General features: G+C 45.6%; 3 protein-coding genes across 4 annotated transcripts; 2 read left to right on the top strand and 1 right to left on the bottom strand.

The window, feature by feature from the left end:
* Positions 1-96,407: 96,407 nt before the first annotated feature.
* NCKAP1L (NCK associated protein 1 like) lies at positions 96,408-186,020 on the bottom strand. The gene is made up of 31 exons (XM_055003976.1): positions 185,791-186,020; positions 182,436-182,546; positions 175,330-175,422; positions 171,501-171,557; positions 169,838-169,980; positions 167,328-167,418; positions 164,592-164,729; positions 163,259-163,307; positions 161,866-162,022; positions 159,446-159,502; positions 158,379-158,475; positions 155,542-155,651; positions 152,845-152,977; positions 149,209-149,290; positions 148,582-148,640; positions 146,743-146,888; positions 145,184-145,316; positions 141,999-142,118; positions 141,477-141,616; positions 141,166-141,297; positions 136,066-136,284; positions 135,048-135,178; positions 133,975-134,072; positions 132,514-132,607; positions 131,974-132,056; positions 130,960-131,040; positions 117,037-117,130; positions 113,549-113,665; positions 109,467-109,576; positions 105,340-105,429; positions 96,408-98,355 (listed from the first exon to the last, which is right to left on the bottom strand). Exons 1-31 carry the CDS (start codon positions 185,890-185,892, stop codon positions 98,230-98,232), a joined length of 3,393 nt encoding a protein of 1,130 aa, XP_054859951.1. The 5' UTR covers positions 185,893-186,020; the 3' UTR covers positions 96,408-98,229.
* Positions 186,021-193,756: 7,736 nt separating this feature from the next.
* On the top strand, positions 193,757-203,375 carry LOC129346435 (gametocyte-specific factor 1-like). Its single transcript, XM_055003785.1, has 6 exons — positions 193,757-193,849; positions 195,130-195,256; positions 195,717-195,726; positions 196,468-196,535; positions 198,518-198,560; positions 203,345-203,375. Exons 1-6 carry the CDS (start codon positions 193,757-193,759, stop codon positions 203,373-203,375), a joined length of 372 nt encoding a protein of 123 aa, XP_054859760.1.
* Positions 203,376-211,525: 8,150 nt separating this feature from the next.
* Positions 211,526-235,176, top strand: LOC129346361 (gametocyte-specific factor 1-like). Of its 2 annotated transcripts, none has more exons than XM_055003708.1 (8): positions 211,526-211,586; positions 214,189-214,271; positions 216,374-216,474; positions 218,335-218,461; positions 221,090-221,170; positions 221,498-221,552; positions 223,735-223,823; positions 234,741-235,176. In XM_055003708.1, exons 2-8 carry the CDS (start codon positions 214,256-214,258, stop codon positions 234,752-234,754), a joined length of 483 nt encoding a protein of 160 aa, XP_054859683.1. In that variant the 5' UTR covers positions 211,526-211,586; positions 214,189-214,255; the 3' UTR covers positions 234,755-235,176. The 2 variants fall into 2 exon arrangements, with proteins under 2 accessions (XP_054859683.1, XP_054859684.1); XM_055003709.1 differs by lacking the exon at positions 211,526-211,586 and adding an exon at positions 212,377-212,458.
* Positions 235,177-288,358: the final 53,182 nt, after the last annotated feature.

The raw sequence follows: 288,358 nt of genomic DNA, 5'->3' as shown, positions 1-288,358 counted from the left end.
AGTTTGAGCATGTTAGGGCTTGAGCAGGTAATCTAAACCTGTTTTCCGTGAACATCGGAAGCTGTTTTATATCAGCTCAATCTGTTGGTCAATCAAGCTTAGAAATGCCCTCTCTGGCAGGCAGGTACTCTCTAACCAGAGGGCTTCTACGCTCCGTTACGCAAGAGCCTTTTATCTAGAGACGCCACTGATGGAATTTGGGACTTCAAGCATGGTAAACTTTTCCATATTCTGTGTATGCATGACTTGTTGATTCGGTACAATTTCATCCTACCGTTCCTCCGAGCAGCTCTCAGTGATGGGCAGTATTCTCCCCTCCTTCCTTTATCCTCAGAACAAGCCTGCATGATAGACGAAGGGGCATGAGAGCACAACTGGCACGAAGTCACCCAGAAAGTTTCAAAGTCGAATGGGGATTCGAACCTGCGTTTCCTGGATCCTAGTTTGGCACTCTAACCACTACACCACTAACCACTACACTACACCGGCACAGTATTTTTTTACTTCAGTGCGAGAAAAAACCATTGAGAAAACCCGAACATCTAGGGCTCATAATGCAATCCAAGTTATAAATGTGAGAGCCAGTTTGGTGTGGCGGTTAAGAGCGCGGGACTCTAATCTGGAGAACCGGGTTTGATTCCTCACTCCTCCACTTGAAGCCAGCTGGGTGACCGTGGGACAGTCACAGCTCTCTCAGAGTTCTCTCAGCCCCACCCACCTCACAGGGAGTTTTGTTGTGGGGATAATAACGGCATACTTGGTAAACCGCTCTGAGTGGGTGTTAAGTCATCCTGAAGGGCGGTATATAAATCGAATGTTATTATTATGTTATTATTATTATAAATGGTTAGGACTAGAGGCAGGCACAAACTGGAAGTATGGTGGATCGTTGCGGTTTGTGGTTTGTCGTGCTTCACGAACCACAAACTGGCATGAAATTGCCAAGTTTGTGAATCAATTTGTTTGGTTCGTGAAAACGTCACTTCCGGGGCAGCAGAAGATCTGCTGAAATACCAAATACTTTGGTATTTTCCATAAAGGGGAAAGGCTTGTGTGGATTCCCACTTGCAGCTGCCAATACAGCGCAACAGTAATGTGGCATACACATGGCTGGTGTCCCCACCCCAGGCCCTAAGCAGTGGTCAACCCCCCCCCCCCCAAGCCCAGGCCACCAGAGCTTTTGCAATTTTTTGTTTTAATTGGCACCAGAATATCATTATAGCAACATCACATTATATCTATACTGGATTACAGAGTAAAGCGCAGTGGAGTTTTCAACCAGCTAGATGACTCGGGGTTTGAATTTTTGCAAGCCATCTTGATCAAGAAACCATGGACACTACTTTACACACGGCTCTGTGGATGGATTACTTGGAAACCACAAAAGTGGAGAACAGGATTCTTTGCCCCTTTTGTTCTATTTCTTATCCTACGAGTCCCATAATTCTCACCGCAGTTCTTCAGTTGCCATAGTAACAGGGACCTGAAAACAACTTCTTCCACTGATGCCAGTAGGTTATGTATCTTGATCGCTACGTTCTCCAACAAAGGAATAATGGCTTCAGCCGACTGTTTCCTCTGTTTTATAGTCCAAGATGATGAATGTGAATAATATACAGGGAAGGAAAGCCTGAGTGGATTCTCCTAGTAGAATCTCAAAGGGAACCCAAAGCAACAGTAGTCGTAAAGTTAATTGTAGTAAAAGTATCAGTCAGTGAGGAAGTGGATTTTTTTTTTATGTTATGGGCTGATTCCGCACACGTAGGATAATGCACTTTCAATGCACTTTATCAATCGTTTGAGGTGGATTTTTTGTTCCGCACAGGAAAAAATCTGTTCCAAATGATCTATAAAGAGGATTCGAAGTGCATTATCCAACGTGTGCGGAATCACTACTAATGACTTTCATGCCAATGCTTCAAGAACAGATAGCAGCTGCAGCAGAAGATGTTCAGATCAAAACAACTGTGGAAGTTCTCACACGCTTCCGAAAGTGTTAGTAGCATCACCAGCAGCAGCAGCAATTTAGACAACTAGAAACCAAGAAGAAGGAATCATCAAAGGAGAAAAAGGAAAATGGTCACCAAGCAAAAGGAGGAAAGAAGCTACTTAACAAGAAACAACCACAGAAGATTTCTTTTGCTTGTGACATTGGCCAGGCAAACGCAGAGACGTTTGCCAGGTGAAGCCTGGCCCAAGCCAGTATTTGGGGTGGGGTCCTGTTAAGACTTCCAGAGCTGTGTGATCAAGTCCAACTTTGAGGCGGAGCTGTAATTAAAATCTGGATTGGAGCTGTTCCAGGTTGCATCTGCATGGAAGTTTCCCAGAATATGGCTCACCATATATCGTCAGCCAGACTTCACGAAGTTAAGGAGTTGAAAAAGGAAATGTGTGTTTTTAAGAAAAAATTAGAATAATCCAGCATGGGAAATCAGCTTTTAAAGCATTTCCAGTATTATCGAAGGCTTTCACGGCCGGAGAACGATGGCTGTTGTGGGTTTTCCGGGCTGTATTGCCGTGGTCTTGGCATTGTAGTTCCTGACGTTTCGCCAGCAGCTGTGGCTGGCATCTTCAGAGGTGTAGCACCAAAAGACAGAGATCTCTCAGTGTCACAGTGTGGAAAAGGATGACTCAGCCCAACCCCACCTTCCTGAGTAGATATAAATTACCTGCCAACATCTTTTCCACACTGTGACACTGAGAGATCTCTGTCTTTTAGTGCTACACCTCTGAAGATGCCAGCCACAGCTTCTGGCAAAACGTCAGGAACTACAATGCCAAGACCACGGCAGTACAGCCCAGAAAACCCACAACAGCCATTTCCAGTATTGATACCTAAAAGCAATAGCTGGGGAGGCGCACAGGGAGCTTCCCATCCCTCCCGGTCAGCTGCCCACATGCTGCCGCCACCAGTTCTGCAGCACGCCCCCCCCGCCCCCGCCCCCGCCCCCTCCGGCACCTCAGCGCTGAAAGGCGATCACCAAGCTTGCCTCAATGAAGGCACCAGCCCTGTTTATGTACTGGAAGGAGGGCATTTCCACACACGTTGAATAATGCACTTTCAATGCACTTTAGCAATCCTTTGGAAGTGGATTTTTTGTTCCACACGTGGAAAAGCAGTTCTAAATGTTCACTAAAGAGTATTGAAAGTGGATTATCCAACATGTGTGGAAGCAGCCGGAGACAATAAAAAGAAAAATAGCAAAGAGTCCAGTAGCACCTTTAAGACTAACCAACTTTACTGTAGCATAAGCTTTCAAGAACCACAGCTCTCTTCATCAGATGCAGAACTGTGGTTCTCGAAAGCTTATGCTACAGTTAAGTTGGTTAGTCTTAAAGGTGCTACTGGACTCTTTACTATTTTGCTACTACAGCCTAACACGGCTAACTCCTCTGAATAAAAAGAAAGCTCTTAAAATACATTGCTTAAAACAGACAACACTAAACTTGGTTTCGACACTCCGGCATCCTAATGTGAAGTGACAAGAGATGGAAAGACTAATGGATCCAAAGTAGATTTATTGACAATCACATGTCCAAATTTCCTGATGGATCTTCAGAGCAGCAGCTCTTCCTCGAGGGAAGACTTCACGTTAAATTATTAAACTAATATCCCGATCCATCAGTCTTCTGCTGCTTACACCAACGTGACAAACTTGTTCACCAATTAGACAGCTGTAGGGTAGTGAGGAGGGGGGAGAACCTAACTTTCTACCCAAGTTTTTTTTTTTTAATGCTAAAGAGACTGTTCTTCTCACCAAGCTAGGCAAAGAGGCTGCATTAGCTCCACAGATTGTTCTCACAATTTAATTGCCAAGCTGTTTTCCCTCAAGGAAGAACTTCTATGTTCAAAATGCGCTGGGAAATTTTGAAAATAATGCTGCTATAAATCTTCGTTGCGCCCGCGGTTTGTGTGCGGGCGCGTGTGTTTTTAAACCACCCTTTTGCCTTATGTTGCCGTCGTCCGTCTGGTTGCAACGCTATACTAATAAACATAAACCATGGAGATCTTTTTCAAGATTTACACTGAACAGTTTTGCCACCTAAGAAATAGTTAAGATGTGTTTTAAAAGGAAGTACAGAAAACTGAAACACACATTGTGGTGAGTCAATGGCCAGTGTGGTGTGGTGTTGTACTGGTTATAGTGTTGGACTACGATCTGGGAAACTCAGATTCAAATCTCGCATCTGACATGGAAGTTACCTGGGTGATTTCAGGCCAGCCACACACTCTCAGCCTAACCTACCTCACAGGGTTGTTGTAAGGATAAAATGGCAGAGAGGAGGACCATATAAGCTAAGTTGGGTCCCCATCAGAGAGAAAGGTGGGGTATAAATTTGTATTTTTATTTATTTATTCAATTTTTATATCGCTTCTCTTCAATTAAGATCTCAAAATGAAGCAAATAAATAAGAGAAGATTTATGCCCAGGGCCTCCAACCTTTTCATTAATGCAGTCACCAAAACATAATTGGGGCTATATTGGACTTGTACCCTGACCTGGATAGCCCAGGTGAGCCTGATCTTGTCAGATCTCAGAAGCTAAGCAGGGTCGGCCTTGGTTAGTAATTGGATGGGAGACCTCCAATGAAGACCAGGGTTGCAGAGGCAGGCAATGGCAAACGACCTCTGTTAGTCTCTTGCCATGAAAACCCCACCAGGGGTCGCCATAAGTCAGCTATGACTTGAGGGCACTCTCCACCACCACCACATTGGACCATATTGTATAACAATTCTCTAGTATACACCTTTAGAAACAAAATTATTTAATAAACATGATATATCAATAAAGGCTGACCAGTCAGTCATATTTTACGGAACTGCCTTTTTAAATTATTGTAGTATGGTGTATGTATTATTCACGTACATGTTTTACTTTGCCCTTCCTCTATGGAACTCAGAATGGATTACGTGGTGGTCTTTGCCTCCATTCCACCCTCCCAACAACCCAGTAAGGTAGGGCAGGATGAAAAAGTACGATTGGGCCAAGATGAGTCTCACGGTAGAGGAGGGTATTCGGATGCAGCTCTCCAAAGGCCTAGTCCAACATTCTACCACAGTGACTTTCCAAAGGTTCATCAAAGGTTTCCACGGCAGAGTGAAGATTCAAAAACTGGGTCTCTCAGATCCAAGTTAACCACATTGCTTTTTTATCATTTGGCCTAGCATCCAAGATCAGGGGTTGGTCAGGATTACTGAAACTTCACCCCCAAGCATTGCTCTCATTTCTGGAATTTCCACGGCAATGCCCCTCATCCCCATATTTCTCTCTGCTCCCATCGGCACTAAAAATGTGCTCTTTTGTTTTTTAAAACTGCATGGGGAAACTGTCGAGCAGGCGAATTTCTCATCCAGGCCCACCCACCCAGTTTTCTGCCCTCCTGCATAATCCAAGCAGACGCACAACGGATCAGATCAAACTAAAATATTAATCAATATTTTCTGCCACCAGGAAATGGGTGCGGGCGCGCACAGCTGCAAACAATTAAAATTGTGTTTCGACTCCACAAGGGAAGAGCGGGGAAAGAACGGGATGCATAAGGGAACACATTCATTCGTTATTTCTGCCCCAGTGTTTTAAGCACAGGTGCTCTCATCTAGGCCATCTCTCGTTCCCGGCACACGCCTTGCTCATTGGGGGATGTCGGTTTGGCCCCATCACCATCAGCAAGCGTGCTTCATCAGGTCCTTATCTCCTGCCTCAGCCAGACTGACAGCAAACCCGGTAGGGAGGAGCAGCTGCCGGGATACAAGCCAGGCAGGGAAGCGTGCAGAGCTGACAGCATTCCGGCACCCACGGGAGCCCTTCCACTGGGCCCGTTCCCTTTTAATTACTTGGCCGAAGCCTAGCAATTCGAGCACTGTTCCACTACGGCTGGAGCAGCCGGGGGCTGCCTGTTCACTTAACTAGAGATAAGCCGCTCTGCTGAGCAATCCCACCTCCCTCTTGTGGCTCCTGAAAGCATTCAGAGGAGCCAGCCGCAGTGCAGTTCCACACAGAGGAAAGCGAAGAGAAGCTTCTCTATAGGCTGGCAGGCAGCAGAGGTGGAATTCCTCTTTACAATATAACCACAAAGGGGGGGGGCGGGTTCTAGCTCTCTGCTGCCTTGCCGCATTTTGCACCTGTATACCTTTTCGACATGATTATTTTTAACAGGAACGCAGAGCTCAATATTTGCTGTCTCCTGGAAGCAAACGGTTTGCAGACGGCCCGTTCTGCACTCCTGTTTTTCTACACATGATTTATGGATTTGACATTTAACCTGCGAGATTTTACCTGTCCTAAACAGCTTTCACAAGTTTTAGACCTTCAGCATGCCTAGATGGAAAGTATCCTAGAATTCCAGGTCAATGGCGTGTTGGGAAGGATTTTCACACACACACCTCACAACGCACACCCCACAGTCTTGTGACTCACCCCTCAGGTTGTTTCTGCATTGTTCCCAGTTTCCCAGGAACATTTGGGGGGGGGCGTATTTGGGCTGCAGCAGGAGGGGGAGGGGAAGAACTCCTGTTCCTCTGAGGAAAAAATGAAATCCGGCCCTCAAGTTGGGTTGCCAGCCCCCAGGTAGTGGCTGGAGATCTCCCAGAATTGCAACTGGTCTCCAGGCCACAGAGATCAGTTCACCTGGAGAAAATGGCTGCTTTGGGGGGGGGGGTGGACTGTATGGAATTATGCCATGCCGAGGTCCTTCCCCTCCCCAAACCCCACTTTCTCCAGGTTTCTCCAGGTTTCACCCCCCCCCCCAAGATCTCCAGGAATTTCCCAACTTGGAGCTGGCTGAGGACCCCTGGTGGGGTTTTCATGGCAAGAGACTAACAGAGGTGGCTTGCCGTTGCCTGCCTCTGCAACCCTGGTCTTCCTTGGAGGTCTCCCATCCAATTACTAACCGAGGCCGACCCTGCTTAGCTTCTGAGAGCTGATGAGATCAGGCTCTCATGGCCTATCCAGGTCAGGGCTGTTTGTCAGCACAGACTGAGGGCCAAGCTACACATGACGAATGACACTTGAACAGCAAGTGTATTTCTCCCTGTTCACTTGCCCTCCACTAAATCCACTTGCCGTTCAAGTGTCATTCGTCATGTGTAGCTTGGCCCTGAGAGTCAAACTAAGAGAGATGTCTGCACTAAGTCTGACTCACAGATAGACCTGAACCCCAACCTGACTCTCAGACAGACACGGCGTCATGGAACTAACATTCCCAAGAACGTTGGAGCCTAATTTGGCTCAGTGGTGCAGCAGGAGGAGGCGTTTCAGCTTCTCCCCGCCCCCCATTTTCCCACGCTGGATGGCTGTGGGGCTATTTGTCTTGTTGGGGGGCTGGGGGGCTGTGTGTCTCACTGGGAGGTTCCAGTGCTGCAGTCAGTGCACATGGAAGGGAAAGAGGGACCCCCCTCCTGCAGCCATTTTGGGGCAAGAAAACTGTGCTGGGGGAAGGTTTCAACCTTCCCCCCGCCCCATGCCTCCAAGCCAAACTGGGCCCCAAGTGCTTGGGTAGCCCCTGACTCGGGCAGACATCACCATCTAACCTGGCCTTTACCGTAGGTGAGTCTGAATATTTAGAGACACGAGTTGCCCTTTCAGCCAGATAACTAGGTATGATTATGGGGAAAGTTGTACAGCCATATTGGTCCGTGCAAACTACAAAAGCAAGAACCAAAAAGAAAATTCCATGCCGTACCTTTTATTACGAGCAACCAAAGTGAACGATGGAAAGCAGTTTGCAATTAAAGAATCTCCCAGTCTTACGGATGGAGGCGAGACTGCATCTGGGTCTCGAGCATTCAGACTCAAGACACCATCTGTTAGCTTAATTAGTTCTCGCCACTACCGCGATGAACCAAGTTACAAAGTTGCATCTACAACTTTTTGCGCCCACATGTCTGAAAAGAGGGGGAGGAGGCTGTTGGTACAGACTGTACCTCTTCGATCCAGAATGGCGTCGCACAGGAAACCTCACACACACCATGACTCCTATCAGAACAGAGGCTGTGATGACACGGGTGATACAACTACAATGGTGCGAGTTTGCAAATTGCAATGGTCAAGTACGCAATAGCACACATGCCATTGTGTGAGCAACCCCGAGTTCTGCACTAGGGCAGACAGAATTCAGGCTGGCACTACACAACAGAGTTGCCCAAAGCAATAACATCAAGTCATCTGCTCCCGCAGTCTCCCCACAATCAAAATGTCACCGGGATGTCATCATCACATTCATGAATGTCCCCCTACCTCTGCTCCACCGGTGGCCACTTACAGGAGTGTAGAAATGTGCAGCGAAATGACCTCATGTCTTTATTAGAGATACGAACCAAAATTCATGACAAACCAGGCCGGTTTGTGGTTCGCCAGATCCCATTTCTGATGAAGCACCACGAATTTTAGGCTGGTTCGTTCAGTTCATTTTTTGGTTCGTCACTGCAGACAGCCTGGTGCTGATCAATCAGTTACCTAGGCAACAGGGGATGGACTTCCTGTAGACCTTCTGCTGACCTAGAAGTGACCTGCTGCTGACCCAGAAGAGAGAAATTTCTGACCTGGATGTGACGTTTTCACGAACCAAACAAACCGGTTCGCGAACTGGGGGCAGGTTCATGGTTCGTAACATTTGACGAACCACATGGTTTGGTTTTTTACCAGTTTGTGCCCATCTCTAGTCTTTACTAAGCATTGATGATGGAGCGGAGGATGATGCATAGAGCTAATGGTTTTATCACTAGCTGCAGATCAGACAAAAACCATCCAGTTCAGAGATAGGCAAGTCCCAAAGCATGGTGCACCAGCCCATTTTGCTAAACACACAGGGGGAAGTTCTCCCCCTAAACAACTGAGGCAAGCCCCAGAAGGGCTGGGACAGCATGGGAGAAGGCAACGGGCATGGCCATCGCCACAACCTCCACAGCCCTTTGCATCACAAGTCAAGAGGAATCCCAGAGATAAGCAAGAACTGCTGGAGCTCCAGCTGCCCACAAAGTGTCTGGCCAAGTACATCCCTCATGTTTCTCACCCCACACTTTTGTTTAACAGCACAGCAACATCTTCACAGACAGATGTTGCATAGGGGGGGTTGGTGCTCAGGCCAAAAAGTTTGCCTATCTCTAATGTAGTTTCCACCTTGATGCCATGGCTGAGCTCTCCAGGGGAAAGTATTGCCCGCAGTAGAGCAATATTGTCAATAAATGTCACAGATAATGACTCAAAAGCACAAGGGTTAACCAGAAGAATGCTGAGAGAAAGAGGAGTCATTCATTCGGCTCCTCTCATCTCTATGAATTAACAGAAGGCTTGAGATGGGATGGACTGCAACTGAATGATGGGGCTAAGGTAAAGGTAAAGGTAGTCCCCTGTGCAAGCACCGAGTCATTACTGACCCATGGAGGGACGTCGCATCATGACGTTTTCTTGGCAGACTTTTTATGGGGTGGTTTGTTATTGCCTTCCCACGTCATCTACGCTTTACCCCCAGGAAACTGGGTACTCATTTTACTGACCTTGGAAGGATAGAAGGCTGAGTCAACCTTGAGCCGGCTATCTGAACCTGGCTTCCACCAGGATCGAACTCAAGTGAGCAGAGCTTGGGCTGCAGTACTGCAGCTTACCACTCTGCACTACAGGGCTGGTGATGGGGCTAAAAGCCAACAGAAACGTAACATCACAGTGATTTATTCAATACTTCCTTCTCCCCTTTTCTATTTTACCTTCACAACAGCCCTGTGAGGTAGGTTAGCTTGAGTATGGGTCCCAAGCAAGCTTTATGGCAGAATGGGGATTAGAACAGGGGTCTCTGAGATCCTAGTCTGATACTTGAACTGCTACACTACTCTCTTGGAGACCCATTTAAGTGCATACTGGATCTCTGTGGGCTATGCACTGACCCTACATATCATCCTTTGGAAGTGAAGAAGAGACACTCATCTTCCCCCAAGCACTGCTCCCATGACGCTCACAGCATTCATCCCTTCGGCCGCCTTCAGTCACCACCACCGCCATTCTCCCGGCATCTTGGGCAGCAGTTTGGCTAGTCTGAGCACAGAACAAATGCCTCTATTAGACTCCAGCTTATTTCCTCTGCACTCTTCTCAGGCACTCCGCGGGGGCCTGCTCAGCATGTATTAAATTAGAGCCAAGAAGAGCTGCTTTCATGGGAGGAAATTAGGCTTGAAAGAGAGAGAAGCTCAGCAGCGCTGCCCTCAAAAATACAGGTGCCTGGGGGAGGGGGAGAGAAGAACGCCAAGAGCCCATGGGAGTGCTGTGGAATCAGAACGGGCAACAAGTGAACAGACCACGTTTTTCAGGGGGACAAAGAGATACAGTTCAGTCTGCCAGTCCTATCACCCCAAATATCTAATAGACATAAGTCAACCAAGAATGATAAACCGTACAAGCTTTCTTTTCAAAGAGCTACAGAAGAACGGGGGAGAACAGTTTAACCTGACTAGGATAGTCTGGCTTCCTAGAAATGAGCTGGTTAGGTTTCCTAGTCAGTTTCCAGGGGTAAAGGGTTAAAGAATCTAGACTGAATGGGGGCATCTAAAGCCATAGTAAATCAGGGCTTTTTTTCAGCAGGAACGCGGTGAAACGGAGTTCCGGAACCTCTTGAAAATGGTCACATGGCTTGTGGCCCCGCCCCCTGATCTCCAGACAGAGGGGAGTTTAGATTGCCCTCCATGCCGCTGGAGGGCTGGAGCAGCGCAGAGGGCAATCTAAACTCCCCTCTGTCTGGAGATCAGGGGGCGGGGCCACCAGCCATGTGACCATTTTCGCCAAGGACGATTTAAACTTTTAAAAACTCTCCCCTTGTTCCAGCTGACCCAAAGTGATGTCATTGGCTCTTTGTGCGCACACATGTGGTACCAGGGGCACCACCTCCCGCCAAGAGTTGCCCCTTGTGCTGGCAACCCACTGAGTTCCACCACCTCTTTTCCCAGAAAAAAGCCCTGCAAAGAACCCTAATATTCTTCTAATGCATCTATTGGACTCCATATAGCATTCTTTGGGTTGAATCTAGTCAGTTTTTCTGCTGGTGAAACAAGAAAGACGACTTGGAACAAGCTATGCCGGAGAACATGAGAGAAAACGTTAATCTCAAGATTAGCAATCGAGGCAGCAAAACATTCAACTTCATATCAGAGGTGCTAACAAGGAATGTAGTGATTTACCCCCTTGGTTCTCATATGGTTACACCCAGGGCTTTTTTTCTGGGAAAAGACGTGGTGGAACTCAGTGGTGGAACTCAGGACCGCACAATGACATCACTTTGAGTCAGCTGGAACAAGGAGGGAGTTTTTTAAAGTTTGAATCGCCCTCGGTGAAAATGGTCACATGGCTGGTGCCCCCACCCCCTGACTCCAGACAGAGGGGAGTCTAGATTGCCCTCCGTGCCGCACAGCACGGAGGGCAATCTAAACTCCCCTCTGTCTGGAGATCAGGGGGTGGGGGCACCAGCCATGTGACCCTTCCTTTTCAAGAGGTGCCAGAACTCCGTTCCACCACGTTCCGGCTGAAAAAAAGCCCTGGTTACACCCAAGATGGCAGTTTTTCAGACAACCTGCTGCTGAGGATTTTGTGCAGAGATGGCCTGGTGTTAAATACAGGCAGAACCCGATCCTAGGGCTTTTTTAAAAATATATTTTTTAATATTTCATGTAGATCACCAAAAAGTCTCATGGCTGCCCCCTAGAGCTCAGAACAAGATCTGCAGAGTCCCGTACAAAGGCACCTATAGACCCGGCTGGATCCAAACCAGAATCTCCAATTTACTCAGAGCTGTAACTCATCATGACGGATTGCTTCTAATGGCCACTCCATGCATTTAACCCCCTGGCCCCAATTACCAACCCCCCCAGCAGCTGTGACCTTTTACTGTAAAACCGTGCTCAACGCAGCCTGAAACTCCTTCTTGCTCACTGGCAAGCCGGGGTCATTTATCTTTGCATTTTTAAAAAAATGTCTGCACCGTCTTTATTGAGCCAAACATTTCTTTCCAGGCTCTAATGTGTTCGGTAAAAATTAGCCCTTTTAAAAAGATTTATTAGACAATTAGCAAGCTTGGAGAGAGAATCATTTAACGTCAAAAGCAAGACTGACTTCCTCTTTTGAAAAAAGGGAATCTTGGGTCAGCGACGCTAAAGCTGAAAAGCTCTCCATTTTTGTCTCCGGGCAAATTACACAGGCTTTGCAAGCTGTGAGTTGCGTTGTTGTTGGGTTTTTTTTAAAAAAATGAAACATAGTAATTATCTCTGGGACTCTTCCCACGTTATTTTTTCTCCCTGCACATATTAACGCTAGCTTACTCCTACATTAGAAATTAATACTCATGGCTCCCAGTGGCTGCCTCTTCCGGCCCTTCTGATTACTAAACCCCGTGGAACCCAGCAGAAGAGAAGCCTGGAGTCCGGGGCTTGCTCAGCTCCCCCTTCCCAGCTGGGCTCCATCCTTGAGCAGCAGGAGCAACGCTTCGACTCACAAAGACCCCAGAAGAAACAAATTTCCACATCCAGCCTCCCCCAGGCTTTGCCTTCTCTTCAGCAACACTGGGTGAGTTTAGGTCGTGTGGGTGGTGCATGATAAATGTCTGCTGGCCCTGAGGTGGGAAAGAAAGAGAGGGATAGTGGAAGCATGCAGATAGAGGTGGACTTGCTCCATTTGCATGTGCAAGCCTATGCCAGCCTATGTTGCTGTTTGAATCTGGATATAAGCTGCTGTGCAGCCAGAGGGAAGGAGGCGGATATTGTGTAAGAGGGCCTTTAGGTATGACCTTAGGGGCCAGAGTTGGGATGGAGAGCTACCTGACATCAAGCTCTCCTCTCTCGGCTTGGGGTCCATTCTGTGTTCGTTCATGGCTGATTCCGCACACGTTGGATAATGCACTTTATCCATCGTTTGCAGTGGATTTTTTGTTCCACACATGAAAAAATCCGTTCCAAATGATCTATAAAGAGGATTGGAAATGCATTATCCAACGTATGCGGAATCACTCCATGAGTTCCAAGGCTGAGTTTAGGTACTGGGAACTCTTCAAGGGCTGACAGGCAAATTCCACCCTGCCTCAATGCTCTCACCTAGAAAGTCTTTATCTAGAATCCCAGCTACAAGAGAATCAATTCAACATAATTGAATAATAATAATAAATAATAATATTTGATTTATATAACGCCCTTCAGGACAACTTAATGCCCACTCAGAGTGGTTTACGAAGTATGTCATTATTATCCCAACAACAGTAATCACCCTGTGAGGTGGGTGGGGCTGAGAGAGCTCCGAGAAGCTGTGACTGACCCAAAGTCACCCAGCTGGAGAAGTGGGGAATCAAACCCGGTTCTCCAGATTAGAGTCCTGCCGCTCTTATCCACTAAACCAAACTGGCTTTCAGGCTACCTCAGATTCTTTAGGAGGAATTAATTAAAGAGAATTAAGGTTTCCTTATGATACTGACTGGCTGCAGGTTCAGCGTTACCATGGCCAAGAGGAATTAATTCACACAATATTTAATGCCTTTGTGGTTAAGAATTTTGTGAGCGTCTTTGGCAAATCTCTTAGCGCAGAACCTCAGTGTTCACCATCTGAGCAATGGGGCAAATACATTCATGTACCATGCATGTCACTCACACATGAACAAAGCACCTTCTGGAATGGATTCCAGAGTTGTCTCAGGCTAGTCATTTACTGTTATGATTTAATGTTCCTCAGCTATAAAATGCGAGGGACAAATGTCCTCAAAAACCCACCTACTGCATTTGTCAATCTCTCCTTTCCTCTAAGAGCTCAGAGAGCTTAGCATAGTTTTATCCTCACAAGGACTTGAAATTAGGCACCCCAGATCTTAGTCTCACATTTTAACTACAGCTATATTTTGGCTCTCCAAAGGGGGAAAGGATGTTTAAGGGCATGAGGGAAAGTCTGCGGAAAGATGAGAGTTCAAGAGTGCTGCAGGCTTAATAAAGATAGATGGTGCTGGGCACAGAAAAGATCTAAAGAAACAACAAACGCTATTGGGAGGGCTATTCACCTGAACATAGCGACATACTCAAATGTCATTCAAGGCAGCTTTTAAAAGACATTGTTCACACAGTATATGTCATCCTGCACTTCTGAAATTAACTCTAATTTAAAAAGAAGAAAAACACCACTGTAACAATCTAACTGCTTGCACTCTATACTCTCAGATCTACTTTTTAAACAAACCAATAGAATTATATAGCCGCTTGTCAATGCTTGCAAGTCAGGTAACAATACTCTTCCAGACACACATTCATAAAATGATCACCCGTATTAGAATCCTTATGCACATACAATTCTATTAATCAGCCCAGTAAATAGATTTTTTTTATATAGGAGAAATTCATCATCCCAGACACCATCCGATGAGCGGCCTGGCTAGTTGTTGCCTCGTTTCCCTGCTGCTTTTTGAAGAATGTGTCAGCAACACCTTTCATATGAATACAGGTGTCATGTCCACTAGTTATATCATCCAAAGGCTTTTCTCAAATGCATTTGCCCCTCGTCGGACGGTGTCTGGAATGATGAATTTCTCCTATATAAAAAAAATCAATTACTGGATTGATTAATAGTCCAGTTTGTTTAAAAAGCAGATCTGAGAGTAAAGAGTGCATGCAGTTAGATTGTTACGGTGTTGTTTTTCTTTTTTTCATTAATGTTTGGCTGTAACTCTCCCTCTTTGTTGTGTACTTCTGAAATTAACAGCAAGTCATGTGACTTGCAACCCTTTCAGAGGGTTAGGATGATGTGAAGGCGAAGCCTAAGTAAATCTGTGCCAGGGAGCTCAGGGTGGCTCTCAGCGGCCCTATTAGCTACCCCTTGAGGAAGAGTTCTCTCCCAAGAGCTGCATAACTGAAATCATTCAGTAAAATCCTTATAGCCCACCTTTCGTGCCATTAGCAGCAGCTCACACCTGCCCCGACCCCCGTATACACCAGAACTATCTCAATTTAAACTAGAGATGGGTACAAACTGGGAAAAAACTCCAAACCATGCTGTTCGTGGTTTCATGAACCACGAACTTTCACGAACCTGCTCTGGTTCGCAAACTGGTTCATTTGGTTTATGAAAACGTCACATCCAGGTCAGCAGAAGGCCACTTCCGGGTCAGCAGAAGGTCTGCAGGAAGTCCATCCCCTGTTGCCTAGGAAACTGATTGATCAGTGCCAGGCTGTCTGCAGTGACAAACCAAAAAATGAACCAAACAAACCAGCCTAAAGTTCTTGGTGTTTCATCAGAAATGGGCTCTGGCGAACTGCTGGTTCATGAACCATGAATCAGCCTGGTTCGTCACAAACTTTGGTTAGTATTTCAGTTCGTGCCCATCTCTAATTTAAACACACAACTACTACCAAATAAGCAGCCACTTACCACTCCTGGTTCAGATTACAACAGCAGCATCAGCTGCTCTCAGAGGTCTTTTGAAATAGAGCCTTGAGTGGCACGGTGATTCTGGGAGACCCAGGTTCAAATCCCCACTCCTTTGCCAGGTGAACTTGAACCAGTCGGTCACACACACTCAGTCTCATATCACAGGGTTGTTGTGAGGATAAAATGTAGGAGAGGAGAATGACATAAGTTGTTTTAAGCCCCATTGGGGAGCTATGAATGAGGTGAAATGAAAACCTGACAATAACATTCTAGACATGAAAGGTTTAATGGTGTGAATTTTCTTTAACACAATGAAGGCCAGAAGATTCATAGGGAAAGTTGTTGCTATAGACTTGGAGAGAGAGCTCTCCAAGGTACAGAGAATGGGTGGCAAGGAGAAGTCATATCCCTTAAGAAATGGTACAGGAGTAGGATGGAAGGTTGGCTAAAGAGGGAGAGAGGACTCCACCTGTGAAGACAGACAAAGGTGGACTATTATAAGAAAGAGGGAGGTGAGGCACTGGGGAAAGTCTGTGTTGGTGTCAGTAAAGGTGAGATGGAGAAGATGCCCTTGATGGAAAGACAAGGGCCGATTCCAGACGACTAACCGGAAGGCGCTTCATGCCGCCATGTTCTGGATCGCGATGGGGAAAACGCGAAATATCACGTTTTCTCACGCGAGTTCAGCGCGACGTCGCGCCAAACTCGCGCGAGAAAACGCGATATTCGCATTTTCCCCGTCGTGATCCAGAACATGGTGGCATGAAGCGCCTTCAGGTTAGTCGTCTGGAATCGGCCAAGGTCATAGGAGGGAAAGTTAATACTGGATGATTTCTGTAAAGAAGTCGTATCTTGTTTATTCTTTCTAATAATGTAACACATTATAAGTAATTGATTCTTTTTTCCTCTTGAGATTTTCAGTATTAAACTGCCCTGAGGCTGGGATGCATACCTAAATACATTAGCAAAATAAAATTCGTGGGCAAAGAAATAGTTTCCAGTTTCCCTGTTTCAATTCACTTGGAGAAAGCAGGAGGGGAAATGTACTTCATTGGTCAAAAGCGGAGAAGCAGCCAGCCAGTCTGCGGTCACCATTCCATCTACAAAATTTACCATGAGCCACTGATGATTCTCTCCCATGAGAAAAGCAGGCTGGGAATGGACCAAGCCCCTCTTCAGTACCTAGGACAGCTCCCAAATTCTTTGCTACGTGGAGCTTGGACTTCCCTAGAAATCGAGTTTGATAGGCATTCTGCCAAACACTTTGGACATCCAATGAAACTGATGTTAAAGAAGACTCATGATCTCAGCCGTAGGATGTAGAAATTAAAAGTCACTCACTGGAAGGAATAGAGGCAAAGCAGAACTGGGATACCAGAAGTCTGATGAACTGGGGTACACGCTTTCCCAAAAGGTCCAGATTGTGCACCAAGCCAACGTCTGACCCTTGTAAATAGCACTTTGCTAAGCCAACTTTAGTGTCAAACAAGATAGTTTTGTGTAGATTCTCTGATCATGGTCGAGATCCCAGGCTTATTGACTTCCTTTATACTTCACTTTTCTCTCCAACGGAGAAGAACCTTCTGACATAGGTTAGGCTGATTGGGTGAGACATGCTTAAAGTTACCCAGCAAGCTTCCATGGTAGAGTGGGGAGTCAAACTTGTACCTCCCAGACTGTAGTCCGACCGACACCCTAACCACTACACCATGCTGTCTCTCCTCTCCACTCAACCAGGAAGTTTACTTGATTGAGGGCCAGTTTATCCTTCTCTCTTACCTAGTTTACCTCATAGAGGTTGAGGTTAAAATAGAGGAGGAGAGCACTATGTATGCCACCCTGAGCTCTGTGGTGGAAGAGTCGGATAAAAGTAGAATAGGTTTGATAGACAGAAACCCTAGTTAAGGCATCACTTTTAAAAAACCCTCCAATTTAATGTTAAAAACTGTGAATGTATTATTTTTAGAAGGGTATATGCAACTATATAAGGATTGTCTCTGGGGTCTACAATGACCCCCGGAGTTCATTCCTACAGAGTGTCACAATCTTACTCAAGCATTGTTTCCTTCCTCGAAACCTCCTGGAGGTATAAACACAAAGATCAAAACAATACCACAATGTAACTGTGGTATCAACATAAAATACCCGCTGTGTTGTTAAATACAAGTTTTCACCACATCAGAGTCATCTAGATGCCCAATAATATGGAGATGCAGTAATTAGCTTTTCCGCATTTGCAGACTGCAGTGTGCTTTTACTAAAATCTGCAAAATTAAAAACACAATGGGAAATGGCTGAAATGCGAACACCCTCCCCCCACCCCCATCAGCTCCATAGAAGACATGGAGGACAGAGTAGGGGAAATGTTTTTACACATTTTAACGCCACTTAACTCAGTTACGGTCCCATGTGCATTCAAAGGTGTTTTTTAAAACTCCCAGTAATCCCTTTGTTGGATAACCTGAGTCAATGGACATTTACAACTGCTGAGCGGCTAAACCAAGCTAAATCCAGCTCACAAGCTAAATCTCAGAGCCAAGTTACAAGAGACGAATTACACAAGGGCATGCTCATGAAGGGAGTCACAATGTTAGCCAAGAAGCTGAGTTTTAAAAGAGATTGGAAGGCTTTGTCAATTTCCCCTCTCTACAGAACCAGGGGAGATACTCCTTAGATGGTTTATTTCCTCTTTGCCTCCTAGAAGGGGAGGTGAAACTGACAGAGCCTTCAGGAGGCAAGGAATGACTGGTAGGGAAGGCTTTATTCAAGACCAGGCAACCAGTCCATGGAGCACCAGATTCGTTATGGAAACAAGGTTCAAAACCAACTGGCAATATTTTTTTTCCCCCATTTTTATGCCACCCTTATCCAAAGAGCTCAGGAAGGCATATCCAGTACTCTCTTACAACATCACATCCTCACAACAGTCCAGCGAGGGAGATCATTGACACATTGATTATTAATAATCCATGAAGTTTCTGCCGTCCGAACACTGATCGCTGCCAGTCCTTTATTAGGAAGTGACACACACAAGATGTCGCAAAAAGTGATAAATATATGCAGGAGCACCCCGCACAATTGTTGTAGTGTATTGGCATAAACCTGTGCATGGTTCGCACTTGACAACTGTTCACTCTGTCATTTCTCTTCCTGCTTTATTAGCTCCATAAAAACCTTTGCCTGTCATTCTCGTCACATAGTGGCTAGTCCAGCATCCCACCCACCCTTGACTTTAACTAATGAATTTCATTTTTTTTAAAAGCCACATTTGGTTCTGTACTGAGCCACATCTGACTCAGGAGCCTGACGCCGAGGTTCCCTGCCGTAGTGGCTTTGAGTTAAGGCACATTGCTCCATCAAGATCAACACGGTCTACTCAAACTGGCAGCGGTTCTCCAGGGTCTCCCGTGAAGGTCTTTCACATCACCTCCCTCCTGAACCTTTTTAACTGGAGACGCCGGGGACTGAACTCGGGACCTTCCGCATGCCAAGCAGATGTTCTACTGGTGAGCCACGGCCCCTCCCGCGGCTTTTTTGCAGCTCAAGCAGAAAGATCAAATCAGTAGTTCTTCTGGGGCAGGATGAAGGATTCCCATTTCGTTACTCTGCTGCAACCTGCACCTTACCCCACCTCTTTGCAGCTGCTCAGCAACAAAGTGGGCCATTCATCTAGTTCAGACTTCCATCTACAGGGATGTGCCCGTCTCCCGCAAGGATGGATCTGCTCCTTCAGAAACTGGCAGCCAGCCCAGGTCCTGCCAAGGACCATCAATGTCACAGTCATCTGTTGGCAAAGGACAGTAGCTCCCAGAAACGGGGGTGACTCATTAAAAAAAAAGGGAAGATACCTAAGCATCTGCACTCAGCTTCTCTCACAGAGCTTCTGGGTTGCTCCCAAAGCAAGAGGCTTTTCGTTTTCCATAAACCAGCTGGCATCAATTCCCTTCAGGTCATGCTGCAATGACTTCTATTGCACTGCAGTGGTGGCAAAGAGTGCAGAACCCCCATTAAAACGGCAGCACTGGCATGCGTGAGTCCCGCAATGCAGTTCCAGCACAGGTCAGCGTGCCCATATTGAGATCTCATGGAAGGGTCCTCCTTATTTCCCAAAGCACAGCTTTCCTACACATCAAAATCTTAAATTCCACTACAGGGAAAGCTAAGCTGTTTGCGTTCATTGCAAGCACGTTAAAATTATGCACAGGGATATGGCGCTTCTGGCTCCGGATGCTCTCCAACAGTGCTCGCTGGTGGGGGGAAATGAGTTCTCTGTTGTTCTGATGATGGTCTTATGAAAGAAAGATCATATTAACTGGGACTGGGCAGTAAAACCTGGCCAATACAAACAATAATCTGGACAAAATGGGAGGGGACTTGTTCAGGTAATACGGAACACATGTGCCGTAATAGTCTTGCATTTTTTCCTGTTCTATCGATCTCTCAGGGAGACATTTCTGCCATCATTTCTTCGCAGGGCAAAGGTATTTATTGGATATGTGCAAATGTATCACAAACAAAGTTGTCTAGTATGTTGCTATGGGTTCGTTCTCTCTTTATGCACAATGAGATGCTCAATTGCCAAGGTGACCATGAGTTATTAGAGGTTTTTTTAAAATTTAATTTATACCCCCTTTCCCCACAATTTGGGCCCCAAGTGTTTTAACAACATTCTCCCTTTCTCCATTTTAGCCTCTCAGTAACCCTGTGAGGTAGGCCAGGTTAGAAGCGTGTGCCATGGAAGCTTGCTGGGTGATCTTGGACCAGCCGGAGTGGGGATTTGAACTCGCATCATATAGATCCTAGTACAACACTGATCAATACATCACACTGGCTCTCGACCAGAACAATGTACTGTTTTATTTATTTAAAATGATTTATATTATTATTCAAAATAATAGCAACAACAGTGCTTATATACCACTCTTCTAGACAGATTAGCATCCCAGTCAGAGTGGTGAACAAAGTCAGTATATTATCAGACAATGCGAGAAATCAAATACGATGATCACATCAATCAACAGCATGACTGTAGCATTAGAGATGTCTACAACCCATGTCTGCATTAAGTGTAGTGGGAGGCCTATGCAGCAGTTAATTTCAGCCTGGAAAGAGTCATTTGCCTACTCACCTACGGCGAGCAACAATTGCCTCCAGGTGATCACAAAAAGAAGCTTTTGTAAAGGGTTTTTTTTCCTCAGGCTTGTTAAGTGTTTCAAAGATGACTTAACACGGACGCATGTGTGCAGGCAGATAACTGGGATGAGGAAGGTGAGGTTCTATGCTTTTCTGAGGACTTATTTGCAAGAATGAATATACTCTGATTCCAATTGGTACCACAGACCCAAATTAATAACAGGTTTTTAAGCCATTCAAAATAACGCCAATCCAAAGCAATGCACAACATAAACCAATTTGTAAGAGCTACAGTATTCACATGCCTCCAAAGAGTGACTTGAGTGTCACCATCAAAAAAGCCCTGTAACTTGTACTTGCCAAGCTAACTGCAGGAGATGCACACATATCCCATAATAGCAGAGTCCAGCAGCGCCTTTAAGACTAACCAACTTTATTGTAGCATAAGCTTCCAAGAACCACAGCTCTCTTCATCGGATGCAACTGACAATAAGTGCTACAATAAAGCCAGTTAGTTTTAAAGGTGCTACTGGACTCTTTACTATTTTGCAACTACAGACTAACATGGCTAACTCCTCTGGAACTACATCTCCCTTAATGACTCAAGCCTGCTTCTAAGTAAACAGAGGCCAAGCTATCTAAGGCTTTCAATGGCAAAACCAGCTCCTTGAGTTGGGCTGGAAATAAAACAGCAACTGGCAAAGGATAAAGGGTGACAATCTCCTTGCAGCTAATCCCAGATAATGTATATTCATAATATTAAGACTATATTTAAAGTGCTGGATTCTATAGGACCATGTGCACATACAAAATGTTTTTTTCCCCTTATCATTGAGGAATCATAGCCTACCAACATCTGGGATTGGTAGGAGGACCCAATGGCTTTGAGAATACTTGAGTATTCCTTCCATCTTCCTTATTAGAAACTAACCATGTTGCCTTCCCGCAAAAAGAGAATCCTAGAGAATGTCTCTCGGCATTGTGAAAACAGGTCACTGACTGCAAGAACACAGACAAACTCAGCAATACATATCAGGAAGAAGCAGATTTTTAAAAGAATACATACGGGGAATAAATAAAGATATTCCACAAGAAATGGCATCGAGATGAAGAGGGAAAATCACGTGCTAGTTTATAATGGCTTCGCAGCTTTAAGAATGCTATCAAATGAACTCCTGCCCTCCACATACGGACAATTTAAATAATAAGCCCTGTTGAGATAAAGATGCCTCTTTCCCTTGCCCTTTTTAAACTGCAAAGTTGCAAAAATATCTGTATAGCCTGCTTTCACCCCTGGGGAAGTCTGCAACTGAACTCTAAATACATTTGATTATCCACCTCCATCCTGGTTCTATTCTTTGTTACTCGCTTTGAACCTTACGGAAGGGCAGATAAAAGATAAGGAGATGAATTAAATATTGCCTAAAATTATCAGCATCGACATTTTAAAATACTAGAGTTCCACTATTAAAAGTGTGCTGCAATTACTTCCCACTCTCCCCCCACCCCAAGCACTTCTTCTCTGAAAAGACAGCAAGGGGAACAGGATTCTTCCCCCCCTCCTCCCAAAATGAGCTGCAGTTTAATTGAGTTTAGAAGCATCGTTGATAATATTCTTTCTGTCTCCCCCAGAATATCCTCCGTTGGCAGGTATGTGGGAGGCAACACACTCGTTCCCCAAGTCCCATTAGACAAAGAGTTCTTTTTTTTTTAATCAAGCAGATACAATTAGCTTAATAGCGGGCTGGGATGCAGCAGAAGAGAGAAAGTGGAGAGTAAGAACAGAGACAGGCTAGGAACACTGGAAGCTCACAGAGACCTTCCACAATGGAAGAAAAGGCCCCATTAGCGGTTCTCAAGACAGGCAAGAGTCATCAACTAGGATTCTTGGGTGGGCATTTGTTGTGTGGTGGGGAAAGCAACTGAGGGTCCTGCACGGAAATTCCTTTACCCAATACTCCCCCCACAACACCCCCCCCACATTGCTACATCCAGAGTTCCCACACCTGTGTTTGCCAATAAACGTAAAGGTTGGCTTCTAGGATACACCAGATATGGCATAGGAACATCTACACTTTTATCTACAGGTCTATTTACATACAAAGAAGGGGATGGAACCTATTAAACATCAAATGGAGCACCTGGGTAAGGTGGTCAGTTGGAATGCTGTCCAAGGTGCTGAAGAGCTCAGGTTCTCAGAACCCTGCCCACTCTCCCTTCCTTATCTTATGGTACTCTGTTTGAAGCATTTATCTTCCAGTTCACATCTGGTAATGGCTGTGAAAAAACCATGTTGTTAAGAGGGTTGCTCCTCTCTCTTTCATGTTTCATTTTCTGTACAAAAAGCCCCACCACTCACCACCACTTCCCATGTGAATGGGAGGGGGACAATAAACACATATGGGATATTCCCATCAAGTTAGCATTGTTAAGAGAAATTCTCTTAATTCTTCTCTACCCAATTTCTCTCTGGAATCCAAGAATTAATTTCCCTCTTTTTCAGGCATTTGAAGCCAGTTTCTTACCAATTCCATTTTGATCCAACAGAAATTCAGAAGGGCAGGGAGGGACATTAATCAAAGTTCAGAACGTCACTCTGCAGATGTTCAGAGGAAGGAAATGTTTTCCCAAACCTCCCTATCCTCGGGCTAGAGCACCACCCCTGTGGTGTGTAACATAAAACTGCAAGAGCTGAAGTTACAAAAGGGAACACTGACCTCTCTTCAAAAAGAAATCTCTCTTCTAAAAGAGGAGGGAAGACAATTAAAAAGAATCAATGGCTACATAAACAAGTAAATTTCAGGAAAAGACATTCTAAGTTGGAGTGCTGTCCGAGGTGCTGAAGAGCTCAGGTTCTCAAAACTAGACCCAGGCGATTCGTTAGAGAATGCAAAATTCCCCTCTGCTCCAGCAGGAAGGGGGAAATGAAATCAACTGGAAGTTCCCTGCTTCCATCCATTCATTGATTTCTCCAGTGAAACAATCATCATTATAATGAAGCAAGGAAATATATGTAAACAGCTGGAAACCCCTGGAAAGGTCGTCATGCAAAGAAGCAAAGTCCCGCTCTCGGTAAGTCAATCTCGGCTACTTTGAAGGGGGAGTCGCTCGAAGAGTTAGTGCGCAGGGCGGTGGTGGAAGCCATAAAACCCTTTGTTGACAAGCTGAACGAAACTGATCAAAGGGTGGGCTTAATTGAAAGCGAGGTGAAAACCATTAAGGCAGCAGCGGGGGGGGCAGAAAAGTCTGCTCTGGAAAGTGCGTCACTTGTGAAGGCTACAAAAAAGGAGCTGAAGTTGGTGGAGAACCAGCTGATCGGGCTACAGGTGGAACGAACGCAGACAATTTTGCGTCTCCAAAACGTGAAAGAGGAGGAAAATGAGGATCTGTGGGATTTGGTCTCGGAACTACTGGCGACACCCGCGAGGACGACTAAAGAAGAGGTTAAAAGCACCATTTTGGAGGTCCATCGGGCTTCTTCAAAATATGCAACAAAGCGACAGTTGCCTCGTGAGATCATTATTGACTTTTCATCTAAAAAGATTCGGGACACCATCCTATATAACTCATACAATGCGGATTTGGACTTTATGGGTTTGAAAGTCAAGATTTTGAAGGACGTTCCATTTCTAGTCCGGAAACGGCGTTTTAAATATAAAAAGTTTGCAGCTCTTCTGAGGGACCATGGAATAAAGTACAAATGGTTATTCCCGGAAGGAATATGGTTCAGATATAAAGATCAGGCCTATAAGATATTATCAGAAGATCAACTAAAGGATTTTGAGAATAAAAACCCAGAACTCTGCTGCACCAAGAACGAAGAAAAGGAGGAGCCGGAGGGGGGGGAGGAGGAGGAGAGCATCGCAACAGCAGTTGCACAGAGAGAATTGCGTCCGGGACCTAGAAGGGGGAGGAAAGTTTAATCAGAATTTGAAATGTTTATTCTCTGTATGATTAACCACTCCATCATTATTCTATGGAGCTATTTTTGTATTATGACAGTATGAAGGGAAACATTGAAGTGTAGTGTTTAGTGTTTGTAGTTCATTCCCCCCCCCTTTTCTTTTTCCACCCCCCTTTGTCCCTTCCCTCTCCCCTTTCCTTGTGATAGTCTGGTGTAGTGTTTTGTAGTTATGAAAATAAAAAAAAATTATAAAAAAAAAGGAAAGGTCGTCATCTCTGTGGAGTCTACAGACTGACAAAAACAGCACTACCGCCTCTGCCACCCCTCTCAAAACATAGCCAATTTTCTACTCAAGCCCCACATTATGAATCGAGCCAGTCCCTATCAACATACACCAGGCCTGAGCATGCCGGAATGTCACCAAATAAGAGACAACCCCCCCCCCCAAAAAGGCTTTTAAAAAACTGCTACACAAAACTTAATTTGGCGTCTTGTGCTCCGTGCAGATTTCCAGCTTCCCATAGTTCGGACGGATGGAGGGGCTTAACTCCTTAGAAAATTAACTGAACTTTACTGATGGGGATAAGAAGCACCTTCGTTGTCTGCTTCGTTGTCTGCTGTCACTAGCAACCTCTGACAACAGCCACAGAGCGCAACCATCTGACAGCTCTGAAGTCCACGTTGGGCAGAGATTTGTTATAGCCTTAGGTCTCCCACTTGCTCGGTGACTCAGCTTGTCAGTCATGCAAGACCTTGGCTTACCACGCACATATGGGATGGACTCTAGGCAAGAGGTGATGCAAAATCCTTTAAAGTCATTGAATTAAATGCATAGTTGGGCCAGTGTGATGAAAAGTGAACAGAGATGCCATATGGAGAAGGCATTCAGAACAGTGAAGACTTATCCCCCCAATTCTCACCTCTACACTTGTCTCTGCCCCAGCAGAGTTTAGAGTATGAACGACCAACTGGCAGTTCCTAAACCACGAGCCACCCCACACAAATTTATCCCAATGGTTCTGCCAGGTATTAATAAAAGTGTTGTGACCTATTGGCTTGCAATGCGACCCTTAAGGAAACAAAGGAAGGGAACTTCGAGGATGTTGCTAAGACCTGCACAGCATTTCTGTCTCATGAATGTTCGGGAAAGGCAAAAGACTGCTGCCAACCTGTCTACAGGAGAATCTTTCAGGAAGTATATTCTATCCTCCAAGCTCAGCTCTGACAAGCTGAATGAACAACATGCTCTTTTCCCATCAAACTTTTACATCTAGGAGATGCCAACTTTATTACAGGGAAGTTGGAGAATTCTAGACCAGAGAGTAGACTCAACCCCCAATAATATGGAAACTGGTTCAGAGAAGAGATGCAACTGACTGTGTGCATGCCCACACCCACAGTTTAGCATTGGCATGACTGCTTGGCTCATCCCTACTAGAGGAGTTTGCAATTGTTTGGCAACTTCCCTGGAGGACCTGCCCAGAGACTGGATGAGATTGTTCAGAGAGCTCAAATCTCTCCAAGCCACATATTCAGCCCCCACTTATGTTTATGAATGGTGCATGAACAGATGGCAGGAAGAGAGGTGCCAGGGCAGATCATGCGCCCTTAAAAGCCACCCTGCAACTGTAACAAATACTGGATAGAGCTACAAACTGCTGCATCCCTTAGCACTGGGGTACTCACAGAGAGCTACATTCACATTTACCATCAACTCAAAGAGCCACATCACCACTGTACGTCACGTGCACCATCTCAAACACATGCTGCAATAATATAAGTTAGAAGTACCAACAATTAAATATATATAACCTGCTAAATTACCAGAATACCTCTGAGCATGTAAGGCTGCCTTTCTTTACCGATGCTGAGCCTTCCTTAGCCAGCCCTCGTGTATCTGGGCAGAGGGGAAGCGCTTCCACTTCTATCAGCATGAGGCAGGCAAAGAAGTTCAGGTGACAGGAAGAGATTGTTGAAAGTGCCTAAAGGAGAGCAAGTGGCCGCAGAGAAAGAGGAACAAAACTACCACCACTCCGCTGTGTCCAGCCTGCTCTTTCCTGGGGGGCTACCATGGTGGTGGCGGTTTTAGTCCCTTCTCTGCAGCCAGCTTGCTCTCCTTCCAAGAGTTGTCTAGGTACAAGGATGAAAGGACAGAGACTGTGGAGAAGGAGGCAGGGGGTTGGAGAGAGTGGGGCCTTCATTTCCATCCCTGGCCCATAGTTCAGGGAAACATGCAAGCTTACCTGTCCTCTAGTCCCTGAAAGCTTACCTGTCCTCTAGTCCCTGCAATCTTATCTGTCCCTCTAATCCCTGCAAGCTTACCTGTCCTTTGGTCCCTGCAAGCTTACCTGTCCCTCTAGTCCCTGTAAGCTTACCTGTCCCTCTAGTCCCTGCAGTATCTCAAAGTGGCAACCACAAATCCCACTGGGCAAGAGTGAACTAAGTTATAAATTAAATTATAAATGAGATTCAGTGTCGAGTAGTGGTTAGAATGTCTGACTAGGATGTGGGAGACCCAGGTTGGAATCCCAGCTCCACCACGGAAACTTGGCGGATGATCTTCGGCCAATCACACACATTCACCTTAACCTCCCTGACAGGGTGGTTGTGAAGATAAAATGGAGGAGAGGAGAATGATGTAAATTGCAGTAAAGTTTAGCTTTGACAAGAAACTACAGCACTTGAGTCTCGGCGAGAAAGGTGGACTATAAATGACATACATACATACATGCATGCATGCATGCATGCATACATGCATGCATGCATGCATGCATGCATACATGCAATATTTAAATCCCCCCCCCAAAATTGTTATTTTCTAACAAAAATAGGAATACAATTTCCCCTGTAGCTTCACAATGTCCAGAAATTTCACATCTCTTAGAATGTCCTTTCTCCCCATCAGTAACATGCTACAAAAAGAGAATAGGAAGTTAGGAACCGGACAGCTTCCGTGGCATTTCTTAGGCCCACACACTATCCTCTTCATTAAACAGCTGCTCGCTGTTCCAATATACTGGGATGTTTAGCTGTGCTGGTTAATAAAACAGATTCATCATTTATAAGCGAGACGGTTAATCGGCTTAATTAAAAAGAAAACTCCTAACGGGTGCACTGAAAGCTCCATTCTTCAGCCAAAAAGAACACTGTCCCTTTGAGAATCGCTTTGACGGCCTTTAATGGAGAACAGGGTGTATGCACGGAAGGGGAAATCTATGCTTTATCTCGAGTAGTATTTCCAGCTGCCAACTGTAATGTCTCCTGTCTGTTATCTCTCCTCTGCACACCGTGGCGCGATGCGCCTTTGTGATGCATGGTGGTTCTTTAGCATTGGATTTCTGCAGCCTAACACACTCCGAAGGATAACTTCCTCCCTCATCTCGAAGAACCCTGTTTCTCCTTCTTTCTCTCACCTACCATTCATTCCTGCTATCGAGCCAGGGAAAATGCTCTGAAGGAGCCGGAGAGTGGGTGCATGGGGAGGTAAATGGGGACTCTCCACACCTTCTGGCCAAGGACTGAACATAAATATTGATCAAGGGATTGGTGGGGGAGGCGGAATTCCAACGGCATGAAGGATCACCTGCAGAGTCACTGAAAAGGATCTATTTATTGTACGTCTTTTCCCCAATCAGAGAAATGGCAAGAGCTTTTGGAACAAATCCAGATGTAACTGAACAGATAATTTCAATTTCTCTTCTCATTGGCCCAACGCTTCGGTGGAACCCTTTTGCAAATCACAGCCAAACCAACTATTCCAGATCTACCTTCTTTTGTTCCCTGGTTCCAATGAAGCTGTGCTAGAATCACAAGAAGCCCCAGGCTACCAAAGTCAATCTCCCATGAAAGATTTGTCAAGACCGAGCATGTTCAAGGTGCTGATTTCAATTTATGAAGCCCTAAAAAGAGCAGCAGGTATCCACCAATAGGAACTCCTGCCCCAGTAATGCATCTGACGAAGAGAGCTGTGGTTCTCGAAAGCTTATGCGACAGTAAAGTTGGTTAGTCTTAAAGGTGTAACTGGTCTCTTTCCTATTTTGCAACTACAGACTAACACGGCTAACTCCTCTGGATCTATGTCCCAATAATGACTCACTAAAACATGAGCTTTTGTATGCTCTGGAAGCTCTCCCTTCCCATTTCAGCTGGCTTTTTATCAGGCACAGAGTGAATTTAATTCAGTCCCGTAGCCTGCATTTCAACAGGCATTTTAGCTCCTGGTTACCTAGGTTGTGGTGAGCGACTCTGAGCCACTGAAACAGCACAGGTGAGAAATTTCTTGAAAATTAAAGGTGAATTACGGCTGGCTGGGCAGTGATTGCTCTGTTGTGTAGCCAAATCAATTGCTCACACACCAGCGAGGAGGGAGATGGAAATTGCTATCCTCCTCATGTGCCAATCAACTTGAAGGAAGAGCCACAGCTGGACTGCCCAAAACACCACAAATCCTATGTAGCAAAGGTTGCATTTTTGTACCTTGAACAAAGAATACAGAATATGTCCCCAAATGCTGGGAGGGCTGATGGATCTTCTCCAAGGGGATTTTACTTCAAGACTGTCCTTCCATTCTACTGCAACAGGGTCAAACTCTGTAATCCTCATGCGCAACTGATTGTTCTAGCTCAAGGAATGAGCGCAACCATCACTTGGCACAGTGTGGCTGGTTGCATTATGATTCAAAGGATAAAAAGAAGGAGAGGAGAAAAATGTCCTAAGCCAGTTTGGGATCCTGGTGGAGAGAAAAGAAGAATACAAATATCGAATAATAAATCTCGATGAATTCTCATTGCAATTCCACCTCGCTACTACACGCTGAGATGAATGCTTCCTAGAATGCTCCCCCCCTTTCTTGCCTGTTGCTACAACCAAGGCCTCAAGGCAGCAATGGAAGGGGAAGCATCCTATAGTTGCCAGGGAGCCAATTCACATTTCTTCTTTCATTCAGTCTTTACCCCAGCCTTCATTTGAGGATCTTGGATTGGTAGACAACTTCATATTTTATCTTCACAACAACACTACAAGGTAGGTTACCCCAAGAGAGTTTAGCAGAGAGCAAGCTTATTGAACCCATCTTTCCAAAGGCCTAGTCTGAGAACCAGTCACTTACCACACTGGCCCTCCAAACAACAAGCTCCCCACCCCCACCCCGCCACATCAATGCACAGTAGGGTTGCCAGCTCCAAGTTGGGAAATTCTTGGAGATCTAGGGGGTGAAAGCTGGAGAAACCTGGAGAAAGTGGGGTTTGGGGAGGGAAAGGACCTTGGCATGGCACAATTCCATAGAGTCCACCCCCAAAGAAGCCATTTTCTCCAGGTGAACTGATCTCTGTGGCCTGGAGACCAGTTGTAATTCCAGGAGATCTCCAGCCACAACCTGGAGGCTAACCGAAGAAGAGCTACCCCGGGGCACAAGTCAAGTAACAGAAGGCAAAAAGCCCCCCTGAAGTATACAGTCAACAGAAATGAACGAAATTAACAAAGTAATCAAAACTAATTTATATAAAGTGCCATATATAAAGAGGCACTTTTGGCACTTTATATAAATTAGTTTTGATTACTTTGTTAATTTCGTTCATTTCTGTTGACTGTATACTTCAGGGGGGCTTTTTGCCTTCTGTTACTTGACTACCTGGAGGCTGGCAACCCTAATGCACAGGGTGAGGTTTCAGGAAGCAGGTGAAACTGGCATCCCAGAAGACTCTTTGAGAGAACCAACTAGTCTCATGTCTCTCATTTCAAGTCTTCCCTGAACCATCAGTTAGTGACACGATAAGTGTGGCCCCGTACTAGAGAGCCCTCAGCCACCACGTTTCGTCTGGCCTCAGGTCTTGCAAGCTGGAGTCTACAGGCCTCTTGCTCACACCTGTCTGCTGAGCTTGCCAGCCTCCTGTCTTCAACCCCAAGCCTCAGTTTTGGAAATAGGGCCAAGGCGTAGCTGAGCTGGCCCTCAGCCATTTCGAGCATCTCGGCTAGCACAACATTTAGCCCCTGAGTTTAGCCAGGCACGGTGTAGACGGCCTTGGCCAGCTGGACCTATTCCAGCTGCATGCATTTTTGAAGTGGCAACTTTAGGGCAGCTCTCGAGGAACACAAGAGAGCAGCCTGGGAAGCCGGAGCCAGGAGCGTGCTGCTGACCCTGAGCTCTTTGATGTGCCGCTAGAGCTGCAAGCATCAAACTCACAGCCTTTTAGTGAGCCCAGCGGTTTTCAGACCCTGTTCAAGGAACCCTGGGGTTCCTCAGAAGCTCATAAGGGGATTTCTTAATGAGGAGTCCAGGAGGATCACGCTTCCCTGAAAGGCAAGCGTCCCCCATCCCACCATTCAGTGCACAGCCACAAACGAAGAATGCACCCATCCAAAATGCACACATTCTCTGCTCGTGCAGAGCAACCACTGAGACAGCAAAAAGACTAGAGAGTCACTTCTCATTACTAAAATGAAAGGTGCCATCAACAGATGCACTCTATGATCACCCACAGGAACTGGTCTATCCCCACGCTTCTCTATGGTAAAAGTAGACGCCTTGAAGCCTTAAAGGGAAGTAGCTTGCCCAAGGCCCGCCCAGTCAATTCCCAGCCAAGGGCAGAATTGAAAGAAAGAATCCTCACCTCTTGCTCTTCACTGTGACACCCCACCAGCTAGGACCGTATTTGTATTACGTAACATCAAGCACTGTTGGTTTATTTACTTCATTGATAACCCGCCTTTTCCCCCAAAGTGGCTTACATCATTCTCTGCCATTTTATCCTCACAACAACCCCACGAGGTAGGAAGATGAGGCTGTGAGTGGGTGATTGGCCAGAGGTTATCCATCAAGCTTCCACACCCGTGTAGGGATTTGAAACCGGGTCGCCCAGATCCCAGTCTGGCACTCTAACCACCACACCGGCGCTCAAGATGCCTCTCATTAAACATCTTTTGTGGATCAAGAATCCAGACTGACTCGGTTCACGTTGCTGTTGAGCACATGGCAAAGCTGTCAGACTGGCTCTAGCGACACACCCCAGCCAGCAGTAGGGTTGCCAGCCTCCAGGTAGTGGCTGGAGATCTCCCAGAATTATAACTGGTCTCCAGGCCACAGAGATCAGTTCACCTGGAGAAAATGGCTACTTTGGGGGGCTGGACTCTATGGAATTATGCCATGCCAAGGACCTTTTCCTCCACAAACCCCTCTTTCTCCAGGTTTCTCCAGCTTTCACCCCCCCAGATCTCCAGGAATTTCCCAACATGGAGCTGGCAACTCTAGCCAGCAGCCAAGTCAATATCCCTCTCTAAAGCTTGTGGTGTTGCACCATTTGTACAGCAGCAGCTGGACTTCTACTTCTCTGAGCTCTGGCTGCCCATCTCTGGAGCATTATGGGATAGCTGATCCTCTGTCCATTTAAATGCACCAAACATTCTCATGGCTCTGACAGGCTCTCTCGATTTAAAGGAGCTTTTGCTCTCAGGAGGCAAAGAGAACAGAGGGGGAGTTTGAAGGAGCTGCCACGCTTTTAAGCTCCCTTCAGCTCTGCCTCTGAGGTGGCAGGAATGACCTTGCTCTCCCCTCCCTCCCTCTCTCCCCCTTTCCGTTTCCCTGCATCTCTATTAAAAGCTAATTCACTCACAAGAAAAAGAACAGCTTTGCATTCTGGAAGGGGCACACACCAAGGCCCCAGAGAAACCCTGGAAGCTGGCAGAGGGCACGGTCTTAACGTTGACTGGCAGCCTAAAAACTACATCATGATCTGTAGGAGCACGCATATACACAGAGGGTTTTTAAAAGATAAAATTGGAATTGGAAAGATGTGGGTTTCCGTTGAGATAGCCAAACTTACAGTTGCAAAGAGAGATAAAAGTATTGTTTATATACATGACAAATTGGAACCCCTTGATTACTCTCTGTGAATGGAGAAGAAAAATGAATTAATGATTGGTGTAAGTAAGAATAAGGAGCTGGGATGTCACGTCTCCGTATATCCATGCCATGTTTGTTTGTTTGTTCTGTCACTGATGCCACAGTACGTTGAATGTCTAATGTTTAACCTGCTGTATTCGCTCAGTAGCCATATTCTTTTCATATTATAACTGTTATTCCTCCAGCCAGGATGGGCTTCATGTTATCTTACAGTACTATGCATCTCCGAGCTAGAAACAACCTTGGAGATTCCAGACGCTTGCCTTTGCTACTTTGCCCAGATGCTGGGAATTCATTATTGTGTACCCTCTCTTTAGCCATAACTATAATGGGTTCTCACAGAACCAGTGTAACCCTGCGCGCCAAAACGTAACCGTTACAGGAACGTGGGAAAACTCAAGTGGAATATTGACGTGTTGTTTTGAATTGCCACTTCTACCAAGCTCTGCGATGGAGTTCAGACCTGAACTGTAAAATCCTGAATAAAGCCTTTTCTATTGGAACTACTGTGTGTTCACTGGAGAGGGACAGAGGGATCTACCTGCCAGGAACTGACATGGGATGTTAAAGAGACAAGATGATAGACAGATTAGATAAGATAGATGAGAGAGAGACAGAGAGAGAGAGAGAGAGAAAGACAGAGAGAGAGACAGAGAGAGACAGAGAGAGAGATTTTAAAAAGGAAATTAGACCACAAGCTGATTGTTGTGAAAAGGATGAAGTGTCATAGGGGTAAAACTGCAATGATTAATAATATGAGCTAGTTTTCTTTTTAGGCCCGTTCGTTTGTGTAGGCCACTGTTGGCTTTTCTTAGTTAAATGTGTTTCTTTTCCCTTTCTGTTTTTTTTTAAAAAAATTTCCACAATAAAATAAAAATTGCAACTGAAAAAAAAACCCAAGACTGTGGTTTGATAAGGAAAGAAAATTATGTATTCTGAAGGAATCTTATACGCACAGGAAGTATTCGAACGAGAAAGCTTGACTAGAAAAAACATACATGGCACGGACAGCTCCTCGCTGTAGCTCAGCCAATAACAAAATGGGTCATCTAAACAGTAACAATAACTTATTGTTACCAAGCTATAAGATGCCATCAGGGCTACAGCATAATCTTGGTGGTGGCAGAAAGTGCCATCAAGTCATAGCTGACTTATGGCAACCCCTGCTGGGGTTTTCATGGCAAGAGACTAACAGAGGTGGTTTGCCATGGCCTGCCTCTGCATAGTGACTCTGTAGTAAAGAGTCCAGTAGCACCTTTTAGACTAACCGACTTTATTGTAGCATAAGCTTTCGGGAACCACAGTTCTCTTTATCAGATGCATGGAAGGTGAGAAGAAACTCCAGAGTTATATAGGTGGGGAGGGGAGGGGGGAGAGGGTGCAGGGAGTGAGGGCCATGTAAATGCAAATCAGCTGCAAAAGTCATGAGAGAGGTGGCGTGCACAATCCAGGCTGGGTGTGACCCCTCCCCTCAATTGCTGCATTTGAATGGAATGCCTGAAAGGCAGTTACTTCTGGTAACGAGATAACCATCCAGAGTCTCGAGTCTCGTTTCTTCAAACCCTCCGGGCATCCGACAAAGAGAGCTGGGGTTCTCAAAAGCTTCTGCTACAATAAAGTTGGTTAGTCTTAAAGGTGTTACTGGACTCTTTACTATTTTGCAACTACAGACTAACATGGCTAACTCCTCTGGAGAGTGGCTCTGGTCTTCCTTGGAGGTATCCCACCTAATTACCGATTGAGGCTGACCCTGCTTAGCTTCTGAGATCTGACAGGATTCCCTGGGCTATCCAGGTCAGGGTAGAGCATAATCTTAGGGGTCCGAATCCAGACCGAGCGACTCCTGGAACCAGCAGGTAGAGCTGAGGGCTGGATCACAGGTAAGGGACAAAGTGTGAAGTGCAGGAAGGGTAAAGGATCCCTCTATTGATGGAGCAAGGGCAAAAAGGCCAAACGCCCATGAGTTATTGCAGCCTGCATGGATGTTACGCCCCTCCTTGCAGCATGAGGAAGACAATTTCATTCATTTGCCTAAGCATGCCTAAGCATTGCGGAGAAAGGAAGGGACACTCCGTATGGCTGTCGACAGCAGGAAGTGATACTACGTGTGGCAGGACCTTGTGAAGATATGGAACTGAGCTGGCTCTGCAGTTTTCAAACACTTCCTCAATCTATCTCTACCTAAAGTATCCATTGTGACTATCAAGGCCGGTCTCTCACTCTCCTCCCTCCCAGCTGAAACAAACTCTGCAGACAACAGTGCCATGACTACCCACAGGTGATGAGCGGTGATGTACGATCAAGACTGCAAAGAGAAATTCTGTACTGACGGCAGACCTACCACCCTTCCTCCACGGCATTCAGAGTGGTGCACAGGGCTCTCTCTCCTCCCCAATTTATCCACACAACAACCCTGTGAGGCGGGTGAGGCTCACAGAGAAAGTGACCGGCCCAAGATCACGCAGCAAGCTTCACGGCACTGTAGCGATCGGAACCCAAGCCATCCACATCCTAGTCCAGTGCTGTAAACACTAGAGATGGGCACGAACTGGGGGAAAAACCGAACCATGTGGTTCATGATTCATGAAATTTGACGAACCACAAACCTTCACGAACCTGCCCCTGATTCGCGAATCAGTTCGTTTGGTTTGTGAAAACGTCACATCCAGGTCAGAAAATCATCACTTCTGGGTCAGTAGAAGGTCACTTCTACTGTCTTATCTATTATGTTTCCAAATTTTGAGCATAGTCACCCACAAAACCTTTGAATGATCTGCACGGAAGAACAGACAGGTAGCAACCCTGATGAGAAAGACATCACGTTAGTCCCATCAGCATCCTTGCAAATGTATGTGGATGGGTAGGGAACCAGCAGCCTGGGTACACATGGATGGCAGAGCACCAGCCCATTCAAACATCCTGTTTTCTTAACAGAAGCTACGCAGAGCAGCAACAACACGACACAGTATCTGAGGCTGTGAACATTCTACAATTCCAGGAATAAGATTAGATGGAGAAGGAAATGTTTTGAATGACTGGCCATTTTTTATTGTAAAATGAACAAGTTTCTAGTCCCCAAGGCTGTGGCAGCGCAGTAGAAGGTACGTAGCCAATAAAGGATAAAATCACAAGAGGCTAGGGTGGGTACTGAACCCAGCATCAGGCTTCATTGCTCTGCAGAGCTCATGGCTAGCTTGGGTTGCCACCTCTGGGTTGGGAAATACCTGGAGATTTGGGGGTGGAGCCTGGAGAGGGCGGGGTTTGGAGAGCAGCTGCAGCTCAGCAGGTTATAAGGTCCTAGGAGCCACCCTCCAAAGCAGCCATTTTCTCCAGGGGAACTGATCTCTGTTGTCTGGAGATCAGTTATAATCCTTGGAGATGTCATGTATGCCAGCTTACCTGCCATGATTGGATTCTGCATTTTGTACTGGTCAATGCTGTTTGCCAGAGTTATATGCTGTATTCTGTGTAGGTCGTCTGGAAGTGTTTTAACTGCTACTATTAACTGTAGGAGAGCCAGTGGGGCCTCTCCATTATCCATTGAAAATATGTACTTTCACTTCTTCCAGCGAGTGTCCTTGAAGGCGAGCTGCTAGCAGTGCACATTGTATCTTTTCCCAGAGACTGGGATATTTTGCTTTGTACTTCATGTAGTCTAAACTAATCTGTTCCCACGTAACTTCTTTGGGGTTTCGCGCCAGAATGTCAACGGGCCCCAAAGGGCGGGAAGTTTCCCTATAATTAGCAATGCCTTTGTTTGAATTGTCACTTCTGCCAATTGCCACCTTTGGGCAAACACCTGTACTGTATGGATCTCAATAAAGCTACTTCAACTGGAACACCTGCGTGTTAACTGTGGAGGGCTTGAGGGACCTCACTGCCAGGGACTGACAGGAGATTTCCAGACTCCACCTGGAGGTTGACAGAATAAATTATGCTAAGCAATTATGCAAATCTGCATAGTTCACACAAGGTGCCAAAATCAAAATTTTCTTGCAACAAAAAAGCAGGTTTGGGGGGTCAGTCACACACTTGGAGCCCGATAATATGCCAGAGGAAGGAGGGCTGTGCCAAATTTCCTTCCACTTCAATGTTCAGAGAAAATAAAAAGATTGCCAGGGACAGAATATTTCATACCAAAATATTGTGCTGGTGCGAATATTCACCTTTGCTTCACCCCAGCTGTTGCTTCGTCACTGCCACTTGCCACTGGAGCAGCCCTCCTCTCCCCTTTCTGTCACATGGCTGAGCCCAGCAGACTGAGGATCACATAGCAAGCATAGTGATGTCATTTTCTACACAGCCAATCAAATTTTGGCACATGATGACATCACTAATGGCAAATGATACCAACTGAGAGCAAGCAAGGGTACTTTAGACTGGTGCAAGAGCTGGGAGATAGAGAAGTCCTGGACCTTCTCTATGGATGGAAATCCCTTCCGTCCATGGAACTCTCCAAAATATTCAGCTCAAAGGCACAAGACGTCCACCTTAAAAATACATCCAGAAAAATTAGTCTTGACTCACAGCTGTGGGTGCCCATTGTCCCAGGAAACAGGGCTGCAAGAAATTCCATTTCTTGGCCATTAAAGCAGGAATAAAAAAAACTGTTTGGGGGCTTCTCAAGCTGAAACGGGATTTTTTAAACAGCAAAACAGAAAAAAAGGTATCAAGGACCTGTCAAGATTAGCAGTCAGGAAGCAGTGGGAACATCAGAGAATGACAGCGAGGAAGTCAGAGGCTTTAGGGAATGGAGGCAGGAGGATGCAGCTGCCGAGGAGTACCAAGGAACACCAAGGCCCTGCATGGCTACAGCGCCGAGTTCCCCCAGCCAGCTTGATTTATGGAAATTGGCTGGGAGGGAGAAGAACAGAAGACAAACACCACACCACACTGCAGACAAACGTGCTTTCGACGTGGCTTCTCCTCGATGTGGGCAGCTCGGAACTGATCAGCCCGCACGGCTTGTCTCTGGTTCAGACCCTCTGCCAGATGGTGGGGAGGCAAGGAGGAGCAGCTCGCCCGCTCCAGAGCATGAGAAGGAGGTGTCTTAAGAAAGAAGGAAGGGCCAAACAGCCCACCACAATAGCCACCTGTCTTCAACTCCGTCGGTACAATTTCATTGTGGAGCTGGCAAACACAATGTGGGTGCCAGAAAAAGAATCCGTCAGACCCATTTCTCCACCCACCCAGAAACCACTTCTTTGGCGGCTGAATCAAGCTAGATCCCTGTCGCACAGAACGAGAAGTCCGAACAGAGTGCTTTCAGGCACGTGCAAAGTGCATTTCTCTCCTCGTTGCTCTTGCACATTTTTATATGTTTTTTTAATTAAAGCCCAGTCTAAGGACCATTTTTTTAAAGAACCCCATGGTTTGTACTTTAAACGTTACCGTGCCTGTGCAGAATGCATTTCCATCACTGAGTAACCAATAGTCAGTCCAAACACCTTTGGAGATTAGGATAGGTTTCCAAGAAGACGGGTGTGCCCTCTAATAAAGATTCAACCCCTGCCTGTCTCTTGCTTTAAACCCAACATCAGTTTTTTGTCTCCTCTGAAAATCAGCAGAGTATTCAATACGGTATAATTGCCTCTCTCCGTTTTTAAAAATATACCTTCCTGCCACCAGGAGTACAATTGGAAGGTGGGCTGACTCCAACATCACCCGCCCTTACTTTGTACTTGGTGGAGAATTAGTAGGCAGAAGGTGCCGAAGCGCAATCAGGAATTCTCCTCTCGTTTCAAAGACAACAGCACATCTCGGGTGCACATCGCAAGCGCATGCATCCAGGCACAGATTAAAGGAGGGGAAATTGGTCGCTTTTCTGCCTCTTGCGCACAATTCTGTTAACTTTTAATGCCTTCATTTTTAAAAAAAGATGTGTACAGTTTGATGCCAATTGGTATTTTATGCCTAAAGCGGGAACTGTGCAGGAACATCATAAAAGCTTTTCTCACAGGCAGGTCCATTAGCTGGGACAGTAGCACAGTGGGATGCGGGTAGAGGGAGATACAGGTTGCATAACGGAAGGATGGCAGGAACTCCACTTCCTCTAGTAGGATGTAGCTTGCTGCAGTCTGAAGATTAGACATGAGCACAAACCTAAATACAAACCAAAGTTTGTGACAAACCAGGCCAGTTCATGGTTCGTGAAATGCGACGAACCACGAACCGCACAGTTCGGGGTTTTTTTTCCAGTTTGTGCCCATCTCTACTGAAGATGCATCCGAGAAGAAACGAGTTTCCCGATATTGAGCTGACAGCCACACAAACAGTCCAACACAGACATTAAGACCCAATCCCCTCTAATCTGGGACCAATAAAATGGATCTCAGCAGAAGCTTTTGAGAGTCAGACCTCGCTTCGTCAGGTGCACTGGAGCGTACGCTCGCAGCACAGCGTTATTTTCCAAAGAGCTGCTGGACTCGTATTTTCATTCTTTGCTACAAAAGGGCCAAGCTTCGATGAGACAATTCTTTTTCCAGCGCCAGATCTGGGTTCCTCCAAAGCGACAGTCAAACCATCCGCCAGATGTCACACTGCAGGAAACTGATTTTGCAAGCAAGTAGGGCCCTGAATTAAATTGGGATCAGAGCATCAGGGAAGAAGGGGCTTCAGCCTCCACCACCACCACCCCAGTGCCATTTTTCCCATCCCCAAACAACGCCAAGGTGTATGATTTGCCCTGTTGGGAAAGGCCACACATGTAGTCCCCCACAAAGACAAGCAGCTCCACCAAGTGCCATTTCAGGTCAGGGAAATGGGGGGGAGACCCCCTACTTCCCTGTCCTACAGTACCAATCCAGACCAGGACCCCACATGGCAAGCAGCTGAGGGTAGGAGAATACAGGAAACTTTGGTTCATGTTTGGAACCATGGGTGGCTTCTTGCAGCACTGCAGCTCAAAAGCAAACATCACGATGAAGGGGAGGTGCTGGTGTCTGCACCGATTAACACCAATTATTATATTATTATTATAATTTATAAACCGCCCATCCTCAGGGGCTCTGGGCAGTGAACAAGTTAAAATCAATAAAAACAAGAAAACAACAATTCTAAAATCAGTGGCCATGTGTCCCCGCCACCATCCACTCTCCACCATTTCAGAAACCCAGCCCCACCTGCCAGATTTTGCCCCAGCTGGGAGAGATCAGCCAAAGTGTGCAGATGGAAACCTCAACATCTACAGCAGGGGTGGGGAACTTCCGGCCATATACGGCTTGCGTGGGCCATATACGGCTTGCGAAGTCATTTGGACTGGCCCGCAGAGAGAGACAAGTGGCGGAGCTGCGGGCGAATGGTGGCACTGCGGGCGAACGCAGTGGGTGGATCCCTCGATCCCAACCTTCCCCCTGATCCCACTTACCAAGTTGGTGGGGGGCATGCTCCCACACTGCAAGAGCAGGCAGTGGCAGTGAAAGCAGGCTGCTCTCACTGCCGCACCTGCTGTTGACAGCGCCACCCACTGCCACCTCCAAGAGCAACCCGCAGCGCTGGCAAAAGTGGCCTGTGCCGCCGTGGCGAGAGCAAGTGGCAGCGGTGGCAACAGCAACAGCGGGGGGCGCTGGCACTGACGACAGAGCTGCTGCCGCCGCTGCCGCCACAAGCGGGCCACAGCAGAGCCAACAGGGAGAAAGGGGACACAAGCGCCCTTTCTCCCACGTGCGTGATGTCACTCCCGGAAGTGACATCATAATGCACGCTGCGTGATGATGTCATTTCCGGGAGTGATGTCGCGCACATGGGAGAAAGGGTCCTCCCCACGTGGGACAGAAAATAAACTTGGCCCTTGGTGGAAAAAAGGTCCCCCACCCCTGATCTACAGGCAGTAAACCTCAGAAACCCAATACTAGAGGTAACCTCAGGGAGCGCCTTGGCAGTGGTTGACCACCAAATGAAACAAGATGTTGGACTAGATGGGCAGAGCTCGTCTGATGTTCTACTGAAGACCCTCTTTCCCCTGCCATGCAGAATCCAAAGCGGTAGGACAAGATTCGGGACTCAGAGTTGGCTGCCCAATGCATGCCTCTCCACCCGCCCATGAGAAAGATGCCAACTTCAGGTGACCGGTGGCTCAGCAGGGCTCACCGATGCTGCCATCTACAGGCCCTATTGCTGTGCGACCCAGAAAAGATGCACAAACATCTCCACAGGCACAGGCGGAAAGAGAATTCGTTTTAGAACTTTGCCCATCCACAGAAGGCTCCGAGAGGAATCAACATAATGCCCCTGGACAGGATACAGGGCTTTTAACTCCAGTTCTGTCCCCGAAGGCTGAAAAAGACAATATATACCACAAGACTTAGCAAGAGGTCGATAACTGTACTGGACAGATTTCATTATGAACCTCAAACATTGTCTCACATACTTGTACGTACCAAATCTGTTAAACAGGACTCGCCAAGGATCAAACCTGGGGCGCCTTTAGCAGACAAAGCATGTGTTTTAAGGCACTGGTTTTTGGAAAGCCCAGGGCCACAGCTGAATGCAAAAGCTAGGGTTTTTTTAAAAAATAACTGAGGGAAGGGGGAGAGGGAAAACCAACATTATATCTTGTTTTTTGGCAACTTGCTCAGCTGTGTGACACTCCCCCTCTCCCCCCCCCACCACATCCTGAATCTCAAGAGGTAAAGTGGGCAGCAATGAGGGAATAATGTCATATCATTAACAGCTCACAATTGATAGGCGTTTGGGACAGTTTCGTTCCCCACTTCTATGGTTGCGGTTGTTTCAAACCACTTACTCCAGAGGAAGCCTCATCATTAGTTAACTTCATGTAGATCCAAGCCAGGACGATCCACGTCAAGGCATAAATACAACTAGTAATAAATCTTGCCGGGTCTGCCGAGTCCGTCAGGGAGCTTTGCCAAGAGTCTGCTGTAGCCAGCCAACGCTTTCAATTACAACTCTATGGTTTCACAACCATGTCCAAGGCCTCATTTTTGGCTCATAGTCAGTCTACCATATTTGTATCTTGCCCGTCCTCCTCAGAATGAAGTACACAGTTCTTTTTTCCTTATATTTACCTAGTAAGCTTCAGAGCTTAGTGGGGGTCTGAACCTAGGCCTTCCCGCTCCAAGTCCAGCACTACAGCCAGTTTGGTGTAGTGGTTAAGATCAGCAGGACTCTAATTTGGAGAGCCAGGTTTGATCCCCCACTCCTCCGCTTGAAGCCAGCTGGGTGACCTTGGGCTAGTCACAGCTCTCTCAGAGTTCTCTCAGCCCCACCCACCTCACAGGGTGATTATTGTTGTGGGGATAATAATGGCATACTTTGTAAACCGCTCTGTGTGGGCATTTAGTTGTCCTGAAGGATGGTATATAAATTGAATGATGTTGTTGTTGTTTACAGCCACTGTACCCCTTTTGATGCAGAACTGGTAGGCTTCACAGTTGCCTACCAGTAGTGGGAGATCTCCAAGGAGTTTGCCCCGTTGCACATCGATTGCCATAGATGGCAAGCCCCCTGGAGATCACCTGCCATGGGCAGGCAACCCAGGCCAGTGTGCAGTGGGTACGCTCCCAGTGGGGCATGCTGATGTTACTTCCTGAAATGACATTTAAGACTAACCCACTTCATTGTAGCACAAGCTTTCGAGAACCACAGCTCTCTTTGTCGGATGCATGGAGGGTGTGAAGAAACTGGCCAGAGATATATCGGTGGGGAGGGGATGGGGGAGTAGAGGCAAATCAGTTGCAGAAGTCATGAAAGAGGTGGAGTGCACCATCCAGGCTGGGTGTGACCCCTCCCCTCCATAGATGAATCTGAATAGAATGCCTGCAAGGCAGTTGCTTCTGATAATGAGATAACCATCCAGAGTCTCTATTCAATCCGAGTCTGACTGAGTCAAATTTCAGATTCCATCCAGAGGAACCGTAGCCTAATGCTCAAAGCTGTGTTCCACATACCTCACAGTTGGAGTAATAGTTCCAGAAGAGTTAGCCATGTTAGTCTGTTGCTGCAAAATAGTAAAGAGTCCAGTTGCACCTTTAAGTAGGGTTGCCTGCTCCAAGTTGGGAAATTCCTGGAGATCTGAGGGGTAAAACCTGGAGAAACCTGGAGAAAGTGGGGTTTGGGGAGAGAAAGGACCTTGGCATGGCATAATTCCATAGAGTTCACCCCCCAAAGTAGCCATTTTCTCCAGGGGAACTTATCTCTGTGGCTTGGAGACCAGTTGTAATTCCGGGAGATCTCCAGCCACTACCTGGAGGCTGGCAACCCTACCTTTACGACTAACAAACTTCATTGTAGCATAAGCTTTCGAGAACCACAACTCTCTTCATCAAATGCAACGTGCATCTGACGAAGAGAGTTGTGGTTCTCGAAAGCTTATGCTCAATAAAGTTTGTTAGTCTTAAAGGTGCTACTGGACTCTTTACTAAGTTTGCGTAATATATTTCTCCACCACATACAATACCGAAACAGTCAAAATGGCAACATGCCTAAGCATCTCACAGTGAATTTCTGAAAGCCTACAGCTTTGCAGCATAATCTTTTTCATTAAAAAAAAAGTGCCGTCACAGCAAAACCATCAGTTTAAAAAATGTGCCATCACAGCAAGTTTATACTGGTTGTTGCAGTGCGTGTGCGCAGTTGTGTGTGTGTGTGTGAAATACATTTTCCATGTCATCCCATAACTCCTAGGAACACTGCAGGAGAGATGCAATGCACCTCTACGTGCATAGCACGCATTACGTCCTTTGGGAACAAGACACACTGCTTCTCCACTGAGGCTACACGTACCATAACAAAAAGGCATTTTGTTAGCAGATTCTAATTGATGGGTCCTCCTTGATCTCTCATTCACCACAAAAACACACCATGACATCAAAGCTCTCGCCTTATTAAGACAAAAATAGAACTGCCTCAATCTACCCCCGAGCCAGGAGACAAAGTGCATCAAGGAATTCCATAAGTCAATGACGGTACACAAGAACATAGCTTCATATCAACGGCAGATTCCAAGGGCCCTCTGAACACAGCCAAGATGCGCACTGACGGATTCGTTATTCAAGCAGCAAGGAAGAAAAATCACAAATTCATCTCCCGCTGATGGGAAAGTCGGAAAAGCAATAGCAATCACACAGAGCTTCTCTGCACAAACAGCTTTAATGAAGATGCAGCCATATGCAACCGTCCACAGGTTGGGTGACTCCATCTTGACTCAAGCCAAAGGTTCATCTAGTCGAGAGTTTCCCATCTTTACGAGCTCTTGTTCCCAAAGCTTTTCACCATCTTGGCATTTCCCAATCCAGTAGAAAAGGCATCCTCAGAAGAGATAATCTTTCTAACTTTAATGGGTTTAGGGTAATCTAATGAATTATGAGCCCTGACCTGGATAGCCCAGGTGAGCCTGATCTCGTCAGATCTCAGAGCCAAACTACAAGTGGCGGCTGACACTAGTTGGACACTTGTCAGCTTCCCTCAAGTTTTGATGGGAAATGTAGGCATCTTGGTCTTGCAGCTTGGCTCTCCGACTGCTGTCCAATGGACTTTTCAACTGTCACTTGTCCAACATTCCACCAAGCTGCCTACATTTCCCATCAAAACTTGAGGGAAGATGACAGGTGTCCAACTTGTGTCAGGCGTCACTTGTAGTTTGGCTCTCAGAAGCTAAGCAGGGTCGGCCTTGGTTAGTAATTGGATGGGAGACCTCCAGGGAAGACGAGGGTTGCAGAGGCAGGGAATGGCAAACCACCTCTGATAGTTCCTTGCCATGAAAACCCCACCAGGGGTCGCCGTAAATCAAGTCTGACTTGAGGACACAACACACGCAATGAATGAAGATTGAAGTTCAGATCCAACTAGCGAACGTAGCATGAAACTCAGGCCTGAGTTCAAATCCCCCCTCAACACAAAGCTCACTCGGTGGCCTTGGGACAGTCAGTGTCTTTCAGATCACCGCTACTGCACAGGGTAGTAGTGAGAATAAAACTGCAGGGGACGAAGAAGGCAGGGAGATCCTTTTCACCAATCACCCCGTAAAAAGTCGGCCAAGAAAACGTCGTGATGCGACATCCCCCCATGGGTCAGTAATGATTCGGCGCTTGCACAGGCGACTACCTTTACCTTTACCTAAGCTTTATGGAGAATGAGTGGAGTATTAAATAAATCCAGACTAGAACGTCTGTTGTGTTCCTTATTTCAAAAACTGTTTTAAAAATATAAAAATACATTACAGACAACCTATCTTGTCTTTGGATTGATAATCTCTACCCTTGCACTCCAACAGATCCCAGATGTAATAATAATACAAAGTATGTCATTATTATCCCCACAACAATAATCACCCTGTGAGGTGGGAGGGGCTGAGAGTGCTCTAAGAGAGCTGTGATTGACCCAAGGTCACCCAGCTGGCTTCAAGCGGAGGAATGAGGAATCAAACCCGGTTCTCCACATTAGAGTCCCCTCACTCTTGGCCACTACACTGAACTGTTGAGACTCTGCTCCTCCCACAGCTGTCCCCTTAACCATCTAAAGATCTCTTCCTCCCTCACATCACTCCAAATTTTCCCCCTCATTTCCTCTTATTTCTGGAACTGCCTCCCCAAATACATGTATGATGCTGCCTCCGTCATTTGTTTCAAAATTCTCCTCAAAACTATGACACCTTCTAAGCCTCAGCATGTGATATTGGAATCATCATATGTCCTTCATCCATTTCCCCCTACTTCCAACTTTCTATGCTTTTCTGCTTGTCTCATGGTTTAGAATGTAAGCTAAGTCCAAGGCACCCATCTGGTTATCTCTGTAAAGAGCCATGCACATTCAGTATGATATAGAGTTAGGGAAGTGATAGCCCCGTGGCGCAGAGTGGTAAGCTGCAGTACTGCAGCCCAAGCTCTGCTCACGACCTGAGTTCGATCCTGGCGGAAGCTGGGTTCAGGTATAACTGGCTCAAGGTTGACTCAGCCTTCCATCCTTCTGAGGTCGGTAAAATGAGTACCCAGTTTCCTGGGGGTAAAGCGTAGATGACTGGGGAAGGCAATGGCAAACCACTCCATAAAAAGTCTGCCAAGAAAACATCGTGATGCGACGTCCCCCCATGGGTCAGTAATGACTCAGTGCTTGCACAGGAGTACTTTTACCTTTACCTACTCGGTGGCGCAGGAGACCTGTGGCTTTTCCAAGCACTGTCCCCACCACTAGACAGCAGGATAAAAATGTTTTAATCAATGGAGTTGTGTGCAACATGACATCACTTCCAGGGAAAACCCAGAAGTGATGCCATGTCACTCTAGGAATCAGCAGAAACTCTATCGCAAACCTGAGTTTCTGGTGATTCCTAGAGTGCCATGATATCACTTCCAGTTTCCTCCTGGCATGATGTTACATCAAACAGCTGCCAGCACCCCCCCATGTCCCCATTCCCCCCAACCATCCACTGGGGGCCAGCCATCAGCTGGCCACCCCATGAGAGACAGACTTCAGCATACCCCTTCCCATAGGAACTCTGCATCTCTTCTCCCTTATCCCATCTTGCGTAGTCCTTGGAGGCCTTATTAACATGCTCCTCCAGCAACATGGGAGCCTCTCCCTGGGGTATGCTATAGCAAGCGCAAACATCAAAACTGCCTGTGCAAGGCTGGTTGTATAGATTTTCTATGCCCCATTTTTGCTCTTGCTCATGAGATAAAAGTTTAGATTTCTGACCAGTTCTGGCTCAAAGCATAAAACAGGAGGGACCGCCTCACCCACTTTCTATCTGTACTCCACAGCAGCCTTTAACTTTCAATCCTGCCTCCCTCCCAGCAGAACAATGATTGAGGACGCTGGAAAGGAAAGCCTGTGCCATTTGTTGACATTACAATTTATCTACCTTTCGATAAAAAAGTTTTTTACTCCACGTAGTTTGGAAGAAAAAGCCCGAAAACATTGAAATCAGAAACACACACAAATTAACAGCCACAAAGTCAGCCGCAGGCTGTTCAGACTCAATTATTTGACAGTGCCGTAGGCCACACAAGATAAGAACACTTTAATTTGTCTCCAAATGCTATAGGAGGAAGGCGACAAAGGTATTGGCCTCTACCCATCTGAGCTTGATAGTTAGATACCTCGAGCAGACTAAGGGGACGGAGCCTCAGGAGATGCGGCTATCACTGCCTCACCAGTGCCTTACTCCCTTTTAAGAACTTCTGGGCTGAAGACAGGCAAATCGTTTTTTTAAAGAGAGTTTAACATAGGGTTACCAGCCCCCAGGTAGTGACTGGAGATCTCCCGGAATTACAACTGGTCTCCAGGCCACAGAGATCAGTTCACCTGGAGAAAATGGCTACTTTGTGGGGTGGACTCTATGGAATTATGCCATGCCAAGGTCCTTCCTCTCCCCAACCCCCACTTTCTCCAGGTTTCTCCAGGTTTCGCTTCCCAGATCTCCATTAACATGACTTGAAAGAGAAAACGCTCACATAACATTTTTCACCAGGGAAACAGGGAGAACAATGGGAGGCAGCGGTCAGCAACATTGTGACACCAGTTCTGGGGAAACCTGGAAGTGACATCCATGACTTTCGAAGAATTGCCGGAAACTCTATGGTAAAACCAACTGCAATAGCCTCCTTTATTCTGCTGCTCCTCAAAATTTCCGGACCTGCCCAAACAACCTTAGCCTTGTCCGCCCCTCCACTGGGGCCCAAGGGCCAAGCTACACATGACGAAAGACACCTGCCTGGCAAGTGGATTGAGTGGAGGGCAAGTGAACAGGGAGAAATCCACTTGCCATTCAAGTGTCATTCGTCACTTGTAGCTTGGCCCCGAGTCTCTCCTAATTCATTCAAAAGAGGGACTCAGGTAGGGCCTCCGCCAATGTGTGTCCAACAAGCAATGTTAGTCAACGTGATGGCAGAAAGCATGGGAGATCAGTAACTAGGCCATGCTCAAATTTTTACCACGCTCGCATTCACGCTCTTGTCATAACTCCCCACAGCCAGATTTCTTCCAGTTATAGAGAGGGGCGTGGAACGCATCAGGGGAGGCATATGTTCGGGGAGTGGGGGGAAAATGAAACGTGTGCTGTTAAGGGATCTTTAGAAGCCCTCTTCTACAACCTGTGTGTGAGCAAATTCAAGCAAACAACACACACACACACACAAGACAAATCTGTCTTGCAGATTCATTCTCCCTGGTTTCTGTCAATGAACTCCCAATCAGTTCAGTCTTGCAGTGAGGCAAGAAAATTCCTTTTAACTGTAAACATTTTCTCTTGTTTTCACTTTGCAATTAAGATTTTAACCTTGAATTTGTTACTTCCTAGAAGAATTTCAAAACCCATGACAAAAGTATGGCTTCAGCACTGAAGTGTTTATATTACAGTGAGATCTGATTGTCCTGTCAATCAGGCTTGCTGGGTGCCATGTATCCTGGGAAATGTGATTCAGAAAAACTGTCTGTGATAACCTTTTGATCTTTCATTCTGTAAACAATTAGCAATTATCCTGTAAACAATAACCGTTAAGAGTATATAAGATTCACTGATGTGACTGGTCTTTACATATGATCCTTAAAAGAGGTGTTATGTGTCTGGGCTTATTCTGTAAGCCCATTTTTCTTTTGTAATCTCTGTGTCTTGGATTTTTGAAATATATGTGGGCAAATATATGTGAGCAAGTGGCAATAGGGGAATGTATAAATTGACAGCTGAGAACTATTAAAAATTCCCCTATCATATGCAATACTTTTCTTATGAAGGTGAAACTTATTTTATTACTTTAACAACACAGGGCACATCATTTATAACTGAACATATATAACAGTTCTGTGATGTTTATGAAACTTAGAAGTCCCTCACAAGGTTGTTGCAAGGACAAGGCAGAGGCAGAGAAAGAACAGTAAGTGTTACCTTGAGCTCCTTGGAGAAAGGGTGGAATACATATTGAGAGACAAAAAAAACCCAGAAAGAACAGTAAGCACTAGAGATGGGCACGAACTGAAATACGAACCAAAATTAAGCACGAACCAGGCCGGTTCATGGTTCGTGAACCACGGTTCGTCAGATCCCATTTCTGACAAACTGCCATGAACTTTTAGGCTGGTTCGTCTGGTTCGTTTTTTGGTTCGTCACTGCAGACAGCCTGGTGCCAATCAATCAGTTTCCTAGGCAACAGGGGATGGACTTCCTGCAGATCTTCTACTGACCTGGAAGTGACCTTCTGCTGACCCGGAAGTGACCTTCTGCTGACCTGGAAGTGATGTTTTTCTGACCTGGATGTGATGTTTTCACAAACCAAACGAACTGGTTCGCCAACCAGGGGAGGTTCATGAAAGTTCGTGGTGTGTGGTTCATGAAATATGACAAACCACGAACCACATGGTTTGGGTTTTTTCCTGGTTCGTGCCCATCTCTCCTTCCCTGAAAATTGCCCCTGATTCCCCCAAGTTAGCATTACAAGAGATGCCAATGTGTTGGGAACCCAGTGTTTCTACTGTAACACGACAAAAAGGGCAAACAGCCCTTTCTGGCCTTCCCTTCCTTTATTCACATCCCAGTCATTAGACGAGGGATAACGCCAGTTATACAGCACTTAGCACTCTGAGGCAAATAAATGCAATGCAGGAAGAACAGCAATAATAATAACACCAAGGCCCTGAGGTGCAGACCTCACGAGAGGAATGGAAGTAACTGTGGCTTTTGGGCTGACAGTAACTGTAAATGTGGCTCTCGGTGAGCCACAGAGTCACTGCTTTAACATGAGCTTCTTGGTCTATTTTTTTTTAAGTTTTATTTTAATAATGCAATTAAGCAGAATTCAAAGTAGAAAATGACAATCACGCCACATCAAACGCGACCGCTTGCACAACGATCCTCACATTAACAAAATGCCATTTAGCTAGAAATGAATATCAATATTTTGTTGGCTGCGTGCCGATCATTACGAACTTCACAGGGAGAGCGAAAGGAAGAGTGTTTTTCCATCTCTCGTTCGCCACTACATGTAACAGGCTGGTATTTGATGAGATAAAAGCAGCCACTCTTCTATATGCAACACAATTTATAAGCAATTCACTGCCGCAAGGTGACCGTTCTCCATGATTACTTTTTTTAAAAAAAGGAGAAGACACATCCATGCAGATAGCTATATACATTAATACGAAGTTAAATGGAATTTCCATGTTCCAGTACAGAATTCCAAGTGAATGGAATGCAAGGCTGGCTGCATTCATATCCTGCTTTCAAATGTCTCAGAAGCATCGTCTTGGTCCATGCTGGACTAGGTGGGCCCTGATAACAATGACAATAACAATGACAACAACATTCTATTTATATACTGCCCTTCAGGACAACCTGACACCCACTCAGAGCGGTTAACAAAATGTATTATTATTATCCTCACGAGTCACGACAATCACCCTGTGAGGTGGGTGGGGCTGAGAGAGCTCTGGAAGAGCTGTCACTGACCCAGGTCAGCTAGCTTCAAAGGGAGGAGTGGGGAATCAAACCTGGCTCTCCAGATTAGAGTCCTGCCACTCTTAACCACTACACCAAACTGGCTCCAACAAAGTCTTCTGAGGTTCTCATTTCCCCATTCCTTTTTTTAAGACTGCTCACCACCTTTTCATTTCCATACAGGCTCTCCCGATCCAACCTGGCCTCCCCTCTCTTGCATGACCCTTACTGTAAACCCTTCTCCTTCTCCCCCACTACAGCCTTTGCATGTTTATTCCAAATTGCCCCATTCCATCAATCCCACTAGTATGCATGCCTAGGAGCCTTCATACAACTTCTTAACACCCAGGTGGTGCTAGGTGCTGCACAGTGGTTGCAATCTTCCATGAAAAAAATTCAGACTACAATCATAGCTAATAAACAATCTGTAGCAGGCTTTGGGAACCTAGCAGGAATCCTCCATAACCTAGTATGAACTGTTGTTTTTCTTCCACACAAGGACTGTAGACTGTGCAAAACTGAATTATTTTAAAAGGCTTTTGTATTGTAGGGAGGGGCTCTCAGATGCTTTGCCAATGAGTTATGGACCATACACTTCACCACTATGTTGCCTTACGTACTACCTGTTGTCTTAAACATGCACTCCTATGAGCTGCCTGTGCTTCACGTTGTCTAATGTCAGCACTAGAATTGCTTATGTTCTGTTTCAGCATTTCTTCAACTCTGTATTGGATTCTTGCTAATGCTATGCCTTTGTAAACTTGTGTTTATTTACCCTATGGCATGGTCTATGTAAATATCCTTGAAATTGATGGTACTGGTCTCACACTGTGTAATCTGCCTTGAGTCTCAGTAAGAAAGGCAGACTATAAATGACATAAATAAATAAAATAAAATAAAATAAAATAAAATATTGTGGAAAGAACATCTTCCATATATAAATATTAGGCATTATCTGTTTTGTGGCCATATATCTGCCTGAACATCTATATTTACGCATTAGACATTTAAGCACCGGCACAAGCAAACTTTGTGTTTTTTATACATTCACAGCACAAAATGGTAGCAGACTTTGGGAACCTCATACGAATCCTCCTAATCCTATGTTGGTCTATGGTAGACCAAACTTTCAGCGCTAATTCAAGATCAGCACAAAGTCGAGCATTTACCCGTGTGTGACTGCCACCCTGTTTAAATGTATATGCCACCTGCGCCAACTCACACGCACTCGTTGTTAGCATACCAGCAGTCTGCAACCTGAGCAGATGTCTCACTGGCATGGCAACAGCGCTCACAGATGGGCCGGCGCACATGGTGCATATCTAAAATGAGACGAGACTGAAGTGGATCATTTCCATGCTTCACCCATGGTTCATATATAGATCGGACCTCAAAGAGTGGGGGTGTTGACTTCACTGGCAATCTCTCCCACCGGCCCAGAAAGCATCATAGAGGTTTACACAGCATTGCAAGCTGACAAATGGTCAAAACTAATTTAGTTACGTAAAACAAATTACATTTAAAGAATTGCAATCTCTTGGGGAGGGGGGGGACATAAGTCAAATGCAACTTAGCTCTAGTTTCCTGTGCTTGTTGGCTGCAAAATACCCCCCAAGAACGATAGTGACATCCAAATAACACACACGCCCCAAACCACGGCAACCTGAATTTTGTTGCTCTTCAAAGCAGCTGCACATTTTCCTCTATTTCAACTAGCTGTTGGAAATGTCACTGGAACGTGACAGCACATCAGCTCGTCCAAGGGAAATAAAGCTGATGGGGTCAGGTTTAGAAAACGGAAACAGTAAATGTGGTGGTTGTTGGGGGTTTTTCGGGCTGTATTGCCGTGGTCTTGGCATTGTAGTTCCTGACGTTTCGCCAGCAGCTGTGGCTGGCATCTTCAGAGGTGTAGCACCAAAAGCCTCTGTCTTTTGGTGCTACACCTCTGAAGATGCCAGCCACAGCTGCTGGCGAAACGTCAGGAACTACAATGCCAAGACCACGGCAATACAGCCCAAAAAACCCCCAACAACCATCGTTCTCCGGCCGTGAAAGCCTTCGACAGTAAATGTGGTGCCACTTGGAAGTGGCTCCATTATGCACACTTTCAAAAAAGAAGCCGGCTGCCTCGATTGCCGCACAGTACTCCAAGGATGCTTGTGCAGAGCGTAAATCCGCAGGACTGTTTTGGGCTTTGCTGGCTCACCCACAGGGAACCATTTCCTATTCCGGTGAGATGAAATGAAGCCCACTACGGCCACCGATACAACCACCATCTCAAAGATATTTAAGGGGTTCACTCTGCCCACCTCTGCAGCATTTCGAGATGACGGCAATTGTATTTTTATGGTTTGCTTCATATATCAATTATCAGAGGCAACGTTCTTGAAGACCCCCCTCTGTGAAAAGCCCATTTAGCTCACTTGAGAATCCACCACGTACACATAACAGGTATCAAAATCAGCTCTCCTTTTGGCAAATTACCTTCGTGCCATTGTTGTGCAGAAGTCATAACTATGACCGCAGAGAGCCAAGTTTAAGTCCCAACTCTGCCCTGAAGGTTACCTGGCGATCTTGGACCATTCACACACTCTCTCTGAGTCTCTCTACATGAGATATCTTATACAGGGATGCTCAAGTGTAGGGAGACGCAATGTTAGCTGGGAAGTGTAGTTTATAAAGACAGAGCCGAATGTTCTGCCAATTTCACCTCTCTACACAAGGGTAGGTTAAAAAAAGTTTTAAAAGACAGCCAGCAGAAGATCGCTTCTCAGAGGGTTTGTAACTTTCATCTTTGCTACCCAGAAGGGGAGGTGAAATTGTCAGAGCTTCCAGGGAGGTGAAGATGAAATTAACAAACCCTCTGAGGAGCGATCTCCACCAGCTCTGTCTTTTTAAACTACGCTTCCCAGCCAACATTGTGTCTCCCTACACTTGAGCGTCCCCGTGTAAGATGTCTCATGTAGAAAGACTCTCAGTCTAACTTCCTTTGCAAGGACATGGTCAGGATAAAATGGAGGAGGAGAAGGGGGAAAAATACTGCTCTGAGCTCCGTAAAGGAAGGACTGGATAAAACAGTACTAAATAGACAGGCAGGTTTTTTCAAGGGTGCCTCTTTCCATCTCACCCTACTCCACTAGCATATATCCTTCCCATTCTCTAAGAAGCCCAAGTCAGCGTATATGGCTCTTCTCTCCTTCTCACAACATAATCCACACTCACTTCAGAAACCAATCTCCCCCATTTCCAAGTTTTTCTTCCACGGCTACTGTTTTGCCACTTCTTCTCCAACCCACCTCCTCTGAGTTCTTAATCTGACCCTCTATTATTTTGGGCCACAGCCAGCACTGCCCAGTAGCTAGGATGTTAGTCTAGAACAAGGGTGGTTACAGGTCAAATACAAGCAAGGAACACATCCCCTTTTTGTGCAGCAGAGGCACTGGCTGTGGGTTCACCAAATTCCCCATGCAGTAAACCCATAAAGAGAAGAATCAAAGCCATTTCTCTTAGAACATAGACATGTTCGTATCGGGGGCTCCGATACATGTTAAAAGACATGGGTACATCAACTATGCCATGGCTGTGCCGCAAGACGTAGCAATCATATCCTAGTTCTTGATGAAGTGACAAACCAGCTCTTGCGTCGTAACACTTGGACATGGTGCAGGAGATCTACGGAAAGTCACTGAACAGTTTTTTACTGCACTTTTTCAAGCTGCTTTTCTCCCCAAAGGCAATGAGGTCATGCGTCTTTTCCCATATAGGGAGAAAAGCTGCCGGGGATACTTTGATCAGGGAAACAGCTCAGAAGAAAGGGTTGAGCACCCCCTTTCCAAATTCAGAAACTTCTGAAGTTGTAACAAAATAAACATACACACACAAGGGGGAGGTTCCTCTATGTATCTCCAGCATCGCCTCTTATTTGGCTCTCACAAAACCACAGGCGCAGCTCACAGGCTTGAATGGTTCTCCAAACAAATGCAAATCCCTGCATGCAGAAAACTAGCTTGCCAGGGACAAGGCTAAAATGAGAACTCTTTTCTTTGATACACCACATCCCACATATAGAGGAACTTTTTTTAAAAGGTTGAGCACGGCCTTGTTCAAGTCTGTGGCTGAAAGAGGACAGCTCAAGCGCAGGTTTACATGTAAAAATGAGGCTTACTTACTAAGTGGATAACGGAAAGCCTAAGAGCAAATCCCTGAAACGAACCGTATGACGCTTTAGTCACATTCATACAACATACAAACATATTCCTAACACCTGGCATGCAAAGAAGCCCTTTGGACAAAGCATCTGTATCACAGCCCGAATCCACAGTTCTAATGCACAAAATGAAGAACAGCCTCTCTCACTAGATGGTTGTTGTGGGTTTTCTGGGCTGTATTGCCATGGTCTTGGCATTGTAGTTCCTGACGTTTCGCCAGCAGCTGTGGCTGGCATCTTCAGAGGTGTAGCACCAAAAGGCAGAGATCTCTCAGTGTCACAGTGTGGAAAAGATGTTGGCAGGTAATTTATATCTACTCAGGAAGGTGGGGTTGGGCTGAGTCATCCTTTTCCACACTGTGACACTGAGAGATCTCTGTCTTTTGGTGCTACACCTCTGAAGATGCCAGCCACAGCTGCTGGTGAAACGTCGGGAACTACAATGCCAAGACCACGGCTATACAGCCCAGAAAATCCACAACAACCATCGTTCTCCGGCCGTGAAAGCCTTCGACAATACTCTCTCACTAGGATGATGTTACAGACTGCAACCACACCCTGACGACAAAAAGCACTGGGTGATGAAACAGTGATTTCTATTGTTTGCGTGCTATTGCAAGGGACTGAGATGGGCGACAAACGTATTCTTGAATGTAATCAAGGTGCAAAAAGTCAGCTCATCCAGAGCCATCTGCCTTGTTTTCCAGCTAAGGCGGGATTAGAACACAGGGCTTTTGGATCAAAATGCTGTGTGCCCCATCCAGGACAATGCCTGCTAAACAGAAAACGGTGCTTGCCATTCCCAACACCTTCCAACTGGACACTCTGTAACCACCACAAAAAGACCTCCCTGCCTTCCTTTAAACACCTCTTGACTAATTAAGCCCAATCCTGCTGAGCTGCTGACAGATGAACAGGCGTGCTGTGTTCAGTCCTTTGCAGGTGTCAGAAACTCAGAGCGAGGTGTTAATCTGCACCTTGTTTGTTCAAAAACCAGCTTCTCGCCATAACGCCTGGAACACATGGGATGGCTTCCCAGAGCGATCCTTGTAGCATTTATTTGCAAATTATCCCGCAGAGCTTCAAATGGATTCTTCGAGAGCTGGGGCTCAGAGAACCAATTAGATGGTCCAGCCATGCATCAGGTCTGCAAGCATCGGTGGTTATCTATTACATCTTTGTCCCATTATTCCCAAAGAAGCCAAAGCAGGTTATGTAGTTCTCCCCTCCTGTCTTTTATCCATGCAACACCTTTGTGAGTTAGGTGATGGGCAGAAAGCGTGTGAAACCGTATCTTGCCGAGTCAGACCCTTGGCCTATCAAGGTCAGAGTTGTCTGCTCTGACCGGCAGCAGCTCTCCAGGGTCCCAGGTGGAGATCTTTCACATCACCTCCTGCCTAAGCCTTTTACTTGGAGATTCCAGGGACTGAACCTGGGACCTTTGGCACGCAAAGATGTTCTACCACCAAGCTGCAAACTCTTCCCCGAAGATCACCCAGCAAGGTTAATGGCTGAGTGGAGATTTGAAGCCAGGTCTCTTAAACTAGAAGTCACTCCGTACGAGACATCTTACACAAGGACGCTCAAGTGTGGGAAGACGCAGTGTTAGCAGGGAAGCATAGTTTAAAATGACAGAGCCATCAGAGATCACTCCTCAGAGGGTTTAATTTCATCTTCGCCTCCCCAAAGGCTCTGTCAATTTCACCTCCCCTTCAGGGAGGCAAAGATGAAATTAGCAAACCCTCTGAGGAGCGATCTCTGCCAGCTCTGTCTTTTTAAACTATGCTTCCAGGCTAATATTGCATCTCCCTACACTTGAGCATTCCTGTGTAAGATGTCTCCTGTAGAGAGACTCCCCCCATGACTTTGGACAGGAAAATCCAGGAGGTGCATGATTAGAACAGCCTCCAATGTGCAAACCGCACCTAGTCCTACAATCACTACATCTACGTTCTTTACAGATGGCATCCAGGAGGCAGAATGGGAACGTTTAAGAGGTAAGGGTCACTACAACCAAAAGGGTGGGAGGTTAGAGGGCGACCTTTGTGATGCTTGTAATTTTGCAGTTCCGAAAAATTGCACAGAATAAGCACACATGCACACAACTGCTCAATCCTAAAAAAATGTAATGCAGGTGCAATATTCTGCAAAGGGATTGGATGCTGTGGGTTACTCCTTCACCACTAAGGGGGCAGAGACCTCTTGCCAGATACCATCAGACAAAGATTATATCCCGAAGGATCCCTACAGATGAGGAAAGCAGCCAGAAACTGTGACTTGGTTTTGAACTTAAACAACTACAGCCCACTCCCCACTACCGCAAACCTGTCACACAAAGGGCTGTCAGAGTACAGAGATGCTTTATGACCACACGTCTCTTAAGTGACAGGGGTACTGATTCAGGATATTGGACAACCACAACACACAAAGGAACTCTACTGCTCTCCAGATATTATCAGGAACAGGCCATAATGCTTAACATTTATATTGTGCTGTTGAGCATTCAAGAGCTTTTCATGTAGTACTTTGCCGCAAGCCTTACTAACTTACAACAACCCTGTACAGTATCTTTACCACCATAGTTTAAACAAAAAGGTCAGAATGACTTCTCTAAGGACACTTAACAAGCGTTCTGCAAGATATGATCCGGCTGGGGCACTTCCTTCTCCACCGTTCACACTCATATCCAAAATGCCAGGACCCTCCCCACCCCAAGTGTTAAGTAATGTGCAATGCACCACTGTAGAAGCATTTCTGTAACACTTCTTTGAGGTCGACACTAGCCGAACAATCCTATGCAGTTACTCCAGTCCAAGTCCAAGGAAATCCAATGGACTTAAACTAAAGTAACTCTGCACAGGATTACACCATAAATCAGACAAGCAGTAGGGCAACGCAGTTGCATCCCAAGTTTCTAGACCTCACAGACACAGAAAACCACAATCTTTAAAAGGTACATTACTCTACGGACAGGGGACCCGACTGCTTATTAACCCCCACCGAAACATCAACAAACACATCTGGGCAGGCGGGGCGGGGGGGGGGGATCATAACAAATCAGCTCAAGATGTTTAGTGGAACGCTATTAATTGCTGCGGCAAAAAATTAGCCTCCCAGTGGCGGAGCCCAGTAGCAGCCACTGACAACAACACAGTGTCATAAACTTGCTTAGGTGAACAGAAGCTTGCTCAAAACCTGGAGTTGGGGTGGGGGGGGGGACGAGATATTGAACCAAGCTAACCAGTGGATACATACAACCCTGATCAGAGGTGGGGGGGTGCAACACTGCAAAACACAGCCAGTCGCCCTCTTCGGCACATGCATGCACACACACACACACACACACACACACACACACAGAGAAATCCCATTGCTCTTGAATCCATCTGTAATACGCTCCCCCTCCCTCCGCACTGCGATGACAGATCTGACTGCCAGAAATGGAAGGATGCGGGAATTCAACTGAAAGACGAGGCAAAGGAGGCAGGAGTGAAAAGAGAGGGCCCCACGGAGGGAGGGAGGAGGGGGCCGACGAGGCTACTCACAGTGCCCGCAGCTTGACCCACATCTTCTTACTGGGGGCGGACTTCAGCTCCAGGGGGGAAGGGCAGCCCTCCGGGGACTCCAGGAGGTCGAGGTGCGGAGCATCCATCGCTGGTTCTTTGTGGGGGGGAGAGACAGAGATTGTAAACCCCGCCAGGGACGGGATCCAGCTGCCCCCCACCCTCCAGGAGGCATCTACACATCGGGGGATCCCCCTGCCCCTCCCCACCCTAAGTCTGCTTCTCTCCCCCCCCCCCAGTGCTGTTGCTCATCTCCTGCGCGCCCCCGTCTCCCCCCCCCGGCGCGCGCGTTACCCCGCGTTCCCCGGCCGGCTCCGGTCCTCTCTCAGCCCTGCCTCGGGGACTCGTCGCCAGTGTTTGTGTAAAGGCAGGGGAGGGACCAGAGGGGGGGGCGGGATCGGGCGAAAAAGGAGCCGCCTGGATCATCCCCGCCGCGGTGAGCGGCAGCCGCTCCCCCCGCGGAAGTGCCGGGCTGGAGGCGCCCACGGAGCGGCCTTCCTCCGCACCCCCGCGTGGGTCTGCAGGCGGGAGCAGCAGAAGCCCTTCCCCGGCGAGGAGGGCGCGCCAGGCGGCGCTGCCTCTCCGCAAACGCGCAGACGGCCCCCCACGAGCCCTCTCCGGCTCCTCGGCCCTGCCGGGAAGGGGGACGCGGCCGGGGGCCCCCATTACCCGGCTCCGCTCGCCCCTGCTGCCTGTGCGGCGTCCCCGCGCGGAGAGAGCCTGCTTGGCCGGGCGCTGCTGGGGCCGCCGCCTCCTCGGAGCGCATCCGGAGTCCCCGGCGGGAGTGGAGAGGCGCGCAACTTTCGCCGACTGGCCGGCGCGGCGCGGCGGCGGCTGCTGTTGCTGCAGCTGTTGCTGGCGACGGTGCTGCGACGCGGCGGCGCCTGGTGCGCGGACGCGGCGAGAGGAGAGGCTGGCCGGAGCGGGGGGAGAGAGCGCGGCGAGCGCCGCTTAGAGCCCGCGCTCGGGTAGCTCCGACGCGCGCCTCTTGGAGAGCCCGCGAAGGACGCGAGCAGAGGACCTCTGAGCATGTGCAGAGGGCAGAACCAGGCAGTGTGGTGTAGTGGTTAAGAGCGCCTGACTCTAATCTGGAGAGCCGGGTTTGATTCCCCACTCCTCCCCTTGAAGCCAGCTGGGTGACCTTGGGCTAGTCACAGCTCTCCGAAGCTCTTTCAGCCTCACCCACCTCACTGGGTGTTTTGTTGTAATAACAATAATAATATTCAATTTATATCCCACCCTTCAGGACAACTTAATGCCCACTCAGAGCGGTTTACAAAGTATGTCATTATTATCCCCATAGTTTGATGGGGCCAGTTTGGTGTAGTGGTTAAGAGTGTGGGACTCTAATCTGGAGAGCCATCTGAAGAAGGGAGCTTTACTCCATGAAGTCTTATTTATTTTTATGTATTTATGTCATTTATAGTCCGCCTTTGTCATTGAGACTCAAGGCGGATTACACAGTGTGAGATTAGTACAGTCAATTTCAAGGACATTCCCATAAATAATGCCAGAGGGTAAATAAACACAAGTTTACAAAGATATAACATTAGTAAGAATCCATTACAGAGTTGAAGAAATGCTGAAACAGAACATAAGCAATTCTAGGACTGGCACTAGACCACAGGTAGGTCATAGGAGCACATATTTAAGACAACAGGTAGTACGTAAGGCAACATAGTGGTCAAGTCTACGGTCCTTAACTCATTAGCGAAGCATCTGAGAGCCCTTCCTAAAACACAAAAGCCTTTTTGAATAATTCGGTTTTGCATCATTTGCAGAAAGCTCCTGACCTCCTCAGGCAGGCCGTTCCACAGGGCAGGGTCCACCACAGAGAAAGCCCGTGTATGGGCTGCTGCTGACTTCACCCATGTGTAGGGTGGCGCCTGCAGGAGACCCTGTTTAGATGAGCGAAGCTGCTGTGGAAGCACATAGGGAGAGAGGCGGTCTCGTAGGTATGCCGGGCCAAGGCCGTGAAGAGCTTTGTATGCGATAACCAATACCTTGAACGGTAGCTGATAGGCAGCCAATGCAGTGACTGCTGAATGGGGGTGATGTTCATGCTCCTGATAGTGGTCACGTTGCAGCAATTTGCACCAGTTGGAGTCTTCTGTTTAATTTGGATGGGAGGCCTTATGATGGTCTAAAATTGTTATGGTTAAGAGGCTAAGACGGTTTGGGTTTCTTTTTGTTACGACTCTGAAAAGTACACTAGCCATTGTGTTTTCTGATTGGCTGTTTGGGTATATAATAAAGGTAGATATAGAATTGTTCAATGATAGCAACCCTTACAACACCCTATGATTAATTTTCCATTACATTCTGGTTTGAGTGTATCTCTATCTCCCTCTTCTTCCAAAGAGCTCAGGATATAGTCTGCTCCCCCCCCCCCATGTTATGTTCACAATAATTCTTTGAAGTATACTGAATAGTGAGCAGAGTCTAACCACTACTCCACACTGCTACTCATCAATGACCTACCACCATACATCTGTAACTAGAACAGGAGTTCCTAATTTTGACACTCATGGGCTCCATAGCACCCACCACTACTTCCCCTGATGCCTGCCAACCTTTTCCTCATTCAAATGAAAGGGTTTCCCACTGAAGGTACCAAAGGTTCAAGAGGGACTGGTAAGCATGTGGCCTTTCCTTAGTCGGTGTGTGGTTCCATTCCCCCCTCAGGCCTCACGGACTGTTGTCCTGAGCTGCTTAGGGTCCAAGGAGCTGGGCTGTTCCATGAGGGGAAACCAGAGGAAGCCCCCCTGCCCCCCACTCCTTCTGCAGAGTTGTGGGCATCCAACATACACATAACAACAACAATAAAACCAATTGATTTCTATACTGCCCTTCAGGACAACTTAACACCCACTCAGAGCGATTTACAAAGTATGTTATTATTATCCCTACAACAATCAGCCTGTGAAGTGGGTGTGGCTGAGAGAGCTCTGAGAGAGCTGCGACTGACCCAAGACCACCCAGCTGGCTTCAAGTGGAGGAGTGGGGAATCAAACCTGGCTCTCCAGATTACAGTCCTGCTGCTCTTAACCAAAGGGGAAGCAGGCATTGTATTTGGATCTTTCTCCTGTGGCAACCATTTTGGTTTTGCCTCCTACGGCAGCCATTTTGGGGTGACATCATACCCTCTTAAAATTCCAAAGGTGCCCACAGAACCAAAAAAAGATTGGGAACCCCTGAACTAAAACCATTGAAATTACCTTGGACTCCCAGAGGACCCCTCCTCTCAAGAAACTAATTGGTGCCGTGGCTAGCATATTGAACTAAGGTCAGCAGTCCTAAAGTTCATAACCCCAGTTAACTCTGCCTCAACCTGACCTACCCTACCAGGATGGTTGTTGTGAGGATAAAATGAAGGAGGGGACAAAATGTCAGCTGTTTGGGGTCTTCATTGGGAAGAAAAGCAAGGCCTAAAAATCTAATTAAATTAAAATAATCTGGAAGTTGTTAGTACTCTTGGAAAGAAGGACAGAAAACGGACATACAGTGCAATCCTAAGAAAAGTTACTCCAGTCTAAGCCCATTGATTTCAGTGGGCTTAGAATGGAGGAACTCTGTTTAGGATTGCACTGATAATCACCTCACTCTGCCCTCTTCTATTTTATTCTCTTCTCAGTTAGGCTGAGAAAGAGTGATTGGTTCAAGGTCACCCAGTAAGGTTCATGGCAATGTGGAGATTTGAACCCGGTCCTGAGCCTAACACTCTAACCACTACACCACACTTTCCCCCACACCTGCCAATCGTTTAGATTGATGGTAAAGACACCGGAGTGAGCCAGGCTGGTTTTTTGTGTGATCAATTGGCAAGTCTACTTTAGAATTCTTAACATGTTTGTCAGTTAAAGCCTGTGTTGGAAATTAAGCAAGTTCCCCACCTTTCTCCTCTTCCCAGGAGCAGAACTGATATATTATCTAACAATTTGTTGAGCTGCTTCATACACAGAATCGCCACAGCCGTCACATAACCAGAGTGGGGCGTGTAGAAGATCTGAACCCAACACAACGTAGGGACAGATGTAAAATAAGACACTAAAACTAAATATAATAACAGCCTTAAATTGATACTAAAATACACAATTCAGTATGAAATATGATCATGATAGAGGACTAACCAGTTTGTTCAGAGCCTTAGTAAGGGCAGCAGACCAGATAGACAACTGTTGCTCATTGATCTTGCAACCTGAAACTGTAAAGCACGTTTAGCTATTAGCAGGATGGGAAAAATTAGAGACCTATAGCTCTGGATGTGTGTTACTAGGTTGACAACGAGGGTGGAGAAAACTATCCTGGCCTTTTAATAGAGGCTTATTGGAAATTTATTCTCTAGCCAGTTTGGTGTAGTGGTCAAGAATGTGGGACTCTGTTCTGGAGAACCAGGTTTGATTCCCCGCTCCTCCACTTGAAGCCAGCTGGGTGACCTTGGGTCAGTCACGGCTTCTAGGAGGTCTCTCAGCCCCACCCACCTCACAGGGTGTTTGTTATGGGTATAATAATAACATGCTTTGTAAACCACTCTGAGTGGGCATTAAGTTGTCCTGAAGGGCAGTATATAAATCGAATGTTGTTGTTGTTATGTGATATTCTTTGACCTCCATGCCATGAAAAAACATCAGCTGTCCATTTCTCCATATTAAGCTCATATTAAAGGGATAGGACATCCTCCAACCACACTAAGGTTGCCAACCCCCTGGAGGAAAAAAAATCCTATCCCTTTAATAGAGGCAGAATAGGATATCCTTTACCTCCGTGACATGAGATGCTTGAGCTGTGGATTTCTGCCTCTGTTAAAAGGACAGGACATTTTTCCCCAGGCCTGTTGGCAAACCTCCCCTAACCCATATTCACCAATCTCTTTCCAGCCAAAGTGGGTGAAAGTAGGGAACAAGCCAGCTAGATTTGCTCAACGCCAATTATTCAGCTTTGACTGTCAAGGGCTAAACCTCTCGCTAGGAAGAGGAGCTATAAACAAATGAGAAAATTGGGCTATCCAGACAGCAGACAGCTCGGCGCATCTCAGAGAGAAATTCCACCAGATCCAAAGCACACATTTTCTTTGCAGAGCTCTCCAGCTGTGCAAACCCTCCACCTATCAAATCGGCACCATATTCACATTTCTGTTTCTTCATCATCTGTGAATTTTCACCACAGAGGTCAGCAGGAGATGAATTCAAGGGGGGGGGGGTTGCCATTCTGCATTCAAGAAGGAACCCGTTAGCAGGCTCACGGTTGATTTCCGTCGGGGTGAATTCACAGCTCTTTCCGTCTTTGGATTTCTCTGGACCCAGGGTTTATGTAACTTGTTTATGTAACGCGAGGGGTGGGTGGCTGCTTGCCTCGCATCACAATTGTGCTACAGCTAGAGTGGCCGCATCCTGGCTACATCCAGCTCAACTGGCCACAGGCACTAATCACTCCCCCCCCCATCAAAGGTTTGGGGGGGAAATGCTTTGAATATTTTCTCAAAGGAAAATGGAAGAGCACAAAACTATTCCAAAACAGGGCACACTATTGTAAGGTTGTTGTTTTTTTCCTCCAGGCATCTCACAACCTGAAGAGTCTCCTTGTCGCCTTTACATCTGCTGCTGAAATGGAACATGAGGCAGCTTTAGTTTTCCTGCCTGGTCAGGTTATCCACCTTCTACTTTTTTTAGCTGTAGCCTGCAGATTCCTGTACATCAGACCTCTGTTAAAGAGGCCACCGGAGCAGACTAGCTGGCCACCGGAATTTCCTTCTCCACCTGTCATAATTAACCCAAGTCCAAATGGGAAACACAACCGTGTGCGGAAGGTGCAAGATGGGCGGAAAGTCGGTAGAAGAAGCTGCGGCACCCCCACTTTCCAGATCAGCTGCAGATTTAAAAGCCGAGGGAGAATTTCCCACTTACAGTCTGGCAACACTATTCTTTGGGATATAAAGGTCATAAGGAAATCCCACCATTATATTTCTTTCTGGCTCAGATTGTACTCTTTTAACAGCTGCACAACAAAGAAGCCGTTCAGCTGATAAAGAAAATATTTTAGCTGCTGAGTTTTCTCTCACACGGGCACCCTCTCTCTTCGCTTTCTTTCTGGCTCACATCTTACTCCTTTAACAGCTGCACAACAAAGAAGCCATTCAGCTGATAAAGAAAATATTTAGCTGCTGAGTTCTCTCTCACACGGGCACCCTCTCTCTTTGCTTTCTTTCTGGCTCACATCATACTCCTTTAACAGCTGCACAACAAGAGAGACATTCAGCAGATAAAGAAAATATTTAGCTGCTGAGTTTTATCTCATGTGGGCACCCTCTCTCTTTGCTTTCTTTCTGGCTTTCTGGCTCACATCTTACTCCTTTAACAGCTGCACAACAGCTCCTCTAATAGCAGCACAACAAGAGAGACGTTCAGCCGATAAAGAAAATATTTAGCTGCTGAGTTTTCTCTCACGTGGGCACCCTCTCTCTTTGCTTTCTTTCTGGCTCACATCTTACTCCTTTAACAGCTGCACAACAACTCCTTTAGCAGCTGCACAACAAGGGAGCCGTCAAGCCGGTAAAGAAAATATTTGGCTGCTGAGTTTTCTCTCACATGGGCACCCTCTCTCTTTGCTTTCTTTCTGGCTCACATCATACTCCTTTAACAGCTACACAACAAGAGAGACATTCAGCAGATAAAGAAAATATTTAGCTGCTGAGTTTTATCTCATGTGGGCACCCTCTCTCTTTGCTTTCTTTCTGGCTTTCTGGCTCACATCTTACTCCTTTAACAGCTGCACAACAGCTCCTCTAATAGCAGCACAACAAGAGAGACGTTCAGCCGATAAAGAAAATATTTAGCTGCTGAGTTTTCTCTCACGTGGGCACCCTCTCTCTTTGCTTTCTTTCTGGCTCACATCTTACTCCTTTAACAGCTGCACAACAACTCCTTTAGCAGCTGCACAACAAGGGAGCCGTCAAGCCGGTAAAGAAAATATTTGGCTGCTGAGTTTTCTCTCACATGGGCACCCTCTCTCTTTGCTTGTCACGCAACTAATAAAAGGCACAGGAGCCGTTACAGAAAATAGCTGGCAGCCCTGTCTTCCTAGCCTACAGGAATCTTACATTGCTGATGGGAAAGGGTGGGTGGGAGATGGGGCTAGGCACCAGCTGCCAGGCCAGGCAGGGCAAGGAGAGGCAGGCCAGGGTCATTGCTCAGGGCTTCTGCTTGCCAGCAGCCATTCTCTTTTTGTGCCTCTGGTGTCCCCCCCCCCCACACCTCTGGCAACGTCTGCAATTGCATCTGGCTACATGAGCCACGGGGGGGGGGGGGACTGGGAGTTGCAGATCTGTTCAAAAACATTGAAATTTATGTTTTTAAAATGTATTTTACTTCATTTATCTCCTCCCTTTCTGTCCAACGCAGACCTGAATTGTCTTACGTCATTCTCATCTCCTTCACTTTAGCCTCTCCTCCATTTTATCCTCAGTCAGAACTCCATCTGGTTGGTTAGACTGAGAATATGTGACGGGCCCATGCCTCCATGGCAAATCCTAGGCTGACACTTTAACCACTATACGACACTGCCTCTCCATGCTATACTGATTGCAGTTTTGCAGTAATGTGAACCTGGTTCTTCCCAGTTCTGTGCCCAACCCATATAGCTGTTACCAGCTTTTGTTCCCATGTCTTTAACAACAGTCTGCTCTGAAGCCATTGGTAGTTGATAGATAATGTTTAAATCCTTACTGTGGAAAATTTCACTTGCCAATCGCACTGCTGTGGATGTCACAGTGGGAGATCAACCGACTCCTACATGAGTGAGTTGGCAGATCTTCCAACCCTCTATCTCTTGCTCCATACCAGCTCTCAAGAATTGTGCTAAGAATATTTTTTAAGCATGCTTAGGCTTTAAGCTATACGGAAATCTTAAGTGCTTAAGAGAAATTATTGGTGTCGTTTTTCTGTTTTTGCTGATATCCCCAGGTGGGAAAGAGAGACTGGACTCTAAAAACCATTTCTTCCATTTGTCAGGTACATAACCTCTTGATGCTATTTGGTGCTACTTCCTTGCAGAGCTTGAAATTAGCAGATCCTTGTGCCGAGATATTCTTAGTTATTATAAAAACTCTCCAGGGAATAACCACCTCAATTAATGCAGTCCGTCTTCCCCCTTTCTCTTCTGCAGGAGCAGACGACAAACCATCCCAGATCTGTGTCAACAGCAGCCCGTCTCTCCATTGTTATTTATTAACAGCCAGTGGAAGAAATATAAAAACTGTTCTACTGAGAGCCAAGAAACAGTTCTGCAAAGGCAAAAGGAATACCAGCCAGCCCCAAGTTCCTGTGCGGTTAAACAAAGATCTAGGAAAGATCATAGAGCGGATTTCATCGCCCCAGTTAGAAATAGCCAGGGGCTTTAAACGGCGAATTTCTTTCACGCAAAGAACTGGCAGCAGGTGTGAGCTGAAGTTAAACGGGCTCTCCAGCACCTTGCATTCCTCACAGGAGTTCAGGCAGAGTCAGAAAACTGGCATAAAACCAGGATCAAAAACTGTGGAAGACAGAGGCAAAGCACAGGGGGCACTTGGCAGGAACAGCCCCTATTTTCTGGCCTCTGTCCCTGTGAAATCACTGTTTTGCCTTTTGAGAAGATTATGGAGACACTTTTTAAAAAATGTTGTTAACCAGAACGGTTCAATTATCATTACTTATTTATTTCACTGTTTCTCTAAGGAGCTCGTCGGTATCGTCTTCGTCCATTTTATCCTTCCAACAACAGTGTGAGGTAGGTGTGGCTAAGCGCATGTGACTGGCCCACAATCACACAGTGAATTACATGCCAAGTAGAGATTTGACCCAGGTCTCCCCGCTCCTAGCTGAACACTCAAACCACCGCCTTTCTTTCATACCTGGTTGTTTTTCGATGGTAAATGTGACTGAATGCCTATTCAATAGTAAGTACCTCCAGATCCAATTTGAGATTAAGCATTCTTCAGGCGAGGACCTGTGATATTCACCAGGTGGGAAATCCTGGATCCTATCTTCGTTCACTGGGGGGGCGGGCGGGATACCAGATCCCATCTTCTCCCACCACTGGCACTTGCTAGTCACCCTGCCCCCCTGCAAAACTGGGGGTCCCCATGGTCTACAAAGGATACTCCTTTTGGAACCTGGCCCCATTCTCTGAGTCTGTCAATTTGCCTGTGGGATCGGTCAGCATTCAGTATAGCATTTAAAAAAATCTTTATAAAAGTTATAAAACGTGGATATCTAAACAAAACGGGGTTTATAATTTAAATGTATAAGATGGATGAGTTGGATAGACAAGAAACGGTGGTCCAGTTTACCAACGCGCCCTTCTTCAGAAGCCAGCGCACGACACGAGTACAATGGATGAAATGTACATCAAGCTGAAGGTTACACGTTACAAAAAACCGTGAGTTCTACCTTATCTTTGCAACTCTGAGAGCCAAGCTATAAGTGACGCCTGACACAGGTTGGACACTTGTCGGCTTCCCTCAAGTTTTGATGGGAAATGTAGGCGTCCTGGTTTTACAGCCTGGCTCTCCATTACAGCTGCAAGACCAGGATGCCTACATTTCCCATCAAAGCTTGAGGGAAGCTGACAAGTGTCCAACCTGTGTCATTCATCACTTGTAGTTTGGCTCTGAGTCTCTCTACACGAGACGTCCGACACTCTCATGGAAACGGGGACTACAAAACAACATCAACGTTGCATTCTTTTATTTGGCAAGTCCTCTGGATAAGGAAGCAACACCCAGCACCCTGTTCATAGGAGCGATCATTCTCTTCCAGTTGAAACTGACAGATGACATTTCCCACAAGGGGCGGGGGGGAATTGCTCGGTTTATTGAAAGCTGTTGCTGCACTGCCTCCCCCGTTCCGCCAGCCAAGCTAGCTGCAGTTGGATGCTTTAAAAAATGTTTTGCCTGAAAGCCATCAAAAAGAGCAGGCGGAACCGCAGACTGGAGCTAAGGGGTTTTATAGATGGAGTAAAGACGCTTGGAGATAATCTTTGACTATCAAGAACATATCATAACATTAGAAAAAGAACATATCATAAAATTAGAAAACACAGACGCACACAGCTGGATGCAAAATCAGGACCAAACTAATGAGATTAAGCTTTTTTAAAGTTGATTAGGAAGGGATGTGTCGGGAGAATCCATACAGCAGAATATTTTGACCAAAGAAATATATAATTTTTCCACTGAAGTTAGAATTCTGGTTTTCATTTTGAACATGGGTTTTGACCTCAAAGGTCAAAAAAAAATTTTCAAGTGTTTTAGACTTGTGGGTTGTTTATTGAGTTCTTAATATGAAGTCTTACATGCTATCATCTTGCAAATACTACATAGCGTTGCCTGTTCAAGTGCTAAGTGCCATTATGTGCAAATTACTCCCATTTTGCTGAGTGGAGCATGCATATTACTCCCATTGGGTAGTCATTCCTGGTAACCCATCAGTTACCAGGCTCAGTTCAAGGTTTTGGCTATCACATATGCAGTCCTGCATAGCCTTGGACCTTCATATCTATGGGAGTACCTCTCTCTCTGTGCTCCACCACATCAGCTTTGCTCCTCTGAACAAGGCTTTCTGCAGGTGCAACCCAGCAATTGGGCAAAATCACAGCTGCGCATACATGCTCATTCTCTGCAGTGACACCCCCCTCCCTTTTCAGGAATGGCCTGCCTGAAGAAATCAAGAAAGCTTTCACTCTTAGTTTTCTGCAAACTGCAAAACTGGATTATTCTGGAGGTCTTTCATACACCGGTAATAGGGCTCTGCTGTAAGGAAACGGTTTACAGACATGCTTTGATAAAGGGATAGGAACTGTAGGCTATACTACTATGCACTGTCTGTTACTGTTGATTATGATGTCATGTCAGATTGCTTATGTTTGTTTCAACATCGTTTCAACTCTGGATCGGATTTCTGCTAGTTTTCAAATTTCTGTAATCTCTACCCTATATGCAGCCACAGGGGCAATTTCATGTTTTAAGTCACAATCTTTGATGTGAAGTCAAACAAAATCTCTTATGAACACGCACCCAAATCCTTTGCAACATATAGAAGTCTTGTAGGAGATATACAGGGGTTCTTTGGCAGCCATTATTTTGGACAGTGTTTCCTAAATGCTGAAAAATTTAAAAACAACTAGGAGATATAAAACCACTGCAGCACTTGAAGGTATACTAAATGCCACAGTACACTGCAAGGAAATGGGATACACTACCCCCAGATCTGGGCTGTGCGGCAAACAGGAGAAAAAAGCCACATTATCTGTGCAAAACATTAAGAAGTCTGAATTACGGCACATACTTGTTTCCCAAAAGGACCCCATTTAGAAGCAATTTCACAAACAAGGTGTGACTTTTTATCTTGCATGCCTTTGAATGCACAAACGACTCTAGGGAGTTAAGAGCTGTACAGAGGAGATAAAAACCATCAGCTTATACACGGTATTTTTATCCTACCTTTCTCCGGGGAGCTCAGGACAGTGTGCCCAGGCCTCCTTTCCTTCATCTTATCACAATAACCCTGTGAGGTAGGCTAGGCTGAGACCGACCCAAGGTCACCCAGTAAGTTTCATAGATGAGTGGAGATTCGAACCCACGCTTTCACGACCCTCATCCTACCATTGCACTACACTGACTGCTGCCTGGGCAAGTTTACTGTTTGTGGATCCTTGTGAGCAAAGCGTCACATGGTATTTCAAGAGGATGGGTATCTGGGCCAAATCATCCCCCTTATTGTGGCATTAGTGCCGCAAGCTTGGCTTGAGGCTTACACGAGAGCACAGCACCCTATCGCATGTTGTTCAAGAAGTTCCTCTGACCCTCTGCAAAGGATTTTGAGGACACACAGAAGGCTACTCAGGTAAGGGGAAGGCAGGCAAGATCCTTTCGTACAAGCTTGTTACACCCACACACTCCGAAGACGCAAATCTTTGTATCGCGCTTCAATAAAATTATCTTGACAGACATCAAAATGGCATTGCCTTTGTCCTGTTCTCAGCGTGGTCCAGAACATCATAAAAGGAGGAAATATACAGTTGGTACCCACTTACATCTCTTTATGTACATTATCTTTGAAATGCAGTCAGGCCTCAACAGAAAAATATCTTCTTCTTTTTTTGGACGTTAAATGCAGACATCAAATATTCAAGCCCCCACAGAGCAGCTGGAAAATATTTGACATTGCAAAACACAAAGGAGAATCTCGAAAAGAAAGGTAGGGAGCACTTCTGTGCAGCTGTAATTGTGGTGAGGGTCGTGAAGGAATCTCCCACAGGCCCACCCAAGTCAGCCCCTTCGATGTTTTAATTGCCAGGCATCTTGAAACATGGTCTTGAATTTTTAACGCAAGAAATGGTGTGGGAGTGAGGGGGGGGATAACAGCAATAATAGCATGAGACGGGGGAGTGGGGGACAGCCAGAAAGCCCTGATTGACAGCTGTCTCTAAAATCATATGGTTAAATCAAACCTGAAAGGTGCAGGGAGAGAGAACAACCCACACCCCGTGAGCCTGAATGCCACCGGCTTCATACAGAGCAGCCGAGGGAAACAAACAAACGAGATCATCGGACAAGTTTGGTTGCTCTCGAGGGTTTTGACAAGTAAATTAATTGCACCAGCTCCAGTACAAGCAGAAGGGGGAAAATTGCTAATACAAAAGGAAACTGTGAACACAATGGGGAACACACAGCCCAGGCTCCACTACAGAACCCACACAGACCTGCAAATTAGAAACATGGAAATGCCAAGCACAGGGGAACACGCTGGCTGCCGTGACACTGCTTTGTTACCATTTGGGTTGTGTGTTTTCTGCACAAGTTGAAAATTCGCTATAAAAATGGATGAGGAGCCCGGCTGGATCACTCTGAGGGGACTCTTCTACCCTGGCAGTGCCCAGCTGGATGTGCCTGGGAGCTCCCAAGAAGGGCATGGTTGATGTGGTCCAAAAGCTGACCTCAGAACCCCAAAGAAAAGCAGTCTGGTAATTCTGAAGAACCCCACCTTTGTCCCGTTAAAGGCTAGTGAGTTTCAGGTAGAAGAGCAAGATTTGGGTCCAGTAACACCTTCAAAACCAATGAGATTTTCAGGGGATGAACTTTCAAGATTGTCTGTTCAAGATTTTCTATTCCTTGGCTCAATCATCAACCAAAAGGGAAATCGTAATCAATCAGAAGATTGAGAGCAGAACCACAAGTGACAAAAGGCACAGATTGGACACTTGTCTGCTTCCCTCAAGTTTTGATGGGAAATGTAGGCACCTTGGCGGAATGTTGGACAAGTGACAGTTGAAAAGTCCGTTGGACAGCAGTCGGAGAGCCAAGCTGCGAGACCAGGATGCCTACATTTCCCATCAAAACTTGAGGGAAGCCGACAAGTGTCCAATCTGTGCCTTTTGTCACTTGTGGTTCTGCTCTGAGACTTGGAAGAGCTGCCATGAGGGAGCTAGAGAAGATCCTTAAAGATAAAGATGCCTCTCTGGGGACCAAGATCATGATAATCCAAACTATGGCATTCCTTGTTGGATGTGAAAGTTGGACAGTGAAGAAAGCTGACTGATTCATTTGAAATGTGCTGCTGGAGGAGAGTTCTGCAGATACCATGGACAGCCAAAAAGACAAATAAGTGGGTACCAGATCAAATCAAGCCTGAATTCTCCCTAGAAGCTAAAATGACAAAACTGAGGCTGACGTACTTTGGTCACATCACAAGAAGACAAGGTTCTCTGGAAAAGTCAATCATGTTAGGAAAAGTGGAAGGCTGGAGGAAAAGAGGAAGACCTAAAATGAGATAGCTGGACTCAATCAAAGGAGCCGCATCCTCCAGTTTGCAGGATCTGTGCAAGTCTGTTAATGATGGGACATTTTGGAAGTCTTTCATTCATAGGATTGCCATAGGTCGGAGGTGACTTGACGGCACGTAACACACACACACACACACACACAGCTTTCAAAAGTTAAAGCTCCCATCTCCACATGAGGCCCCTGGAATTACAACTGATCTTCAGGCCCTAGAGATCAGTTCCCTTGGAGGAAATGGCTGCTTTGAATAGTGGACCTTACAGAGCTATGCCCTAATAAGGTCCCTCCCCTCCCCAAACCCCATCCTTCCAAACTCCATCCCCCAAATCTCCAGGAATTTCCCAGCCTGTAGTTGGCAACCTAATAAAAGTAGGAGCTTTGACTCTTGGAAGTTTATATCCTGGAATGCTTGTCTGTCTTTAAGGTGCGACTGGACTTGAATCCTGCAGGTCTAGCTAGGATGAACATAAACTTTTTGTAAGTGGAAGCAGCCAAACCAGGGGATTGCCAGCCCTGGACACCGGCCACGAGTTTGGTTATTTTACCTTTAGTACCTTTCTCAAGGGCCAAATTGCACATTATATGGCAGACTCCTGTTACCATCTTCCAAATTCTTTTTTGTTTGACCTACAAATCCTCAGATTCTGTAACATGGAATTTGCCCTTTTCACTGCTGCTGTATGTGGCAGAGAATCTATGGTTAAAGTATCCGATTGTCAAATCTTTGCCTGTTCAAACCTTGCCTAGTCATATTTTGCAAGCAAATGTTGTGAAGATACAAGGGCGAAATCCATGTGTTAAAAGAGGGGTAGATGGAAGTGAAAAGTCTGGAAAAGTCAATAATGCTAGGAAAAGTTGAAAGCAGTAGGAAAAGAGGAAGACCTAAAAAGAGATGGCTGGACTCAATCAAAGAAGCCACGTCCTCCAGTTTGCAGGATCTGAGCAAGTCTGTTAATAATAGGATGTTTTGGAGGTCTTTCATTCATAGGATTGCCATAGGTCGAAGGCGACTTGACGGCACATGACACATACAGAGATGGAAGTGAAGCCGTCTTTTTGTCTCTGGTGACCCCAGACATCAGGAATCGATCAGGCTTCCATTTATGTCACTCTACTGTGGTTTTTGCTTCTCGGTCTCTCTACCGTGTGACGTTTGGAACCAGTTTGTGCAAACATTTTTCTTGGAGGGAGTAGATTCAAGTTACGATTTGAATGCTTTAAAACTGGTTAACGGTATATTTTAATCTGTTTTCATTTTGTTAATTTATGGCTTTGCCATTTGGCTGCTACACATTGTATGTTGCCTCAAGTCCAAGGATACAACGTGGGACAGAAATGTTTCAAATAAATACATTTTCAATAAATAAATAATCAGCATAAAATCCAATTTCTGACAGTCCAAGGAAACCTGGCTGTAGGATGGCAACTTTTCCTGGAAAAGCTCAACAGCTATGTGCCAGACAGAAATCCAACCAGTAAAGTCCCACCCCCCTCCATTTCTACATCCCTGTGCCAGAAAAACAAGCATCCCGGATTTTGGGTTTCATTCCTAGCAAGATCGAAAAGAGTCCAATAGCACCTTTAAGACTAACCAACTCTACCGTAGCATAAGCTTTCGAGAATCACAGTTCTCTTCGTCAGATGCATGTGGTTCTCAAAAGCTTATGCTACAATAAAGTCGGTTAGTCTTAAAGATGCTACTGGACTATTTTTGATCTTGCTACTACAGACTAACACGGCTAACTCCTCCGGATCTATTCCTAGCAAGAGGATTCTATTCCGCTAACCCTGAAGAGCCCTAACCTTCAACCGACCTTACACTGGAAACGTGACCCACTTTAGGTGGGCTGGCCCACCAGTTGAAGGTTAATGAAGTCCAGGATGCTGATCAGGGGCAACACCCACTGGAAATTCTTCTTTGCAAGCCCTTTCAAAATAAACGAGCAGGAGTCCTGCTGCAGTAAGCAGCATCAGTCCAGAGCATCAGGCCGTAAAAGAACGAAAGCGTAAAAGATTTCGCAATCAGCTTTGTTTAGAATTGCCGGCTATGCCTTACTTAAGCCAATTGTCTCTTCCTAGAAAAATATTACAGTCCTGTGGAATGGAACAGACGTTCCTTTCAGAAGACTGCAGCTCCCCAGGCCCCTAAGGAACAAACATCCCAGCTCTGTAGTCATCTCTCATTTTGAAGTTTTTGATCTGAGCACTTGGGCCTGGAAGGTCAGTGCTGCGTTTTCTGTTCGGCGACGTGATTATATATTACCAAACACACACCCGCACCCAATTACAGTTTGCATGCTTACAACGTCTCAAAAGCACAAATCATTGATCCTCAGTCCCTTACTGTTGTCCGCAGAAAGGGTTGGAGAACAGAGAGGAAGCTTAAGGTACAGACTGTAAATGAGGCCGCCCGAGTCCATCGTTCTCATTGTTCACAAAGACTGGCAAATGCCCAAAGGAGGACAGCCTCAGCAAGTTTGATTTCCTCGTGTGTTTTGCTGGATGGTAAACGGGCTTGAACTGCTCATCTTAAAGAAAAAAAGATTTATGCAGAACAGAGTGTGGCTGAAGAAGCACTGTGGATGCAAGAGAATGCTCTCTAACATTCCAAAGGGACGCTTGCTGAGAGTTCTAAGAAGGTCTACTTAGGGCCAAGCTACACATGACGAATGACACTTGAACGGCAAGTGGATTGAGTGGAGGGCAAGTGAACAGGAAAAAATACACTTGCTGTTCAAGTGTCATTCGTCACTTGTAGCTTGGCCCTGAGAAGAACCCCCAACTTGGGTCTGTTGCTCAGGGCCAAGCTACACATGACGAATGACACTTGAACGGCAAGTGTATTTCTCCCTGTTCACTTGCCCTCCACTCAATCCACTTGCCGTTCAAGTGTCTTTCGTCATGTGTAGCTTGGCCCATAGAAGCAGGGCCAGTGCCAGAGTTTCTGGCACCTGAGGCCGGGGGCAGCTTCAGGGCTGTGGCTGCCCCCACATATGAAGCGCGTACCCGGACTATTTGATGACGTCACTGCAGCATGGCAGCATGGGGCAACTGAGCGGGAAGGCTGGGAGGCTGCCCACTCAGACTGCCCTGTGCTGCCACCATCAGCATGTGCTCCCAGCCGGGTGCAGCAGCTGCAGGCCAGGCATGGTAGGCAGCCGGGGCGGTGCACGGGCGGCTTCCCAGCCCTCCTGCTCAGCCACCAGCACTACCATCACCAGCTCCACAGCGCATGCTCCTGCACCCGGAGCCCCCTCCGGCACCTCAGTGCTTGAGGCGGCTGCCAGACCCTCCTCCATGGATGCGCCTGCCCTGCTTAGAAGTCCCTCTTGACTTACTGGCTTACTTCCCGAAAAAGGTTCTTCTGTCAAAGATTGTTCATTGAGCCTGCCTCCCAAATGTAAACCTGGGGAGGTCAGTTCTCTGCCCCACCTGCCCCTCCATTACCTTCCTCAAGAACCAATTCTACATAGGCTCCTGAAGCAGGGTGCATCTCACCAGATGGGTCATAATCTCTAAGAATATTTAACCCCACAGTAGACTGGGCAGCATTTAACTCCAAACAGTTGGTAACATCTGGTGGGTGAGATGCTCAGAAATCTGCGATCAAATCTTTCCTGCAGGTAATTACTTGGAATGCCTTGTCCTAATTTGAACCACAGCCCTGCACTGAGGGGCAAAGAGCTGTCTTCCATCCATGTGCAACATCACCTATCAGGACACAAACACACATACACAGTGCTCCTATTAGCATTGAACGAAGAAAGACAAACTCACCTCAGTAATACCTAGATCATTATAGGATTGTAATGATTCTGACTTAGCAATATAATGATCTATCTATTACTCCTTCTAAGTCCCAAATTTCATTTTTTTTTTTAAAGTGCATATTTTGGCCCTTTCCATTGCAAAGATATAAGGGGAAAGGTGCATATATTTGCAACAAAAAGGCTCGAGATTTACTTTTTTGGCCAAATTGGGGCCCAAATCAGCCCGCTGTGAAGCACACACATGACCCACACATACATGATGATGCCACTTCCCAGAAGTGACATCATTGCACAGGTGCGGGGGGGGGGAGTGTGTGTGCACGATGGAAGAAGCGGAAAGGTAAGCGCCAGGTTCCCCCTACCTCTGGGAGGGTAAGGGGACCTGGCAACCATATGCGGAGACTGCCCTCCAAATAGGTCTATGTTGTTTCCTGGTCCAAATCCCAGTTCTTGTGCCTGCAGCTCCAAAGTGAAGTGCCCCTTGAATAAAAACATACTTAGAAATGGGGCTGGAGGGGAGCTGCACCCCCAAACAATCTTTGGACCACCATGAATCATGCAGCCCCACACTCTGTAGACTGTCCCCTACCATAAGCCATGCACTGGGGCGGGGGGGGGGTCCCATTGCTAAACGTGTTTTTAAGCCTTATGTCCCCTGGACGGCTCCATGGCTGAGTCTCTGGACATTTTCACTTTTGCTGTAAAGCATTCATGAAAGGAGGGAGGGGTCTGAATTCGACTCGAGCAATGGCTCCGAGGGAGGGAGGATTAAACCTCCCCCTGTTCTGTACATTTAACAAAAAATCTAAATCTCTCGCTCATACGAATATAGCTGCTCTTTGCCCCTATTGTGGAGCTAAGAGCTTTGGGGAGGATCAGGAAAGCAGCACAGGGTACTGGATTAATTTCCTCTCACTCTTCCCTGACCACTGTGGTTTCAATCACATTCAGAGCTCACACAACAGCTGCTCTAAAGTAAAACAACATCAACAAAGAAGGAAAATGCTGGGAGATCCCATTACATGTCCTTTTCATCATGTTTACTTTGCTCCAGAATAAGAGAGAGAGAGAAGTAGACAGATGGGCATTTGTTACAGCCTATGAAAAGGGGAGGGGGGCATGCAACACTGAAAGTTAGAGCTAAAGGGGGGGCTGAATAGTGGTTAGAGGCCAGATCATGAGTCAAAGCAGATTTCAAGAGCTTGCTACATGTGTATACTGTCAGGGTTTTTCATGGGCGCTGCTGGGCAGGGCGCCGGCATACCTGGCTCTGACTTCAAAGGGGTGTCAGGGATACTGCAGGACCATTCTCTGTAGAAGGAGGGGCAGTATACATCACCCAGACTCCCTCTCAGTCCACTCGCTGGCCTGCTGAACCTGCTCCAAGCATCCCCCTCAATCTCCTCCTTTGTCAATTTATCTCCTCAAACTCTCTTGCTCCTCTCCAGCCCAACTCCACTCCATCACTCCTACACAACCCACCACACCCTGTGGGTGGACTTTCCTTATATCCTACCACTCATCTCAGGCTCCACCTGCCAGGCCACACCCCTCCTTTGTCTTCCAGCATTGTCCTGGGCTGCCTCAAGCAGTTGCAGCTGGGGTAGCTACTTTGGCTGCATTGGCCTGCTACAGCTGTGTCTTGTTGGCTGGCTGTCAAGCCTCTCTGGCTGAGCTGATTGCTGGAGGCAGGCCCAGCTGTGGCCCCTTGACTGGCTGCCCAGCTTCTCCAACAGAGTGCCTCAGGCTGCTCCACCTGGAGTTGCTTTGCTCCTGGCATCCCCTGAGCCAGGTTATTGCCGTCTAGCGGGGCTGTAGGCTGGGGAGTGGCTGTGAGCTGCTGTGGCTGCTTCTCCTCCCTGGCTGGTAAGGCCTCTGCTTGGTCAGCTGTCTGTCCCCGCTGCCTTTGCCCTTTCCCTCTGCTCTGGCCCCCTCTGGGTTGACCCCACTCTTCCTGCTTGGCCTCCTAGTCTCCCACTGGACGGTGGGACTAGCTGGCCTCCACCTGACCCTTCTAACCCTCTGAGGCTTGGGTGCTTCTCTCCCTTCCTCTTGAGTAGGTAGGGCTTCTCTCCCTCCCTCCTGTGTAGGTAGGTCCATGCTCTGGGGGTCTGTGGGGCAGCTGGGCGGCTGTCTCCTGGCTGTCTCCCGTCCTCTCCTCCCGGCAAGTCCGGGGGCTATGCTGCAGACCCCGGACACATACTTCAAAAATTTTGATTTCAGTTCAGGGTTTTCTACAAGGCATGAATTTTGTTATATATTACCCAGAACGGCACATAGCGGTAAGCTGCAGTACTGCAGGCCAAGCTCTGCTCATGACCTGAGTTTGATCCTAGCGGAAGCTGGGTTCAGGTAGCCAGTTCAAGGTTGACTCAGCCTTCCATCCTTCTGAGGTTGGTAAAATGAGTACCCAGTTTCCTGGGGTTAAAGTGTTGATGACTGGGGAAGGCAATGGCAAACCACCCCGTAAAAAGTCTGCCAAGAAAACGTCATGATGTAATGTCCCCCCATGGGTCAGTAATGACTCGGTGCTAGCACAGGGGACTACCTGTACCTTTACCTAATAACACTTAACTTGTTCACCGCTCTGAGTGAGGCACTAATCTATCTAGAAGAACAGTATAAAAGCGCAGTTGTTGTTGTTGTTGTTATATTAAAAATTCACACAAAGCTCTGTGGTGGCACAATAGGAAAACAACGCTGGGAAAATAGCACGTGCCAGGGGTTGTAAACAGGAATAACATGGGACTGTTGTAGAAGGAAAATGCACTCTCCACGTGACATGATAACACATTTGAAAGGCATTCTTTCCAAAAAGAAAACCTGGCGAGAGGAATTAGAGTATCATTGTTGGAATGATTTTCCAAAATCCCAAAGTGCCCCAGTTTGGAATCCAAAGCAGGGGAAAACCTCCATGTGGACACAGCCTAGGGCTGTTCTAAAGCTCTTGGAAGCCCCTCTTTTAAATCTCGTTTCTGCAATGGTCTCTTCAGGTGGCCTTGGGCAGGCCACCCTCTCTCAGCCTCAGCCCCAAGCTGCAATGTTTACATGGCTAAACTAATGTGCAATAAGCCCCATAAAGGTACTATAGTGATGCTAAATATTGTTATATAAATTTGTCTTTTTAAAAAAGTGTTCATGCTAGCAGCAATCTCAGTCTCCTAAGGGGGGAAATTCAATCTGTTAACGCTGCACAGCACATAAAGGTACTTTATAGGTACTTCTTGGTATCAACACATACACACAAATCACATACACAGAAGGCAGATAACTCCTGAAGTCAGGCAGTGCTTATTTTTTCCTGGCTCCTAGGGAAAAGGTCACTGCTGGACAGCGCTGTCAAGCCAGCCATACACCTGTTCTGCAATGTGACAGAAGGAATCAAAGTGGTTCTGCTTCAGGAGAGATACACAGAAAAGAGGGCGCTGCCGTTTCGACTTGGAAATGGCAAGTTAACATTTCACCTGGTACCCCTTGTCTCTGGCACTGAGTCATGTGCTGATACAGAGAAGGGAGGAGAAAAGGGAATCCTGTGATTAGAGATGGGCACGAACCAGAAAAAAACCGAACCATGTGGTTCATGGTTCGTCAAATTTCACGAACCATGAACCACGAACTTTCACGAACCTGCCTCTGGTTCGTGAACCGTTTCATTTCGTTCATGAAAATGGCACATCCGGCTCAGAAAACAATCACTTCCAGGTCAGCAGAAGTTCACTTTCGGGCAGCAAAAGTTCACTTCTGGGTCAGCAGAAGGTCTGCAGGAACTCCATCCCCTGTTGCCTAGGAAACGGATTGATTGGCACCAGGCTGTCTGCAGTGACGAACCAAAAAACAAACCGAACGAACCAGTCTAAAAGCTCGTGGTGGTTCGTTAGAAATGGGATCTGACGAACCGTGGTTCACGAACTGCGAACCGGCCTGGTTCGTGCTTAATTCTGGTTCGTATTTCACTTCGTGCCCATCTCTAGCTGCGATCCCCTTTTCATCCTGCTGGAATGTTGGGATGTGTGATGCACAGAGAGTGAAATCAAGGAAGTATCTAAGCAATGTGTTTCACTCCAGCGGTGGTGCTCTATTCACTAACACCAGAAGAAGCTTCAAAGAAGAACTGTCCTGGGAATAGCTAGAAGTAAACAGCAGACGTGAGCTTTCCAGCTGGGAAGATCCACAGTTTCTTCTCTTAGGTGGGGGTTAGTTGTCACCCTTTGGCACCCATAGGTAAGATGAACAGAAGCTGTGGTGACTTAATATGGAGCAGAGGCATTCTGCATCTATCCAGAGACAATCTCCTCTCCAGGCAACCTGCAAGTTCGTTTTAAAAAATGGGTACTGCATTCCACAGTAAACACCATTATTCTCCATGGCTTGATGCACTCGTTCCCTTGGGTATTGTTTTCCCCTGATGGATTCTAATGACAGAGTCCTGTTTTATTCTTTTGAGCTTTCTGCTGTCTTATTGCAGGAGTTCAATGTAGAGCATCGTTGATTTTAACTATTATCTGCTTCTCTTTCACTGGCGCTATTCATAATCATTTCCATTTTTATTCTTCGAGACTGTTTTTTGGACTCCCATTGTTTCCACAGATATGTAAGCCACCTCAGAAATACTTTTAATGAAATTTGCAGGTTACAAATATTTTAAATAAATAAGTAGTTTAAAAATAGAGACTTCTTCTATCATTTATGGTTGCGGTGCCCATATTCTCATGATGGCCTGTATCCTTCCACTGCACTCAGCCAAGGTGCAGGCTTCTCTCCTGCCAAAATGGCTTCTCCACTGGCAAAACAGACCCTTAAGCTGGAGGAAGCCTTCAGACTCAAGTGAGGGCCAAACTATTCAAGATGCTTTTAATGAGTAGAGGAGAGGGAATTGAGGCACCATCAGGCAAAGTGTTATGTCACTTTGGGGCAGAACCAAAAGTGACGTCATGCCTCTCTAGGAATCACCAGGAACTCTATGGTAAAACCATAGAGTTTCCATCAATTCCTAGAGCAGCATGACATTATTTCCAGGTTTTCCCCAGAAGTGATTATCAATTTTTCCCCTCCCACAGGGCAACAGGAGGTAGAAACAGGAAATATCCAGTCCCCAGTGAACACATGGCAAGCTGCTAATGGGTCAGATCAGGGTTGCTTGGACCCAACTTGTTTTCTCAACATCCATACAGCAACAGTGGGGAACATCATTTTATAAGTATGTGGGGAAAGTATGTGGGGGGAAAACGCACAAAAACCACTTCAACAGATCATGAATCTCTGGTATAAAAACATTTACTCTTCCTGTTTTTCCTTACAAGTTCTGGGTGGACTAGGCTGTCCTCGATGGGGTATCCGCTTCAAAGGCAATTAGTACATATTTTTGGTGCGTAAAACCTTTTAAGTTTGCAGTTAAAATGGCCACTATAACTTTGCATACCTCTTTGCAGAAATCAGACTAATCTACCTCACAGAGCTGTTGTGGGGCCAAAGTGGGCCAGAGGTAGGGGTAGGGCCGTATTAACCCATGGCTGGGCCCCTAGGCTTTCAGGTGTTTCGTGCCCCCTCCAGCACTTCAATCTTTCACCCCCCTATAGCTGACAGCCCGACCCTGGTACTGTAGGTACTAGACTACAGTACATAGCCCTATGTCTATTTTGAGGGTCTCCTGAAGAGTTCTATTCATATATACTTATGAGAGTATATATATGGATAAATATATATGTACACACAGGGCTTTTTTTCAGCAGGAACGTGGTGGAACGGAGTTCTGGAACCTCTTGAAAATGGTCACATGGCCAGTGGCCCCGCCCTCTGATCTCCATACAGAGGGGAGTTTAGATTGCCCTCCTCGCTGCAGCGTGGAGGGCAATCAAAACTCCCCTCTGTCTGGAGATCCGGGGGCGGGGCCACTGGCCATGTGACCATTTTCTCTGAGGGCAACCCACTGAGTTCCACCACCTCTTTTCCCAGAAAAAAAGCCCTGTGTACACATATTGCTACGATGCAGAGTGTAAAGTCCCTTTAACCATTGAAGCCTTAGGGTGCAGGTAACAGTGCCTTAGCAAAAAAAAATTTGACAGGCCCCTAGTCCCTGTGGGACCCCTAGGCTTTGACTGAGTCCACCTTATGAATAATATGGCCCTGATCTAGGCTTCGTCCTAGTCCACCTTATGAATAATACAGACCTGACCTAGGCTTTGGTCTAGTCAGCCTTATGAATAATATGGCCCTGACCAGGCTTTGACCTAGTCCGCCTTATGAATAATACGGCCCTGACCTAGGCTTCGGCCTAGTCAGCCTTATGAATAATACGGCCCAGACCTAGGCTTCGGCCTAGTCAGCCTTATGAATAATACGGCCCGGACCTAGGCTTTGGCCTAGTCAGCCTTATGAATAATACGGCCCTGACCTAGGCTTCGGCCTAGTCAGCCTTATGAATAATACGGCCCCGGCCTAGGCTTTGACCTAGTCTGCCTTATGAATAATACGGCCCTGGGTAGGGGGGACACCATGTAGACCACTCTGAGCTCCTCAGAAGAATGAACAAGGCCAGAATGAACAAAGGAACTAATCTTGGGATCATCGTGGCCTCAAAGGACTTTGCAGCAGATTACTGTTCTGAAGCCTTCATCCCCAGCATTCCAGCAACGGGGACAGAACACCTACAATCAATTCTTGATAGGGAAATGATGAATCAGTCGGTTCGGTAACGGTGGAGCAGCATAGCTGTAGGCGAGGCTCATGTTTTAACACATGACAGGAGAGCGTGGACAGCAAGACATCTGTTGAATATTTCTCACATTGTGAAAAGTATATGTATGTGTAGGGAAGAGATGTCTATTGCGAGGACCCCCAGTGGGTGCAGAGTATCTCAATCTGCTTTACTTATACAGAAATAATTTCTGTCGCTAAAGGCTGGGCAGCCTGATATCAGGGTTGTTATACAGGCACACCAGTGCTATTCCCTAGCACAGCAATTTACATACCCTGCAAAGTAACACTCGAAACCGACATCCTGTAACATGGAAGATTGCAAAGGGGTGCACTGAAAACACAGCGGTCTGGGATAGACTCACTCCCTAGAATCCCTCCCAATGATTAAGAATCAAGCTTGCTCTTAACTGCATGGGATCCTCCTGGAGGTGTGACAGAATATTAAGAAACATTCTACATTAGCATGCAATAGAATACTTGGGATGGAATGTTGAGCATCACAGTTCAGTGACACCGGACATGTTCAAAAGATAGGAAGTCGAGGTGCCAGGCCCATGCTCCCTCAGGGCCGTTTGAACGTGGGACCTGGGAGGAGAAAGCATCATCGACGCTTTTACATCATTTCCAGGTAAAGACCCAGAAGTAAAGTCCTGCAATGCTATAGGAATCCTCAAAACTCTGTTAAATATCATAGAGATTTGGCCAGTTCCTGCAACATTGGTGTGTGTGTGTGCTTGTTCGTGTGCACGTGCGTGCACATGTGACATAAGTTTCAGCTCTTTGACCAGAAGTGCCATCAAAATATCAGCAGCTTTGTTGCACCCCCCCCCCACAATTTTCTTCCCACTGCCCCTCTGTTAGCCAAACTGCCTCAAAGATGGGGAATTAATAGGCAATTGGCGTATATTAAGGGATCGTGACCTGTGTATACCACGGTCAAAGTTCCTGGATCTTGCCCAATAAGAGAGCAGACTAATACTTTAATGAATCAAGGCTTTTACTTAATAACTTCTGAGCATATTTCGGCTGCTTCCACACATGTTGAACAATCCACTTTCAATACTCTTTAGCGAACATTTGGAACTGCTTTTCCATGTGTGGAACAAAAAATCCAATTCCAAAGGATTGCTAAAGTGCATTGAAAGTGCATTATTCAATGTGTGCGGAAATGGCCAGAGTCTAAGAATCATACACACATTCACTACAAGACTAGGAAATAAAGGTGGGAAGAATATAGAGACGGTTGCATTCGCAGGAAGATCGTCGATTGGGCAATACGCACCTGTCCAGACGAGAAGCAGAGATCCAGCAGTGAGGGGCAGAATGCCTAGTGAGATGCCAGCAACACGCTAGGTGGGATGGGGTATGACGAGCAGGAGAGATGGGTAGGGGCAGGACCCTGAGGGGTCTGAACACCTCCCTTAAATAGCCAAGTTCTATCCTGGGGCAAGACCAGTGGTGGTGTTCATGCCCCGTTGATGGTTCTCGGGAAATTTAACAAAAGCAATTAATGGGTCACTTTAATAGGACACAAGATATCTGGGATGGATAATTTGGAATCTAATATTTTTCTTTGTGACACCTCAAGAGAGACAGGAAAGTAGGGGGGAGGAAACAGATTGAGAGTGATTGAGTTTTATGATAGTCCATGGCGACACTTCCATAGGGATGAAAGAACAAGGAGGAAGAGCGGATAGAGAATAATCTGGATTTTACAATAGTCCATGCCTTGATGGATGGAAGCCATGCTCTTGATGTGGGCTTTCCCAAGATCGGAGGCGCCTTTTGTTCCTGACTAGACATGGGCATGAACCGCATTACGAACTTCAAAAACCCACGAAATTGGCGATCACGTGATCGCGATCCGGCAGTTCGTGATTGTCCACGGCAAACGAACCAGTGTTCGGAAGAAGCCCGGTTCGATGCGTTTGGCCGCCGTTTGGGAAGCCAGACAGTCAGGCGCCATCAATCAATTCCCCTGGAAAAGGAGCTGGGGGGATGCCTGAACTCTGTCTGCGCTCCTTCTGTCGCCCTGGAAACCCGAATTGAAGCCCAGCTTACCTTGATCGGCAGGTCTTCCTTCCAACCATGGAGCTGCAAACTGGTTGCAAGTTGGGAGAAGACACCCGGGGGAGGGAGGGGGGTGTTCTGTAGCCATGGGCTCTCCAATCTCATCCCTGCAAACCCTGATAGGCAGCTCTGACGGCCAAACACAGACCTCCTGCTTTGCTCTATGGGACCTCAGCTTATAAAAAGCACTGCGCTCCTAGGCTGGCTTTCACTTTCAGCGAGCAGTGGAGTGTGAGAGCTGTTGCTTGCTACAGCTAGCCTTTGGGGAGAGTATAATTGAGCTTGGATTTTTGTGGTAGTTTCCTGGGGGCCTCGGATTGGAGAGGGTTTAACTCCGAGACCCATATTGCAATCTTGACCAAACTTGGGTGCTGGCTGAAGGAGAGCCTGCTACACACTCCCTGTGAATATGGGCTCTCTAAGTGCAACAGGGGCCATTCTGAGCACCACGAACTGCGAACCGCGAACCGGTTCAGCAACGGGAAATATCCGTTGCAGTTTGCGACTTTGAGATTGTCATTGTAGCATAAGCTTTCGAGAATCAAGTTCTCGTTCAGGCATCTGACGAAGAGAACTTGATTCTCGAAAGCTTATGCTACAATAAAATTGGTTAGTCTTAAAGGTGCTACTGGACTCTTTTTGATTTTGCTACTACATACTAACACGGCTAACTCCTCTGGATCTATGAGATTGTCATTGGCACCGAACCACGAACCGCGGATTCGTTCAATATTTTTGGTTCGTGCCCATGTCTATTCTTGACATTTCCATATCAAGAGGCACGTCTGGAAAACAGTTCGTGACAAGACACTGACATGTCAAGGCTTCCACAGGAAAATAGTTGTCCTTTTAAATTATCTCTGGAAAATGGCCTCTCTCTCTCACTACTGGTCCCAGTTGCTGTAGGGATCTCAGCAGTGGCTGGCATCTTGGCAGCAGGCATGTTTCTCTGCGTGCAGTGACTGCTCCAGAGGGTTTGCAGCAAAGGGTGGCTTGTGGTGCCCTGCCAGTCCCAGGACGTTCCCTTCTTCATGCATCATATTGGCCTCCCCACAACAATAATCACCCTGTCAGGTGGAGCCAAGAGAACTCTGGAAGAGCTTTGACTGACCCAAGACTACCTAGCTGACTTCACGCACAGGAGTGGGGAATCAAACCTGGCTCTCCAGATTAAAGTCCTGCTGCTCTTAACCATTGCACCAAACTGCTTGGTGTCACTTGGAGGCAATGGCTATACAAAGCTTCACATCTACAAATGGCAGGGGGCAGATCACATGACTGAATGGTTCACATTTTTTTACAAAATTAACACCCTGCACCTAGAAGGCTAGAGCATCAAGGTTCTACACTGATTACCATTAACTGTTTTATTTTTTAAGTTATCTTATTTGCAGATAAATAAAAATTCTTCATTTATAAACACTGCCCCCCATCTTAAGTCCTACATGATGAGCAAAAGAGCTTTTTCAATTGTGCCTGGGACAATTTCCATTTTATGTCCTTTACATTTTTACACTGGATTTAATCATTTTATTGATTGATAAGGATGTATTGTCATTGTTATGGTCTCTGACTGCAAAAAAAATTATTCATTCATTCATTGATGGTGAAATTACAAAATAAAGTTCTCAACAAACAGAGTTTTAATTTCTGGCTGTTTGTGTCCTTTTCAAGCCCCCAGCAGGGACACAAAGGACAATTTGGAAGTCAGGGGTCTTGGCAGCATCCCAGATCAACACGACAGCTTCAAAGAATAAAGACTAACAGAATGCCGAAATGCGACTAAGTTTGCAGAGCGGCATCTCGTGAACTTGTCCATCTGACATTTTTCTCCCCCCAAAAGCTGGATCAAAGGTTAATGGACTTGTGCGAACCCAGCATGGGCCCCTTGGATCCCCTGACAGGCAAAGTTTGACTTGCAAGACACAGATCCAGAGGAGTTAGCCGTGTTAGTCTGTAGTAGCAAAATCAAAAAGAGTCCAGTAGCACCTTTAAGACTAACCAATTTTATTATAGCATAAGCTTTCGAGAATCAAGTTCTCTTCATCAGATGCCTGATCAAAACTGGGCAGATACAGAAGAGGAGGGGGAAAGAGAGAGAAAGAGAGGAAAGAAGAAGGCATAAATCACAATAGGACACAATAGGATCTGGGGGAGCCCAGTGACGCCTGGTGTGGGCTTTCGGGGACCACAGTTCTCTTTGTCAGATGCAGCTGGCAGGGAGAGCTGTGGTTACCGAAGGCTTATACTACATAGGAATTGGATACCTTCACTGCTACAAACTAATACAGCAAACTGACTGCACACCGATGTTTACATTTCCAAGCAAAGGAATGTTTTGATAGCCTCCATGCTAATTGCATTCTGTCCTATTGTGATTTATGCCTTCTTCTTTCCTCTCTTTCTCTCTCTTTCCCCCTCCTCTTCTGTATCTGCCCAGTTTTGATCAGGCATCTGATGAAGAGAACTTGATTCTCGAAAGCTTATGCTATAATAAAATTGGTTAGTCTTAAAGGTGCTACTGGACTCCTTTTGATTTTGCAAGACACAGAACAGCAGGGGGCGGGGCGGGGGGGGGGGCTGAGCAACTGTCGGAGCAAGCGGGGGGGACACTTGCATCAGGCAGGAAAAGCTTGAAGGTGGGAAAGACGCAGCAAGATCAGCTTCCTCTCCGAGGCAGTAACAGCCTCCTCAAAGTAAAGGATGAAGCAGTCATACTGGGACGAATTATGGTTGCCAACCTCCAAGTGGGGGCTGGAGCTCTCCCAGGATTACAACTGATCTCCAGACTATAGAGATCAATTCCCCTGAAGAAAAGGGCGGCTTTGGAAGGTGGACTCTGGATTGCCAGCCTCCAGGTTGTGGCTGGAGATGTCTCAGAGTTACAGCTGATCTCCAGCCAACAGAGATAATAATAATAATAACAACAACATTCGATTTATATACCGCCCTTCAGGACAACTTAATGCCCACTCAGAGCGGTTTACAAAGAAAGAAAGAAAGAAAGAAAGAAAGAAAGAAAGAAAGAAAGAAAGAAAGAAAGAAAGAAAGAAAGAAAGAAAGAAAGAAAGAAAGAAAGAAAGAAAGAAAGAAAGAAAGAAAGAAAGGATCTTCATGTGGATGACTCAATGCAGAATAGCCAGAACCTACATTCAGGGTTATTCTATTATATTAAATATTAATAAAAACAACATTTCATTTGATCAAATTTAAATATATTTGCCAAGCACTTCTCAGTTATCCCAAGGCCCCCAGTGGCCAGAACTCTGGGAGGTGAAAGCACATATTTTCTTAAGAGAACAAGTGGGTAGAACACTACCTGCATACTTCTCGTCTCTTTAAAACCAGCAGAGCTAAAGAGAATTTTTTTGTCCTAACAACAAACACTGGCATCTGGCAATTCGGAAGGAGGCCAAGCCTCTTGGGCTGGTGCACGGCTCTGCCACAGACATCAAAAGCAGAATAGGAGAAGCCGATGTCTCTTCATACATTTGGGAATACCGGGTTAGGTTTGGGGACCCTGCCCTATGTGACATTCACACATGATTCACAGGTTCTCCTCAAGTCAGACCTCTGCCTGGGGCCCTGGAGAGCTGCTACCAGTCAGAATATACAAGTCCAACCTTCATAAACCAAGGATTGGGCTCTCTGCACAAGACATCTTACACGAGTAGGATCAAGGGTCACTTGTTCTCCACACAAAAAGTAAATCACTTGAGCATCCCCGTGTAAGATGTCTTGTGCAGAGAGACTCTGTGTGGGTGTAATTTTTGATTTAACTGAAAGAGGACCAGCATAGCAGAATGTTCAGCTTCACAGAAGTTAAGATATGATTCAAGGATACGTGCATTGCTGGAAGGTCAAGAAGATATTTGTATGCATGAGAAACTTGTGATCACTATTTTTACATAGACTTCGTTAAGATAAAAACTAGCAAGAATGAACTAGCAAGTTTCATATATTTTAAGAAGACATTTCAAGAATCAATAACCTTGTGTGGTGCCAGTAGTGAGCCAAGAATGCGCACTCTTATCAAGTGGGACAGTTAGCCATTCTTAGGAGATGATGCTAAAAATCCTATAAAAATGATACGCGGAATTGCTTGCAAATAGAGATGGGCACAAACCGAAATATGAACCAAAGTTTGTGATGAACCAGGCCGGTTTGAGGTTCGTGAACTGGCAGTTCGTCAGAGTCCATTTCTGATGAACCACCACAAACTTTAGGCTGGTTCGTTTGATTCGTTTTCTGGTTCATCACTGCAGACAGCCTGCCACCGATCAATCAGTTTCCTAGGCAACAGAGGATGGACTTCCTGCAGACCTTCTGCTGACCTGGAAGTGACGATTTGCTGACCTGGATGTGACATTTTCACGAACCAAAACGAACCGGTTCGCGAACCAGGGCCGGTTCATGAAAGTTCGTGGTTCATGGTTCATGAAATGCAACGGACCACAAACCGCACAGTTCGTTGTTGTTTTTTCTGGTTCATGCCCATCTCTACTTGGGAGCTTCTTTTTAGAAGGGGCTCTTTGCTTGTGACCTGCTTATCTTTGGGGTAAGAAACTTCCCATGTAGTTGCTCTCCTTTAATGATCGATGTAGTAATGGTGACTGAATAGTTAATATTAAGAATGCAGAATAGTTATGTTAATAAAGGCTTAAGAGTGGAAGCAGGGAAACTGTAACAGCATTTATTTGTGTACTATACCTGGTATCGAACCTAAAATATTATTGAAGAGTACTTCTTGCCAGGCATTAAATTATCTGATTTAGGAAAGCTAACTAGATGCTTAGAACTTCTTAAGTGCACACCTTTATCTGAATGAGGCCCGATTAGAGTCCTTCGGAACAATATACAAAAGAATACCAACAAGTAGGATTGCAAGCCGATGGGGGAAAAACTGCCCTTTGCTTTTAAGGGCAGTTTGATTTGCACAAGTCAGCAGATAATACTTCTTTCCATGTCCTGAAAAGCTTCATCACCTGTTAATGGCCTGCAAATCAAGCAAAGTGTTCTTAACAGCACGGGAGCAAGGGCCGGTAAAATACTTAGCAATTGTACCTCCCAGAGATCCTCCACCATCATCACCACAGACCGTCACTCTAAATGTTACTTCTTTTGCAAGTTCTCCATGGAGCCTACTCGTGCGCCTCACAGACACACATTACCTCGCGGATTGGCTTCTATTAAATAATGAGTGTGCAAATGGACTTAGAAAGCTGCCAGTGAGGGAGGGAGAACGCCTTCCTTTCTCCCAAGCATTTTTTCACATGCAAAAGCATTGCAGACAGGAGACATTTCCCCATTTCTGCTGCTCCACGTTTTGTATACGTGAAGCAGCAGAAAGGGGGAAACTGTCTTTCCCCTGCGCTATTTTTGCACAGGGGAAAAAGCTTGAGGGAAAAGCAGGAGCATTCCCAACTCTGGCGGCAGCTTTCTGTGCCCCATTTGCACTCTCTCTCTCTCTCTCTCTCTCTCTCTCTCTCTCTCTCTCTCTCTCTTAATAGAAGCCAGTCTCCAAGCTGACACGTGCCACTCTGCATGGAGCACAGGTTGTCTCTGTGGAGAATTCATAAAAGAAGTAACGTACTGTACAGGGATCGTCAGAGTGTTGAACTAGATGCTCACAAACGCCACTTCCGCCACTGCATCTTAGCAAAAATTTAAGAGATTGGGCTTGAAATCTGTGTGTCAGGAAAGCACGGAGGCAACACTAGCCATGAATTTTCATTAACTTCTGCGTTCCCTCAGCTGATTAGCTTATATGCCGAGCTTTGATACTGGAGCTGTGCCACCCTCTTCCCCTTTCAGGTGCTTCCCCACCATTGCTTTCGTTTGCACATGGAGAAAGGCCCAGATGCCGTGGTGCATTCCTGAGGGATGAGGCGCAGCCAACAGCATGAAAGTGCCATTTGCATGTCAGAGAGGCCCATCTGGCTCAGGACAATGGACGAGCTCAGGGTTACAGCTGTTTCCCAGCTGCCTCTGAGGTGGCTTTGTGCCTGATGAATCTTCTGTATACCAACACACAAATGTTAGTGTGCAACCTTCATGGGCTTCATCCTTCGCTGACCTCTTTTGCCTCCTAACAGACCTTGCTTAAGATGCTGTTTCATACTTCGCAGTTCACTGCCGTTATAAATTCTAGAAGGGTAGCTGCATTACGCTACTGCCGTTCAAAACAAAGAACCTCTCTGCTCCTTAAAAGCTAACATGTTTAGAGTGGCAAAAGCTTTGTCAAATGCACAAGTTTAGAGTGGCAAAAGTTTTGTCAAATGCACAATGCCTCTGCTGAAGTGGGAGCTGGCTACCACAATCAATTTGTTGATCTTGAGGCAAAATAGTAAAGAGTCCAGTAGCACCTTAAAGACTAACCTACTTTATTGTAGCATAAGCTTTCGAGAATCGCAGTTCTTTGATCTTGAGGGGCTCACAAGATTACTTTTTTGGTTTTCCAGTTCCTTGAAGTCTTGAACAGACAAGATCATGCATCTCAATCCATCCACAGAATGCAAAGTACAAGCTTGTTTAGCCTCAGTTTGCCAGGGGATATGCAGGGGCAGGAAGAGAGAGTTTAACCCTTTAACTCCCACTTATTTTCACTGTTGAAACCCAGGTGCCTGGCTTTGTTATTAGCAATTGAAAAGAGAAAACATATGCCATTTTAAAAAACATGTACATACACACCCTTAAAATGCTAAGAACAATGCAGGGAGCCTAATTTTAAACAGCAAAACCAAGCGAATGTTGGAAGTTAAAGGGTTAAACCTCTTCTCCCTTCCCTGCATAGCCTGAGGCAAACTGAGGCTGCTCAAGACTACAGTTTGGGTTTTAGAGATGAACCAAGATGCCTGATCTTCATCTCCTTTGCTTGAGCCCCAAGTACTGTCTTATACAGGATCAGGTGAGAAACTTACAATCTTGCTGAAATACCTGTTTATTTCCAATAACTAAATTCAGGTGAAGCACACAGAAAGGGATACATAAAGGCAATGCTAGTTTCAACAGGAACCCCCTCCCAAAATCTAGCCCGTTTTCATTGTTTCTTGCCAGCCAGATCCAAAACTTCCATAGGCTTCTATGCTACAGTCCCCCAGCCCCCAGGCCAGTTCAGTGCAAATTCTAGGCAATTTGTCTCAGGTCACGAAAACCAATATACTACATGCATGGTGTAGGGCAACTACCTGAGTTGGTGGGACATCAGAAAGCTCTGTGCTATGCTGTATCTCAAAAACGAGCCTCCCTGCCCTCCCCCCGCCCCGCCCCGCCATAGGAGGCAGTGCTGGTGTGCACAGCTACTGACTTGGTATCACCAATAAGAGAGAGTTTTGAATTTGCGGGAGGGGGGCAGGTTAGATGCAGAGTGTGAGGGTGAACAAAGAGAAAGACATCCCAGAGTAACACACTCCACCTCTGGTTTCTTGACAGATTTTGGAAACCCGTTGATTATAGCGTGCTTTTTCTTTCCAGTGCAGAGCCAAAGCAACTTGCAACGTCATCCACTACTACCCTCCATTTTATACTCATAACTAGAAGAATCCTTTAGTAAGCTTGGCTGAGAGTGTGTGACCGGCCCAAAGTCACCCAGCGAGCTTCCATGACAGAGCAGGGATTTGAACCTGTGTATCCCAGATCTTAGTCCAACTCTCTAACTATTATACTACACTAGCTTTTTAGCACGCGCATAACTGTGTTTGCTCCCTCTGATGTTTTATGTCACTTCTTCCTCCCCACCCAACACTTTCACTGTAATTTCCTTGTGGGCAGAGGCCTTTCTTTTGCTAATGTGCCATTTTGTAAAGCGCAATTTACTCCCCGAACTTTCCATCTCGCTACGATATCTTTCCGTTTCTCTCCTGCCCTGCTTGTTCTTTCTCTGCTTTCATCCTGGCAAAACCTGTCATTTCATATTCATCCATTCTTGCTCTCTCTTTTATCTGCTTATTCCAATACCCATCACCATGGAATCAGGGCTTCATCAGTGTTATTTTAACAGCACAAGCAGCAGCTGCTGGAAAATCCATTTTATTTATATAGCACATTTTACCCCCATTCTTCCTTAAAGGAGCTCAGGGCAGTATACGTTATTCTCCCTTCCTCTTTTACCCTCACAACAACCTTGTGAGGTAGGTTGAGCTGAGAGACAGTGACTGGCCCAAAGTCACCCAGTAAACTTCCTTAGCAGAGTGGTGATTCAAGCCTGTGTCTCTCGAATCCAAATCCAACACGCGGACCACTGCACCGAGGCTGTTTCCACACAGCCAGTCTTCCCTGCCCTTTGCCCATTTCTGTGTGTGTGTGTTTTGCTGAGTCGCTCTGAAAATGCAGCCTCCACACACACTCCCCCAAAGCCCTTACCATGCAGTTTGGGAGGGGGTTGTCTCCCGCCTCCCTTTCAATTTCTTCTTCTTCTTTGCACATGCACAATTACATTCTGAGAGCTTCGGCGGAGGGGTTGGGCTGTGATTGGACAGTTCCTCAGAGCGCTTTGACCATTCACATACCCAAGAATGCAAAAGAAGTACTCCATCAGCCTGCAGCAAAAGGAAGATCAGGGAAGGTGCGGACTCCGAAGAGGTGCTGAAAAACCGGAAACCAAGCAGCCTGCAAGCAAACGGAGACGTCTGGAATCCGGGGGAAAGACTGTACATCACCCATATGATCTGCTCAACACATAACACACAGGCATGCCTATTTCAAAGACCACCACTCTGTTTTGCAACGTACCTGCCGTAAAATACCTCTTTTCTTGGTCTTTCATCAACTTTGGGATGAATATGTTTACCTACTTTACATGGGCCAGCAGTTCCTTCATGGCGGTTGGCGTGTACTCCTACTGCTACCTGTTCAAGCTTTCCCCATGTTCTGAAAGGTACTTCAAAGGACTGCATCATCCTTTTCAGCCATTCGAAAGGCCAGCAGGGCTGTTCTGTTTGAAAGGGCTTTTCCCGAGGGCTCGATTTGTTTTGTTCAAGGCTACAGATTGGGGGTGACGAGTAAGTTTAGTTTGCCGAGTTTTAGGGCGAAGTGGTTTGTAAACTGTATCTTACTGTGAATTCTTACAGAAGGGCAAGCTATACATCTCTGGATTAATAAATAAACAGATACAAAACATAGTGATGATCTATATCGATATATGTTGAGCCTGGATCCAACCCCCTCTGAGCTCTGATGAGCTGTGATAAACAAATACCCAGGATAATTAAAGCCATCCATCGTTCCCGGCCTCGGTTTCCCTGCGTCTTTGATCGCAGCGGCTTCCGCTCAGAGCATGACGACTGCAGAATGTCCCGCGTTCCATTTTGGTGGGAGTCTCTTTTGAATATTTAATTGTATGCATGTCAAGTTACTTGTTCTCTCCAAATGGGATTAAACATTGCAAAACTAAACACGAACAGTCCGAAATCTACCTTTAGCCTTAGCAACAGAGCTGGCTAGGAAGCCTAACGAGGAGATAGATGGATTCCATAGCTTCACCACAACACCAGTTTTTAAATGCTATTCCCCGTACAGTACTTCGTACTTGTAGGCATGTAGAAATTGAGCAGAGTTAATTGAAAGTGGAGGAGCTTGATCTGATGAGACCATCTGGACAGTAGAAAGGTCAACGAGACACCCGTTTCCTGATCACCAATCAGTTTTACGAGAGGGTTTTTACGTCTTTTAGGAAGCAGGGATGCTGGGAACTTGGCCATGGATTCATCTGACAGTTGACTTACCACAACAGTCAAACGTGAGCCGATCACCCAAGTCTTTTTGGTTCATGCCAAGCATCCAAGAACACCAGTCAAATCGGTTGGCAACGTGTTTCCCCGAAACTCTGCATGTGCAAAGATGCAACTGATTCAAAGCATTTCATTGCCATGAGCATCACGAAGGACTACTTGAACAAACACTGAAGGATTGGCTTTTATTGAAACACGGCATTTATTGGTGACTGATTTATGTGATCTGGGGGTGATCTAATTGTTTAAACAATTGCCTGCAGTAAGGATGAGGAGAAGTAGAATTCAATAATGTCGTGCAACAACATATATGTGAGAAAACTACTTACTCAGGAGTCTCTCTATGTGAGACATCTTACATAAGGACATTCAAGTGCAGGGAGACGCAATGTTAGCCAGGAAGACTTTGTCAATTTCACCTCTCTACAGGGGAGTAGTTTAGAAAGAAAGAGCCAGCAGAGATTGCTCCTCAGAGGGTTTGTTAATTTCATCTTCGCCTCCCTGAAGGGGAGTGAAATTGACAGAGCCTTCTCAAAGGCAAAGATGAAATTAACAAATCCTCTGAGGAGTGATCTCCATTGGCTCTGTCTTGCTAAACTATCCTAGTGCAGAGAGGTGAAATTGAACAACGCTTCCCGACTAAACGTTACATCTCTCTACACTTGAGTGTCTCTGTTTAAGATGTCTTGTATAGACAGATTCTCATCACTTTAAACAACAATCAGCTCAATGGTTATTGACAAATCAAGTCACCATTCACAACTTATTTCTTTAAAGCTTCCATAAAAGATTACAAGGTAAGTTGTAAAAAAGTCGTTTTTAAGGTGGAGCAGATGAAAGCCAAAGGCACGTCAAGTCGCCCTACACACAGCACCAGCTTGACTCGGGTGTTTCATCGGATGACCTCATCAGGGGCAAAAGAACATCCTCCCATACAAAAAGTCAGTAAGTAATGTCAATTTCAAGCACCAACCAGTCCAATATTCGGGTCCATACAGAAGGCAAGCGAATTACTGACAGCGTCCTTGCAACAGTAATTACTGTGGGATGTGTATTTGTGCTGCACCATCATGATACTAGAATTGTTTGAAATTTACCTTGCATTATGATGTTGACTATGTGAGAAATTTTGACCGTAAATGAAGATAATATTCTGTATTTAATATATGCCTTTGACTTCTTGAATTTGTGAATTAGCAATTGCCTTTGTTACTGGCAACTCCCTTTGTTACTGGCTAAAGCAATAATCAGGCATCGATTGTGCAAAATGCCTCATCTGCTAAAAAACCACCACAGGAAGGGAAGGGCTGATGGGGCAGGACAGGAAAAAATGGTCTTCGAGCCCAGCGTCCCTTTGAAGAGATTTGCTTCTAGTTAGCACGGAGGGGCATTCACAGGGCTGGGCATGGATCCTGAGGCTGTCATAAGCCTGATTTCCATCCTAAACCCTCGATGGATGCTGTCTGCTTCGAATGCTATTGCTGACGTTTGTGTGCGTCAGGTCTGTCTCCTCTTGGCTGCCTGGAGTTTTTCAGGAGTGAGTCAGATCTGGAAAAGGCAAGATGATAACTCACGTTTAATAGCTAATTCTTGGTCTGTATTGGCCACTAGGATCTTTGGCAATAAGGCTGCTTTGCTGTGGTAAGAGCTGGTCTCCTCCTCAGCTGATGGCCTGGGAAGGAAGGAGCCATCCGAGGTTATATTCGGGTGCAATCAGAAGGTGCCTTTTCATTTCCAACGTATTCAAGAGCTCTGACCAAGCATATACATGCTCCTCAAAACATACGTGCTCCAATAAGGCTGCTTTGCTGTGGCAAGAGCTGGTCTCCTCCTCAGCTGATGGCCTGGGAAGGAAGGAGCCATCCAAGGTTATAGCCGGGTGCAATCAGAAGGTGCCTTTTCATTTCCAACATATTCAAGAGCTCTGACCAAGCATATACATGCTCCTACAAGAGGACTGAGGGAAGAAGCATGGCAGCCCCACTATCATGCTTCTTCCCTCAGTCCTCTTGTTGCCAAGCAAAATGGGATTAAAGCCCTTTATAGAGAAAGGCTGTCCTTTGCTAGTTTCCATACCTCTCCTTTTTGCAAATGAAGGATCGGAAATGAACAGAGACTTCCAAAGGAGATTCATGGTTTCATTTTCTATCAGGGAGGCTGTGGAGAAATGCTTTTATTTGTAGATGTTGATTGCATCAAAACCCTCACCTAGAGATCCCAGGTTCCCCCCCCCCGCCACCTCCCCCCCTCCCCCCCATGACTCACCTGGCTGGGGGCGGGGAGACCGGGGAATAGGCTTTCCAGGCACGCTCCTGGGAGTGATGTCATCATGCCGCTGCAAAGAGTGGAAGTGCTCCTGGCGTCTGCACGTTGACATCATTTCCTGGAAGTGATGTCATTGTGCCGCCCTGGGAGCATGCCGAGGAGGCCTGTTCTCTGTTGTGTAGAGTAAATGCAAGCAGGAAGCTACTGTTGAGAGGGGGGAGTTGCACTGGGAAAGCAAGGGGTAAAGGATGGGTTAAATGCACATCTAGGCACGTGTACATGGATTCTCCACTTCCTTTGGTGACCATGTAGGGTTGCCAGCTCTAAGCTGGGAAAATCCTGGAGATCTGGGGGTGAAACCTGGAGAAACCTGGAGAAAGTGGGGTTTGAGGAGGAAAAGGACCTTGGCATGGCATAGTTCCATACAGTCCACCCCCCAAAAGTAGCCATTTTCTCCAGGTGAACTGATCTCTGTGGCCTGGAGACCAGTTGTAATTCCGGGAGATCTCCAGCCACTACCTGGAGGCTGGCAACCCTATGACCATGAAGGATTCGTCACATGCTTTAGCTAGGCCTCATGGAAGACAGAAGAACTGAGATAATACTTTTTATTGTGCCAATTGGCCTGTTTATAATACAACTCAAAGCACATTTCCAAACGAAACAGAACATTTCTTCAAGGCCCCTTGTCCACATCAACAATAAGGAAAAGAAAGAGGGGAGTGGGCCCTCGATACCCCAGTACAAAACCCAAAAGGGAAGGACCAGAGAAAGTATAACCACTTATTGCAAGTGATGGCACAGAAATTATATAATGCAATCAATGGGAAAACGAGTATTAAAACATTGTAATAAGACTCTAATTAGCTCATGCATCTTCATCAGATGTATGTAAAAAAATTATCAATTTATCCATGATCTCTGAACCGCGGGACGCAACTGAAACCTCATCTAAGCTCTACATAAAATTATAGCCAGGGAATAACCCAGAAAATGAAGTCACGTGGACTAGTTTCATATTAAAATTGGTAAATTGCCATTTAAACTCTCCTGCTGAGGTCACTGGAAAAAAGCAATTCCCTTCACTTTTTATTAGACCAATTGGCCTGTTTGTAAACCACCGGAAACGCATTTTTGGAAGACATTGAATATTTCTTCTTGCCTACAGATAGGAGTTCCAAGCGATGTTTATCCAGCAGCGTCTAGGGCTCTTCAGAACAATGGGGCAGGAAAGTGACGTGGGGAACTTTGTGGATTCGCTTTATGCTACAGCCTGTTTTGGCTCAAAGGAACCGGGTTACACTTACATACTCATACACACACACATAAGCACAGCTTTCATTACCACTGAATTTACAAAGCTCGGCATGGCCTGTGAGTAAGCCATCTATAAGGTAATTTTTTAAATAACTGTGGCATACGAAAGTGAGAATCAGAGTTGATAGGACTGGTGACTGCCATGATTATAATGTTATTATTCATTTAGTGCTATCAAGCTTCATGCCGTTGTTAAAAAAGAAAAAAAGACAGATCCTTCCCCTAAGGGGCACATAGCCTTATTGTTGACAGTGAAGAAAACAGATGACAGGGAGGAAAGATGGCCATATGGCTATATGCAGTCACACAAGTATTTTGGCTTAATTTCTGTTGGGGGTGGGAACTAAAGGGTTAAGCCAAAGATGCGGCTTGGATGGCATTCTTTCCAAACAGAGTAGAGTTTGGGGAAAGAATATTAATCGGGGGGGGGGGGGCTGGAAACAAGATGATTACAGCCAGGGGTCATTAGCATAACTCATTAGCATGACTTATTAGCATATGCCACACCTCTTTCCATCACCAGAAGTGTGTCATTAGTATAACTGATTTGCATATGCCACACCCCCTGACATCACCTATCCTGGCTGTTTTGGACCCAATCCTGGCCATTCAGGGCCGAAATTGGGCCTAAAATGCCAAAAAAGGGGCTGAAAAGGGGCCCCAAATGGTCCGGATTGGGCTGCTGCTGAGCAGGAGAGTGATCCACCACCTGTCAGAGGCCCGATCCAGGCCATTTTGGCCCCAATCCAGGCCGAAATGGGCTCAAAATGGCCGAGAGTCAGGTGGGCGGGGCCACCTGTCATGTGACCTCTTTGGGGCACTGCCGGAACTGCGTTCCTGTGCGTTCCCCCTCCAAATGAGCCCTGATTACAGCACAAAGCCTCATGGAAACGCCAAAGAAAAGTGCTCTAGTTTGGAAGCCAAAGGGGAGGAAAAGCCTCTGTATGGAAGCAGAGGGAGGCAAAAGAATCCTTATTGTGAATACCCCAAATCCTACTTATCCCCCTTTGCAGGCAGGGGGATAAATGTGGGGCATTCTGCATTTGTGTGCCGGATGGACAAGCACAGGCCTTGCCTTTTGGCTTTAAAGGTGAAGAGAGAGGCGGTCAGTGCGTGGGAAGCCGGCTCAAGACAGAGGCCCTGGAGACTTCACGGTAAGCATTTCGCAGCAACACGTAAGGGAAGCAGGTCTCCAGCATGTCGATGGTGAGGAAGGACGACTCTTCCACGAGCTGAGAGAGAGATACACAGAAGGGGACATTCAGCAAGGGCTGGAGACGTGCAAGCCCGGCACGAAATGGGTATCATTAGGCACGTCTGCTGGAGTTCTGTGCTCCAATAGGAGGAAACCATCCAGATTCTGTACCTAAGTAAATACTGAACCCTGCCTGGAGACAGATCTTCCAGATAGATGAAAATTGGCTGAGTGAGGAGCGCAGCTTGCGTACATTGTTGCCTCTGGTAAACAGGTTTTGCAGGTTTTTGTATTTTTCCCTAATCCCGTTAACTGTGAGGGCAAAAGATCTCTCTCTCTCTCTCTCTCTCTCTCTCTCTCTCTCTCTCTCTCTCTCTCTGTGTATATTATGGTTGCCAAGTCCAGGTGGGAAAATTTCTGGAGATTTTGGAAGAGGAGCCTGAGAAGGGGCGGGATCTAAAGGAGATCAGTTGGTATTTCAGCTCTCCAGGCCCCATCTGGAGGTTGGCAACTCTACATGAATGAAAGAGACACCCGTCTCAAACCAGGTAATCACCAGGGCTTGAATCAAAGGGAGCATTTCCATGGACAGAAAACTTGTCCGAAATGTCCCCCCAAAAGCTGCTCCTTCCTCAAGTAGAAGGAGGGGGGACATTTTGGGCTGCAGAGGGAGGGAGGTGGTAAGAAAGTCACACTTTATGAACAGAAGTCATTTTGTCAGGAGAAATACTGCGTTGGCTCCAACCTCCTGTAAATTTTGTAGCCCCGTTCGGTAGTAAAATCTGATATGACAACTGTTTGTTTCTGTGACATTTGCACAGTGACAACCCCCCCCCCTTCACAAACACAAACATACAGCAGTTCTGCAGTAGCTAGGGTTGCTGAGACAATGCAATGTAACACCCAAGCAAGAGACAGGAAATACTTTTTGTGAGAGTTTAAAGCAGTTTGAGAGCTAAACTACAAGAGACGAGTTACACAAGGATGAGCACGTGACGGGAGGCATGGGAAGCTGAGTTTTAAAAGACAGATTGGAAGGCTCTGTTAATTTCCCCTCTCTACAGAGCTGGCAAAGATCTCTCCTCAGAGGGTTTGCTTATTTCCTCTTTGCCTCCAAGAAGGGGAGTTGAAACTGACAGAGCCTTTGGGAGGCAAAGAGGAAATCAACAAACCCTCTGAGGAGGGATCTTTGCTGGCTCTGTAGAGAGAGGAAATTGACAAAGCCTTCTGACCAGTGTTTTAAAACTCAGCATTGTGACTCCCTTCACGTGTGCGTCCTCGTGTCATTCGTCTCTTGTAGTTTAGCTCTGAGAGAGGCAGCATTTTCCATAGCTTGTTTGTTTATAATCCACCTTTCTAACTGAGACTCAAGGCAGATTACGCTATGTAAATTGATGCAATCCATAGGATGAGACATCTAATACTCAATATGATAGCATTAGGATTACAGAAATCTGATACAAAGCTTAAGTATCCGACATGATATGTTACACAATGCAAGAAATGGTATTACCTAAGTAAAAATAATGCAGAGAGAACAAGGTAATGCATATAGCTAAAACGATTATCTGTCTCATTGTTGCCTCTGGTTAAAAACATTCTGTATACTTATGAAACAATATAAAAACCTGTTTACCAGATGCAAAAATTGGGGTGAGAGAACAAAACATGAATAGGAATCCCTGTTCCTTTAGCACCTTTAGCTCCCTGAAAATGCCTCAGAAATTGGTACTAAGTAAAATGCAAAATCTGCATTCCCAAGGTACACTATCAACGTATATTTGTGTAAATGTGTTGAACTGGCAATGGGGGCGGGGAGTGTCCAATATTTTTGCACGTTTTCAGTTGAACATTGGTCACTTTGAGAATGAGAAACAATCCAAGAACTGGAAGGGCTTTCGCAAATGTCCCTTTTCAACTACATGTGCCACGCACCTTATATATTACCGCTCAGTTTTTATTCTTTCTTTTTAATCTCCAGGGAAACGGATTCCACATCCTTTCAAAGCCAACTCAGCCTTTCCAATTCTACAGAGCAGTCTGTGGGCTATTTTTCCTCAGCATGGGCAGATGAGGTAAATGTAGTTTGCTGGTACTTTGACCAAAGAACAGCAGCGTGGCTAGCACACAATAGACCTGTGGGCCACCGTGCTTCAACTGACAGCAGGAGCCAAGCAGGCCAATTTCCCCCTCCTGCTCAGTGGCCGGCCGGCCTCTTTACATCAGAAGCAGCTGGTACTCAGAAGGGGAGTGTGTGGGGAGGCGGCCACACTTCAGAACCACTTTACCCCTCTGGGGCAAGCATGGGGCAAGCATGTGTGCGCCATGCTGGGGCAAGCATGTGTGCGCCATGCTGGCTCATTCAAATGCTCTGGAACGAGACATTTGCATTTAAATTGCTTTGCTGAAAAAGCTGTTCGCCCAGCGAATATCAATCCCAGGAGGGGAATCCAGTCCCTCCAGAGCTGAGCCGTCTCCTCCCATCAGTGGAAGAATCAATAACCATCTCCTGTTGCCAAGGGGGCTCTTAATGGAGATGTATGGCCCGGGTTGTTTCTGGCCCTAATGTGTGAGTCCTCGAAGGCTGCCCTTCCCACCGGTCAGAATGCCCAAGTCAAAAGGCAAGCGGCAGGGGATCCTTGAGCTGTCCAAGGAACAAGAGTCTTAATGCATATCACAAAATAGTGAAGAGTCCGGTAGCACCTTTAAGACTAAACAACTTTATTGTAGCGTACGCTTTCAAGTACCACAGCTCTCTTCAACAGATGCAACATGCAATATGCATCTGACGAAGAGAGCTATGGTTCTCGAAAGCTTACGCTACAATAAAGTTGGTTAGTCTTAAAGGTGCTATTGGACTCTTTACTATTTTGCAACGACAGACTAACATGGATAACTCCTCTGGATCTAAAGCATATCACATTTTCCTTCACTGCTGGCTCCCCGAGAGGGGACCTACCCCAGTGACAGTCCATCTGCCTCCAAACGAGACTAATATGGGGTTCACCCCCCCATTCCCCCCACACCCTCCCGAAGTCCAGGAGCTCCTGCCACCTACCTTCCCTTCCCCTTTGTGTGGCTTGACTCACTGGTTTGAGCTACATGAGTGGTCTTCCCTCCTGGAGTGCTGATGAGCTCGTGTGGTGTAGTGACAAGGACTAGGACATGGGAGACACGGATTCAAGGCCTCTGCCATTAGGTTCAGTGGGCAGCTTTGGACTGATCAGCCTGACCTTCCCCATAAATTTATTCTGGGGATGAAATGGTGTGGGAGGGGAGAGCCAGGGCCGGCACATCCATGGAGGTGGGTCCAGCAGCCGCCTTGAGCGCTGAGGCACCAGAGGGGGTGATGGGGGCGGGGGCACATGCCACAGAGCTGGCAGCAGCAGTGCTGGCGGCTGAGTGGGAGGACTGGGAAGTTGCCCATGCGGCGCCCCAGCCACCTGCCGCACCTGGCCCGCAGCTGCTGATCCCAGGTGGGAGCGTATGCTGGCAGCGGCAGCGCAGGACAGTCTGAGCAGGCAGTCTCCCAGCCATCTTGCTCAGCTGCCCCATGCTGCTGCCACCACCTGCACACAGGTGCGGGCCAGTCACGGCAGGCGGCCAGAGTGGCATGGGGCAACTAAGTGGGAGGGCTGGGAGGCCACCCACACGCCGTCCTAGCTGCCTGCCATGCCAATGGGGCCGGCTCGCAGCAGCATGTGGTGTGATGACATCACACACCGCACAAGGCTGTCTACAGGTAGTGCTGCCTCCTGCCAGGAGGGTAAGGCAACCTGGCAATCCTATTTGCAGTGTCCAATATGGTACCCACACACTTCCACACCTAACACTTGGGTCTCACTGGCTTCCTAGGAGCTCAGATGTAAGGTGTTTAAGTGGACGAGTAGAGGTACCACATTGGTACCTACAAAGTAGTCCTTCCCAGCCAGCCCTATATAATTAATCCATCCCATCGTTTCTTCGCTATCCCCAAGCAGAAAAACCTTTAAAAAATGAAATGTTTTGCAAAAATGTGCAAAAACAAAAGAAAATGAATAAAAAACTGCATGGGGGGTGGGCGGGGAGGGGGTTATAAATATTTCTACAGAATGGCAAAGTACAGAGTGCGTGATGGATGGTAGGAGGAAATGGGAAAAAATGGTTCAGGAGCTATGTGCAAGTTACTCGTGTAGACTTATAAGAAAGAGGTTTGAGTCAGGTGGGTGAGACTGGTAGGTAAGAAACTGGGCTGTATTGGGGGGAAATTTAGAGACTGGGTAGGAATGCAAGGCAGTGGAGGTATGTTTAAGGGCTTCAATTTCTACCCCCTCTCAATAATATTATATGCAAATGTTTTCAAACACTTGTGGTGTGACCTGCAAGAGAGGATGGTCCTATAAACTTGGCGCTTCCTGAAACGTTGGGTTTAAGATACAGATCAAAGGGTGCCCCTAGCCAGCTGCCTAGATGGTTGTCCGACAGCCTTGATCTGTAATCTCATCACAGAGTAACTCCTTTGCAAAAGTCGCAGAAGGCAGCCTGAAGGGCTGTCTGATTTTTCGGTTACAGTATTTGTCAACTGCGATGATTCCCTGCAGCCCAATAAAATAGCATCAGTGGGGAAAAAAATCTTCATCACGTTCTCCAGCTTTGGGCTGACTCTATCTTTCTTCACTGAACTGACAGGCGTACCAACGCATATCTCTCTGCATGCTTCAGGCAAGCCAATTATATTTTAAACTGCCACATCTGTTTATTGATCACCTTGCTCCATTTCTTCTCTATTTGTTCCTTTTTTTAAAAAAAAAACCCCACCAAACATCTTTCTTGCAACTCTGTTCTGGTGGGAAGTTTCTTGACGACCTCACATCAAGGGCAACGCCTTTTGGCTTCCCCTTGCAATATTCTGATTAAGCCCGGAAAGTGGAAGATTCCAGCCGCCCCATTGCTTTAAAAATGTATTCCCTCCACAAGCAACGCTATATAAATATTAGTCTTAACCCATGAATTTTCCGAACTGGGGAAACTGGGGTGAAGGCACAGCAGCGTTAGACTGAAATTTATAGGCAGAAAATGTATAGGTTATTTATAGAATTGCAAGGAGCGGTTCTTTAAAAAAAATCAAGGCTCATTCTTCCTCGCAGCATCAAATGATTTAGTGATTATTCATCCCATTTTACAGATGGAGAAAGAGAGGATGAGCGGCAGTCACTCGCCCAAGGAAAACCAAACTGAGATTAGATCCCAGTTCCTGTTCATCCAAATTTTACGCCCACAGATGTAGGCGCAAACATACAGCCACTTCGCTCAGGGAAAGCGCTTCTTTGAGGAAACGTCATGAAATTTCCATGCAATTCATCATGTGCAATGATTACGCACACATACGCACATTGCAGCAACTGTAGAAATTAAACTGTGAGCCACTTTTTCATATATCGCCTGCTGGAACAGCTGCATCTCTGCATAAAATCTTACTTAAATACAAGGCTTTTCTTCAGGGGGTATTTGAGTACCGGCACCTCTTTATAGAGTACCAGCCCCTCTTTGGCATTCTGGACTTGGGCTGAGAGGGAAGAACATCACGAGTTTTGGAGGGGGGGGGGAAGTACTGCTTAAATGATTTCATTCTACCATTTTCTTTGGCCTGTACAGCCTCCCCTCTCTGAATAGATGTTAGCATTTGACTCGGTGGCACAATGGCAGCGCAAAGCAGGCATGTGATCATTTCACGCTAATTTCTACATGGAAAACTCTCAGAACTTGGAACAACTGGGGGTTCTAAACCTGAGTCGTCAGGGATATCAGGCAGGAATTCAACCTGGATGGCAACCACAAGACTGTGGCCCCAGGGTTTAACTGCAAGGACACCTCTTTCCCACAAGAGAGTAAAGTGATGCTTCTGGTGCTGCAAAAGATTCTATGTAAGATTTTAGAACTTTTCAGTCATTAGGGCTTTGTTCCTTCAACGACACATACAAGGAGATTATGCGACCTGCCATCTTCCCAATATACAAGGTCGCCATTTTTTGTGGCTAAGGTGAGTTTCCCAGCTTTCTAATGTGCAAGAAGAAAACTCAAATCTGTGAGTACACATTTGGGGTACCAATGCTGGGAAATATGTGCATTAGTCTGTTCACACAAAATGACAACTGCATGTATCAGTAGGGTTTCCAGGTGTTCGGTTTTCACCTGGACAGTCTAGTATTTTGTGGACTGTCTGGGAGAAATGTTCTCCAAATACCGGACACCTGGCACAACACCCTCCCCCTTGCTTCCAAGTAGCTTGCCTGCCCAGCCTGGCTGCCGGGGTCTCCTTTCATGCGTGCTTGTTAATACAGTGAATTACATAGTGAATATTCTTATAAATTGCACTTTACTATTACTGTTTAATTGTAGTATATCATTGTGTTAACTCTTGGTTCTAGTTAGTCTTCACGAGGTTCTTTGGTTATTGACTTTGCTCGTGATACTCTCGCTTACCGGTTGGCCCAGGGAACTGACCAGCCATCCTGGGCACCCAGCCTCCTGCGTGTTGCTGGTGAGAGTGGCCAGCCTGCCCACTCAGCCTCCTGCAGCTGTGTGGCACTGCCTGGGAGTGGCCAGCCTGCCTCGTCACCCGGAAGTGAGGTCAGTGTGATGACGTCACTCCCGGTAGTGAAGTCATCGTGCCGGGTTGGGAGCACGGACATGAATATTTTAAAAAGCAAGTACCGTACCACCCTCTCCCTGGGGTCTGGTATTATTTTGGATCCCATCTGGCAACCCTATGTATGAGGAGGATGGGGGGATGCAATCTCCCCATACATGTGAGCCAAGCGCCCATAGCGGTCACAACTGAAAAGGGTTTTGCTTGTTGATCTGAGCAAATTGCAGGACTCTGTTCCTGTCTGCAGACCTGCCTCAGTTCAAGCTTGACATAAATGACAAAGTGCTTTCTCGGTAGGAAACGGGTGCAATGGGTGTGAAGTGACCCTCGTCAATTTTAAGTGCTTTGTAGCGGAAATGCCTATCCAAGTACTTTCACCTTGAGGATACTCACCAAGTGCATGAGTAGAGAGATGGACTCCTTGTTCTTTGCTTTCATCTTGTCAACTTCCTGCCCCAGCTGCAAGAGGCTCACGGAGGCTAGCTGGAAGCAGAGGGAGAGAGAGAGAGAGAGATCAGTGCCTTTGCTTGTGACTGACAGCAGCCTGGGCACAAGATCTAATTGCTCAACCTGTGCGGTTAAAATCAGGGCTTGGGCTGCGGATTGATAAAGCACCCTGGTTCAGCAGGGAAGTTACCAACTTTGCAGAACGGGCCCTTAAAAAGTGAAAATGGTATGCTCAGAAGTATCCTTGTTTTGAGGAAAGAAATATAGAGCCTCAAGGAAGAAAGCCCTAAGTGGACTGAGACCGGCATATCTACAAAGCCACTTCTCTCTCTATATGCCCCAGAGGACACTTCAATCCAGCGCTTTTTTTCTGGGAAAAGAGGTGGTGGAACAGAGTGGGTTGCCCTTGGATAAAATGGTCACATGGCTGGTGGCCACGCCCCCTGATCTCCAGACAGAGGGGAGTTTAGATTGCCCTCCGTGCCGCTGAGCGCTGAGCGGCGCAGAGGGCAGTCTAAACTCCCCTCTGTCTGGAGATCAGGGGGCGGGGCCACCAGCCATGTGACCATTTTCAAGAGATTCCGGAACTCCGTTCCACCGCGTTCCAGCTGAAAAAAAGCCCTGCTTCAATCAACTTCAACCAGAGCTTTTCCAGTCCTGGCCCCAACCCAGTGGAACTCTCTGTCCACTGAAACTAGAGCCCAGCAGGGTTTGCTATCTTTCCGCTGGGCCTGCAAGGCAGAGGTGTTTCGCCAGGCATGTGGTTGAGGCTGGGCTAGGCCTCCGCCGACTTTGTAGGAGGAGGAAGTGGATGATTAAACCTCTCAGCAGACCTGTCCACCACCCTGTTTCAACTGCTTGTTTCAATTGCTTGTTCAATTGCTTGGTTACTATATCAGCTGCTGCCTACTGCACCCAAAGTGAGGTCAAATAAATAGCTGAGCAGGAACTGCTGCCATCTTGGAAATTATAGTAGTATTGTTAACAAACCAGTTTTAGAATTGCGATAGTGTTTCAATGTTTTTTGTGCCTAATTGTATGAAATTACGTTTTTATTGTGTTTTAAATGAAGTGATCCGCCCTGAGCCCGCTTGACGGGGAGGGCGGAACGAAAGTCTAATCATATATATATATATATATATATATATTTAAATCGTAGGGCTTTTCTGTGCACTCAACTTATCTCCAAGCATTGGAATCAGTTTGGATACAGCTCTTCTGCACATCTGCCCTCCTTTTGCATTTTTACAGATCTGGAGTTGGTGGAGAGGAGTGGGTTAATGATGGTGAATGTCCAATCATGGAAACTGGGTTGCAGGTGGCTGGGACTCAAAACAGGCTTCCGGAAGAAGAAGGAGGTAAAAGAAGCAAGAAGAAACCAGGGCCAAACAAAAAAAAATGGGGGGGGGGAATCTCAAGTGAAAACTAAAGGCAAAAAAAAAATGTGTGTGGAAATTAGGGGATAAATCAAAGTGGTATGGGGCCAGAACCAATGGGGGGGAAACCCCTTATCATCCTCTACATGAGAGACACAGTTGTATTCCACTTTATCCCCTATTTAAAAAACCCCATTGATAGCTACAGTCTTGAATTGGTGGGAACAAAGCGCGTAACCCCTTAAAGCTATTTCCCCCTCCCGAAACTACTACCCTCTCCATGGGGAAAACGTACAGGCCCTTGTACCTTTTCTCTTGCATGGAGAAAAAGAGCTGGAGATGATTTTGAAACATAACTCCAAAGTTAAGCAACCTTCCCCTTCCTTTCTGGTTTTTCCTTTCAAGATTCAGATTCCCAAGTTTACTTTTTGATTTAAAAATATTTGGCCAAATGTGTCTTGGGTGTAGTCTGGCCCTTGGCTATATTAGATCTCCGAGGGAAAAGATGCTTGATGCCCCTGGCGTTGTGATAGTGGGCAAGTCAGGCACATTTCTTCCCTCTGCCAGTGTTAACTGGCTGGTGTGTCAGAAATTGCTGCCAGAGGTCACTGCCTGATTGCAAGAACAAGGTGCTACTGGACTCTTTTTGATTTTGCTACTACAGACTAACACGGCTAACTCCTCTGCATCTAGAACCACAACGCTATCTGCTCCAGTTGTTTTGGAAATCAGCAGTCAAACTTACCACCCCAAGAGGGTCGGAGGCATGTGCCAGCTTCGCTAGTGTGATGAAAAGAATAAAAGAATTGCTTCTTTCCCCTAAACAAAGAGCTCTTATAAGGGGGGTGAGGAAGCAATTACTGAATACTAAATTGAAACTTGTCACCTTTTCCCCCCAGAATCCTTGAAAAAGCACCTTTCTTTTGTACAATATATAAATTTAATCAGATCTGTTAAAAGCCGAGAAATCTTTAGCTGATTTGCAATTAAACCAATCAGCGGGAGCACATTAAATGCTGCACTCCAAAGTAACTGTTCTTTGTAGAAATTATTTGCTGCTTTTCCATCACAATGAAGGCACCCAAAACGGCTTCCACTGCATGACTTGCTGAAAGAACAGCATCCTTTCCAATTAGAGGCCGCTAGGAATTCAGGAAATGAAACCCTTCCCTTCACTAACAACAACAACAACAACAACAACAACAACAGATTTATATAGCGCCGTTCAGGACGACTTAACACCCACTCAGAGCAGTTTACAAAGTATGTCATTATTATCCCCACAACAAAACACCCTGTGAGGTGGGTGGGGCTGAGAGAGCTCTAAGAGAGCTGTGACTGACCCAAGGCCACCCAGCTGGCTTCAAGCGGAGGAGTGAGGAATCAAACCGGGATCTCCAGATTAGAGTCCCACATTCTTAACCACTACACCAAACTGGCTCTCCTGTACTTCCTTGCTTGGGAAAGCCAAACCAGTTGGATTTCTGCCTGTTGGGAAGAAAAAGGTTGGCACAGTGACCTTAAAATTCCCCTGACCGTCTTGTGGTCTTGCCTACTAAGCTGCTTCAGACACCTCCTCTGCACTGAGCCACGAGAAACCGTTCCAACTGGTGTGGTGGCGGCGCACGAATGTTAACTGCCATTGTTCCTAACTGGCAGATCAATCATGTCGGCGGCCACAGGCCAGAAATAAGAAAGTGAGGTGCTTCCTGGTGCCTCTATCCATCACTCACAGCCAGCGGGATCAACTCTCCACAGTGCCCGTGATAGAGCAACTGTTTTGTGAGATACGGGAGCTGTCTGTTTTCTGCAAAGTGAAAACTACCTGGGAAATGTGGAATTTGCAGGCCTGGGGGTGCTTTCCCCCACTTGAGCAGATGGGCACTTAAAAGTCCACACAGGGCCTGTTGCAGCCTCCTCCAATCTGCTGTCTCGGGGCCCCTGGGAGTGCTGTCTGCATCGCATGCCAATTTTCGAAGCAGAATTCTTACTTGTTTGCCAAACAGCAAAGTCTAGTCTCGGTGCTCTGTTTCTGGCTCAAAGGGAGCAGACATTTTAGAACAGGCCATGTCAAGTCTTTCCTGCCGAGGGTCAGTTTCTCTGCAGGGTGGAAGTCTGGTCTGATCCCATGCACCACTGAGGCTTCAAGGAACATAAGGGGCAATTCTTAGCACAACCCTGACCAATTGGTTCCTCTTTCCCTTGGTGCCAGATCTTCACTGGAGCCACTTCAAGCTTCCCTCTCACCAGGGCTCATTTCGAGGGGGAACGCGCAGGAACGCAGTTCCGGCAGTTCCCCAAAGAGGTCACATGTCAGGTGGCCCCGCCCATGTAACGCAGGGGATGCAATCGTTCGCCCTGTGATTCCCGCATGCAGCAAATGGCAGAAGGATTAAAGGTATCATCTATTGCATTATCACTGAGTTTAATCCTAAGGGTATCGGAATTCAGTTGGGGGGGGGGGGTTGGAGCAAGTAGCAACTTTTCTCCCCAAAGGCCATAAATTCCCCAGCCCGGTGAGCAACCCATGAATGAAAGCCTTCAAGCTCCTTTTACTGATCACATCTCTTGGAGACAAATAGTAGTATACTACAGGGAAGTGGAGGGGGGGGAGCAGGTTGGAGGTTCTGTATGCTGGATGTATGAGATTATATTACACACACACACCGCCCGGGGGAGATCCAGAGTTTCACTCACCACCAGGAATTCCTTGAGGTGGACCTCGATGTTCTTATTGTGGACAGTGAAGAGAGCAGCTGAAACTTGGATGATGGCTTTAGCTAGACAGTGGATGTTGTTATTATAGCCTAGAAAGAGGGAGAGATCTACGTTAGTACCAAACATTTCTAGAAATTATGGTTCTGAAACCTGGCTCGCTGTAGATCTAAGAAGGAGTTTAAAGCAAGGATGACCTACATCAAGGTGACCTACAAAATTGGAACCAGCGATTGGCACCTGTGTTGCTGAAGGCTATACAGGTAAGTTTGCTCCCTGACATCTTTCAGTTCAGCATTGCTCCATGTACAATCTTTCTTTCTTCCTTGCTGAGCAGAGTGTGTCTCTATATGAGACATCTGACATGTGAAGAACACACATTGGGAGAAGCAATGGTAGCCAGGAAGGGTAGTTTAAAAAGACAGCCGCTGGCAGGGCAAAGGTGTTGCTATACACTGGAGCTGTGTGAAGGGGCTGTGAAAGGCCGAAAGGGAAACTTCAGCCCATTATAACCTCTCCAGGTCCAAGCCCAGCTCTGGAAGGCAGCTTCAGCCCATCATAGTTTTAGACTGCAGAGGTGAAACTGGAGGTGAAAATGAAATGAACAAACCCTCTGAGGAGCGATCTTAGCCAGCTCTGTCTTTTTAAACTACGCTTCCCGGCTAACATTGCATCTCCCTACACTTGACAAAGGCGTCTCATGTAGAGAGACTATCAAACTGAATTACAATTAAAAACAAAGCAGTACAACCAGCAAAACTGTAGCACAGGGCACTAAAAACAACAGAGTAATATAAAAAATAAAGCAAGATGACACCATTGGAGAACAATACAATGAAACATTATATTACATACGTGAAATAACTGTGCAATAAGAAACAAGTATAATATATACAATGAAGACTGTTTTAAAGAGATCAGAATGCACCACTGCGAAGAGGGTGCCTCCTATTCTGCAACTGGACGGCTAGCCCCAAGCCTTTCTCAGTTTAGATTACATGTATAATACACAGAAAGCCCAGACTTTGATAAACATAACTTCAGTGCTCCGTCTTCTAAAGGAAACTAAGCTTGAAAAACGTCCCTTGATTTTTCTACTGTGTGTGGAAAGTCAAGACTCTGTGTATTTTAGGAATCTGCAAATGGACTGTGAAGACACAGCATTGCTACTGGAAACACATTTCAGCACCCGAAGAATCTCAGCTTTCATTGAAAAAGAAGAGGCACCCTCTGAAGACCAGATCTCAAGGCCGAAAAGACAGGCTTGAAAATGCACAGGTAATGACTGGTAAAATCTCAGAAGACAGGCAAGACCGGCGAGTGGCTGTGCGTGACTTCCAGTGGGCAGGACGTGGGGCTTCAGTGACCTGGATAATTCACACCTCCCCACACAGACACAGACACACACAAGTGGTTGTATACATCATCAGAGCTTCACAAACAATGTAGGTACCCGGCTCAGAATTCTTGACCCCCCCTTTTTAGGAACACCCATGGAGAATGAGGGATGGGGGAATAAATATTATTTGAGCTTGTTAAAATCCCTAACCTGACCTGCAACGGGAGCTACCACTGTAATGTTTTGCATGTTATACTTTATTTCTGCTGGTTAATGTGGGATTTTTCATTTTTTAAAATTATTATTTTTATATTTATTGTAGAAAAGTTAAAAGATAGAGCAAGGAATGTAAAACATCTCAAAACACAACTACAAAGAGCCAACAGTGGCCTACATACAAAGTGAATAATAATAATAATAATAATAATAATAATAATAATAATAATAATAATAAGCATATTATTTATCCATAACAGTTTTCCGCCTACAGCACTTCTTCCTTTATTATCAATCTGCTTGTGGTCTAATTAATATCTTTTTTCTACGTCTCATCTTCTTGATATCCCAGACCTTTATTCTTAAAAATCAAAACCACAAATCGTTGACTCATTTTTCTTGGTCTCTTGCAGAGTCAATGATTTGTGGTTTTGATTTTTAAGAATAAAGGTCTGGGATATCAAGAAGATGAGATGTAGAAAAAAATATATTAATTAGACCACAAGCTGATTGATACTAAAGGAGCAAATGTTGTAGGCAAAAAAACTGTAATGGATAAATAATAATAATGGGTTTCCAATTTGCCATGAATGGAGAAAGTGTTTTGTCTCTGATTAACATTGTAAGTTTGGCCATCTCCGCTCAGTCCATCATCTTTCCAGCCCAATCTTCCAATGAAGGTAGCTCCTTACACTTCCATTTTTGAGCATATTTCATATTTCTAACTGTGGCTTTAAATGCAGACCTCTGAGGTGAGGAGGAGAGGGGCTGGCTGGGTGAGTAGAATGTGACGTGATTGGATGAATAAATAATAACATTCAGTTTATATACCATTCTTCAGGACAACTTAGCGCCTACTCAGAGCAGTTTACAAAGTGTGTTATTATTATCCTCATAAAAATCACCCTGTGAGGTGGGTGGGGCTGAGAGAGCTCTGAGAGAGCTGTGAAACCTGGTTCTCCAGATTAGAGTTCTGCTGCTCTTAACCACTACACCAAACTGGCTTCCTGGATGGTGGCCGTACCCTAGAGGGTGGACTGAACTGCAGTTTTTAAACCGCTTTGATTACTGCAGTGCTTTGATTACTGCAATAACCACCATGAGGACATGCACAATTGGCTTAGCATCCACAGCGCACTGCCAACTTTACAGCAGGCCCCACCAATCGCGGCTGGCCCAGCCCACCATATCGTGCCACTTTTATTTTTTGATGCTAGGAGCATGGCTAGGCTTGTTTAGCAGACATATCTGGATGGAGAGAAATGGATTTCCTAATATCAATCCAAAAAACAAGGGGTGTGCGTTCCTCTAATATTTTCATCCCTAGACTAGTTCCCATACTCTACATCCCAACCCCATCCCTGAACTCTAAACCTGCTTCTTAATTGGTGGTAACTAAGTAGAAGGGCTCCTCTTCCTCAGGAACTACGCACCCCATCATTATTAAAAAATTTCCTACAGGCAGCAGAACTCTTTTTGGTGCATTACTGGTGGTGGAGAGTGCCCTCAAGTCATAACTGACTTACTGCAACCCCTGGCGGTGTTTTCGTGGCAAGAGACTAACAGAGGTGGCTTGCCATTGCCTGCCTCTGCAACCCCGGTCTTCCTTGGAGGTCTCCCATCCAATTACTAACCAAGGCCAACCCTGCTTAGCTTCTGACATCTGATGAGATCAGGCTCACCTGGGCTATCCAGGTCAAGACAAATGAAACCTTGCCCTCAAGTCACAGCTGACTTACGGCGACCCCTGGTGAGGTTTTCATGGCAAGAGACTTACAGAGGGGGTTTGCCATTGCCTGCCTCTGCAACCCTGGTCTTCGTTAGAGGTCTCCCATCCAGTTACTAACCAAGGCCGACTCTGCTTAGCTTCTGAGATCTGACAAGATCAGGCTCACCTGGGCTATCCAAGTCAGGTGGGGAGGGCATTACTAGCACCAGTGTAAACAGTTACTCTCCACCCATGACAACTGCATGGACATAGATCTATATATCATAAAGAGAACTGGGGAGTTCATATACACATGGCAACTCTTCCTGTCAGATGCTTTCAAGACTTCCCAATTTTCAAGGGCCAATGGCTTACTAAGGAAGAACTGCAACGTTCACTGATATGGCGGCAGGATATACCTGTCTGTACGCAAGGACACATGATTAGTGTAAAGGCTAACTCTGCTTCTCTGCTCTCTGGCAACTCCAGCCGTTCAAAATTAAATCTGTACCTGAGACCTCCCTGCCCCATCTTCCCCAGCACCCTCCTAGATGCAGTTTCCTGGTCACAATGAGCGTGATGCTCTGTTGTGAACAGGCTTGGAGACAGATATTGCTGACATCATCCTTGCTACTGAACCAAAGGAGGTTCTGGACCACCAGGTACCGCCGCCTGCAGCTACGATGACTAACACTTGCAGGCGCGTCTGCGTCTCAGGGGATGAATGTATGACTGACGAATGAATCAGTGGGAGGCAGGGGGGTTGAGAAGGAAAAACCGAAAGGCTGCGCCTTTTCTTACCGTCTATCTCAGCGGCATAGACAGAGGAAGGGTCGGTGGCCAGGAGTGGCAGAGACACGGCCACGAAGACCAGCAACAGGCAGGCAACCTTGTATTCCTCCTCGGGGGACGAGCCATCTGTCAGGGAGGCAAAAAGGATGACGTACAGGGAGAGATTTCAGTAATAAGCCCGACTTATTTGGTTGGCTCAGCAGTCTTGCCAAAAAGACAGAGGGGGGAAAAAGTTTTAAAAAGCCGTGGCAGCTCTGACAGACCGGTAAATTATCTGACGGATGGAGCCAGCAGGCTGAACGGAGCTGACGCTGCTCGGCTCCACTTGAATCGACACCCATGCCTTAGAGAAAGGCAAAGAAAGAAAGATCACCGCTAGTGCCTGGGAGAGAAGGGGTCCAAGACATCAGCCTTCCTGACATGTCCTGTTGCTGGGACTCTAGGTTACTCATCCAGACACCCCCAAAGCGAGGGACAGTATGGTCTAGGTCCATACCCACAAACACTCCCATGTACACAGCGTGTGTGTCTCTCGATTGGAAGGGGAGGGGAGGTAATTTCCTGCATTGTGCTAGGGGTTGGACTAGATGACCCTGAAGGTCCCTTCCAACCCTGTTATTCTATGATTCTGTGATTGGGTTTGTGAACACGTACTTCGCACTGCACCTCTGAACCAAGTGGGATCAGGTCAACACTGCCCCGTGGAGCACTAATCTGTCTAGAAGAGCAGTAGATAAGTGCAGTTTTTATTGCTATTATAATCTTTGAATCACCATGTATCATATACCCACATTCAAGAGAATGCAAGTAGACCTGTGGGCCAAGCTAAACATGACGAATGACACTTGAACGGCAAGTGTATTTCTCCCTGTTCACTTGCCTTCCACTCAATCCACTTGCCGTTCAAGTGTCATTCGTCATGTGTAGCTTGGCCCTATGCTGCTTGGTTTTGAGAAATTTCCAGCCCTGCTAAGAGCTGGATTCCTGATGGCAGCAGCTGCTGAGAGGAAACCTCCAAACTGGGGTAGGGAATGGGCCACAAAGCAACCCCCCTGGAGCAGGTCAAGCCCAGAAGTGACTGAGAACGAGCAACAATTGCTATTAATATGGCAACCACACACCCCTTGTGATCGTATACCTCTATGTGACTATCCTGAAATGGGTGTATGTGTTGGGGAAGAGGGGGTAAACTTCGGCAATTTTTATTTGTTTTGCTTCTCTAAACAGCATGCAGTGGGGCTAGGGAAGGGTGTCCAAGTGCGCAGATTTAAATACGAAGGACTCAGGACAAGACCAGAATGAGAAAAAATTCCTCTGACATCCAGCCTCTACCAGGAATCTCTAGGTAGCAAGGACTATCACAGCAACCCGGCAGCAAGAGTGAAGGACATGACCACTACTGCTTCTGCAAAAGCCGCTGTTGACGGCCAATGCTCCCGTGTTTTTTGAACTCAAGCAACTGTGCTGTTGACAGTGGAGGAAGAAACCGTCCTTGGGCTGTCAAACTTCCCCAACAAGGAGCTGTCCGGTCTACATGCCACTCTTCCTTGCCTCCTGCTCCCAAGCGCAGCAGTTCAGCGCAACGGATTTTCAGGTTTGCTCCTCACCGATTAATCTTTTTTCACGGTTAGAGGAGACTCCATCCCCCTATTTGATGCTAAGGTCTGAGCTCCAGCTTTTCCCACTGCTCTGGTCTGTGTGGCAACAAAGGAGAATGAGGAAGAAGCAGCCGTCTTGGGCCCAGTACACAGACTCTGCTGCTCCGAAGGACAAATTTTTAGTTGCCTTGGGATAACTTGAGACCTGTACGGAGCAGCCTCGCTTCGGCTGCTTCTACATGGGTGTCTTCCTCTGCATGGCAGACCAAGCCCCTCTGAATTCAATAGGAACATTCAGACAATCTTGTGAATATTCTACGGCTGATTCTGCACATGTTGGATAATGCACTTCCAAACCTCTTTAGAGATCATTTGGAACTGAATTTTTCAAGTGTGAAACAAAAAATTCAGTTCCAAATGATCTCTAAAGAGGATTGGAAGTGCATTATCCAACGTGTGCAGAATCAGCCTGTCTTGTTTTTCTCCTCTTTAGAAGGAAAACTCCAAGGGAGTGAGGGTGGAGCATCTGACAGCCAGCCACTGCAGGGAGGGGTGGAGCTAAACCGTCCTTCCTAAACATCATGGGGCATCTTCCTGCCTCATACCATTCCTTCTACCCCAGGCCTTTGTCCCCTCTTCCTGCCAAACTACCCTGTACCATTAACACATGGCTCTACAAGAAACGTTACAGTGGGGGATGGAGGGGGGGTTCTGGGCTGCTGGGAGGAGGCTCGTGTCACAGCAGCAATGGGGTGGTGTGTTGGCAGCAGTGATCGATGCAGGGAAAGGGTGCATGGGAATCGTTCCCACCTCTATTGCTTGTTGCTACTGCTGTCATAAAGGGCATGGTTTTGGGACTCTATTTAAGGTTGCCAGCCTCCAGGTGGTGGCTGGAGATCCTCCAGGATTACAACAGATCTCCAGGCCATAGAGATTGGTTCCTCTGGAGAAAATGGTGGCTTTGGAGGGTAGATCGTATCGCATGATGCCTCTCCCTTCCCCAAACCCCACCCTCTCTAGGTTCCACCCCCCAAATCTCCAGGAATTTCCCAACCTGGAGCTGGCAACTCTAATGCAGGTACAGTCAGTATTGATGCCACACGTTGCAACCTTCTGGACTTCAGGTCCACACTAAAGAAAAGTGACAAGACACCAACAGCACATGCCCCTGGGAGAAACTGCTCTTGTAGGATGCTGTCCTGCCTTGGAGCTGTTAGAGACAGCTCCAGGTCTTCAGGTAATGGAGTGGGAAGTGTGTGTCTCGGGGCCAAACTACAAGTGACGAATGACACAGGTTGGACACTTGTCAGCTTCCCTCAAGTTTTGATGGGAAATGTAGGCTGCTTGGCGGGAAGTTGGACGAGTGACAGTTGAAAAGTCCGTTGGACAGCAGTCGGAGAGCCAAGCTGCAAGACCAGCACGCCTACATTTCCCATCAAAACTTGAGGGAAGCTGACAAGTGTCCAACCTGTGTCAGGCATCACTTGTAGCTTGGCCCTCGGTGGCAGAACGCTGGTGGCAGAACGTCTGTGTAATTGCATGCGCTGCAAGGAATCAGCGCCTGCTGCTGCCAACCAAAGGAGACTTTAAAAAGCAAGATCAAGAAAGCCGACATTCTTGGCGAAAACCCGAGAGTGGGCCTTTAACACAAACAAACCAGTGACAGCATCCAAGTAGCGACAGCTCCCCCGAGACAAGAGTTAAATATTTATTACTGCTGAGACGACTCACAGCCCTGGAAAGATTCCCCGTGCAGCAACTCTCCAAGTGGGAGATTTCCTAATGCTAAAAAAGGCTGCCTTGTACGGATGACGAGGGCATCTGGCAGCCCCAGCAGTTCTGTCTTAAAACACTTAAAACACAACAGGCCACAGAAAGTGTACAAGCTCGTTTCCTTACCTTTTTTCAGGTTGGAGAAGGCAGTCACCAAGGCTGGATCGATGTCACAGGGGGACCCTGCAGCTGTGGCCAGTTCAAAGATGCTCAAGGTGACCTGAACGAAAGGTGGTAAAGGGCTGAACTGGATAATGTAAGAGACACACAGCTGCTGCCATTCCGCATCAGTTGGTTCTCTGTAATTATTTATTTACTTCATTTATATCCCTGCTTTTGATCTCCTCTCTTCCGTTCTATCCTCACAACAACCCTGTGAGGAAGGCTAGGCTGAGAGTTTATGTCTGGCCCAAGGTCACCCAGGCTTGTGTGGCACAGCAGAGATTTGAAACTCAGGTTTCCCAGATCACAGTCCAACGCTCTAGTCATTGCACCACACTGGCTCTCAGTAATGCCTGCTGTAATATCTAGCGCGACTCCAAGCATGTGTATCTCCCCAGTCACACTGACCAACAAGGACGGGGAAGGCTCACAGCACCTTCATGTCATGTCGCAATTTGTGCCACGGTGGATCTCACAAAGCAGAGAGAGCAAAGAGGTACAGAACAGGTGGCTACCCAGCTTTCGTCTGTCCCTCTAAAACCAGGTCTTCATCGTTCCGAATTATGAATGGGAGGGAGTTTAAAAGTTCAGATTTTTGTTGGTGAACGAAACATGTATGACTTCCTCTTGATGCCCAGCTTTGCACGCCTCTGGCAGATGGTCTTATCACACCATCCTTCTACTACATGACGCATGGAAATACACCAACAGCAAGGTCAGAGAAGTACATGAGATGCAAGCCTACGGGTACCCAGAATAAACAAACACAGAATGCACCCCTAGAACAGAAGCATCGATAAAAACTTTGCATTAGGAACCAGTCCTGCTGACCAGCTTTAAACAAATTGCTGGGCTATGGGGTGGGAAATATCCCATTTGCTCACTGCTTACGCGTGCTGTTGAAATTCTAGAACCTGTCACGCTAAAATTCTCTCTGTGTGTTATGTGCCATCAAGTCGCTTCTGACCTATGGCCACCGTACCAATGAATGCCCTCCAAAATGTCCTATCATTGACAGCCTTGCTCAGGTCTAGCAAACTGAAAGCTGTCTCTTCCTAATACTATGATTTTTTTTTTCATTTTCAGTATGTACCGCTTTCTCGCCAGGATGATGATCCAAGCATCCCACATCTGCAGTGATAAAATGGAACAAGAGGAACAAACTATGAAGTGGCATTCAAGCAAAATCCTGTATGCTCACTGAAGGATACCAAGCAGAAAATATCCCAGTCCAAAAGCCATGACAATATCAACCAGCTTCCAAAAGCACCTCGCACTGAGTTCACGCAAATCCCTTTCTTTAGACAGCAAAATTGGTGGGGGGCAAGCGCAGACAAGGTCCAACCCAAGAAGATCAGAAGAAGGGAGCTTTGACTCTCGAAAGCTCATCCCTTGAAAACCTTGTTGGCCACTGGACTCAAATCCTGTTGTTCTACTGCAGACCAACAAGGCTACCTACCAGAGAAGGTCCAACCCAAAGATCTCAAACTATCTTTTCAAAGAGAGGAGATACACATGATAAAGAGAGGAGGCTCTCCCTGTGATGTGCTAGGCAAGACATTTTGGGGCTATAATGGTATGAATGGGCTGTGTTGTTGGGGGAGAACAGAATGCCTGGGTCCTGGATTCTAGCTGCTGCCGAAAGAACTGGCTAAAAGGTTGTGAGAGCAAATGGCCCCCAAAGGAGAAGGAAAAGCTCCAAAGAGTCCCTGGAGAACCTGACAGGTGTGAGGTTACCTGCAGATCCCTATACCGGACCACGGCCACAGAGCCAATGTCTCAGGGATGAGCAAAAGTCCTGACACACAAGACTAGCAGAGCAACATGTTAAAAAGAAGCAGGCACAGAAGCAGACACCCTTCCACTCCCTCCCTATCTCCTGACAGCTTTTCTTCTGTATCCAACTTTCCTAGATCTGAACGTCCAGAAGACTCTCTTGTGTTTCTGTTCCCCAGCGGCAGAGACGAACGAACACAACTACAGCGTCAGTCAGAAGAGCCCAAACACCGGAGAAAACCGACAAGTGTGGCCAGTTAATAATTTTTTTTTAAAAAGACCTCTGCTTTGAAAGCAAATCACAGTGTGTGGCTAAGGCCGAACCGCAAGCACTGGGAGACCGGCGCTCTTCCTTGTGAAACAGAATTCAACTCGCATTTAGAATCCTGGCTTGCAGCGAAGACTGCCAGCCGCAGTTCGTGGTTTGGACTTAAACTGCGGTTTTCCAAAAAGCAGGCCCTGACTCGGATAGCCCATGTGAGCCTGATCTCGTCCGATCTCGGAAGCTAAGCAGGGCCGGTCTTGGTTAGTAATTTGATGGGAGACCTCCGATGAAGACCAGGGTTGCAGAGGCAGGCAATGGCAAGCCACCTCTGTTAGTCTCTTGCCACGAAAACCCCACTGGGGTCACCGTAAGTCGCCTCTGACTTCAGGGGTCTCTCCAGCACCAACAGAAAGCAGAGGCTGTTCTTTGGTGGGACAGGGATCGCACAATCCTGAGAATATTCCAGGATCCTTCTTCACCCACTGGAAAAACCAGGGTTGTTTTCTGAGTGTGATACCTAAGACAGGCTCCCCATGCAGAAACGCATATGCCTGCCAGCCCAATTCCCTTTCTCTTTGAGGAGGAACTATTGCATGAATCAAACCTCCGCATGGGGCATTCAATGCACCCGATATACTTTGCCTGCAGGGTGTGAGGGATGCCTGTTGACCTTCAAGTCTGGTGTGGGCTTCTGGCACCCAAGTTCAAAAAGAGTCCAGTAGCACCTTTAAGACTAACCAATTTTATTGTAGCATAAGCTTTCGAGAACCACAGCACTCTTCATCAGATGCATCTGACGAAGAGAGCTGTGGTTCTCGAAAGCTTATGCTACAATAAAATTGGTTAGTCTTAAAGGTGCTACTGGACTCTTTTTGATTTTGCTGCTACAGACTAACACGGCTAACTCCTCTGGATCTATGGCACCCAAGTTGTTTTCCTTCTTTTCTGTTGACTGGAGAGCGAGTCTCCTAGTGCGATTGCTATGAGTTTCTGGTACTCTGAGAGCCAAGGACGTTACCATGGACATCAGGAATGTGAGATAAGGCTTTAGAGGAACAAGCATATAAGAGACAGAGAACTGGAACAGAGGGATGGAGGAGGGGGAAAATAATCATTCCAAAAGGCTTTTTACTCAGATAGGAGGGCTGTATTGTAGGGAGGGGGTCTCGGATGCTTTGCTAACCAGTTAGGAACCATAGACCTCACCACTATGTTGCCTTACATATTATTTGTTGCTTTAAATATGTACTCCTATATACTACCTGTGCTTCATGCAATTCTTCAACTCTGCATTGGATCCTTGCTAATGCTATGTCTTTGTACACTTGTATCTATTTACCCTATGGCATTGCTTATGGAAATGTCCTTGATAGTTTTTGTACTAATCTCACACTACGTAATCCGCCTTGAGTCTCAGTGAGAAAGGCGGACTATAAATGACATAAATTAATAATAAATAAATTATGTGCGTGGTTTTTTTTGTAAATAAATAATTGAAATATGTCATTTTTGGAACCAGGTTTTTTTTTAAATGGGGATGTGGCCATGCCTCACTGGTGGAGTATCTGCTTTGCGTTCAAACTCTGGTATCTCTGGTCAAAAAGATCAAATAGTAGGTAATGTGAAAGCCTGGCACCTGAGACCCCACAGAGTTCCTGCTACTCATAGCACACAATACAGACCTGATAGTACAAGGGTCTGACTCAGAATAAGGTAGCTTTCAATGCAATCCCAGCAGAGTTACCCCAGCCTAAGCCCAGTGAAATCAACGGGCTTAGACTGGAGTAGATCTGCTTAGGATTGCACTTAGACGGCACTTTGGGTGTGTTGGGTCAGAATAAGCATTCAATCATGACTCAACTGTTCTTCTTGCTGTGAGGTTTTGCAGACAACTGGGCTCCTTTCACCCTGGGCTGTGGTTTCTGGTGGTTTGCACCGGATCAGAGACAAGCAGGAGCCCTTCTGCCCCTCCACCAGGCAAGCCGATGCCTTGCCTGCTAAACCTATGAAGCCAGGAATGTGTCTTCAGGTACTGTCCTGGACCGAAATCAGGCTATCAAAATGCTCACCAACCCAAAATTACCAAAGAACACACAGATGAGCAATGCTGCAATGCACTAAGTTATTGACACAATGTTCACAAAAATATTTTACACATAAATATTTTTGTGAACATTGTGTCAATAACTTAGTGCATTGCAGCATTGCTCATCTGTGTGTTCTTTGGTAATTTCAGGTACTGTCCAGCAAAGAGGAGGTTGGTTGGGAGGGAAGAGAAGAGGGTCAACTAAATCTGAAGGCTTTATGCAGCTTTCATGTAAGCTTAGCTGAGAAGGCAGCTGTGGGGGGGGGGAGAGAAAGGTTTCAAACATTGATAGCTGTTAAAAACAGAAGGGACCTCAAGCCCGCTCTTGCATGCTAGCTGAAGCAAAACTACGCATCCTGTCTTGAGGTGGCTGTGAATGACAGGGGATCGACCCTCCCCTTCCTCAGGCGGCCTGTGCCAATCAACCATCCTTGTGGGTTAAACATTGAGACTTATTCCTAAATATTTTCCAGCTCTTCATTCCCGGCTGGTTCCTTCACATTCTGTCTTCTCCAGCTACAAGATTAAAGAGTTTTAGGAACACCCCAGAGAGGCTTCAAAACAAGTGAAAGAGGTCTGTGTAACGTTCTGGAAAGCAAAATAAAGGTAAAGCTGTTCTACCGCAGAGCTCAGAGACAGGAAGGAGGCTGAGTCTTTCTGGCCAAGTTTGGTCTAATCAGCCAAAAGTGGGGTGCCAAAGGAGCGCCGAGGTGTTTCCTAGATTACAAACAGGGCTATGAGTATGCTGAAGAAACACTGAAATAGCATAAAATTCATCTCCTAAGTTTTTTTTTTAAAAAAATAAATAAATTTCTAGCCCTCAGGGCTGCAATCATAGGCTTGAAAATGTCTGGCCTACCTACGAATGACACTTGAACGGCAAGTGTATTTCTCCCTGTTCACTTGCGCTCCACTCAATCCACTTGCCGTTCAAGTGTCATTCGTCACTTGTAGCTTGGCCCCCAGAGAGGCAATGGCTGATAAAATTTCACAAGCCAGAGAAGTGGCTCAGTAAAATTTCTCCTGATTTGAGGCAAGCCTTCAGCGCCCTATCAGAATCAGAATAAATTCTGAAAAAAAGTAAACGTTGCAGAATATATTTTGAAAATCAGGGCCAAGCTACAAGTGACGAATGACACTTGAACAGCAAGTGTATTTCTCCCTGTTCACTTGCCCTCCACTCAATCCACTTGCCGTTCAAGTGTCATTCGTCATGTGTAGCTTGGCCCTCAGAAACTATGAAAAAGGCTCTTGATGTACTTTATTTATATAGGGCACAGAATTCAGTATTTTATTGCAGAATTTGTAAAGACTGAGTCTCTCTACACGAGACATCTGACACATGATGAACACGTGTCGGGACTGATGCCATGTTAACCGGGAAGGGTAGTTTAAAAAGACAACTGTCCATCTGAAAAACTGATTTTGATCAAACTAGTTTGGCTTCCCCATAGGAAATATTCCCAGATTGCATGACTCTCAAAGCATAGCTGCAAAGGAAAATAAAACTACGGTTGGGATAGGTATTTCTTCATGGTAGTTCAAGTATTCCAATATTTGTGAAAGACAGAGAAGAAGCAATTCAATAGGACAAATTCCACTTATTTAGATGGGCATTACTTTTAGACTTTTTTTAAATCTGAAAGCTGGTTGGATTCCAGAGGCAAGAGTGCTATGCCTGGAGCCAAAAGTCTGGGTTTCACAACTCAACTCTGTTGTACGTTCTCATACAACATTCTCTCCTAGCAAACAGTTCCCCGCCTATAAAATAGAAGTCAGTGGACTACTTCTCAGGGCTGTTTAGGAAGATGAACACAATAAACCTCTTTGCAAATTAAATATACTATATCCAAGATAAAGAAATGGCAGATCAAACTGGAGCTAGGGGAGTTTGAGTTATGGATGGGACAGAACACCAGAAAAAGTGAGGCAATAATTTCTCCCCCACACCGCTTGACTCTTGAATACGTGAGCATTGCTTATTTAATTTATACCCTACCTTTTCTCCAATAGATAATTTCAGGTGGCTAGCCGTGTTGTTCTACAGTAGAAGAGCAAGGCCGTTTCCACACTATTCACCTTCATGCAAAACGTCGCGCAAAAAACACCGAAGGTAGCGTCTTCTTGTGAAAGTTTTGCGTGAGAAGACGCTATCTTCTGTGGTTTTTGTGCGACGTTCCGCACTGTTCCGCATGAAGGTGCGTAGTGTAGAAACGGCCCAAGATTTGTGTCCAGTAGCACCTTAGAGACCAACTAGATTTTCATGGTGTGAGATTTCAAAATCTGGAAATCTTGTTAGTTTCTAAGGTGCTAGTGGATCTGAATCTTGCTCTTTCTCCCCAACGGGGACCCAAAGCAGCTTATATTCATTACATTACACGATATTCTCTTCCATTTTATCCTAACAACAACCCTGTGAGGTAGGTTAGGCTGAGAAAGTGAGTGACAGGTCCAAAGTCACTCACCCAAGTTCTGAAGCAGAGCTGTAGATCTGAACCTGTGTCTCCCGGATTCTTGCCTTACTAATTAACCACTATACCATCCTCTGCACTGTCATGGGGTAAGGGTGACTTACAGAACTGTCATAAAAACCAAAGAGCCCCGCTGGATCAGACACTGCTGGACCCAGCTAGTCCAGCATCCTGTTTCACACAATGGCCACCCATTGACTTCGATAGAAGGAGGCTCATTTCGAAGGGGAACACGCAGGAACGCAGTTCCGGCAGTTCCCCAAAGAGGTCACATGTCAGGTGGCCCCACCCACCTGACTCGGCTATTTTGGGCCCGTTTCGTCCTAGATTGGGGCCGAAACGGCCCGGTTCGGGCCTCTGACGGGTGGTGGATCACTCTCCTGCTCAGCAGTGGCCCGATCCTGACCATTTCAGGCCCCTTTTCGGCCATTTTCAGCCCCTTTTTGCCATTTTGGGCCCAATTTTGTCCCTGAATAGCCAGGATTGGGTCCAAAATAGCCAGGATAGGTGATGTCAGGGGGTGTGGCATAAGCAAATCAGTTATGCCAATGGCACATTTCTGGTGATGTCAAGGGGTGTGGCATATGCTAATGAGTTGTGCTAATGAGTTCCTCCAGCTCTTTTTCTACGAAATGACCCCTGGATAGAAGGGTGCTGCTGTACTTAACATGGCAGCATCGGGTGGCTGTGTGCAACAGCCACCCGACGCTGCCATCTTACTGCACAAGTCTGTGCCAGGAAGGACATTCTACAGGAGACACATAGAGCTCTGTGGGACAACAGCTCCTTTCGCCAGGGCAACAACAGTTGTCCGCTCTTCTTTCTTTGAGAAAATCTGGGATGTAGGGAGGAAAAGGAAGGGAGATGAAGAAGCAGCTTCCTCTTCAAAGGAAAAAAAGAAGCCTGCGGAGCCAGCTCTGCCTAGATCCCCAGAGACATGCTGCCTTGAAAGAAACCCAAAGAAGAGGTGATGTCTCTAAGCATTAGGAAGGGGACTGTGGCAGCAGAGCCACAGGGAAGCTCAGCCGTGCCGCATGTAGCTATGCAACCAGGGCATTCGCTCCTTTCAGCTGGCAATTGGGCTGGGCAACTGCACTTAGCCAGCCAGCCCACCTGGGGTAACCTGAACATGCAAGACAAGAGAATAAACAGACCCCTCGAAGCTGTCGTTGATGCCGCCGTGCCCTTTGCCTGCGGAGCTGGTCCTTGTTGGTCGCCGCAAGCATGCAAATGCACACACACACATACCTAAGTTAAAAGAGCAGAACGGTTGCCAAGTAGTACTTTCTAAATTTAGGCACTCACAGGCTGCAGAAAAATCAGCAAGTGTAGAACTGAAAGCTTGAAAAACCTGATTGGAATTTGGCCTCAAAGCAAACACAAAACATGCAATAGAAATTAGGCATCTACACACATGGGTTTTTAGTTGGATTTGCCCAGGGTCTCTGCAGGTTCTGGAAGGGGCAGGAAAACATTATATTGGATAGTGGGAATCATGATGGTGTGTAAATTTGGGATCCAGCAAAGGAAAACCTAAAAGTGCCCTCACTTAGACAGACAGACAGACAGACAGACAGACAGACACACACACACACACACACAAACACACACACACACACACACACAAGGCCAGATATCAGGGCCATTTCCACACGGCTTACCTTGTTCCGGAAAACAGCGAAATCTCGCGCGAAATCTTGTGAGAAGACACTGTTATCAGCGTCTTCTCATGCGATTTCGTGCAAGATTTCGCTGTTTTATGGAACAAGGTAAGCTGTGTGGAAACGGCCCAGGGGAACGCTAGAGAATATCATTCAGTACGCCCTATGTAAAATTATGTACACTTTCCCTGCAAACTATTTCATGTTTTGCTATTGCTTTCTTGATTATTATTATTTTATCATTCCTAAAAACTGCATTTGTATAGCAATATAGGACTATGAAATCACAGACAGCAGATAGCTAATATATCAGTTATATCTATCAAGCCCTCAGCTATCTTGGAAAGAGTGATTTGCTTATAATCCTACTTTTGGTTTAATTAGTATAGCTATGTTCTTCCCTCAAGGCACAAGACGATGGTGTACGGCTGTGTTGGCGAAGCTGTGGGATAAGAGGTGGCAATTAATCAATGCTTTAATTATTAAAATGGGAAATCCTTGAGTTAACACTTGCTGAAACTCACTCAATACAGAGATTCATCCCTTAATACACCACAAAAAGATGTGTGTGGTTATTGAGTATTGAGGGAAAACATGCCATGTTAGCATTCAGGACAGGATTCATTCTTGGCTGCTTCAAATTTATTTAGATGTACCCCAAAACATTGTGGTTTTTTGCCATGAGAAGAGACGGGGCTTAAAACTACCTGGATTTTATGTCCCCCTCTCCCCTTTGGCCTTCTGCAGTGAAATACTTATGATGTGAGAGATTTGGGGGTTTCAACAACCCCAAGCGTTACACCTCCTTTGTCCCGAACCCCAAATTTTGGGGATGGCAGGAGCTTGAGAATATTTCTTCACTGCACATGGCCAGTGGCCCACGTTCTTTCACATAGGCAAGTTGTTGCAAGACGGCTTACAGTTACTGACTAAAAACAGATACCTGGCCAAATTAAACCACACGTTCCTTTTTCTCCTCCTGTCCGTGCCCCACGGTCCCACCTATTTCTGAGGCAAATTCCCCATGGCAAACAAAGGAGACAACTGCTATGTAGTATAAATCTCTGTCAGGAGGTGGAGATTCTTCCCCCAATCGGCAGCTGCTGCAGGCTGGAAAAGGGGGAAGATGCTGATGACTAGCCAGTGGTGCAAGGTTACTACTGCAGTGGCACAAAGTGAAGACATTTTAGGCTCCCTCTCAGGGCCAAGCTACACATGACGAATGACACTTGAACGGCAAGTGTATTTCTCCCTGTTCACTTGCCCTCCACTCAATCCACTTGCCGTTCAAGTGTCATTCGTCATGTGTAGCTTGGCCCTCAGAGTTCAGGTGATTGGCAGTGCTGAGGCAGATCCCTCAGAGCTGCCAAACTGACTAGTGGTGCTGGAATGCGAAAAGTGGTGGCCTATACTGGCCCCAGGCCAGGATTTGTGATGGCTGCTCCTGGCCTTGTGTGAAGGTGGTTCTCCTCACAAAATGGCAAAGAATGATAGGGGGCAGTACTCAACCTGTGAAACGCCCTTTAAAAGTTGGCATAGGCCTATGAAGAAACACTGCAGCCCCGCCCCTAAGCTAAGAGGAGAGGATCCAGGGTGCCTTCCACCCCTTTTCTTCTTACTCTGTGGCCTTGAAGGACAGCTGGACTCTACTGAGAGCCAGTTTGGTGTAGTGGTTAAGAGCGGCGGGACTCTAATCTGGAGAACCAGGTTTGATTCCCCCACTCCTCCACTTGAAGCCAGCTGGGGGACCTTGGCTCAGTCCAGCTCTCTCAGAGCTCTCTCAGCCCTACCCACCGCACAGGGTGACTGTTGTGGGGATAATAATAACATACTTTGTAAATTGCTCTGAGTGGTTAAGTTGTCCTGAAGGGCGGTATATAAATTGAATGTTGTTATTGTTACTGGGAAGGGGATCACTATTAAAAGAGGAGGGTTTATCAGATCCTCCCTCACACACATGCACGTTCCAAATTTGTTCCTGCCTGCCACCGCAGACAAGGAAGGACCAAACAGGACAGACGCAAAGGGCTGGGACAGAAAATCATCCGCATCACAGCAGGAAAGAGGTAACCGGACGATTCCTTTCCAAGCAATCTAGACAACAGCAGCTTGCACATTTGCCTGAATATCTCCACATCGTCAAAACCATCTCCAGACTTCTTTTTAAAAAATAAAAGCTTGAAATTAAAAAAAGGGCCATGATATATTTCTAAGGGGACACAGCCCCCACAAGGCTCTTAGAATCATAGAGTTGGAAGGGGCCATACAGACCATCTAGTCCAACCCCCTGCCCAGTGCAGGATCAGCCTGTAGCTATAGAGCTGGGGGCAAGTTTTTACATGAACCCTGAATGGCATAGAACAAAGGGCAGCGGCAGCTATCCTGGAGGACATATATAAAAGGGGGGGAAGGTTATACAGGTAAGTATGGGGGGGAAGCTGCTAGTGGGCCACAGTTATGCCCCCTACCATTCCCTTTTGTCAAGATGGAGCATGGGATGGGTACAGACAAACGACCTTCTGGTCACCTGCATTGGCAGACTCCCATGTGGTCAATTTGACTCCAACCCCCTTTTCCTGCAAATCTCTTGTGCTGGATGTCTCCTAGCCCAAGACCGATTTGCGCCCCGTTGTCATTCTGTTCAGGGGAGAGGTTCACTAACTCTGACACAGACCACTCCGTTTCCCTGCAAACTGGCTGAGGATGCAAATCAGGATAGCTCTATTTATCGGCAGGACCTTACCGCTAATAATAATTGTAATTAACTCTGAGGCAGCAGGGAGGAGGAAGTGGGTTAGATAGAGAATAGCGCTACCCACACGGCTTTGGAATTAATCAACTTCGTCGTTTATATTCTTCATGCACATCCCTTGCTTCCCAGGCTTGTTAAGGTAAGGTTAGGGACAGCAACCAGCTCTAGATCGCATACTGCGGTGAACGGCTGCCCCTGCTGGCAAGACCCAGAAATCTAAGGAGTTCAAAGCTGAGAAGCATACAGGTAGTACAACCTAAATGGCCAAAAGCCAGACTCTGTGATTCCTGGCCTTAATAACGAAGTAGCCAAAAAAAAGAAGACAATACCATAAGCAAACTGTTTAAGAGCAATCAGGGTTTAAATATATACATTTTTTTCTGATTTATATATATTAAAGTTTTTTTTAAAAAAAATAAAAAGATACAAATTTTAACATTTTTATTATTCTGACATCAAAAGCACAATACCAGAACTACTCAGCTAAAGTTAAGGGTCGGACTAGGATCTGGGATTCGAATCTCTACTCTGCCATGGAAGCTTACTGGGGGTTCTTGGGCTATTGCTCTCTCTCAGCCTAACCTACCTCACAGGTTTGTTGTTTTGAGGATAAAATGGAGGAAGGGAGATCAATGTTGTAAGCCACTTTGGGTCCCTAGTGGATTTAAATATCTGAAACAATTGCTTGCAATTCAATAGCTACATACAAACAATCATATGCCCACAATGTAATCTAGATGTAGTTTATTTCAAATATGTGTATATGATTTCCGTACCTTCGTTTCTTGTGGTTTAAAACAGTTTCTGTTTCCTTTAAAACCCCGAGGCAGAACACACGGTCAAGTCTGCTGCACTGGGCACCAAGGGTCAGAAACAGTTTTCTTTTTTCCTTAGATTTTGGAGTTTAGATTGCTGGTCTGGACAGCTGGAGGGGTGGAAGGTTAGGCTCACGTATCCTGCTCAACACTTTTGGGTAGGGCCACACCCATGGCCCTCATTCGGAGGAGTAACCATCAAGGAGTAGGAGAGTTGCCCCCCCCCAGACGTCCATCCCAGGTGGACTGCAGAAGCGATTGCTCTGCGGCCTGCTTTGGGTAGCAGCGCAAGAGGAAGCGTGCACCTCATCTCATGCCGCTGCTCTCCATCCAGGATCCATCCACAGAAGAGTGCAATCGGTGCTCTCTCTGCCCCTCCCCAACTCGGAGCCTGCCAGGGCAGCAGGAAGGAGGGCACTTGGGACAACTCAACAGCTTGATCCTGCCCTGCTGACATAAGCATTCACAGAGTATTTAGAGCACTTCAGATGTATGATCTCAAGAACCATTTTTCAACTGTGGAAAGGATATCTGTATTATTATCGCTATGGTACCGTGTGGCTGCAGCTGCCAGAAACAAACAAGTAGGAGAAGGGATACTGGTTTCCCGAGTCCCCCATCTTTCTCAGATGGCTCTTCCAACTGGAATGCCAAACGTTTGATCCCGGAGCTCAGGTTTTCCCAAAATTATCTCTGGCTGCAGCGTCTGCAGCAGCGTATCACTTGGAGCTGAAGTACTCCCGAAATTCTCAAGGCCGAGGTGTCATCGCCACGACAACATCAACCAGAACTGAGCTGGATAAGTCACAGCATGTCCAAGGATAATGGGCGCCAGGAAAGATGAGCAAACCCTCACAAAAAAAACCCAAAAAAGATACCTCGCTTCCTCAGGAGTGTGAAAAGAATCGGAAGGTGACAGAAACACAACTTTGCTTCATCAGGGTCTGTGTGTGTGTGTGGGGGGGATCAAACCCATTCAACCCATCTTTGCTGGCACCATAATATGAGCCTGTGCCCTCTACTTCCTTGCTCTATTATCTGCAACATTAAACTTGGAGATGGCAGCGCCCTTTAGGGATGACTGCCAAAGAGCCGTTTTAAGTTGCATCGCCCTTTCATGGTGCACTTTGGGCATAAATGGTTTACAGACTGCACACCGCACAGTGTCATGGCCCTTGCCCAGACAAAGAAGACATCTGTCATGCCCATCTGACTGGGCCATCTTCGTCCCACATTGTGAATACTTCTTGAACAGGGCCATGGAATCGAAGGCATGAACTCGCATCTGTAGTGGTTGGAACCAGCAGCAGCGCCAGGGTTTTCGGCGGCTGCAGCTGGCCAGTGAGCCGGGCGCGTGTGCGCATACGCGCACACATGCACTGGCCTGCGTGATGATGTCACATGTGACATCATCACGGGCGCGCGCATGCCACCGACCCAATTGTTGCAGTGGGTGGCTGGGATGGTGCACAGGTGGCCTCCCAGCGCTCCTGCTTGGTTGCCCTGCGCCGCTGCAGACACCTGCCCATGGCTGCTGTGCCCGGCTGGGGGTGTGTGCTGGAGGCGGCGCGGGGTGGGAGGGCTAGGAGGCTGCAGCTCCATGGCATGCGCTCCTGCCCCCCGCGCCTCCTCCGGTGCCCCCTCCGGCACTCTGCGCCCCGAGGCCCCAGCCTACCTGGCCTCAATGGGCGCGCCAGCCCTGGTTGGAACTGAGGAGTGGAGAGAAGACATGACTTTCTTTGGTGGCACCAAAAAAAGGACTGAGGGAGGGGGCCACCCGCCCCTCCTTTTAGAGCTATGCCCAGGAGGAAACTGCACAAAAAGGCTAAGGAAGTGTCTTGTGCCTTTGGAAGATCTGCAGCTGGCCTGCGCATGCGCAGTTTTGATAGGGGACTGCACAAAATCCATGACGATGAACAGAACAATTCAATCCAACATGAACCTTAACCACATATGGGAGGATTTAAAGAACCTTTGTTGTTTTCCCAGCGTAGGGAGATCAACAGTACTAAGAAACCTGAGTGGAAGACAGGTCATGAGTGAAAATGCACTGAAACTTACCTTGATATCCGTATCGGGGGTCACAAATTCCTTCAGACACTCAATGGGGCCCATCAGAAAAGGGCAGCGATTGGTGAAGACCTACAAAAATCGCAGCACAAAGGGTGAGACCAAAAGCAAGGGCTTGATCTTACTGCTTTAATGTTGTATGACCTGCTCTTCCACAGTCTCTGTTTTATTACATTGATATCTTGCTTTTCAGCCATGGAACTCACACATAAATTCCCAAGACTTCTCCCAGGTCCCAACCAGGCACTGATCAGAACCAAGCCTGTTTAGTGTCATAGAATCATAGAATCATAGGATTGGAAGGAACCTGTGGGGTCATCTAGTCCAACCCCCTGCACAAGGCAGGAAATTCACAACTACCACCTCTTTCAGTGACACATCCAGTGACCCTTAACTGCATGCCCTGAAGATACCAAAACACCGTCAGGATCCCTAGCCAAACTGGCCTGGGGAAAATTGCTTCCTGACCCCAAGTGGTGATTTGCATTACCCTGGGGATGTAAGATGGGGCAGCGAGAATTAAGCGCTGGTACAACCCTTCCTGCCCTCCCTCTCATGATCTGCCCAGGTTCACAGAATCAGCATTGCTGTCAGGTGGCCATCTAGCCTCTGCTTAAAAACCTCCAAAGAAGGAGAGCCCACCACCTCCCGAGGAAGCCTGTTCCAGTGAGGGACTGCTCTAACTGTCAGGAAGTTCTTTGTGATGTTTAGCCAAAAACTTTTTTGATTTAATTTCAAGCCGTTGGTTCTGGTCCGACCTTCTGGGGCAGTGGAAAACAATTCCGTGCCATCCCCTATATGACAGCCCTTCAAATACTTGAAGATGGTTATCATATCGCCTCTCGGTCGTCTCCTTCGTCAAGGTTGTTGTATTAACCTTTCTAACCGCTAATCTGCACCTATCACCTATCCAGCACCACCGGAACAAAGGCGCAGAAAGGAATGCATTTGATCTATGAGCATAGTGTGGCTTTTTGTGTGTGCAAAAATCGTGCAACCACTCACTTCTTGAAGGCCCTCCTGGGCTATGGACCGGAACCAGAGAATCTCCCCAATAATGGTCATCCTCTTCAGCACATTTTCTATGGCTGGGAAGAACAAGGGATTGATTAGTTCTAACCTTCTATGCACCAATAAGTTTGTTGTAAAGCATTTGTAGGGTTATTTCTGGGGGAAAAGCAACCTGTATGGACATACCGTCCTTTTTGAGAAAACCTCCACTTAGGATGGTTAACGCAGTTGCACTTTTAGATTTTTGGGGGGTATCTAGGTCTCTTACGACACGGCTTCTTCTGGAGGTTTACTGGATTTTTTAATAAATATATGAAAAGCGGCAGTCCTTTTTTGTCTATTTGCAACATCTTTAAAGCTCTTTGTTGCTCTCATGCAATAAGTTTTTTTTTTCCGTTGTCGCTCCAGACATAGTGATAAACCACTCACCCCAAATTCATCCCCACCAATGGCTGCTTGGTAGTATCTGGAGCAGATGACTTTACACAACAGAGCTGTACAGGATAATACCTGGACATTTTACATGGCACTTACCTGTGAGGCGGGGCAGGAGCATTGCCATCTGCTCCACCTGGTAGAAGTTAGATCGGATCTGAACTAGGACATCCATATTCTCAATCACTAGTTTCTAGAAAAGAGAAATCTGATCATATCACATAGAAATTTTGAAAATGTAGCATATTGATGAAGTCCAGACAAGATCCTCAATACCAAACAGTTTGTCAACCTATGGCATGCTTTAAGGCCTTTACCAGACATGCCATATGAGTTCCATGTTCAGCACTCCTATGAATTATTTAATTTTCAAGCATGCTGGGCCCCATTTAGAACAGGATAGTATGCAGGGAGAAGGGGTTTAAGCCGCCCACTCCTGGTGCTATTTTCCTGACCCGAAACAGCCCTAGGGAGCCAGTGTTTGCCCAGTAGGGAACATATCAGTTTCCTGGTGCTGTTTTGGATCCAGAAAACGGTGCAAGGATAAGGCTTAAAATCTCCCTCCCCATGTGCCAGTGTCCCAACACAAACTGGGCCCCGGCAGCCATTAAAATTAAGTTTAAAAAATGGCTGGGAGCTGGAACTGTATCTCTGCTACTGATAAATATATAAGGCGGAGTGGAATAGGAAATGGGTCTAAGAGTCAGAGAGAATGAGAAACAGGGTAGGAGTCAGCACAGCATCTCTCAGAGTAAGCACAGAGGCTGGGAGGAGGGGACTTAGTAATATCTGGTTCCCTTCCCCTCTTGGGGAACTAACTGGTTGGGCCAACCAGGCAGACTGTCCTATAATATCCCATCAGGGACATTGTTCCTATCACCAATTGCAGTGGGTGACTGGCTGCCTCTGCCCTGCAGCCCAGACCAGCCTGGGCATAAGCCCGTATGGAGAGTTGTAGCAACCCGATTGACTGCCCTAATATATTTGGACCATTGTAAACAAAGCTTTGGAATACTGTCATGACAATAAGTAATCCTGCCCTGACCTTCCCAAATCCTAATTAGGTCTGCTGCTCTCTTGAGAACATAAGAGGCGACCTGCTGGGCCAGATCAGTAGCTCTGTGTAGTCCAGCATCCTGGACTGCAGAGTGGCCATCCAGGTGCCCAGGAGGGCCACAAAGCATGGCATGGAGGCTACGCCCTTCCTCTGATGTTGCCTTCTGGTACTGCTGTTCAGACGTTTCCTATCTCTGAATGAGAAAGTTCCCTTCGGTCACTATGGCTAATAACCACGGATGAACCTCGCCTCCGTGGTTCTGTTGAATCCCCTTTTAAGGCTGTCTCTGCCTGTGGCCATCACTACATCCCGTGGCAGCAAATTCCATAATTTAATTATTCTGTAAGTAAAGAGGCGTTTTCTTCTATCTGTCCTGGATCTATCACCCATCAACTTCCTTGGATTCAGGACGGACAAAAGGAAATCCTTCTTTACTCTTATCCCTACCCTGTTCTTCTAGTCTGAGTACATGATGGCCCGCAAGACAGCAAATCCTTTTTTACCTTCAGCTCCACCATTTGTGAGGTGATATGCCACATGAGGTTATCGCTGAGGAACTTCATACCATAGGGCCCGAGGAGCTCAGCCAGGGCTCGCATCTCTGCACAGGGAGGAAAAGAAAGCATCAATCGGCTCCTCTTTACAGTACTTAGAGATTGCGTTCTGTTGGGAGCCGCTGCATGAACAATGCCTCGATCAATCGCTTTTTTCCTAGCAGAGGCCAAGCGCTGGCTCTTCCTTTGATTAGGGAAGCAGAAGCCTCGGATGAGTGACTGAACAGAAATGTATAAATTGTCTTTTGATTCGGGCATCATTTCTCTGCCTCCAGCAGAATCATTCAGGCTTTCTGCCCTGATTGGCTGAGAACGTAGAGCCAAGCCACAAGTGACGCCTGACACAGGTTGGACACTTGTCAGCTTCCCTCAAGTTTTGATGGGAAATGTAGGCATCCTGGTCTTGCAGCTGTAATGGAGAGCCAAGCTGTAAAACAAGGACGCCTACATTTCCCATCAAAACTTGAGGGAAGCTGACAAGAGTCCAACCTGTGTAAGGCATCACTTGTGGCTTGGCTCGTAGAGACTTCTGACTGTCCAAGAACCACCTGACGGAGAGAGCTGTAGTTCTCGAAAGCTTATGCTACAATGAAGTTGGTTAGTCTTTAAGGTTAGTCTTTACTGGACTCTTTACTATTTTGCAACTACAGACTAACATGGTTAACTCCTCTGGATCCAAGAACCATATACTACTTTTTTTTAAAAGGATATATAAAATCCCGAACCTGAATATTTTGCTGGAGAACACAGCCAGCCACGCAAAACTACCAGACTCTCCTCTGCCTGATGTGACTGCCCAAGCCTTAGCTACCATTCCCCCTTTCCTTCACCCCTCTGCTATATACTACCTTCATCACCTGCTACAATCTGAGGACTCGGAATTCATTTGAGCCCATGTGGATTCCATGCCCTTCCATGGGCCAGCAATGACCAAGAACTTCTTGGGAGGATATATCTACTCATTGGCTCGACCATCACCTCTGTTCTGAGTCGAGAGTCACCGGGACAAAACCGGCACCCACCTGAGACGTCAGAAAACTCTTCCGCACTGAAGGTTGGCTCTCCCTCTTTGGGTAAACTGACAAAAGCACGCATGCCAGGTGAAAGAACAATGGTGCCCATGCTTGCTTGGCGTAAAAGGGACTCCAGGTACCTGGGAAGGGGCAGCAAGAGACAAAAATGTGCCATCCTGAACATTTCCAGTGTCTTTTTGTCCAAATCACTGCACTACCCTACACTTTGTACTTCTGCAGCACAAGTGCATATTTTCATTGCTTGCTTGCTTCCATCTCTTTTTACAAGTGAATGTTTAGGCCGTATTGCTGCAAAGGCCTTAGGGCTGAGATGATACGGCCAACGCCTGATGGAACTTCAGAAGCCTCCAAGTGCTGTGTGGGACTTCCCATTGTCAGAGGGAGCGGAGGAGGCTTTGGTCTCCTGTAGAGCACCTTCATTCTCTGCATGGCTAACTAAAGCACAATCAGCAAACAGGGCAAGCTTGCATCACGTGTGCATGGATCACAAACTGTGGCTTGTTCTTGGCTGAGCATACATAGCCAGGCTGAAACACAGATGTTGGGAACCCCAGCACAGAATTTCAAAACTTTGAAACTATGGCCTTAAGTGATCCCGAGAACTGCTATCTGCCCTGTTGGGGGCCCATTTACAAGTTCTTTGTATGTTGCCTGTAATTTTTCCCAACAGGGCAAATAGTAGCTCCTATCTGACTTTCTGTTATTACTTACATTTGCAATGGTTTGCATTTTAAAAAAGAGACTGTAGAGTCCAGTCATGCCTTGAAACTTACTCTCTGCTCCCTCTGACTCCAGACGTAAGACTGTAACTGCTCCATGGCTGGGAAAAACACTCTGCACTTACTCAGATGAACTCTCTGACGCCTTATATATTGCAGGGCTGGGTTTTGATGTTTAGAAAAGTTACTGGGATGGGAACAATTATGCCCTGCCTGTGATCACAGGAAACTGTCCCTATAGACCCTCCCATTTCCTCCCTTCTATCTCCATATGCTTTGCCACCTACCAGTTAGTGTAGAGTGTGGTGAGGGTCTGTTCACCGGCTGCATCCAGAGGCTGGGTCTGCTGCAGAAGCACGTTACGGAGCAGGCGCCCCGTGTCCAGCCCCACGCGATGCATCAGGGAGACCAAGAACGTAGTGTACGCCTGCACGCTTGCCAACACTTCGGAGGGCCGTGCCAACTCTGCAGAGCCTGGGCTCGCCTTCGCCAGACGCACCAGCGACCTGGAATGTGCAGGAGACACTGGAGGGACTCCAGCCGAAACGAAGAACGCACCCAAACGGCCCCTCCTACACATCTGACAATGCAAAGTGCAGAGACTGGCATACACTCCCAACCAGGTTCCCGGTGCAGCGTTATATCCCACCCCTTAAAGGTGGTTTCCTAATAACCAAATAATGTTAGAAAAGAACAGGGAGGCCTTTTTCGTTACATGGCGGCAGCAGCTAGAGTGCAGTATGCCGTGAGATGGAAAGCTGTTGTCTCCCCTGCATTGTCAAAGTGGATAGATAAGGTCTACGACACCAAAAAAATTGGCAAATATGACTAATGTTATGTCAAATGAGTGTTGGAAATGTCAGGAACATGAAGGTTCTTTTTACCATATGTGGTGGACTTGTGATAAGGCAAAACAATTTTGGTCTTCTATTTATGTCGAAATATTAAAAGTTTTGAAGTGTAATTTGCAGGAAAATCCTGAAATGTTTTTGTTAGGACTCAATATGGAAACTGTAAATATGAAGGACAGAACATTATTATGGTATATGATTATAGCTGCAAGACTGTTGTATGCGCAATATTGGAAACAAGATAAGATACCAGAAGTTGATGAATGGATACAAAAACTTCTGCATATGGTGGAAATGGACAAACTAACTAGAAAGCTAAAAGAACAAAGTTTAGATGATTATTTGATGGACTGGAAAAAAAAATTAAAGATTATTTGGAAAAGAAATGGGATGTAAAGGACCAGTTGTGGTCCATGGAGAACTTTTGATGAGTATTATGTAATCTGTTGAATTTTATATTGACTGTAACTTTACCTTAAAAGAATATGAGAAATAATAGAATTGGAGGGAATATTATGTGAATTAAAGGGTATAAGTGCTGTTGGAGGTCAGAAGGGAGGGGAAGGGAAGGGTGGGTTGGGATGAAATATGTATTTTGTAGGAGAAAGAGATATTGAAGTGATTATGTTTTTCAACTTATCCAATAAAAATGTTTTAAAAAAAAAAAAAAAAGATAAGGTCTACGAATAGGCATCAATGGCCAAATTAACTACATGTACATAATAGACCAATAGCTGAATTTGGGAGGAAATGGAAGGATTTCTTTGACTACATAGGCCAGAACTAAGATTAAGGTAACTCACTACAAAGATAAGAGGATAAAACACAGGGAAATGATTAATCAAAATCATTCTATCCTGCACACACATCAGCCAGCAGAACGAGCTCTCAACCACCTATAATCACGCTTCCTATGCCACAGGATAGACTCTGCTAACAACCCAAACATGGAATCCTTTAATTAGGTTTCTGGGGCCTACATAACGATTTATTTATCATTTGTAAGTATAGCAAATATATTAGAAAGCTCCAGTGCTCTTTCTTCACAAGGCAAATGGTGCTGTAATTAGCTGCCCCTGGAACGTCCCCTCTTTTGGAGAAAGTGTGAAAGCCAAAATATGGTAGACGGCTTCAGAAAGGAGCATCGTTTGACCCAAAAGATGTTATGGTAAACTACAGCTAACAACAATAGCAACATTTGGTTTATATACCGCCCTTCAGGACAACTTAATGCCCACTCAGAGCGGTTTACAAAGTATGTTATTATTATCCCCACAATAACAAACACCCTGTAAGGTGGGTGGGGCTGAGAGAGCTCTGACAGAGCTGTGACTGACCCAAGGTCACCCAGCTGGCTTCAAGTGGAGGAGTGGGGAATCAAACCCGGCTCTCCAGATTAGAGTCCCGCACTCTTAACCACTACACCAAGCTATGGAAACATGTATCCAACTGAAGTTGTGTGTGGATCAGACTGATGCTATATATTTGGCCCAATACTACCAGAGATGTGCTAAACTCTGCCTTTGAGCAGAAAACCTACAGCTCAACTGGACATGACTGTTTTCCTCCAACTTGCCCCTTACCCATCTCTCGCTCCCCCCAGTGAGATGTCAGCTGCTGGAAACTAATTTCCCAAGTACTGCATGCATGTGCAGTCCCCATACAGGGCAAATAAAGTCACGTCATGTTTCTCCCCTAGGCTGAGGCCCTCCCTAGGGTCTGATCTCACGACTCCACTTTTGTGCCAGTCCGTTCCACTTCCAGCTTCCTTGGTATTTTCTAAATAATCATAGGATCAAAGAAACAAAGATGAAAGGAGCCCACAGCAAGCCCCCGAATACAACCGCCTGCCCTGGAATTAATCTGTCCTGGCATATAGGCATCCAAAAACTGAGCTGATGAGACTAAAGCAAAAGCACTTTAGCTTCTGAAGCGCTTTCCAATTTAGCCTGCCCTTAACGCAGCGTAGCTCCTCTTCAAAATGATTAATGTGTAAAAACGATTCGCAAAGATCTAGCGACTTCAGCTCTGGGGCCTTGACCTTCCAGAACCTGTTGCGACATAAGAACAGAGGACTTTACAAAATGGCTGCGGCCTTGCCAATTAAGAAAAACCTTGTGAAATGTGCGAGGTAACTCAGATTTGGAGTGTGAAAAGCCAACCTGCAAAAGATGTCATTATTAAGATGGATGCATTGAGATACAAGGATCAGGAAAAAATGGGACAGGTGGGGAAAGGGGGAGGACTCCTTGCCCTTTAATGTATTAAGTAAGACTTGTGAATTGCTAAACTAATAAAGATAGGAATGAACTCTTGGCTGCTGCCAGGTTCCGTCTTCCCTCTCCTAAACACAGTTCTTCCTCCCCACCCCAAATAACTAACATTGCCGGGCAAAAGATGTAGCACATTTGTAATACTGTGTATTGTTAGTGCCCCCTTTGTCTAAATGATGCCTCTCTCTCAGAAGCCCTGGGTGGAAGACCCCTCCTTGCCTACAGACAGCCCCCCAACCTGAAATGACTTCTCACTCACAACCATGAATCGGCCAGCAGAGTCACCAGCACAGGTACCAGGCCCTGCAACAGACCCAGATGCCAGCTCTGCCCCTATATCTACCCAGGGAATACAATTACAGGACCCAATGGCATCAACTACACTGTCTCTGGCTCTTACAACTGCTCATCCTCCAATGTGATATATGCCCTCATGTGCCAACAATGTCCTTCTGCTCTGTACATTGGACAAACCAGCCAACCTCTGTGCAAAAGAATAAATGGACACAAATCTGACATTAAAAATGGCAACATCCAGAAACCAGTGGGAGAACACTTCAATCTACCAGGACATTCCATCAAGGACTTAAAGGTCACTGTAGTTCAACAGAAACCTTTCAAAAACAAAATCCAGCGGGAAGCTGCTGAATTGGAATTCATATGTAAATTTGACTCAGTCAAGCTGGGATTGAATAGAGACTATGAATGGTTATCTCATTATCAGAAGTAACTAACTTCCTTAACAGAAGCAAACTGATCTCCATATCAGAAGCTATTGTTTGCATCTACTCCGCCCTCCCCTCTCCACCTATATATCTGACCAGTTTCTTCTTGCCCTCCATGCATCTGACGAAGAGAACTGTGATTCTCAAAAGCTTATGCTACAATAAAGTTGGTTAGTCTTAAAGGTGCTACTGGACTCTTTTTGATTTTCCCTTTGTCTAAAGTATTTTTCCCAAGCATGCAGGCTCAGGCTTTTTCAGTGGCTGCCTCGTACTTGTGGAACCAGTATGGTATAATAGTTAAGAAGAGTGCTGGATTAGGATTTGAGAAACTCAGGTTCGAATCCCCCCTCTGCAATGGAAGCTTACCTTTGGCCAGTTGTCCTCTTTCGGCCTACCCTACCTTACAGGATTGTGTTGATAAAATGGAGGAGGGGAAAGCGATGTCGTAAGCCATTTTGCACCCCCAGAGTGGAGAAAATAAATATCTAAAAACTAAATTACAATTCAGATTGTGTAATCTACCTCGAATCTCAGTGAGAAAGGCAGGCTATGAATGAAGTTAATAAGAACCACCACGACAACTTCCCAGAAGAAGTTAGGGGGAGCTTCTATCCTCCTGGAAAGACTGAAAAACAGAATTATTCTTGAAAATGTTTTTTGGGCAGCCTAAGCTTGAGCAAAGGGGGAAATGATCAGCTAGCTGAGCATAAGGTGATTTTATATTGGTGTTTTAACATTTTCTGTTTTAATATTATGTCAAAATATTGAGATCCAGTTTAGTATAGCGGTTAAGAGCGGCAGGACTCTAATCTGGAGAGTCAGGTTTGATTCCCCACTCCTCTGCTTGAAGCCAGCTGGGTGAACTTGGGTCAGTCTCAGCTCTCTCAGAGCTCTCTCAGCCCCACCCACTTCACAGGGTGATTGTTGTGGGGATAATCATAACATATATTGTCGAAGGCTTTCATGGCCGGAGAACAATGGTTGTTGTGCATTTTCCGTGCTGTATAGCCATCGTCTTGGCATTGTAGTTCCTCACATTTCGCCAGCAGCTGTGACTGGCATCTTCAGAGGTGTAGTGCCAAAAGACAGAGATCTCTCAGTGTCACACACACTGAGAGATCTCTGTCTTGGTGCTACACCTCTGAAGATGCCAGCCACAGCTGCTGGCAAAACGTCAGGAACTACTATGCCAAGACCACGGCTATACAGTCCAGAAAATCCACAACAACCATCAATAATAACATACTTTGTAAACCACTCTGAGTGGGCATTAAGTTGTCCTGAAGGATGGTATATAACTAGAAAGTTATTATTACTATTATAAAATCATTGCTTTAATATGTATTCTTTAAATATATCATTGTTTGGATCTCCGGGACTGCTCTGAGTTTTATTCTGTGGTTGTTACCCTCCTTGCTTAGGAGAAAGGCAGTTTACATCAACATTTTATATAAATCAATCCCCAGCTGTGGCTTCAGTGCAGAACCACTGTCAACACCGCGCGCCGCTTCCTGACCCATCCTGGACTTTTCCTGTACCTGCTGAGACGCGTCTCCAGCTGGCTGCTGAGGTACTCCGCTGGGGTCACTGTGTGCTCGAAGACAAGGAAACTGGGTACGTGGTTGAGGCTCCAGCAAAGCTCGGTCAGCATCAGGTGCAGCTTGTCGAGACTGAAAAAGGAAAAGGTTGAAAGCCAGGAAGCCACTGATACCAGATGCCAAGTGTGTGTGTGGGGTGGGGGGGCAGCACTGCAGGCAGAACCGCCTGGAACGATGTGGAAAGACGGAGTATAAATGCTTAAATCAATCAATCAATCATCTTAGCCAAGATATAGTCTGGGGGGCCTTACTTTGTGACGAGGCTGCGGTCTTTCCGGTGGCTCTCTGCACCTGGTTTGTCCCTCTCCGGCTCTCCCTTCTTGGATGCCGCTTTGCGGGCTCGCTTGTTCCGGGCCTTGCTGATGGTGGCAGCGCAGTGCTTGGGCAAGAGCTGTGGGATCAAAGATGCAAGGGTTGTGTTACATGCATGTTAGACACACTGCGTTCCAAAGCACAACGGCAGTGGTGGACACACATTGCAGGGCCGTGCCCTGCTCCATATACAAGGGCACAACTGCCGCTGCTGTCAATATCTTCTGGGGGCATCTAATATGCCAAAGCAGGGGCAGAATGATCAGTTCTCTCCATTCTCCTCCCTTACATGCTTACATGCTGGTATTTTTGCAGTAGAAATGTTTGCATGTTGAGTAGGCTGCACTGTATTGAATTCTGCAGACACTCTGCCCCTCTCCCTCTCTGTTTCCAGCCCAATCACAGTCTACCTCCAATACACATTTTGCAGGATCCAAAAAAGAAAAAGTCTGGCTTCGCACCTGCTCGCTCAGGTTACGCTGTTCAGCACAGGTGTCCAGGATGTACGAAGAAGCCTGCCGGGCGATCTCTTCCAGGAAATTGTTACACAGACCCAAGGCACAGCTCCGCAGGTGAGGGCACTGGGGAGGGAAGGGGAGTCAGAAAAACTGATTTTTGCCTCCCTAGGAAGCTCATAGCAGCCTGAATAGTACCGCTTAGCCTGAACTCATCAGAACTTGGGAGCTAAGCAGGGTCAGTTATGGTTAGTTCTTGGATAGGAAACCACCAAGGAGGACTGAGGTTGCTACTAGAGATGGGCATGAACCGAAATAGGAACCAAAATTAAGCACAAACCAGGCTGGTTCATGGTTCATGAACCACAGTTCATCAGATCCCATTTCTGACGAACCGCCACGAACTTTAGGCTGGTTTGTTTTTTGGTTCGTGACTGCAGATAGCCTGGTGCCAATCAATCAGTTTCCTAGGCAACAGGGGATGGACTTCCTGCAGACCCGGAAGTGACAATTTTCTGACCCAGATGTGACATTTTCATGAACCAAATGAGCCAGTTCGCGAACCAGGGGCAGGTTTGTGAAAGTTCGTGGTTCATGAAACTTGACGAACCACAAACTGCATGGTTCGGGTTTTTTTACGGTTTGTGCCCATCTCTAGTTGCTATGCAGACGGCGGCAATGGCAAACGATCACTGTGTCTCTGTTGCCTGGAATGCCCTGAATTGGTTGCAACTTGCAGGCGAGTTCTTCTTCTGGAAGCTCGTGCACGATGCTGTCTCATAGACAGAGGCGCTGTTCTAGGTCATTATTACAACACAGGGTCAAGAGGACTGTATTCGAAAGGACGACTTTTGTAGAGTCTCCGGCAAAAGTGAACAAGGCTTTAACAAGCAGTAAAACAATGCAGCCTGGTTTTTCTTTAGGGATGCAGTGAAAAGGGATGGATTTCCTGGACATAAAGATGGAAGATATCTCTTGTATTTACAGTGCCAATCAAAGCAGAGGTACATCCTCTCAAGTCCGCTGAAGTCAAGCGACTCAGAAGGACATAATGCTACTTAGGAGGGCTCTGTTACACCATACAGGATCTGGGCTACAATACATAAAACAATTCTAAGCTTCAACCATGCCAGTCACAAGGGAGAGCTTAATTGGTGCTGGCCTCCTTTTGAAATCTAATTCTGACCACAAACTCCACCATGGATTGCTCTACCTGACATGATCTCAAGGCAGAGTTGCTAAATTTGCCCCCAGCTGCAGGAGCTGGGCCATTAAAAGCAGCTAGATTTTCAGATGTTGAAAGTGATATAGTGATAAAGGTTACCTCCGTGCTGAGAAAACCGTTGCTTGCTGATTTCTACGGAACGGCAAAGACAAAATAGGAAGACTGTCTGGGATTTGGGATTTGGGGGGGGGGGTCAATTGTAAAACTTTACCCGAAGGGCTGGTGTGAGGGTTCTGGAGCAGTAATAATTTGTGGGTGCTTGCTTAAGATATAATGATCATCCATCTTCCTTGGACATATTATTAAAAAGTGGAAAGGGCACACACACACACACACACACAAACACACAGCTTACCAGATATTCACTTTTGCTCTTTCCACTTCCTCTCAGAGCTATGCCATTCATTTAATGTTCATTAAGGCTCTGCTAGGGGCCATTTTATACCCCCTTCTGATGCACTTACAGTCAGCCTGCTAGAGCTTGTCTTTTTGCAGACTACACTGGAGTTCATTAATCAACACTGAAGCGCATTGTTTTGCTTGTTCTTTAATGAGCAAGTAGTACCTACCATTCATTCACTGCACTCTGCTTTGTCTGTACATGTTGCTACAATTCTGCTAAGCCACAGAAAGCAGTACTGGAATCAGAATGATTCCACATCAGAATGATTTTAGCTTTCTTTCTTGTTTTTCTTCAGGGCTTTTTTTCAGCCAGAACGCGGTGGAACAGAGTTCCGGCACCTCTTGAAAATGGTCACATGGCCGGTGGCCCCGCCCCCTGATCTCCAGACAAGAGGGGAGTTTAGATTGCAGAGGGGAATTTAGAGGGCAATCTAAACTCCCCTCTGTCTGGAGATCAGGGGGCGGGGCCACCGGCCATGTGACCATTTACACTGAGGGCGATTTAAACTTTAAAAAACTCCCCCCTTGTTCCAGCTGACCCAAAGTGACGTCATTGTGAGGTCCTAAGTTCCACCACCTCTTTTCCCAGAAAAAAGCCCTGTTTTTCTATTACATGAAAGGACAATTCTTTAGCATTTTAGGGCTTGAAAGCAGGTGGCCTACTAAAACCTCAGGAGCCAGCCAAATAAATCATGCAGCAGTTAAGAGAGTGGAGTTTTTAATGCCCTACACAATTCTCCCCCCTCTTGTGACTAGCAGAAAGCAGACTAAATTATGTGAAAAGAGTACATGACCCCCCCCCCCCGAATAAATAATTTAAGAGAAGAAGAAATTATGGACATTTGGTTTCTTTGCATAATGTATGTCTTTCATAATTCATGCTGTTCTGGTTACAATGTTTTGGATTACTCTGAGGAAGAATTTTAATGGTGGGTCGGGGGGGGGGAATAGATCCAAAGGACCAGAGGAGTTAGCCGTGTTAGTCTGTAGTAGCAAAATCAAAAAGAGTCCAGTAGCACCTTTAAGACTAACCAATTTTATTGTTGCATAAGCTTTCGAGAATCAAGTTCTCTTCGTCAGATGCATGATACAAACTGGTCAAATACAGAAGAGGAGGAGGGAGAGGGGAGCTACAATAAAATTGGTTAGTCTTAAAGGTGCTACTGGACTCTTTTTGATTTAGATCCAAAGGAGTTAGCTGTGTTAGTCTGTAGTTGCAAAATAGTATACAGTCCAGTAGCACCTTTAAGACTAACCAACTGTATTGTAGTATAAGCTTTCGAGAACCACAGCTCTCTTCATCAGATGCATCTGATGAAGAGTGCTGTGGTTCTCGAAAGCTTATGCTACAATATAGTTGGTTAGTCTTAAAGGTGCTACTGGACTCTTTATTATTATGGGAGGGGTCAGTGCCAATTAAACAGAATACAAACTACAGGGAAGGGCAGAAAAGCTGAACTGATGCAGCTCAGGCAGGGCTTCCCAATGAAGTTCCATCTCAACCTCCTAACACCCATCAGTCACTCCTGTATCCATTCCCCATCAGGGTCCAATGCATACGCACCTCCTCGGGGCACAAAGAATGGGTGGCATGGGTGAAGTCAGCACACACAAGTGGGAAAGCAATGGCATAACGCAGCATGGACGGTTCTTCCATGGTGGATGCAAAGAGCTTCTCCATAAGATGCACGTAGAAGCTGTCAAAGGAAAGGACACATCAGCTGTGGAGAAAGGCCATTCTGTTTGTGGAGTTAACTTTCTACAGGCTGCAGAGGGGAGGGGCCAGTTCTGGAGTGGAATGTGACTGGAGGGAGAGCGAGTCAGTTGGAGTTGGAAGTGGACAGTTGGTGGCTGGAGAGTGGAGGGGGAGATGGCTCTGAGGGGAGAGGGAGATCTAATATAACCCCAGGTATCAAAGGATTGGGCCTGCCCTACACTACATCTAATTAGGGCATGAGGAAGATAGAGTAGGGGTTTCTGTTTCTGTTTTATTATTCCTTCCGCTCACTGTATATTTGCCTGTGTATAGTCATTTATTTTTGGAATTTATGAAGGAAGAAAGCTCTTCCATTCCACCTAGTTCCCCAACCGCTTGGGCCCACTAGCAGAGGAGGGAGGCTAGGAGGCTGTCCCGCCTAACCAGGACCCCAAACAGGGACAGTGGTGGCAGCAACGACCTGGAGACAGGAAAGGGAGACAGCCCCTTCAGGTGCCTGGCCAGAGGCGAAAAGGGAGGGGTAGGCAGGGCGGGGTCTACCAGTGGGAGGAAAGGCCCCATTTCGCCACATCAGCAAACAGTGAACAACTGGCATTCTTATGGACTGAGAAGAAGCGCTGGTATTTTGAATATATATGTTACAATATGCAACACCTAGAGTGCAAGAGAAAAAGCTCCTATAGGGGGCAACATATACGAAAGATAGGGATACTTTCTTTCTCGGCTAAATGTAATTTCTTTGTTTGTCCCCAAAATACATTTCTTAGGTCTCCTTCCTGCTTCCTCTTGAGTTCCTCTTCTTCCCACCAGGCATGCAGCTAGGCTGTTTACCTATTTCTCCCTAATAAACTACATAATGATAACGATAATGATAATGATCGATTTATATACTGCCCTTCAGGACAACTTAACACCCACTCAGAGTGGTTTACAAAGTGTTATTATTATCCTCACAACAATCACCCTGTTAGGTGGGTGGTGCTGAGAGAGCTCTGAAAGAGCTGTGACTGGCCCAAGGACACCCAGCTGACCTCAAGGAGAGGAGTGGGGAGTCAAACTCGGTTCTCCGGATTACAGTCCTGCCACTCCTAACCACTACACCAAACTTTGCTTTCCTTAATTGGCTCAGCTTCTTTGTGCATTCAAGAGTCACTGCTGATGCTGTCAACAACCCAATATTGTCTATGCTATCTGGCAGCACCTCTCCAAGTCTTAAACAGGGGTCTTTCCCGGCCCCACTACCTTAGATAACTACAGAGGCCAGTGTTTGGACCTGGGATCTTCTGAACACAAAGCATGAGCTATCTCTTTTTCCGCAGTGCCTGTTTTCTGAGAGCCGAAAGACTCCTTGCACGTACAAAGTATCTCTGCTTTGTGCATTGCCTCCCCCTTACCCAAGCACATACCAGAAAACGGAGAGGTCAGAGGTCTCCACCATCAACTCTTCCACGGAGTCCAGCATCTTGGTGTGAAAGACAATGAGGTTCATCACCTTGGCCACGTCGGGATTCTCACGCAGCTGCAGGGGGGCCTTGCTGACACTGGTATATGCCTGGGTGGGGAAGAAAATTGATATCTCTTGGGAGAAAGAATCCATTCTATTGGGAGGAAAAAACTAACCCTTTGTTCTAAATAGGACAATGTTGCTCTGAGTTACAAGATCATATATTTAGGGCCAAGTTACACAGCGCTTGAAGACTTTCAAGTGAATGTGCGAACAGTCTCAGTTTAGTGATATTTTTTTTAAAAAAAATATTTAACTGTGGTTGCAATAGAATTATAACAATATTAAACATGTACAGGAACCCAACAGTAACAATCACATAAGAATAAACAGATGTAAACAGTTATATAGAAATGGCATAAGACAAAAAATACGTTTGGCAGAACCGCTTGTTATATAAATACGAATACAAATAGAGTTGAAATGTTTATAGATTCAACAAGGCATTGTAGTATTCCTAAGCTGAAATATACTTGTAAGCTAAGTCTTTCTTTGTTACGTACTCTATCACTGGGAGCCATTGCTCCATAAAGATTGATTTATGATTGAGACGTTCTACCTGTGCTAACTGACCAGAAATCTTCTCCTGTTTAGAGTTTATTCAACATAATATTGCTAAATCGTGAGTTGTCAGTGATATGAACGTTTATTTATCTGAAGCCTGCTTTTCTCTCCAATGGGGACCCAAAGCAGTATGCAACAGCATTCTCCCCTCCTTCACTTTATACCCACAACAACAATCTTGTGCGGCACAGCAGGCTGTCAGAAAGTGACTGACCCAAGGCCAGCCTACAAACTTCCATGACACATGGGGGGAATTGAACCCAGTATCCCAGATCAGAGGCCAACCTTTTGCCCACTACAGCAGCTGGCTATGTGTGCTCTCTCATCTTTGAGTGCTCATTCATAGACATGTAAGTTAGCTCTAGGACGAAAAGCTAAGAGCTAAGCTGCAAGAGACGAATTACACGAGGAGGAGCACGTGAAGGGAGCTGCAATGTTAACCGGGAAGCTGAGTTTTAAATTCGTCTCTGGTAGCTTGGCTCTCAGTCGATGGCTGAATATTTGGGAGTGAACGGTCTCTTAGGCTGACTTAGAACTACAAATGTGGCACTTCACAAAGAGAGAGCTGCCAAAGGACTCTGCTATGGACTGCCTCTTTGGGGGTTTTCAAAGAAAGGCTGGGCAGGCTTATGGAAGGAATGTTTGGATAGTGGCCTGGAGGGCCAAGGACGTTGATTTTGTTCAATGATGTCACTCCCATGAGAACAGATGGCTCTGTCGTTCCTACCTCCCTAATGTGAACGGCAACAGGGAGTTGGTCACATCGGAGTTCTTTGCCTATATATCTCTAAGGACTGTCTGCCGCATGAGACTAGCAAAGAACGTGGGAGAGGATCACAATCAGACGCAGAAGAAGCTGAGAACCACCTTTTGGTGTCCATTTTTTACTTCCTCTTACCTCTCTTCTTCCCCAATAATTTCCCTTGCTTCTTGCTTTCTCAGACACCAGCAAAAATTAGAGGCTATGTAGACAGATAAGCAGAGACAAAGAAAGACTGGCCAGACAACCTCCAGTTTTTATTACACACTGGCCTGGAGGCTGTTCAACCACAGGGGATGGGAGCTATATTGGATAGGTTGGCTAAACAGACAGCATGACCAAACCAAGCAGGTTATAAGTGAAACCATATCGACTAGAAGAAGGGGAAGAGACGCTAGAACTAAACCATGCCCTTACCTGTAACCTGAACCAATCCAGCCTTAGTCCCAAAAAATCAAATTTCGCATTTTCATCACCTGCAAGAAAGAAAAGCATCAATAGAGGCAAACAACAGGGGTGGGGGGAGTGATGGAATCTCTCTCACAGTCTAGACTGCACAAAAGAGAAAAGCTGGGGTAAGTTGAAGTGGTAAAACAGACCTCATACTCCAAGAAGAACCATTTGTTTTGGAACAGAAATCTCTAGACAAGTGGATGGATAGGAGACATTCTCGTTCCATAGGCTCCATGGTTTATATAACATGTTGGCCTCATAGGTATACACCGAGGAGTTTTTGCTCAGGTCCCATCAGCATTGTGTACTATGCACATATACCCTTGAAAATGTCTAAGCCTTGTGGGCCAAACTTCAGAAGCCAGCGGAGACCCAATCAGAGCTTCCTTTGGTCCAGGTGCTTTGCCCCTTCCCCTCTCACAAGCAGGCTTAGCAGAAAATAAATAATGATTAATACGCAGCTCACATAATATATTTAAACTGCAGCAAGAGCAAACTTTTGTTAGCACACAGTTGGAACAACCCTTGCACAGGGAGGATTAAACAGGTAATCCTCGGTTAAACCTCCTCCCCCACCCCCTGAAAAATTACCTTGTTTGATAGACAGGGATGAGAGTGAGCTGACAAAAGATGACATGATCACCGATTCTTCTTCCGGGCACACCGTCAGGTCCTGCAAGTTGAAACACAGCGGGGGCGATTGTTATTCCAACAGGATTTCAGATAATGTGATGATTGAATGAATGGCCCTTTTGGTTTTAACATTGTACACAGTCTCAGATGTATTTGGGAAGAAAAGCAATCAGAAAACATAAGGAAAGGAAAGGAAAGGAAAGGAAAGGAAAGGAAAGGAAAGGAAAGGAAAGGAAAGGAAAGGAAAGGAAAGGAAAGGAAAGGAAAGGAAAACTTCTGGGCAAAGAAGTTATCCCTGATTGTACTCCCCCGATTGCACTTTGTTCTGTTTGGGTCTCCTATCATATTGTGTCACAGCCACTGTGTTTCCTTTCTCTGTCACAGCCACTGTGTTTCCTTTCTCTGTCCATTTCCTCTTTCCCCTCAAATCTCTTCTACAACTTGCTTATTTTTCCTAATGGGAAGTGTACACACTTCTCTCTCCTCTTCCATTTCATCCTCACAAAACCCCTGTGAGGTAGGATTGGCTGAGGGAGAGTTGTCCAAGGTCATCCAGTGAGTTTTGTGAGAAACTGGAGATTTGAACCTGGGTCTCCCTGATCCTAGTCTCTGTGATTCTTACTGTGGGACATACAACTCCCCCACCACACAGGGTAGTCTACAAATGGAGGGATTCAGAACTTGGGAGGGGCAGATGGATGGGTTTTAAGCAAATCTTTCACCCCAACTGCAATGGCTATGGCCAGCCAGCAGAGGAGACTTGTTTGATGTCCTCAATTGGCCTAAGGAGAAAATCCCAGCTCCCAGATTTCTCCATCAAGCTCTTTTAAAAAGCCATCAAAACCTAATGTTAAGGAGTTGGCTGAGTGCCATTAGGCACAAGGGTCTCATGTATGAATGTATGCCTGTGATGAGTATTGTATGCTACGACCTACAACATCAGTAGGCCATACAGCATCAACGGTCAATTGATGCCACGGCCTACAATCTAGATGGCAGAGGCAGTTCTACTTTTACCGACTAACAGGACATAATAATACATAATGGATATATAAGAAAACCATTTAAGCAAAAGGGCTATTTCAAACAAAAAACAACATCCAAGAAGTTTTAAATTCAGGGAAGGGGCCTGGAATAGCCCTGGAGGGATGAGCCCGCGTCCCTTCTAGTAGAACTCTGGATGTGTGAAATAATTGAATAAAGTGTCCCGAGGCGTTAATTAAATCGCAAAATTCTTCAAAGGCATCTACCTTAGCTTCAAAGAGAACCTGACTAATCTAATACAAGAACAGCCTACGCTGTCTCCGTCCTCACACCAGTTCTGATGCTCCACTAAAAAAATCTTCTGTGAATTCTGAACTCCCTTTACAGAGTCTTGCCCTGGGAGGGGAGGCCAAAAGCACAGAAGTCTCCTCAACTCTTAATTGACTTTCAAGAAAGTTCTGCCTGGAAGTTGCTTGGCCAGGGACATCTCATCACTAGACGACCTGGGGCCAGTCGCCCTCTCTTAGCGCCCATTCGCACATTATAAATTCCTCATGGTTGCCACAGGGACTTTCAATCAGGAGTTTCCTGCTCTGGAATTACCATGGTGCCCAGGGAGACGGGGGCCGTTTTCACATTGCTTACCGGCCACGGAACATCGCGCCAAGCTCCCGGAATGACAGCATCTTTCTGGCACAATTTCGCGCAAGAACGGAGTTCTCGTGTGAAGTTGCGCCAGGAAGATGTTGCCGTTCCGGGATCTTGGCGCGATGTTCCGTGACCGGTAAGCAAGGTGAAAACGGCCGGGGTTTCAGACTTCACCCCATGCCATTTTCCTAGTCTGACATGGGTCCTGGAGAGCCGCTCTTTGCCCCCTTGAGGAGACTTATACATACTGATTGTTAAATGTCAGTTTTCCAAAATGGGGCAAATACCTCCTGGGGCCATTTCAGGTCAGAAGGGGGATTTAAGCCCCTGCAGTCCCAAAATGAATTCAGCCCACAAACACCTGGGAATTCTGAGTGGGGAACTCTCAGATCACCACCATCAATGGGCCACATGAGGGAAATGAGGACTTGATAACACATGAATCGGATCTCGCTCTAACCTACCTCACAGGGATAAAATAAGGAAGGAAGAGCCATGTTTGCTAGTGCAGATTAGGAGCCAGGGGATCCCAGTTCAAATCCCCACTCTGCTATGATTCTGCTGGGTGACCTCGAGCCAGTCACACACTCTTAGCCTAGCCTACCACACAGGGTTGTCGTGAAGATAAAATGGAGGAGAGGAAAATGTCATCTGCATTGGGTCCCATCCCAATGGTGTGAGAGAAAGGTGGTATGTCAATGAAGGAAAGAAATAAAAATATGTTAAACAGACTGATCATGTGTCATGACTGATTTTATGTCACTCTCACTAGAAAAGAAAAAGGAGCCCCTTATTTAAACTGAAAGTCTCCCCACTTGAGTGATTTCAACAAATCTACTTGGCTTTCTACCAGAGCGCTGAAAGAACAATGTGGGAAGCTGCTCTGGAGACCCTCCTTGACCCTCTTCCTTGAGTCCTTCTGAGAGCCAAGCTACAAGTGACGCCTTACCCAGGTTGGACACTTGTCAGCTTCCCTCAAGTTTTGGCGGGAAATGTAGGCGTCCTGGTTTTACAGCTTGGCTCTCCATTACAGCTGCAAGACCAGGACGCCTACATTTCCCATCAAAACTTGAGGGAAGCCGACTAGTGTCCAACCTGTGTCAGACGTCACTTGTAGCTTGGCTCTCAGTCACAAGGCAGAAGAGCTTGGCCAGTAGAAGGTCATCCCGCTCTCCGCTTTCAAACTGCAGGCCCGGAGCGCAGGAGGGTTCCCGCAACTAGCAGCGCCTACCATTTGGAGGGACCAGCCAGCACCAAGATTGCCCACACCATCTTGGTCTCTCCTCCTTCGGAGGTTTTTAAGCAGAGGCTAGATGGCCATCTGACAGCAATGCTTATTCTGTGAACCTGGGCAGATCATGAGAGGGAGGGCAGGAAGGGTTACATCAGTGCTTAGTGGCTCCCTCTTACATGCCCCGGATAAAGCCAATCACAGTCTTGGGGTCAGATAGCAAATTTCCTAATGGAGTTTTGCCATCTTCTGGATACTGCGAGGGGGGGGGGAGGTGTTTGGGAATTTCCTGCATTTTGCAGGGGGTTGGTCTAGAGGTCCCTAGAGGTCCCTTCCAACCCTGTGATTCTATGATTCTATAATAGCCAGAAGTCTTCTGCACGGCCATAAGCAGTAGAAAAGAGCAAGAGTCCAGTAGCACCTATAAGACTGACACAATTTGTGGTAGGGTGTGAGCTTTCGTGAATCACAGCTCACTTCTTCAGGTCGTAAGGGCACCCATCAGACAACAAAGTCTACAGAGATACTGCATAGCCGTATCACTCTGTTCCCGCTTGCCTCCTAGTCACAGAGTGCATAGTCTTCTCACCGGCTCCCACTGACTGCTGCTCAGCAGATGCATACCCGAAGCAGACATCATTACCCAGACCTCCGCCAGCCGCCAAGGACACCCACTGGAACCGGGAGCAGGCAGAACTCTCCCCTCCCTCCTCCCCCCTGCTGGTTCGTACCTGGATGATGTCACTCAACACCAAGGCATCGAAGCGTGACAAATACTGGACGTAGTAGCGCTGTAGGAGGTTCTGGTGACGTTGAAGCAGACTACGGAGCTCCTGCATCAAGAACAGGAGCTCAGCCAGGTGGCTACGGGAGAAATGGATGGGATTCAGGATGAAGCAAGCCTGCTAGGCAGCCCTGACCTGGGTGGCCCAGGAAGACCTCAGAAGCTAAGCAGGGTCGGCCTTGGTTAGAAATTGGATGGGAGACCCCCAACGAAGACCAGGGTTGCAGAGGCAGGCAATGGGAAACCACCTCTGTTAGTCTCTTGCCATGAAAACCCCACTGGGGTCGCCGTAAGTCGCCTCTGACTTCAGGGGTCTCTCCAGCACCAACAGAAAGCAGAGACTGTGCCATAAGTCAGCTATGACTTGAGAGCAGGACTTCATTTCATGCCCGCTAGGCACAGGCATACCTGTGAGAGGGGTCTTGTTTGCTCTTCCAAGACTGACTTACCAAACCTCCATATGCACCTGTACGGGGCTGATCTGCACCTGGCTAAAACCCTTTCCCAGCTCCACCCTAGAAGAATTCTCCTTCTTCTTAGAGAAGAGTTCGTGGAGAGTATTTTAAGTCAAGGAAAAGCAAAACAGGCTTATCCATGTCAGTTTATTGAAACACAACATTTCCTTGGGAGCCAGTTTAGTGTGGTGGTTAAGAGCAGGACTCTAATCTGGAGAGCCGAGTTTGATTCCCTACTCCTCCACTTGAAGCCAAGGGTGACCTTGGGTCAGTCACAGCTCTCTCAGAGCTCTCTCAGCTCCACCCGCCTCACAGGGTGTTTTGTTGGGGGGATAATAATGACATACTTTGTAAACCGCTTTGAGTGGGTGTTAAGTCATCCTGAAGGGTGGTATATAAATTGAATGTTGTTGTTGTTGTCACTGATCCACAAGCAAGCACAGCAAAGGGTGAGGCGGAGAAAGGGTGGAGTCGCTATATAGGCTTGTAGCTTGTTTTTAAGGTCCTTAAATAGCCTCAGTTGAAACAAAAAAGAGGACCCATTGATTCTCAGCTCCATCAATCAGCTCAATGCATGGGAATACCCAGTCATTCCAGACGGCTATTTGTGCTGCACGGGCTGAAGGATAAGGATAGGACTATACCTTTGGGTCCCATTCAATGCCCAGCGAAAAGCAAATCTGAAGGGATCCAGGGAAGAGCTCACACCTCTCTTAACAATTGCTTGAGTCTCCTTTCAAATATCCAAGTTGAAGACTCGGATTTTGCTTCAGGGCCCAACTGATCCTAGTCTGTTAGAGTCAGAAAGCCAAATCGGCCCTTGACCTGCTTTTGCCTTCCACCCAGTTGTGAGACACCGGTCACTGCCAGAGCCTTCACGAGCCATCTAATGTGCAGGATAGAAAAGAATCCAGTAGCACCTTTAAGACTAACCAACTTTATTGTCGCATAAGCTTTCGAGAACCACAGTTCTCTTCATCAGATGCAGAACTGTGATTCTCGAAAGCTGATGCTACAGTAAAGTCGGTTAGTCTTAAAGGTGCTACTGGACTCTTTTCTATTTTGCTACTACAGACTAACACGGCAAACTCCTCTGGATCTAATGTGCAGGGACTTCCTTGCAGTGTAAGTCACTTGGTTCAGCTCCCTACATGATGTGTTCTGATTGCTCAGTCTGATAGGCCTCGGAGTGATATCCTTGTTAAGTTGATCCAGTTCAAAGGAGGACTGGCCTCTTGTATCTTGTGCAGAGGAAGGAAGTTCGGCAGCTGCTACTTGCCATACATGGGTAAGCAAAGCTGAACCGGTGGCAGATCAAGAAGGGGTGTCACGTGAGACTGCCCACACTAAGACCACTTGCTCCCCCCAAGCAGGGCCTGCCACTTCCAACCTCACCTGCTGCCCTACCACCTCTCTCCTCTACTGCCTCTGCTAGCGCAACTAATGCTCCTCCTTTTCTGGTTGGCCACTTTGCAAGACAGGATGTGGGACAAGAAGGACCACAGGTCTGATCCAGTGGGGCGCTCTTCTGATATTCTCCTCCTCCCCAAGACATCTTTAAGCACAAAGCAACAAGCTGCGCATGCCCAATATGGCTTCCTGAACTCTCACTTGTGAACATTTGGAAAAACAGCTGAAATGACAAAACTGAGGCTATCGTACTTCGGTCACATCATGAGAAGACAAGACTCTCTGGAAAAGTCAACAATGCTAGGAAAAATGGAAGGCAGCAGGAAAAGAGGAAGACCTAAAATGAGATGGCTGGACTCAACAAAAGAAGCCACGTCTTCCAGTTTGCAGGATCTGAGCAAGTCTGTTAATGATAGGATGTTTTGGAAGTCTTTCATTCATTGGGTCACCATAGATCAGAGGCAACTTGGTGGCACATAACACACACACATTGGGCATGACCTGGATGGCTCCCCAGCTGTATTGCCGGGATAATAATGACACTGACTTTGTTCACCGCTCTCAATAGGGCACTAATCTGTCTAGCAGAGCCATATATAAGTGCAGTTGTTGTTGTTGTTATAAGCCGGCCCTGATGAAGCACCCTCTTCTGCAAAACTATGTACAATACAAACTGTTTTTGTGGTCATGGGCTGGAGGCTGGGTGCTCAGCATACTGGCCAGCGCCCCTTCCCCCTCGTCCTTAACCTTGGAACCTACTTGCCTAGCATCATTAGTACCTGTCAGAAAAGTCTTCGGGGTTCTTGCCCTTGCTGACATGCTCACTATGGCGGCAAAGCCAGGTGACCTCGTCGCGGCAGAACGACAGTGCCATGAAGACATAGACAACCTATGGAGGGGGAAAGAGAGAAGAATTCAGGTCAGGATACTTCCCCATCCTGCAAGGAACTAAATCAGCTCACGAAATGCCCTTGAGAAAGCCCTCGGAACTTGTCCTCCAACTAACAGTTTTTGTTCCAAACTTCAAACCTTTCCTCTTTCAAAGGAGTCAAACTTGTTTAATACTGGCCTGGGGTGCACACAGCATTATCCGCTTTTATCTTTGGACACTTACATTTAATCCAGATATCGTATAATGAGTTGTGGCTTAAGTGGGCTGGGTATGGCATTTGGGATAAGAAGAGCACCTCCGATAGGAAGCGCTTAGGGGAAAGCGGGTTTGTTTTTGCTCTGGTTTAAAAGGGAACACCTTCAGTCTTTCTGAGAATGAGCATAATGTCATGTGGATGTTCCCTTTTATAATCTAGCGGCTTCCTGCTTTCTGTTGCGGGGGGGGGGGGAAATCCACATGGAAGCAGCTCAACACAGCTACTAAAGCCACTTTTACAAATGATGCCCCCCACCCTTCCCTTTGCATGTTCCACATTGGTACAGCAACCAAAAAAAACCTACATTGATTATAACATCCGTTCAACTTAAAAATCAATCTCAGTTTCTGTAATGGATCAGCAACAGTCACACACACCAACACACAGCAACAGTAACACACGCCAAGTTAAAAGAGATTCTTCAGGACAAACCACGAAAGAGCAAATATTTTCCTTTTTGCTGGGTTCCCCTCCCCCCCCTGCTTTTGGGGGGGGGGAGCAGCTTTCAGGGATGAATTGGAGATCTAGAAGTACTATCCCCAGACTGAAGCACACAGCTCTCCCGGTTGCTGATAAACATGTGTCTGGTTAGTCTGAAGGCATTCTTATAATTGATACAAAGGGCCGAGCTATGTGTTACTTTACCAGACTTGTGTCTTTACACTTAGGACAGCTCCAACCATGTGTAAAGCAGGCACGCTTTTCACATCTCCTCATCGCCACTTTATGTGTGATTGTGCTGGATCTGAGTTGAAAGAAACACATTTGCCGACATCACACATAAAACATGTCTGCCATCATCACACACAGCTTGGCCCTTTGCTTCCGTTATCAAAACACTCTCCGATTAACCAGGCCCATGTTTATCTGCAGCCAGGAGAGCCGAAAATGTGCTTGCATGCTTGCTTGTTGGAAAAGCTGGCTTGCAAGACTCAACATTCTGAGACTGCAAACAAAAAAGCTGTTATTTTTAGACTACCTGTTCTGCTGATTGCTGTGCATACATCGTCAAACAGCACAGGCAATGGAAACCACATACACGTGAAGCAAATCAGATATAGAGATCAGCACAGGCAATACACACGCCTCACGCTTGCATTCAGGGCTTTTTTTTCTGGGGGAAAAGGTGGCAGAACTCTCAAGAGGGAAATGAAGGAGAAATACACGGGATTCGTTGAAATAATATTATTTTCATGCTCTTTGGACTTGCATCAGCTGTGAGACAGAACTCTCTACCTTGTGAGGAGTGGTGGTATTAAACGGCATAGGAACTACCTAGTAGGATCATACTTATATCACAATAGTCGTGAACTCTTGCTCCAGGCGCAAAATTCTGAGGGGGTGCAAAATTTCTCCAATCCTGCCTCTATACTCTCCCCAGGGCAGCCGAGGCGAGTCCCTCGTATCTATTGGGGAGACCCATCCCTCACAACGATCCAGCCTCCCCTCCTTGAGCAGCCACTTATGCTGGATTTCCTTACAGGTAGAAACAAAAGCAAGGAAACCCGCGATATACTGACTAAGATGTAATAAGACACAGTCAGTAGAGCAATAAAGCAAGGGAAACAACGAGTCCTTCTGTGGAAAATATTCTAATATAGAAATGTATCGTTCTATGTCTGTCATCTACGGTCTCTGTACACAAAGTGAGTAAATTCTTAAAGTGCTACTGCAAATGGGTGAAGGGTATACGCACTGGAAACACAGAACACAAATAGTTAAGGTGCTAGTCCTCAAAGAGTAATCATATTGCACATGGAAATATTAAAGTGCATGAATAGCAGCATATAACAAATTTAGTCTACAGAGCATATCCAACAATCAAGCATAAGTCCAACAGTAAAGACGGTCCGAAAAGCACTTATATCACAATGGTATTACAGGAAATAAGACTTGACATGAAGGTTCTTCATTAAGTGGCTGTGGAGAGTGTGAAGAGTCTCATGATAACTCTAACGGGATATCTAGATCCTCTTTGGCCCGTTTCAATATCAATCTTTTTCAAAGAGTCACAGTCAAAGAGCAATCATGTTGCAAGAATACTGAAGTGACAACGTAGAGAATTAGTGAATTAGTTGCAAAGTGGCCCAAAGGCTCTCGGTAGTGGGAGCCTTACAGTGCAAAACAACCCCTCAGAATTTTGCACCCGGGGCCAGAGGTGCCGGAACTCCGTTCCACTGTGGAATGCGGTGGAACGGCGTTCCGGAACCTCTTGAAAATGAGGCAGCGGCGTGGAGGGCAACTCCCCTCTGTTTGGAGATCAAGGGGCGGGGCCACCAGCCATGTGACCACCACCTCTTTTCCCAGAAAAAAAGCCCTGGTTCCGGCTGAAAAAACACCCTGCTTGCATTCATGGTCCCGCACACACTTGCACAGATGTAGGTGCACCCACAGACTTGTGTACACACAGAGTGGATATACATTATGCATGCCAGTGCTCTTGCACAAACCCAGTATTTCCCACTTGCCTTTGGCCCCAACAGCCCCGGTTCATTGGCCAGGACGGCCTCCATCTCCCGCACAGCATTCCTCAGGAAATTACGCCGGCCTCGATGCAGCTGTCCACTGTGAAGACATCAGTGCGAGGACTGGAGTTGACAGTCAATTCATACCCCTTCCGATACAGCCCCCCCCCCCCCAAATGAGCTTGGTGCTTTGTACATACATGCAACTTCAGTTACCAAGCTCGCTTTCCCTATTTTGTGGACAAAGTGGTGCCTATAGGGAAGAAGTTAAACCAATACTTGCTGCGGGTTGAATTTTAACAGGCAGGAGGACCTGGGAAGTGCTGGGTAACAAAGCAGTGTTTAATTAGGTCCATTACCCTTAATAGATTTACAAGGGTATAAGTCTGCTTATGCTTAGGATGGCACTGAAGAGTTGCTTTGTGAAGAGGCGCACTGAAGAAGCAGGAGCAAAGGCTGGGAAGGAAGGCTGCGGAGTTGGCAGGGTACATTTCTGGCCCAGCCGAAGCAAAGCTGTAAGTGTTGGAAGAGGAAGATTCAGCGCTGTCCCTTTCCTCAGGTTTCAGAGGGGGACAAACCAAAGACTTAGAAAGTCAGAGAGGTCAGGGCACTCTGTTTACTGCTCTGGGTATCCTTAGAAATGTATTCTCAGGATTTCCTCCTCTTCCTGACTTTGTTCCGGGTACCATCTCTCTCCTTCTCCTCCCTCTATCTGGCAACCATGGATGCAAGACTTGTCCTAGCATCCATGCCCGTCCTTAGAGTAGCTAGGTAGATAGGATCTGTCGCTCCTCCTTTCCTATCAGAGTGTGAAGTTCCTACAATAAAGAACACTTATTTCCTTTTCTAAGTATAAGCAAGTGTATGCTTTGTTCTTTTCTCTCCTGCACATACACCAGCCACCAGCAGAACCAGCTCACAACAACCTATAATCACACTTCCTCTGCTAAACGATAGACTCTGCTAACAGCCCAAACATGGAATCCTTTAATTAGGTTTCTATGGCCAACATACAATTTATTTATCAGTAAGAGGTGCAGCACAAACAGGGGAGGGACGGACATTTATACCTGTGTGCCAGAGCATGTTCCTTGCATTCTTTGATATCAGCTATGCGTTTCCCATAACTGCAGAGAAACAAAAACGGAACATAAGAAAATCAGAAGAGTCCTGGCTGGATCAGACCAGAGGTCCATCCAGCTCAACATCCTGTTTCATATTGTGGTCAAAACAGTTTGTTTGTTTGTTTGTTTGATATTTAGCCCGCCCTCCTCACAAGCAGGCTCAGGGCAGGTTACAATGTAGGCAAATAATACACAATAAAATCTAATCTAATTTAAAACATAACAATCTATACGTTTATAGAACACCAATTAAAACAACACTAAAACAATTGATGGCGTCTGCTAGACAAATCTGAATGTAGCTGAAACTACACAGAGTAAATAGGAGGGTGACTAAGGCAGAGCAAAGCAGGGCAGGCCAATAGAGGTGAATTTCCATCGTTTCAACCATAGACCTGACGGAAGATCCCCATTTTATAGGCCTTGCAGAACCGCAATGAATCTTGCAGGGCCCAGATCTCAGCTGGGAGAGTGTTCCACCAGGCCAGCGCCAGAGCTGAAAAAGTTCTGGCTCTGGTCGAGGCCAGGTGAACATCCTTTGGGCCGGGGATAAGCCGTAGATGTTGAGCAGAGGAGAGCAAAGCCCTTCGAGGGGCATATTGGGAGAGATGGTCCCATAGGTACGCTGGTCCCAGTCCACTTAGGTCTTTAAATTTTAAAACCAGAACCTTGAACATGACTTTTTATTTTTATTTATTTATTTTTGATTTTTATTCCGCCCTCCCCACATTTCCAGCAGGCTCAGGGCGGATTACAAAATACATAAAGGTTAAAATATATAAAACAGTTACTATAGTTAACATTTCTAAAAACATCCAATTTAGACAGTTAAAATACAATTATAAATATCAACATAGCAGCACAGAATCCCACTGGAATCCGGAACTCAGCTGGGAGCCACTGACACAGCACTTGACGTATGTGCGCTCTTAACGGTGTCCCCGTGAGGACACTTGGCGCCACATTCTGCATCAGCTGCAATTTCCACATCAGTCTCAAGGATAACCTTGAGTAAAACGTAGTCCAACCTGGAGGTGAGCATTGCCTGGATCACCGTAGCTAAGTCATGGGAAGAGAGAGAGGGGACGAGCTGCTTGACCTGGCGAAGCTGGGAAAACGCAGATCTGGCAACTGCCACAACCTGGGTGGTTACGTAGATGTGTGATGAAACAGGTCATAAAGGCTCAGACTTTTCTCTGATATTGGCTGCTTCCACACACATTGGATAATCCATTTTCAATACTCTTTAGTGAGCATTTGGAACTGCTTTTCCATGTGTAAAACAAAAAATCCACTTCCAAAGGATTGCTAAAGTGCATTGAAAGTGCATTATCCAATGTATGTGGAAATGGCCATTGACTTCTGGCACCGGTATACAGAGGTGTACTGCTTCTGGATGTGGAGGTTCCTTTCAGTCACCATGCCTAGTAGACATTGATAGACCTCTCCTCCATCAATCTGTCTAACCCCCCCTTTAAAGCTATGTTCACTACATCGACTGGCAGTGAATTCCACAATATAATTGCTTCTTGAGTAAAGTAGTACAAGAAGTACAGAAGTACAGTTGACGGTACAATAGTACAAAATGGCAGAAAGGCTGAGGTCACAAAATGATATTCACAACACTGTATTTTGTGTGTTGCTTCACTCATTCAAAATTTAATTATTTTATTCAACTTATACCCCGCCCTTCCCGCAAGCGGGCTCAGGGCGGCTTCCAACAAATATGCTATTAAAATACAATAAAAACATTATTAACACATTAATATTCAGGCGCCATCAGACAGATCGGCTACTGCAAGATCATCATAAACCCTGGCACCACCATGATGTAACTCAAGGGTGGCTGCAAAAAGAGGGTATGGTGGTCAGAAGGGGGACAAAAAGCTGGCCCCTAGCCAAATGACTGACAGAACATCTCCGTTTTGCAGGCCCTGCGGAACTGGAAAGGGACTCACAGGGCCCGGATCTTCATTGGGAGAGTGTTCCACCAGGCTGGGGCCAGGGAAGAAAAAGCCCTGGCCCTAGCTGAAGCCAGCTGAATGTCCCTCAGGCCGGGGACCACAAAACTGCTTATCCGCAAAGCATACTGGAAGCCCTCGGCCCACAGAATGACCCAGCCAGGTTTCACAGTCCCTTGCAGCACACTGGTGCAAAGAATGACAACACGCATCTGTTTAGCAGAAAAAGGAAGTTCCACAAACACAGCTTCTCTCACAATTTTTCTCTTCGGCAAAACAATTCAAAAGGGCATTTGCAACCGGCTGCTTTACCAACGCTTCTTCCCTACTGGGATGCGGGCAGGAAAGGTGTGTAACCCATATGGCAGTTACTAGACAGGAACGACCCTCCCCTCCACGCCTTACCCTTTGATGCTACTGAAGGCCTCCTCAGTGACTTTGTGAATTGCAAGTACTTCATCCCTTACGAGGGTGATGTACAGGGAGCCCCGGAGAGCCGTCCGCCACAGATCCAGGCAACTCTGTGTGGAGCCCAGGCAGCTGTGGCACAGCAGGAACCCAACTGTGGGAGTGAAAGACAGACAACAGTAAGAGGAAAAAAAACAAGAGACTGGTCCTCAAGGCACTGGATTGTCAATAGTAGAAGCTTGGTGGAGATGTAAATCCCAAATCGGCTCCAAGTAGAGCTGCCAGATTTTCGCTGGGAAGCAGTCTCTTTGAGTCTCTCTACATTACTAAGTACCTAGGGACGCTCTAGTGCAGGATTGCTTGTCTAGTCCTCAACTCATTTGCAGGCTGTTCTTGCTTAATGCACATGAATGCCAATTTCAGGGGATCTCCCTTTGGGTGGCTGCATCTGCAAGTGATTCTGGAGAGCAAAGCGCCAATTCCACTCTGTTTCTGCTGTGAGAACAAGTACTGTAGGCTCCTTTAAATTGCCAATTTGCATTTCTTTAAGGTGGGAGAAAGGGTCAAGATCTGCATTTCAATGAACGGATGCGGGAGGTGGAGGAAACTGGGATGCTTTTAGCTGCTGACGAGGAACTGATATTAAACATGAGGAACTGATATTAAACATGAGGAACTGATATTAAACACGTGATGCTGAGCAAATTGAAGTGTGACTGTGCGATCGAGTGCATGGAAAGTTAGAGGGGGATGTGTGAAATGAAGTTCATTTGAGCATCCCTAGGTACTTAATAATGTGTAGAGAGACTCTTTAAAAGATTAGCAGCATCTGGACAGCATGCAGATGTTACTATACCTTCCCTTCCTGTTGCCTGCTGGTCTCTTCAGCCTGCTGCGTGATAACCTAGAAGCCTATAGGCAGGAGAGGAAAATGGACAAAGAGACCAGTGGAGGGGGTGGGGGGAGCACAGGTTCAGCAAGTACATCAAGGGTAGGGAATCAAAGCCCAAATGAGTACTTGGTGGCACACTGTGGTCACATCTAGCACAAATCTGGCATCCTCCACGGAACCAGCAAAGATAGTTCCTCAGAGGGTTTGTTTGTTTGCCTCCTGAAGGCTCTGTCAGTTTCACCTTCCCTTCTAGGAGGCAAAGAGGAAATAAACCAAGGCTCTGAGGAGTGATCCTTGCTGGCTCTAGGGAGGTGAAACTGACAAGAGCCTTCGTTTCAAACGGTTTCCTGGCTAACATTGTGACTCCCTTCACATGAGCATCCTCATGTAACTCATCTCTTGTAGTTTAGTTCTCAGCTAAAGGTGCCAAGCTTAAGATCTGGCTAGGGTCCTGTCCAGCTAAAGCATCAGACCGACATGACATAAAAGACAACTTACTCACAATCCATCGCTCAAGAAACTCCAGAGGAAGATATTCACAGGCCATCTGGGAAGGAAAAATTAGAACTCGTTTTTACGTCCATGTAGATCTAATCTCATCTCAGGTGCTTGATGCCCCTGGCTTCCCTCCCACCCACTCCCTGGAGCTTTTAATTTGACAACCTCTCCTGGGCAACCTGAAGAAGCTCAGGGAACCACCATTTGCCCTGTTGGGTAACTTATTTGTCATCTATCAGTAACCCAACATGTAGTCCTGAACAGGTTAAATAACAGCTCCCCAGGGCTGTTCAAGAAAATGGCAGGGAACGAGGTGGGGGGTTAAGCTTCCACTCCCCATGTGCCATGGTCCTAATCTGGAAAAGCCCCCCATTTGCCTAAAGCTTACCCAGGAACTTGCCTAAAGCTTACCCCACTGAACATCACTTAACAGTGCACTGGATGGGCCCAGGATGGAACCAACATGTTGTGTGGGGTTGCCAGCTCCATGTTGGGAAATTCCTGGAGATTTGGGGGGCGAAGGCTGGAGAAGGCAGGGTTTGGGGAAGGAAAGGACCTCAGCATGGTATAATTCCATAGAGTCCACCCTCCAAAGCAGCCATTTTCTCCAGGTGAATTGATCTCTGTGGCCTGGAGATCAGTTGTAATTCCAGGAAATCTCCAGTAGAGATGGGCATGAACCGAAATATGAACCAAAATTAAGCACGAACCAGCAGTTCATCAGATCCCATTTCTGACGAACCGTCACAAACTTTAGACTGGTTCGTTTGGTTCATTTTTTGGTTAATCACTGCAGACAGCCTGGTGCCAATCAATCAGTTTCCTAAGCAACAGGGGATGGACTTCCTGCAGACCTTCTGCTGACCCGGAAATGAACTTCTGCTGGCCCAGAAGTGATGATTTTCTGACCTGGATATGACGTTTTCACGAACCAAACGAACCAGTTTGCGAACCAGGGGCAGGTTCGTGAAAGTTCATGGTTTGTGGTTCATGAAATTTGATGAACCACGAACCACATGGTTCAGTTTTTTTCCGGTTCGTGCCCATCTCTAATCTCCAGCCACCACCTGGAGGCTGGCAACCCTATTAGATCAACTCAGTGACTCTGTACTGCATGCTGGGAAATACTGGATTCTCTCAGTGAAGGATACTCTGTGCACAATCAGGAGGCAACTGTAACAGGCAAAGCCTGCCAGTCTTAGCCCCCCAGCCTCCCCTTCCCCAAAGAAAGTGCTTACTGGATAGGAACTGAAGGTTTGAGGACCCTCCAGAATAAGCTAGGTGTGTTGGACAGGCAGGCACAAAGTGTCTTTGTCCCACGTTACACGCTCACCGTATCTGAATTGGCAGGGGCTAGCATGCTTGCAGGGTTGCTGATCAGACTGAAGAGTTGGTCGCTTCGCCACTGGTCGGCTGAGTGGTTTCGACGGGCAAAGAGGAAGTGCAGCGAAAGAAGGGCATTGCTCACAGCCTGGCGAGAGAAGTCTATTAGCGGGGAGGGGGGGACTGTGGGCAGAGACACTGTGGGCAGAGACTACGTGTGATTTTGGCTAATGCCTCTTCCCAAACTTTATTTCTGAGGAAACTCAAAGGGGAGGGGGGGCATTTGTCAGGGGAAGTGGCAAAAAAAAAGGAAGAAGCAATGAACTCTTCCTGTACCCATCAATTCTTGTCAATGCTTTAGTTCTGTTGGGCCGTTTTTCCTGGCAGCATCTAATACCGAAAGCTGACAAGACAGAGTCTTAAGATCTTGAAATGGAAATCTTGCTTTTCTCCTTGTTTTTTTTTTTAAAATTTTTGTAACATCTAGCCTGATAAAGAGTTTCAATGAGCTTGAAAGCTTACATGTCATTTTGGCTGGCCCTAGTAAAAGATATTACAATGGATTTTGTTTCTGGATTTCGGGTGGGCTAATACAGCTGTTTATAATGCTTTCCCTCAGCCAGGTTTGTTTCTTTTGGAACCTGGCAGGGGTGGTGGGATCAATTGGTGGGAGGGCAATCATAGGCAAAAAAAGAAGAGCTAAGCGCCACCCGCCAGTTTTTCCTTGCCAGCACTTCCACTGCTCCCATGTTTGCCTTAGAAGGAAAACACGACTTTGGGAATTTGGAGTTTACCTCATAACAGGTACATCGACCCACAGACAGTGGAGAATCATAGACCAAGTATTTGGGCAAAGTATTATTGGATTGAGCAGATATAAGTACTGCCCTTCAGTGAGAGGGAAATGTGATATAGCGGATAGTGTGTTGGGCTCAGACCTGGGAGAGACAGGTTCAAATTCTCCTGCTGCTATGAAACTCATTGGGTGACAGTAGGGCCATTTCCACACACGTTGGATAATGCACTTTCAATGCACTTTCATAATCCTTTAGAAGTGGATTTTTTGTTCCACACATGGAAAATCAGTTCCAAATGTTCACTAAAGAGTATTAAAAGTGGATTATCCAACGTGTGTGGAAGCAGCCTAGGTCACTGTCTCTCAGCCTAAACTACCGTGCAGGGCTGTGGGAGTGGATAACATTGGAAACCAAAGAAGGGCATAATAAAAATGTAATGGACAGATAGGTGGATAGACGATATCTCAATCTGGTGCATACAGAGACAGCTAAAAGCACATTCAATGCAACTCTTATTTGGTCCAATCAGCTTGAATACAAGAAGCGTTTGCCATGGGAACATCACACTGTAAATCCAGCATGACACTCAATTGATTCAGGGGTACCCAGCTGTGATTTTCACTTTTGCAGTCTGTTTAATTCTGCCCCCACCCCACTTCTTTTTTACTTCTAGCCCACCCGTCCCCACCATCATCAGCACTCGTTTGTGCAAATTTGGAAAAACAAAAATTAAATACAAAACCAAACGTGCTTAAAGTAAGAACAGAATCTACCTCTAGGGAAAATTTTTGGTCATAACTAGGGAAACTGAGGTTCGTACATTGAATGCCTCCAACCGGGTGCAGCTTAGTACATCGCATATTCGCTGTGATCATCTCTGATGAGCTAGATCTCATTGATATCACATGTTTTGCTTGATGTTCAACTCCAGTTAAAAGACTGGAAGTACCCTGGAAGCTACTGCCAGTACGAGCACGCAGTCTTAGACCAGAAGAAATAATAGTTTGGGTTCCGTATAAGGCAGAGTAATCTTATTATTTTAATGGTGTTGGCCTGTTATTGAGTGGTTGTGTTTTAAAGGCTTTGTGTTGCTCTCTTAGTCGCAAGCCACCCCCCAGCAGATCTCTGGAGAGGAGGTGTATATATTTTCTGAAATAAATATATAAATAAATATTTATTTAGATAGTTATGCCCCACTTTTCTACCCAATGGGGACTACGTGAAATCCAGCATTCCTGTACTTGAGCACACAGTATTAGACGGAGTGGGTGTTAAGCTACCAGTGGATTGATTGTAGATGAAAATAAGAAGCTGCGTGTGCTAAGAAGCCATCTAAACCATTTGCATAGAAGGGTTTTGCACAGGGACAGGTAAGTCTACACTGCCCAATCTTTTTGTGGTGGAAATACCACCCTCCCACTGCTCCTCCAGCTATTCTTACCAGTTGCACATTGTATACACATGTGTATGATGCTTCTAGCAACTACCAAGACGGAGCATAAGGAAGAACTTATGTTCCCAAAAGACACTGCAGCCTGAGAGACATGCACAACCATGCAATTACACATGCAAGCCCATAGATCCAGAGGAGTTAGCCATGTTAGTCTGCAGTTGCAAAATAGTAAAGAGTCGAGTAGTCCCGTTAAGACTAACCGACTTTACTGTAGCATCAGCTTTCGAGAACCACAGCTCTCTTCGTCAGATGCATCTGATGAAGAGAACTGTGGCTTTCGAAAGCTTCTGCTACAATAAAGTTGGTTAGTCTTAAAGGTGCTACTGGACTCTTGACTACACGCAAGCCCAAACATCTTCACAAGCACACAGGATGCCTGTGCAACCAGATGAACAGTGAGCGGCGTTATTGTGCATAGCTTGCAGACGATGGACCGAAGGAGTCAAACTCGGAACCTGCAAGAGGATCGTCTGCCAGCATCGCAGCAGCAACTCACCCTGGTGTGCGGTCCAAACTCCTCCATCAGCTTGCGCAAGGGATTCTCATACTCCAGCACCATCTGACCCAACCGAGGGAAACTGGGGTCACTGTAGCCAGAAGAGCAACAAGTCACAGGTGTCGGCCGACAGCAGGAGCCGTGCCGTCTTCTTCTGACCGTGCCCAAGCATTTCTGTGCAAGAGCACAGCCAGAGGCCTCTAAGGTTTACTTTTGAAGACCTGCGTCTTACATGTTTCCCTTAACTTTACTGAACCTTTTCAGACAGCAACAAAAAATGCAGGTTATTTCCATTAGGACTGACATGCTGCTAGCCAGGATCTGGCACAGGTAACGCCACAACTTGATTCCTAAGCAAATGAGAGGGTAACCTAGCGGCAGAAGAGACAGCCATGCTGCAAGGACAACTGGCTGTGTTTGTTTCTTAATAAAAGAGGGTAGGTGTGGACTCCGGTGGCAGAGAGTGGGGAGTGCGCACCTTTGAACGAAGGCGGAAAACAGGAAATTGCTGTGGAGGAGATCGTAGCTTGGCTCAGTGATACCCACTGTGGTGCCCATGAATGTGGTTTCTGATGCCTACTTCCTTTTTCCTCAAAGCAAAGAGCCAATCCTGGCTTTCCTCTACATCATCGGAAGAGGAAGTGCTTCAGCATTGCTCAGGACTTTGGTGTCTGTGGGAAGAACCCATTAGGAAACAGCTAACCCTCATTGGAGGACACTTGGCTCGGAACTTCTTTGACATTTTTGTGATTATCCCAGCCCCACAGCAGCCATTTTGTAGCTGGTCATGCCTCCCTGTGGCAATAGGCTTGCCAATCTCCAGGTGGGGCCTGGAGTTCTTAACAGAATTACAATTGATGTCCAGGCTTTAGAGACTAGTTCTCATGGGGAGGCGGGAAATGGCAGCTTTGGAGAACGGACTTTACGGTAATACATCCCTGCTCTCTCCAAACTGTGCCTTCCCCATTCACCTCCTTCAAATCGCCAGCAATTTCCCCAAGCTGAAGCAGGCAACCTACATGGCAGCCATTTTGTGGCGGTGGCCACTACCTGTTTTCAAAATTACGACTGTGTCCTCAGAAGCTAAGCAGAATCAACCTTGGTTAGTAATTGGAGGGGAGACCTCCAGTGAAGACCAGGGTTGCAGGGGCAGGTTGCAAATCACCTCTGTTAGTCTCTTGCCAGGGAAACCCCACCAGGGGTCGCCATAAGTTAGCTATGACTTGAGGGCAGGATTTCATTTAATTCCACAAGGTCAACCAGGCTGGAAACTCCTGAACTAACTAATTTTTGTCAGGCCCCCAGGCTCCAAAATTAGAAGCTATATGAATGCTCTTGGGAGAGTAGGACGCCGCAAGACGCTTAGCTTCTGAAAAAGCTGTCAAAATAAAATAAGGTAACTTTTTTTTTTACGTTCTCAAAATGAAGAAGGCACGGCAGAGCAAAATGTGTTGCTTGTCACCAGTGATATCTGACAATTTGTCTATTGCATTTTTGTACTCTGCCCTTCCACCAAGGAGCTCAGCACACACTGCGTATGATTCGCCCTTTCCCATTTTATCCTCGCAAAAAAGTCTGTAAAATAGATTAGGCTGACAAAGACTGACTACCAAATGTCAAATCAGCAAGCTTTTACAGCATAGTAGCGATCCTAGTCCAACACTCAAACTGTTACACCAGGCTGATTCTTTATGATATCACAAGGGGTCAGTAACATCTCAACATTCAATACTGTGTTCCAAGCTGACATGGACTGTGGTAATTGGGAGGAATTGCATTTTCTCAGAGAAAAAACACTGGAGTTCCTTATTGGAAAAATGCCATTTTCTTCCTATAGATGTGCCAGCTGAGGAAAAGATGACTGATCTCCCATAACAACGAAGCATATGAAAAGCACATACTCTTAGGAACAGAATAATAATAATAACTGTGCTTATATACTTCTCTTCTAGACAGATTCGTGCCCCAATCGGAGTCAGTGTTATTATTATTAGAGCCAGCTTGGTGTAGAGTTTAAGAGCAGCAGGACTCTAATCTGGAGAGCCAGGTTTGATTCCCCACTCCTCCGCATGAAGCCAGCTGGGTGACCTTGGGTCAGTCACAGCCTCTTGGAGCTCTCTCAGCTGCACCAACCTCACACTTAACAATAACACACTTTGTAAACCGCTCTGAGTGTGGCATTAAGTTGTCCTGAAGGGCGGTATATAAATCGAATGTTGTTGTTATTGTTGTTGTTGTTATCATCATCGTCATCCCCACAAGAATGAGCACAGTGTTATGTGAATGTTCCCTTTAAACACGGAGGCTTCCTGCTCTCCATGCAGGGAAAATTCCCCATGTGAAAGCAGGCCCAGGTGCCTTACAGGAAGGCAGATTTCAGATAAACATCAGGAAAAGTGGCAGCATTCATTCTTTGAATAAGATGCTGAGGGTCCGGTTCAAGGAAAGGCTAGACTGGCATCTGAAGGGAGGACTTGTGGCCCAAGGGACAGAACTTGTTGGAGCCTGACCTGGTTCCATGGATCATCTCATAGGTACAGTTGTACAAGCCGATCAGGGCTTTGCGGTCATCAATACGACAAAGGAGCAAGATGACCGATGCGTAGGTGACAATTAGGTCCAGGTAATTCTTGGTGAAGTCGTAGTTCACATGCTGCAGGAAACAACAACAACAACACAAAAAGCAGCGTGAGAATGTGGAGACAGGCCAGCAGAGGGTAATCTACCTATCAGTCACATTTTTATCCCACAGCTGGCATACAAGTTCTCTACTCCTCAACAATATATGAGAAACGGGTGCCGGACAAAATGGCTGAGCAGGGATTTGAACACATGGATCTGCCTTATACTTAATCAGACCCGCGTTCCATCAAGATCACTATTATTTACTCAGACTGGCAGCTGCTCTCCAGAATCTCAGGATGGCATCTTTCACATCGCCTACTTCCTGGTCCTTTTAATTGGAGATGCCGGGGATTGAACCTGGGACCTTCGGTATGCCAAGCAGATGCTCTACCACTGAGTCATGGCCCCTCTCTGACTTGGGTCTCTCAAGTTCTTGCAAAAAAAATCCCTCTAATCACTGCAACACACTGGGCTCTACCAGGGCTTTTTTTCTGAGAAAAGAGGTGGTGGAACTCAGAGAGTTGCCCTCAGAGAAAATGGTCACATGGCTGGTGGCCCCGCCCCCTGATCTCCCCTCTGTCTGGAGATCAGGGGGCGGGGCCACCAGCCATGTGACCATTTTCAAGAGGTTCCAGAACTCCGTTCCACCGCGTTCCAGCTGAAAAAAAGCCCTGGGCTCTACTATTACTTGATCACCATGTCTGGGCAGATTCTCACACCTGGTAGTAGCATAAAAGGCTGGTCTTGTTCTTATACTGGGATTGCAACGAGACCTGCTTGGACAGTGGGTCAGTTCAGACAATCTTCCAAACCATCATTTGGAGGGTCATGAACAAGCCATGTGCTCATGCCCTTCCTCCTCCCTCCCTCCCCTCCCCTCCCCATCTCACATACTGCTTCCCTATCAGTTTCCTGTTAATCCCAGTTTGCCAGAATATCCAAGTCTTTCCAAAGCAGAATGGGAAGCCCAGTTTAGCGTGGTTTCTGATTTTGGTTTGCAATCTACAGTTAGTGCAAATTAGGAAGCCAGAGAGGGGAGCCGATCACAAGATAGGAAGAGAACACATATGCATGCAACTTGGAGTTAAACTACAAGAGACGAATTACATGAGGACGCTCACATGAAGGGAGTCACAATGTTAGCCAGGAAGCTGCGTTTTAAAAGACAGATTGGAAGGCTCTGTCAATTTCCCCTCTCTACAGAGCCAGCAAAGATGGCTCCTCAGTGGGTTTGTTTATTTCCTCATAGCCTCCTAGAAGGGGAGGTGAAATTGACAGAGTCTTGTGGAGGCAAAGAGGAAATTAACAAACCCACTGCTTTCCTGTCCTGAAATGGCCACCAGCATATGTAAGTTTCCCCCACAGGTCAAGTAGCAGCTCCAACAGCTACCTCAGGCCCATGTTTTAATAGGAATTGAGTTTCCTGCATGTACAGCCTACATGTCTGCCATGTGGATTTTGTAAGTACCTTTATTGTACTCAAAGAGCGGCTAATATATCTTTAACAATCTAAAACCAACAGTCACACTTTATTTCAATGATACTCACAATGTCGAAGTAGCACTGGCTGGCATCAATGGTGTTCAACAGTTCATAGACATGGTCCTAAAATAGAAATTGAGCACTGATTAAACTATTATAATAATAACCTGGAGGTTTCCCCATATAACATTGGTGTTACCACTGTATTTCATGATGTATAGTGTCCTGACTCCCTAGACTTCTGTCTTGGGAACTCCCTACCACACCTGCGGCTGAATGAGGACCTGAACTCCATGCTGTATTTTTCCTCGGATGCCACTGGGCCAGGTGCAAAGGCGTGTTCCAAAGTTCTGAGCTTCCCAAGTGTATGTAGACCCAATTCAGATTGGGATCACATCGTGCAAAGACAGGGGGCTCAGACTTTCCCTACACATTGTTTTCCTGACCTGAAATGGTTGAAACATGATCATCAGTACAAAATGCACCCTCCAGGGCCATTTCAAAGTGATGAACAGCATTGGGAGGGACTAAGCCCCCTTTTTCTACATGCCATGGTCTTAACCCATATAAGACCCACACATGCCTGAGAAGAATGGAATTTCTGAACACGGCACTCCATCTAACTTGAGTGGTCCCCCAGGAAAACATATCTCTAATTAGGCTTTTATGCACCCGGCCAAATTCACTTAAGAAGCAGAGCTGGCTAATAGAGGTCATTCTCACCAGGATGAACTTCTTTACACCTCTTCGTTCATCATTTTGTCCTCCCCTTGTCCCCCCAGCAATCCCTGGCTCTCCACAGAGATTCTATACAGACAACCTCAGGGGACGAGGGTGACTGCTAAAGCTGGTGGTGTACCAGAAATTTTTCTGATGCCCTGTGGATTAAAAACATTAGAATGTGAAGTTCCTTAGGAAGAGGTGCCAGTGTCCACACTAGAGATGGGCACGAACCGGGAAAATTCCGAACCCTGCGGTTTATGATTCAGCGTACCAAAACTTTCACTAACTTGCCCTGGTTCGTGAACCAGTGCGTTTGGTTTGTGAAAACATTACTTCTAGGGCAGCAGAAGGTCTGCATAAAGCCCCCCCCCCCCCCGTGTTGCCTACGAAACTGATTGATTGGCACCAGGCTGTCTACAGTGACAGATAACGAACCAAATGAACCAGCCTAAAAGTTCGTGGCAGTTCGTCAGAAATGGGCTCTGACAAACTGCCGGTTCGCGAATCACGAACAGCCCCAGTTTGTGCTGAACTTTGGTTTGTATTTTGTTTTGTGCTTATCTCTAATCCACATATATATGGGCTTGGCTGCCGCCTAAAAGCGTGGAAATAAGCATAGAGACAGAAGTGCTAGTGTGACACATGCCCTTTGATTTCCAGTTTGATTGGAGAAATTTATCTGTAGCTATCTCTTATTTGGGGCAGACCCTGCTTCCAACAGGAAAAAAATGATACGCTATGACCCAGTGGAGCTACCCATGATTGGTGGTGCACAGTGTAATCTTGGTAGTGTAAGGGTACTGTTCTGCTAGCGCATGACCTGCTATCCCATACTGACTGAAACCAGGCTGGCAAATATGGAACAACAACAAGAACAACCAGAATAAAACATCTTTCCCTTTGCACCTCCAACAAACTGCCTGAATCAGCCCGGGATAGCTTTGAAGACAGTGACAAATGTTTGTGTTTCTGTTCTTGGACATTAAAGATCTATCTCATTATACATTCGGCTGTAAATTCTATGTAGCGTTAAGACAGAAATGAACACTTCATCTTTCTTTTTCCTTCTTCTTTTTTTTAAAAAAAATGGTCCCTTCAGTTCTTGAGACGTTGGCTTTCTTACTAGGCACGAAAGTGTCAAGATTATTTATCTAAATGCTATCTTTGCTTTTCTGGCAAATGCCTTCTGTACGCAAATGTGACTTTACATTCTCATTTTAATTCTATTTTAGTATGCCTGCATCCTTATTCTGTTTTTTCTATTCCAAACAGGTTTTACATTGTGGGGATGAGGGAAGAGGGCAATTATAATGTTCTGATTTTACCGTATACTCTGCAAAATTGAGTGGATGACCCACAATTGGAGGAAAAGTGATTTAAGAACCTCAATCCGGTTTGGTCATAGATCCAGAGGAGTTAGCCGTGTTAGTCTGTAGTAGCAAAATCTACAAGAGTCCAGTAGCACCTTTAAGACTAACCCACTTTACTGTAGCATAAGCTTTCGAGAATCACAGTTCTCTTTGTCAGATGCAGTTTCCAGAACGAGTTTCTTCTTACCCTCCATACATCTGACAAAGAGAACTGTGATTCTCGAAAGCTTATGCTACAGTAAAGTTGGTTAGTCTCAAAGGTGCTACTGGGCCGATTCCAGATGACTAACCTTAAGTCGCTTCATGCCGCCCTCTTCCGGATCGCGACGGGGAAAATGCGAAATATCGTGTTTCCTCGCGCGAGTTTTGCGCGTCGTCGCGCAAAACTCGCGCGAGGAAACGCGATATTTCGCATTTTCCCCGTCGCGATCCGGAAGAGGGCGGCATGAAGCGACTTAAGGTTAGTCATCTGGAATCGGCCCTGGACTCTTTTCGAATCCGGTTTGGGTTTCTGGATTGGGTTTCTTAACTCACTATTCCTCCAATTGTGGGTCATCCACTCAATTTTGCAGAGTTTTCAGTTTGGAAGTGCCTCTTTTTTGGGTTGCCTCTCTTTTTTTGGCTGATTGTACTGTATAGCACAGACTAGATTTTTTTTTCCAACAGCAACATATAAAACGCATTGCATTACATTGCCTTTGCTCGGGACTGCCCAGTGCACTGGTGACAGGCTTCGGATTCGATACGGAGCCTAAGCAGAAGATACTTTCAGGGATTCATGATATGCGGAAATGAAGTCTCGGACCTGCCATGCGTATGAATTTGGATGAACCCTGCCGGTTCCTCCAAAACGAGCAAAAGGCTATTCCCTGTTCATAAAGCAAGCAGCAATAAAACAGGAAAAAGGCAGGAAAAAAAGTATTTGCCTGCTGTTCTTTAACTAACAACGGTGCAAGTACAGAGCGCTGAAGAATTTTGCAAATATTAGAAACCAGTGGTGTCATACAGAGAATACAGCTGTTGACCAGAGGAAGCCGGCTTCAGACCTCCATAAAGCCCCCTGGGCGGCCTTGAATCAGTCACTCTTTCTCAGCCCAATGTCCCTCACATAGTTGTTGTGATAACGGCAGATGGCTAGTAGTGTTAGTCTGCAGCAGCAAAATAAGAAAGGAGCCCTGTGGCACCTGAAATTTATTCCAGCAAAAGGTGGTGTGTGTCAGAACTCACTTCATCAGGTGCCTGAGCTGTACATCCATTAGGCAGGTGCATTTATGCTGCAAAGTGCTCCCTTTATACTAAGGGGGAGGCCCTTTCTGTTCTTAAAGCCCACCCCCCAAACCAAGGATCTTCACTTTCCTTTTTGTACATGATGGGAAGCAGTGCTTTGTTTATATAAAGAACTGCTACCCTCACATAGAGCTTGGCAGAGGGAAGGAAGGAAGGAAGAGAAAAGGTTCAGTGCTATTGAACTCAACCATTTCGGGAATCCAGATGGAAACCAGAACCTTTACTGGGCAACTGAGAAATGGCATAATGTTTGCTCACCTCCTATCCCAAATCTGTAACCCTGTGATATCTGGCTGCTATAATCTGTCCAGAATAGCATTTCCAGAATTCTGAAGCTGTGCAGCGTTCAACAGTTTCCCCTGTTGACAGCAACACAGAAATGACAGCAGCTACACCTGGAGAATTTCTGCCTTCCTCCAAGCTTTTTGAAGGGATAGAAGCCCTTTCTCAGATGGAATATAGTAAATTGAAAGGAGCCCCATATAACAACCCCCTCATTCCATGCTAACACTCACCCGGAATTCCAACACATCCACAAAGGTCTGATAATACGCAGTGAGAGCCCGGAAAATATCTGCTTTCTCTTTGTGCACCGGCCCCAAATGTTGCTGTAAAGGAAAACAGGGCATGAGTAAGTGGAACTGCTCCTTTGGAAAACATCACAGTTGTGTGAGGTCCAACATTCAAAAGTGGCTTAAAATGCTCTCCTTGAGATCTCTGCGCTTGAGATCTCAGTCCTTTGAGATCTTGTCTCATTCTGCTGCAAGATACAGATTTTTTTAGAAAAACAACAACACTAAATTCCAGACATTTTATTTGGAATGCTTTAAACTGCATTTGAAACAAGGTGCTGAAGGAAAGTTTTGCACATGCCATGGATGGCCAAAAAGACAAATAAGTGGGTACTAGATCAAATCAAGCCTGAATTTTACCCAGAAGCTAAAATGGTAAAACTGAGGCTATTGTACTTTGGTCACACCATGAGAAGACAAGATTCTCTGGAAAAGTCAATAATGCTAGGAAAAATAATGCTAGGAAAATTTTAGACTTCCTGTTTGGGATCCATGGAGGTCTAACGCAGCTCCACTTGCGGAGCTGACCGGACTGCCGTTTTAACCGGCCGGCGGGGTGAAAATAGCCCGCGGCCGACTGCTCTCAGGCGGGGAGCAGGCAAAGAACGCTCAAGACCCTAGGGTGAGCTAGATCTCGGACGAGGGGGGGCTCTATACAACGAGTCTCCCCCCGATCCTTGAGGTCCCACCTTGCGACGGGTCGGCTATAATCTCTGCGGCAGTTTTGGGGCCAATTCGGCTGGCATAAGACCTACATACCCAAGCATCGATTGGGGGAAGAAGCTGAGAGGAGAACTTAAAATCGAAACAGCGATTACAACCCGAGAAAAGTGAAGAGAAGGTAAAGATCATTATCTTCTGAGACGGGACAGATTGATAAAAACAGAGAGGAAAAAAAGTAGATTTTTAAACTGCAACAGACTAGTGAAAAGGAGGGGAAGACTCGGCAGGAATTGAATTTAAAAAGAGACTAAGTTTAAAGAAGTTATTAAAGAAATGGGACTATTGTTTTGAATACCTGTGGCTTTGGAGCTGTGAGAAAAAGACACCATCGCGAGATCTGCTGTGGGAAGACGGGAGACAGGAAGTGCGTAATAACAATAGAGTGGCTGGAGAGAAGCGGCCCTTGCTGGAGGGCAGGAAGTAGGGAATCGCCATTTTTGAAAGGGGAAGGGTCGCGGCTTCAGCGGAAGAGGAAGTAGGCCATCTTGGATTACAAAATCATAGAGAAACCATAGAGAAAAGACGCCCGACATTTTGGACTCTTTAAAATTTAATTTCTATAAGAAGACCGGGACATTTAAAATAGAAAAACGTTAAATTTTACGCCACGGAGTTAAGGAAGAGAGCGGATTCGTGGGAGCGAGCTAAAGCAAGCCCCACGATGTCAAAAAAAGAGTGGCAATCGGCAATAGAAAACCTGGATAAAAACCTGGACAAAAAACTTTTAGATATGATTAAAGAACTTAAGGACACGAAATTGGAGCTGATAAAAGAGGTTAAAGAGGTTACACAGACAGTAAAATCGGAGCTGTCAGAAGTGAAAAAAGGTATGGAAACAATACGAAGTGAATTACAAGGAACGCAGCAGAGAGTTAAAACAGTAGAAGACGCGATGGAGAATTTAGCAGACACGCAACAAACAGAGATGAGATTGGTGAAGGGGAGAATGTCAGTTGCAGAAACTAAACATATGGAGAAGCAGCTACGTTTTCGTGGCTTGCCAGAAGTGGAAGGAAAGTCAGCGCAAGAACAGATGACTGAGGTGTTGGCTGAGTACCTGGGGAAGGAGGAGGAGGAAGTTGTGGCTATCCTAGATGTGGCATACCGTGTGAATTCGAGAATAGCAACCCAGAGGAAACTACCAAGAGATGTGATTGTGCAGTTTACAACACGAAATATGAAAGAGAGGATTGTGACAAAACAGTTTCAAGATCCATTGGAGATTGATGGCAAGACGATTATTATAATGAAGGAACTGCCCAGATCAGTGTTACTGGACCGGAAAAAATATAAAGTGCTAATTCAGATTTTGAAGGACATGAAAATCAGGTACAGATGGGAGTTACCGGAAGGAGTGTCCTTTGAGTTTGGAGGGGCCAAAAAACGCATCAGATCTGAGCGAGAGATGGAGCGATTTATTAAGGACAATGAAAAAGACTTACCAACAAGATCATGAGTATGGAGTGTAAAGTATTATCTTGGAATGTAAATGGACTAAACTCACCGAATAAGAGGAAAAATACTTTTCACTGGCTACTAAAACAAAAATGTGACATTGTTTGTTTGCAAGAGACCCATATCAGAAAGCAGGATGTAAAATATTTAAAATCTGGAAAATTGGGCAAAGAATATGTAGCGGCCTCCAACAAGAAAAAAAGAGGAGTGGTGTTGTACATAAAAGAGGAGCTACAGCCAAAATTTGTTATGAGAGATGTGGAAGCTAGATTTGTAGCAGTGGAATGTATTTGGAATTTAAAGAGAGTGTTGGTAGTCGGACTTTATGCACCTAACGGTGCAAAAGAAAGCTTCTTTGAGGATTTAAGGAAGCATTTAGACGATCTTGCATACGACCAGATAATTCTTGCTGGAGACTTCAATGGAGTGACAGACTTGGAACTAGACAAAAAGACTACAACGGCACAAAAGAAAAGAGGACTATTACCAAAGCTTTTTTTTGAGTTGATTCAACAAGAGACTCTTGAAGATGTATGGAGGAGAGAATATCCTAAAAGCAGACAGTTTACTTTTTATTCTGCAAGGCATTCTACATTATCAAGAATTGATATGATCTGGGCCTCAAAAGACTTAGCATTATGGACTAAGGAGGTAGAAATAATGCCTATGGTAGGCTCAGATCACAACCCAATTATGTGGAAATTTGGAAAAAAGAGAAAAAGGAAAGCATGGAGAATAAATGAGGACTTGTTACAGGAAAGAGAGAATATGGAAATACTGAGAAGAGAGACAAAGTTTTTTATACAATACAACGTGAATAAAGAAGTACCAACCAATAAAGTTTGGGATGCTTACAAGGCGGTTGTAAGGGGCATACTAATGGACTTAAATGGTAGAGCAAGAAAGAAGAAAGAGGAGAAAAGACAAGAGATTGAGGAGAAAATAAAAGCCAAAGAAATACAGCTAAAAAAGAGACCAGGGAAAAAGAAGGTATACCAGGAAATTAAAATACTTCAAGAACAGCTAACAGCAATGAGCAATAAAGAATTGGAGTGGAATCTCAAAAGACTGAATCAAAAAGCGTTTGAGGGTGCTAATAAACCTGGGAAGTACCTGGCATGGCAATTGAAGAAGAAAAGGGAAAAGAAGATAATAAATAAAATTTGCGAAGATAACAAAACGTATTTGGAGCAGGCTACCATTAGTAGAGCCTTTTATAAATTTTACGCTAAGCTGTATAATAAAAAAGAAGTAAACAAAGAATCAATAGCGTCATATTTGGAGAAAACCAAACTTCCAGAAATCTCGGAAGCTTGGAGAAATAAGTTGAATAGTGAAGTAACTGACGAGGAAATAAGTAAGGCAATACAATCTGCAAATCTAGGAAAGGCGCCAGGGCCAGATGGACTTACGGCTAAATTCTATAAGACAATGGCTAATGAACTGGCACCATTCCTAAAAGAGGTGATGAATGGGGTTTTAAGGGATCAAAGGATTCCAGAAACTTGGAGTGAAGCGAATATATCATTGATCCCAAAAGAGGGCCAAGACCTGACTAATGTGAAAAATTATAGACCTATATCGCTACTCAACAATGACTATAAAATTTTTGCGAAGATATTGGCGGAGAGATTGAAGGGGTGGCTCTCGGAAGTCATAGAGGAGGAACAAGCAGGCTTTTTGCCAGACAGACAAATAAGAGACAACTTAAGGACAGTGATCAATGCTATTGAATATTATGACAAGCGTTGTGACAAAGAGGTTGGTTTCTTCTTTGTTGACGCTGAAAAAGCGTTTGACAATTTAAACTGGGACTTTATGTTTGCCACTATGGAAAAGCTACAATTGGGAGAAAGATTCATCAGAGCAATTAAGGAAATTTATAGAGACCAGACTGCAGCAATTGTGGTGAATGATGAATTGACCAAGAAATTGACGATAAGTAAAGGAACAAGACAAGGTTGCCCGTTATCTCCATTGTTGTTCATTTTAGCATTGGAGATTCTGATGATACAAATACGTCAAGATGATGAAATTCGTGGAATAAAAATAAAGGACTATTCATATAAGGTCAGAGCATTTGCGGATGACATAATGTTAATTGTAGAGGACCCATTGGAGAACATGCCAAGAGTGATAGATAAGATCAAGGAGTTTGGAGACTTGGCAGGTTTCTTCATTAACAAAAAGAAGTCAAAGATATTATGCAAAAATATGACTAAGCAGAAACAACAATTGTTAATGGAAACAACGGATTGTGAAGTAACAAGTAAAGTGAAATATTTGGGAGTCGAATTAACTGCAAAGAACATAGATCTATTCAAAAACAATTATGAAAAACTATGGACTCAGATAGAGAGAGACTTGATTAAATGGAATAGATTGAATTTGTCATGGTTGGGCAGGATTGCAGCAGTTAAGATGAATGTGTTACCAAGAGTAATGTTTTTGCTACAGACAATACCAATCATCAGAGACTCCAAACAATTTGAAAAATGGCAGAGGAAAATATCAGATTTTGTTTGGGCAGGCAAGAAGCCTCGAGTGAAAGTGAAAGTTTTACAAGATGCAAAGGAAAGAGGCGGAATGCAACTGCCCAATCTGAGACTTTATCATGATGCAATCTGCCTAGTTTGGTTGAAAGAATGGATGACATTAAAGAACAAGAAACTATTAGCCCTAGAGGGATATAAAAAAATATTTGGATGGCATGCATATTTATGGCATGACAAAGTAAAGGTCAACTCGATGTTCCTGCATCACTTTGTTCGGAGAAGTCTATACATAATCTGGAAGAAGTACAGAATTTATCTACAAGAAGGAACCCCTTTGTGGGTGGTTCCATATGAGGTGATAGACCCGAGAGCTGTTGATAATGAACAACAATGTTTAACGTATAAAGAAATAACTAAAACTGAAGCATCCAAACTTAGAATAAAGACACAAGAGGAACTATCACCTAACTACGATTGGTTCCAGTATAGACAGATCAGAGACTTATATAATTCGGACTCTGTAAAGGGAGGTATACGAATAGAGAATTCGGAACTAGAGCAGACCCTTCTTAAAGAAGATAAGAAAAGAATATCCAAGGTATACCAAGTACTGTTGAAGTGGTATACCGAGGATGAGATAGTTAAAACACAAATGGTGAAATGGGCTATAAACTTTAATAAAGAAATAACAATGGAGGCATGGGAATACTTGTGGAAAACTACAATGAAGACAACGACATGTATTAATATCAAAGAGAACATTTATAAAATGATCTATCGTTGGTACATGACACCAAAGAAGATTGCGCTAGGGAATTTGAATACTTCTAATAAATGCTGGAAATGTAAGAAGCATGAGGGCTCCCTCTATCATATGTGGTGGTCGTGTGAGGTAGCCAGGCAGTACTGGGGGGAAATAATAAGAGAAATGAGTGAAATTTTACAATTTCAAATTAATAAGAACCCAGAACTCCTGCTACTGAACTTGGGAATGGAGGGAATTCCAGCCCAACACAGGACGTTGATATTTTATATGACAGCAGCAGCTAGACTTTTGTATGCGCAAAAATGGAAAGTACAAGAAGTGCCAACTATTGAAGATTGGACTTACAAATTGCTGTATATGGCTGAAATGGATAAGATGACAAGAAAATTGAGAGATCTGGACTCAGGGCAGTTCAACACAGACTGGGAGAAGCTGAAACAATACCTGGAGAAGAAATGGGAGGTGGGAGGAAAACTGTGGCAGTTTGAGAACTACTGAAGTATTGAAGTAGAGGGGGGAGACTTTACCGGGGGGAGAAGAGATAAATGTGAATTAATAAGCAGTCAGATTAATAGATTGACATATATATAGATATATATAGGTTAACAAACAGAACATAGAGAAAATAATTAATTATAAGGACTAAATATAAGGAGCGATTAACTAACAATATTTTCTTTTTTTTCTGACAAGTTTTGTACCAAACTGAATGTCTGAAGATATAGATGGGTCAAATTGATTGACTACGTGAGGAGAGATATATAGAACTATTATAAAAAGATAGAATGAGTAATATATATAGAGAATAAGTCAAATTGTTTGATATAAACGAATGTATGATCTATATGGTTTATGATATATAGAAATATCTGAAATTGAAAAATTGGGATAAATTGTTTATCTAAGATGGAAACAAAGACTTACAGTTTGGGCATATAATGTTAAAAATAGTTAAGGATGTACTGCTTAGAATAATGGAGAATATACATTTGTTTTAGATAGAGGAAGCTAATAAAAGTAAGGGAAAGGGGACAAAGGGTTGGAAAGCTGTTGGAAGTCAACAAAAAGGGGGGGGAAAGGGAGGGGGTTAGAGATGAAAAAATTGGGGAAAATTGAATGTAAATGTGGAAATAATGGATTCTAACCCAATAAAAATTTTTCAAAAAAAAAAAAAAAAAGCCTGAATTTTACCCAGAAGCTAAAATGGTAAAACTGAGGCTATTGTACTTTGGTCACACCATGAGAAGACAAGATTCTCTGGAAAAGTCAATAATGCTAGGAAAAATAATGCTAGGAAAAGTGGAAGGCAGTAGGAAAAGAGGAAGACCTAAAACAAGACCTAAAACTCAATTAAAGAAGCCACGTCCTCCAGTTTGCAGGATCTGAGCAAGTCTGTTAATGCATTGCACAGAAACGGAGCATCATTCTAGTTCCAGAAATAAATCCAGCAGCAGTTTTTGCTCATCTAGAATGCACTTAACATGCAACCGCGCACACAAAAGCTGTTCTTATTTAAGCTATGAGAGGGAAAGTGCATAGAAAGAGAGTTCTGTTGCTAAGACCACAGTAAACCATCCACAGCACACCCACCCTAGATTTGAGGGTCTCACCGTGCTGCTCCGTGTGTCCAAGTTGGGGAACTTCTTGTTGATATATTTGATGCAAGGCTCCATGGTCTTCTCCGTGAAGAACGCCGGCTTGGCCCGGGAATCTGTGCATGTCTGCAAAGGTAAACAGAAGTGCCAGTAATTGGCTCTCTCGTTTGAACCATTACCAAAGTCACCACCGTGTGGGCCCAACTCAGGCCCTAGATAATCTTTTCCCTCTCTTTGAGAACGATGGGTAGAAAAAGACTGTCTTTCCAAACAGTTTCTGGCCTCATTGTACAGAAACAAACCATGCTGGAGAAGGAGTTGATTGTTTCCTCGGCAATTATGCCTGGATACTTTGTCGTAAGGGGCTACCAACTATGCAAGCCTGCTTTAAAAAAATTAAGCCTGCCCAGAATATGTCCCTTAAATCCCCAGAAGTTATTCATGGGGACGAAGAAGTCATTCCCTAATTTTTGTTAAAGCACAGGTTGCCAGCCTCCAGGTGGTAGGTGGAGATCTCCTGGAATTACAACTGATCTCCAGGCAACAGAGACCAGTTCCCATGGAGAAAATGGCTACTATGAAGGGTGAACTCTATGGAATTATATCCCAACTGAGGCGCCTCTCTTCCCCAAGCCCAGCCCCCTCCAGGATCCACCCCCCAAATCTCCAGGAATTTCCCAACCTGGACCTGGCAACCCTGCGAAATGAGTGGGTTTCTGTCTGTGGACCACAATTTTCTCACCACCTATATCTCACAGCAACCTGTAATGCCCCTCAAATCCTGTTTTTGGGGCCGGGGGGGGGCACTAGGAACAGAATATCAGGTGGCATTTCAGGTTGCCATGAGAGGGGAGAAGCAAGAACGTTATGTTCCGCAAGCAAAATTCTTTGTCCAGGGAAATGCTAGGGCCTAAATCAAGTTCTAGGACTCGAGTCTCTCTTCATGAGACCTCTATGTGAGGCGCACAAGTGAAGGGAGACTGAATGTTAGCCAAGAATCGTAATTTCATCTTTGCCTCCCTGAAAGCTCTGTCAATTTCACCTCCCCTTCTAGGAGGCGAAGATGAAATAAACAAACCCTCTGAGGAGCAATCTCTGCCGGCTCTAGAGAGGTGAAACTGATTTAAACTATGATTCCTGGCTATCATTGTGTCTCCCTTCACTTGAGTGTCCTTGTGTAAAAGGTCTCGTGTAGAAGCTGCAAGGATAATTTTAAAGCTAAAACCCTGCTTTGTTGACTTGATACCCCAGCCCAAGAACATGCAAATTATCAGTTTGGTGTAGTGGTTAAGAGTGGCAGGATTCTAATCTGGAGAGCCAGGTCTGATTCCCCACTCCTCCGCTTGAAGCCAGCTGGGTGACCTTGGATCAGTCACAGCTCTCTCAGAGCTCTCTCAGCCCCACCCTCCTCACAGGGGGATTGTCGTGAGGATAATAATAACACACTTTGTAAACCGCTCTGAGTGGGCATTAAGTTGTCCTGAAGGGTGGTATATACATCGAATGTTGTTGCTATTATTATTATCTAAGTAGTGATAATACTGATATCAGGGCTTAGCTGAGGATCAAGAATACAGATGGGCAGGAAGAGTTAAAGTCTGCCTTCAGGAAGCACCCTAAAATTGCAACAGGGAAATTCATGGAGTCATATGGAAAAGAAAATCACTCAAACACGAAAAAAATGTGGTGTGTATATTAACATGTTCTATATACACACATCTTTTAAATGCATATTCTGTCACCCCAATTTTGAGCAACTAGAAACAGGGACGACCTTTATGTTGGACAGAATCTGAGGCAGTTTGCAAAGGTTATTACGATAAAAGTGGTGTGTGAAGCCCACATGAGCAGGAGGGAAGAGGAAAAGAAGATGCCAACGCTGGCAATTTTCGTTTTAGGCAGAGACCCAATCTCACGGTTGCTACCGTGGAAGAGGAAGCCTCGTCAACTCCGCAGCCTCCACCCCGCAGTCAAGAACAGGAAACAGCTGCCGATGGCAGCTAGCTCTCTCGTTTGCTAACATGGCCTGAAGGGCTCCAAGGCCTCCGTTTCTATTTCCTTCCTGTCAGGCCTTCTTTAGCCACCAGATAAGGAGAAACTGGCAAGCAGCATCAAATGGTGTTGCTGAGCAGTGAACCTGGATTCAAATGTTCATGTTGCCATGAATTTCACCGGGAGTCTTTGGGCTACTTTCTCCGACCGCACTTTGCAGAGCTGCTGGGGGAGGGAGCTGTGTGGGTTCCTGAGGGAAAGGGTGGGGTCTTAACGTACCAAACAAAATAATAAAACACGTCGCTGCTGCTGCTTTATCCTCTGCTGATTTATTTGGTGTCCACAGCACTGGAAGGATTAGACAGCAATGTAAAGAAACAATCCTGCCCAGCCACTTTACGTGAGGAAATAAGGGCTGGTCTACACATGCATTATGAAAAGGTGGTGGGATAAAGTAGTAGTTTGGTGTAGAGGTTAAGAGGGGCAGGACTCTAATCTGGAGAACCGAATTCGATTCCCCACTCCTCTGCTTGAAGCCAACCGGGTGACTTTGAGTCAGTCACAGCTCTCTCAGAGCTCTCTCAGCCCCACCCACCTCACAAAGAGATTGTCATGAGGATAATAATAACACACTTTGTAAACCGTTCTGAGTGGGTGCTACGTTGTCCTGAGGGGTGGTATATAAACCAAATGTTATGATTATGTTGTTATAGTATAGACTTCAGGTTGCAGTTGAGGGATTACATTGTTCAGAGTTCTCCTGCATTAATAATTCCCTGTTAAATGGAAAATTACCGCAGTAAGTAAAACACCAGGATAACATCTTTCAAAGTCACATGCTAATTTTTTTTTTAATTTACAGTAAATTGTTACACAGGGAGCACTAAAAATGTGGCTCCCCCATCTGCGACCCGAAATGGTACAGCTACCACCTCATTCCACTGCACGTCTAGACCAGGCCTAAGATGGACAAGCCTGAGAAAAGTGGGATAAATCCAAGGATGGACAAAAAGGGCTAAAATACGTCGGCGAGAAGAGCCCTTAGCAGACATGCAGGGGAGACACACGAGTTCTCTCCTAGACTCTCTCAACCCGTTTGGGGAGGTGGAAGGGAGAGGTTTCACCTGCCAACTGGGGTCAACTGGAATCCTGCCTTTTGGTCAACAAAGCCCTGCTTCGGACGACTGTTCCCTCCAAGTAGGAACAACAGCCAAGGGTTTTCACTTCCTGGCCCTAATAACCATCCCTCTAGGAGCAGGAAACATGCCCCACCTTGTAAGCAACCAGACTCCACCATTTTCATTTCCATGAGCTTGGCATGGATCTCCCCCCCACCCAAAGAATATGACAACCTGCATCTGGCCGCATCAGTTCCTACCTTCTTGATATTGTACAAACGGACGAGGACCCCCTTGCCTCTGTCATTGAGGATCGTCAGTTTCTCAGCAAACTTGTGCTGGTACACCGAAGGAAGAGACATCTCCCCACCAAACCAGCAAGACCCCCCCCCTGCTGCTCTTCACAGGGATGTGAGTCCCCAAAAGGAGAATACTGCGACAACTGCAGAAGTCACGGGGGTCTGGCCCCAGCAATGCAATGAGCCGCACAGCTTCCGAGTCAGAGTTTGGGCCCCAACTGCATGGAAGCTTCTCTTTAACACTTCCCCTTTGAAAAGCGGTGAACGCAGCTTCCCTTCTCGGGCTGGGACTTCCTGTGGCCGGGGTGCTTAACAACTACAGCAGATCCATCTCAAAGCAAAAGTCCCACAGGTTGCACTAGCCATGGGCTAGTGCTTCAATCCCAAAACAAGAACAAATCCACATAATCCCTTTTGTTATGGCCAAACAAACTGAAACAAAACGCTGTACAAGCTTTTGAGCACACCAGGACTCCTCACCAGCCTGAGCCCTGGTGTGCTCAATAGCTTGCACAATGTTCTCTGCCCATTTGGTTGATCCTAACAAAAGGGATTTCATGGTTTTTGTTCTTGTTGTGGGATTTTATGTGGATCAGTATGGCTTTCTACATCTTTTTCTATTGCAGCAAGCCCTCTCTTAATGGACAGATGGACTCAAAAAACATACAGACAGATATTCCACCACAGATATACCATATATATTTATATAAAGACAAGTGTCCTGACTGACTCATCAATGCCCAGCCCAAACCCCTGGACCTAGAAACATGAAATTTGGGGAGGACATTCCTTTCATGATGTAAACACCCCCTAAGAAGGGATTTTAAGAAATTCGCCCCCTAAGGGGGTGAAAAGGGGTAAAATGTGTTTTCCCTGTGTGGCTGGCAGGCTGCTGCCTGCTTGCACATGAGCCCACTGCCAGCTCGCCACTCTTCTCTGATTGGACCAGCCTTTCAAAGTTATTTGCATATGCAGGCTGATTGGGGCTCACAACATTCCACACCGTATTCCTCCCCACCGCCCCAAGACATTTGGTACTATGCTATTATACTACAAAACCAACTAAAAACACACACACACAAACAAACAAAAGTTACATACCCTTAAGTATTATAACTGGATTTAAAGTAGTGTAATACCATAGCAATGCACAGGTATCAAGCTAGTCTATTATAATATTGAGATTATCCCATTTTCTCCTAGTAGGTTTCTGCACCCCTTAAAAACTGCATGGAAGTCAGGAAGAAATTCTACAGGTAAAGGTAAATTCTACAGGAGAAAGCCACCTGCTACATTTTTGGTAACTGCTTAGCTTGCCCTGTATGAAGGGTTGCCAAATTCCAGGTGGTGGCTGGAGATCTCCCAGAATTACAACGGATTTCCAGGCCATAGAGATCAGTTCCCTGGGAGAAAATGGCTGTTTTTGGAAGGTGGACTCTCTGATATTCTGCATGGATCAATACAGCTTTCTACAACTTTTTATATTGCAGCAAGCCTTCATCTTAACGGGCAGACTCAAAAAACATACAGATACATTCCACCATAAATCTACCATGTCTACCATAAAAGTGATACTTGTTGCAAAGGCAGAGATCTTGAAGGACATTGTACTCCCCACTTTCCTTGGAGCTTGTCCGACACTTGCAAACTCAGTTAAGAGCCTAGAGGTTATACTGGATCCAGTGTTACTGCTAGAAAAGCAAGAAGGTAGCTACAAAAACACTTTCTACAAGCTCACTCTAGCCTGGAAGATGGCCTCCCACCTCAACATGGATGATCTGGCCACCTGGATCCATGCCTTGGCAACATCAAGACTTGACTACTGTAATGCACTGTACATAGGTCTCCCCTCTAAGTTAACTTGGAAACTCAGGGGGGGACTATAGACTTTACTACTATGTACTGTCTGTTGCAGTAAATATGACCCTACTGGATAAGTTCTATGTTGTGTAATATGTCAATCTTAGAATTGATTATGCTCTGTTTAGTATTTCTTCAACTCTGTATTAGATCCTTGCTAGTTTTAAAACATTGCAAATTTGCATTTATAAGCCCTATTACATTGTTTATTGAAATGCCTTTGAAATTGATTGTACTGACTCACACTGTGAAATCTACCTTGAGTCTCAATGAGAAAGGTGGGTCATTAATAAAAGAAATTCCAGATGGGACGTAGAGTACTGCTAATATTACAACTGGCCTTCAGATCGCAGAGATTAGTTTCCCTGGAAGAAATAGATCCAGAGGAGTTAGCCATGTTAGTCTGTAGTAGCAAAATAAAAAAGAGTCCAGTAGCACCTTTAAGACTAACCAATTTTATTGTAGCATAAGCTTTCGAGAATCACGTTCTCTTCGTCAGATGCATAGAACAGTCCATGCATCTGACGAAGAGAACTTGATTCTCGAAAGCTTATGCGACAATAAAATTGGTTAGTCTTAAAGGTGCTACTGGACTCTTTTTTATCCTGGAAGAAATGGAATTTTCAGAGGGCACCCCCCCCCTCCCAAAACACTTCTCTGCCCAAATCTCCAGGAATTCCCAAGCAGGAATTAGCATTTTTACTTGAGAGGTTGAGAGGTTTCAATCACCCTGGTGACAATGATGTCATAAAACTCCTGAGAAGTCACCAGCCCACTAGCAGAGCCGGCAGTTAAACAGTTACAGGAAACACCTCTTTGACTGGTCAGTTTGAATGTTGCAGTTTCCCGGCTCTTGGTTTATTTTCACCCAGGTAAGAACCCCAAGAGAGATTGCATCTGCTGAGCTGGTCAGTAGAGAACTTGCCAATGGCTGCAAGTAAATTGAAGAAGACTTTCCTTAATCTTTTTTTTAAAAATCAAGATATGGTATTATTATCAGCTAATTGGCTTGTGGAGAGGGGTAGGAAAGACTTGGGCGATTGAGGCTGAGTGAATGAAGATGTCCTTGGATCTAGTTTCTAATAAATTAGGAGGGGGGCAATATGGATATAGCTAAAGGCAAGGATTTCTGATTTAATCCTGTTAATTTGCACAACTGAAATAGAATTCAGATAGTTGCAAGGAATGAAAAAAACTATTTCTTTATTTAGCCTTTTAAAAACAGTAATGATTTTTTTGTTGATTCTGAGCATATATGATCTGTTTTCTAATGAAAAAGAGTCCAGTAGCACCTTTAAGACTAACCAATTTTATTGTAGCATAAGCTTTCGAGAATCAAGTTCTCTTCGTCAGATGCATGGTACAGAAACACATACCATCTAATGGTATGTGTTGGTTTAACAGTTACTGGTTTCTCTTGGTATCAAGCAATGTGTCTTGTGATAGGGGATATGGGGTCAAGTGTTGAATTTATGCTTCTTGTGTAGTCGTACAGTCTTGGATTTTTGAATGTTGAGTTATTTATACCATGAATCTCTTAAAGGGGATTGAAAGTGACTTACAACATCATTCTTTCCTCTTCTGTCTTATCCTTATAACAACAACCTTGTTAGGTAGGTTAGGCTGAAAGAGAGAGGCTGGCCTAGAATCACCAAATGAATTTCCAGGACAGGGTAAGGTTTTCAACCTGGTTCTCTCAGAGCTTTATCCACCACTGAAGATAGTTCAGTGGGTAGCCATGCTGGTCTGTAGTAGAAGAGCAAGATTTGGATCCAGTATAGTTCTCAAGCAGAGAAAATTCAAAGGAAAATTACAAGAGGAGATGGCTGCAATTGAGTGTATTTGCAAATCTGGAACAATGGATCCCCCTAGGTTGAAACAGGATTTTTCTTGCATTACAGATGCTAATTTTACACCTTTTGCACCCATGTTCTATCAAGCTAATTACAACATGTATTATAGCTGGCTTCCTGATAATCTAATTTCCTACCTTCTGCTTGGACTTTAAAGACTCCTACCTTTTCCCACTGTGTGTGTCTGACGAAGGGAGCTTTGACTCTAAAAAGCTCAAACTTTGGAAAGCTAGTTGGTCTCTAAGTTGCTACTGAATCCAAATTTTGTCCACCACTCTAAGCCCTATGCAGTACTGGAGACCAGAAGGGCTTGGAACCTGGATAAATTAAAATCTAGAAAAAATGGTAAATATTCCATAAAATGGGGAAAATAAGACTGCCAAAATCTCCCGGCCCTAAGAAGACTTTAAAATCTCTTAAACTATTCTCTGCCTGAATTTTTGCTTTGTATAGCTTTCAAACATAGAGAAGTCCCCTGGGGTTTTTAAAAAGTGTGTAGAAAAACTTGACACAGTCTAATCAATGACTACATAGGTTCTACCAAGTTCCTTTCTCGAAAAGGAGGCTATCTTTTCTTTTCTAATAATAAAGGCTTAACCTGATGCTGGTTTGAGGTTTGTTTGTTTTTTTAAAAAGACAACCCTGAGAAATGAATGTGCTGGTTAGAATGCCAGCCTAGAATTGGGGAGACGCAGATTCAAATCCCGTACTTCTTTAATAAAGCGCACAACAACCTGGAAGAAAAAAATGTCCTGCCCCTTTAACAGAGGATTAACGGGTGGGAGTGGGCAGTGGATGCTTTTTATGGCCCAAATATTGTCACCTGGTAATGAACAGCCCATTCAGTATCTGTTAAAGAGGCAAGACAATTTTTCCAGGCTGTTGGCAAAACCTTCCCCATCACTCTTTCAGCCTGACACAATTTGCAAGGTTCTTATGCAGATCAAATTGCTGGAGAAACATGGACTCCTTCCTTTTGTTCCTCGGGACAATGGGAAAGATCAAATGTAATAGATGGAGAAGATATATGTGAAACAGGTTTTCTCTGAGTGGTACAGAGGCAGTGAAAATCTTCTCTGGAGATTGCAAGAATTGGGGGGCAACTGGAGTTTTAAAAAATATTAACATATACAGGGATTTTGAACTACAGGCTTTCCTATGTCCACCCCATGTGTTTTGTGTTGAATTTTGGGGTTTATTGTAATTACTTTGAGGAAAGAAATGTAGTACAAGAATGCTGGGTCTAATAAGGAGGCCCAGGCTTGTCTTTCCCAACATATGTCTTTGAAACAGCTTCCTTCTTGGAGGCTGAAACTGGTTGCAAGCTTTAGGTAGGGTGGGTGGGAATGCTTGTTTTGCCAAATTGTCAGTCACTAGATTTATTGACTATGGACCAGCTTTGGTTGCATCAGGTCAGCAGTAAAAACTTCAGGGCTACTTTAAACAAACATGCTTCTTAGGTGTATTGTCGAAGGCTTTCACGGCCGGAGAACGATGGTTGTTGTGGGTTTTTCGGGCTGTATTGCCGTGGTCTTGGCATTGTAGTTCCTGACGTTTCGCCAGCAGCTGTGGCTGGCATCTTCAGAGGTGTAGCACCAAAAGATCTCCTGACACTGAGAGATCTCTGTCTTTTGGTGCTACACCTCTGAAGATGCCAGCCACAGCTGCTGGTGAAACGTCAGGAACTACAATGCCAAGACCACGGCAATACAGCCCGGAAAACCCACAACAACCATGATTCTTAGGGTTGCCAGCCTCCAGGTAGTGGCTGGAGATCTCTCAGAACTACAACTGGTCTCCAGGCCACAAAGATCAGTTCACCTGGAGAAAATGGCTCCTTTTGAGGGGTGGACTCTTATGGGGTTATGCCATGCCAAGGCTCTTTCCCTCCCCAAACCCTACTTTCTCCAGGTTTCACCCCTCAGATCTCCAGGAATTTCCCAACTTGGAGCTGGCAACCTTAGTGCTTCTCAATGTTTCCACTACAGGATTAAAAACCTGAGAACGAATGATTGCAAGGCTTACAAAAGCCTTGGGGAAACCTCCAACACCTTTGTGAAGCAAAAGGAGGGGTGTGTCTTGTGTGTTTCCTATTCCCGAGTAACACTAAAGATCTCCTTTATCCTTTTCAGAGGGGTATACTGTGTGGGCAGGGAAACAATTTCTTCAATCAGGCTTTTGTGTAGGAATATTGCTTTGGAATGTTCCATGCAGAGCACAATAGTTCTGACCAGTGGGAAGCCCAAATCCAGAGAGATTTACAAGCCACTGTGTTTTCAGATTATCCAAGTGGAAAGAAAAATAGTTGGCAAACACTTACTACCTGGAAATTGCCTTTTTAACCTCTATATGACCCCTTGCATACCCACAATTGAGATGGCATATTCTAACCCCTGCTGGTATCATTCTCATGCAATATCTACAATGGGCCTTTTTCTGTTTTGTTTTCCCTTGCGCTTATGTGTCTCTGCTGGTGCTTTCACTGAAGATCCTATTGGACAAACTCATTTAAAGTTTACAAAATGGTTCTCAGCATAAGAAATTGGTGTTAAATTGTGAAATTGACTCTCTTGTGCGGCCTGGACAGTTTTCCTTGAAAGAGGAGATGAGAACAGAGTGTGATTGAAATTGGGGTTGGGGACCTTAATCCAAGGAAAATGCCTCTTTTTTCGATCCTCTCAAAAGCAGAGGGGTGAAAGCTATTTTTGTTTTGGTGAACCTGGTTGAAGACCCTGGTTGAAGCACCTACATGCTCAAACAAGATGGTCAGCCTCAACATGGGGGCACAGAGCTCTCCCAGAGTGACAATTGGTCTCCAGGTTAGAGATGTGACCAAAAATAACTGGCACCTTCAGAGTGTGAATTAGGAGAAACAAGTCCTAGAGTCTCTCTACAAAAGACATCTTACACAGGGACGCTCAAGTGACTTACTTTCTGCGTGGTCTTAAATTCAAGTTTACTCTGTCTCCCTAGCAGCACACATGTATCCGCAATGGGAGCACAAGCGTAAGAGCTTTCACTTGAGCGTCCCCATGTAAGATGTCTTGTGTAAGACTCCTAGAGCAGCTGCAGAGGGTGGGCATTCTGAGGGCCAAGCTACACATGACGAACGACACTTGAACAGCAAGTGTATTTCTCCCTGTTCACTTGCCCTCCACTCAATCCACTTGCCGTTCAAGTGTCATTCGTCATGTGTAGCTTGGCCCTGAGACTTCTGTTTCTCTTTTGGGAGAAATATTCCTGCTGACCCCCCCCCCCGCATCTCCAGAAGTTTTCTTGGCCAAAGTTGACAATGCTCATTCTGAGAGCCAAGCTACAAGTGACAAATGACACTTGCCGGGCAAGTGAACAGACTCCCGTGTACTCCTCCCTGTTCACTTGCCGTTCTCTTGCTCTCCGCTTGATCAAGTGGAGTGCAAGTGAACGGCAAGTGAACAGGGAGGAATACACGGGAAGTCTGTTCACTTGCCAGGCAAGTGTAATTCATCCCTTGTAGCTTGGCTCTGAAACTCCGGCACCCCTCCTGCATATTGGGCTTCTGTGGGAGATAACGGAACTTGCTTGGTGCACAAGGGGGTCTGTAGCAGCAAGCTGATGATGGGTAATTGGAATGCAGTTCTGGACAGATGGGGAACTCGAACCAGTTGCCCAAAGAGATCCTCTTCAAGCATTATTTATCTTAATTACTTCATTTATTAATTTATAATTTGGGCTGCCCCAAAATAAATGCAGTACGGGTGTTATGTGCTGTCATGTTATTTCCTACTTATGGCCACCCTATGAATCCATGACCTCCGAAACGTCTTCTCATTAACAGCCTTGCTCAGTTCTCGCAAACTGGAGGCGGTGGCTTCCCTTACTGAGTCAAGCCACCTCAGTTGGGGTCTTCCTCTTTTTCTACTGCCTTCCACTTTTCCTAGCATTATTGCCTTTTCCAGTGAGTAGTATACTTTTGCAGAAATCCAAAACAAAGCATGGCAACTGTGCATTCTTTCTTTGGACTCCCACCTTTCAGTTTTGGGGATGACATGACTTGGGAATGAATGAGGTCCAAAAAAGCAGTCTGAACAAAGTAGGAAGCGCCAAGCGTTTGTCTGAAAGCTCATGTGCCATCTTGCCTTCATGTAAAATATCTTCTTTTTCCTTTCCACCCTTGGTAGATATCCTAGGACAGCAATTCCTCATCATTTCTGCCAACTTTGCGTCACTCTTTCATGGACCCCGAACGGCTCATCCAGTGTCCTTATGATAAGAACCATCAGGTTAGAGCCTGCAGATTTCCCTACCATTTGGTGAAGTGCAGACAGGTAAGAGGAAAAAGCTTAATATTGTCATTGGGAGAGAAACAGCAAACCACTGCTCTTCTCAAACAGGCTGGATGTGGAGAAAAAGCGGAAGCTTTGTGATGGTTCACACAACCATGAGATCGTAGCTTGCCTTGCTTTTGAAAAGCAAGGACGGTAAGATCTGATGTGGGGTCCACTAGGCCAGCGCTTCTCAACTGGTGGTACATGTACCACTAGTCGGATGCAGTAGCCTAGGTGGGATGCAGGGCTTTCCTAAAACTTACTAAGCGCTACTAAGTTGGGCGTTCGAGTCAATGGAAAGTTAATCCTAAAGTCCAAAACAGTAACATTTTATTTCAAAACGGGGGACTTTACAGAAATAAGGAAGCTGAAGAGGATGCTCAAGAGAGGCAAATTCTTAGAGGATGCTTGGAAGCTGTTTAAAACACTAATTGAAGTCCAGATAAAATACATTCCCAAGATCTAAAAAGATGCCTGCAAGGTTAACTACCAAAGTCAAAGAGCCATAAAAAGCTTTTTTTTTAAAAGAAGAAGGTCTGCCCTAGTAAACTGAACAGAAGCAGCCCAGGGTCTAGTGAAGAAGTGTAAGGTAATGATTTGACAAGCAAAAAAAAAATGTGAGAAGCAGATTGCTAAACCATCCAGAGTCTCTATTCGATCCAAGTCTGATTGAGTCAAATTTGCATATGAATTCCAATTCAGCAGCTTCCCTTTGGATTTTCCTGCTGAATGATGGTTATCTCATTACCAGAAGTAACTGCCTTTAGGCATTCCAGTTAGATTCAGCAATGGAGGGAAGAGATCACACCCAGCCTGGATTGTATACTCCACCTCTTTCATGACTTTTGCAACTGATTTGCATTTACATGGCCTTTACTCCTTGTACCGTCTCCCCACCGCACCTATATATCTCTGGCCAGTTCCTTCATACCCTCTTTGCATCTGACGAAGAGACCTGTGGTTCTCGAAAGCTTATGCTACAATAAGGTTGATTAGTCTTAAAGGTGCTACTGGACTCTTCACTATTTTGCAGCTACAGACTAACACGGCTAACTCCTCTGGATCTATAGCAAAAATGGGATTCAGATTCCTGTCTTGGTTTCTTTACAGGACTGATTGTCTTCTTTTGAAGGATTTTACAGAAGAGGACTCCAAAGTGAGAAACCAGTATACAGAATCTTTTTTTAGGTGTAGCTGAAGTTTTCTTCCCCACCACCACCCAAGAAGTGATGGTTAGAGCCGTGTGATCTGTTGTAACTGGTTTATGGCTTGTTTTCCAGAACAACCAGAAGATTGCCAAGGAATTAGTCGCATGCCCTTACAATGCCCGTCACAGAGTCCCTCGGCAGGAACTCAACATGCATATGTCCGTTTGTGAGAACAAAGTGTCTCCAGAGTTGGAGGGAGGTAAGTGAACTTGCCTGCATAAATAGGGTGTGAGTGTACATAGACAAACTTTCCCAACGAAACCCTGGAAATGTTTCCCTATATGGATGTAACAGAACTCATTAAAGAACATGGAGACTACAAGTACAGGGGTCATTTCGTAGGAAAAGAGCTGGAGGAACTCATTAGCATATGCCACACCTCTTGCTGTCGCCAGAAGTGTGTCATTAGTATAACTGATTTGCATATGCCACACCCCCTGACATCACCTATTCTGGCTGTTTTGGACCCAATCGTGGCCATTCAGGGTCAAAATTGGGCCCAAAATGGCAAAAGGGGGCTGAAAATGGCTGAAAAGGGGCCCAAAATGGTCAGGATGGGGCCGCTGATGAGTGGGAGAGTGATCCACCACCCATCAGAGGCCCAATCCAGGCCGTTTCAGCCCCAATCCAGGCTGAAACGGGCCCAAAGTGGCCAAGAGTCAGGTGGGGGTGGGGCCATCTGACACGTGATCTCTTTGGGGAACTGCCAGAACTGCATTCCTGTGCGTTCCCCCTAGAAATGAGCCCTGGCCAAGTATATTGAGTTTGGATTGAGAGGCAAGGATTTGGATCCATCATACATGACAAAAAGATTGGAGACGGGGCTTCACTGCAGCTAAACTATGCAAAAGAAAAAAATGAAGGTTCCTTGATTATGGAAAAAAGAAAAAAAATGAAGGTTTCTTGATTTGACTAACTTACAGATTTGAGTTTTTCTTGGCACAGAATTTCTATTTTTTAAAGAATTGAGTGAACACAGCTCTGGCCGACCAATGGGAACCCGTCAGAAGGTTTAATATGAATCCTGTTCTTCGGAAAGGAAGCCAAAAGCATCTGTTGCAGAAGACCTGCTTATTTAAGGAACAGTCAGGTCTAGGAGTTCATTCTAAAATCCTCCAATTGTAATAAACACCTTCATGGATGCTGGAAATTGCTTGAACCCCTAGTATGCAGTACGTGACTTATAAAAATAGTGGCTGCCTGACAGTGAAAGCAATGTTTTAACTGCATATGGAGCCAGTCTTTTTATTGGTAGCTGATACACTATTGCTATATTATTGGTAATTTATTTTATATTAAACAGGTGCATGTTCATTGAAAAAAATTCAAGCCTAAATCTGATGCTAATAGCTTCGGCAGTAAAGATGCCTCTCTTTTTCCCCTCTTTTTTCTTCTTCTTGCAGTTGTCAGTACTAACAATAGAACCAAAGAAGCTACTGCCTGGCAGTGTCCCCCGTCACAAGAAGACTGGGAGGCAGGTGAGCGTAAATGCTAGAATGTACCAGCATGCTTGGGTCATAATGCTGTCAAACTGAGACAATCCCCTGCTGCAGCCCTCTAACCTTCCCCCCCCCATTGCCCTGGGGTGCCCTTCTTTCTCAGGAGCACCACTTCAAGGGTGCTTAGTTCTTGTGGCTCCTTCTTACATGCCCAGGGTAATGCCAATCACCACTTTATAATAACAACAACATGTGATTTATATACTGCCCTTCAGGATGACTTAACACCCACTCAGAGTGATTTACAAAGTATGTCATTATTATCCCCACAACAACAATCACCCTGTGAGGTGGGTGGAGCTGAGAGAGCTCCTAGAAGCTGTGACTGACCAGTTTGGCTAGGGATCCTGATAGCATTTTGCCATTTTCCGGGCATGGAGTAAGGGTTACGGGTGGGGTGGACTAGATGTTGTGAATTTCCTGCATTGTGCATGGGGTTGGACTAGATGACCTTAGAGGTCCCTTCCAACCCTTTGATTCTAAGGGGCATTTTGGGCTGCCTTGGAATGAGAGGGGAAGAGTTGAGCTTCCATGTATGGATCTTAAAATAGGACCCAACCCAGTAACCTTGGGTTTATGACAAAGCTGGGTCTACAACATCCTACATGGGGAGTTACCTGTTTTAGTAGTTCTACTACTCATAAACCCTCCTGAATCCAGCCAATATCCGGTTTCCAGCAGTGGTCAGTGTGAAGCTTCTGAGAAGTTCCCAAGCCAGGAATGATGTCAAACTCTTGCCCATTTTTGTCCTTCAGAAGTACAGTGTATGTCAATATGGTTGTTCCGCTGAGTGTGACTAACCACCATGGATCGGTCAGGTCTGTCTTCCAACACAGTGTGCAGGCCAGCGGGAGAAAGCTGTTGCAAGGATGACATTAGCAGCAGAGCCTGTTTGGTTTATTTGTTGAAAGCCCATGATACTTTTCGTTGAAGAGTAGAGTAAAACAACCCTGTTGGGAGTGCCGGACTTAAAACAGATCCAAAATAGAGCCTTGACAGTTCTAACTTGTGAACTGACATGAGAAAGGGGGAAGCCGTGGAGAACTTCTCTCGAGGCAGTGAGTTAAAGAGTTGTGTTCTGGACTAGGGTTTAGCAAACCCCTGTGCTCGTGCCAAACAACATTCCTCCAGATGGTTGTGCTTGGCACACAAGACTAATTTTTCACTCATGCAACTCCTGAGGCACTAGCAGAGCTGCTGTGGCAAGTGGCATGGGAGAAAAAGATGGACATAGCTCATGTCCATCACCTGGACCAATGCAACCAGGTCCAAAGCAAGTCCCTTGGCCATACCAGTGAGGCTCAGCTTCCACCCAGTGTGTCTGGACACACCGTATCTCCCCATCTCCCAATTTGCCAACACTTGGACATCTTCACAGATAGATATTGTGCTCTTCTTTTTTAAGCATTCCGGCCAAAAGCGGTCACTTATCTCTACTCTGGACACTTTTAGGGATTCTACAGAACATGATGTGAAAACGGATCCTTGTGGCGGGGTCTTCGTCTCTTCCCAGCCCTGGTTCTCTCAGAGCTAAGCTACAAGAGATGAATTACACAAGGACACACACGTGAAGGGAGTCGCAATGTTAGCCGGGAAGCTGAGTTTTAAAAGAGATCGGAAGGCTTTGTCAATTTCCCCTCTCTACAGAGCCAGCAAAGATCACTCCTCAGAGGGTTTGTTCATTTCCTCTTTGCCTCAAGAAGGCTCTGTCAGTTTCACCTCCCCTTCTAGGCGGCAAAGAGGAAATCAACAAACCCTCTGAGGAGTGATCTTTGCTGGCTCTGTAGAGAGGAGAAATGGACAAAGCCTTCCGATCTCTTTTAAAACTCCGCTTCCCTTCACGTGCTCCTCCTTGTGAAATTTGTCTCTTGTCGCTTAGCTCTCAGTAAGATGCTTCATTAAGCCCTTTTCTGCCAGGCAAGCCTAACCTGTCCTCTTTTTTTTTTCACTACCCACCCCAGATGCTGATGAGGCTCCTGCTCCTCCTTTTATATTTGGCACCAGGTGAGTTGAGGCTGTAGTCTGGCTAGCAGACGGCACTCCTCCGACTGCTGATGCAGCCCAGCTGCTTGTAAAAGAGGCACTAGGTCCCCCTGCTGACTCTCAGAGCCAAACTACAAGTGACGCCTTACACAGGTTGGACACTTGTCGGCTTCCTTCAAGTTTTGATGGGAAATGCAGGCGCCCTGGTTTTACAGCTTGGCTCTCCATTACAGCTGCAAGACCAGGATGCCTACATTTCCCATCAAAACTTGAGGGAAGCCGACTAGCGTCCAACCTGTGTAAGACGTCACTTGTAGTTTGGCTCTCAGTATCACACAGAGGCACTGTATGATTCTGTACAGGAAGCGTGGCTTGGATCCCCATTTGCTTCGAGTAAAGTAGCAACGGCTTCTGGGCAACTAACCTCTGTGGCATCTTCTCCAGCCCTGTAACACAGATGAGCACTCTTTTTTGTTATTTGCTATAGACATGGTCAGATGTAACCACTCCTTCCTGGAACCTCTTTGTTTGAAATCTTTACCCCTATTCTAAAAGGAAGGCCTCTATTTCCTCTCTTCCCATACGCTCAAGGTAGGCTTAACAATGTAAGCATCTTAAGAAGCTGTTACACGTGGCCTGTGTACACACAACAGTTCCTGAACTTCAGGATTTAGAAGACTTAAGAAGTGGTGTAACGGGAACAAAGGCTCAGGGGAGGGATCTTTAATATATGGTCCAAAGTTATATACAGATTTGGATCCAGACTCTATGAGCAGAACCACAAGTGACAAAAGGCACAGATTGGACACTTGTCGGCTTCCCTCAAGTTTTGATGGGAAATGTAGGCATCCTGGTCTCGCAGCTTCGCTCTCTGACTGCTGTCCAATGGACTTGTCAACTGTCACTTGTCCAACATTCCGCCAAGGTGCCTACATTTCCCATCAAAACTTGAGGGAAGCAGACAAGTGTCCAATCTGTGCCTTTTGTCACTTGTGGTTCTGCTCTATTTTGCCATGGCAGAATGAAACTTTCTTACCTCCCTTTTCCCACCGCTCTCCACAAAATGCTGTTCTTCAGGGTCTCCTCTCCTCCGGGAATGACACAAGGAGGGTCTGCAGCAGGAAGGGGGAATTGGAGTCAAGTGCCAATTTAGTCTGGATCCAGCCCATAATACTCAAGTTCTCAGTAATGAGCAGTGCAATCCTATGCAGCGTTACCCCAATCTAAACTCGTCTAAATCGATGGACTTAATATGGAATAACGCTCTGCGAGATTGCACTGTAAAGTTTCTACTTCTCCTTGTGGTAGAGTTGCAATGGGACAATATTTTTTTAAGTTCAGATGAGATTCTATACATGTGAGAGAACCGGGATGTTAGAGTGTCAACTACACTCTGGAAGAACGAGCTCTGAATCCCCGCTCTACCAGGCAAGTTTGGTTCAGACACACCCTCCCAGCTTAATTTTCCTCACAGGGTTGTTGTGAGGCTAAAATGGAGAAGGGGAGGAGAGTGTTGTAAGCTGCTTAGGATCTCAGCTGGAGAGAAAAGTGGGGTATAAATGACAAAAATCAATGAGCCTAGAAGAAAATGCCGAGGGGGGGGGCTGATTGTTCACTCTGCCTTAGAGTCGCTGTACAGGGGTCTGGACAGGAACAAATGGCTCCTATCCTAATTTGCAATAAGGGTAGGATTAAACATCGGGTTGGATCCAGTGTCGAATTCCTGCTTGTGCTAGAAACACAAAAAAGAGACTGCAGTAGCTGCTAACACTGATAAAAGTTTATTGTAACCCTACTTGTACAAGATCTTGTGCAATCAATTTATGGGCATCTACTACTATATAAAAGGTGAGTCGTATTGGAGACAACTCACCTTTTATATTGTCGCAGGTGCAGTTGCACCCTCCCCAGCCGATTGGCCGGGAAAGGAATGGGATGGGCGAGCCTGTCCAAGTACTAACTATCCAAGTACAAACTGTGGCTGACCCTGCTTAGCTCACAAGCTCTGACAAGCCTGGGCTAAGGGGCTATTTATTCTGCTAACATTTTGGAGGTCATTAATTTATAGGGTCGACATAAATCGGAAGTGACTTGACTGCACATAACACACACGGGCAGTCATGCTGTGAGATTATAACAAGAGCTGGATTTTTTTTTTAACAGACATGCTTTTTTCTTCTTATGTAGCAACCTACAAAAGAGAAGCTAGAATATGGATCTTTCTTTTCCCGAAGGTATGAAATGTGTCTACAATAGATATATGTGAGGAGGTAACTTGAGAGAACTTTGGGGGGTGGGGTATCTGTTTATCTGCTGCATGCATTAAGGGGGGGCGGAGATCCTGCTGCTATTTAGGGATATTTTAGCTTTTAGGCAGCATCTGGACCTACTCGCACACGGAAACGGGTGTATCTCTTTTGCTGCAGAGTGAGTTCTGTTTCCCTCTCTTGCACCGTACACATACTTTGGCACATGAAATACAGCACATCCTGCTAAAGCAGTGATTTCCAGTTGCCTCTAAATCCCACCTACCCCCCCAAAATGCCTCAGGCAGGCTAACTGCTTTTTTTTATATAAAGCTCCTTATCAAAAACCAGTTTTATGCTTGGATGGAGAAACTGCTTGCAGAAGCAAGAGAGGGGAGAAGCCGATTTTCGGGGGGGGGGATTGGCTGGCCTTTGTGCCAGTCATCACCACCCTGTACAGCTCCTGTGGTTACAACCCAAAAGATCACATTTCCTTCAAGTCCATGCCAGTGTTCCAGCATGAGGATTCTGCCTGCGAATGCCGGTAGCACGGCTAAATAAAATGCGAACGAACGTTTGATTGTATGTCAACATCAAACGGGGCGATGCACAGGCTCAGAAGGGTAGGGTTTGATCAGGAATGCCTGAGCTTTCCTACTTCCTCCCCCTTCCCCAACACTGCATATCCTCATTGGGAAGGCATAGGCAGCTGTTTGCATAGTTACGTGTTCTAAGGATGGGGAGCTGGTACTTTATGCTTGGTAAATGCAGTGAAGGAAGGGATGAAATTGAGCAGAAGATGCCTTGACAGCTCTGATTAGTTTCTCCATAACATCCTTTTGTGTTCTGGGTGGTTAAAGATTAGCAAGAGGAAAGACTTTCCTCCCCATCCCACCCTCCACACAATGCCTGCTTTATTGTACTGGGGGGTGGGGAGACAGATTACAAGGAGCTAAAAGATAAATCTCTGCTCTGCCTTGGGGTGACTTTGACATTTGTGACCAATAGCTAGGCAAATGAATTGGTTGGTGAGTAGGTAGATGTCCTTTAAAAAAAAAAAAGTGCAAACCACTTACTTCAACAAATACATCTTCAGTCAAACTTGTCTGGGCTGCAAAGAATTTAAATCTTACGTTTACATAAAAGCAAGATAATAGGTGGGAATGCAATTGGATGGAACAGAAACTAGTTGAATCCAAAAGTTCGGATTGTAGTACTTCCTATAGCAATATGGAACGGATAACGTAGCAATATTGGGGGAGCAGTGATAATGTGACGAATGGCCCAGGTGTTCTTTTAATATATCAAACATGAATTTCCAGCATAACCTGCATCAGGGCTTTTTTTCTGGGAAAAGAGGTGGTGGAACTCAGTGGGTTGGCTTGGTCACCCCCACAACATCTCAAATTGAACAAGAGCTGAAAGGTCAGTGACATCAAGTCTGCCCAGGACCTTTCTCACCCTGAGCTAAGAAGCAAGCAAATGATTGTGGGGCAAGGAAAGGGTTAATGGCATCCCAGGGTATGGAAGAGTTTCCCTATTTCATACTCCACATGGTCAGTCTTACTATGCACAGACACACCATGCCAACAGAAGAGAAACTCTCTCAAGCTTCTACGGCCATCTCTCTTTGAAAGAAAGAGGCTCTGAAGATATGGAAGGTAGGGCCTTGAAATCAGGATAAGTTTGCCCACAAACCTGGAGGAAAATATCCTGTTCCTTCAATAAAGGCTTAAGGTATGGAAATAGGCAGGTGAAACTTTTCACGGCATCAAGGTAAATAACATCCTATTAATCCTCAATTAAAGAGATTTTTCACCAGGCCTGTTGGCAATCTTAAATCAGGGGCAAAATAGTAAAGAGTCCAGTAGCACCTTTAATAACCAACTTTATTGAGGCATTAAGCTTTCGAGAATTGGTTCCTCAATAAAAGTTGGTTCGTCTTAAAAGGTGCTACTGGACTTTTTACTATTTTGCAACTACAGGCTAACATGATGAACTCCTCTGGATCTTAAATCAGGGGCTCACTCACTTTTCATACAGCCTTTTTCTCCAGGGGGAGGAGAAAGAGATGATTTGTTACCAATCTCTTTGATTTGTTGTCTGAATAACAGATGTCTATTTGTTACATGATGCTTTTCTTTTATCTTCCTCGGACCTGGAGCCTTTGATACTGGTGCAAGCACAATCTATTGGGTACTTTTTCTCCCACCTTGAGGGACTTTCTGAAATATTGGCATAATAATAACATTCCATTCATATACTGCCCTTTAGGACAACTTAATGCCCATTTACAGCGGTTTACAAAGTGTGTTATTATTATCCTTGCAACAATCACTCTGTGAGGTGGGTGGGGCTGAGAGAGCTGTGACTGACCCAGCTGACTTCAAAAGGAGGAGTGAAGAATCAAACCTGGCTCTCCAGATTAGAGCCCTGCTGCTTTTAAGCACTACACCAAACTGGCTTTCAAAATAGCATGGCAGAGGTCTTGGGAAGCACCATGGGCCACGTTGGTTGGGCAGCAATAATCTAATCCTTTACTCCCAATGTCATTTACAGGGCCTACGTGAGGATCAACCAGGAGCAGTAACAGCCTCAACCTTTTCAAGTACCTCAGCTGTTTTAAATAATTCTGAGCCCGTTTTGTATATTTTAATCCAGTTTTGAAAGACTCTAATCCACTTTTTAAGAACTTAAGTTCCTGTTTCTCGGTTTTTAAATAAACGAATGGTATTGTCTTTCTGAGAGTCTTTGCTGGCTCGAATGGGTTGAGAACGGAGCTTTGGGTGGGGGTATTGCAAAAAGATCCATCCCATACAAATCCGAAGTACTGCCAGCAGAACTTGTTCCTGAAAGGAGTAAGCCTGTTTTAGGGTGGCCAGACGAAAAGGAAGGCGTTGCCTGTGTACAGTGGTGGGGAAAAGGGGATGCGGTAGCTACAGCTTCTTGAAGGCGCAATCGCCTACAATTACTGTGAAAGATACAAAGTGCCGAGAGAGACCTGACATCCGGTCCTAACATCTCAAACTGAAGAATGGCTAAAAGGCCAGCACCATTGACTTTGGCCACCAACTTTCTCACGGACAATGATAGAAGGGTACTGATGAATCATTCAGGGTAGGGAATTCCGTAACTTTGGGGCCAGGACCAAGAAGGCTCTGTTCTCTAGTTGCCACCCATTTCGCCTCTGACGGAAGAGCCCCTGAAGATAACTAGGTAGCGGCTGGGTAGGTTCATATGAAGTAGGCAGCCCTTAAATTATACTGATCCCAAGCCAAATAGGGAATCTTTAAGCAAATCTGGAGTGTAGGTGAAACACGACTGGAGTGATAAGGTCCCTATGACTCACTCCAGTCAGCATTCAGCTTGCAGCATTCTGTACCAATTGTAGCTTGCGAAGCGCAGTAGTCTCATCTAGATGTTACCAAGGCATGTACTGCACCAGAGTGGCAGGATCTCCCCCAAGAAAGGTGCATCCAGTGATGCCCAAGAGGCTGGGGAAAGGAAAGCATGGGGGACACTGCTGTGTGGATGCTTTGTTGCCATTGCGAATGCCCCCGTTATTTGCAATGGCAATAAAAGCTCCATGGAGAGTCATTGCTGTATGGAATCAACCATATGCTTTATCTATGAAGAAAAGTAACTTCTCTGTAAAGAAACCATGCTGGCTCTAAAGAGGTGAAAATGACAGAGCCTTCCGATCTGTCTTTTTACACTACAATTCCCAGCTAATCTTGGGTCTACCTTCATTTGAGCATGCACGTGGAATGCTTCCCGTTTAGAGAGACAACAGCTTCAGAGGACTTAAAACAGAGAGCCCAGTGTCACCAGTATAAGCAAACGCCAAAGCTCCAGGTGATCTCAGGGCCAAGCTACAAGTGACGAATGACACAGGTTGGACACTTGTCAGCTTCCCTCAAGTTTTGATGGGAAATGTAGGCATCCTGGTCTTGCAGCTTGGCTCTCCGACTGCTGTCCAGCGAACTTTTCAACTGTCACTTGTCCAACATTCCGCCAAGTTGCCTACATTTTCCATCAAAACTTGAGGGAAGCTGACAAGGGTCCAATCTGTGTCATTCATCACTTGTAGTTTGGCCCTCACTCAGCAGTTGAACAAATGTTAAAGAACACAAGGAACTATGCTGATCCCGAAGACATCTCTTAGGCCCCTGCCTTTTGATAGGAACTCCAAAAGCTGTAATAAAACCGAGTGATTCCCCAGGATGAACAACAATGAACGCTACTGACTGATCCAAAAGGATCAACCAGCATGGATTAGCTTTTATCAAGCTGTAACCAGACATCACTCTGGTTGCTCTGGTGGATTATCTTGGTGCCAAACCCGGGGCCTGATCCAGTATTGCTCTTCTTACATGGTGAGAGAAAGGATTTGCAAATATTGTGCGTATGGCACAGTGGCACTCCAACACACCCTATTTCCAACACCACCAGGGGCAATTCACCAACCATGCAGCTAGATAAAGGTAAAGGTAGTTCCTTATGCAAGCACCGAGTCATTACTGACCCATGAGGGGGGCGGGGCATCACATCACAACATTTTCTTGGTAGACTTTTTGTTACGGGGTGGTTTGCCATTGCCTTCCCCAGTCATCTACACTTTACCCCCAAGAAACTAGGTACTCATTTTACCAACCTTGGGAGGATGGAAGGCTGAGTCAACCTTGAGCTGGCTATTTGAACCCGGCTTCCGCCAGGATCGAACTCAGGTCGTGAGCAGAGCTTAGACTGCAGTACTGCAGCTTACCACTCTGTGCCATGGGGCAAAACCATGCAGCTACCTGGCACCAAATCAGTGTTGGGAGAGGGGGAACATGGGGGAAGAAGCAACAGGTAAGTCTGCACTGATACCACCTTGGGGGGGGTCATGTTGGGCTGTAGAGGCCCTGCCCCCCTGGCCTGCCTTAGATCCTTCTGGTGGCAGAGAAGGAGGACATGTGACAGCTCAGTCGTTAGAGCCAGTCCTGCCTCTACTCTGCTTGGCTTCTTGGATTGTGCTACCAGCCCACAGCTTTATTCTAGAGTTCTCGCTGTGCTTATTAAAACATAGGTGGCAAGTTCCCTCCCCGCAGTAGCTGCAACCTCCTCCGTTACAAGAAAGCTAAAATCTCTGTTTATTGTTGGATGGATCATTGCTATTACTTTTTTTCTTTGGAGGGGGGGGTGCATTGTAGTTTTACCACTTTTGAGTCTTTCAGTGTCGCCGGCCTTAAAGATAAACTTACAGGCAGCCTTTGCCTATCCAGGTTTGACTAGATCAGCGCTTCCTTCCAATCCTTGGCTTGTAAGCCTTCCTTGAAAAGGGAGAAAGTTTAATTGAGTTTGCCCAACCTCTACACAATACTCCCACCATGTGGCCGGAGGAGGCTGATTGCTCGCAATTAATCAACTGCCGAACCTAATTCAAGTCCATTCTCTTTAACTTAAGACTTCTGTTTAAACGCAACTCCGTTTGCAACGGTCTCTCTGCCAGGCATTTGCATTTTTCGTATTACACCAGCAGCAGGCTATCCGCGCGAGAGACGAAGCATTTTTAAACCCAGTGATGTGGAAAAGAGGAAAATTACTAGACACCGACAGTAGCCCCCCTGTAATTTTATTTTGACATCATCCTGTCAAGGTTGCTTCCTTGCCCCTGCTTCAGGTTTTATTGAATTGCAATACAAGTCTGAAGAAAAGTGCGCCCAGCAAGAGAGAGCCGTTCACTTCCCAAGGTGCCAGTCCTTTCTTTTGCTCAAGAGATTTAAATTGTTCTCAAGAAAGGTGACCTTGAGAAGGCCAAAACAAGAATGCCTCCAGAAGGAGAGGGAATCTTGCGTCTTTTTAAAAAGCCTGCTAATTGCAAAATAAGACTTCCTCCCACCATGATCAAAGCCCAAGCTGCAGGTTTTGCTCAGACAGATATATTTTCCCACCTACTCACTCCCCTTTATTGGTCACAGCACTCTGTGAAATTTGAAACAGTTGGGCAGCCAATATGCCAACTGTGTGGAAACACTTTATTGATGCAAAAAAAAAAAAACCCTCATCCTATCTGTTTTGTGAAAACAAAAATCTCTCAATTTTTGCCTATCGAAAGGTGGGCCAGGGGAATGGGAAGTTGGGCAGATCTGAGTTCCAACCAAGTCCATAGATGCAGTATCCTGCCTGGGCAGCCACATCTCTCAGCCTTGATACCCTGTGCGTGAACTGGATATACTAATGTGGTGGGGGTAATGGTTAGATTAGGATCTGGGAAATCCAGGTTTGAATGCCCGCTCTGCCATGAAAGCTCACCTAGTGATCTTGGGCTGGTTACACACACTCAGCCTGACCCCAAAGGGTCGTTGTAAGGATAAAATGGAGGGAAGGAAAACGGTGAAAGTCACTTTAACAGTGCAATCCCAAGCAAAGTTATTCCAATCTAAGCTCATTGATTTCAATGGACTTAGACTGGAGTAACTCTGCTTAGGACTGCAGTGTAAGTCTCCATGGGAGAGGAAAGTGGGGTATAAATGAAATCAATTATGGTTTTTCAGAGATTTGTACTGTGCCTTTAATTTTTTAACTATTTAGATATTTGTGGTGGTAGAGAGTGCTGTCAAGTCATAGGCCATTTTCACACTTCTTACAGGCCATAGAACATCACGCAAAGCTTCCAAGATTGACAGCATCTTCCTGGTGCGATTTCCCGTCATAACCCCAGTTCTCGTGCAAAATCGTGCCACGAAGACGCTGTCATCCTGGGAATTTTGTGCGATGTTCCATGGCTGATAAGAAGTGCGAAAACAGCCTAAGTTGACTTAGGGTGACCCCTGGTGGGGTTTTCATGGCAAGAGACTAGTAGAGGTAGTTTAACATCGCCTGCCTCTACTACCTTCATCATTGTTGGTCTCCCATCCATTTACTGACCAAAGCTGACCCTGCTTAGCTTCTGAGATCTGATGAAATTGGGCTTGCCTAGGCTATCCAGGTCACGGCATTTAGACATTAATAGCCCGCTTTTCTCCCCAGCGGGGACTTAATGCCTTGCTCTTTCCTCAAAGCATTCTCCCCATCAAAGCAAAGGGTCAGTTCTATCACCCACCCAACAGTAAGTGCCCACTACCGGCTCTCAAGGTTCTAAATTTGTTCATAGGTTTAACAAGTCTCGGGACCCCTTTGATAGGCCAACTGTAAATCTATAAACAAATATTCTATAAACGGTCTAATAAACACGTAAAATAAAAACAATTTAAAAACTACAATTCATGCAGCTACTGAGTATATAAAACAACTTGCTAAGAGCCGATAAAGCTTCCAGGATTAATCCCCCAGAGGCCTTACTGAAAAAAGTCTTTGCCAACCGTCTGATTATCCTTGGCAAGCCTCTTTAGGGGCATGGATGATAATCTTTCAGGCAGCTACTACTATAGATGAAAAATCAGCATGCGGCGTTTTTTACAGGAGGCAGGCAAGCAACAGCTACCATGAGAAGATGTTGGTGTGCCGGCAAACAAGATGGAGGGGGCGGGGATGAGAGAGCTGTACCAAACAGCAGTGCCGGCATCTCAGACTGTGCAGGTGTGAGAGGTGGTGATGGGCATTAGCCAGTCCTGTTGCCTTCTTCCGTCATTTGCCAACAACTAGGTAGAGTCTGGAAATCTGCAAGAATTATAACTGATCTCTAGACAAAACAGTGTCTTGGTGACTTAAGCAGCGATCTCACCTCTTGTGCCAAGCAAAACAGTCTAGTGTGCCACCTGTACAAGGGGCTGCTTACCTCTAATGTAAGCTCTTGCCTATGAAAGCTCTCATAAACAACAGAACACGTTTTTGCTTTTGGTTGTTCACGCTGAAGATGAATTAATTTATAGGCACTTCCAAGGAATTCACTTACGCAAAAGGATCCGACTATACTATATACTAATCTTTTTTTAAAAAAAAAAAATCTGCCTGCTGAGCTGTATGAAGGGATGTGTGCGGGTGTGTGTGTGATGAAAGTTTCAAGAGTTGCTTGTCCCTATCTGAATTGCACGGAAAGTGCTGGACATCGCAGCTAGAATGCTGAATATAAGATATGTGCCCAACAGCTCTTTAGCCATGTTCGTTGAATGGAAGCTGGCCTAAAAACAATCACGAAAGAAAGCACTGATTTGAACAACCTGAAGAATTGTGCCATTTGTGTTTTCAGGTGGTTTCACCTTCCACTGATTGTTTTCAAAAGACCAAATGGAGCAGATTGCTCGCACAGGCACCGAACGCAGCCTCCTTCCCTACGATTAAGTCAAGGTAATGAATGAAGGCAGACTTCTTAGAAGGTTCTATCATTTCTTTGATTGAAAATTCTATCTGCTCGGGGTCTGAGTTAATGACATTTACGGGTCACTGCATAACAGTGCAACCAATTTTACTGTTATTATTGTAGCTTTTAAAATCTGAAAACGTATCAGGCAATTCGTATACATCTGCAACAAACAGGAGGAAAGGATATTCTGTCCATAGCACCCAGAGTTCAGGCATGGCATGGGTATGTAAGAGAGCCAGTTTGGTGTAGTGGTTAAGAGCGTGGTACTTTAATCTGGGGAGCCGAGTTTGATTCCCCACTCCTCCACTTGAAGCCAGCTGGGTGACCTTGGGCTAGTCACAGCTCTCTCAGAGCTCTCTCAGCCCCATCCACTTCATAGGGTGTTTGTTGTGGGGATAATAACAACATACTTTGTAAACCGCTCTGAGTGGGCATTAAGTTATCCTGAAGGGCAGTATATAAATCAAATGTTGTTGTTGTTGTTAAGTTATGGGTAAGCTAAACAGGTCAGTCATGTGGGCTGACGCTGACTTCATCAGCTGCAGACTGACTTTTAAAGAAGAGGCTGAGAGGACTAGAATAGTTGCTTTTCAGTTATTTTCTGTTAGATAGCCATGTTGGTCTATGTGACAGAACAGCAGGATTTGAGCCTAGTGGCACCTTGAAGTCCAACAATATTTTCAGGGAGATAGATCAAGATGGGTTGCCAGCTCCAAGTTGGGAAATTCCTGGAGATCTGGGAGGTGACACCTGGAGAAACCTGGAGAAAGTGGGGTTTGGGGAGGGAAAGGACCTTGGCATGGCATAATTCCATAGAGTTCACCCCCCAAAGTAGCCATTTTCTCCAGGTGAACTGATCTCTGTGGCCTGGAGATGTTATAATTCCAGATCTCCAGCCACTACCTGGAGGCTGGCAACCCTAGTTGCCATGTGTTGTCTGTAGCAGTAAAAAAGCGCAAGAGTCCAGTAACACCTATAAGGCTAACAAAATTTGCGGTAGGGTATGAGCTTTCATGAGCCACAGCTCTGAAGACATGAGCTATGGCTCACAAAAGCTTATACCACAAATGTTGTTAGCCTTGTAAGTGCTCCTGGATTCTTAGTATTTTCAGACTCTGAGCTTTCAAGAGTCAAAAATCCCTTGTTCAGGTATCTGACAAAGGGAGCTCTGACTCTCCAAAGCTCATCCCCTGAAAATCTCATTGGTTTTTAAGGTGCTACTGGACCCGAATCTTGCTCTTCCACTACAGACCAACATGCCTAACCCCCGCCCCCCCCCCCTCCAACCTTTCCCAGAAACATTTATTTGCTTCAGGGAGGCGGCAAGAAAGTCAAGGACCAAGGAACTCTCAGGTGTTCACTGGTTTCCTTATTTCCTGTGCTCCTCCTATTCACTTAGAAGTCTCTAAGTGTGTTTACTCAGAAGAAAACTCTACCCCCTTGAAACTATTCCCAGAAACATTTATTTATTTACTTCATAGATCCAGGGGGGTTAGCTATGTTAGTGTGTAGTTACAAAACAGTCCAGTAGCACCTTTAAGATGAACCAACTTTATTGTAGCATAAGCTTTCGGGAACCACAGCTCTCTTCGTCAGATGCATCTGACAAAGGGCCAAGCTACACATGACAAATGACACTTGAACGGCAAGTGGATTGAGTGGAGGGCAAGTGAACAGGGAGAAATACACTTGCCATTCAAGTGTCATTCGTCATGTGTAGCTTGGCCCAAAGAGAGCTCTGGTTGCTTCCAAGCAGGTGGCAACAGAGGCAAGTGACAAAAAACTGTGTTATTTCCTGTGCTCCTGCCTACTTAAAAGTCCCTAAGTGTGTTTACTCAGAAGAACCTGAAGAGTTGGCCATGTTAATCTGTAATTGCAAAATAGTAAGAAGTCCAGTAGCCCCTTTAAGACTAACCAACTATATCATAGCACAAGCTTTCGAGAACCACAGCTCTCTTGGTCAGATGCATCTGACCAAGAGAGCTGTGGTTGCCTCCAGGCAGGTGACAACAGAAGTGCTCCAAAAAACTGTCTCAACGGTTCACTGGTTTCGTTATTTCCTGCGCTCCTGTCCACTTAAAAGTCCCTACGTGCGTTTACTCAAAAGAACCAGAGGAGTTGGTCATGTTAATCTGTAGTTGCAAAATAGTAAAAAGTCCAGTAGAATTTAAGACTAACTATATCGTGGCATAAGCTTTCGGGAACCACAGCTCTCTTCGTCAGAGCTGTGATTGCCTCCAAGCTGGGGGCAACAGAGGCAAGTGCCAAAGAACGGTCTCAGGCCTTCACTGGTTTAGAACTCCCTCATTGTGTTTTCCTCAGAAGAAAACTCGAGCGCGTGCTGGGCGTTTTGCTCTCGCGCGAGCGCCCAGAGGGCCCCCCCCCTCACAGGGCAGCCTCGCCGAAGCGACTCCAACCCGCTCCCCACCCCCCCAAATCCTCCCGCCTCCCTCCCAGAATGCCCCGCGTCTCGCGCTTTCCAGACCTTGCCGAGGCCGGCCTTCCTCGCGCCCAACGGTCGGTTCGTTCTCTCCGACGAACGTGGGCGGGGGGGGGGGGGGGAAGGGGCTTCCTTTCGAAGGCTGAGCGGGAGACGTTGAGAAAAGGGAGGGGGGGTTGCAATCATGAGGGGAAAAGAGCGTTGCGATTTAAAAAGGGAGGAGGGAGGGGCGAAAGGGTGCTTTCTTCCCGTTCTAAGTTGCCAACCTCCCGGTGAGAAATTCCTGGAGGTGGCCCCTGAGAAGGAGTGGGGTGGGGATCTCTGCGTGAATAGTGCCGTAGAGCTAAAGCTGGAGGGTGGCAACCCTTCAAAGCTGCCATTGTCTCCAAGGGTTTGAGTCCAGGGGAGCAATCTTCTGGAGAGACGGAGCTCCCTTCTTCAGATACAAGGAGTGGAAAAAATAGTGCCATAGAACTAAAACTGGAGGGTGGCAACACTTCAAAGCTGCTGTTTTCTGCAAGGGGTTGAGTCCAGGGGAGCAACAAGATGTTCTGGAGAGAGAGAGCTCCCTTCTTCAGATACAAAGGAGTGGGGAAAAATAGTGCCGTAGAGCTAAAACTGGAGGGTGGCAACCCTTCAAAGCTGCCATTGTCTCCAAGGATTTGAGTCCAGGGGAGCAACAAGATTTTCTAGAGAGAGAGAGAGAGCTCCCTTCTTCAGATATAAAGGAGTGGAACAAATAGTGCCATAGAGGTAAACCTGGAGGGTGGCAACCCTCCGAAGCTGCTGTTTTCTCCAAGGGGACTCAACAAGAGTTTCAGGAGATGAGCTTTGGAGAGTCAGAGCTCCCTTCTTCAGATACAAGGAGTGAAAAAAAAAGGAAGGAGTCCTTCCAGGCAGAAGGTGGGGAGGGCCTATGTGAGGCCTGTATGGCTGATTTTCAAATCAGGTATGTAATAGTGATGGGTGACCCCAAAATGTGGGTCAAAAATCCACAAGGTGGAAAAAATGGGCACCAGGGAGGGGCATTAAGGTAGCGTGTTCCGCATATCTATACAGAGTCCAGTAGCACCTTTAAGACTAACCAACTTTTATGGGAATCCTTCTTACACAACTAATTTCACAAACAGATGGCTGTCCTTTTTAAAATCTTTGGAAAATCTAAGCAAATCCATAAAAAGCCTTAGAAATACAGTACCTTCCCAGTTTACTAAATCGTCAAATAAATAGAATTTTAAATATTTCACAGGCCGCCCAAATTCTATATGACACAACAAATAGTATTCATTGATGCAAGTCAAGTACGCCTAGTTTGGAATACCGCCAGTTGTTTATTGTTATTGGTCCTTCAAAGTTTTAAAATTCATGTTCTTTATACTGTATTATTGCCAATAAATAAAGTGTATTTTCAAAGTTTGTGGTGTGATGGGGAACAGGCCCTACAGTTCAGGGGAACAGAAAGGAAAAGCTTTTAAGTGGGTACGCACCATGAGGATCTCCATTTTTCTTTCTGTTACGTCCTGTATGCAACTCTCAGCCCTTTGTAGCCTTTATAAAAAGACTGCACTTTTTTAGTAGCAGTAGCCAAATGTTTCAAGGCCTCTAATGTGGAGTGCAGCCAATGCAGTTATTAATGACTTATTTTTGGCATGTGCAGGGTTACTTTATGGTTGTATAATGCCTCCATGATCTAGCTTCACAAGCCACGGAGAATCACGAATATCAGCAAGCAAAGACAGTTATTTATGATTGTTGTGGGTTTTCCGAGCTGTATTGCCGTGGTCTTGGCATTGTAGTTCCTGACGTTTCGCCAGCAGCTGTGGCTGGCATCTTCAGAGGTGTAGCACCAAAAGACAGAGATCTCTCAGTGTCACAGTGTGGAAAAGATGTTGGCAGGTAAGTTATATCTACTCAGGAAGGTGGGGTTGGGCTGAGTCATCCTTTTCCACACTGTGACGCTGAGAGATCTGTCTTTTGGTGCTACACCTCTGAAGATGCCAGCCACAGCTGTTGGCGAAACGTCAGGAACTACAATGCCAAGACCACGGCAATACAGCCCGGAAAACCCACAACAACCATCGTTCTCCGGCCGTGAAAGCCTTCGACAATACACAGTTATTTATCTTTGTTACATGCAACTTAAACATCAATGATGTTCAAGTTGCATGTAAGGAAGAAAGTTAAACTACGTCGGTCTAACGTCCATCTTTGATAAAGAGCCAGAAACGGGACCTTTTCAGCGAACCGGTCAGCCCGTTAGATGGTTGACTGTACTCTTCACACTCTGTACTGTACACAGACTGTACTCTGTACTCTGCACCTATACGTAGCCATGACCTATTGAACTTGTTGGACTAAACCATATAACTTGTTCAAGTGACTCTGTGCAATATACGTATTGGCCATAGGAATTATCATCTGTTATATGTACGTATCTTTAGCACTTCATGTATAGGTTTGGACATAAGGTCTGCATAGAATTACATTAATTGAAGAGCTCTATTGTAAAGTAATAGGCATTGTGATTGTAACTCTTGGCTAAGCAGAGAAATATTTGAGAAATTGATTATAGTGAGTTGGTTATTATTGACTTTGTTAGGATTCACGATGACTCTCGTTGGTTCCATGATCTAGCTGACTTGTTAACTACAATACTTTCCTTCTGATTTCTGTCTTTAGAACTGATATTACTTAGAGGAGGCAAGGATACTTTGATCGTCACAATATCAACATCCATAAAGTGAATATGGCAGACAGCTATGGTAAGTCTTTGTTGCTTCTCTCCCCTCCCCCCCCCCCCCCATTTGCCTTGTAACACAGAGGGCATCTGAAAGAGACCAAGGACATACACATCTCATGGAAGCAGTTTCTAGTCCATGAAAGCTTATGCCAAAACTTCCTGTTTGATTTTTTTGCTGCAACAGACTAACAAGTCTCCCTCTTTAGAATTTGTTACCATGACTATAAGGTTCTGTGATTGAGCTTGAACTGTTTAAATTGTCACAAGTGAGTGTTTAGAGGTAGAGGTAGAAGCATTATCATCCTCTTTTAAAAACCTGCTTTTTCCGTGTTTGAATGCAACTGATTACAACAACCTTACTAAAAATCTGTATCTCAGCTATAACTGAATGAGAAACCTGTTTGGAAATTCTGTTGGTGCTTGCTTAAGCTCCTCAGAAGAAAGGTGTTGTATAAACAAACCCTTCAAACGCAGCGCATGATGAATCGAATCAACTTCACAGCAAGGAACCATAATTGGATTAGGGATTGGGACTGTATGTACACTGCTGTAGCAATACAAATGTTATTCCCTGAGACCTTAGTCTTGGGGGTTCAAATCTGATGTGTTCATAGTAATTCAACAGAATTTGTATGGGAGGCTTTGATTCAGACCATGTTCAGCTGTGAAACTCTCTGGAGAACGAATGGAGCCGAGGATATATTGTAATCATAGATTGGCATGAACTGAAATACAAACCCAAGTTCAGCACGAACTGGGACGGTTCGCGCTTCACGAACCGGCGGTTTGTCAGAGCCCATTTCTGACGTACTGCCACGAACTTTAGGCCAGTTCGTTTTTCAGTTCATCGCTGCAGACAGCTTGGCGCCAATCAATCAGTTTCCTAGGCAATGGGGGTTGGGCTTTCTGTAGACCTGCTGCTGACCCTGAAGTGACCTTTTGCTGGCCTGGAAGTAACCTTTTGCTGACCTGGAAGTGACATTTTTCATGAACCAAAACAAACCGGTTTGCAAACCGGGGCAAGTTCATGAAAGTTCGTGGTTCATGAAACGTGATGAACCACGAACCTCATGGTCCATTCCCATCTCTAATTATAATCCACGATGAGGCCCAAGTGAGCCCCTTCTGTGTACAGAAGCACATCATTTTTAATGAGGACTAGAAAACCAAATGTTTGTGATGTGCATGTGATTCTGATACCTCTGGTGTAAATAGTAGAGGGAGAAAAGTTCTGCAAAAAATAGCCCATATTTCAGCAAAACAAAAGCTTGCTTAGTGACTTGTGCGTGCTATCCATTTTTTTAGTCTGTCAGTCAGGTGGGGAAGGGTTGGCTTGTAAACCCAGCATATTGGTGGGGACCATGAGAATAACTACATAAATAATCAGAAATGAAATGTAGGAACTCTTTACACCATATCCTTAGAAAGATGTAACTAAAAACATGATGAGTTTTAGAATTTCTATTTTAAGAAAAGTTAAGGCTTTTTGTTTGGAGTTGAATGGCTAAGTAAAATACCAGCTCCAGAGCGGCTGAACTACACACACCCACCCTCTCTGGCTCTGAAAGATACACAATTATTACCTTGCTCTTCAGTGGATCTTTAACCACTACAAAAGCTAGAAATTTCCAAAATGAAAGCACAGTAGATTCTGCAAAATGATAGTGCTGTATAGCAGTTTAGCTCCATAACTCCATTTAATGAAAAGGCACTCAAACCAAGAGCTCTTTTCTGATGAGACCAGTGGGGACAATGGAGCCATGCCTCTTCCATTTCCTTCAATAATACTTTTAATTGGTCTGTCTAATTGAGTGGCTTCAAAGACTGAAGTTTCTCTGCAGCTTTCATAAATGTCCTCATTAAGATCCACAACACTGTCTTGCACTGCTGACTACATTTTCTTTGTTTAGTGTCTTAATCGCCTAAATCTTCAGAGTGAATTTAATTAACTGCTTAAACTTGAGAAGTAATTTTATGGTTATGGAATACTGATGGCTTTTCTTACTTATCTGATTAACTCTGGGATGTCAGTGTGTTTCCACATTTTAATTGCGCAGAGAACACTATATGCTCTAATGGGTATCTCTCAAAAACATGTTCTGATTCTTTTTCCTCTTTTTCCAGTTGATGCTATGGATCCGGACAAATTGATGCAATGTCCTTATGACACCCACCACAAAATAAGAGCATGTCGGTTCCCCTACCACCTTGTGAAATGCCGGAAGGTAAGATGTATGAAAGCATTGCGTTTAAATGTTGATTGTATAATATGTATTGCTGCCTGCTAACAAAATTGTAGGTTCGCTGTTTGGGCCATGACTGTTTGTTTGTTTGTTTGTGGCAGGCATTTCCATATAGTGTCAAGAACATTTCCATAAACAATGTCATAGGGTAAATGAATACAAGTTTACAAAGACATAGTATTAGCAAGGATCCAATATGGGGTTGAGGAAATTGCTGAAACATAAACATAAAACAATTCTAGGACAGACAAACAGCAATGCTAGTACAAAATGAGTTTTAGCACATATATGCGACCTTTAAAATGAGAAGTACAAGGCATGGTATGTTTGGATACTGATTCACCCACCTTCCACCTATATGTGTAAGCTGTTCACCTGATCCGATTCCTAGCTCATGCGGTAAGGAAATCCTGGTAGTCAGTGCAATTGTTGAATGACCTAGAATTCTTTATCAGGCCTGGTGGAAATGTAGTAACTCTCACCCCATATTGTTGAGTTTTAGGATTTCCATTTTAAGAAAACGTTAAAGCTTCTTGCTGGAAGGAGAATGGCTAGGAATGTCTCCACATTTACAGCATTTACTGACTTTAAACAGAGCAGGTTCTAGGTGTTGGCTAAAAAGCACGTTCTGTGTTTTGGGTACTTCAGATTTTTGTGATGCAGTTTGTAAGCAATGCTGGAACTGTAACACTGAGCAATCTGTCTTGTTGCCGACACTTGTAATTTGGTGTGCATATTGGAAGCAACACGCACAGATCTAGTTCATAATGAAATTATACTGTAGTCTTATAAATTCCCCATAAAGGTCTTCTCTTTTCCTTGCTGCTGTTACAATGATTTGTTCCTCTTGGGATGTCGCAGCGTTACTCAACAGTATAGCCACCCTCTGTTCTTTCATATAACCTGGCTCCATTTTAAATGGGGCTCAGGCCAGGAGCTCACGAATTATAATTAAGAGCCCTCGGGTGTGTGCAGACTGCCTTCTGCTTACCACAGATACCAAATAACTTTGCAAATTCTATGTCAGATAAGGTGGCCTGTAGTCTTCGTGTGGGTCTGCAGCATGGAGGGCTCCCGGATCGTTTAGAGCACCTAAATGAGCAAACCATATCTGTTGTGTAGGGAGCTGCATAACTGGCATATAATTGTTTTGGAGCAAGGCAGAGCAAATAGTGATGCTATGCAGTCCCCCAGCCGAAAAGCTTTCGGTTCTGCTCAATCAGACCCAACCTTATAGCTCAGTGTGAAGGTGGTGTTGACGTGAGTGGTTAGTTGCCCATGGCAGAACACATGAGTCTAACAGACATCGTTTGGCAGGGTGCATGATGCAGATATCGCATCCCATTGTAGGGTGAAACATAGGCTGATTCCGCACATGTTGGATAATGCACTTTCAATGCACTTTAGCAATAGTTTAGAAGTGGATTTTTTGTTTCACACACGAAAAATTCAGTTCCAAATGGTCTCTAAAGAGGATTGGAAGTGCATTATCCAATATGTGCGGAATTGCCTATAGTCTCATGCATAATATACCCTATCTGATGTTGTTCTTGTGCTTTGGCAGGCATCAGACTTCATGCCAATAGGACCAGACCCTGTTATGTTAGTTGACTTTGCTTCTTTCCAGAAAGCCTCCCTAAACCTTCACACTTAATTACACAGCTGGTGCTTTCCTCACATGTGTAATAAGGATTGTGCTAAAGTAATGTGTACAGTTTGACATTTGTGTATTGCAGAACTTTCCAGTTGTAGAAATAAGCCTGAACCCAAGCTTGCGTGCAAGTTTCTTACTAGTAACTGTACAGTTGGATAACTGTAGCACATGCCATCTTGTTTTTCTAGAGTCATCTGGATATTGCCCAGCAGTTGGTGACGTGCCCCTTTAATGCGCGTCATCAGGTTCCCAGAACAGAGCTGAGCCAACACATAGCCAGTTGTGATGACAGAACATTTGTTGAGCAGGACATTGGTAAGAAATTAAACTTGATGAATTGACTACTAGCAGCTGTTAACTGCAGGTTATCTTAGCTGTTAATGTTTCCAAAAGATAGTAACTCTGCAGTGATCTAACTCTTCTTTCAGAGTCTCTTATCTGTCTTTCTTAGAACCCTCTCTGGGTTATGATTTATAGTGGTGCAGAGGAAACACATGTGCTTTCTGTGGGTGAATTTGTGGGCTCTTTGAGCACGTATCATAAACTGGCAACTTTTGTTATGATTGGAGGCTATAGCATAAATTGCAAACATTAAGACAAAGGCCCCTTGGCAGTTGGAGTTATTGCCAACAGGGAGAAGAAACAATAACAAAAAAAATCTTGGCTCCACTCTGGACTCTAGATTGTGAATGAAGAGGTCAGGGACCAATGTCTTTGTGAAGGTAACGAATATTGATACAGCTCTTGGTCCACAGGCACGTCTTTTAACAGTAACTTTGTGCCTAGTGTTGACTGGCCTTATGCAACTCTGAGATTCTTCAGTGGGAGTACAAGAATGAAAGTCCTCTATCAGTACTTATGACTTAACTTGATTAACAAAAATGAACACCAGCATTATTTATTGCCCACCTGGCACCTGTTCCTGGTACATAAATATTTTGTAGTTCTCATCAACACTTTGTTGTTTGACCTCCTCTGCAGTATGCATTTGGCTGTGCCAAGATGAGCAAAAGTCTAAGAGCCCAAAAAGGGTTGATATAGTACCCACGTATGATGGAGATAATAGTCCTAGTCACAAAGCTCACTGGCTGGCTGGAACCTTGGGTGTTGCTGTTTGTGTCACAGAACTAATACAATTATACTCAGGGTTCATATTAAGTCAGGAGCTGAAACCCATTTCGGGGAGCTCTGACTCCCGAAAGGTTACATTCTGAAAATCTTGTTGGTCTCTAGGGTAACTCTGGACTCAAATCCTGCTGTTCCCTTTCAAATTGGTTTCAGATGCTGTGTGCAAGGGAACTCTGGATAACCTTAACCGTGGCTAACATTGCTGCCAATGTACTGTTTAACTGAGGTGAACACCGATGATGGGTCTTGTTAACAGGGAACCAATGTTATGTCTGCATTGATCATCAGGATAGTTGTGAAGTTGCTCGCATGTGCTGATGCCCTTGGGAGAAGGATGCTATTCCATTTGTTAGTTTCCTAAGCTCCTTCCCCTCAGCTACCGTAGCCCTGTGGCTTTGAGCACCCATGCACCTCATTCCCGCCTTTCCAACTGGCCAGCTTGATGCCTCCATTAGTTGCTGACCTTCTGTTGGCTGGGGCATGGTCCCTGCTACTTCTTCTGTGTAGAGGGCAATACATTTGGGTATCCAACACATTTGATTAACCAGCAACCCCCATTCCCCATGAATGCCAAATCAACAAACCTTTTATTGTATGTTGTAACCAGCATAGATTTTCAATTTGGTTTTCATATATGGGAAACAGGAGAACTGATTGAAGCTCTTTTGAAAAGACTCTTAATCGTCTTGTTGATTCAACTGACTGAAAAAATGGAACAAGAAAAACAATATTATCTTTCTGATCTTCTTCTCAAAACAAGTGCTTAAATTCTGCAGAGGAACTGTTCTTCCTCCATAAATGGATAAACAAAAAAGTAGAAATCTTGATGTGGCTAGACTGATTCTTACGTAGCCTCTTCTGTTTCTTCTAGAACATGGAAGCAAACATTTTGAGTGGGCTAGGTCTTCCTAAGAATCTTATTTCTAGAAGGAAGACTGCTAGCAATTGTAATGCCAGTGGAGAAACTTCCTTTTTTTCTTAGGTCAGAGGAACTACAGTGTATCCTGACACTAAATACACCCACATACTTGACTGCCAGTGAGAAAAGATTGTGGCATGAAACATCCCTCTCCACCTCTTTTTTTTTTCAATTGTAACAGCCTACCCGAGGAAGAGTTCTGGAGAACCTGAAAGCTTGCACACCGTTTTGTGTCATTTTAGCTGGTCCTGATAAAATGTATTATATGGATTACAGTTTATTTCTAGAAAGTCCTTTTTCCAAAACGGGTTGTTAAAATGCTGTCTTTGGTACGCTAAGCAGAAAATAGAGCGCTTCTGGATCTCTAGCACCGTTTGTGTGCAATAAAACTCTTGCAGCGCAGTCCTAAGTGGAAATCACACCTTTCTAAGCCCACTGGATTTGGAAAGCTGTATCTTCTTAGGATTCTGTTGGTGGACTATTGAGAAAAAAATGTTGGTTGGAAGATTCTTTTCTTGCCCGGCTATATGATATGTATGCATTGCATAATTTAGTTACTGGAAGGTGTCTATAAGATGGGACTGTATTAACTGTGGTGGGGGAAGGCAAACGAAAGGCAACTTTCTGCTGCAGCTGCTCCAGCAAGTATAAAAATGTTCACTGGGTTTATTAAAGAATTGAGCAATTAACAGTGCAATCCTAAGCAAAGTTACTCCAGTCTAAATCCATGGGCTTAGACTGGAATAACTCTTTTTAGGATTGCACTGTAAAGTAGGAAACAAAAGCATACTTCTTTAACTCCAGCAAAACTGCATAGCACTTCCAGGGAGTGCATGCACAATGTTTTGTCATAATGTTTTTCCTCACAAAGTGTCTTTTTTTTTGGTTTGTTCTAGCAAGCCAGTTGGATAACAGAAAAGAACGTAATGTGGTAAGCACGTGGCAGCCTCCTCCGTGCGAAGAAGACTGGGACAAAGGTGAGATCTTTTTGATAGTCACCTGAGAAAACCATTGCAATTTCAAGAGCTCAGCCTCTTGAAATTGTAGTATTTAGCATGAAGATGTACTCCTACCTAACACCTGTTCTTCCCCGTCCATTCTCTTCCACCACCTGTGCTATGAAGAAAATGAAATGTTATACATCTCAGGGTTATAAATTATCACATATGGCAATTAATTAATGTTTTTTTTCAGGCATGCTCTGTTTTATTTTCCTCTAGGGGGAAAAACAGGTAAGCGTTTATTTTCTGTGTTTCTCGTTTGTCACGCAAACAACGGCGTCACTAATGTGTTTGTCTTGACAGATCTAGAAGATGGAACAAAGTCTGTTTTCGTGTGGGGCACCAGCCACTCTGAAAGGTATGCCTTCCCATGTTTAAAACAATGGTGGTGTGCCATTCTACATTGCAAAAAGCATCCCTGTTAATAATGGAAACTTGAACAGAGCAACAACCGTTCTCCCTTGGTGGAGGAGACCATTCTGATATACACGCGACGAAGCTAACCTCTCTGGAGACAGGGTTTGTAGAGACTGTTCTGTCTTTTCTGGAGGTCCCTCAATTTACATTGTTCTTCCAAGGGATTTTGAAAGATGCTTTTTTTGGCCTTTCTGTCTCCTTTTCTCTGCTTTCCCCTTCTATCCAGCTATGCTGGGGGTTGCGGGAGACTGTTGAGCATAAGTTGCATAAAGATGCAGGTAGGTACCAAAGCTGGTCAAGGACCCACTAAAAGCTGTCTCTGTCCTCATTAGGTGAGCTGTAGAGTCCACATTGTGGGAGGATACTTACACTACAAGTCTAAGCATGTATACTCAAAAACAAATCCCAGTTTGGTCAACAGGACATACTTCCTAGAAAGTGTGCTTTGGATTACAGCTGTAGTGTAGAACGTGTTGGTTATCTTTCTTACCTGCTTAAGGTGATGCTTTGATGATAATGTGACTCGCCAATTGCCAAAGTGTTAACTTTAGTAGGACCACCAAAAACATAATCAGCAGGTCTGATCCTAACAATAATTACAAACACATCTTACAGCGCAGTCCTCCTAAGCAGAGTTACTCCAGTCTAAGCTCATTGATTTCGACTGGAGTAACTGTTTAGGATTGAACTCTTAGTTAGCTGCTAATGTGAAATACTGGCCAGGATCCAAAATTGTACACATAATAATTTAACATTACTAGGTAAGATTTCTATTTATGTGAATGATGTGCTAAGCGGTTCTTTTCAGCTTTTATTCTTGGAACACTTCAGCCAGCCAACAGTAACAACAATTTAAAAAAAATTAAAACCAGAAATAAAACAAAGTAACAGCAACTTTAAAAAAGAAATGCCATTTTAAGGTACTACAAGACTGACTGTCTCTGCTGCAGCAGCCTGAAAGTTGTCTATCTGGAATTTTCATGTAGTTGTGGTTGTGATATGGTGTTGGGCATTTGTGCAAACACTTGAAGTAGCTAATCCTCAGCATTCTTGACCAGTCACAAGGTACACAACCAGTTTTCAAAGCAAGAATGTACTTCTTCGAAAGCTCATAATTAGAAGACAGCCCAAGGTCCACCCTGATCTCTACCTAACCTTTGCCTGTCTATTCCAGTGCCTAGTAAAAAGTTTATTCAGTGGCTCTTGGTACTGAAGAGCCCAAATGTTAATTAGACTGTAATAGGGGGAAGTCCATGTTTCTGGCTTTTTAAAGCAGTGCTTCAGTTGCAATAACAAATGACATCTGTCTTTGGGCGACTCTTAAAAAGCCCCAGGGGGTGGGGTTCAATCATTCATGGCCCATTGCAAATAACTGTTTAACTACTGGGACTCTGTACGCTTAGTGCTCAGGGTGGAAATAATCTTGCCACCTGCAAAGTATAATCACAGTTTAAGGACAGGAAATTAAGTATAATGTCTGAGCCTGGTGAGGGTGCTTCCTCCATATTATCTGTGGACGTGCGGTAAGTGCTTTTATCCATGGCCTGTTTAAGCCCATAACGATGACTTGGCTTGAACATGTTTCAAGGCTATTTGCTCTTCTAAGCTGTGATACTTAGATGGCCAGGCTTTCCCCCCCCCAGTTTTTTTCCTTCCCTTTATGCTTAACACACAGGCATGTAACGTCAGATAATCAGTGTGGAAAAAACCCTTCTCTCCACCCCCATCCCCGGTCACACCCCCAATTCTGAACTCCCTGGTTAGTCTTGGGTTCTAGGGGAGACATTTAACCGTATCCCCAGCTGTGAAGGGGAGGGGGGCTTGAGTTTATCTTTCAGGGTTCCTAAGCATGACTTGGAAATAAGACTGTTTAAATATTATAAGTGGTTATTAAAGTAGTAAACAGCAGTGAGGAGAGAGTGTTTTAACTATGTTCATGCTTGCTTCGTAACAGTGGCTTCCAGAAGTGCAGTACCCACTGGAAAGCCTGAAGGTGCTTGATGCTCTTAAATGTTCATAGTTCTGTCCCCCCTCTTATGAAGTACACATCTGGAGTGGAGGTGGAAAGACAGAGGAACACAGAAAGGCACATTGAATTTTCTTTTTTTTCCCCCCACTTCTAGCTCCGGCACAACCGTGGAACATAAAAACCGTCTGCCTCCAGGTCTGCGAGCCCCCCGGTCCTTGCCAAATGTGCTGCCGTGGAAGAGCAGTAAGTCATGTTTGCAGTTCCTTCTTATGCTTTATGTTGGGTTATGTATCCCAACCCATAGCATCTTCATGCAGCACACTAACTCTGGTTAGAACCTCCCACACCCATTATGTTTCTCAATTTTTAAAAAGTTTCTAAGGAATGCTGTAATGTTGGTAATAAGGAGCAAGACTGGAGAGCATTCTGTGTGTACTCCTTTGCTCTTTATTACACTACCAATAGTATAAACTCCCAGAAGAATTAATATGATCAAGGACTAGTTTGTCATAGTTGCTGTAGCATGTTCGAATGAGTCCAGTGGTGTGTTTGCATGATGCCATGCTCCCATCATGGGTGGTACATTGCATAGTCAAAAGTAAACATTTAAGCAGCATATAATTACTTGCAGCAATTTTCTTATTGTACCATCAGTGCTTAACATTTAACAGTGCAGCATACTACCAATTGGTGCTGCCATTCATCTTTGGCAGTCAACCATTAGTAGTTATCCTGCTGTATATTTTATTAACTTCATCTACACCCTGCCTTTCTCTCCAGTGGGACCCAGAGCAGCTTACACTGTTCTCCTCTCCTCTATTTTATCCTTATAACAACTCTATGAGGTCGGTCAGGCTGAGTGTGACTGGACCAAGGTCACCCACTGAGCTTCCATGGTAGAGCAATGATCCAAGCCTAGATCTTCTGCATCCTAGCCTAACACTCTAACCACAATACCACACTAGCGTTCTCAGAGCTAAGCCACAAGAGATGAATTATGCGAGGACGCGCACGTGAAGGGAGTCGCAATGTTAGCTGAGAAGCTGAGTTTTAAAAGCAATTAGAAGGCTTTGTCAATTTCCCCTCTACAGAGCCAGGGGAGATACTCCTCAGAGGTTTTGTTCATTTCCTCTTTGCCTCTGGAAGGCTTTGTCAGTTTCACCTCCCCTTCTAGGAGACAAAGAGGAAATTAACAAAAAAAACCCCAAGCATCTCCCCAGTCTCTGTAGAGAGGGGAAATGGACAAAGCCTTCTGATCTCTTTTGAAACGCAGCTTCCTGGCTAACATTACGACTCCCTTCACTTGCATGTCCTCATGTAATTAATCTCTTGTAGCTTAGCTCTCAGAAAGCGTTTTTGTCGCCAAGTTTTGGTCATGTGTATATAACTTTCAGATCCTTATATAGAAATATTTAAAGGTCCAAAAATATTTAACACATCAAGAAGTGCAATGTCAGCTTTACTTTGTCATCTGCCCTGTTAGTGAAGACTGTGCAGATTACCTTGAGCTAGCCCCTGGTTTGGAGAATGGGCCTCAGTGCTAAAGGAATTCGTGTCCTGCTATAACTTGGCATCAGTAATGGCTTGACTTGAATAAACTTGTAGGTTTCCTTCAGCAATTGATCAGGCGCAAAGTACTGGCTTGCTTTGACTCCTCCATGCTCTGTTATCCAAGTTGCAGAGGAGGGACATGCTTAATATTAGGAACATATGGCACACATCCTGTGCTCCTTTTTAAGAAACCCCAGTTCATGCTCTCCATCAAGGCTGGCAGCTACCATTGGCCATCTGGTGTCCAGACTTGTAGAAGTCTGTCTCCAGCCACTGCAAACTCTCCTCAGTGGCTCTTCCATTTCATATTTCTCACCTCCTTCTATCCACTTCTTAAATTCCCACTCTGGCTTCCTGTACATTCCTGTTCCTGTATCCAGCATCAAGCCTTCTGTGGCTTTTCTTCTTTCTTCATCTCCCTGCCCTGGAATGTTGTTCCAGCTTCACCCCCTCACCCACATGAAGCTCTTGTGGGCTTAAATGACTGCACCCTTTTCTCTCTTGCTGATCTTGATTTTTTGTATTCATTTCTGGGCCATCTATATCAGGATTCTGCATCCTTTGCCCCCAGAGTCAAGTGTGTATAGAATTAAATATTGCTCTTTCAATAGGAAGATCAAACTTTCAGGGTATATCAGAGGTATATGAACTTAATACTAGAAGAACCAGTATGTGGAAAAAGAGGCAGGCAAAGATTTTTTTGGCACTAAAGGGCAGCTTAGAGATGCTTTATAGAAAGGGAAATGAAGAGATGAACTGTTTGCCAGTAATTCAACTGTGAACCGTGCTCAGATGTACAACAGTGCACAAAAAAAATGGGTCCTCATATATATATATATATATTTACCACTTACTGTGCACTACTTCCTAATAAATGCCTCTTAATAATCAGCGTTGGGCTGCAGAAGCTCTGTAGATTATTAATCAATATGTTGATCGTCTGTAATGTTAAGCTGCAGAGAGTCAATTATGCAAATGGGATTTTGTACACAGTTGTGTGACTCTTTAACTGTAAAAGATGGCAAACCTTTAACCTGTGTGAGGCCTCTGGCTTAACTTAGTTTTCATTCCCTACTGAAACTCAAAACATGAAAACAGATTTGTATTTTTCTTCCCTTTAATTATTTCAAATATATAACAATCATATATAACAATCACATATGTTACAATTTTACTACCTATACATAGAAAGTCTAACAAGCTTAAATAACATGGTTATAATAAGAAACCTTATGATTAACTTACCTAAAGTTTACTTAAGAGAAACTAAATCTCCAAGTTCACAATTGCTTGATAAGGGAGATTAGTTAACAATAAATCATTATATGAAAGAAAGTCTAGAAAAGGTTGCCATTTTCATAGAAATCCGGTTTTGCAGAGGGGTTTGTCGTAAGGTATATTCTATCAGTTATTTTTTTCCGTTAGTAATTGTTCCCAAATTTTATTAAACTGAGTTTTTATGTTAGGTGGTGAATGTGATTTCCATCCTAAAGCTAGGGAGGTTTTTGCCGCTATTAATAAAGTAGAAATTAACTGTCGTCTAACGCTTGATACTTCGAGGTCTTTCCAAAGGTCTAGAAATATTATTTCCGGTTTTAGTGGGATACTGTAAGAAGTGATAAGGTTAATTTGATGTTTTTCCAAAATTCTGCTATATATTTGCACTTCCACCAGCAGTGGGCGAATGTGCCGGGTTCTCTGCATTTCTTCCAACACAGAGGGGATCTATTAGAGTAGATTTTGGCTAATTTATGTGGAGTGTTCTGTTGAGATTTCTGACTGCAAGGAGGACCCTGTGTTTTGATTTCATGTTGCTCTCCTGCATGCTGACGGTGCTTTATCATTGCAAAAGGCAAGAGTTTCCGTTTGACTCTCATCTCACTGGACAAGAGAGGGCACTGTTTTGCCTCTGTCTTTCCTCCAGCAGCTGCCTTGGCTTGGGACTGAAATACCAGCCGAGCAATGCTTTGTCTGTGAGCATAAATAGTCTCTGGCATTTAAGTCAGCCTGAAACAGTTGCAGAGTTTTGCAGAATTAAAACTCCTGTTTTAAATTGTGTGGCCAACAGCTGCACTGGAATTCGTAAAGGCCCCCTCTGTAGATCCCATGTGCTGCCACAATCGGGAGCGAGTTTACTTGGAGTTTATTCTCATCTCAGGGTATTCTTTTTCTTGCTTGGCCTATCTTTGAGGTGACAGAATGCCTCCTCCCTCTCCCAGAGTTATAAACAGTTCTGAGAACTTTTCCTATACTTCTGTTTCTGGGTGTCGGCTTCTTATGGTGGGATGCAGGGTTTTTTTTCAGCAGGAACACGGTGGAACGGTGTTCCGGCACCTCTTGAAAATACTCGGCAATCGCACGTGAAAATAATATTATTTCAAAGAATCCTGTGTGTTTCTCCCTCTTGAGAGTTTCACCACCTCTTTTCCCAGAAAAAAAAACCCTGGTGGGCTGTATGTGTGTAACTTGTTGAATTTAAAATTAATTGGTGTGAAAATGGTTCCCATGAGACTAGCTGAAGCTGACGGTAGCCATGCTGTAGTGATGTGCAATTAATGTTTCCTCTCCGGGCCAATACAGTTCCATGCATAAAGGGTCCCCAACCTTTTTGATCATGCGGTCACATCTGGTATTCTGACACAGTGTGGTGGGTGCAGCAACAACAAGAGAGCCAGTTTGGTGTAGTGGTTAAGAGCAGCAGAACTCTAATCTGGAGAACCAAGTTTGATTCCCCCCCACTCCTCTGCTTGAAGCCAGCTGGGTGACCCTGGGTCAGTCACAACTTCTTGGAGCTCTCTCAGCCCCACCCACCTCACAGGGAGATTGTTGTGAGGATAATAACACACTTTGTTAACCACTCTGAGTGTGGCATTAAGTCATCCTGAATTGTGGTATATAGTTCGAATGTTGTGATGTTATTAATATGGCTGCCACAAAATGGCTGCTACAGCTTACCTTCAGTCTCACCGTGAAAATCCTCGTGCTGCGGAAGCAGTTTCTGCCAAAGCAATGTTTTTAAAAAATTGCACAGCCAATCAGAAGCCATACTTTGCAAAAACCCCACCTGACCCTACCCACTTTCTAAAAACACTCGGCAGGCACTAGGAAAGGTATCAGCAAGCACAATTGTCTCCCCAGGAACCACATTGGCGACCCCTGCCATATGTACTCAGAAGGGTTGGGAGCATTATTTGAGCATTATTCCACACGTGTGTGAATTTCCATCCCATTCAGGAGAGCACCTTCTGATCGCTTAATGGGTTGGTTATACCTTCCTGGAAATCCTGCTTTTGCCTAGAGTGGTGGCGGAGAGTGCCCTGAAGTCATAGCTGACTTACGGCAACCTCTGGCCGGGTTTTCATGGCAAGAGGATGCATCTAGAAATGTGTTTCTTTGTGTTAGCCTGGAAGTAGTTCCCTCTTGACAGTTGCATTTCTCACAGTGGAACAAAATGAACTCTGATGCTAGTTCTTATTAGTGTTTGCAGCGTTTAGGTACCTGGTAGAGTCTGCAATGATTTATATTGTCTTGCATTTGTGGTAGCAAAACTAACCTGTTGGGATGTTTGTAGTTGTTTTGTGTGGGAGAGGAAATTTTGGTTTTTGTTCCATAGATGTTGATAAATGTCAATAAAAATAATAAACATAACAATAAACCTTAATGATAAGCAGCAGTGCAACAGCGGAACAGAAGGGACTAGAACACAGGGGAATTACTTAAAAGCATTGGAGAATAGTCGACGTGGACCTTAAAGGGTGATGATGTAGATGCTGAACAAGCGTTTTCCTGGCAGACATTCCATAAACATGTACTACCACCCAAAGAGCCTGTTCTGGTTGCTGTCAGAACAGCCCCGTGGCACAGATTGGTAAGCTGCGGTACTGCAGCCCAAGCTCTGCTCACGACCTGAGTTCGATCCTGGCGGAAGCCAGGTTCAAATAGTCAGTTCAAAATTGACTCAACCTTCCATCCATCTGAGGTCAGTAAAATGAGTACCCAGTTTCCGGGGGGGTAAAGTGTAGATGACTGGGGAAGGCAATGGCAAACCACCCCATAAAAAGTCTGCCAAGAAAACATCGTGATGCGACTTCCCTCCATGGGTCAGTAATGACTTGGTGCTTGCACAGGGGACTACCTTTACCTACCACCCAAAACAGCCTGTTCTGGTTGCCATCAATACTCTTTTTGAAGGTAGGTGTGTCTGAAATAAAGCAGTGGATCTCTTAAAACAGGATAGTTAATATGGAGAGACAATCCTTTAAACAGCTTAGGACCGGGGAATGTAGAGCTCTGTAACTAAAAAACCAAAAACCACACACTGAACTGCTCTTGTCACTGCTGTTGCTGGGATTAAAATGTATAGGCTCTTGGAACATCAGTTGCTTCTTGAGAACCCCTGAAGTCTAAGGAGGAAACTTGAAAAGTAAGGGAGATGCAGTGTGCTCAGAGGCCAGGTGCGAAAAAGGACTAACATGCAGTAAGCTAAAAACCAGGAGGCTGGAGGGGGAACAGGCAATGGAGAAAAGGATTTGAGGCATCTGCCTCTATTAATTTAGACTAATCTGCTAGTTCCTTGCTTGCCGGTTCCTAACATAAATAGTCATACTTTTATTTAGCTTCTGCAACGGTTAGCTGGCCATTTGCACGCACTGTCTTTGTAACTTGCACGTAGCCGGTGTTCAGCATGCATCTGCATACTTGGTATGTGTCTGGCAGTATTCTTATTTACAGGTTGTTGCTGATGTAAATCACTGCTGACTTGCTGTTGCTGTAGTACAGAGATAAGCCCTTGACTGCCGCCCTGTAGCCAGCAGACCCACGAGCATCTGTCTATTCCTTCCAGCAAGAACGAGACAGGTTTTTGTCAATGCGTTCTCTTTGCTTGCTGGAATTAAGTCTCATCCGACCTTAGAGTATTTAACCCCATGAGTCTGTGGGAAGGGTAGAGCATGTTTTTGTCTGAAGCTTGGCCCCAGAACGTCTGGTAGTTGAAACTGAGACTTGGAAAGCTACTGTTGGAGTGTTATTCAGTTGGAGAAATCTACAGTTTACAAATGAATATTCTTTAGAAAGGGCAGAGTGAAAATATAAACCTGGATCTCCCAGATCCTGGTCTGACATGCTAACTGCTACGGCACGCTCGCTTTAGTGGGACGCCCAGATCCTCATGGTATTAAAGGTACCAAATCCACATATAAACAAGGAGAAACCACCCAGACTGATCTTCCCGAACCAAAAATCTTGGAGATCATTTTTTCCCATTTCTGGATATCGCCATTCTTAACCTGGGTCCCTGAAAACAAGGTCTCTGGCAAAGACTGCAGTTGTCAGACAGGTTCGTATAGAGGCCCGTAGTTTGTTTGGTACCAAGGTACCAGGCCCTATAGATCCTCAGTCAGCACTTTGAATTGTTCCTTAAAGCAAATGGGCAGCTAGTGCAGTTCTCTTGAGACTGCAGTCTTGCTTATGACCTCCTGTATCAGTTGAAGCTTCCAAATAGTTCTCAAAAAGCATACATAGTATACATTGCAGTCCTCGAGTGATTCCGCACACATTGGATAATGCACTTCCAATCCTCTTTTATGGATTTTTTTTGTGTGCGGAACAAAAAATCCACCTCAAACGATTGATAAAGTGCATTGAAAGTGCATTATCCAACGTGTGCGGAATCAGCCATCCATTCTGGAGGTGAACAGAACTTGGCTAACCATGGCCAGATCTTGCTCAGCCAGGGAAGCTTATCTCTGGTGCTCACCAACTGCAGTTGTACACAGACACAGTAAAGGGAAGATCTGCTCCTTCATCTATAAGCCTGGGTGCCACAGACCTCCCCCCCCCCCTGCAAGCAGTCTTGCACTTTCTCCGCCATGTAGAACAAGCTGGCTCATTTATTTCAAGTGAGCCGTATTGCAGACAACAGCTCCTCAGTTTTATTCGGTGCTTCAGCTCGCGTCTCACTGCTTCTGGCTGCCAGTTCAGAATACCTACTGATTCTGTTGAAAAGGAGAGAGCCGTGTCGCTAGCATATGGGTGACAATTCATTGCAGATCTCTGGGCAACCTCTCATGGTGGCTTTTTCGTATAAATATTAAACAGGAGTAGGAACAAGAGGGAACCTGGAATGGATTCTGCACTAGGGGTTGGGACAGCTGTCACACAGTGCCTCCAGCTCTCATCTCAACCAACCTGGTCAAGGGTATCGGAAGCTGCCAAGAGAGTCAATATGGCTTGCGCTCTCCAGTCTGCCTCCCGGCCAAAGTTGTTTGTCAGTTTCAGTTCTGACACCAGATTGAAATGAATCAAGATACCCGTCTCAGCCGAGAGAACCTGATCTGCTGTAGGCAGCCAGCCCCTCCTGAGCACCTTGCCTGACAAAGGAATGCTTCCCAACAGCCCACAGTTACCTAAATCGTTTGGGTTCAGGAGCAGTCCGGCAATGTCAAGGTGCTCAGAAGCACCCCTTCCACATTAACTGCACCCAACCAGGCTGTAATGATTTCAAGAAATGGGTGCATGTGTCTTTAAATGTTTGGTGAGCTAGGTGAAGAGTGGGGGGTGAAAGAGAGAGATGAGTGAGTGACATGATTGGTTGATGACAGAGAGTGGGCGGAGTGAAGGCAGTTTTCAGGTATTGAGGGAGAGAAAAAGATTCAGTCAGGGCAAGAGAGGCGAGCTGTGTGCAGCCTGAGGGTGTTCATGTATTTGTGAGGGAAAGGCAACCTGAGCGGAAGCCTGAACTGAGTGTGTCTGTGGGACTATATATTCATTCTATTTGAAGCAGGCAAACTGTGTGTGCACCTGAGAGAGAAAGGATTGAGAGTGGAAAGAAAACAGGCTAGCTGTGTGCTGTCTGAGGGGTTCTCTGTGAGAGAAATATAGAGCCTAGAGAAAGGGGCTAACTGTGTGTGAAGCCTTACAAGAGATCTGTGTGAATGAGTTCGGATGAAGCAACTAGAAGAACTAAGAACTACTTTTATGAAACCAATACGCTTCTTAAAAAATAAACTTTTATTTTGTTTGGTTATATCCCAGAGTAGCAGTCATTGTTATCTCCCATTCCTATCCTCAGGGCCACATAGAACCGCAAAGGAGCCTGACGCATAAACACGGTACCAAAGGGAAAACTTAAATAAAATATATTGGAATTTAATATTCCTGGTGGCAGCTAACTACCCAGAGGGTGTGAAGGGAAAGATTAAAGCAAAATCCACCCTAAAGAAAGTGAAGATCATAACACAGGCCATCTCCAGCTAGAAATTATAAGCCCCAATGGACAAGACAAATAGAGAGGTTAGGACGTACCTCTCCAAACATTATTGATGATAGAAGCTGGAGATTGCTTTTCTCCAAGGTGCATTGTTAATAGTGTTTGGAGGGGTATGCCCTGTCTTGTCCGTTGTGGCTTATTACATCTGGTTGGAGGGGAAAGAATGAACTTTTGCTTTGAGGAGAGGTGGAATGTATCCTGTAAAGCTTCTTTATGTATAAGGATATGTTCCATCTTCCCTGTTCTTCCACCTCCAGAATCGTGGTCAGGGAAGTCCTGGGAAGAGGATATCCTAGAGTTTCTCTCATCTCTGCTTTCTTGAATGGAAGTCTTTCAAGAAAACATTCTGAGAAGCAGTGGCAAAATCTGTTCTGTAGTAACACCCTTATAAGCAGGCATTTTGAGGAGGTTTGAGCTTCTCTGGAAAACAGAAAGCCATGTTCCATTTCCTTCGGAAGGAGTAGGTGTTAAGTAATCACACATGTCCATGCAACAAAGGGTTCTGGGGCACCTTAAAGACCTAACAGATTTATTGTGGTATAATTTTTGTGGTCTAAGAGTCACTTCATCACATGCATGAAGCGAAAAGAATGGTAAATGGTCAAAAAGCAATGAAATGCAAGAGGCAGGACTTCAGGCCTTTGCTTAGCAGGATTAACACAAGCATTGTTATCCATTTCAATTGCAAAGCCAGTTGCTGTAAGATTCAGGTGAGGCTGTGGGACATGGAGGGGTACTTCAGCAAAAGATGTGTTTTTCTCCTGCCTTTAGGTGTCTGCATATGAACAATAAAAGGGAGTCTTGAAAGGGAGTTGGGGAATCAAAGGTAGGGATAAGTAGCTAGCGCATTATCTTGGGAGCACTAAAACGCTGTTGGGAGATTGATTTGAAGCCAGGCAAACGGGAAATTGACATGCTGCCGGGTCTATTTATTGATTGTCGGGTTCCTTTTCTAATGTGCAGCTAGCATTGAGGAGTTTTGAAGTGGAGTTCAGTTGAGCTTGTGTAATGTTGGTGTGTGTGTGTGTGTGTGTGTGAGAGAGAGAGAGAGAGAGAGAGAGAGAGCACCAGCCAGCTAGCCATCTTCTCTTCTAACCTGCATAGTCAGAAAATTGGAATAGAGTGAAGGGGGCAGATCTACATTGAGGGAGTCAAGCCACTAAGAAACCATATAAGCAATTGGGTTGAGTCACAGTGCTGTTGTAATAAAGCCACTTCGTTGGCTCTGCACTTTTGAAATGCCTCATTAAGCACCATGTTTTTAGAACGGCAGCCCAAACTTTTTTTTTTTTGCTCTTTCGTTAAGCCATCTAATTGAAGCCATGTAAAGATGATTGCTTAGTGGGAGTTTTGAGTGTATCAAAATTGGTCCATGTTCTTTAGGAAAAGAACAAAAAGTGCTGGTGCTCTTCATTCAATTGCTTCTGAAATACAAGATGATAATTCAGTACTAACAACTGAGGGACCAGCAAGGACTTTCAGGGGGCATGTCATTTTCCCTCTCTACACTATTTCCTTTTCCTCTCTTCCTGACAACTCCTATATACTTAATTTGCCCTGCTTCCTATTCTCCTTCCCACCCTCCAACTGTCCTCCATCTTCTGCTATATTTATTATTTACTTAATTTCTACCCTACCATTACTACCATTTCTACCATTTCCTTCATTCTTCTCTCCCATTTTTTTATTTTATCCTCACAACAACCCTGTGAGGAAGGTTAGACTGAGTGTGAGTGACAGGCCCAGAATTATGCAGTGAGCTTCCACAGCAAAGTGAGGATTTGACCCTAGGTCTGCCAGATCCTAATCTGAAAACTCGTAACTGCTACACCCACTCTGGCTTTCATGGGATGACTGCTGTTGAACAGTATCAAGCAGCCAGGCCTGGGTAAGTTATACAAGTGATGTGAGATAGTGAGTTGATAGGGGTAGTTGCTGGGTCTGGCCCTAATTAGTTGCCCCTCAAAAACCCAAATATCCCTGGAAAAAGCTCTGCCCCCCCCCCTTTTACTGACAGAAACCAAGGCTTGAAGTCTTGCAGTGCTGTTGTGGTTTCCTAGCAATGGCTAATGAGGGCATTCATTTCTTAAAGCTACGGGTGCTGCTCTTATGATTTGGGATTTTGAGTGTGTACAAACTTCCAGTTCTTGTTGGAGAAGCTCTTATGACCTTTCTGGACATCTCTTTGTGAATCAGCTAACTGAATGATTGGGCAAAGTTCAGACATAATGGCATGTACATTATTAGAGTTGCAAATGGTTCTGCTTGACACATTTTTCTGCATGGATTATCATAGCTACTGTTCTGAGGTCTAAAATTGCTTGCTTTTAATTTAATTGCAGGTACAGAAAATTGAAGACTACAGATGAAAACTGTCCCTTCCACTGGCTCTCAAGTGCTCATTATCTACTCTCTTAGAAAGATTAGAGTGCCAGCAAAGAGACTCCAAACTAAACTGTGCCCCTGTTTGGGTTGGCTGGTCTAAAAAAGCTCCGAATGTTCAATTCTTAATTTAAGGTTTAATTTAGATTTAACATAGTTAACAGGAGTGTTATTCAATGAGTATTATACACCAGTAATTCCTCCTTTAGAAGCCCATTGAGATAAACAGGGAGAAATCCATTTCTTGTGACAATCGTTACAGCTATTTGGTACCAGGGTTCTGGAGGCATCCTCTGTAGGGAAAGGCTAGTTGGAGAATGTGTGCTGTGGTTTTTTGCTGAATATTTTAGTTAATCCCTATATATTTGCTGCCATTATTGAATTAAATTGTTTTAGATTTTGTCGACTATTTGAATTCAGCGTCTTTTGTCGTGCCTTTTGGATTTGTAAGTGATTACAAAGTTGATGCGGTTCTTTTGTCTGGGTTTGGTAATAATTTCTCAAGGTCAAGTTAAAAAAACTTACTTGAAAAAGCATCCAAGCTTTCCTCTCGGGCACCTTTGAGGGAATCTTACTCAGAAGCACTGGTTGTCCTTGTAATTTGCAAAGCTGGTGCCACCCCTCAGAAATGATGTGGCAAGACTTCTGAGGGAGCCTGCCTGCTTTTTAAATCAAACGCAGCTTCTTGTTTCATGGCAGAAAGTGGAATGTGCTAGCCTTTTGCATTTGCAATTCCCCCCCATTCATTACCCTTCCCGTGGCTTTGATGGACTTCCTTTGGTGTTTACCTCATGACAGATAAAAAAACAGTGAGTCACACTGAAGAGTTCATTTGCAAGCAGGGCTCATTTCGAGGGGGAACACGCAGGAACGCCGGTAGTTCTCCAAAGAGGTCACATGTCAGGTGGCCCTGCCCACATGATTTTTGGTCATTTTGGGCCCGTTTTGGCCTGGATTGGGCCCCAAATGGCCAGGATCGGGCATAAAACAGCTGGGATTGATCCCAAAACGGCCAGGATCAGGCCTCTGATGGGTGGTGGATCACTCTCCTGCTCAGCAGCGGCCCAATCCTGACCATTTTGGGCCCCTTTTCGGCCATTTTGAGCCCCTTTTTGCCATTTTGGGTCCAATTTCAGCCCGGAATGGCCAGGATTGGGTCCAAAACAGCCAGGATAGGTGATGTCAGGGGGTGTGGCATATGCAAATCAGTTATGCTAATGACACATTTCTGGTGATGGCAAGGGGCGTGGCATATGCAAATCAGTTATGCTAATGACACATTTCTGGTGATGGCAAGGGGCGTGGCATATGCAAATCAGTTATGCTAATGACACACATCCGGTGCTGTCAAGGGGTGTGGCATATGCTAATGAGTTGTGCTCATGAGTTCCTGCCGCTCTTCTTCTACGAAATGACCCCCTGCTTGCAAGGCACAACTTTCCCAGTTCCTTGGCTGCCCTCGGCTCTTAGATTCTCGCGGAGTAGCACTGTCCGTCTGCGGCAGCCCAAACGGTCAGGGTCTTGAAGGTATCCCAGGACCTTGTGATTTTGGCTCATGTTTGAAAGTGGTCTCGCTGCTTCCAGTGCTAATGACTCTGTCCGGCGCTTCCTGGAAAGGCAAGACGCTCTAGTGTAGTGTGACTTGAGCCGCTTCTCTTTGGATGAGAGCTCACTGGAGAGAAAGGGGCTTTGTAACACTTTTGAAAAAACGTATAAGCAGAGCACAGGTGAAGGCAGAGAGACGTTCCCGTGAAGCAGTGTAGGTAGGGAGCCTCTCTGGCCTCATCAGGTAGGCCTGTTTGCAGGGTGGCACCTTTCAAAGACTTTGCTCCAATGAGCGAAGCTGTCAGAGTCCCCATTCAGTCTGGAGAAAGTGTTCTGTCCTTTAAACAGAAGCTTAATGAGTGTTTTGAAGGAATGGCTTCTCAAGCCCCATTCCCTGTGAGGCCAGAAAAGCACCGAGGCTGTCCCAGGTGACGCCTCCTCTTTCCCCTATTCCTGGGCATAGGAGTAGTAACCACTGCCACCAACAAATCAAGAAGTGCATCTCCTGCTTAACAAATTTGTACGTCTAACTCTCTGGATCTGTATTACTGTTAGATGCTCTGCCTGGTTGCTGCACCTCCCATTTCATACTTACTAGCTAGTATGGAGATGATCTATTGCGCTCTCATGCTTTAAGGATGGCGAGCTCAGTTGCTGCCCCTCCCCTTTACCTCCCTGGAAAGCAAGACAGAATTGGTGTGGTGGGTTTGCAGAGATAACGCTTTAAGCAATCAAAATGCGTTGAATGAAAATAGTGTGTGTGTATTCTATTTCTTTTCAAGCACCCGGCTGAGCAACAATACAGAGAAATGGTCAAAATGTGCGGTCCTCCTACGCTAAACTCTGCTTAGCCTAATGGTGTTGCTAAGACAGGCTAGTAAATCTTGAAGTGCAGCGTTTTAAAAGTCTATCGTTACCTTCTCCCGTTGTCCCTTGACACGTGGTCAAGAGGGAGGCCCTAAGCAAAGGTTTGTCCTTCGTGGCCACGGCAGGTGAACAAGAGGAGGAGTCTTCCTTCTCGTGTCCTGAGTATTTATACTCGCCTTGGAAGTCTGGCCCATTCTGGCATCAGTTCTGATCTTCCATCCCCAGAGGAAGAAATTACCTGTCTCTGTCCTCTTTAGGTGTGACATTCCAGCAGGGTGTGAGATGGTAAGCCTTTTGTACCTCTGCCAGAGTCACGGGCATAACTAAGAGCTGGAGTGCTGTGCGTTTGGGAGAGATGACTCATCTCCTGTTATTTTCCTTTTGCTAGCTAAGAGCTTGCAGCCAGGTTCCATCTCATATGCAGTTTCTGGTTGAATTAGTGAGGTTAACGCTAGAGTGAAGAGCCTTTCTCCACAGGTATTATTTACCTCTATGTCATGAAAAGTTTCAGCTTCCCGTTTCTACATGATGCAAAAAGGAGGGAGGTGAATCCCACAGGGAACAAAAGAATCAATTTCATGCCATTTATAATACAATGGGCATTCTCCAATATATGAGCATTCTCCAAATATATGAAATGTTGCCTTGTATGGACTTGTATGGACATTTGTGAATGGATATTTATGAATTTGTTATATTGTGGTAATATTTATGAATTGTCAGCACTTTGCACTTTCAATTGCACTTATAAATTGACTCATTGTATTATAAATGGCATGAAATTGATTCTTTTGTTCCCTGTGGGATTCACCTCCCTCCTTTTTGCATCATAGTTTATTACAGGGACGGCCTAATTCTCTGTTTGTTCCCGTTTCTACATAGCAAGCCTCTATGGAGAGGACATTTCCTTGAAGGCCTGTTGGCAACACTGACTGTCACAGTAGAGCAGTTTTTTCTAGCAAAGTTGACTTGCGGTTTTTAAAAGCTGCCCCTTTTTTATCTGACTGTCAGAAGCCTTCTAGCCAAATAGTTTTGCTGTTCCATAGTGTGATGCATGCATATGATCGACTTTAATTTTGTACCTTAGGGAGGCTTTCCCCAAAATTGATCAAGACCACACCTGTGTTAATACTGAAGAGGGACATAAAGCAAAAAGGTATTTCAGAAGCAGAACAGAACCCAAACCCCAAAGAGCCTTTGAAAGAGCTTATTCTTAAAAGTGACATTTACCACAATGCTGTTGCGTTCTTTTGCAAGAGGTCCTTTCCAGATCCAAAAGCAGGAATTTCCTTCAGCTGCAGAGTTTATTGCTTACATGCTAGGCAGGTGTGGTTTTACAAGGGAGTTGGATTCATCTTGGGGGTAGAAATAACACCGCTACAGTCCTCTGTCTGCATAGATGACGCTCGATTGAACACGCCACAAGCTTTATCCAGAACTCTTGGGAGTTCAGCACTAAAGCAATAAACAAACTGCAGTTGGCTCTTGACCAATACGTGTTGAAATCTTCAGCTGTGTCCCCTGCCCACCCCCACTCTCTAGTTCATGAATACCCAGACCTGGATGCTTTTGCCATGACTTCATTACTTGGGCTGAGTGTACAACTTTTTACCTTTATTGTGGGGAAGTTCTCCATTTTACAATTCTCACCTGTGCTGTATGATTGACAGCCAGGTAGACTCTTACCTCTCAAGAGTTTAACACCAAACATGAAATTATTCAGCTCAAGGAATTCATGATTCCCCCCTAAATACTAGGGACACTGGAGAAGCTATATAACACACATTCTGGATAATGATAGCAGAAACATTCCTTTTGGACTAAATCTGTCTGTGTGATTGGGGTGGCCCTTCCACCAGACCACAGCCGAAGAGGGGCCCAGTCCCCTCTATAGAAATTAATCCTTTGCCTTGAATTTCCAGCTCTCATTTTGTAAGTGCCTCTAGTTCATTTATTTATAAAGCTACAAAGGAAAATGTGCAGACACTCTTCTAATTGCTCATTAAGATGTAAAATCTGCTCCCACCTTCTGTTCTGGTTGACGAGAACAAAGGTGGTGGGATGACTGACAAGGACTCGGCACTGACTTTGAAGCTTTATCTTACTATTTAATGCAATTAACTTTTAAAAGTTACACCACTGTTAGTCCCCTTAGTTTTTAACAAACCTGGCTACTGCTGTGGTCAAAACTTATCCTAAAGTCATTGACAATGCCTTTTCTCGGAAAATGTGAAGCTCCATGTGCTCTGGGGTTTTCAACAGACTGAGTCGTTGAAAAGAGATTTTGTAGAAAATGGACGGCTCTAGTTCTCTGCTTCTTTGTATCCCACATGTGTGAAAGGTAGAACTAGCATCTTTTGGGGATGATCTGACATGCAGTGGTTGCTTCCACGTACTCCATACTAGAGCATTGTTTGGGGGAGCATCCACAGATCCCCTCTTCTCATTTGCATTTGAGGTTTTCTTCTGCCTTTGCACACTCTGACTCAAACCTAGTTTACTATGACCTCTTTTGAAAGAATACATTTCAAGCCAGTAGACTAGGATTGGGGGGCTTGAATTGCCACTACCGCAGATCTTAAAATGACCTCTGGCTCATCATGTTCTCAGACTAACCTACCTCACAGGGCCATTGTGAAGATAAAATAGAGGAGAGGAGAACAACGTATGCCACTTGGGGTTCCCTAATTAACAAAGCGAACTGACTAAATAAGCAAGCATCTTATCATGTTGTCTGGACAAGAAAGTGCGTGTTTTCAAAGGTTTCTCACCCACCTCAGTGCCATTTTCCTTCCATCACTCAAGTTTTTACAATGGGAGGGCTCTTTAAAAAAATTGTTCTAGCAATTATCAATTCTGTAACTAAAAAACTCTCCAGTATTGCACCAGTGAAATGCTAGCTGATGGAACCAAGTCTGAAGAAAACGGATTGCTCTTTTCCAAATGTAGATAAGTCTGTTTAGACAGAAGGTTAAGCGCAACTTGGTTTGGGGGAATCTCCATCCCAGTTTATATTTACCGTGTGATCCAGGACTCCCCTTTCGAGGGTCAAATTGGCTCCTGAGTGAAGCTGCAAGAGGGGCTTCAGTATTCCCTCTTTTCTACTCTGCACACTTTTGCTAGCAGAAAATGGTTTGGGGGGGAGAGACTGTGGGGAGAGACTGTTTTATGGCCTCCTGGGCAGACAGCATGGGACAAATAACCTTCCCCTGCCCCCATGGTAATTTTCTTCCCCCAGCCCAATTCACATTTAAAGCATGGTTGCTTGCTCTTTTTTTACTCCGATATGACTACTGAGAAACTACACAATTTTAAAGTTGACAATGAGGAGACTGAAATTGTTCAAGACTTCCTATTCCTTGGCTCAATCATCAACAAAAAGGGAGACTGAGATGGAGAAGACTGAGACTCGGAAGAGCAGCTGTGACGGCGCCAGAGAAGATCCTTAAAGATGTCTGTCGGGGAACCAAGATCAAGATAATCCAAACTATGGTATTCCCCATTACTATGTATGCATGTGAAAGTTGGACAGTGAAGAAAGCTGACAGGAAGAAAATTCATTTGAAATGTGGTGCTGGAGGAGAGTTTTGCAGATATCATGGATGGTCAAAAAGACCAGTGGGGGTACTAGATCAAATCAAGCCTGAATCCTCCCTAGAAGCTAAAATGACAAAACTGAGGCTATCGTACTTTGATCACATCATGAGAAGACAAGATTCTCTGGAAAAGTCAATAATGCTAGGAAAAGTGGAAGGCAGCAGGAAAAGAGGAAGACCTAAAACGAGATGGCTTGTCTCAATAAAAGAAGCCCCATCCTCCAGTTTGCAGGATCTGAGCAAGTCTGTTAATGATAGGACGTTTTGGAGGTCTTTTGTTCATAGGGTCGCCATAGGTCGGAGGCAACTTGACGGCACGTACGCACACCATTTTTGAGATAGGCAGACAGTATTTCAAATGCAGCCATCACACACATTTTATGCAAAGGCATTTCTCTACGGCATCTTAAATTTTCAATCTTTCTGCTAGTAGTTCTGAACATGGAATTTGCCTCTGGGGAGCCAACCAGTCCGAATTCTACCTGTATGGTATCCACATTTTCCAACACGTTCATCCTTTGAGTCTTTAGGTGCCTAGCATGTTATTTTAGTAAGGTTGGACCCAGACTAAGCCTACAATTTTCACCAATTCCCCCTTTGTGCTGCAGACCCCCTCCTTTTATTCCTCACAGCCCATTATTCTACCCCAATGAGCTAACGGTTGATATCTTCAGCAGCATAGTGCTGCTGAAGATATCAACCGTTAGCTCAGTTTACTGGGTCAACAACTGATAATTGCATTGGCTTTCCGCACCACTAGATCGACACTATATTCAATTCCACTTGGCAGTGCTTGGCCAGCACATGTCGCTTTTGCGCACTTGACCACCTTTTATACGGTATTTCCTTTGCCCAGGTTTGTGAAGAAGATAGAAGGGAGGGAGGGAAGGCCTGGTGATTGCAGGAGGGCTCTGGCTGTCTTCCAAAGGATTCTTTCCCTTATTGACGGCAAAAGGATTTCAAAATATGTATTGGTTTTGACATAGAGCAATAGGCATGGAGGCAGGGGGCTGGGGACAGATGGACACAAATTCTGTTAAGCTGAAGCTACCACGGCAGGCTCCCGTAAGCTGTGTTTCCTAGCAGCCTTGAAACATTTGTGCCTGCTGTTCTAAGGATTTTCCTGCCTGGCTGCCTTCTGCAGATAGGTACATCTTTGTGTTGGGCTGTGAAATGTATCTGCTCTGCCGTGAGCCTCAATTTGCCTTTCCTCCACTACAGCCACAAAGTCATTTTGCGTTGAGTAGCATTCATTCACTCTTTCCTTTTCAACATCTGCCCCAGTGGGATGGAAAGGCTTTTCTTTTCCTCTTCTCCTATGCACCCCCACTCTCGTGGCCTTGTTTATCTTAGGAGACAGTGTGGTATAGTTAGTAAAGTGCTGAGCTTGGAGGCAGGAAGCGAAGGTTCAAATCCCTGTTCGGCTGTGAAGCTGCCTGGAAAAGGCCCTGATAAAACAGAGCACCTCATTGCAGAATGCTAAACTTCTAACACAGAAACGAGGTGTAATTCAAAATAACTTGGGTATTATGCCAATGCCCTGATCTGGATATTCCAAGCAAGCCCGATCTCATCAGATCTCAGAAGCTAAGCAGGGTCGGCCTTGGTTAGTAACTAGATGGGAGACCTCCAACAAAGACCAGGGTTGCAGAGGCAGGCGATGGCAAACCACCTCTGTTAGTCTCTTGCCTTGAAAACCCCCACCAGGGATCACCATAAGTTAGCTACGACTTGAGGGCACTCTCTACCACCACCACCACTGTGCCAATATTTATTTACTTAAACGTTTATCCCCCCCCTTTTCTCCCAAAGCAGCTTAGATCATTCTCCCCTCTTCCATTTTATCCTTGCAACAATAACCCTGCGAACGAGGTTATGTTAAGAGAGTCAGAGCCAAGCTACAAGTGACTTTTTTCACGTGGAGAACTCTTGATTGTTTTCGCAAGTATTCCTGGGAACTGAAGTCCGAGTGTCTTTCCCCTCTCTGTTAGAATTGCTGCCTGAAGAGCCATAGAAAGCCAGCGGCGGCGGCAGCTTTTGAAATTGGTTCCTCCAGTCACAAGCCTGCTGGACAAGAGGGCTCTTAAGGATCCCTTGCTCCTGGAGAAAAACTGGAATGAGGGCATGTTAGAGCAGCAGCAGATTCTTCCGCTGTTGCTGCGGCTGGAGCTTCACCTACACGGTGGCTTTCTCCAGAGCAGGATGTCCAAGGAGAAAGTAGCAGCTGCCCGCCCCCAAACGATCTTTGAGAGCCCTTTTGTCCAGCAGGCTTGTCACTGGAGGAACGATTTGCAAAAGCTGCTGCCACCACCGGCTTTCTCTGGCTCTTCAGGCAGCGATTCTAACAGAGAGGGGAAGGACACTTGCGAAAACAATCAAGTGTTCTCCACGTGAAAAAAGTCACTCAGAGTTTGACTCTGACTGATGGGCCGAGCACTCCCAGTGCACTCTTTAGGACAGAGTGGAGATTTGAACCTGGCTCTCCCAGATGCTAGTCCAGCACTTTAACCACTACACCACACTGGATCTCAGTGTGTTCCTCCTTTTGACCATGGGTCGTTCATGGAGATGGGGCACTACCCCCTGCTGAGAGTAGTGCCCTGGTATGATGGATGGTGACTGCCACGATGGCTGCCTGGAGAGGCTCGTGTGACCAGCTTATGTTCTGCTTAGGAGGGCCTTTTCCTCCCCCTGATATACAGGTACGCCAGGAAAATTTCAGTTCTTAGCTATTGTTTGTGTTTGTTTTGTTTTTAACATTGTGCTAGATACGAGCAAGGTGTGTAGTGGTTAGAGTATTCCCCCCTCTGCCACAGGAGCTTGCTAGGTGAGCCTGCTACATTCTCTCAGCCTAATCTACCTCACAGGGTTGTTGTTGCGCAGTTAAAATGAAGGAGAGGAGGGCCATGTTGTAAGCTACTTTGGATCCCCGTTGCAGGGAAAAGTGGGACATAAATAATACACGTGTGTATATTTCTTTCTGCTCCTGGCAAGGGAAAGCTTTCAAGCAGCCCTTCACTTGCAAAGTTTGGACGGAAGGCCAGATTAATGGATCAGCTGCGTTAAAGGCATTTCTGGGCAATGGCATGACCTGGGGGTGAGTGGGATGAAGTTCATTGGCCTCGCTCTTGCATCATCTGCCTTTGCTTGTCACAATGTAATGTGGTACCAGGGACTGCCATCAGATGGCAACACAGCACTACATTCTTTCAACACCCACTGGAATGCTGTTGAACTAACAAAATTTGTGGTAGGGTATGAGCTTTTGTGAGTCACAGGTCACTTCTTCAGAGTATCTGAAGAAGTGACCTGTGACTCATGAAAGCTCATACCCTACCACAAATTTTCTTCAGTGTATCTGAAGAAGTGACTTGTGACTCATGAAAGCTCATACCCTACCACAAATTTTCTTCAGAGTATCTGAAGAAGTGACCTGTGACTCACGAAAGCTCATACCCTACCACAAATTTTCTTCAGAGTATCTGAAGAAGTGACCTGTGACTCATGAAAGCTCATACCCTACCACAAATTTTGTTTGTCTTATAGGACTCGTGCTCTTTTCTATAAACACAAGTTTACAAAGACATAGCATTTGCAAGAATCCAATACAGAGGTGAAGAAATGCTGAAACAGAACATAAGCAATTTTAGGACTGACATTAGACAACATGAAGCACAGGTAGCACATAGGTGCTCATATTTAAAGTGACATATTTAAGGCAACATAGTGATGAAGTCTACGGTCCCTAACTTACCGCTTATGGATCAAAGACCCCTGTCCTTCTTCTGGACTAGGACGAACCTTGAGTAAAATCCGAGTCTAGGTTCAGATATTGATAGCTGTTGTAAAACTCCCTTCTCTAGCAGTGCTGACATCTCTTTTGTCAGCCCAGGTAACAGAACTTGAATAGGTTAAGGAAGACTGAAGACACAATTTATTTACGTCATTTATAGTCCGCCTTCCTCACTGAGACTCAAGGCGGATTACACAGTACAAGGTTAATACAATCAGAATCAAGTACATTTCAATACAATACCATAAGGTAAACAGATAAAAGTTTAAAAGGCATAGCATTAGCAAGGATCCAAGACAGAGTAGAAAAAAATACTGGAGCAAAACATATCAGTTCTAGGACTAACATTATATAACATGGCGCGCTGGTGGTACATAGGAGTACATATTTAAAGCGGCAGATAATACATAAGGCAAAAATAGTGATGAAGTCTATGATCTATGATATGTAACTGTTAAGCTCAATTTTATAACCACTCTTGATGACTTCTAACACCCAAACATCTGTGTTGATGGAAGCCTACGCTGCATAAAAATAGGTTCGTCTATCACCGAAAACAGCGGGTTGAAGTTCACTGGGCATGCTTTTGCATTCTTCCTCTGAGCCTGTCACCGTGTAATATAGTTCCAGAGTCTGCCATGAGATGGCAGCGCAACACCACGTTCTTTTGACATGGGCTGGAATGCTCTTGCTAGCAAGACAAGAAACCCACTTGGACTCTGGAAAGCTCAAACCCTGGACATCTCGTTGGTCTTTTAAGGTGCTACTGGACCCGACTCTTGCTCTTCCAACAGATCACAGTTTGCAATGCTTCAGACTTTTTGACTGGGGCCAGCTCCTAAACTCAGCTCTTTCTTTCTCTATTCCCAACCATAAAATCTCACAAAAGTTAACATGGAATGAGTAATTTTGGCAGAGGGAGGGTTGTGTGGTTTTTTTTGTGTTTACTGTTTCTAAATATATAGCATTATTACTGAGCAACGAGCTTTATTTTGTGGCCATTTCACACATAATGCAGAAGGAAATGCAAATTTAATTACAGTGGCCACCTTCTCCTTGTTTACCCTTCTCCCATCTGGCCTTGCGTCCCACCTGCAAGAGAATTCTGACCCACTTTCGGATCCAAACCCACAGTTTGGAAACCACCTCTTTTTGGAAAAACCACTGACTAAGGCCAAACTGGGAGAGATTTTCGAGCTTTGTTGTAGGCGTTTTTTCCAATTTTGTGAGAATAACTGTTCATAGCTACTCAAGTGTCTGTCTTTATTGCGCTCTTGTCCTGACTTTCTTCCAAGTCGCTCAGGGTGGCATCTCCCAAGAATCCCGTAAGGGAGGTTAGGAGGAGAGTGGCTGACCCACAGCATCTGAAAAAGTGAACTCTGACGCGATAGCTCATACTGGAATACAACTTTTATTGTCTTTAAGGTGCCAATTGACTTCTATTTTATTTTGCTGCCACAGACTAACATGCTTACCTCTCTAGAATTAAAACTTCATGGAGGTTTTGAAGGTTTGAACCTTAATCCTAGAATTTATACTATGCTATACTATAAAGCTAGCCGGGCTTTTAAAAGCAGGACGCTCTCTGCTAAAAGATCTTCCATGTACTAGACTTTGGGGGGGGGGGTAATGTGTGAGGGGCAATCTGCTCATGCTCAGAGATGCTCTCTTCACATATTCTGTAACTGCATCCCGGCAGTGGGGAAAATAGTTGAATCGCTTGCTCCAATTAAACTCTAAACAACAAAGCAGAAGTTAAAACAACAACAACATTCGATTTATATACCGCCCTTCAGGACAACTTAACGCCCACTCAGAGCGGTTTACAAAGTGTGTTGTTATTATCCTCACGACAATCACCTTGTGAGGAGGGTGGGGCTGAGAGAGCTCTGAGAGAGCTGTGAATGACCCAAGGTCACCCAGCTGGCTTCAAGTGGAGGAGTGGGGAATCAAACCTGGCTCTCCAGATTAGAGTCCTGCCGCTCTTAACCGCTACACCAAACTGGCTCTGTGCCAGCCTCTACTCCTGGATCAGGGCTGGGGAGAGAAATGAGGCCCAGGGCTTGGTATTTACAGCCTTCCAGAGACTGGCTCTCTGCAAGCACCAGCTGTGAGCTGCTGTTTTATGGGAAGAGAAATTGCAAATGTTCAAATGTAATAGCCAAAAACTCTGCTGAGCCCCAGTTCTGCCCAAAGAGCACAAGGGGAGGAGGAGATGGCTGTTGTGTGTGTCATGTGGATGAAGCCTGGATTCACTTACATTTAACCACATGTTAGCACTGCATCCCCCCCCCCCCCCCAAACTCTGTCCTCCCTAAATCCCCAGGAATTTCCCAAGCTGGAGTTGACAACCCTAACCGGAGATGAAGAGTAGCGAAGCAAAAAGCAGGGAGCTTGGCTCTTCAGTGGCAGCAGTTGATTGGTGTAAGGTGCAAGTCTATCCCCAATCAGTCTGTGAGCCAAGCTACAAGTGATGCCTTACACAGGTTGGACACTTGTCAGCTTCCCTCAAGTTTTGATGGGAAATGTCGGCGTCCTGGTCTTGCAGCTGTAATGAAGAGCCAAGCTGTAAAACCAGGACGCCTACATTTCCCAGCAAAACTTGAGGAAAGCTGACAAGTGTCCAACCTGTGTAAGGCGTCACTTGTAGTTTGGTTCTGTGTCTTAAGGCAGGAGTGGGCAATTGTTTTGGCTTGGGGGCCACTTTGTGGGAGCAGAGGTTAGCGGAGGGCTGCACCTTTTAAAATGATTGCATTCATTAGTTAACTTTCAGTGCCGGGCGCCCGGTAGGTGACTGTCTTGGAGGGCTGCATGTGGCTCTATAGCGGGCCGCATGTGGCCCATGGGCCGCAATTTGCCTACCCCTGTCTTAAGGCAAGGCAGCCTTGAAAAAAGGACGTGTGTGTTTTTCTTCTGACTCATGTGGTCAAGCACAGCCAGCCCACTGGGGAATGACTCTGCGCTTTTTTCCCCCTGCACAGACACAGAGAGTTCCCACAGTGACTTCATCACTGTGAGTGGGTTGTGGTAACTTCCAACAATGAAGTCTCTGGCTGGGTTTTGGGAAGACCCTGGCTTTGTATTTCAGGGCTGAGCAGCTCGCTTCACAAAAGGGGGACTGTCTCGCTCCAGCGCTGCTCTTGCCTGTCCGGTATTTAATAAGGCATCCGTGATTCCAGAACATCTTGGTTCTTTCTAACAAAAGAAAGTGATTTATTTTTTATTTTATTTGTAGTCCGCTTTCCCCGCACACGGGCTCAGAGCGGACTAACGGCATATAAATACATATAATAAAAACAATTAAAATTGTGGTATCGGTCATATAAATACAGCAATAAAACATATTAAGACAGCCCACCTTGCTTCCTACAGCTAACATCTTTAAGATCTATGGGGCAGGGTGGCTGAGATTTAATAAATACAGGTTGGGGCTAGGGTTGCCAGCCTCCAGGTGGTGGCTGGAGATCTCCCGGAATTACAACTGATCTCCAGGTGACAGAGATCCATTCCCCTGGGTAGGGACAATGGTTGCCTTGGAGGGTGGACTCTGGTATTATACTCTGCTGAGACCCTTCCCCTCTGAAACTCCACCCACTCCAAGCTCCACCCTCAAAATCTCCAGGAATTTCCCAACCTGGAGCTGGCAACCCTAGTTGGGGCACATATCCCCCCCCCACTGGGAGGGGCCGGTTGGATGATTTGCCTGCCTCAATCCCCATGAGTTTGGCAGTCCCTTGAGGAAGAGCTCAAGCTGTTTCTAAATTGTATCTTCTCCCCACCCCTTTCCAGGATAAACAAAGAATTCCTAAATTGTTATTATTGGTCATTAGTAAAACCTGTTGCTAATTAGACAAATCTGGCTGAGTCAACCTTGAGCTGCCTACCTGAACCCGGCTTCTGCCAGGATCGAACTCAGGTTGTGAGCAGAGCTTGGGGTGCAGTACTGCAGCTTACCACTCTGCGCCACAGGATGGCAAGGCTTAAAGTGAAATAAAAATGAATAATAAAACCGAGCTAGGGTTAAACCAGCTGGGTAGGGGTGGAAGCAAATTTCGATTGGGGGAATGACCAAGGGAGTTAGGATTCTTTTTTAAAGCCTCACAACACCCATCCATAACAGGTCCCCCCAAGATAGATTGATTAAATTTATAATCCACCCTCCCCATGAAGGGCTCAGAGCGTATGACAACAATATTAAAATTTGCTATAAAATTCACATTAAAGCCATAGACAAACATACCATTCAATAATAACACAGCTCTAGATGGCAGCCCGTATTTCCAACCCCAACCAAACATTCTATGGGGTGGGAGAAGGAGGAGCTGCAGTGGTCCAGCCCGTGGGAAAACAGATCAGGGAGGGGATTATGCTACCCCGCCCCAACAGGAGGCCAGTAGGAAGGCTCACCCATAGCCCAGCCTCAACCATCTGCCTGGCAGAACATCTCTGCCTTACAAGCCCACCAAAAGGATAATAGATCTTGTCTGGTTCCAGCAGAAAGAGATTAAACCCAGGATGCACGTTGATGCTCAGCTACCACAGTGGGGGATCCAGTGACAGATGTCCAGTATCTCCCTGTCATTTGGACTTTAGGTGCTGGCTCTCACATCATAAAGTGCATCCTCTGGTGCAGAAATCTCTTGCATCCTGTTGATACATCCAAGCCAGCAGCAGGGGCTATGAAGAGAACAAGGATGCTTTGCTAATTGACTTTCAGGAGGCCATCTGCAGTGGTGAGCTAATTTTGCTAGGCCACACCAGGGAAGGTGATGTAAACAGCGCAGGACAGATGTTGCCGTGTTCCTCCTCTGGACAACTGGAAGCCTGTTGATAGCTCCCTGACATGTGGCAAGATGTACAGTTCCTCCAGTCTTCTGGAGGCATATACATTATCAGCAAATAAAGAAATCCCCACCCACTGTCCTTTCCCTACTGGTACGCAGGGATGTGTATGTTTTGCAACTGTGGAACTGGCGTAACATTTAGCATTGTGGATCCCGGCTGTTTGTTTTAAAAGCAAGTTTACAAGAATGGGTTTGAAAATGTCCCAGCGATTTCTAGTGAAATCTCAGCAGCCAGAATGAGCAGAGCTGCAGTTGCAACCCACCCACTCACTACCCCCCCCCAGCAAAACTCCTTGCCCTCCAATTGGCTGGAAAAATGGAATAAATAATGGAAACTGTCTAGGTGCATGCATGCAAATGAGAGGACCCTGGATCCAGCTTCCCTTGGCAAGGTATGGTGGCTCAGAACTGATGGGTTTTTTCCCCCGTTAAGGAACAGTATTTACCAAAGTTTCAATTGCTGAGGCACACTCCCCTCCTCCTATTAAATTAGAAGAAATAATTCATGCACCCAATAAAACATTAGTTGTTCAGCAGAGTTCATCCTTTCTGCTTTTGCATGAGTTACTGGTTTCGGTGTGCCTCCTCTGAGGACAGGTAATTCTGCCACATCTGTATTTCAGGCAGGGCTGAGTGATCCAGTCATACTCAGTACAGAGAGTGTGTACTGCCCTCCCTTTCCAATGGAGGCCAATTGACAGAAGGCATGGCCAGAGCAGTTAATCATGCAGAGACACAGTAGAGAGTTTCCTTAATATTTTACAGCATTGCAGCCCGATTCTTTAACTTAGACATTTGCAGGGAATTATGTTCTGTTTCAGCAATTCCTCAGCCCCATACTGGATCCTTGCTAATACTCTATCTTGTAAACTTATATTCTTTTACCCCATGACATTGTTTATGGAAATGTTCTTGACACTGTATGGAAATGCCTGCCCTTGTCCTTGCCACTGATTGTACTAATCTCACACTATGAAATCCGCCTTGAGTCTCAGTGAGAAAGGCGGAATATAAATAACATAAATAAAATTAAAAATAAATAAATAAATAATTGCATTGCTATTCAATAACAGATCTAAGTACCTTGGAGGATGCTGTTATAAAACTGATCACAGATGTATGATGAGGGATTCTTTGGTTAATTTTGCATTTAGAGATCACTAGTTCTAGAGTACTAAATTCTGCAATATGAATGAATTAGATATATTTGCATGCTTCCTTCTCAGTATCGGGTTTTTTTTAAAGGATTCCTCCGACATGTTCAGATTTTAACATTTTGTTCCCAGCAGTTTTGTAAAGGATTGATTGGGGATTAAAAAGAAATGTGATGTGGATACAGGAATAGGAGGAGGGTTTGTAGTCTGAAACTCAACAGCCTTCACAGTGCACAAAGAAAGAGTTTCAGAGGATGGCTGACTAGGGTCCAGTTCAGCCTAGATTCAACTCTGAAGTAATGACCATGAGGGTACTTAGCTATGCCAATTCCAGGTTGGGAAATTCCTGGAGATTTGGGGGAGATCAGGGTTAAAGGAGCAGGGCTTTTTTTCAGCTGGAATGCGGTGGAACGGAGTTCTGGAACCTCTTGAAAATGGTCACATGGCCGGTGGCCCCGCCCCCTGATCTCCAGACAGAGGGGAGTTTAGATTGCCCTCCACGCTGCTGGAGCACTGCTGGAGTGGTGCAGAGGGCAATCTAAACTCCCCTCTGTCTGGAGATCAGGGGGCAGGGCCACCGGCCATGTGACCATTTTCTCCGAGGGCAACCCACTGAGTTCCACCACCTCTTTCCCCAGAAAAAGAGCCCTGTAGAGGAGGAGCCTCAGTGAGGTATAACCCCATACAGTCTACCCTTCAAAGTAGTCATATTCTCCAGCAAAACTGATTTCTGTCAACTGGAGATCAGTTACAATTCCAGGAGAGCTCCAGACCCCGCCTGGAAGTTGGCAGCCCTAGTCCTTAGTCTGAAGCTCAACTGTAAGTCCAATAACCATCTCCATTCAGCCCAATTCTTTGGGGTAAGAAATACTGATGATATATTTACACAGGAATGTCTGGCCTAAGTGGAGCGGTCAGATCTTGGGCAAGCTTGGTTTTCTCACCAGAGCTGACTAACCAGGAGATATTCACATTCAGTCACAATTAGGTGGAATATATTTCGTGCATACTCATGTAAACTTACAGATCCAAAGTGTGAGTCAGGATGGTATTGGAAACTGTACTAAAAGAAACGGTATTCTCTGATATATATATTTTTTGAAATGCAAACACAAAACCCATGTAATAAGTCCAACCAAACAGTGTGCAAGCTTTCAGGTTCTGCAGAGCTCTTCGTCAGGCTGGATATTAGGGGGTATGCAGGTGTTTCAAGCTGTGATGTTGAGACTTTTTTGTCTGGGAGGTGCTCAGAGCAAGCCACTAAGAAAGAATTCAGGAGAATTTGAAAACATGCACACCGTTTTCTTTTTCTTTCTTTCTTTCTTTCTTTCTTTCTTTCTTTCTTTCTTTCTTTCTTTCTTTCTTTCTTTCTCTCTCTCTCTTTCTCTCTTTCTCTCTTTCTCTCTTTCTCTCTTTCTCTCTTTCTCTCTCTCCCTCTCTCTCTCTCTCTTCCTTCCTTCCTTCCTTCCCTTAATATGGATTTTGGTTTTGGATTGTTCTTTGAGCTATTGTGGAAGCCTGGAAAAGTGGTCTACTCTCTAAAAATGATATGCATTCCTCACATTTTGCATATATTTCCTTTTTCTTCTGCATCTCTCTTCTAATTTTTATCCCACCCTTTTGCAAGGAGTTCAGGGAGGCAATCTCTTCTGCTAGCTCTGTGAGGTAGCATCACAAAAGCCCCACTTCCACCATATGACCATCGGAAATCCTGCTCAGCTCTTCTTCTTTCTCTCCTAGCTTTTGAGGGCTCACACATTTTCAAACCTACCTTCATAATATTAAAGGCTAGATTTAAAAAAAATCATTCACCTATTGCCCAGGTGGCTACCTTACTTTGTCCCCTGGCTTCTAGAGGCATCCCTCTGAACACATCCAAAGTGCAAACACAACAAAGTGCAAACATACAACGACAACACCGGGTAGACTAAGCAGAATCTTTGTCTCTATGTATACCAAGGTCCAGTGCATCTAGACTATTCCTGCTTATCTGGGGAACACTATTTATACCAGAGAGACTGATTTCATTAAAAATGTCATTTTTAATAGCATTCTATTGACCTACAGTTGTAAAAACATATGCAGCAGATTCTCTGCATTCCCAGCTTTAAAAAAATGTAGATCTCTAGCCCCTTCCAATGCGGAGGTATAAGGGGAAAGGCATATCTCTGCAATGGGAAGGGCTAGAGACTTACTGTATATTAAAATGAAAGCTGGGAATTCAGAGAATCTACTGCATGTATTGTTATAATGGTAAGTTGATACAACACTATGAAAATGATTTTTTTAAAAAAAATTAGAAAACAACACCAGGAAAAGGAGGGAGGGAGGTGAGGAAGAGGAGTGATTCAATGATGGTGAACATCCTATCATCAAAAAGTAGGTTGGTGGGAGTGAAGGAGACAACCAAACCAAAAGAAACTTTATGTCCAAGGAAAAAAATTGACTCAAAATCAGCTTCCAGAAAAAGATTGGCATCAACTGGGGAAAAAAACCAGGGAGGGAAACCAAAAAACCCAAAATGAAAACTAAAGACAAAAAAAAAAAAGTGTGTGGAAATCAGAGGATAACTCGAAGTAGTATGGGGCCAGTCCTGGGCCGTTTCCACACGGCTGACCTTGTTCCGGAAAACACTGAAATCTCATGCGAAATTGCGCGAGAAGACGCTGTTATCGCAACTTCTCACACGATAACAGCGTCTTCTCATGCAATTTTGTGCAAGATTTCACTGTTTTCTGGAACAAGGTCAGCCGTGTGGAAACGGCCCTGATGGGAAAAAAACCATGTGAAAACTCCTTCAGTGAGAAAGGCGGACTATAAATAACATAACAAACAAATACTGAAAATCTCAGAATTCTGCTGCAGTAGCTCTCCAGGGTCTCAGGCAATGGTCTTTCGCTTCACCGCTACAAAAAGCCACACACGCACCCCAGTCTTTTTGTCCTTAACAGGAAGGCAGAGAATCAAGGTGGTTAAAGGAAGCAATGTAGAGTAGGCTGTAGCTTGCTAAAATTGGGGCTGGGGGAACCATGGGCAGGGGAATCAAGATGTTAGAGGTTGGAAGAGCTGAAGAAGGATTTAAAACGGGGTAGGGGAGCCTGTCACACTGATCCTAAGCAGAGGCTGTGCGTTATTGGCACATAGGAAGGACGTTCATGACTGGGAATAGATCCAGAGGAGTTAGCCATGTTAGTCTGTAGTAGCAAAATAAAAAAGAGTCCAGTAGCACCTTTTAAGACTAACCAACTTTACTGTAGCATAAGCTTTCGAGAATCACCGTTCTCTTCGTCAGATTCTCGAAAGCTTATGCATCTGACGAAGAGAACGGTGATTCTCGAAAGCTTATTCTAAAGTAAAGTCGGTTATTCTTAAAGGGTGCTCTTTTCTATATGACTGGGAATGTATAACCAAGTGAGGTGACTGGAAGGGGAACACAAAATTCCATGCACCAGTTCAGCTACAGCTTTGGCTCTGAATCTCTCCAGTATGCAATTTGAATGTATTTACAGGGCATTTTGACTTTCGGGGAAACAAAACAGCCAGTGACAACAGGGGAAGCAAAAGGGATGGATCAAACCTGTCTCCCGTTCTGAGCTGAACCTTCCCTTCTGGGTTGTGCATGCATACCTTGGAGAGAAACGCATGCACCCCACGGTCAGGAGAGTGCCCTCATGCCCATGATAGATATTGTGTCATACACAAACCAGTACTCCTCAACTATGTTGTTATTCGAACCTTGCTCTTCAAGGTTAAAGGATCTGGTGACATAATGGAAAAGAACACAGAGGTGTGAGCCGTTTTCTTCTTGGGCCACCTCGCTGGACTCTTCATTCTGTTCCACTCGCTCCCTGGAAATGTTTATAAAATCCTGGAACAAACAGGCTAAATGGAGGTGGAAAGAGAGGGAGGGAAGGGAAATTCTGAAGTCAGGCTGAGAAGTTACCAGAAAGGCTGGGGGTTGCATCACCCCTGTCTTTTTGGCATACTTACATGTACCAGAGTGAAAGGAAGTCCTTCTCTGAGAGTCCTTTTCGCCAGCTGAATGAGAACCGAGCTACGAGTGACGCCTGACACAGGTTGGACACTTCTCAGCTTCCCTCAAGTTTTGATGGGAAATGTAGGCATCCTGGTCTTGCAGCTGTAATGGAGAGCCAAGCTGTAAAACCAGGATGCCTACATTTCCCATCAAAACTTAAGGGAAGCTGACAAGTGTCCAACCTGTGTAAGATGTCACTTGTAGCTTGGCTCTGAGTCTCTCTCCCTTTGTTCAAGGGAGCCACAGGTCCACGTGTGCTGGGACCACCTCAAGGGTAGGATTGTCTGGACAATGCCTGAAAGCATTATCCGTCTGAAGCCACACTTCTTCTTGCACTTGTTTGTGCTTTTGCACGATGTACCTATGGACTGGGGTTCCTCCAAGCAAAGTGAGGGGGTTGGGATGACAGTCAGGGGGAGGTCAGAGTAGGCCCTGCTGTCGACATGCTTGCTCCCTCTCTCTGTGGGGATAGCTGCTTCTGATCTGAATAGCCATCTCTGCCAGCTTGCTGAAAGGTTACCTTCTGGAAGGGAGGCGTGTGTGTTTGTGTATCGTGCCCTCAAGTCAGAGCTGCCTTATGGTGACCCCTGGTGGGGTTTTCATGGCAAGAGACTATCAGAGGTGGTTTGCCGTTAATGTAATGTATTAGATTTATATTCCGCCCTCCCCACACAAGCAGGCTCAGGGCGGATCACAATTTACATACAATTAAAATGCATCTAACAATTTACACAGTTTAAAATTATAAATATATAAACATCCTAACATTTAAAATACACATATATACATACATATACATATACATACATACATACATATACATATACATGTATATACATATACATACATACTCAGCGGCATAATAAAATGCATATACGCATACACAAGGCACCCCCCTTTCACCTTCACCAGAGCATTTACAGTGGAGCTCAACAGATGGAGGATGGCGCTAGTGGGGAGGGCACAGACCATGCTCGACTGGACGGGGGCGGGGGGGGGGGGCTCTGCCTAGCATCAACCATATGCCTGGCAGAACAGCTCTGTCTTACAGGCCCAGCGAAAAGACAATAAATCCTGCCGGGCCCTGGTCTCATTAGACAGAGCATTCCACCAGGCTGGGGCCAGAACCGAGAAGGCCCTGGCCCTGGTCGACGCCAGGCAGGCCTCTCTGGGGCCAGGGACCTTCAGGAGATGTTTGCCGTTAGAGCAAACAGTCCTCTGAGGCTCATATGGGGAGAGGCATCCCACAGATACGCCGGTCCCTGTCCACATAGGGCTTTATAGGTTAATACCAGAACCTTGAACCTGATTCGGTACTCTACTGGTAACCAGTGCAACTGATGCAATACCGGCGTTATGTGCTCACACCTTGACGTTCCGGTGATGACCCGCGCTGCTGCATTCTGTACCAGCTGTAACTGCTGGATCAGGTTCAGGGGAAGCCCAGCGTAGAGTGCGTTACAGTAGTCAAGCCTAGAGGTGACCATTGCCTGGATCACTGTAGCCAAGTCGCGGGACGAAAGATAAAGGGCAAGCTGCCTGGTCTGTCGAAGGTAGAAAAAAGAAGAGCTGGCAACTGCAGTGACCTAAGCCTCCATAGTCAAGGAGGCATCCAGAATCACCTCCCAGGCTCCTAACATTAAAGCTACTTTCACCCTTCAACCCAACTAGATCCTTTTTCAGCACTTCAAGCCCTACCGCACACGGGCTGACATCACTGGCTCCTGGAGCTGGAAGCCCTTCTCCTAATCTCCTAACAATGCACTCTGCACATCCTCAGATGCATTTTCATGTTTTCTTCTAGGGTTGCCGGCTCTGGATTGGGAAGTTCCTGGAAATTTGTGGGGTGGAGCCTGAGGATGTTGGGATATGGGGAAAGGAGGAACCTCAGTGGAGTATAATGCCATGGAGTGGATGCCATTTTCTCCAGGGGAATTATCTCTGTTGCCTGGAGACTGCTTGTAATTCCGGGAGAGTTCCAGGATCTACCTGGAGGTTGGCAATGTTATGTCAGGCTGGGAATGCATGACTGGCCCAAGGCCACCCAGCAAGCTTCCATGGCAGTGTGGGAATTCCAAACTGGGTCCCCCAGATCCTAGCACAACCCTCCAGCCACTACCCCAGACTGGCTCTCATTCTGGGATGGAACCTTGGCATGAAACAGACCCTGAGCCCTGCTGTGCCCTGGCGCAACCGAGAGCCACTTTCTTAAGCAAGAGCCGAGTCAAGCCTCCCTCCCTCCTGCTTCTTTCTCCTCCTCACGTGTCAAACCCAACACATTCCTCTGCAGCATTACAGGACACTCATCCCGTCTTTTATTGGGAACACTGTTATCCCACAGCCCTGTTCCCTTGCCCCGCCCCACGGGCAAAGCCCTTGCTTTCAAAGCGAGCTCTCTACATCTGTTGGCTCTTTACAAGGCCAAGGAAAGCCGCCGCTCTCAGCCTGTGTGACGGGGCTGGATTTATGCTCCTTGTTCTGCTTAGGAAGTGCAAACCAGATGGGGAACTGGCAGGCGGCTGGCTTTCGGCTGCATCCAGTTCATCTGCCCCCTTGAAGCACATGGTTCCTTCCACCCTCCTTGCATGTTTTTTTGAGGGGAAGGAGGGGGAAGACGGGGAAGAAGGAACATTTTACGCATGCAGTTTGGAGAGTTTCTTTATAGGGTCCTCCTGCCAAGTTGTCAGAGAGCGGGTGGGCAGCAGAAAGCACATTTTGGGGAGCACAGCCCCTCCTCGCACACATGCAAACCCCCACTGAGGGCTATAGTGAACCCAGGTGCTACAGGAAACAGCTTTGGCCAACAGGGAAAGAGCCAATCCATCTCTGTCTCTGGGGGATTGTGCTTTCCAACAATGTAGTCCTTCCCCCATACCCAACCCCTCTTCCATACCTGCCAACTCTCCTTTGTTAACTGGTTGCGTCTGCTCACAGGACTGCAGCAAAAGCCTTGTGCTGCTGGGCCAGGAAACTGATCCTGTTCCAGTACGAAAAACATGCCATCGGTCAGTCCGTGTGTGCTGTGAGTTCTACATGAGTGAACTACGCATTTGCGTGAAGCTGGAAACGCCCTGTACACAGGTTACAGTGAATGCACATACAAAATCCATGTACAGTGACCGTACACTTGATTTTTGCATATGTTGTGTGATGAGCACAGAAAAGCATTCACTAAGGCATGTCTAGATATTCTACCACTTTCAGTCTTGGAAGGCCACCTCAATGGGGTTTCATATAGTGAAAGAGTGTGCTTTTGTGATTATAGGTCCACTGAGAGCCAGTTTGGTATAGCGGTTAAGAGCAGCAGGACTCTAATCTGGAGAACCGGGTGGGATTCCTCACTCCTCCTCTTGAAGACAGATGGGTGTCCTTGGGTCAGTCACAGCTCTCTCGGAGCTCTCTCAGCCCCATCCACCTCTCAGGATAATAATAACACACTTTATAAACCACTCTGAAAGGGCGTTAAGTTGTCCTGAAGGGTGGTGTATAAATTTAATGTTTGTCGTTGTCCCATGTCACATTCCAGTGTCCCAGATTTGAGGCTGAGCTCAGCAGGTAATTGAGGACCATTATATCCCAGGAAAGTCAGACCAAGAGAAATTAGTTTTATTATTTGCAGATAGGAACAAACCCATTACTCTCCAAACGGCAAGGTTTTGCCGCTACCATCATAAATTTAAAAAAGACAATGAGGTGTGCTGACCCAAGCATGGTTGACCCGTAATTGCTCTCCTCTGGGACATCGGCCTTTGGATCGTATGACGCTTTGTCCGATATTAGAGTTTTTATTATTAGATAATTAAATGATGCTTTTGTGTCTGAATCCTTTCTGTGAAAACGCCCGGACATGTTATTTAATTTTTCAATTTGATCTTAATGAACATTTAATTGTCTCTTCGCTTGTCGCTATGACCTTTTGCTAACTCAGTAAAGATTGATGATGTGTTGTGCAATTCTCATGTTGCAGCCAACGTGTGTCCAGCTGCACATGTGATTTAAACTTCCCATTCATCCAGGTGCAGTTTTATTTTTTCAAATGTTCTAGCCTAGGCTCTTAAGGTTGCAAACTCTAGTTCACAAAATTCATGGTGATTTGGGTGTGGTGCCTAGGGGAAGGGGAGTTTGTGAAGGGGAGGGAAACATAGAAACATAGAGCTGGAAGGGACTCCAGGGGTCATCTAGTCCAGTCCCCTGCACAATGCAAGAAATTCACAGCTATCTCCCTCCCCCCTCCCCTCCCTCAGTGACACTAAAAAGCCAAAACTATAACTGGTTATCAGGGTGGGACACAAAAAGAACTTTAAAACCACAAGAGACACACTACTTGAGACAGCTCAGCCAAAGCAGGCAAACTTAGATTTGGGCATGAAAATCTGCCTTAGCGTGGCAGGGAGTGAAGGAGGGTCTGTCTGTCATGATTTGTGGCAAAAGAATAAATGGACATAGACCTGACATTAGAAATCACAGCACTCAAAAACCAGTGGGAGAACATTTTGATCTTCCAGGAGTCGGACATTCCATTACTTACCTAAAAGTGGCTGTTCTCAAACAGCGAAACTTCAAGGGGAGATTGCAAAGTGAGATTGCTGAAGAGGAGTTTATTCACAGATTCAGGACAATGGAACCCTCTTGCCTGGGGCTGAACAGATACTTCACATTCTTACCTTGCTACAGATGCTAATTTCTGCTCTAATCAAGCTACATTGCACCTTTGCATCCTGGTGCCCTCCCTTGTAACGCCTTTGGTGGAGATAAGAAGGCTCAAGGGTATCTATTCCGGCTTGTGTCTAAAGGAAAGCAGCTCTGACACTCGAAAGCTTACACCCTGAAAATCTTGTCTGTCTCAAAGGGGCCACTGGACTCGAATCCTGCTGTTCTACTGCAGACCATCGCAACTACCCACCCAGGTTTTCCCCAGTAGTGATGTCACAATGCACATGACACCATGCTTCCATGCCTCCGCCTCCCAAGCTCTCGCTAGATGCCAGTCATAGGATTGCCAGCCTCTGGGTAGTCAAGCCGAGAAAACACTAAATGTTCCCATAATTAACACAATAATCAAAAATACATTTATCCACTCTAATTAACAACAATAATATAAAGTGCAAGTGCTATACAGATGAAAATCTATAATTCATTATACATCTATATCACATTTGAAAATCTATAAATTCATTTTACATATCACATATGTTTTCTCGGCTTGGCTATCACCCATAATTGCCCTCGTTGTTCTCAGCCTCTGGGTGGTAGCTGGAGATCTCCCGGAATTGCAACTGAGCTCCAGGCCAAAGAGATCAGTTCCCCTGGAGAAAATGGCTCCTTTGATGGGTGAACTCTACGCCATTATACTTCACTGAGGCCCCTTCCCTCCCCAAACCGTGCTCTCTCCAGGCTCCACCCCCTAAAATCTCCAGGAATTTCCCAACCTGGACCTGGCAACTATAGCCAGTCATGCTCTGTCAATTCTAGCTGAAGAGAAAGTGACTGGAGTCCTGGAAAAAGCGTTAGGATAGAACTGCTAGAGTCCTAGAGCTGGCAAGGGCTTTCTAACCTCCTGCCCTGCCTTACCAATTGCAAGCATTCTACAAGTGGTTATGAAGACCTATTAAATTATTGGAATGGCAAAGCAATTAAAAAGTACTAATTTAGGGAAGACGAACCTAAACTTCATGTAATCATGCTTACCCTTTACTACATTCTAGAAACAGGAATATAATGTAGACTTAAGCAAAAATTACTTATTTTAGTACTTCCTACGCATCTGCAGCTGTTTTTTTCTTCTTCTTTACGCTATTATACATTTGCAGTTCTTTCAGCCAGTTTAATGATGTTATTTGTGTATTTGCGGTTACCCATAAGAGTTCTTTTGATGCCCATCCATAGAATACTAATTAAAAAAATTCAAACACACATAAAGCTGATTGGTTGAAGTTAAGCAGATTTTAAATACTACTTTCCATTTGGTCGTTTCAAGATATTTCTGTCCTCCTTTGCTTATTTTCATTGGCCGATATGAGGACATCAACATGCGTTTTTGGTTACTTACATCCATCCTCCGTCTATATCATGCAAGTTATGTTAACCACAGGCAGCTATAGAAAGCGCAGGCTGTCCTGAAGCTTTTCAGTCTACCGTCTTTGTCGTGTTCTTCCTAGAGCAGCAGTGTGGTGCAGTGGTTAGAGTGCTGGACGAGGGCCCAGAAGACCCGAGTTTAAATCCTCACTTAGGGCTTAACTAGGTGAGAGGGGGCGTCCCACGTTTGCTACCATTTTAAAGAGTAAATTCCCATCCAGAAACCCCTTTAAACTGCACTCTGGGGGCCTGATTTTGGGAGGTCTGGTTCTAAGGGGCAGTGCACCCTGCCTTCCCGCCTTGCCGTTTTTCTGACCATAATAGGGCCCCTGAGGTGCAGTTTAAAGGAATTCCCTTGTGGGAACTTACTCTTTAAAATGGCAGTGTGCCTCCTTGGAGAACCTGGGGATGACTGTCATGTATAGTTCGGCCCTCAGTCTTGAAGTTTCTTGATGGGTGACCTTGGGCCCATTGCTTCCATCAGAGTCAAGCAACATGTTACAAAATTGTCGTGTCCTCCACACAGTTGGTCAACGTATGAGGCCTGGGAGCTCAGTGTTTGGAACTAGGGATCTCATTCCCCCAGAAGGGGCGGGAGATCCTTCACTCCTGCCTTGCACCCCCCCCCCCACTACTGCTTACCCAGCCGGTGGGCGGAAAGGCAGGGATCAGGTACGACGAAGTTACTGACATCATCATGCCACTCCGAGAGTGCTCTCGCATTTTGCAGCAGGCCAATTTGGGCTCCAAATGGGCCGAATTGAGCCCGTTTGGGGCCCAAACCGGCTCGTAGCGAAGCTTGCACACACTCCGCACCCTTGCACGATGATGTCACTTCCTGAAAGTGACATCATCATGCTGGTGCAGGGCTGTGCACGCACAAGGAGAGTTCCCAAACACTGGGAAGGTTAGCACTGGGTCCCCCCTCTCCCGCCAGGAGGGTAAGGGCACCTGGCAACCCTATTTGGAACTTAATTTCCACGTGTCCGCAGGCGTGATTCAAACTGAGAGCGCCGTACATGTACAGAGGGGATTTAAGCCCCCCCCATACACTCCTTTCCCAAAACTAAAAATGACCCCCTTTTTGCACTGATGAGGAAACTTAATGCAGCTGTCAATAATTTTTCCCACCTGAGGTAAAAAGAGGCTCCCTGAGGCTATTTCATGATGGTGACATGGCTTGGGACGGGAGGTGGGAGCTTGAGGCCTGTCTTCTGGTGTGCCGCAGACTTCCTGATCCAAATCAGGCCCCGCTCACTTCGGAATTAAGTTCTGAGCACATCTGATTGGTAAGATCTGTGGCAGCTACGTGCGGGAAGCAAGGATTTTGTAACGTGTGAAGCAGTCTGCGCTGTCTTGTTATGAGGACAAAAGTGGAGAGGGTGAACAATGTATACTATGTTGAGAACTCTAGAAGAAGGACTGCCAACCTCCAGGTAGGGCCTGAAGATCTCCTGGAATTACAACTGATCTCTAGAATGCCAGCCTCCAGGTAGTGGCTGGAGATCTCCCGGAATTACAACTGGCCTCCAGGCCACAGAAGATCAGTTCACCAGGAGAAAATGGCTACTTTGGGGGGTGGACTGTATGGAATTATGCCATGCCAAGGTCCTTTCCCTCCCCAAACCCCACTTTCTCCAGGTTTCTCCAGGTTTCACCCCCCAGATCTCCAGGAATTTCCCAACGTGGAGCTGGCAACCCTAGAATGCAGAGTTCAGTTCCTGCTTTGTAGGATGGACATTCCCACCCTCACCAGGCTCCACCCCTCAAATCTCCAACCTGGAGATGGCAACCTTCTCTACAAGAAAGGTTAGAGACAAGCGTATAGACAAGAAATGATACAGAATGGATGAAGTGTTCCTTTAAAATACTTACATTCGCCTGTCTCAATAAAATGTTCTCAAGGCAGCTTACAAAATTCCGTCAAAGCAATTTTGTAATTTTCCTCAAAGGTGCATTTCTGCTCAAAGCATCTTTCTTATGTTGTATTATTTCATCTCTGTTGCTTGAAGAAGTAGCACTTAAACAAGGGGTTGGATGGCAGGACAACCGGTTAAAATGTTGGATCCGGATGCGAGAGACTGGGGTTCGAATTCCCACTGTGCCATGGAAGCTCACTGGGTGATGGGCCAGTCACCCTCGCTAAGCCAAACCTACCTCTCAGGGTTGTTGTGTGTATAAAGTGGGGAAGGGAAAACCATATATGCTGCTCTGAGTTTCTTGGAGGACACAGGATAAAAACATGCCAGATTGGTGATACTTGGGGATCGTGTGTGGCTCTTAGGCACACATGGCCTAAAGAGTCACACATGTATCATTCCCTCATGTGGCACTTGTGGCCCCATGTTTCAGGAATATGCGCCTAGCCCAGTGCAGTCTATGGTTTGGAGGTGGTTTCAAACAGCCACCACCGGAGGAACAGGTGAGCTGAGATCCTCTCTGAGGTGCAGGCCTCAGGTCAGGAATGAAATGTGGCTTTTTGGGTTGATGGTAATTGTGAATGGGGCTCTCCATGAATTGAGGAGTGAGTACCACTAGATAGATGGAGGGAGTAGCGCTGAAGGTCAAGCCCGGGATGTTAAAAGAGCCCAGGAGCAAGCCAAGCTAAGCAGCTCCTGTGGTCACAGAAATCCCAAGCCAGGAGACCACCAAAATATGACTGCAGCTTGAAGAGAAAGTCACTAAACGCACAGCCCTGTGCCGAGAGGAGAGGGAACAAGAGAGCGTTCCAACTTAAACACTGAAAACCACATGACAGGAGCGCACTCAGGGACTCCAAGTCCTGGCCTCCTGCCCCAAACGTCAGAGCACATGAGGGAAAAGTTATCCTGGACGGAAGATGCAATAGACACCAGATTCAGCTGGCAAGCCTGGAGGGAACTTAAGCCAAGTAAACAGAAACAAAGACAGACAATCCGGAATGGTGGTGATGGTGGGAAATCTAACCAGGGCCCTTCCAAGATTTACACAAAGCACTCCAACCTGGAAATCTCACACAAGAACAAAACAACACCATTAGGAAAATAACCACTCCTGACAAAACACCATTAGAAAACAACAACTGAGCCCCGCTAGGGGCATATAAAGACAATGGGAGGAATCAAGCTTTGAAATGGAAAACCAGGATGTCTGTTGAGGGCCAAATATTTTGTCAGTTGGAAGGGTGAAATACCACGTGAAATATGTATTATTGTTTATACCTCTCTTTTCTCCCCAGTGGGGGCCCAAAGTGACTCACAACCATCTCCGTTCTGCCATGTTATTTATTTACAAGATTTCTACCCCACCTTTCTGCCCTCATCGGGCTACCTTGGCGGCTAACAAATTAATAAAGAGTCCAGTAGCACCTTTAAGACTAACCAACTTTATTGTAGCATAAGCTTTCGAGAACCACAGCTCCCTTCATCTGCATCTGACGAAGAGAGCTGTGATTCTCGAAAGCTTATGCTACAATAAAGTTGGTGAGTCTTAAAGGTGCTACTGGACTCTTTACTATTTTTCGACTACAGACTAACATGGCTAACTCCTCTGGATCTATAACAAATTAAAACATCCTTACAACAATCCTGTAAGGTAGGTTATGCTGGAAAAAAGCGACTGGTTGAAGGTTAGTCCACAAGGTTCCATGGCAGTGTAAGGATTTGAACCTAAGTCTCCCATAACCTTCCTAGTCCGGCACTCTGACCACACTGCCAGGCTGTCTGTCAGGATGCTGTAATTAAAACAATTTCGTCTGACCCTGCTTACAAGCAGTTCCTTTCTCAAAGAGGTGGTCCAAAGAACCTTGTGAGTAGGTTTGCATGGGGAAAGATCCTAGCTCAGCCACAAATCCACTGTGTGGCATGCCTATATTGCAGGGAGGGGGTCTCGGATGCTTCGCTATTGAGTTAGGGACCATAGACTTCACCACTATGTTGCCTTACATATTATCAGTTGTCTTAAATATGAGCTACCTGTGCTTCATGTGGTCTAATGTCAGCCCTAGAACTGATTATGCTCTGTTTCAGCATTTCTTCAACTCTACATTGGATTCTTGCTAATGCTATGTCTTTGTAAACTTGTGTTTATTTACCCTGTGGCATTGTATATGGAAATGTCCTTGACACTGTATCGAAATGTCCTTGCTACTGATTGTACTGATTTCACACTATGTAATCCGCCTTGAGTCTCAGTGAGAAAGGCGGACTAAAAAAGGCGGACTATAAATGACATACATACATACATACATACATAAAAAATAAATTTCACACTCTGCAGAACAAGGGGGAATGTTGGGGAGTCTTCATAGGTGGGACATACATCACTTCTGATGTGCTGGGCATGTGCCTGCAAATTCTAATTAATCATTTTGTTACTGGACTCTCTCTTTTAAGTTCCTTTATTGGAGAACGGTGACTTTCAGGTCAACAGTAGAAAGTCCTTGTCAGGTTGAAATGGACTCCTGCCGATTTGGGAATGCAGCCATTTTGGTGATGTTCCTGTTTTTGTTTGTATTGGGTACACAACACAAGGGATTGCCTACAATTACAAATGACTGTTTATATCACATTGGAAAAAAGAGGAGGCGGATGAGTCTATGACGATGTGGCTAAATTAAACAGGAGTCTAGTAGCACCTTAAAGACTAACAACTTTTATTCTGGCGTTGGCTTTTGTGAGCCAGAGTTCACTTGGTGTTTCAGCATTGCTTCTACTCTGTATTGCTAGAATTGCTTGTTTTGTTTCAGCATTTCTTCAACTCTGTATTGGATTCTTACTAATGCTACATCTTTATAAAATTGTGTTTACTTACCCTTTGGCACTGTTTATGGAAATATCCTTGAAACTGACTGTACTGATCTCACACTGTGTAATCCGCCTTGAGTCTCAGTGAGAAAGGCGGATCATAAAAGACATAAATAAAATAAAAATAAAATAGAGCTTACATCCAAGGCAGCTGAATTTATACGAAGCAACAGAAAGGAGGTGGGGTGGGGAAAAGTTATAGGGACAGCAGGCCAGTGAGAAACAAGAGCCAATAAAAGAGTAATCAATCTGTTCAGAGGGGATAAGAACCGCTCCCAACTGATGATAGATAGGCATAAAGGATTAACATTAAAATCTCATTATGGAGAATGCAGTACGACTAGACATATTAAGCAAATTCAGTTGGGCAGCACAGAGACCATGGAAAGATACAGCTGAATTAATTAAAATCAATTAAAATCTGTAAAGAGTAGACCATGTTGAGTCTACTCAACACGGAGTCCTGGAGCACTTAGACTAACACAATTTATCACAGCGCAGATTTAGTGCTGAAATAAAGTTTCGTAGTCTTTAAGGTGCTACTGGACTCCAGTTTAATTTTGCTACAACAGACTCCCACAGCTATTCCTCTAGAACTGAAGTGAGTGAGAAAACCAAGATCCTTACTCAAGCTGAGAATGGGAGGATAATGTTAAAAGTTCTTTGATGAATTCGAATCCAGCATTTTCATATTAGATTCTCCCTTTGAAGTTCTTTTGAAGGATAACTTTCATATCAGCAGCATTGAGCTGGAACTGGAAACCATCAGGTTGCCAGTGAAGATCTATCAATGCCACCCCAGCTAGCCTTTATATCACAGCATTATGAACTGATTGAGGTTTTCAGAAGACCATCTTCAAGGCGAGCCGCTTGCAGACTGCATTACAGTTGACGTTATTCCGCTATCTGCTGTGAAAAGATTCAATTGCCCATTTTTGCATATTAAAAGAACATTTTTTCCCCTGGCCAGGGGGTGGCCACAATACAAGGAAACAGGACCATGCCAGTAGATGGTGTTATTGTTCTAATTAGCAGAGGCCTCCATTCTTCCCTGCCTTCAAAATAGGAAATGAGCAAAATTCTGCAATGAAAAGATCTGACATTTGCATGCTGAAATTTCTCCTGGGGACCGTCTCCACTCGAACGACATAAACTGAACATCCCCCAGATACATCTCCAAAGTGGGGGGGGGAGGAATCCTGGTTAAAACTCAAGTGACAGATTTGACCTTACAGTGTCGAAACCCTGGTATATTCCTGATGCAAGTTAAACCCCTGAGCCCGCTGGAAATGTGGGAGGGCGGAATATAATAAATAAATAAATAGAACACTGAGAATGCGATTGTGCGAATTCAGATGGGAACTATCCTTCACCACCACTCCTCATGCCGAAGTTCACCTAGCAGGATAGCATGGTAGGGTTGCCAGCCTCCGGGTAGTCAACATAAGAGAATACACGTGAGTGGGGTAATAACGAAACGAAATCACAACATCGCAACGGTGTAATGGAGAATATAACTCTCAACAGAATCAACAAGTCAAAGAAAAAAGATACCATGAAAAACACGCGCAAGCAACAACACTGGATGTGAAAAGTAAACCACAGCAAAGTCGCAATCAGGAAGAGATCCAACAGGTAGGCTTCCAATGAAAAACGAAATCGCTCGACTTATTCCAATAAAGTCAGTTTGTTTTTTCTTGCCAGGTGGAGATAGGGCGTCGTGGGCTCTGCGATCGGCATCCCACCTTCATTACACTGTTGTGATTTTGTTATTTTGTTTCGTTATTACCCCACTCGTGTGTATTCTCTTATGTTGGCTTTCTTTGAGGGGGTCCTCTTTGTTTTGGTTGAGCCTCCAGGTAGTGGCTGGAGATCTCCTGGAATTGCAACTGGTCTCCAGGCCACAGAGATCAGTTTACCTGGAGAAAATGGCTACTTTGGGGAGGGGGTTGACTCTATGGAATTATGCCATGCCAAGGTCCTTTCCCTCCCCAAACCCCTCTTTCTCCAGGTTTCTCCAGGTTTCACCCCCCAGATCTCCAGGAATTTCCCAAGTTGGAGCTGGCAACCCTAGCGTATGGGCAATGACGAGTGGAGGCATTTTTCTATGTCGTGCGTGGCTGCATGGAAGTACAGGCAGAGAGGAATACAATCAGTGCCACACAGAGCCCCAACGCCCAGTGCATCTTGCCCAGCTCCGAGCCAGTTTGCTGGAGACGGGATGCCGTGCCCTTGGCAGAATCGCAGGAAACACCTTGTCCCTGGAAAGCAGCGTGGTCTGGACCGGCCCAGAGGCCTCTTCCTTCTCCTGCATTGTTTACAGCATAGCAACTCGGGCTTCCTTTTCCGCTCTGGAGCTGGGTCTGAGCATGTCGCGCAAGTGGAAAGCGCAGGAGCCCCCAAAGCAGAACAGAGGCTGCAGTCCTACGCACATTTCCTTGGCTGCATGCTATATTAGTGAGACTTACTGGGGAGTAAACTGATCTAGAATCTGGCTGCAAGTTTATTTATTTACTTCATTTATACCCTACCTTTCTCCCCGATGGGCTTGTTGGGCACTAATCACTCTACCACACCATGCCACTTCGGGCCGTCTCAGCAAGGTCACCCAACTTCCAGGGCAGCCTTGAGGCTTTGCGCTTGGGTGTCCCATGTCCTAGTCTGACACCCTTAGCACTATACCACACTGCCCTCCTGCCTTGACTTCCAGTGGTTTACTGCACGTCACCTCTGGACAATGGAAAGGCTCAACCCTGTCATATAATGGACTCTCCCAGTTTGTGATTTTGTGTCGCTATTCCTCCATACAGTGAGAAGTTCAGGGCCTCCTTTATGGGGCCAGTTTCCTTCGGAGGACAGAGCATTAGCGCCTTGGAATGCCTTGCAATAATCTGAGAGAGCAAACATTAAGAGTGGAAGCAAACGCCAGGTTGGCCGTAGTGCTCCAAAGCAACCCACTAAATCCAAAAACTGTCCTCCAATCTCTCAACTACTCTTTCAGACCAGGAAAAAAAAATGCTACCAGACTCCATAGGTTGATGACTCCACTCCAAATCCTTGGAACAAAATACCCCTTGCCTGTTATTCCCCACCCATTACCAGATCAGACCAAAGGCTAAAGGCTTTCTGTGCTACTTTATGCGACTGGGATTTTTCAAAATGATTATTACGGCAGCTCTTGGGTGATTCCCTTTTTCTTGCGTCCTGCTTTTCAGCGAAACTTCCTCTGATTTCCATGCCCAAGCCTCGCTCCCAGGATCAGTTCTCTACCCCCACCCCCACCCTCCATCTGCACACATCAAAGACCAAATGTCAAGGGATGTTGACTTAGCAGCAGCAGCTTGAGGGCAAAAGCCAGGGGGACAGGCTGCCTTGGGTGAATCTACAGAGAAATGGGTGGTTGGCAGCCTGCCCGGAGGCACAACTGCCAGAGCGTTGAAAGCACCAGGGTGAAGATCCAGGGAGCTGGCTGCTGGGCCTCCTGTCAAGCTGACAGAGAGACTGGTCTTGTGGTTACACGGACTGTAACTATACACCAGGCTGTATGTGTTTGGGTGTATGCCCTCAGGGTAATGCCAATCACCACTCTGGGATTAGGAAGGAATTTTCCTCGGGGCCAGATCAGCCCAGGGATCTTGGAAGTTTTTTGCCTCCCTCTGGGCTTGAGCAGGGATCACTGCGGGAATGGGGAGGAGGCTGTGAATTCCCTGCATTGTGCAGGGGTGGACTAGATGACCCTTGGGGTACCATCCAGCTGTATGTTTCTACCATGTTTATGGAACCTACTAGCATGCAAAGCTCCATGGGTTTGCATTTTTATGGGGTTTTATTTACTTCATTTATAACAACAACAACAACAACAATAGATCCAGAGGAGTTAGCCATGTTAGTCTGTAGTAGCAAAATAGTAAAGAGTCCAGTAGCACCTTTAAGACTAACTGGACTCTTTACAACAACAATAATAACATTCCATTTATATCCCACCCTTCAGGACAACATAACATCCACTCTGAGCAGTTTACTTATGCTGCTTAGGATCCAGGCCATAGTATGCACCACAACAACACACCTGTGCATTTTCTGCATGTGTGCACAAGTGCATATGCATCAATGCTTAGAGCAGTGGTACTCACTCCGCAGCTCATGGAGAGCCACATTCACAGTTTGCATCAACCAAAAGAGCCGCATTGACTTCTATTCCTGGCAGGAGGCCTGCACCGCAGGCAGGTCTGCATTTTACTTATCTCTCTGGTGCAGCTGTTTCAAGGTGGGAACCTATTACCAACTACAAGCCCCACTGGTGTTCTCAGAAGAGCCATGGGTGGCATGACAAAGAGCCACGTGTGGCTTCCAAGCCACTGAGTGGGTATCACTGGCTTAGAGTCACATTAAGTAACACTGAGAAGCCTATATGCTGTGGTGAAAACCCTCACTAATGCAGAAGAGTTAGCCATGTTAGTATGTAGTTGCAAAGAGTCCAGTAGCACCTTTAAGACTAACCAACTTCATTGAGGCATAAGCTTTCGAGAACCACAGCTCTCTTCGTCAGATGCATAGAGGGTATGAAGAAACTGGCCAGAGATCTATAGGTGGGGAGGGGAGGGGGGGGAGTGAGGGGAGGGGCACTCACTCACTAATGCAGAAGATTTACATTTTTGAATTGCACTTTTCATTTTTTTTCTTTTTGGCAGCTGCACCGATGTTCCTGGAAAAGCATCTGGTTGCACATTAAAACCACAACAACCCTGAATTGCCTGATACAAGAATAAACTTGTATTGCTGGCCAATTGGGGAGGGGCCATGGCTCAGCGGTAGAGCATCTGTTTGGCATGCAAAAGGTCCCATGTTCAATCCTTGGCATCTCCAATTAAAGGGTCTGGCAGCAGATGATGCGAAAGACCTCTGCATAAAACCCTGGAGAGCTACTGCCAGAATAGATAACACTGGCTTTGATGGGCCAAGGGTCTGATTTAGTATAAGGCAGTTTAACAACTTTGGTTGACAACGAGTAACATGGCAGCTCAAAAGCCTCCAAGGTGCACTCTTCTTCAGTTCCACCGGATTTTGGGACAGGAGTCAAAGATTCCAACACAACGACTGGAAGATCAAAATTCTTTGCATTTATTCTGCGTGCTTGCGTAAGGTCTGCTGTGGCCTCAGACCACTGGGACGAATGCAGTCGAGCTTTCCCACTAGATTAGAGGAAGTCGTATTTGCTGGAAGTCCATTCCAGACAGAGGTGATTCATCTGCAATGGCTAACGATGAACAACTTCAACTCATAACCGAGAGGTGAAAGGTTTTGCCTTCAGTCCGCAAGCTGATCTTGCATCATTGCAGTCCCTCAGGGGTCATTTCGTAAAAAAAGAGCGGAAGGAAATCATTAGCATAACTCATCAGCATATACCGTGCCCCTTGCCATCACCGGAAGTGTGTGATTTGCATATGCCACACCCCCTGACATCACCTATCCTGGCTGTTTTGGACCCAATCCTGGCAAAAAGGGGCTGAAAATGGCCGAAAAGGGTACCGAAATGGTCAGGATTGGGCTGCTGCTGAGTGGGAGAGTGATCCACCACCCATCAGAGGCCCGATCCAGGCCGTTTCGGCCCCAATCCAAGCTGAAACGGGCCCAAAATGGCTGAGAGTCAGGTGGGCGGGGCCACCTGTCATGTAACCTCTTTGGGGAACTGCCAGAACTGCATTCCTACGCATTCCCCCTCGAAATGAGCCCTGCAGTCTCTTGCCTCCTCCAGATACCCACAGATTGTTTCTACAGCAAATTCTCTGGAAGCAAAAAAGCAGTGCTGCAGTTTATCAATTGTTCACTGCAAATCCTTCCCTGAAGCAAGACGTGCAAGAATCCTGAGCTCTCGGGGCTGCTGGGAAGCATCAGGTGAGGGGCTCTTCTCTCCACCTCCTATTGGTCATGGAGCAATGCTTCCTAGACATGGCTCCCTTTGGAGGAAAGAGCACTGGAGATTTATGGTGTTGTGGTAACAGCTGCTTTATTTGCTAAGGCAGAGCACAGGTGAAGGCAAAGATACCAGACTGACAGGACAGGAGATTCAGTATCCCACAGCAGCTCCCCAGAGCAAGAGAGAGAGAGACAAATCTCGTGTCTGAAGTGCTGCTTCTGTTTCTGTCTTTGTACATCTTACAACTCGCGCTGCCTGTTTCTTCCAGAACTCAAACAGCAGTTTCTTCTCACAGACAGCTGCCTCCTTTTCTCAGTTGGAGGAGAGTGTGTGTGAACTTCTCCAAGCTCCTTACAAAGCTGAAGGTGGTTCCCAGTTCCTTATTTGCAGTTCCTAGTTCTTTATTCACAGAGTAAGACATAAATATTGGGGGAAATTGAAAAGCTCTGTACCCCCCAAATAAAGACTGTAGGAGCACATATCATATACCTCCATATTCAACAGACTTTCCCCTCTAAGGGCTAAGCTACAAGTGACGAATGACACTTGAACGGTAAGTGGATCGAGTGGAGGGCAAGTGAACAGGGAAGAATACCCTTGCCATTCAAGTGTCATTTGTCATTTGTAGTTTGGCCCTCAGTCTTTATTCCTCCCCTTTCTTCATCTCCATGTATTCTGGGAACGGGAACTGTCATTAAAGAAGTGTTCTGAGAACATTAGAACATAAGACTAGCCCTGTTGAATCAGATCAATAGTCCATCTAGCCCAGTATCTTGATTCCAACAGTGGTCAGGTAGATGCCATAGGTAATCCCACTGGGTTCGCCAGCCAGTGGGAGAGTCGGGGGGGGGGCAGGTGGGGACAACATAATCAGTGCTGTGCTGAAGCAACAACATCATTTCCAGCTAGGGGTCCCCTGAGGCCAAACTTGAGCAGTGGGGGATGGGCAGGGTACTCGTGCTTTCACACTCACCCGTTGCACCAGAACTGACATCATTTTCTATTGCAACGTGGAAGCTACAGGTCACACTGGGGGACAATTTTCTAAGAAGTTTTGTGTGCATGTCTCCACCATCAGGTACCTCCCGCCCCTGCCAGCCAGGTGAGCAGAGGCAGAGGGCAGGGGATTCCTCCTCCCCCAGCAGGGGAAAACAACCCTATTAAAAGCCTAAACCTGGAAGTGAGGTCACCGCATCAGTGCAACACTCTAGGATCCACCCAAAGCTCTATGATTTTGCCATAGAGTTTCAGGAGAATCCTAAAGCGTCATCCTGTCACTGTGAATTCTGGGTTTATGCCAGAGATTTCATTGCGGCATTGATGGAATGTCGATTCCTCCCCCGCTTTGCTACTGCTACTCCACAGAGCAGAGTGGGGGCTTCGGGTTGCCGAGAGGGAGGACAGGAGACCTGGCACCCCTAAAGCCCACTAGCAGAGCCGCCAGACAACAGCTGACTGTTCCACAGCATGTGACAATCAGAAGCATTCTGCCTTTGAACCTGGAAGCCCCGGTCAGCTATCCTGAGTAGCAGCTAACAATAGACCAATCCTCTATAAATCTGTCCAAGCTTCTCTTAAATTCATCTAAGCCAGTGTCTAATATTATGGGTATCTAAAATTAATGAAGTCCAGAGCTTCAAATTACCTAACTACACCACTGATTCTAGTTCTGCGCGCTTCTACATTTAGATCCTCCACAAAAGCCCTCTTTAATGATGCACCACAGACGAAGGTTAGGAGCAAACAGAGATGCCTACAGTATTTCCCGAACAGATTAATATCCCTTCTTCCCCCACTCTAGCTATGGTTGTTTGTGCCACTAAATCCTCAGATCAAGGGCCCGCTTGTTCATTTGTTTAACAATAACCACCTTAAAAGCACAGCTATATGGATAGTGCTAAGCAGTAAGAACATTTTTTAAAATCCAGGTGATGTGTGCAGCTGAAGCAAAGAAGATAAGAAACGGTCACAATCACCAGCTAATTAAACTGGGTGGAAAATCCTTCCTGGTGCAAAATATGGAAAGATGGCCAGTAAAGTGTGAAAGCCTCTCTAAGGAGGACGAACTGGGAAAATACCGAACTGTAGGGTTCGGGGTTCGTCCTGTTTCATGAACCACGAACTACGAACTTTCATGGACTTGTCCCGGTTCGTGAACTGGTTCATTTGGTTTGTGAAAATGTCACTTCCAGTGCAGCAGAAGATCTGCAGAAAGGCCCCCCCTTGTTGCCTCAGAAACTGATTGATTGGCACCAGGCTGTCTGCAGTGACAAACCGAAAAATGAACCAAACGAACCGGCCTGAAGTTTGTGGCGGTTCATCAGAAACAGGCTCTGATGAACCGCTGGTTCGCGAACCACGAACCGGCCTCATTCGTTACGAACTTTGGTTTGTATTTCAGTTTGTGCCCATTTCTAGTTTGTGTTCATTCACTTGCATTTTACAACGCAGGTGCGCAAGATGTTCAAAAGCCACCCCCAACATTTGGCGCAGGCACCAGAAAGCAGGGAATGCTTCTGGCAAACATCTTTCACATATGCTTCCAACTCCGTTGTGAAGCTGTTTTGTCAATATTGGCTATAAGGTGAGATTTGGGGGAGGGGTGTGTGTGGATGTGCACAGCTCGTAACTGAGATGCTGGAAATGACCACATGGACGTATGGCCTCCTCTGACTCAGCAGCTGATATGTGATTAATGTCCATCCAGCAATTCCAGGCTCCTTGGAAAATCTGACTGTGGTTTCCTGTACAAACAGCTTGAACATGCAACACGTAGGGGGACATTCACTCTCTCGCTGTCTGCTGTAGCCTCTCCGTGGGTTGTGCTCAGGGCTTTTTCTAGGCTGAACAAACACAAAGCTGGGATTCTGCAACAGGGGAAACCCAAGTCCGCAACTTGAATAAATTGTACGAATGTTTTCAGCGTGTGTTTCTTTGCTCGCCTAAGTGACTTAATCTGCCTCTGAGGTTCGTGTTTCTTGAGGAATTTAGATTTGCTTGGGAAAATGCTGGGGAGGATGGGAGAACGAAAGAAGCCTGGAGCCAGCAGGGGAGGAATTGTTTTTGTTACCATGGTGGAAGAACAAGCAATGCAGCGAACTGGAACGCCCATTCCCTGAACAGTGAAAGTCCTTTTCAACTCCAATTTAATTTCTCAGAAAGATGATCACACCTTTACAAATTAATCTCTGTAGCAAGAGGGGCGAGAACCTTGGAATTAAAAGGAAAACAGGAAAGCTGCAATCAGGGCCAGGCCTCGGCTATGCTGGGGAACTCCTGGAAGCAGACTGGAATTGTCCGGTACCCCTTGTAACTGGAGAGAGATGGGGGGCAGGGATGGCAGGAACTTAAAATGGGGAGGGTGTTCGTAATTGTCATTCTTGAATGATGACATCACTTCTACAGTTCTCTTTGTCAGATGCATCTGACGGGGAGAGCTGTGGTTATCGAAGGCTTATACTACATAGGAATTGGATGGTCTAGCTGTTTTACTGCTGCAAACTAACACGGCAAACTCCTTTGAAGCCTCACCCAAGCCAACTGACCCCCCACACCAAAAGGAGATGTTTGCATTTACTAGCAAAGGAATGTTTTGGTTGCATCCTCCCTCTCCCCCCCAACTGCATCTTCTCTCTCCTCCCCTCCTCCCCCCTCCTCTTCTATATTTGACCGGTTTCTGTACCATGCATCCGACGAAGAGAGCTGTGGTTCTCGAAAGCTTATGCTACAATAAAATTGGTTAGTCTTAAAGGTGCTACTGGACTCTTTTTGATTTTGCTACTACCGACTAACACGGCTAACTCCTCTGGATCTATCATTTCCAGTGTGATCTGGAAGCGATGGTGTGGCTTTTGGGTCATGCTGGAAGTGACATCTTTGTGCAAGGATAACAATTACACCCTCCCCCGGCTGGCATACTTCCGTCCACCCAATCAGCTGAAGACAGGGTTGCCAACCTCCAGGTGGTTTGCAAACAAAAAGAGGCTTTCCCCAGAAGCAAACTGCAAACCACGTGGAACCCAGACAAGGGAAATTGTTTTTAAGAAAACAGTAGCAATATATTCAATTAATTCTAAGTGCAAGATTAATGCAAAAAAATCTGTCTTCGGTGCTCCACCTACCTGGAGAAAAAACAACACGTCAAGAATTTCAACAAAATTGTAATTGAATACAAATGGATTTTTGTCTTCAGCACAGAGCATCTTTGCAGGAGAAAATTCTGAGAACTTTTCAGCAATTCATAGGGCCGTGGAGACTACGTCCCCTCGAGACACTGTTAGATTGATCATTACCTTGAATGGTGTATTGGATAACAAGTGGTGTAGAGGATCGTATTTGTGAATAAGATCGAAAGATATAAATTATTATTTTTGCATTAATCTTGCACTTAGAATTAATTGAATATATTGCTGCTGTTTTCTTAAAAACAATTTCCCTTGTGTGGGATCCACGTGGTTTGCGGTTAGCCTCCGGGTGGTGGCTGGAGATCTCCTGAAATTGCAACTGATCTCCAGGACACAGAAATAAGTTCGCTTGGAGAAAACGGCAGTTTTGGAGGATGGACTCCACGGCATTATTCTCTGCTGAAGTTCCACCCCTCCCCAAATCCCATCCTCTCCAGGTTCCAACCCTCCCCCCCCAAAAAAAAATGTCCAGGAATTTCCCAAGATGAACCTGGCAACCCTAGCTGAAGGTCAGCGGGCAGAGGCCTCAATTGCCAGGAGATTGCCCACCATACACGGGCACCTGGCAAGCCTACAAAAACCTCATTTGCTTGTCACCACTTTGAACCTGCCCCCCACCGCAGACAACCAACAAGGCAAAGCTGCGGTCAGTCCTATACACCGCTGCATTTTCAGCTTCCCCCCTCCTGGCTAACAGTTGCACAGACACCAGTCCTCAAGCAGCTGGGTCGCTCTAAAGCCTTGCTCCCTTTTACCCTGGGTTCCTCAAATCCTTTGACATCTCTGGCCCACGTCAGCCCCAGTAGCATCCTTCCATAGCCTCCGAAGGTGTTCAAGTGTTGCTTGTCCATATATAGCTGCGCTCTGCTTCTCCTGGCCGGGGTTTGGGAGTTTGGATTAGTGCCCAGCATCAAGGTTTGCGAGACTCCTAATTTGGACATCCCCAAGCATAGCTTCGTGCCTCTGAGACGGTCTCTTCATGGAGCAAAGTCAGCTCACAGAGTGAAATAGGCCATCCGGTGGGGCGGCCACATCAAACTCAGGTCTCCCCGGCAACCTCCTTGTGGTCTCTAACAGCTGGACCTGAGCAATAGCTTCAATCTGGGCGATGCATCAGAGCAGAGGGTGGTTCTGGAGGTGAGGTGGCCGGCCTGGGAAAGACCATTTCTTTTCCTGAGCCCTTTGTGTAGTGTTGGAGCAGCAGGCTACGATCCGGGAATCGCAGGTTAAAATCCCCACTCTAGAGTTGCCAGGTCCCCTTACCCTCCCGGTGGGAGGGGGGCCCAGAGCTTACCTTCTCGTTGCTCCCGGTGTGCTCCTCACATGCACACTCCCTCGCCTGTGCAATGACATCACTTCCAGGAAGTGACATCATTCGCTCAGATGCAGGAGCACTCTCGGTAGAGCAATGACGTCACTCCTGGGACAGGATGTTATTGCTCCATGCCTGGGAGCCCATTTCTGTGCCTCCTCACAACCAGGTGAGTGGGGGGGGGCAGAGGCTGGGAGTGAGGGATCCCCCACCCCCACTGGGAGAATGGGATCTCTAGGTAGGGTTGCCAAGTTGGGAAATTCCTGGAGATCTGGGGGGTGAAACCTGGAGAAAGTGGGATTTGGGGAGGGGAAGGAACTTGGCATGGCATAATTCCATAGAGTCCACCCCTTCCCCAAAGTAGCCATTTTCTCCAGATGAACTGATCTCTGTGGCCTGGAGACCAGTTGTAATTCCGGGAGATCTCCAGCCACTACCTGGAGGCTGGCAACCCTATCCCTAGGCCAGCCACTCTCTCTTTCAGCCCCACCAACTTCACAGGGTTGTTGTGAGGACAGCGTGGAGGAAGGGAGAACAGCGTTGTAACTTGTAAGCCATTTGGGGACTGCGTTGAGGTTGAAGACCTTTGGTCCCTCAGAGTAGCATGGAGTGACTCAGCGTAAGGTAGTTTCATATGTTCACATGGGTATGGGAGCACCTTTGGCCATTTGACAAGCCGAGGAAAACGGGGCTCCCGGCTTTGGGTTTTTCTTGGCAGCGTTACAAGAGAGAACTTGTGCATTTCCCTGATGGAGAGACGTGTGAGCTCTGCTTTGGATATTAGCAAAGAGAGCCAAAGGAAGAAACCAGAGCTCGCCCATACTTCCTGTTTCTCCCATATGTTGTTAGGACTGAAGATGTTGCCTGAGAAAAGATGGTTGCGGCAGGCCCCTGTACTTCTATACTGCAGGTACTGTTTGTGTGAGCACATTCTTGCTACGTCGTCCTCCTGGGCATTGCTTGGCAGTAGGGTGGCCAACTCTAGGTTGTGAAATTCCTGGAGATGTGGGGGGTAGAGCCTGGGGAAGATAGCCCGGCAATCCTATGGGGCGGGGGCAGAATCAGCTTATTCAAGCTGCAGAAGGAAATGGAAAGGTCTAAATTGTTTCGTGCTCCTGCATTTCCTAATGGATCACAACTTGACATTTGCTAATGTCTGCAAGATGCTGCCAAATTTATTATTGTCCCCTGAGCCTTTTTAAAACTAGCAGTCCTTAATCTGGCACTTTGCTCCTGGCATTGTCCCTAGTTTGAGCGGATACAGTCAAATAAGTCTTGAAGCAACCCTTGTAGCTCTCAAAGCAATAAACCGGTGATAATATTTTGAAAAACTCCATGGCCTGTGTGTGCGTGTTATGTGCCATCAAGTCACCTTTGACCTATGGCGACCCTATGAATGAGAGACCTCCAAAATGTCTTATCATTAACAGACCTGCTCAGATCTTGCAAACTGGAGGACGTGGCTTCTTTGATTGAGTCCAGCCATCTCGTTTTAGGTCTTCCTCTTTTCCTGCTGCCTTCCACTTTTCCCAGCATTATTGACTTTTCCAGAGAATCTTGTCTTCTCATGATGTGACCAAAGTATGATAGCCTCAGTTTTGTCATTTTCACTTCTAGGGAGAATTCAAGCTTGATTTGATCTAGTACCCACATATTTGTCTTTTTGGCTGTCCGTGGCATCCGCAGAACTCTCCTCCAGCACCACATTTCAAATGAATCCATGTTCTTTCTGTCAGCTTCCTTCACTGTTCAACTTTCACATCCATACATAATAATGGGGAATACCATAGTTTGGATGATCTTGATCTTGGTCCCCAGACAGGCATCTTTATCTTTAAGGATCTTCTCTAGCTCCCTCCCAGCTGCTCTTCCAAATCTCAATCTCCTCCTGATTTCTTCATTGCAGTCTCCCTATTGGTTAATGATTGAGCCAAGGAAAAGAAAATCTTGGACAATTTCAATTTCCTCATTGTCAACTTTAAAATTGTGTAACTCCTTGGTAGTCATTATTTTTGTGTTCTGTATGTTCAAAAATTTAAATTCTGACCAGTTGGGGATTTCAGTTTCCTGATTCCAGGTCTACAATTCCCATTTGCTCAACTGGCCAAGAAGCCCTTTTTCAGCCACTCCCATTCTAAAGACTATAGCTGTTTTCCCTTCCTTCTTCCATAATGCCTGCCCTTTTCAAATGGAAAAGAGTTCAGTAGCACCTTTAAGACTAACCAACTTTACTGTAGCATAAGCTTTTGAGAACCACATGCATCTGACGAAGAGAACGGTGATTCTCGAAAGCGTATGCTACAGTAAAGTTGGTTAGTCTTAAAGGTGCCACTGGACTCTTTTCTATTTTGCTACTACAGACTAACACGGCTAACTCCTCTGGATCTTTTCAAATGGGTTTTTATTAGTTCCAGGAGATCCATTTTGGCTGATGAATGCCAAACGCTACAGCTTGACTGCCTTTCCCTTTGCTGACACCAAGACTTGGCCAGGCCTAACACTTTCCCCTCCTAAATATGAGGATTTATGCCCCTGCTAAGTTCTGTCATGTAGCCCAGGCACCTCTGTTGTGTCCTAAATTCAGCCAGCTTGTCTGAGAAGAGGAATATAATCCGAAGATGGTCTTTTGGCTCCTGCCTTCCAGGCTTTTTCCTACTGGAGTCAGGTCGGCTTGAGGGCAGCAGGAAATACCCCTGTGGCTCCAGGATCTTCTTGTACTGTAAACTTCATTCCATTCTATTTGGGGGTTTTATTTCCCCCCCCTCCAAGCTCCATCCCCCCTCCCCAAACCCGGAGCTGGCAACCCTATAAAAAAAACCTCATAATGTTAGCATAAGTACCATAGGTATTTATAGCTCTCTGAGCTCCAGTGAGACTCTCTAGAACTCAACTACTTTGGCTTGTTGTTGACATTTTAAAATAAAGGAAGCTGTACAATCGTGGTGCCACTGAAGAGAAGGCCCTGTCATGGTTAATCAAGACAATAACACAGAGTTGGGCCTCTGCACATTCTCTGGCAGGGATGTAAAATACCATTTTTTTAGCATGCTAGGTATTACTTTCAACACTTTAAAATATTTATTTAGATATTTAAATCTCACTTTTCTCCTCAGTGGAGTCCCAAAGCAGCTTACAACTTCATTTTCTTCTCCAGTTTATCCTCACAACTACCCTGAGGTAGGTTAGGCTAAGAGTATATGACTGACCCTAAGTCACTCATCCAGCTTCCATGGCAGAGGGGGGATTCCAACGTAGGTCTCTCGGATCCTAGTTTGATGCTCTAACCACTACACCACACCGGTCATCATTTGAACAAGAGGTCAAAAGAGGGGCAATGATTTATTGGGGTCTGGGGGTCTGCTTTGTAACTTCTTTGCAACAAAAATTCTGATTTCCCGATGTTGCTCCCAGCGGGAAGGGGGTTAAAAAAGCAGGGTGGATATGTAGGTGGTGTCTAGTGTTTCCCTTTTCTCTGTGTTGCCCTTTATGTTAACAAATTAACCATAATTGGGATTTTTGTGCTCTCTTTCTTTCTCCTCGACTCCTGAAGAAGTTTGTAGAGTTCTCATCTGACGAAGAGAACTTGATTCTCGAAAGCTTATGCTAAAATAAAATTGGTTAGTCTTAAAGGTGCTACTGGACTCTTTTTGATTTTGCTACTACAGACTAACACGGCTAACTTCTCTGCTTTCTTGACTCTGGCAGCCTGTTTCTGAAACCCTAGTCCGGTATGAATAGCTTATTCTGGCAGAGGAGGAAAGTTGCAGAAACTGAGATTTTATTTGTTTCTGCTTTACCCTGGGGACTCCTTTCTTGATATATGGACACCAAATGAGCGAGGGGCAAAACATCAGCTGCCTGTCTCATGACAAGGAAGCTTATTAGCCAGTGTCTTGCTGAGAAACATTTGGCCCTCGTTTCATGTGTGAATTGGAGATATTTGTAATGGGCAGGTCTTTCAAGCTGAGCAGATGTTGAAGATGAAAAGGGTTGACCCATGCCACATTTCCCTGGCCGGAGCTTTCTCAAGCAGCTGAGAGGGGAGGGCTGTTGCCCACCCTTGTAAACAACATGCCAGGCCTTTGGCAGGGTTTAATTCTTCTCTCCTGTTAAGATTCAGCCCAGGGGTTGTAGTATGGCAATGGCACGCATGGATGGAATGAACACAACAACCTTGTGAGGTAGGCTAGGCTGAGAGAGAATGATTGGCCCCAGGGGTCATTTCATAGAAAAAGAGCTTCAGGGACTCATTAGCATAACTCATCAGCACAACTCATCAGCATATGCCATCCATTCATTAGCATAACTGATGTCATTAGCATAACTGATTTGCATATGCCACACCCCCTTGACATCAACTATGCTGGCTGTTTTGGACCCAATCCTGGCCATTCAGGGCTGTAATTGGGCCCAAAAAGGGCAAAAAGGGGCTGCAAATGGCCAAAAAGGGTCCCCAAATGGTCAAGATCAGGCCGCTGCTGAGCGGGAGAGCAATCCACCACCCATCAGAGGCCCGATCCTGGCCATTTGGGGACCAATTCTGGCTGTTTTGGGCCCAATCCTGGCCGTTTTGGGCCCAATCCAGGCTGAAACGGGCCCCAAATGGCCGAAAATCAGGTGGGCAGGGCTACCTGACATGTGACCTCTTTGGAGAACTACTGGAACTGCGTTCCTGCGCGTTCCCCCTCAAAATGAGCCCTGATTGGCCCTATGCCACTTTCATGGTCAGGAGGTGGAGGCAGAGTTTAGACACATATCTAAGAGGAAATGATACATATGGTAAATAAACAATATAATAGAACCTGGGAGACTCAGGTTGGTATAGTGGTTGAACTAGAATCTGGGAGACCCGGGTTTGAATCCCCACTCTGCTGTGGAAGGCTGTTTTCGCATGCGCCCCGGGAGATCGTGCAAACTCATGGCATGAAGCGTCTTCCTAGCACGATCCCCTTTAATGCCCCAATGATGTCAGAAAAAGGGCCATTAAATACGATCGTGCCAGGAAATCATGCTATGAAGATGCTTTTATGCTGTGAGTTTCGTGCAATCTTTTGGGCTTGGGCCGTGTGATTATTGTTGGTTCCCCTGCTGGTTCACCTCGTCCATTGCATTGTCGGGGACCGCCTCTCTTGGTCTGCTGTTACCATCTGGAGACTGGCAACCCTATGGGCCAGCCATTCGTTCTCTGCTTAACCTACCTCGCAGGGTTGTTGTGAGGCTAAAATGGAGGTGGGGAGGAACCTTGTACAGTGCCCTGAGCTCCTTGGAGGAAGGGTTGGATGGAAAATGTGCTAAATAAATAAATAAAATATTGTGGAATTGTCTTTAAAATGCTTGAAAAAAAATGCTCAGAGGGCCATCAGTCCGCTTTTCAAAGAGCAGCTCCTGGGGCTTTTTAGAGCAATAATTGGGATAATTGACTTCTTTAAAAGCTTCCTTTAATGGCTGGAATGGAATCACTCTGGCTGTGGAAGGCAAAGGGAGAAAATCCATTCAATGCCACCTCTTTGCTTGCGGCTCTTCCTTCCTTCTGTATGGCTCCCAGCAATTTCCCATCAGGGATCCTCCGGCCAACCCCTCTAGGGGCAATTGGCTCTGAATTTCAAACTGGAGCTTTCTTGCTTGAAAATCAGAGGTTGACATCTTCAGCTATCCACATGCAAATACGAACTCTGAGAACCTTTCACACTGGGCGTGAGAACGATTTCCCCCCAATTAATTTCAGGGTGTGGGTTCATTCTGGCAAAGGATAGCGCCTGGTTGATATGGGGAATGGATGCTTATTTGTGCCTGCTTATAGTGTGTCCCCGTGGCGCAGAGTGGTAAGCTGCAGTACTGCAGTCCAAGCACTGCTGAGTCGATCCCGGCGGAAGCTGGGTTCACATAGCCGGCTCAAGGTTGACTCAGCCTTCCATCCTCCCGAGGATGGTAAAATGAGTACCCAGTTTCCTGGGGGTAAAGTGTTGATGACTGGGGAAGGCAATGGCAAACCACCCCATAACAAAAGTCTGCCAAGAAAACGTCATGATGCAACGTCCCCCCATGGGTCAGTTATTATGACTTGGTGCCTTGGGTCACACCAAGTGGCTGCTTGGCTAGAGAACTGCCCCAGCTTCCCCACCTGGATTCTGACCTGGTACAGTCCAGGAAGAGGCTCACATCCCTCTGTCCTTTGCCTGGGACAACCAGCATTAGTTCTTGCTTGGGAGCCCCTCATGGCTTGGAATGTAAAAACAGGCCCAGCTTGACCTTTACCTAGGCCTTTGGGGCTGGCCATGCAAGAAGGACCCTGGCTTCAGTTTGCTAGGATCCAGCACTTTACAATTCTTCGTGTACCGCTTCATAATTTTAAAAAGTTTCAAAACAATGTTCAGCTACAAGATAAAAACACATGGACAAAACCATAAAAGCTGCCAGCAGTGGGATTTTGTACTAAATAAATCGACGCTGTTATCGTGTCTTCTCGCACGATAACAGCGTCTTCTCGCGAGATTTTGCTATTTTGCAGAATAAGGTAAGGGGTGTGGAAACGGCCCTGGATGCAGAGATCAGTGGAGTGAAGGGTCAGATCCCCCAGAAAACCACACGCAAATGCAAACATCCCTTTCTGTGTGCGGTGCTCCCACTCTCCCCCCTCTGCCACCACTCACCTGGCTGGCAGGAGGAAAATGGTGGGGGGAACAGGCCTTCCAGGTGCTCTCCCAGCACAGCATGATGACGTCACTTCTGGAAATGACATCATTGCGCAGGCCCTAGGAGCACCCCCGCCCTTCGCACCAGGCCAATTTGGACACGACCATTCCACTGGCCACCTGGTGAGTTGTGGCATGGGGCAGAGGGTGAGAGCAAAGGATCCCACCGCTGGGGGACCTGGCAGCTCTAGCGTCTTGGGAATTCATACATCGTACAATCCAGACCTCAAGTGAGAGCCAGTGTGGTGCAGTTAGAGCGTCAGATCTGGGAAACCGGGTTTGAATCCCCACTCGACTATGGAAGCTTGCATGGAAACTTTAGGCCATTTATAGACCTACCTCATAGGGCTGTTGTGAGGATAAAATAGAGGCGAGGAGAACGACATAAGCCATTTTGGGTTCCCATCAGGGAGAAAGGCAGGGTATAAGAAAATTGTGTACCGACAAATAATCACATTTGTATTGCGGCATCCAGTGTAGTACAGCGGCTCTTCCACTTGGTTTGGCCACTCGAATATGAAATAGTTTCAGATGTTTTAAATGCCAAAGAAGTAATCTCCCCAATGCAACAAAGTTTAAATGCTTGTTTATTGTAATTCTTGGGGTTTTAACAATTTGCCCAGAGCGGTTTGGATCATTTCTTTTATGGTTTAATTTTAATCCCTTTCTTGTTTGTATGTTATGGTTTTATCATTTCTTGTATTAAATCTTTTTCTTCTTTATTAAAAAAAATTAGAAAAAAAAGTGGTTTGGCCACAAATCAGTGCTCTACTGGTTCGAATCCCACTCCTGCCATGAGCTCAGCAGTTGGCCTTGGGTAAGCCCCTCCTCGCAGCCTCAGCTCCCCAACTGTATTGCGGGGATAATAATAACACTAACTTGTTCTCCGCTCTGGGTGAGGCAGGCACTAATCTGTCTAGAAGAGCGGTATATAAGCGCAGTTATTATTATAACTGAGTAAGACCCAAAGGCTTCGTGTTTTGACATCCTGATTTAAAAGTTTCTTACTACAGTTTAATTTCCCTCTTAAGCAACTTTCCTTACATTAATGCGCAGGCTCTGCACCTTACGCTACTAACATTTGCATAGGGAATGTATTTTCCTTACACGTACAGCTTGATCCGTTGAAATATGATTCACCAAAGCCTCAATGCTTTTAATGCCTCGTAACCCAGAAATATATTTTTAATTTCATACCTTGCAGGCATGGTGCACCCCGCCAAAAAAAACTATGATTCCTGAGAAAAGCCCCTATGCCTTTTAACCCCAGATGTTGAAAGCATCTACGGCAGGGAACCCCGGTTGTTTTTATGGAGTGATGTTTCTGCCGAAGCAGTAAGAAGAAAAGAAGCACCACGGTGCAAGGGGTCATGTGGAGACAGCACCACATCCATATGTGCGGGAGTGAGTGAACCCCAGCGCACAGTGCTGTCGTGCGCACGCTCAGTGCAAAAAGTCACCTGACCCATCTGCTCAGCAAGTGAGAATCTTGCCGTGATCCATTTGGCTTTTTACCTTTCCTTTCAGGGAGTTTTCCATACTGCAGAGCAAAGGAAAAAGAAGAGGAGAGTGTGAAATGTAGCCTAAATGTAGTATTTTTAGTTTTTGCCTGGACAGTCTGCTATCTGTGGCAGACAAGGCATCCTGGAAGAACATGCATAGACTGTGCATAGACTGTGCATGTTTCCGCTATACACCAGCAATTGACTTCCGTTCTCACCAGGTCCCGTGGGGACACGGGACTGATAGCTCCCGGCTGGAAAGCCTGATTGCTCACACATTGCTTGCTTCCTTTTGAAGGATACAATCAATTATCTCTTTGTTTGATTATTTCCTTGCTTAGGGGAAGGCGTTGGCTCGGAAGCCTGGGGGAGCAAACCTGGCTTTGTTCACAAACAGGTGCACAGCAGCAATCTTGCGACTGGCCCTGGGTTTAACAAGGCTGAGCCCTGGGGCCTGTTTCCAATAGCAGAGTGTGAGCCCAGAACGTGTGGAGCCATACGATTCCTCTAAGCATACACAGAGAAACTTTCTCATACCATTGAGGCACCATAGCGCACGGGGAATGGGCAGGGTTTCCAAACAATCTTGAGAGCTAAGGGGCAATGTTGTGCAGTGGTTAGGGTGTCGAACTAGAATGTGGGAGACCTGGGTTTGAATCCCTATTCTTCCCTGGAAGCTTGCTGGGTAACTTTGAGCCAGTCGCAGCCTCTCAGGGCCAAGCTACAAGTGACGAATGACACTTGAACGGCAAATGGATTGAGTGGAGTGCAAGTGAACAGGGAGAAATACACTTGCCGTTCAAGTGTCATTCGTCACTTGTAGCTTTGCCCTCAGACTAACTTACCTCAAAGGTTTGTTGTGGGGATAAAATGGAAGAGAAAATTATGTTAGGGTCCCTAATGGGGAGAAAGGTGGGGTAGAAATAAAGTAAAATAAAATAAATTCAAATTAGAGATGAAAATATGACAACGATAGCAGCAGGTGTACACATAAGCATCATAAATTTTTTTCCAAATATTTAAAAATAAGTCCTACACAATTGTCTCTATGCAATTGTCGTCATCCTTGGCCAGAATCAATACATGGAACCCAGTGCAAATTTGTTTTGCATGTTGGGATTTTCTCCCTAACTCTGATATCACCCATCATTGGGAATGTTGTGGCAGGGGGAATCCTATTAAACATTACCATGAAGATAAGGGGGCCGCAGCCCCCTATCCGGTTGCCAAGCTTGAAGTTCTCTTGAAATGACAACTGATCTCTAACTTTGGGGAATGGACTCTATGATATCACATCCTCTCCTCCTCGGACTCTGCCCTCCCCAGGAACCGCCTCCAAATCTCATTTTTTTAAAAAGAAATTTTATTTAAAAAGAGAAGATGTAAAAAAAATAGAAAGGGCATCATAAAAGTTTATAAAAACACTAAATTGAAAATTAAGTTGAGATTTATACAATCTTATATAAACAGAACATTTGGAATGAGTTTGAAACTTATACAAGCCCTGCCTTTAAAATTTCGTTGAACTAATAAAAGAATACATTCAAAGTTTACCGTAACTAAACATAATTGTGTCACAGCTCGCCTTCTCTCTCCTTGGTTAATTTTACTTATACAAACTACAATATCAGCTTGTATTTTTCTTTCCTTAATTCTCCACCTCCAAATCTTGATGAACTTCCCAAACCAGAGCTGGCTACCCTAGCTTCCAGCCAAAGTCTTTTTGTTCTTTCTCTCCAGCAATGGAGAGGCTGCAATTAAAGAAAGATAGGTTGATGGTCCGCTCCCCCCCCCCCCCCGGAAAAGCTTGTTAATTAGGGTACTAGTGTTATATTTATGGGCCTGGGAGCTAAATTCTTGTGTTTCCTTTACCCCAGTCAGCTATAGAGTCCAGTAGCACCTTTAAGACTAACCAATTTTATTGTAGCATAAGCTTTCGAGAACCACAGTTCTCTTCGTCAGATGCATGGAGGGCAGAAAGAAACTGGTCAAATATAGAGGAGGAGAGGGGAGGGGAGGAGGAGAGGAGGGATGTAAACTCCTTTGATATGGAGATGCAAACAGTTCCTTTTGATGTGGGGATCAGTTTGCTTGTGTAAAGGTTCAAAGGAGTTTGCCGTGTTAGTCTGTAGCAGCAAAATCAAAAAGAGTCCAGCAGCACCTCCAAGACCAACCAATTCCACTGCAGCACAAGCCTTCGAGAACCACAGCCCTCCTCGCCAGATGCATCTGACAAAGAGAACTGTGGTCCTCGAAAGCCCACGTCAGGTGCCACTGGACTCTCCCTGACCCCGCCTATGTAAATGAAATCAGTTACCTGTGATAATGAGATAACCATTCATAGTCCCTATTCAGTCCCAGCTTGACAGAGTCAGATTTGCATATGAATTCCAATTCAGCAGCCTTCCGGTGGATTCTGTTTTTGAAAGGTTTCTGTTGAACTACAGCGACCTTTAAGTCTTTGATGGAATGTCCTGGTAGATGGAAGTGTTCTCCCACTGGTTTTTGGACGTTTCCATTTCTAATGTCAGATTTGTGTCCATTTATTCTTTTGCGCAGAGGTTGGCTGGTTTGTCCAATGTACAGAGCAGAGCGACATTGTTGGCACATGAGGGCATATATCAGATTGGAGGATGAGCAGCTGTAAGAGCCAGAGACAGTGTAGTTGATGCCATTGGGTCCTGTAATTGCATTCCCTGGGTAGATGTAGGGGCAGTGCTGGCATCTGGGTCTGTTGCAGGGCCTGGTACCTGTGCTGGTGACTCTGCTGGCCAATTCATGATTGTGAGGGAGAAGTTGTTTAAGTTTGGGGGGCTGTCTGTAAGCAAGGAAAGACTTAAAGGTCGCTGTAGTTCAACAGAAACCTTTCAAAAACAAATTCCAACAGGAAGCTGCTACTTTTTAACACAGCTAACTCCTCTGGATCTATGACCAGTCAGCTATCACACTCTTAGGAAGCCAGCCTTTCTCATGCGGTGAAAGTTCCCGGTTTTTATTTTTCAAAAGAATCTTTGTTAGCTGACAGCCATAGCAAATACATTTCCTGGAGGGAGTCAAATCTGACAGCCATCCTCGAGCCAAGAGATTTGTAATGACATCTTCTGGCCTTGAAAAGCGCAATGATTGCTGGCCGGCTGTGGACGGACACCTGGATGATCTCCCTGTCCAGGTTTCCAAACCAACCTCAGCTTTGACCCAGAGAGAAGTCATTTTGGAAGCCTCCAACAAAGGCAGTTCACTCTCCCATCCTTCAAACAACCCCCTCTGCTTCCCTTCC

Source organism: Eublepharis macularius, chromosome 19 (genome assembly GCF_028583425.1).
Source record: "Eublepharis macularius isolate TG4126 chromosome 19, MPM_Emac_v1.0, whole genome shotgun sequence".
Classification (NCBI taxonomy): domain Eukaryota; kingdom Metazoa; phylum Chordata; class Lepidosauria; order Squamata; family Eublepharidae; genus Eublepharis; species Eublepharis macularius.
The sequence above is the reverse complement of the archived record's forward strand: the minus strand, read 5'-3'. Positions and strand labels throughout refer to the sequence as shown.

What these genes read in the sequence shown, in the direction of transcription:
- NCKAP1L (XM_055003976.1), bottom strand. Translation starts at nt 185,892, where the DNA reads ATGTCTCTTCCTTCGGTGTACCAGCACAAGTTTGCTGAGAAACTGACG. An exon ending in GAGATGATCCATGGAACCAG is followed by an intron (nt 167,419 to 169,837) that starts GTCAGGCTCCAA and finishes TTCTGGCTACAG; the next exon opens with TGACCCCAGTTTCCCTCGGT. An exon ending in AGAGTTTTCTGACGTCTCAG is followed by an intron (nt 134,073 to 135,047) that starts GTGGGTGCCGGT and finishes CTCCCTGTGCAG; the next exon opens with AGATGCGAGCCCTGGCTGAG.
- LOC129346435 (XM_055003785.1), top strand. Translation starts at nt 193,757, where the DNA reads ATGGACCCCGAACGGCTCATCCAGTGTCCTTATGATAAGAACCATCAG. An exon ending in ATTTGGTGAAGTGCAGACAG is followed by an intron (nt 193,850 to 195,129) that starts GTAAGAGGAAAA and finishes CTTGTTTTCCAG; the next exon opens with AACAACCAGAAGATTGCCAA. An exon ending in ACAAGAAGACTGGGAGGCAG is followed by an intron (nt 196,536 to 198,517) that starts GTGAGCGTAAAT and finishes TACCCACCCCAG; the next exon opens with ATGCTGATGAGGCTCCTGCT.
- LOC129346361 (XM_055003708.1), top strand. An exon ending in ATTTGTTGAGCAGGACATTG is followed by an intron (nt 218,462 to 221,089) that starts GTAAGAAATTAA and finishes GGTTTGTTCTAG; the next exon opens with CAAGCCAGTTGGATAACAGA. An exon ending in CGAAGAAGACTGGGACAAAG is followed by an intron (nt 221,171 to 221,497) that starts GTGAGATCTTTT and finishes TTGTCTTGACAG; the next exon opens with ATCTAGAAGATGGAACAAAG.